General features: G+C 39.2%; 2 protein-coding genes across 20 annotated transcripts; both read left to right on the top strand.

Annotated features, from left to right (window-relative positions):
• Nucleotides 1–9,199: 9,199 nt before the first annotated feature.
• Nucleotides 9,200–10,899, top strand: LOC109431143 (mannose-6-phosphate isomerase). Its single transcript, XM_019707339.3, has 2 exons — nt 9,200–9,688; nt 9,753–10,899. The coding sequence occupies exons 1-2, from the start codon at nt 9,383–9,385 to the stop codon at nt 10,656–10,658; spliced, it is 1,212 nt and encodes a 403-aa protein (XP_019562884.3). The 5' UTR covers nt 9,200–9,382; the 3' UTR covers nt 10,659–10,899.
• A 422-nt stretch (nt 10,900–11,321) lies between these two features.
• LOC109415434 (protein lap4) lies at nt 11,322–223,746 on the top strand (the record flags this gene model as incomplete). Of its 19 annotated transcripts, none has more annotated exon segments than XM_062843746.1 (16): nt 19,434–19,759; nt 29,799–29,883; nt 30,049–30,707; nt 84,664–84,781; nt 122,411–122,579; nt 136,650–136,895; nt 137,183–138,247; nt 144,346–144,554; nt 202,691–202,887; nt 203,105–203,698; nt 203,779–203,962; nt 204,287–204,429; nt 204,703–205,050; nt 211,063–211,365; nt 223,397–223,507; nt 223,567–223,746. In XM_062843746.1, coding segments are annotated over 14 exon segments (4,029 nt in total), but the record flags the coding sequence as incomplete, so codon positions are not given.
• Nucleotides 223,747–225,000: the final 1,254 nt, after the last annotated feature.

Genomic DNA, 225,000 nt, shown 5'->3' with positions numbered 1-225,000 from the left:
TCTCATTGTATTATACACATTTTTATATTGTCACCACGGCACCTGCGCAAACCACACACAAAAACCGATGATATTGACACCCTCTAGCAAGGTTATGTTCAACGTTTTCCAATCAACCACCCATCCTTCATCCCTCATTTTACGTTATTGAGTTTTTGTTTGAAAATGTTTTAGAAATTGTAACGAAAATTGTTCTATCGTCTCTTTCAAAAAAGTAATTTCTAAGTCTTCCCCCTTCCTTCCCTATGTTATAAATGTTTTTTTTTAGAAAAAGGAAATTTTAAAAACAACGAGCATTTAGTACCAGATAACCATCTATTACACAAAACGCTTCCCAGTTCAACTGTTTTTTTTTTCGTATTTTGTGATTAAGAAACCCGCGACCCCCTCGTACAGGTGACGTAGCGTGTTTTCCTTTTCCCGCTGAAAACCAGTTTCCACGCGCGGTTGCGCAAATTCAATCCAAGCAAACCATGGTGAGGCTGCTGCAGTTGTCATTGTGCGCTCCGCCGCGGTTCAAGCCTACTTTGATGCGACGCGATGATTATCATCGCGAATGACACTGAATTGTGCAAACGAAACGGTGATAGTCGCGGATTGCTGCCACTCTGGCAAGGGGTGAGACCGCTCCGTACCGGTTTTGGGTGGAAAATCACGGACATGATTTGTTTTCGTAGCGTCGCCATGCCGGGGAAAGTTCAAAAAGATTTTCACGTGGAAAGGGGTGACACTTTTACTACCTTTGTACGGGGTTTAGTCGAGGGTTAATTGAGGCGCAGTAGGCAGTTGCGAATCGGAGGTCTGTTTCTTAAAATGGAAGAGATTTGGAAGTAGATTGAGTAGTGGACCTTATTTGACAAAAAGAGAACATGGATCGCAGAACTGACATTTACAAAACTCGATGGAATCTACCAAATCTTTTCTTGAAAACAGATGTTCCGTTTGAACAACTAGTTTAGGAAGCATTTTCTATGGATTGCAGACTATTCCGAGAATGCAATTGTGTCCTGCCCCTACAAAATTTTAGCTAAAGTGTAATAGTATAGCCATTTTTCTCTTGTTTTTGTGTAATATTTATGTAAATAATAAAACTTTTAAGTATCATTTAACCAGGTGTGTGTCATTACGGAAAGAAACAATCCTCATTATCTGTCATGAAAGTTTAGTTGGCCTATTTGTTTTGGCTGCCATATTGTACTTAGCCGCCATTTTGAATTTTAATATTATTCACGTGATAAAACTTAACATGTTTATATGTTAATATGTTTAAGTTTAGTTTTCTCATTGTCTTTGAGGTTTTATTTTATCTGAAAATGATGCTGATCGAGGTGTACACAGTTAGAAAAAATCACCGACTTCGGTAATGTTTTACCGAAATCTCAACCGTTAAGTTTGTTTTACAGGAATACCTGGAGGAGAGAATATACCGAGAGAAATATCTGAAGAGATCTAATTAGGAAATCCTAGAAGAAATCCTCAATAAATTTCTGGAGGATTCCTTGCAGGAAATTCTGGAGGAATTCTGGAAGGTATTTTTAGAAAAATTTCAAAAGCAATCTCTTATGAAAGTCCTAAAGAAAATCTTTGAGAAATTTGAGAAGGAATCCTTGGAGTAATTCTTGAAAGAATCCCTGAAAGAATTCCTGGAGAAATCCCCGAAGCAATTTCCGGGAAAATCTCTAGAGAGAATCCTGGAGAAATACCTGGAGGAATTTCTGAACAAATTCCTGGCGTAATTCCTGGAAGAATTCTTAGATAAGACCCAGCAGGCATTCCTGGAGAAATTTATTGGATGAATTCTTGGAGCAATCCCTGAAAAAAAAAATCCAGGAGAAATTTCCAATGGAATTCTGGGAGGAATCGCTGAAGAAATTTCTGAAAAAAAAACTTGAGAAATTTCAGGAGGATTTCTTGGAAGAACCCTTGGAGGAATTTCTGGAGGATTCCCAGGAGGAATCTCTGGGAATATCCCTGGAAAAATTCATGGAGAAATCCCTGCAGGAACCTCTGAAGCAAATCCTGGATCCCTGGGGGAATCCTTGAAGAAATTTGTGATGAAATCCCTGGAGGAATTTCTGGAGGAATACCTGGGGGAACCCCTGATAAATTCCTGAAGGTATTCCTGGAGAACTTCCTGGAAGAATTTCTGAAGAAATCCCCAGAGAACTTCCTGGAAGAATCCTTTAAGGAACTGCAGGAGGATTTCCTGGTGGAATATTCGAAGGGTTTTCTTGAGGAATTCATGGGAAAATCCTTGGAGTAATTCATGGAGAATCTTCTGTTGGAATTTCTGAAGCAATTCCTAGTGAAATCTCAAGAGAAATTCCTGGAGAAATGCCTGGCGGAATCCCTATAGGAAGTGCTAACATAGATTCTGGAGAATGTCTAGGAGCAATGCCTGAAGGAGTTCCTGAAAAAATACCTGGATAAAATCCTAGAGGAATGTCTGGAGGAATTCCTAGAGGCATTCCTGTTGTAATTGCTGGAGGAATCCATGATGAAAGTTCTGTAAGATTTATATTGTTTTTATATTTCTGAAAAAAATCCCTTGAGAAAACACTGGCGGAATTTTTAACGGAATTTTTGGAGGAATCCCTGGAGGAATACTTGAAGAAATCTCTGAAGTGATCTCAAGAAAAAATCCTGGAGGAATCCCTGAAAAATTTCTTAAGGTATGCCTGATGAAATTCCTGGAAGAGATTTTGTAGAAATCACTAGAGGATTTGCTTGAAGAATCCTTAGAGGAACTTTTTGAAGAAACTTTGAAGGATTTCCTGGACGATTCTCTGGGAAAATCTCCGGAGAAATTCCTGGAGGAATCCCTGAAGCAATTCATGAAGAAATCTCAGGAGCAATGCCTGACGGAATCCCTGAAAAATGACTTAGGGTAATCCTGGAGAATTTCCTGGAAGGATTTCTAAAAAAAATCGCAAGAAGATTTTCTGGAAAAAATCCTAGAACAATTGCTGATATAATTTCTGAAGGATGTCCAGGAGCAATTCCTGGATCAATTCCTATAGAAATTGCTGGAGGAATTCCTGAAGAAATTCTTGAGGTTACTCCTGGAGAATTCCATAAAGCAGTTTCTGGAGACATCCCTGGAGAAATTCCTGGAGGAATTCTTGCAACAATTACTGGATAAATGCCGGGGAATCTCTGGATGAACCCTGCGATAAATTTCTGAAAAAAAAACCCTCAGAAATTCCTGGAGGAATTCTTGGAGAAATCTTCGAAGGAGGATTTTTTATCGGCATTCCTAGAGCAATTCCAGCAATTCCTGGAGGAATAGAATTCTTGGAGGAATTTCTAAAAATATTCTTGAAGGTATCCCTACAGAAAATCCTGGAAGAATTTCTGAAAGAATCTCTGAAGGATTTCCTGGATAAATTCCTGGATGAATTTCTGATATAATTTATGATGGAATTCGTTGATTGCTTCCTGGTGAAATTCCTGGACAAATACCTAAAGAAATTCCTAGAGGAATTTTCCGAAGAAACTCTAGAGAATTTCCTGGATAAAATCCTGGAGGAGTGCTTGCATGGATTTCTGAAGGAAACTCAGGAAGAATTCATGTAGCAATCCCTGCAGAAACTCCTGGAAGAATATGGAGGAATTTTTGAAGGAGTCCCTGAAGAAATTCCTGGAGGAATATCTGGTGGAATTTTTGAAAAAAACGTTATCAAAAATCCTGGAGAAATCTTTGCAAGAATCCAAGGAGGAGTCCCTGAAAGAATGTCTGGAAAATTATGTGGGAGGATGCCTAGTAGAATTACTGGTGGAATTCTTGGAGGATACTCTGAGATAGTTCCTGGAAAAATCTTTGGAGGAATTCCTGTTGGAGTCTCTGAAAAAAAATCCTTGGAGGAATCCCTTAAAGATTTCCTGGATAGATTTCTATAGAAATTCTTGGTGGAATTCTTGGAAGAATCCCGGAAGTAATTACTGGAGGAATCTGAAGTCCTGAAGGAATGCATTGAGCAAACCCTGGAGGATTTTTGGACGAATCTCTAAAAAAAAAATCGTGTAGGAATTTTTGATCCCTGGAGATCACTCTAGAAAATTGCCTGTAGGAATTCCTGAAGGAATCTCTAGAGGAATTTCTGGTGGAATTTATGGAGGAGTTTCTAGATGAATTCCTGGAGGAATTTTCAGAGAAATCCCTGCAGGAATTCCCAGAGGAATCCCTGGAACAAAAATCCTAGAGTAATTTATGAAGAATTTCGTGGATGAATCTAGTGAGAATACCAGGAATAATTCCTGAAGGAATCGCAGATAAAATTCTTGGAGAAATTCTGGTGGAATCCTAAGAAGAGTTTCTGAAAAAAAAACTCCAGAAGGAATCCCGGAATATATTTCAAGAGGAATTCCTAATGGAATTCCTAAACAGTTGCTGGAGGAAGTACTGAATTAATTCCTGGGGGAGTTCTTTAAAGAATACAAGGAGGAATTTCTGAAGGAATCCTTTAAAAAATCTCAGAAGTAATTCACGAGTTAAGCCCTGCAGAAATTCTTGGAGGAATCCATCTTAGAGGAATGCCTGTAGGGATTAACGGAGGAACCTCCAGAAGAATTCCTTGATGAATTTCAGCAGGAATCTTTAGAAGCATTTCTGAAGGAATTCCATGATTAGTTTTAAGGGGAATCCCTGAAGCAATTCCCAAAAAGGTGTTCCTGGAGTAATCCTTGGAGGAATTTTTGAAATAATCTCTGGAGTTGTTTCTGAAAAAACACAGAAGAAATTGTCGAATGAACCCCTGGAAGAATTATTGAAGGAAAACCTGGAGGAATGTCTGAAAAAAACCCATGAGCAATCCCGGAAGCAATCCCATCAGGAATTGTTTAGGAAATCCCAGGAAAGCTTTCTTATCAAATTCCCGGAAAAATTTCTGTAGAAAAAAATATGAAATCCATGTCTGAAATAATTTTTGGACGAATTATTGTTGGAATCTTTGAAAGGACTCCCAAAAAAATGTTTTGCACAATGTTTTGAGGAACTCCTGGATTAATTTTTAGCTAATCTCTTGTAAAATTTCTTGTAAGGGTTTTTGGAAAATATTCCAGCTGAAACACTTCAAATTATTCCAGATTTATTTCTTGAATGAATATATGGAGAAATTCCTGAAGAAATCTCTGCAGGAATACTTACAGAAATACCTTAAAGAATTTTTATCGACGGGAATCCTTGGAGAAATTTCTAGCGGAATTATCGAAAAAATCACTGGAACAATCACTGGAGGAACCTTTATAGATATCCCAGGAGAAATTCCAGGAAGAATGTCTGGTGAAACCCATAGAGGAATTCTTGAAAAATTCTCTGGAGCAATCCATGAACCACTAAAGGAAGTTATGGAAAAATTCCTGGAGGAATTCGTTAATGCATCCTTGCAGAAGTATCTGTAAAAAATTCTGTAGTAATCGTGGGATGGATTCTTGATGCATTTCTCAAAACAAACCCTGAAATCATTACTATCGGAACCCTGCAAGATGTCCATAGAAGAATTCACGAAAAGAATCTCCTGCAGAAATCCATTGTGGAATTTCAGAAAGAATCACTGAGAAGTTCCTGAATAAATGCCTAAAGGAATTTCCATTCAACCAAGCTTGTTATATTGTTATATTCTATGATAAGATTGAAGTGATTCTCTTGGAGAATTTTCTTGTGGTTGTCGAGTAAAAAAGGTTTGTGGATAAAAACCTTAATTATTAGAATAGTTTATTTTTTGAGATATTTTTTCTGGAACTCTTTGTATAATCTTTTAGTTGGCTCGATTTAAAAAAAAAATAATCTAGCCTCCCTCTGGGTACGCCCATGAGCTGTACTACTCTGTATGGTTGGGGCCCAGCAAAGCACTACCATAGTATTCACATATAGGTGAAATTGAATTCTACTTGAAGCTATTTCTTGGAACTGAGAATCAAGAAACTTTAGTGTGAAAAATAATTCTGTAGCTCAATAATTCTAACTGCCAGTTGTTGTGGTGCATTGCATTTCTCAGAGCCTGATGAAGGCAAGCCAGTAATAGTTCATCAACGTAATCTTCAATGGATCCAATCTCTTCGCGCTTCACGGGCGTCAGTTTGTCCATCAAACCGAAACGCTGAAGCAAACCGTTATCCTAGAATGCCTTCTGGGGAGCTTCTCCCAAAGCTTTTCTTGCGGTTTCAACGTTCTCCACCAGGCTATAATTGTTCTTCTCCAAGCACATGCAGATCGCCGCTAATGCTCGTTCACTCATTTCCGGGTCCATCTCATGTCCTTCTGATGGTATCACCGATCACCAGGAACCTTCTCTAATCAACGCCATCTTCATCGCAAAAGCCCAAGATGCATAATTTTCACGTCCACATGAAGCTTCTCCATGTTCGGCAGATTTACAGGGTTTCCATAGGCACGTACACATCCGCCAGACCGTAACGCATCACCATCAGCTGGTAATCCTCCACCAATATTTGCCGCCTTTGTACTTCCGCTTGTACCATGAATCGTACCACTTTGAACTCCGCTTCACTGGACCCTATCACTTGAAATCATCATTTCGTCTTCGAAACCGAATCGAAACCGTAAATGAACTTCTTCAAACAGGCTATGACCAATCCTGGGCCCATAACCACTTGTAAGTGGAAATAAAACGCTTTCGTTCTGGTTAAAGTCTGAACAAGGAATGACAATTTATTTCTGCTGTTTTTATTTATACAAAACAATAGATCATATGAATAAAGTTGAGTTAAATTATTCTTACTAAATCTATGTGAAGTCATGGAGCAGATCTCTGCCAATCTTTAGCCTAACTTTACAAATTAGCCTGTGCATGCCGGCAGGATCGACATACGAATGACACTAATGAGTGGAGCTTTTTTGTCGACCATTCAAAGCTTTTAACAGTGTTCGACATTCGATGAGAAAATCTTATTAGAATCGTATATTTATGATTCCAATAAGATTTCAATAAGATTTTCCTATTGAACCATCATTGAATGAAATTTAATTCAACCGTTATTTTGAAGATAGAATTTTGATTTTTTTTTGTCACGCGAAAATTGATTTTTTCGATAAACGTGTGTTGGACGTACTTCGAACATATTGCGCTGGATAGAGGGCCTGATCTGCTGTCCAGCGCATTACGTCCGACGTTATGTTTCACATATTCATTTGAAGAAAAAATTATTGTTTCAACCGCGACGACAATAGACTTACGTGAAGGTAGGATTAGTTCGTTAAATGAAAAAATAATTGAAGATCAAATTAGATTAGAACTAACAAAATTAGTTAGAAACAGTAACGTTACTGCAAGTATAACAATAGCTGGAAATTCAATCCTTCTCAATACATTTTTTCGTTAAAATTAACCCTTATGTGACCGGCAGGGTACCCGGGTACCTTTTTCGATTTTGAATCTCGATATTTAAATTATTTTTGAGAATAGGAAGTAGAAACTTTGCTAGATCCAAGAACTCGTAAATATTATCTAATTAATGTATCTATTAATGGGGTTGACCGAATTTTCAAGTGAGGAGGTCAGGGGAGTGGCTTTTGCTTTTTTTATTACGTGGGATGCCGCCAAGGTACCCGGGTACCCACGAAACTGAAATGATCATATCTTCGTCAATTTTTCATCGTTTTTTCGGGAGCATGTGCTTATTGAAGCCCACATTGTTGAGCCTGGGATACCGTAAAGTAGCCATGGCCAGCCAGAACCCCCACGGGAAGCCTGATCTGGAATCGCAGCTTCAAAGTCAACACATTTTATGATCCCAGGCTGATCAGACACTATATGCTGAAGCAATTGAGGCAAGATTGATACCGATATTGCTACTAACCTACCGAAAATCCCGAGCATTGTTTTGTATAAAAACATGGGCGGAATCCGGATTTTCACCCACGGTGATCGGACCGGTCCAACCAAATATTATCTCGATAGGTAATGAGTTTGTGAGTTGAATGAGCCAAAAAAAATCGGTGGAAAATTGACGGAGATATGATCATTTCAGTTTCCTGGGTACCCGGGTACCCTATTGACATTCTACGGGTGTTTTTTTATTGCTGGCCACACTACGATTAATGCAAAACTGCAAACTAGAAAGGTGATTTTTTCAACGGTTGGAAGTTAAATTTAATTATTTACAAGGTCGTTACAATACCTCCATCTAACAAAATGTCTTTAATTAATTTATTAATTACTAGCTGTACCCGGCAAACTTTGTCTTGTCTACTGCGTTTTTTGACGTTTCAAGTTTCTAGCCAAGCCCAAGTAGCCGGTGGAAGAAGTATAGAAAATCGATTTTCGAAAACTCTCAATTTGTCCATGTTCTAGGCCTCATAAACCTTCCTTGGGTGAAAACTAACAGAACAAAACTAAGACGACCAAAATCGGACCTTCCGTTCGCAAGTTATGCGCGGTCCCACGTATGCCACTGCATTTTTATATATATAGATAGAATATAGATTAAATCAGTAACAAATTTTGAAAACGACGTACATATAATCAATGGTGCAGCATTGATAATAATCTGAAAGTTAAAATAACGGTTGAATTGAATTTCAGTCAACGAGGGTTCGATAGGAAAAGCTGTTGTTTACGATTCCAATAAGATTTTCTTATCGAATGTCGAACACTGTTGAAAGCTTTAAATGATCGACAAAAAAGCTCCACTTATCAGTGTCATTCGTATGTCGATCCTGCCGGCATGCACAGGCTAATACCGTATGTAACAAATGTAAACAAAAAAAAAAGATATTTTCACATGAGGCTCTGAATTTCGTTGAGAAATACTTGTTTCACTCACTAGGGATGATTTGTAAAAAATACCCGGATTTTTTACGTTTCCGAAATGTTCGATGTATGAGTTTACTATGGGAACAGCGAACTTCCCCTTCGATTTTCTCCGTTCATGGATTTTGTTAGATACGGTGTTTGGTAAAGTTGGCATCTTTGTCCAGTTATCATGCGGCGCTCACTAACTGAACTGTTGTCAAGCCCAGTTATCGAGCGGAAGCTGCATTTTCATTATTTTTTTTATTTAAATGAATAGGAAAACCACAATGTCCCGTATCACCTTAACAAGTGGCAACACTGCCATGGCTTCAACTCACAGCACTGCGGCGTCGTCGTCCTTCCGTCATGAAACTGCCAGCATGGCCATCACCCACCGCGGAACGTCAACAGAAACAACACGACGCCACCCCTTCATCATCACTCGATCAATGTTGTTTGTTGTCGAATGGATGGGTGTGGGTGGGTGGTGAACGGAACGGTGCGAGTTCAAACAGAGGTCATCCGATTTCCTGCCGTTCACTTTCTGTTTCATCAGAATCTCTTGCTTGTGTTTTCGTGATTTGTCCCGGTTTATTAAAAAGAATTTCAACTCAGAACTAACACCAACCATGGAGCTGATCGGTAACGTGAAGAACTACGACTGGGGCAAGCTGGACGCGGACTCGTACGTGGCCAAGTTGGCATCGGCAAACGACGACAAGTTTACCCCGGAAAAGGGCAAGCCCTATGCGGAACTGTGGATGGGTGATCACTGCAGTGGGCCTTCGTTGGTGAAGGGGAGTGGGGAGGAATTGGGCGCGTTCATAGGGCAGGATTTGGCGGGTAATGTTGGAGTAGGCCAGGAAAAGCTGACCTATCTGTTCAAGGTTTTGAGTATTCGAAAGGCGCTTAGCATTCAGGTGCATCCCAATAAGGTTGGTAAGAGTGACACGTAACATGATTGCCACGAATGATTCTAATGAAAGTTTGTTGTTTTAGGAAGAAGCTGAAAAGTTACACGCACAATTTCCGGATGTATACAAAGACCCGAACCACAAACCGGAACTGGCCATTGCGTTAACCGATTTCCAAGCCATGTGTGGTTTTCGTCCATACGAGGAGATTCACAGGCTTCTCTCGGCGTGGCCAGAGATCGAAACCTTACTCGGCCGGGATAAAATCGAGAGTCTCAAATCTGGCGGAGAATCCGCATTGAAGAATCTCTACGCTTCGCTTATGCACAGCAAGCCGGAACAGTTGGAGCAGTGCATCAGCGGAATGGTGGCCAAAATTACCTCGAAAACCGATCGCTCCGAGCTGGACAACTTATTCCTTCAGTTGCACAAAGACTTCCCCAACGACGTGGGCCTCCTCTCGATCTACTTCCTAAACGTTCTAAACCTGAAACCCGGTCAGGCAATCTACCTGGCGGCCAACGTACCCCACGCGTACATCTCCGGCGATTGCATCGAATGCATGGCCTGTTCGGACAACGTGGTTCGGGCCGGCCTCACCCCCAAGTTCAAAGACGTGGACACCCTGCTGCGGTTGGTCAGCTACGCGGGCGCTCCAGCCCAGGACAATCTCTACCAACCGGTCCAGCTAGATCCAGAAGCACAACCCCACACCAGGACGTTCATTCCTACGGTGCCGGACTTTGCCGTGGCAGAGATTAAGGTTCCGACGGGGGTCGCCCGGTACAGCGTGACGAATCGACCGCACGGATGTATTCTGTTGGTTTGTTCCGGGAAGGCGGTGTTGAAGTCGGAGGGGCTCGGAGATGTTCCGCTGGAGTTCGGGAAGATTGTGTTCGTACCGGCCAAAGCAGGGGATAAATTGGAGCTGCAGATTGAGTGCGGCGAAGGAGATTTCGTGGCATATCAAGCAATGACCAATGATTTCTGAGCATAAATGTGATTTTTTAAATTAATTTCAAAGTAAAATGTTATACCTATTTCGGTTTGTTTTAAATTATTGCTAAATTGTAATAATTATCGTACTCTAACAAACATTCTACACCATAACAGTTATGTTTAGGTAAATTCCAAAAATATGTTATTTAAAGACGGAAATAAAACTTAATCTTCAAAATTTGTGGGCATCACCCTTTTTATGCATTTGGTTAAATAAAAAAAAAAGTCTTTGACGTTAATGTTTTTCAATTTATTGAAGCAATATGCATTATTAAGCATTTTACACATCTAAATTGATTTCCTAACAAGTTCCAAAGGTGTGAGTGGATGTACCTTAACTGGACGTTTCAGAAAAATTTCAGCATTTTATTCAACATCAACAACGGTTTGCAGAAATTAAAGCGATATAGGATTGTCATTTTCTGAATGCACTACGATGTGCATCCTCAAAATCCTCGAAACCATTTTCCCTTCCCCACCTTTCTATCTTCATTCAAATCTTCTGGCAACCCTGGCCTGTTGCTGACCGTCATCGTTCCAGTGAGTGCCGTCATTAGTTCAAAATGTTCAAAATCGTTTTGCACTTGCCTCTCACGAACCGACGTCGCGACGTCCCATTCAGTTGTTCTCTCGTTGCCAAGCAGTGCGGTTCGGTTTTTTTCTATACAAACGTCGAGTGCGCGGGTGGTTTTTTAGTTTCATTTTTCGGACTTTTGTCGCGATTCAATGGAGAAACTTTTCGCGTTCGCCTGAAAAGTGCAAATATGCATCCTAGTGTCGTGTTGAAAGTGTGAATTATTACTTTTAAAGTGGCGAATTGTGATTGTAAGTTGCATCGGAATCTGAACAATCGCAGCATTTTGAAGTGAAAGAATCTCGATTTGTTCCAGTCCAGTGAGTGACTGAGTGGGGTGTTGTGAAAAGGGGCATCGGAATCAGTGTTGCCAAGTTATTAGGCACAGGAAATTCAAAATTTCAAGTTTACTTAATTAAATTAAGGTAGAAAAGACTTCAAGAAAATTATAATATTAGACGCGAGAATAATTAATTTCAAGAATGAATGTAATTGAAGAAAATGACATGGACATGTCGTGCTGTCAGTAACTTTCCAATACACTGGAAAGTCTAGGGTTGCCAGTTAATATATTGTTTAGTATCGCAAATTCGTTGCAAAATTTCGAGAGCTTCGCGAAATTTGTCCTTCATGGAGAATTTCCTTCTCAGATTATTATCAAAGAGTATCTTCTGGTATTCCTCAGGAAGTGCTTCATGGGATTCCTCCAAATGTTTTTTTTTTCTGAGATGCTATCAGGAGTTGCCGCTTCTGATTCGTATTGAGTTGTCCAAAAAATGTCTCACGAAACCTAATGCAAGCCTATCCATATACGTGAGAACAAAAGATGTTTACAAAGTTCTTACAGATAGATTAACACGGAAATTCTGAACACAAACCACTACCACATAGGAATTTGGATTGGTCAATACAGAAGGTCCTGCTGGGTTCTATTCCTGGCCCGTCCATTCCCTTCAAGGGGGAATCCTGATTTAAAAAAAAAAATTGATTGATATTTTTGCACTAATCGATAGCATTTTTAATTCCCTAGAATAATTACCAAAAAAAAAAAAACAATTAAAAAAACGATTTTAGTCATTTCTGTTGTAAGAACCCTAATAAACCAACACAATAAACGGACCGTAATGTAGACGGTTCAACAATACCGCATACTGTTCGAATTGTATTCCGAATGGGTGGTTAAGCAAATGTTATGGTTATCGTTTATGCGGGAAATGCGAAAATTTGTATAGTCATTTAAAAGGTTAAAATGGAGTTAGGTTGCATATCTTGGTATGGTTATCTCTTTGGTCACTCGTGAAATTTTTATTTGCACAAAAAAGTGCCATTTTGAGTGTAAAAACGTGTATTTTACGGTCCAAAATTGCGAGTACCTTTGGGGCAAAATGTGCCGGCTTTTATCGTAACTACAAAACAGCCGCTGGCGTTTGAATTTTCAATGCAGTAACGCATAGCTGAAAAATGGAATTTTACAAATGTGTATTAATTCGATTGAATGGCTGCTAATAACGTCGAGTAAACGCCGTGACGCATGCAACACTCAAATCACCTGCAAATCACTTATTTTTTGGTGTGTTACATTTGGCGGCGCATTTTTTACATTCCAATGGCGCCCAGTTCGTTTTACGTCTAAAGCAGAGTTCTGCCTAATACGGCAAATACGGTGGTTTCCTCGATCGGATCGGACTGGGACATGCGTGACGAAGAGCGTCCGAATCGGTCGTAGTGCAGATCAGTTCTGTGATACAATCGCTACTGGAAAGAAAATGATCAACGTGATAATCGACGGGCGACCATTCCAAGTTGAGCTGGACACCGGAGCTTTGTGTGGAATAATCTCCGAAACGAAGCTATAAGGTAAATCAAGTCAGGACTTTCGTTGTTTTCATCAGACGGGTGATTTATGCGCTACTCTGGGCATCCTCTAATGTCGAATTCGTTTATTTGCACCGCCTGCACCGCTTTGCCACCGGGTGTAGCAAACTTGCACCGAAACCGTTCGTTTATTCGCAGGTACTGTTCTGTTTTGACACCCGATTGGCACCGGTGCAAGAAAATGCTACACCCAGTTTGAGCGCGGTGTAGCAGGTACAAAGCTAGTTTTACCAATACATGTATATCGCTGAACATGTATCGTAGTTTTGTTTTGGTAGGAATGATGATTTTCTTTTCGGCATTAGGTAAACAGTTTCCTTGGATATTCGTTTATTTTGAGAAGTATTAATTTCCAAAGAGCAAATCTGTTCGTTTAAAAATTATTTAAACTTGATCGATGATTATCAAGATGATTTACACGTCTTTTAACTTCTGCGGAATTTTCAAAATTTACCAGTATCATGAAATTTCAAAGAGTTGATTCAACGTATATTTTTCCCATCACTTTTTTTATTATCGCAAATATGTGGATTACTTTTAATGATTTTAATCATTGGAATTTTCTGTCGCATGGTGATCTATGGTATATGAAAAAATGACGTAATATAGTTTTGCGCCCAGAATAGAATACAAATCTATTAATTCAAATTGGACTGAAATATTACTGAAGTATCATTTTGAAGGTAAAACCAGTTTAAAAAACCATACATTCTATTTTTTTCTTACAACAAATATTGAATGTTTGAATTACATTGAAAGTCAAACAAATGTCACTAAAGGATGGTTAAAGCGTTTTTAATATAAGTTGCGTTTCAATAACGTTATGTTTTAAAAAGCATTTATTTATTTAATTTTTTACGTTGTAGCTAAACGTTTTCTATTGAACTGCCTTTAACATTTTTGTGTTATATTTGTGCACGTAGATCGTTTACAATTGTATGTTAGCATCCTTTTTTATTGGGCAACGGAAATTATTAAATTCTAATAAGTTGCTTATAATTGAAAAATTATGATATTACAAGAATTTGAAGAAGATAAATAATGTATTAGTGTTAAAACATTGCATAACAATTTTCAAGTAACATTTATCATTACAAGTTTATCGTGTACAAATGGAATACTGAAAACTTTTAAAATTGTTAAATTGTATATAGAAAGTAAAAAATAAATAAAAATAATTTTATTCATCACGGAAATCATAAAAACATTGATTATGTTCATTTTTGATATCCTTTATTGTTTTCATTGACGCTCTCACGCGCTCTTACTAATACCATCATAAGCTGTCAACAAATTGCACCGAAACCGTTCGTTTTTCCGGTGTCAATTGCTACACCGGTGCAGTGCACCATCGGGAATAAACGAATTCGACATAAACTGTCTTGGACTTCTACCTGCACCGGTATCCATCGAGTCAACAGCACACTGACTGAACGTGTACGTTGTGGCCAGAGAATCTTCGGACGAGAATAGATTGCGTGCATCAGCGCGCTGAGGTCCATCGAGTCAATACTCCTATTATAAACCAAACTAGCAGATTTGCTGACCAAATATGAGGAAATTTTCAGTGATTTTCCTGGAAAGCCGGTTGGACTGACTAATGCCGATGAATCTGAAACCAGGTTCGTCTCCGATATTTGTCAAAGCACGAGATGTTCTTCTGGAGTTACGCGATCGCTATGCAGCCGAAATCGAGAAGAAAATTACTGCTGGATTCTACGCAAGGTGGGCTATTCAAGAAAGGCATTACCCCAATACACAGCGTGGTGTAGCAGAATGGAAGCATTCGTTGATCCACAAATGATGATCAACGAGCATCCATTTCCGAAGCTTGAAGCAATTCCCAACTAACTTCAGCGAGCTTCTTTCTCATAATGAATCACAAAACCTTCACGTGGGTTATCGCGTAGCCCGATTTGTATTTCCTTTCGGAACGATATTGCTGCCGAAAATCCCCATGAATACACAACAGACTTCTTGGAGGAATAACAGACTAAATTCCTTAAGGAACTGCTGATGGGATTCCTGGAGAAACGCCCAGAAGGAATTCGCAAAAGAATCTGTATGAATCAACAGAAGGCATTCGTGGATAAATCTACAGATGGAATTCCTGGAATGATAACAAATCACCAGCTTGTTTTTGAAGATCAAATCAGGCCTCGACACAAACTCGGTGGCAATTCTAAAATCTGTGGTCAGCGGTACACATTTCTGTTCTGCACCAGGTAACCGGCAATACCCCTGCGTTACGATTCTGGCTTGGAATGCGGCTTGTCACAGCATAGCAATTGGTTTTGGTTTACAATCGAAATGGTCTAAACTCATTTCGACCAAACGGTGCATGCGTGATCAGTTTGATATATTTAATTTGGATGTGTAGAAAAGTGTTATAAACTAGAGACACAAAATGGATCACCACTGAAGTTGTACCAACACACGCCGACTGGAAGACGTTGAAAAGGTCGTTCGTCGAGGAGCTAGAGAACCGTGCTGCGGTATACCGGAAGATGGAAGCGTAGAAGATCAATGGAGCGCCATCAAGAACGCCTTCATCGACATCGGTGAGAATAATTTGGGTGAGCTACGCCAGAGAAAGCAGTGGATCACAGAAGACATCTGCAGCAGATTGAGGAGCGAAATAACGCCAAAGCCGCGACAGAGCGAGTGAAAACACGAGGAGTCAAAGCCGTAGCTCGTCAGTGCTATTCGGCTCTCGAGAAGGAAGTGAAGTGCTCATGTAGGTAGACAAAAGAGCGTGGGCAGACGCCCTAGCCGACGAAGGCGAGAAAGCCGCAAATACCGGCAACATTCGTCTCCTCTACGAGTAGTACGTCTTAGCCGCCTTAGTTGGTCGGTCGCATATCAGCCGAGATGCTCAAAGCTGATCCCGTAGTATCTGCACAATTGCTGCATCAATTGTTCTGCAACATGTGGGAAACCGTGACATTTTCGGTCGATTGGATGCACGGCGCCCAAAAAGGGTGACCTGACTGTATGCGATAATTGGTGGGATATCATGTTGCTGTGTATCGTTCTCAAAGTCCTCTGCAAAGTGACCTTAACCGGATACAGGAGAGGATTAATGCAATTCTCCGGCGGCAGCTCCGTATCATTTTGGAGTAAATCAATGAATTCTAAGATTATTTCTAGCTTTCGACCGACTTAATCACGAAGACATGTGGGGAATCCTCAGGCGCAAGTGAGTCCCTGAGAAAACCATCGGCCTCATTGAAGCACAGTGTGGTGGATGCAGCTAAAATTGTAAATTAAAAATTGTGATTTATTTATGTGTGTATTGGAAATAGCGTGTTGTTTTGGACAGCCCTAGTGAATCAGCGTGGAAACGTGACGAACATGCAAAACTTAACGAAAGTTTGCTTCGGTCTGAAACGAGACAATGGAACGAGTCAAGATCGAGGCACGTACTGTGAATGTAGTGGTATCGGGTTGAGCCGAGTCAAGAAAGGTTCGCGTGTTGGAAGAAATACAGATGAACGACATTCTAGTAACCAATGTTGTACCGATTGGATGTGTTTCTGAAATCATCCTTCGTTACACAGCATAGTACACGGCATTTTCGTGCAGAATACTGCGCAATGCTGTCTTGTGCGACCCCATCCGGTTCATTGCTGGAGTGAGGCAAAGATGTATACAATCACCGCTACTGTTGCTCATCATAATCAACGAGATCCTGGTTAGTGCGATTGATCGTGAACCAAATTGTGGGTTGCTGTAGTAGCCCATTACTATGGAGCACCTACATGACTTCGAACTGACTGATGACGTTACCCTCTTAGCTTAACGACGCTCTGATATGCTATTCAGAGTAAGCTCGAGGATCTTGCCGATCGCTCCTCGGCAGCAGGTCTTACCATCAACAACAAGACCAAATCGTTGGATGTAAACATGGTCAACCCTTGCAGCTTAACGGTAGCTGGGCAAGCGGAAAAAAGCTTCCAATATCTTGGTAGCCAAATGACGGTCTATGGTGGCACCAAGATCGACATAGGTGCATGGATCAAGAAGGCAACGGCTGCTTTTGCGCACCAAAATCAGAATTTTAAACTCTAACGTGAAATCTGTGCAGCTGCATGCCAGTGAAACTTGGTGTGTGAAGAACACTCAACGGCTTCAGGTCTTCATCAACATATGTCTGTGGTATATAATTCGGCCTCACAATTGGATCTCGAACGTGGAGCTCCATCGTCGATGTCAGACAGAAATTCGGGAGCAAAACTGGAGGTGGGTCGGCCGCAGTTGACGCAGGGGCGGGAAAAAAATCTGCAAACAAGCGTTACATTGGAAATCAGCAGGACATCGCAGCCAACCCACTGACAGGCATTGTTGTCAACTCTTTTGTTTAAACGGCCCCAAAATGTGCGGATCAAACGAAATTGGGCCCCTAATGTCACTACTGTCACTCTATGTTATAGGTATAGGCGTGTCAATGGCGTGCATCGCAGCAGAAGCAGATCCAGAGGCTCATGACGGTGCCGCCTCGACAAGAAATTTATGGAAAACGATAGAAATTTGACAGAACTAGGAGATGACTGGCAATCGCTCAGGAGGTCTTTCGATTTAGCCTTCCGTACCACAATGGGTGCTTAGAACTGAAAGAAGAAGAGAGAATTCTCGAGACGATTCTCATTTTTTTATATTATATTTTATTAAAGACACTACCAAATAAGTTGGCACTCGTGTCCAAGAAGATTCTTATAAATTATCTATAAGATTCCTCCAAAAATATTTCGCGTTCTTGGTACTACAATTTTGTTGGAACACCATGGGATTTTTTTTATAGAAAATCCCTCAGTTAATTTTCTTTTCTATCTAGAAAATATCTAAAAAAACCTCACAATTAATTTTGCTAATGTAATGTTGAGCGAGATGTGGATGGCCCAAATCTTCGTAATTAGGTACTGTGTGAATTGCTTACACATTTTATAAATTCAGACATAGGGGAAATTACCTATTCTCGGCCGTTTTGTTCACTTCGTCTTGGGGGTTTTTTTGAACCCTATTGAACTCAGAGCTGGCCTCAAATCCTTCCCAATTAAGCTGAATGATATGGCCAAATTTCAGGCAATTTGGTTGACAAAAACCCCCCATGACGAAGAGAACAAACCTGCCGATAATACCCAATGTCACCCTGTATCGCTATACTCAGTAAAACGCCTGAACAAATGTATACAATGCTCTTATTTTGAACTGAAACGTTTGAACGAAAATATCATCGTTCTAATCGGATGTGAAATGTGATGTAGTAGGGTTTCGATTATACTAAAATTGCTTTCCATGCTGTTGAAGACAAGTGTGTTAAAGTCTAGTATGCACCTGGTAAAAAAAGCACTCCAGAAAAAATCCCTCTAATTACCTAAGGAATTTTGACAACAGATTAGTATGGGAAAAAATGACACTTTTTCTTGAGAAATAATTGAACGGAATATTTTTCCGCAAGGAAAAGTGACAGCTCCATTTCATTTGCCCGGCAGGCGTTACGAGCGTTACACTATTTTCATTTCTTTCCAGCTGCGGACCGCTCAAGAAATTTTAACAGCGAAATCATTTCTTGACCGTTCCTTGGCCTATCTTTTTCCACAGTACTTATCAGGTGCGTACTACCCTTAACGAAATATATTTCAGGCCAAACATTTCAATAGGTCCTATCTGCATTTGAGAGGCTCTCTTTGCTCACTTTCTCTTTCAATTATTGCAATGTAATGGTACACATTTCAACTACTTCTGCAGTAGAAATCAAAAGACGATTGTTTTGACCATCTTTCAATGCAAGGAGACAATCATAATGTAAATAAACAGCTGAGATATTAACGAAAGAGAGGGAAACCAAAGAGAGTCTCTCTTCTGCAGGTAGGACCTTTAGACATGTTTGGCCTGATTTCGACTGTTGATTATTTATCAATGAGCCATTTTACGAGACGTTTCGGATCAGCTGATCGCTCATTTCATGAATGAAATTTTGACAGGAGGTTGCGCCCAAGCCCGTGAGTGTTAATATCAATATCAACACTGTTGTCGTTTCGTAAAATAGACTAATAAATATCATCATCAGAATAACTCCATAAGAGGCTAACCGAGCGGTTAATATTCACCAATCTTTCAAAAGTTTGTTATAGTCAATAGTATTCTCAATTGGTATCGATGCGTAGATATTTTTTCCGATACATAGGTGTTAAATTTTTAAAAATTCATTGTGTTTTTGCCTGGGGATTATCGATCAAAGTCTAATTTTTCGTTGCATGCCCAGTTTTTGTTTTTGAAATGATTTCGTAGCCGACAAACGTCAAAACAACCTATTCTGGCAACCCTGACTCCTCCGTACACACACGCAACAAGAAGAAAACGCCACGGCGAAGCGAAAGAAAGCAAAGAACCGTAGTTCGTGTCAATCTGTCGGTCGGTCGTGTCGTGTTTTTTTTTCGCTCGCATCACTGACTGGAGAAGAAGCCATTTGAGCCAACAGGGATATGAGATGTGGTGGATACCTCTAGTGGCAGTAAAATTTTGATTTTTCACCCATTTTCGGGATGATTTTCCGGCTGGAAAAGTGCACGCCATGTAGTGGAAGCTAGTGACAAACGATTGTGGAACTTTCGGGGCTAAAGTGAGCAGTGGAATTGATGCTGGTGGGTGCGTGAAATTCGAGCAGTGTTTCTTTTTTTAGAGAACAGTGATTTTTTTTTTCGCTTCGTTCTTCTGGATTGCGGAATGCTTGTGCGGTTGGTTGGTTGGTGTGGTGATTGAACCGATATTCCGATGAAACCAGTGTGAACGAATGCAATAAACGAAAGCAAAACGTACAAGCAGAGCTTGTTGGGAGTGTCTGGTTTTCGTTTCTGGTACTTTGTTAACTTAGTAGTTGGGGGTGTTGGTACTGCTGGTAGTAATTCATGGGTTTTTGTTGGGGGTGGTGGGAAGGTAGGACAAGACGGTAGAAGACACGAAAATAGAAAGGAAAGGTGAAGAATGGAAAAATGGTTTGTCAGTGAAGCTTTGCTGTATGTAACTAGAGTTGAGGGCGAAGAAGTGGCACGCTCGTAAAGAAGAAGTTGTAAAGTGCGATGTTGAGCGAGAATCGCCTGGTTGATGACGGTGATGATGATGATGACTATTACTCCCATGCAGAAGAGAGTGCCAAAGCGAAACCGAGAAGAGTGCGTGAGTGGAGGACATGGATACAAACCAGTGTTACCAGCGTCGTTTGTTTGACGTTGGATATAAAATATGTTCTACGAGATATATACATCTTTTGAGAAAAAAAAAAACAGTTTTAGTGTAATTGGAACCCTACAACAGCACATTTCCTGTCCGTACAAAACGAAAAATATAATTCATGAAATTCCCCTATTCAACATTTTCATCTGTACGAATTAATATGACAATCTAGACGATATTAGGGTGAATAAAATGAAGATAACGTATAGGAGGTGTGGTGATATCCTGCGGAGATCATAGTAGGTACTGATGTTGGAGGTCACTTGAAACACCAGAGCTGTCATGAGAGAAAGTATTCGATTATTGGTGTTGAAGTCTCGAAGTCCTGAATCAAGAGTTCCATCTACCTGTAGGTTACCACATTTTTTTTAATAAGTGAATGTTGAACCCCGACACCCTTAAACTCCACAAGAGGCAAAGTCATTATAATCACAGTGAATACAAAAAGCAAAATGCAAGCTGATCAGGTAGTACTAAAGAACTACCCTGATGTAGAACTCTCGTCACACAGTTGCTTGCAACACGAAAAGCCATTTTGGCAAAGGCAGCTCAGCAACAGAAGGAAAAAGTTAAACCGAAGTTTCGTCAATGTTCTTTCAGGACCGGGCCGAGATCTAGGTCCAGTCTGCAACAACCAAGAAACTGCTGATTGATTGAAAAGCATAGTTTCTTCCTTATGCATTACTGGGGGAGTGGAACTAATTGCTTTAGACGAGAAGATACCGATGAGCATCGATGAGATTCTAACACTCGTGGAAAGACAAAACGGAGAGTTGTATACTGATAAATGGAGAATTAAAGAAAGGAATATAATAAATCAAATGTCGAGCTGATTTTTATAGTAGATGGGGCTTCGATTAATACAAACAGGAAATGTGAAGAAACAAACCAATAAGATAGGATTAAAAATCACTCATCAAGATTTTCCAGGACTGAAACATACATCGAGATCGAAACGATATGCTAAGAATTCTTCCATCGCCATGAAAAACCTTTGTAGAAAGTAAGAAAACGGTTCACAAAAATAAATATATTGCCGCATGCATAAATACATACATAAATGTACTCGCAAAACCAACACATGGGTACTAAAGCATCCCAGAAAAGTGAACCTGCTATCATTGGCATATGTAGGAGAATGAAATGTTCACCAATAATCGCGTTCATCAGAAGTTCCTACTTCTCGAGGATTAACGGAGATATATATGGCATCTGCGTATTTTGCTGGAGATTCAGGAGAAATTCCTCCATCAGATGTCCTTGATTTCATTTCATATTGTAAAAGACGAAACAATCCTTTTCTTATAGGATGCATTGCAAATGCACATCACACAGTGTGGAACAGTATCGATGTGATTCTTTTCTGGTGTATATCTTTGCATGATTTCTCCCAGAGTTGCCACAGGAGTTATTCCTAGGGTTTCTCCCGGAGCTTCTCCCCAAGGATTTCGCGAAGGAGGTTTTCACGAATTATCTGCCTCAGATCCTAACGGGATTTCTTCCGAAGTTTCTTCAAGAAATTTCCGTGAGCTTTCATCCAACGTTTCTCCCTGGATTTATACAGAAATTTTAGCTGGGACATTTCCTACAGGTTTTTGTGCCACATGACTTGTGGGATTTCTTTTAATCTGCCACCAGAGATTCCCTTCGGAGTTAATCCCGAGATTTCTGTCAGGAAATCCCTTCTGCTGGTGGTCATAGGATGTCGCGCAGGTTTTTAAGAATTTACCCTGAACTTTTCCTCAGATTTGTTCCGGAGTGCCTTCTGCGATTCAGGATTGCAGGAATGTTTTTACTGATATTTCTAATTGAGTTCTTGCAGTAACTTTGTGCAGAGCTTTTTCCAAGCTTTTCCTTGTAGTTATTTATCGATTTTTGCAGTGATTAATTTAGTTTTTTTACAGATTTTCTCGGAATTATTCCAAGAACTCTTCTTGGAATCCCCAACAGAAATTATCCCGAGATTCTATGGATGACGCTTTATAGATTTCGTTTAATAGTTGCTCCCGGTGTTCTTGCATGAATTTCTCAATAGAAATACCGGAAACAAGGTAAAATCTGACATAACTTATTGGAGAATTATCAAGAGGAATTTCAGAAGAAATCCTGTGAAAAGCTGGAACATCTCGGAAAAATGTTCACGGAGTAATTATACAATCATACTACGAAAGTTGTTCACAAAGGGAAAGGAGTATGAATTGGAAAGTTCCTTGGTGGAACAATGCTCTTCAGTAGAGCAGAAGCAATTTCAGATTGGGCTATTGGGGCCAATATTTAAATGTCCCAACCAAATATAGCACTGAAATAAAGAAAAGCAAACGGAGTTATTGGAGATTCATATGTGAAAACCATTCAAAATACTTCAGATGCGGCTAGGCTTCCAAAAGTCCTTTCTAAGGAACACTCAAATACCCTAGGCAACGTTTAGAAGGATAATGACACATTCACCAGAAGTCCCTCAGAAACATTGGAAGTATTGATGGAAAACATTTCCCAGGCTCATTTGCTGTTGATGAAAATTCATCGGGACAATGGAGAACAAATATTGGACGCATTATGAACAGAAAAGATGCACTCATGGGATCCCGAACCAAAAGCATACAGGCCAATAAGCCTAACCTCTATTATACTCAAAATAATGGAAAAGATACTGGATAAAAGATAAATTAAAGTTTACCTATTGCAAAGACAAGTCACAGCCCTTCACACGTTGACACAAAAATTGAGAAGACATCAAATACAAGGAGGTAGCGTATTGTGCATTTCTCGATATTCAAGGTGCATGCGATAACACTTCACATGCTTCAATCAGGTTAGCTATGAATAAACGGGGCTTTCATGGCTCAATCGTTAACTGGATCACTGCAGTGCTAAGAAATCGATGGATTGTCTCCAGACTGGGCGAATCAACCATTAAAGTAAATACGTCAAAGGGCTGTTCCCAATGTGGTGTATTTTCGCAATTACTGTGGTTTTTAGCAGTTGATGACTTGCTTAATAGATTGGTGGCAATGGGATTCGAAGTCATTAGCTATGCAGACGATATCGTTAAAGTGGTTAGAGGGAGGCATGATGAACAGCTATAAAACATAATGCAAACAGCGTTAAACTATACTCATGTCTGGTGTACAAGAGAGGGACTAAACGTAAATCTCTCCAATACTACTCTTGTAATTTTAAAGAGAAAAATAAATGTCAATATCAAAGCATCGTCCTTGGATGGGGTTCAGTTGACATTCTCCAGGGTGAGATACTTAGGAATCATACAAGATAAAAAAACTGAACTGGAGTGAACATCTAAAGCATGTAGTAAACAAGGCAACAGCTGCTCTTTGGGCCTGTCGAAGAGTGATCGAAGGAAATGGGGGGGCTAAAACCCAAGATAGTTCATTGGATTTACCTGGCAGTTGTTAGACCCAAAGTCTCTTATGCCTCTCTAGTCTGGTGACCTAAAACCAAAACCAAAACAGCCCAAGCAACATTGTCAATAACAGGAGCTATTCGAAGTACTCCTGTTCAACATTAGATGCCTTAACGCGTCTGCTACCCTTGCACCAATTTGTGTAACTAGAGGCGAAGAAAAGTGCCTTGAAGTTAAAAAGATACAAGAACATCTTTGAAGGCGATCTAACAAGACTTAACCAATGTCACTGCCATTCCGCTGGTATAACAGATTGAAGACTGGATGGAATCAAAATTCATCGTAGATATACCATACAAAGTTTCAATTGATGATCGGAACGTATGGGAATCAAGAGGACCAATGGTTCGACCAGGATTTATTGTATTCTATACGGATGGATCGTAAATGAGTGATAGAACTGGGGCTGGAGTTTATGGACCCAGGACTAAACTCACCATACCAATGGGCAAATGACCAACGGTGTATCAAGCTGAAATTCAAGCTATTTTGGAATGCACTGCCATCTGTCTTAAAAGAAAATATAGACATGCTCCAGATTCAGGCTCCCGCTTTCAAAGCACATTGAGTCAGTCCGTGATACCCAGGTCTACACATTTGAATGTTATTCTAAGCTAGTATGGCAGTGCATTACACTACTGACGGAACTGGCTTGAAAGCATACTGTAAAATTATTCTGGGTATCAGGTCATTGTGGAATTGCGGACCAGCTAGCTAGGGAAGGATCTCTGGGTGCCTTGTATGGGCCGGAACCCTTATATGGAGTATCATAAAGTGCTCTATCGATGGAGCTAACTGGAATATCCCAGTCAGAGATTCATCGTGCCGAGCGTGAAAAACACGAACACACTACTGAAACTTGGTAAACGCGAATTGAGTGTGTACACAGGATTGTTAACCGGGCGCTGCCCATCTCGACAGCTCAAGAAGATTCAATCAGAAGAATATCGGCTCGGTGATTTCAATTCTGAAACCTCTACTTTGTGAGTGTAGTTTTTCTTTAGGAAGAGAGAACGTTATTTCGCTAGATGCATCATTCATCCACGAGTTATTTGGTGGAATATAAATCCCAAGAAGGTAATGGCTTTCTTTTTGGAAGCTATTCCAGATTGGGATACGATGCAGACCTAAAAACAATTCTTTTCTTAACGTTGAACTTTTCGTCATTGAAATCATTGTCATCATCAAACATTTGAAAGCAGTTTTTTCGTTCAAAACAAAAGTTTTTGCTATGAAAATATATTCACTGTACTCCACATGGGGAATATAATGCAGTGAATATATTTTTATGATCCTTGTTTTGATTTGCAGCGAGAAAACTACTTTTTATTTTCCAAAAAATGATAACGGATGCTTGAGCCTTAAGCTAGTTCTTAATACTAGTGAGTGCACTAATGTACTGCATAAAGCAACTGGGTCTTATCACAATAGATCAATTAATGGTCACAGTGGTTGTGTACCCCTACAGGAAAAATCAGTGATCTCGGGAGGAAATATTAAGGCATTTTAAGATGGAAATCTGGAGAACTCTAAGAGAAATCCCGGAAGGAACTACGGAAGAAATCCTTTAAGGAAATTCAAAAGAAATGTCAGAGAGCTCTCTGAAAGAAATCCTAGAATATACTTTTGTAAAAATGCTTCAGTTAGCCTAGTGGTTAAGGCTATGGATCGCCATTCCGGAGACGGCGGGTTCGATTCCCGTTCCGGTCGGGAAAATTTTCTCGACTCCCTGGGCATAGTGTATCATTGTGCTTGCCTCACAATATACAAATTCATGCAATGGTTGGCAAAGAAAGCCCTCCAATTAATAACTGTGGAAGTGCTCAAAAGAACAGTTGGAGTTGGAGAGAGGCAGACCAAGTCCGAGTTGGGATGCAGAGCCATAAAGAAGAAGAAGAAAAATGCTTACAAATTCATTTTGGGATGCTATTACAATTCTTCTGAGTTGCTTCCGAATTCTTCCTGGGATGCCAGGGATGCCTCTCTTATGTGAAGCTTTCAGAATTCTTCTGGGATGCTACCAGAATCCTTTTGGAATGCTTCTAGAAACCTTCCAAGTATGCTCCTAGAATTCTTCATGGATGCTTCCAAATTCCTTACAAATACTTTCAGAATCCTAGGATGCTTCCAAATTCCATATGGGATGCTTCCAGAATCCTTCTGGGTTGCTTCCGAAAGTCTTCTGGGTTGCTTCCTTTTACAATCCTTCAGGTATGCTTCTAGAATCCTTCTGGGATACTTCTAAAAACGTTCAGATATGGTTCCAGATTCATTTTGGACTGCTTCCAGTATTCTTTAGGGATTAGCTTTAAGCGAATTGCACAAATTCGTAGGTGGTACAGTCCTAGACAGTTGCTATGAGGGTTGTCTCCTTCCCGTCCGAACCAAAGCACAAAGATTTGGGACTAATCTCTGACTCTTCGACAAGATTGACGCAATCCTCCAATGGTCGAGAACTGTTCTGGCCACGTCCTTGCAACTGCTGAGGGATAGGAAACGATGGTTAGTTTTGGACACCTATGAAAGATGTCAGACAGCTCTACGACCTCTCAGGGCTTCCAGAATTCTTCAAGGATGCTTCAAAATTCCTTCTGGAATGCTTCCGGAATTCTTCTGGAGTGCTTCCAGAATTCTTGCGGGATGCTCCTGCAATCCTACAGGTATGTTTCCAAAATCCTTCTGGGAGGCTACTAGAATTCTTCAGGTATGCATCCAGAATCTTCCTAGCATGCTTCCAGAATCCCTCTAGGATGCTTACAGATTCATTTTGGAAAGCTACCAGAATTCTTGTGAGTTGCTTCAGGACTCTTGCTGGAATGCTTTCAAATTCCTTATGGGAAGCTTTCAGAATCCTTCTGGGATGCTTCCTGAATTCTTCTTAAATACTTCCAGACACCTTTCAAGTATGCTTCCAGAATTCTTCATAGATGCCATCAAGTTCCTTATGAGATACTTTCAGGATGCCTCCAAATTCTATATGGAATGTTTCCAGAATCCTGCTGGGATGCTTCCAAAATACTTCTGGAACGCTTTCAGAGCTCTTCTGGGATGCTTCCAGACTTTTTCTGAGAGACTTTCATAATCCTTCAGGTATGTTTCCAGAATCGTTCTGGAATGCATCCAGAATACTTCTTCAAGGTGGAAGCAAAAAGATGTGGACTACCGTTAACCAGCTTATATTGAACCGGAAATTGAATAATTTTCCTAAATTTCACGTTTCAATTACACTCCACTTACGAATTGACAACTTTTCTAGTTTTGTGTATGACGAAGGAAACCGCACCTAAGCAGTAGCTATCCGGAATGTTCTTCATCATCGTTCAATTTTTACTTCGCCATATTCACTTATCGATCTGACATTCAAGCCACATCCCACAAATGCTCTGTGGCACTTTAAAGTTGGATTTCACAGCAAAAGCTATTCAATTAGTCAAATAAATCACTTTTTTTCCTTCGGATAAATGTAAACAACAAGTTGTCTTCGGCTATGGATGATGCATGCAAATGTGTACGAGGATTTTCTGCATACGAAACATGGGGTTACGTACAAAAGGCTGAAACACGAAAGGCTGAAATAACAAAAGGCTGAATAATAAAAGGCTGAAAATGTCAAAAGGCTGAAATAATGATTCGACTAGTTTTCAAACGGCGAGCCTAAAGGCAGGCATGCGAGCCTAAAGAGAACACTAACATCACAGAAAAAACAGACATAAGACTCTAATTATTCATATCGTACACTGATATAATGATCTTTATGAAAATTTGCTAGTTGGCCGACCACTCAGCCCTGACACTTTCATTGGTTAGGACTGTTTTTCCGCGCTAAAGTATTCATTATTGATCGCCTGCATAACTTTGACAGTATTTCTCCAAAGAATAGCATATATTTAAAAGAAGGAAAAATCTCTGATCACTTTGTTGGCAGCTGTAATGGCAACCAATCTCTTAACAGCATGACTCGAAAGAATAGCTCATGCTCAAAGAAGGAAAAATCTCCAATTGAAATACCATCAGTCATTTTTTGTGTTAGTTGGTATGCATCATTAGCCTCTTCACTAAGCACATTCTATGACTAGGACTCATATATGTAGCCGATCTGGTTAGCGAACGGGTAGTCATGCTAAGGGTGACGGGTTCGATTCTCCCTCGGGCCAGAAACTTTTTGTAATGGAAAATTCCTTGACAACCGCGGGCATAAAGTATACGATATACAAATGCAAAGTGGTCATTGGCAGAGAAGGCTCTCAATTAATTACTGTTGAAATGCGGATAGAAGCTGAAAGCAGGCTTTGTCTCAGTTGAGACGTTACGACCGAAAAGAAGAAGAAGAAGTATTATAGCTCATTTCCTGCATTTTTGCAATTTCAGCCTTTTGTGCATTCAGCCTTTCGAAATTCAGCCTTATGTTACTTTCAGCCTTTCGTGTTCAGCCTTTTGTGCATTCAGCCTTTTGAAATTCAGCCTTATGTTAGCATCCCGAAACATGGCATCTTACAACCACAGAGAAAGATTTCTTCGATGCTCTATGATGGCGTATTACGATCTGGTGCGCAAAAATATAAATTGGCATGTTTTGGTCGTTATTCCAAAAGTATAGACATCTCAATTTAAAAACTTTCTGCCCAAAAGTACCTTGAAGACATGATTTGATTTAGAGTACGAAGAATTAGACCGACTTTTCCAACCCACGGTCAAATCATATTTTTGGCCATCCTATGTACCATATTGTCACGTAGAAAGTGTGCCGTGAATTGAATTCCGGTTGAGCCCGAAATAGACGTGGATTAGACGAAAATAGAATTTGGGGATCAATTATTCAATCTTATTGTTTTAAGGAAACTGTAGTTCCTTCACAGGTTTTTACATGATATAGCAGCTAATTTAAAAATAAGTATTTGATACAAAATTGGGCATGAGGCATTAGGCAAGCTGCAAGGATAAACTCGATCATTATTAGTCGGTGCTTAGTTAGACGGGAATTAGATAAAAACTAAAGAGATTTGCATGATTCTCTGGAACCACTGTTTCCACACTTTGACGTCTCCAACCGAACGCTGCACTCTTTCACATTTTCCTCGAACCTCTTCCATTCTCGAATTCGCTGGGTCTCTCTGTATGCATGAATAGCATTCCCATCACCATGATTATCATCATCATCGAACCGTCATCACCATCATCCGCACCCATCGCAGACCAGTCTTCTAGTCGTTCGTCGTTCGCTCGCACTGACTGACTGGTTCGCAACGGGCACGGGAGGGTATTCTCCTCTTCGTCTGTTGGCGCTGTGCTGAGCTGGGAACGAAAGTACTTCGAATGACGATGACGACGTCTGCTTTGGCTGGATGTGTGTTCTCTGCTGTTGCTGCTGGTTCGGTCATTTCACGAGTCACCGCCAGTCAGTCCAGTAGTCAACGCGCTTGGTTCGTTCGTTAGCTTCGTTTGGTTTACTCGGATTTTACGAGTAGTGATAGCCTACTATGATGACTGACTGACACTCTGGGTGTGTACGGGCGCACTAGGCAGCCTACTACTTTCCGCACACGCGAAAAGAGCAATAGAAAACGACTAACCTACCTAGCAATCAGTGAAAGGTTACTTCGATTGCATACGCCGAAGAAGAGCAATCAATAGTGAAGTGAAGTGGGTGCCAAATGCTAGTGGTTTGTGTGCTGCGCGGTGGTTTGCTGAAGTGGCCCGTTAGTTTTCTGATTGCGGTTTTCGCGATTTTTGCTTGCTCTACAGTGTCGTTCAAAACAATAGGACCAGCAGTCGATTTTCATATAAAATGCTATTGTTTGAACGATATGGTGCTTGATTTCCAGTGAACCGATTCGGCTGAAAATTTGACATAAGTCATCGAAGAACGCGAAGTTTTGTCCGACACTGTACATATAGCTGACTGACTCTGGATAAGTTTGTGTTGTGTCGGGGGAAGAAAATATGCTGTGGTGCCTGTAAACAATATCGGCTGCGATGTGATTGTGTGCTGCTGCTTTCGTCTAATGCAAATTTTCCTTTCTCCAGTTTAGTTTCAAACAACAACCAATCCAACTTGGCGGCCGTTTTGAGTTTTGTCAGTGTGAAGTGAATCAAGCAAGTACCTCCAAGTAGTAGGTACGGTGCAGAAAAAAAAAGAAAAACCTCGACGACAGCTCAGTCGTGTGTTGGCATTTTACATAGTGCAAGAAGAAAAAGTGAGTGTGCATAGAATCGATGTAGGGAGAGAGAGAGCGCGCAATTCTTATTGATTTTCGCGAATGTTTTCCTCCTGGCTTGCAGCAGTAGTAATTGTCCGCGGTTGAGACGCGCGCGCGGAGGAAGAGAAGAAGAGGAGGTCGTGTGCTGAGAAAGCGATAGTCCAGTTCTCGGCAGACGAAGAAGCCTCAAAGTGGTGGAAGAGAGGTGAGAAGAATCCGGTTCTACAAACGACGACGACCATAAGAATAAGAAATACGTACTTCGTTGGGTGCTACTCCGGGTGGTTCTGCGTCTTCTTCTTTTCGGTTCGGGATAAATGTACGCGTACAATGTGTATGTAGACGACGAAGAAAAAGTGTGAAGAATAGTTTTTACTGAAGACGACGAGACCCAAACAACAACAACAACAACAATCGGATCACGGATGTTGGGTCTCTGAGAAAGGAAGTGAACAACAGAGAAAACCGACCTCGAAAGATTAATTTGATCTCGTCTGCTCGTACGGGAAGCCAAAACACAAGAAGAATCCAGTGGTAGTTGGTAGTGGTGGTGGAAAGTGGATCGCCACGTGAACGACAATGTTTAAATGCATCCCGATCTTCAAGGGCTGCAACCGGCAGATCGAGTACGTGGACAAGCGGCACTGCTCGCTGCCGAATGTACCGGAGGAGATCCTGCGGTACTCGCGATCGCTGGAGGAGCTGCTGCTCGATGCCAACCACATCCGGGATCTGCCGAAGGTGAGTGTTAGATCGTACCTTGTGCTATGAATACCTTGTATGATGAAAATTACTTGAATTGTGTTCATGAGCTTTGGATTCATGAATGACTGTTGTAAGGTTCTAATCCATGGAATGAAAGAAACTTTTGAAACTTACAGCAATATGTTGCTGCAGGATTCAAACGGCTACGCAGTCTTCAATACGGAAAACGAGGGTCAATGTTTGCCCGACGTTTCGACACTGGGGTTTTGTGTCGAAACGTTGGGCAAACAATGACCCTCGTTTTCCGTATTGAAGACTGCGTAGCCGTTAAAATCATGCAGTAAACATCTCAGTCGATCCGCCAAGAGCAATATATTGCTTTCTTAATCCTATGCAACAAATACAACGATGTAACCAATGCAGCACCAATTCAACAATGCAGAAATGCACCAATGCAACGATGAAACAATGCAATATATTGTATAGCTGTCATATTGTGTGAAACATTTCAAAGCGTGATGGAACGATAGTATCCAACCTTTTAAACCATGATCCTTTCAAATAGTTGAATGACTATTCTTCTAAGTTACCTCTAAAACAGTACAACCGCCACACGTTGTCTGTTGCTGTTTTTTTATCGTTATCAGCGAGATTTTGAGTCCGGGACTAGTTCATCTCAGGACACACAGTATTACTTTCCTTCCAAAGGATGGACTCGCATTTTATGAGTATGTCGGGAGTGCGATTCGATCCCACGTCCTTGGCGTGATAGTCACGGGCTTAGGGTATCACACCAGGGCTGCTCCATGCCTGTTGATGTGGTTATGAGTCAAACATTCTGAAACTAGTGACGCTGTGGTAGAAAACCAAGAATCCCTCATTCGTTGCTAAAAATCCTCGATTTTGTCAGCCCATTATACATGATATAGCTCAAAACTTATTAAAGTAGAACACTACAAATGCGTAATAAACTAGAACATTACATCTGGACATATACAATACAGAACATTTATGTTTGTTCTGTTTAGGATTACCTATCCGAATACAGGATGACAAGGTCCATCAGTCAATCCTGCAATGGTATTTTCTCTGACAGGTTGCCTATTTGTTCGCAGCGTTAGTTGCTGTCATCATGTATCAGCAGGTCCGTTCCAAATTCTATTTTGGAATAGTTGCGATCCAAAGTATTAAAAAGAAAAATGTTCAAAGCTATCTCCGGAGGAACTATTGGAAGAATATCCGACGAGCCTCGTTGAAAAGCCATGAAGATTTTCGTTTTATAGGGTATGTGTTCCATCATTAATATCACGCTCCCATATTCATCCTATTCGTAAACAAGCGATTACGGCACCGATTGATTCCGTTCTTTTTGTTTTCATGGGTGCTCACTTTTAACAAAAAATACAAAAATAAGAAACAAAACAAACAGCCCTTCAATCCTTTGTTTTTCGTAGGATGAAAATGGGAGCGACATGCTTAAGAAGGGAATCAATACCCTACTTCTTTATGAATTTTCTAGAGATTTTTTTTAAATTTCTGAAGGATTTCCGTTAGTTTTATTTGAATTGTCATAGGGACTCCTGGAGAAAGTTTGGTAGAAAATGATAAAGAAGTTTTCAAGAGAACTCATAGAAAAAGCCCCCGAAGAAATTTGTAGAGAGAGAACTGAAAAACTCCTGTAAGAATACTCATAGGAACTCCTGTAAAAAATCGTGGAGGAACTTCTGAAAAAGTTCCTGCCGGAAATACTAGTAGGAATTGTTTTAGAAACTTTTGAGGAAACTTAATAAAGAAACTCCCAAAGAACCTTCGCGAATAACTTTGAGTATTTACCGTCAGAACACTCGGAAGAATCTCCGGCACAACAACTTGAATAATTCCCAGTGAAGATTCTGGAATTTCTAGTAGGGGTCTTGAAAGAGCTCTCGTCGAAACACTTAGAGGATTATATAGTATAAGTCATTAGAAGATTCTATAAGCAACTCCAAGGAACGGGAAACTTTTAGTAGAATTTCCAAGACAATTTTCGTATAAATTCCAAGAAGGATTCCAAGAGGATTTCTTGAAAGAACTCCAAAAAAAGATCACGGAAGAACTACTGGAAAATTTCCGAAAGGAACTAGGAAAAGAATTCTCGGACAAACTTCCATGATTTTCTAACGAAGTTCTGGAGAAACTTCCGAAGGAATTCTTAGAGGAATTTGCAAAATCATTCACGGAGGAACTTCCACACAAATTCTCGAAGGAACTTCTGGATTACTTCCAGGAGACACTGCTGGAAGATTTTCCGAAGCAAATCTTAAGAGGTCTTGGAAAAGGTGGGAAGATTCCCTGGTGAACTTTCGGAAGAATTTCCAATGGATCTTCTGTAATATATCACGAAGGAACTTCGAGGTTCCAGAAGAGTTGTCGGATGAGTTTTCGGAAGAATTGGAATGGGGAAACTTAAAAAAATCCGAATGAATTTTGGGAAGAAAATCCCGAGTTTTTCTAAAAGAAATTCCGGAGCAACTTTCGGAAGAATTTCATGAGAAATTTCCAAACGAGTTTTCGAAGGAACTCATGAAAAGATCACGGAGAAAGTTCTGGAAGAAGTCGAGGGGAATCTTCTGGAAAAATTTTATAACGAATTTCCGGAAGACATCCTGGAGCAATCTATGGGAAAGATCATGGAGCTACATTTGAAAGAATTACTTAAAGTTTTTTACGGAATCATCAGCATCGGTAGCCGAAATTTGAAAGTGATAATTCACAGCCACGAAATAATTATCAGTTTTTTTATCACTTAAAAAATGCGAGGCAAACAATCATTGACAAGCAAATAGTCAATTTTTTCTAAGTTTTTATTTTTGTGTAACAAATAGCCAATGTTTTCTATGAGAGCGCAGTGATGCATCATGACACCTTGAGGATTGTCTGCTCAAAGTTTGCGGGGCAAGTCTCGGAAAACTCTCAGAAGAAAAAACTCTCAAAATTCCCAAGACAACTACATGGAACAACTACAAAAATGTGGATAAGATTCCGGAGGAACCTCTGGAAAATTTCTGACGGAACATAAGGAGATTTTTGAACGAAAAAAAAAGAAGGAGCATCTGGAAGGCATGGCAGAGGCGCAAGACAATTCTTGAAGACTCTTCGTGGAGCGGACCTGGTGTGATAGTTACAGCACGTGACTATCACGCTGAGGACCTGGGTTCGAATTCCACTCTCGACAAACTCAATTAAAATTGACGTGAGTACCAAGATGAACTAGCCTAGGGCTAAAAATCTCGTTTATATAGTAAAAAAAACTCTCTTGGAAGCATTTCAATGAGAATACCTAGAGAAATTCCAGGGGGAACTATTTAAGGTATTTTAAGTGGAACTCCTAGAGAAACCCGTAGTAACATTAAGACGAACTCTCGTTGAAATACCTAGAGAAATTCCCGGTGGACTAGGGAGAATCTAGGGGAATATCGTACAGGGGTTCTAGTAGTGAAACTCCCGGTGGAATTTTTAGAAGAACTTTTGGTAAAACTTTTACGGAAGCTTGTAGAAAAACCATCAGAGAAATGATGGGTGCTGCTTATAGATAAATTTTGAATGGATCTCCTTGTTAGCTCCTTAAGGCATTCCCGGTGAGATTTCTGACAAAAACCCTGGTTTAACTGCTACAGGAATTTTCGACGAAACTCCTGGAGTTGCCGGTCAAACTGTTAAGAAAACTTGTAAAGGTTTTCCTGGTGTAACTCCAACCAGAATCGCCACTGGAATTCCATAATAAGTTTCTGGCGGAGCTTCTGGAAATTCCTTCTTTTGGTATTCCTCCGAAAATTCTTTCAGGAGTTCCTTCAGCATTATCTTCAAAAATCAGTGGCGTCTCGTAACCCCACTTTTTGCCTGTTCAACGACTCTAAAACTTGCATTTGCGAAGAATACATGAGCAGTATCAAACTAAAAATGGACGGAAACTACTATGCTCGTCATTTCCCACAAAGTACAAGCCAATTTGTTAAGAAAGTTCAAGAATTTACATTCGTTGAACAGGTAGAGTTGAGGTTAGGGTATGGCCACTGTCAAAAATTATTATGAGACTCTCTTCAGGTGTCTTCCTGGGATTACCCAAATCCTTCTGTGAATTCCTTCAGGAGTTCCTTCAAAATTTTGATCAGGAGTTCTTCCACGAATTCCTTCAGGGGTTCCTCCGGGGATTCTTCGCCCGGGGAAACATTCAGGAGTTCGTCCGGAGGTTCTTTCAGGAGTTCCTCCTTCAAGGATTCTCTCAGGAAACTAATCTTCTTTCAGGACTTCATCCGGTATCTTCTGCAAGAGTTTTTTTTTCCGAGAATTCCTTTAGAAGTTGCTTTGGATATTCCTTCAACAGTTCCTGTGAGAACTCCTTCAGTAGTTTCTCCGGTAGATATTTCATTAATTTCTCCGAAAACTATTCATTGAATTTCGCTGGATATACTTGCAGGAGTTTCTTAAAAAAATCCTCTAACAGTACATCCTGAAACTCCTCGAGAAGTTTCTGCAAGACTTTAGGTAGGAGTTGCTCCAGCTTTCCCTTCAGGAGTTTCTTAGGATTTTCTTTTTCAGGAGTACTTTCGAGACTTCGCTTAGGATTTTCCAGAAATTTCCTTCAGAAGTCTTCTCGGGAATTCTCTTAGGAGTTCCTTCGGGAGTTTTTTCGGGAATTCCAGTAGTAATTCCTCCCTGAATTCCTTTGAGAGTTCCTCGAAGAATTCCTGTGGACATTCTCCGGAAACCACCTCAGGATGGAAGTTCTGCAGGCATTACGGAGGAATTCCCAGTGCGACTTCTAGAGTGATTCCCGGTGCAACACCTAGAGGAATTACTGCTGGTACCCCTGGTGGTCCCGAATGAAACACTAGGGTGAATCCCGGAGAAACTCCTAGAGGAATCCTGAAGCAAATCCTGGTGGAATTCCTAGACCCTAGAGTGATTCTCGGTGGATATCAAAGAATAATTCTAGCTGGAGCATCTGGTGGTCCCGAATAATCATCTAGAGAATTCTCCGATGAAACTTTTCAAGGAATTCATGGTGGAACATCCAGAGAAATTCTCAGTACAACACCCTAAAGTTCCCGATTGATGTGCGAGGGGAATTTCTCATGGAATTGGTTTAGAAACTCACGATGGACCAATCGGATGTATTTTGGGGGAATTCTCGGTGGAGCTCTTAGAGGAATGCCCGTTAAAACCCCTGGTGGTCCCAAATGATAATCTAGGGTTATTACAGTTTGAACTCCTAGAGGAATTCTGGAGCAATTCCTGGTGGAACTTCTTGTGTTATCTTCGGTGCATTTCCTTGAGAAATGCTAGCTGAAACTCGTGCCTATCCTGAAGGAGTAAATCCCAAGGAAGCTCTAGGAGGAATTTCTGATGGAACACAGAGAAATTCTTAGTAGAACACCCTAAAAGTCCCGGTTCGTCTGCAAGAGGTTCCCATAGTTCCCATAGAACACCTAGAGAAATTCCCGATGAAACTCTTAGAGGAATTCTGAAGGAATCCCCAGTGGAAATCCCGAAGTAATTCTCAGTGGAACTCCTAGAGGAATTTCCGCTGGAATCCCTGGAAGACCCGAATGTTCTTCTGTAGTAATTCCCGGAGGTACCGTAAACCGGGGTCAAATTGATCTCCGGGTCGAAATTGATCAGACGTTTTTCAGTTACTTGGGAGAAAACTATGTAAAGTATGCTTGATCTAACCTAAAAACGGCTGATCAATTTCGACCCGGAGATCAATTTGACCCCGGTTTACGGTACTCCTGAAGGCAATCTTGATGGTAAACCTGAAAGAATTCCCAGTGGAACACCGTTGAGGTTCCGGTTTTTCTGCTAGAATAATTTCTGGTGGAACTCCTAGAGAAATTCCCGACGGAACTCCTGGAGGAGTCCTGAACGAATCCCCGTTGGAACTCCCGAATTGATTCTCGGTGGAACTCCTAGAGGAGTTTCCGCTGAAACCCCAGCTAATCCCAAATGATCATCTAGAGCAATTCCCGACTTGGACTTGGAGGCTCTTGGAGGAATTCCTGGTGGAACATCTTCAAGGTCGCGGTTGATTTGCTAGAGGAATTTCCCATGGAACTCCTGGAGAAATTCCTAGTGGAACTCCTTAAGAAATTCCTGGTAGAACATCCTCAAGGTCCCGGTTGATCTTCTAGAGGATTTTCGAGTGGAACACTAGGAAGAATTCCAGAAGTTGAACTCCCTGAGATATTCTCGATGGAGCTCCCTGCAGGCATTCTGGAAGAATTTCCGGTGGAATTTCTAGAACGATTTTTAAAGGAACAGTTAGAGGAATTTCCGGTGGGACCACTGGTGGTCACGAATGATCTTCTTGAGCAGTGGTCCTCAGGCCCATTTTTTCAACTGCGCGTATTGCAACGCCTGGATCGATTTGTCAACACGTTATTCTTGATTATTTCGAGAGTAGAACAACTTCCATAAGAAACATTGCAAGGAATTCTACGACAACATAGAGAAATGGACATCACGTGCGGCCCGCGGGCCGCACTTTGGTGACCGCGGTTCTAGAAGATTGTCCAGTGGATCATCAGGAGAAACTCCTGGTGGAACACCTAGAGGCACTCCCGGTGGAAATTCTAGAAGAATAAACAGATACTTCCGGTGCAACTCCGTCTGGTTTATTTCGGAAGAGATATTCGACTTTCAAAACTTTGTAGACGAAAAGTACGTAATTTGGAATTTAGTACAAACGCTGATGGAACTGAGCGGAATTTGGTTTATTTTTAAGTTCCAAATTTTTAGACCTGGTTTAAATTTGGACTAAAACAATTGATAAACTAACAGTCTTCTTCAGTGTGTGAGTGTTGATGATCTTCTATTTTTAGGTGATCATGGCTCAATGTTGGGAAGGGGAAGGAAGTGATGATTGCAATAGTTTGTATCCACAGCAGACCAAATATACCTCTGCGTCTGCACAAATTCATGCGGATGTTAGAGTGCTGGTAGGATATGGTTGACAGAGGGTTCACACATTGGTGCGTGGATGCCAGACGTAATCCGAAAGATTAGTGTGTCTACTCTGATGGCTGAAAGTCTCTCAAATAAAGACAAATCAATCAATCAATGTCTACTCTGAAAATTATGCGGCACAGTTCGCTTGACTACATATAACTCGTAGGCGTTATCTGATATATTGACATAGACACTTTGCTGCGAAAATTGGACGAAAACAAAGCGGCTTTTTCAACCCGATGTTCTAGCGATGGCTATGAGCATGTGAATATACATTACTTATATACGTAAAGAGAAGGGAGAAAGTATATAGAAAGATACAAAGTAAGACAAAAGGGACGGGCCAGGGATTGAACACAGGACCTTCTGCATAAGAATCAGAAGCGGTAGCTACTAGACCACTAAGCCCGTCCCTACTACGCCAGAGCACTATAAATTTTCATTTTACTTGGGACAGTATTTACAAGTTAAAATAGAACATATAACACAGAAATAAAACTTGTAACTTTCGTTCATTGGGTTATTAAAACACCACCAAAACGCGAAGAACCGTAACGTGTAGGTAGAATTAATGTGTTTGCCTTTTCGGTATTGACTTGATACCTTCCACTCTTCAGATTGGATATCCCAAGAACAAAACTAGCTTAATAACAGTTTCTTAAGCTAAAGTTTGCTTAAAAATAGTTTGTTCCACTCTTGTACAGCAAAAAGTTTGTTGGTCGATCTCAGTAGCTTTACTGATGCTCAGAAAATCGAGTTTTTTCGCTTTGCAACGGACAACAAAAACAAAACAGACGATAATTGAATTATTCCATCAACACCAATCAATTAGAAACGTATTAATTTGTCTTATTGTCTTTCCGAATCATTTTTTATGCTTCGCATAAATCTTTCGTCAAAAAAAACTAGCTCACGATACAGATTTAATTTGATCATCAATTCTCCCGCAATCGAGACATCGACTACTGCCTTGTTGACCCGCCTTGCTCCCAACCAACAGTAGTGACCACACTGCCTGGCGGTGGCTTTGGTCAGTCACATTGCAAACACACTTCTACAAATCTTCCCACCCTGAATAAACTGGGCGTGTGAAATCTCTGACCGGCTGGCTACTTGAACTGACTGACTGACTCTGACTATAGTCTGACTCTGCACAATCAGAATGTTACGTGACCGTTCATACCCGTCGTCGTCTTTGTCGCTGAGGCTGCTATAGCTTTGAAGACCCGTCCGCGGCGTATGGAGTGCGCGTACAAGCACAATCTCCATGCTCGAGGTCCACTGCTGCGTTGCACCCCCGCTGGCTGCCTTGCTGGTCGCTCGCTGCTCGGGCACGGAGGTCAACAGTTTAGTAGTCGCATCGTTTTGGAATTCCACCTTCATCGATGATGGTCGTTTGTATCGTGGCGAAGCGAAATCACCACCACACCACGCCACACTCAGTGGGAAGGTAGAAGCCAAGGTAGCGCTGCTCCATCCATCCATCGACCAAAGCACAATGTAGCAACAAGCACGATCGTCATCTTCATCAGCATCATCATCGAATCCATCATTAGCTTAGCTTTGCGTTATACTGCTAGTCATTATTTTCTGGTTCTGCATCTTGTTCACGGTATTTCTGCTTTGAACCGTTCGTTCGGTCGTTCGTTGAACACGTCCCTCTTCTACATGCCGCCCCCTAGCCAAGTAGAGCTCTTAATTGCGCGTGTGTTGTATAGTGTAAGAGTGCGTGTTTTGTGCATGATAAATTCCCAAACGAATCCAATCCGTGCGTCGTTTAGCCGGCCAGCACCCACATACAGTGGTGGCCTATGGATTCGTAACTTTTCGGACATTTAATCGTGAACATTTAATTGAAAAAACTTAAGTCTTCAAGACAATATCGCTGCCCAGTAGTCCTGGCCGCTTCAATGCTTGTAAAATATTCCCGAAGTGCTACAAGTATGAATATTGACAAGAAAAATAATAAAAGGATCGATTCTAATTCAGGATTCTTGCAATGAATTGCTCTGTATGTGTAGACCATAGACTAGACTAGAAAAATCTTATTTATTTTAAACACAGGATATTTGAAAATCCTAAAAATCCGTACAAAAATACATTAGATTTGATTTCTTTTTTAAATGATTTTTAATTCTCAGCCTCACTCGTTGATATAGCCGCAGTGGTAAACGCGTGGGTATTCAGTATTGACATGCTGAGAATAACCGGTTTGATACCTGGTCGGTCTAAGAACTTTTCGTAGTGGAAGTTTCTTTGACTTTCTTGGGCATAGAGTATCTTCGTGCCTGCTACACGATAAACACTTGCAAAACGGTCATTGACAGAGGAAGTTCTCAGTTAATAACTGTGGAAGTGCTCATAGAACAGTAAGCTGAGAAGCATGCTTTTTCCCAGTGAGGACGTTACGCGAAGGCGAAGAGCTTATTCGTTCATTACATGCTCGAGAGTTCGACAACAAAATCAAGAATTCAAAAACAGCAAATTCATTGACCGCTACTGTACCAATAACTACAATCTGTTTGTCTCGACCATCCTTAGACGATTCTCTCTCTCTCTCTCTCTCGGTTGTGTTTACCTGTCTGTCGGACGAGAACAAAACAACAAGAACAAGAAACAAGCGTCGTCATCATTGTCCGGCGGCATGGCACTGTGGCAGTCGGTTCGGTTGATGGTGACATCATTCAGCAATTATTTGGAATCCGCCCAAAGTTGGAGGAGTGTGTTTGTACGATATGAATTTGAGGAGGGCTGGATTTGCTATATACAGTTTGTTGACACCCAAATGAAATGCGTTCAATAATGGATATATGTAATGGTTTTCCGGTTTTTGAAAAAATGATGTAGGTTTTATGTTGCAAAAACTGCGACATTTCGAACCTGTTTTCAGTGGACTGTTAAATGTGTTTTATTGTCAAAATTACAAACGTTGTGACCATTTTTTTTCAGTGTTAAGATATTACTAACGATGTTAAATAAGTTGTCTTAAGTGCAGTGCTAAAACTGTCATTACGACATATCTTGATTCAATCACCAACCTATGGTGTATAATAAACTTGTGTGGCTAAATCAGTAACTGATCATCAGTTCTACAAGAAAGTCACGACTACTACGACTATCTTCGAAAAATGCCAATTGATATTCATGATCAATACCTATCAATTGACATAGCAACATGTTACCTTGTTCAAATGAAAACTAAATGTTCAACAGATCATATTAACTGCATATTTTACAAGGAATCCGAGTATGAAAAAATATTTGATGTTTACGGTCGTATTTATGAGTTATAGTGGAAAATCTGACCAAAAAGGCGACAAAACGTTGTAATGTGCCTATATGTTCAGATGATGCTCGGGAAAGATGAATCCAATCAATTTCGTGCAAGGGAAACCTGTTATATTGAGGGTACATTATATCTAAGATTACATTGTATTTGTTTGCTTTAAAAGAAGGTAAACCAACGATTCTTACATAAAATTGTAAATATTGATCGAAACACTAATGTTTTATTTGCCAACATTTACCGCTAATATCAAAGAACGACTTTATTTATTGACCGTTACTGTACTATGGTCTAGGTCCAGATCTACTACCCGGAAAACCGGAAATTCTCAGGGAATTTAATTTAACAGAGAAAACCCTGGATTACTCAGGGAATATCTTGAAAACTCAGGAAAATTTTGCACCGATAAAAATAAAACATTGGATTGAATGCATAAAAAGTAGCAAATTGTACTACTTGAAGATCTACTCAAAAGTAGTGTCCACAGAGTTTACTACATTACAAATAAAAAAGTTTTCAAATATGTAGTTTTTAGGTCTTTCGAACATGAACTTTTACTTCACTAGAAATACTTTTCGGAATGTCTCCCGAAATTTCACACAAGATTCCTCCCATATTTTTCACACCAATCTTGGAATTCCTTTTCAAATTCCTCCTGGAGATTCTTCCGGATTCCTACTTCCGTTTTTCCAAGATTCGAACACATTCCTGGACTTTCTCCTTAGATTTTTCATAGTGTCTTCTGGAATTTCTGCTGTAGCTTTTACTGATATTTCTCATGGAGTTCTTTCTTTGCTGATGTCTTCATGGAGTGATTTCTTTTAGAGCTTTTCCAGGTTTTACTTTGTTGTTGTCGGATTTCTACCATCTACCAGAGCTGCGGCAACACACGCGAGCTGGGAACAGCTTTTATAGTGATGGGCGACATGCAGAGGCGCGTGATCGGTTGGTGGCCGATCGACGAAAGAATGTGCAGGTTGAGGATCAAGGGCCGATTCGTCAACATTAGCATAATAAACGTGCACAGCCCTCACTCCGGAAGCACTGATGATGACAAAGACGGATTTTACGCGCAGCTCGAACGCGAGTACGACCGCTGCCCAAACCACGACGTCAAGATCATCATAGGGGACCTAAACGCTCAGGTAGGCCAGGAGGAGGAATTCAGACCGACGATTGGAAAGTTCAGCGTCCACCTGCTGACGAATGAAAATGGCCTACGCCTCATCGATTTCGCCGCCTCCAAGAACATGGCCATTCGTAGCACCTTCTTCCAGCACAGCCTCCCGTATCGTTACACCTGGAGATCACCACAACAAACGGAATCGCAAATCGACCACGTTCTGATTGATGGACGGCACTTCTCCGACATTATCGTCGTCAGGACCTATCGTGGCGCTAATATCGACTCTGATCACTACCTGGTGATGGTTTAACTGCGCCCAAAACTCTCCGTTATTAACAATGTACAGTACCGGCGGCCGCCCCGGTACGATCTAGAGCGACTGAAGCAACCAGATGTCGCCACCGCATACGCGCAGAATCTCGAGGCAGCGTTGCCGGACGAGGGTGTGCTCGATGTGGCCCCTCTAGAGGACTGCTGGAGTACAGTCAAAGCAGCCATCAACAACGCAGCCGAGAGCACTATCGGGTACGTAGAACGGAGTCGACGAAACGATTGGTTCGACGAGGAGTGCAGAGCGGTTCTGGAGGAGAAGAATGCAGCGCGGGCGGTAATGCTGCAGCGTGGAACCCGACAGAATGTGGAGCGATACAGACAGAAGCGGATGCAGCAGACCCGTCTCTTCCGGGAGAAAAAGCGCCGCCTGGAAGAAGCGGAGTGCGAGGAAGTGGAACTGCTGTGCCGTTCACAGGAAACACGCAAGTTCTACCAGAAGCTCAACGCATCCCGCAAAGGCTACGTGCCGCAAGCCGAAATATGCAGGGATAAGGACGGGAGCCTCCTGACGGACAAACGTGAGGTGATCGAAAGGTGGAAGCAGCACTTCGACGAGCACCTGAATGGCGAAAAGAATGTAGGAACGGAGGACCAAGGCAGCGGAGGAAATGACTGTGTTGGTGCAGCAGATGACGCGAACGAACCAACTCCCACGCTGAGGGAAGTTAAGGATGCCATCCACCAGCTCAAAAACAACAGACCGGCTGGTAAGGAGGGTATCGTAGCAGAACTCATCAAAGTTGGCCACCTGTCAGCACCAATTAGTAGTCAAGATCTGGGAAACCGAACAGCTACCGGAGGAGTGGAATGAAGGGATAATCTGTCCCATCCACAAGAAAGGCGACAAGTTAATGTGTGAGAACTTTCGAGCGATCACCATTTTGAATGCCGCCTACGAAGTGCTATCCCAGATCATCTTCCGTCGTCTTTCACCTAAAGTAAATGAGTTCGTGGGAAGTTACCAAGCCGGTTTCATCGACGGCCGGTCGACAACGGATCAGATCATCACCGTACGGCAAATCCTCCAGAAATGCCGTGAATACCAGGTCCCAACGCACCACCTGTTCATCGACTTCAAAGCGGCATACGACAGTATCGACCGCGCAGAGCTATGGAAAATCATGGACGAGAACAACTTTTCCGGAAAGCTTACCAGACTGATAAGAGCAACGATGGACGGTGTGCAGAACAGTGTAAGGATTTCGGATGAACTATCCAGTTAGTTCGAATCTCGACGGGGACTAAGACAAGAAGATGGACTTTCCCGCCTACTATTCAACATCGCCATCCGCAGGTGTTATGCGACGAGCCGGGCTCAACAGCCGGGGTACGATCTTCACGAGATCCGGCCAATTTGTTTGTTTTGCGGATGACATGGATATTATTGCTAGAACATTTGGAACGGTGGCAGAACAATACACCCGCCTGAAACGTGAAGCAGCAAAGGTTGGACTGGTGGTGAATGCAACTAAGACAAAGTACATGCTAGTAGGTGGGACTGCGCGAGACAGGACAAGCCTTGGCCGCAATGTTACGATAGACGGGGATACTTTCGAGGTGGTAGAAGTATTCGTCCACCTCGGTTCCTTGCTAACGGCTGACAATAACGTGAGCCGTGAAATACGAAGGCGCATCATCAGCGGAAGTCGTGCCTACTATGGGCTCCAGCAGAAACTGCGGTCAAAAAAGATTCACCCCCACACCAAATGTACCATGTACAAGACGCTAATAAGACCGGTGGTTCTCTACGGACATGAAACATGGACGATGCTCGAGGAGGACCTTCAAGCACTCGGAGTTTTCGAGCGACTCGTGCTAAGGACGATCTTCGGCGGCGTGCAGGAGAACGGTGTGTGGCGGAGAAGGATGAACCACGAGCTCGCTGCACTCTACAGTGAACCCAACATCCTGAAAGTGGCTAAAGCTGGACGAATACGGTGGGCAGGGCATGTTGCAAAAATGCCGAACAACAACCCTGCAAAGTTGGTGTTTGCTAACCATCCGGTTGGTACAAGAAGGCGTGGAGCGCAAAGAGCACGATGGGCGGACCAGGTGGAGCGTGATCTGGCGAGTGTTGGGCGTGACCGACGTTGGAGAGCTGCAGCTGCAAATCGAGTATTATGGTGGCAAATTGTTGATTCAATATTATCATGAATTTGATGTTAACTAAATAAATGAAAAAAAAAATGAATTGTCGGATATCTTGCAATGATCCACGTGAGATTATTTTTTACACGTTTTTGTGATACTATTCAAAGAGCTCTTCCCGAAATCCCTACCAGACATTGTCGTGAGATTTTGGTTTCTCGTTTTAGCATTTATTTAACAGTTGCTCGCGGAGTTCTTGCAGGGATTTTCCAGAAGTTTTTCTTCGGAATCTCTACTGGTATAATAAACGAAATTACTTGTAAGAAATTTCCGGTGCAATATAGGAAGAAATCCAGATGAAGTCTGTCAAGATTGATTGGTTGGAGAAATCTCGAAAGATACTTCAGAAGAAATCCAAGGAATCGAATCCAAAAGGGATCCCCAAAATAATTCCAGCAGGTATGTTCAGGAATGCCAGCGTGACTTTTCAAAGAAATTCGAGGCGAGATCCCCGAAGGTGCAAGAGGAATCAACGAAGGACATCCAGTGTGAATCTTTGAAGGAATTCCAGGAGGAATCCCCAAAGGAATTCCAGGAGGGATCTCCGTGGGAATGTCAGGAGCAATCTCCGAAGGGTTTACAGGAGAAATCTTCGAAGAATTCTAAGAGGAATCCCTGAAGGAATTCCAAGAGAAATCTCCGAGTAAATCCCAGGAGAAGTCGCAAACGAATTCCAGAAGGAAAATTCAAAGTAGTTCCAGGAGTAGTCTCCGGAGGGATTCGAGGAGGAATACACGAAGGAATTCCAGGAGAAATCTCCGAAGGAATTTCAGGAGAAGTCCCGAGCGAAATTCTGGATGTATATCCGAAGGAAATTCCAGGGCTGTTACAAGTGGCGCGGATTTTGCGTTTTTCGCGGTTTTTGCGTTTCGCGCGGATTTCGCGCGTTTTTACTAATTTTGGCGCGGATTTTGCGGAAATGGTTTAAAAATGAACTTACATCAAACATTTCGGGACGAAGTTCAAAACAATCAGAAAAAAACGAACATTTTTAAATTAGTGTTATGGAATTTTGTGTTTAAGCAAAAACAATGTTTATAGTCAATAGCGTGTATAAAGTTTCAGCTTCGAAATCTAATTAAAACAGTTTGTCGATGTTAATAGCTAACATTTATTTCTCGCTTCGAATCAATCCGCATCCAAAACACGCGTCTGCGACCATCTCACGCTCAGTTATTTTCCTACCGCTTCTCTCCACGGATCTCTACTGCTGTCTGTCACCAAAGTTGCTAACTTTCCGATCTCAAAGTGCTAATGTTGTGTAACATGTGGATATGGCTTATATTATTATTAAGATCCTACAGCGTGGAGTGCTATTTAAGTTGCATCGCACTATCAAGAAGCTCAATTTGTTAAAACTTAGAAGATCATATTCTGAATTTCTTAGTCAAACTCTTTAAGATATTTCTGTCTGGACCCTGAGATCAGTTGTTGGCTAAAAATTTGGATTTAATTTAAATTTTGGACGGAACTTGCCTATAGAGCAATGCTTGACGTTCGAAAAGCACTGAATAATGACAAGATTTCTAAAATCGGTGTTTCTGAAAGCTTTTTTTGTGGAATTTGCAAAAAGACGTCTATCGGAAATTTTGAAGAAACATTTGGTTGAATTTTGTAGTCAAAGCAAGAGTCAAATGTTACAGAATCCCGTAAAGAATACCATTGGTTTTGTAGACTGTGTGTATCGTAAGCAATCAATCTGATAAAATCGGTTTTCTGACACAAAATGTCCTGAGGAAATTCTTGCTGATTTTATCACTGAATTTCCAAGGCTGTGGTGTGGCCACACTTATCATAAATTTCTGATGAATTAATACTTTACTGCATATCTTTTGTCTCAATGTTTAGAAAAGTTGCCAGATATATTCAGGAAATGCTTCCTTTTTCATAAATATCTTCCTTAGGAATACAATTGATTGGTGATATAATCAATAAATTGCACTAGTAATTAGTCTATGCTTATGTTGCTCCTTGTATTACTGTGAAGATTCAACAAAATAAGTTTCTGTAGAAAGTAATCTATGAATTTCTCAAAAAGCTTCTAAAAACTTGTTTTGGTCTTTTGGGACTTCGGTCAGATTTCTTTTCAGGACTTTATATTCCAATTAAAAAAAACTGTTTAAACTCTTGTTTGATGTATAAGCTGTCATCTAAATTCATGGATTAGTAATGGTAAAAATCGATTTATCAATAGAAATGCTCTTCATCTGGAGTGCAACAAAAGTCATGAATAGTTCATTTTCTTTGGAGTTTGAGTCATCAAAACCACATGTTTTTGCACTGGCGCGGATTTGATTACCTCGGCGCGGATTTCAAATTGATTGGCGCGGATTTCGCGGTTTCCAAATCGATACTTTTGTAACAGCCCTGAAATTCAGACGGAATCTCCGAAGGATTTTCAAGAGGAATCCCCGAAGGAATTCCAGGAGGAATCTCCGAAGGAATCTCAGAACGAAAACTAGGAGGAATATCCGAAGGATTTCCTGGAGCAATCTCCGAAGGTTTTCCAGGAAGAATCTTCAAAGAGATGTCCCTTTTGAATTTCTGCTGCATTTTCCCTAAAGGAATTCAAGGAGAAGTCCCGAGCGAATTCCAGGAGGAATCTCCGAAGGATTTTCAGGAGGAATTCCCAAAGGAATACCAGGAGGAATCCCCGAAAGAACTCCAGGAAGAATCCCCGAAAGAATTCCAGAAGGAATCCCCGAATGTATTCCAGGAGGAATCTCCGAAGGAATCTCAGAAGAAGTCGCGAACAAATTCCAGAAGGAATATCCAAAGGATTTCCTGGAGAAATCTCCGAAGGTTTTCCAGGAAGAATCTCCAAAGAGATGTCGCTTTTGATTTTCTCTTGCACTTTTTACGGGGATTCTTTGAGGAGTTTCATAAGGAATTAGAAATCCTTAAGTAATCTGTTCTTGGTTTATCCAAAATACAGTCTTCAAATTTCTCCAAGAGTTCCTGGGTGAATATCAGTACCCATATGTTCCTTCTGAAATTCCTCAAAGTGGGGTTTCTTTTCTATTTTAAAAGAAATCTTGAGGAAAACTCGGACATCTCGGAAAAATAGTAATCTTGAAAGGAAATATTAAGGGAATTCAAGGAGAAACTCCAAAAACAACCTCTAAGATAAAGCCCGCGTGGAAATCCAAGTGAAATGTCGAAAAACTTGAGAAGAAACTTGGGAAGAAAAAAAGTAAGAAAGTTAATCGAGAATCTGTCAATCACCTCAGCTATCATTGGAAAAAGATGTTTGAAGCGAGAAACAATCCCTATTCTCCTAGCGGACACACACTACTGCACTTGATGTGTTTTCTAGACGTACACAATCAGAATGTGTGATTGTTTAAATCTATAATATGTTGATAATATGTCTGTGTGTTAACCCTGTCACTCAAAAAAAAAATTCAGCAGTAATTTCTTCAAGGCCAATCTAAGCGTTATTTTCACGGAACACCAATTACGATGTTGATAGCATGCAAATGATCTCCAACATGCAGATACGATTCTTCAATTTGACCTGTATTCATGCGCCCGCGCACGTTATTACCGAATGATAAAACACCCATCAATACCATCAAAACAACAATCAACCACAAACACAGTTTGATATGGAATGCACTTGCCATAGCCACAGAGCCAAGGTGCACCTATCAATCCCTCATCGGCAGCACAAACACACATCAGAGAGCTGCATCTGCACCGACCCGCCCGGCCTGCATAGTTTAAGTTTTTGCTGATTGTCGGTAATTTGTTTCCGCTCGTTCATCGCAAAATAGAGCCTCGTTCACGTCATCATCGTCGCCGTTGTGGTCGTCGTTCTCCAGTCTAGCACATCAGCGCAGCGCGATGATGCGACTTTTTGCCGCAATAAACCGGACATGGATGCGCCGTATATGGATGGATTTGCTATAGAAGCACATACGATTACGAACGACGACGACGAGTGGTTGCGTTGCGGTCTCGTCCATAATGGGAGCGAACGAATGACTGACAGTCTGTCTGACTGGGCAGCCAAATCGCATCGCATCATCGGAGGAAATCATGGAATTCTAATTCACCGCAGCACGGAAACTCGAAAACGCAAATTAGCTATGGGCACGCGAAAAAGCTGTGCCCTGTGCGTTAGGGTTTCGGCAATCGTTGGATGTTTGAATTTTTGAATGATGGAAAAGAAAGCGTGACGTTGCGGTAAAAAGTTCTGAAAACAACTATTCAAAGTATTCAAATGTGGTTATCACGTGCATGCCTGTAAGCCCAACATGACATCAATTTACAATCTCGGCTGACTCACTTTTGCTGTCCCACAATGTGTCAACTTTCTTTCGGTACGGAAGCCCTACACATGGTTCCACCCTTTTTTATTCCCACAAAATCTGCTAGATATGTTGCTACATTACTTCAAACTATTTAATTTCCAACCGTCACAAGTGATGTAACAACCAAGATTACAAAATACCGATTGAAACCGCATTGTCGTTCTTCTAAGGAAACCGCAAAATGCAATCATTGATCGGAATGCGCGTAAGTCATCATTTGCTGGTGGCTTGTCTCGCTAAGCTGAGTGGCGCCATTTGTTGACTTCAAACATTCTGATCATTCAACAGTGCACTTTAGAGTGATTTGTTAACAGGAATGTCGCAAAAGAAGTTCCGAGCATTGCATGGCTTATTACAAGCCTGAAAGTATGAGTCAGCGGTTACTTAGGAAGAACTTGCTCATACAGTCAGCATCGAAGCTGCCCCTAATATTTGGATCAGCGTGGATCACTTATCAAATATGAATCATGATGATGCTTCAGCTGACACATTGCTCTTTTGTCTAGATATGTGCACTGTGCAAAGAACTCGTACAAGTTTGCAAATACAAACATGTACGAATACATTGGAGAATATAGGAGCTGTTCTATCAGAAAACCAACCTTAATACTTTGATAGGTTATTGTATCCATGAGCAAGATCTTTTAACGATGTTTAGATTCTTGGGTCTTTTCTTAGGTAATTCGATAACCTTAGCATCTTGTGATGTGTGAGATTTTTAAATACTTATGAAATAATTATTATTAAGTAAGTAAAACATAGCAAAATCTTTGTCAGATTTCTAACATGTACTTCAAGAGATGTGATGGGTTCTGTTTATTTCTCATTCGTTTATTTAGAAGCCTCGTGTGCCACATGGGACGAATTTCGCCCCAAATCGTATTCGGAGTTGGCAGCACCCTCTCAGATTACAATGAAACTTTCTGGGTATGTACACCAAGACTAGATAAGCCACTTTGCATACTTAGTTTCTTCAAAATTTATCTGGACTGACTTTTGAAATGGGCTAAACTTTTTTTTATGGATTTTTTAAAAAGGTTTTTAATCCAAAAATGACTACTCCTACAAAAAAGTGTTGTATGGGTGATTATCACAAAATAAGTCAAATTTTAAGAAAAAAATACTGTAAAAAATCCAAAATGAGCCCTACACTGAAAAAAAATCATTTCTAAAAATTCAAAGTTGATTTAAAAAAAAAACACCATTTTTGATTTTGATGAAATTTTGTCTCAAGACAGGTAATTATGTTCCCTACCAACCGTCCATACATCACAAGATAGGCACTTTTAAGGAAAAAAAGTTTTTCTAACAAAAACTTTTTCATGTCCAAATTATTATTTTTTCAGTGTCTTTTTTTAAAAACAAACTAAACCAGTGAAGGTTATCTAGTAATCTCAAAATGCAATGAAACTTATTGTGTCATATGCGACAATGCAATGCACCCATATTCACGCAGCAGCACTCTAGAAGTACGAAACAATATACAATTAGAACACGCATTTCATACGTGCTGCTGTAATTTCTACCCAAACGTTTCTACCCCATGTTCTTACCTAATATTAGGTAAGGCTATTTATTAGATTCGAACTACCTAATCGAAAAAAAAAAAAACAAATCAAGAGTACCATCTATTCCATCATTGGAGTCAATTCCGTCAACAGATCAACTACAGGGTCCCCATAATATTGAGAAGTTTAATACCATTGCTGAAACATTGAGTTTATCGCCAATCTCATCTAGAAACATGAGAAGTATGGAATATCGCATAAACAAATCATTGCAGATTACGAAAGCAGTTCGAACAAATATCTTCGGAATAGATTCAACGGATGTTGGCAAAGTGGAGGCGTATGACGAGATAATTATGCAGTTAAAGGATAAGTTCAATCACCCTACAACTGACAGAAGCGAACAGATTAAAATACTATCTGTACTTCCTAAGTCTTGGTCGGTAAATAAAATCACAAGAGAGTTTAACGCACCAATGTATATGGCGAGGCAGGTGAAGGATCTTGTTTATGAACAGGGTATTCTTTGTACCACCGAAAAAAGAAGGGGGCATGGTATTGATGACGATACAAAACAAATAGTAAGAGAATTTTTTGATGATAATGATATCAGCAGGCCAATGCCAGGAACAAATGATTTTGTTTCTGAGGTTCGAAATGGAAAAAAAACAACAAGTTCAAAAACGATTTTGATGATGTCGCTCAAAGAGGCTTATATGATTTTTGTAGATATGTACAAAACTGTGAATATTGGTTTCACAGTATTTACACAGTTGCGACCAAAGCATTGTATTTTACTTGATTCTACTGGTATACATAATGTATGCATATGTACTATTCATGAAAATGTAAATTTAATGTTCAACAGTATAAGAATTGTGTCACAAGATGAAATAATACAAAAAATGCTTTGCGATATTTCCACCAGAACAGATAATTGCTTTTTCCGTGCTTGTGAAAAGTGTGCTTGTAATGAACACATTGAAGAGGAACTTACATTGATATTAGAATCAAATGACAAAGAAGAGATTATATTTCAGCAGTGGTTGAATACTGATCGCTGTAATTTAGAAACGATTATTAAACCTGTTGATGAATTTGTTCCGTATCTTGTTGATAAAATTGACAAACTTATAACACACGACTTTATTCATAAACAACAATCATCATTTCTCAGAAATAAAAAAGATACATTAAAGGATGATGAAATTCTTGCGATTTGTGATTTCTCTGAAAACTATTCATTCATAATTCAAAACGCTGCTCAAGGATATCATTGGAACAACTCGCAAGCAACAATACACCCATTTGAAATTTACTATATGAAAGATAATAAACTTGTAAATGTTAGCTTCATTATCATATCGGAAGTAATGGCTCACGATACAGTTGCGGTCCAGTTGTTCATCTCAAAAATGATAGATTTTATGAAACAATTAACGAACTTTTCTAAAATTTATTTTATGTCTGATGGGGCAGCATCACAATACAAAAATAAGAAGAACTTTGCTGGTCTATGTAGATTCCAGTCAAAGCATGCATTAAGAGCAGAATGGCATTTTTTTGCAACGTCCCACGGTAAAGGTCCATGTGATGCTATTGGTGGCACTCTCAAGCGAATGGCAAAGAGAGCAAGTCTTGCTCGAGATTATGGAAATACCATAACAACTCCACGAGAGTTATATAACTGGGCAGTTGTACAGACAGATAAAAATATAACTAAATTAAATTTCTGTTACGTATCCACTGAACAGTACATTAAAATGTCAGAAGATCTCGAAGAAATATATAATAACGCCAAAACAATACCAGGCACTCAGAAATTCCATAGTTTTTTGCCTATTCCTGGCGACAAAGTAAAGGCAAACAGGTATTCTAATTCAGAAGATGAACCAAAAATATATAGTATGATCGGAAAAAAATAGAAAAGAACATGTTTGAAATTGGCTCTAAGACATATATATATATATATTTGAAAAATTCATAATTATAAATAATTGTATATTTAAAAGTGCACTTCAATACATATTGCGATCAAACATTACATTTCCTAAGAAAATACATTTGTAATATTTTGAAGTTTTTTATGTATAGGGAAACCCTTCCAAATGATTGAATAAATAACACAAAATCTCCTGGAAAATTGAGTTTCATTGGATTCTGGAATTGTTATGGGCTTCACTGGTTTTATTGTTGATAACAAAATACACTGAAAAAAAAAAAAATCATTCGAACAAGAAAAAGTTTTTGTTAGAAAAACTTTTTTTCCTTAAAAGTGCCTATCTTGTGATGTATGGACGGTTGGTAGGGAACATAATTACCTGTCTTGAGACAAAATTTCATCAAAATCAAAAATGGTGTTTTTTTTTTAAATCAACTTTGAATTTTTAGAAATGATTTTTTTCAGTGTAGGGCTCATTTTGGATTTTTTTCAGCATTTTTTTCTTAAAATTTGACTTATTTTGTGATAATCACCCATACAACACTTTTTTGTAGGAGTAGTCATTTTTTGATTAAAAACATTTTTAAAAAATCCATAAAAAAAGTTTAGCCCTTTTCAAAAGTCAGTCGAGAAAAAAATTAGAAAAATGAGTATGCAAAGTGGCTTATCTGGGCAAGGTCTACACACCAAGAAAGTTTCGTTGTAATCTGAGAGGGTGCTGCCAACATTTGTTCGAGTTGGCGCGAAATCCGTCATGGGTGGTTTTACATTTAAAAACTTTAGATGTCTTAATACTATTTTAGTTTGGGCAGCTAAAGGATTCCCGGCTTTTTTAATGTGAGGGTCTTCGACTAAGTTACTAGTTATATTATACCGAGAACATTGATGGGAGTCAAAAAGATAGGACTTTACCCGTAGACAACGACAAGAAGAGGACGAACTGTTCAATATCGACACGCCGCAGACACAGAGATTGCTTTCCTAATGTGGAAAGTGATTTTCTGTGGGATAATAAAGTGTAACCTCTTAATTTGTCCTGTCAGCTGATCAAGGTCTCTTGACGGGTCAACCCAGTCAGCGAGTCCGCTTTCTCATTTCCTGCAACCGAGCAATGTGGATGGATCCAAGCTATGGTGATTATGTATGACCGTTTTGACAAAGCACTCAAGACTTGGCATATTCCATTCAGGAAGAACGCTGAGAGCTTCTTCGGTTTCATCAACTCCAGAGAACTCGGACTGTCGATAAGCATGAAGAAGTGTTCAGTGTTCGATGACCGTAAAAGCGTGGCCGGCGACGTTATTGACTTAATAAAGTTTGGAATTCTCGAAAATGCACACTAAAAGCGATAGCTACTCCCAAGCTGCGTATGTTGGTTCCTTGTGCAATTTCGATTGTTCTGGTCAATCACGGAGTAGCAACTACGGTCATCTGTGCTCATTAGACTTGGTCAACAAAGTCGATTTTTTGGAACAAAGCTTTTTCGATTCCTTTTGGCGTTTTGGCATTTTTCTCCTATATTGATTTTTTTTTTGTCTAAAACGATCTAAATTATGACGTTGCAATATAGACCAGGATATGCCAAAAAACTTTGCCGAAGACCGCAAAGTGATGCGACATTTGTGAGAAAAGTTATAACGTACAGATTGCCCGGTGGTGCTTAACTTTTAACATGTAAAGGAATAACATCAATAATAAAATCTCAATTTTTGGCCTAACTTACCAAGCGAAGAACTTTTTTCATAAGCGTCGGATCACTTTGCGGTCTTCGGCAAAGTTTTTCGGCATATCCTAGACTATACTTCAACGTCATTAGTTACATGGTTTTAGACAAAAGAATTCAACTTATGAATAAATTGCGAAAAAGTACGTTTTTCCATACTAACTTCCATACAAATTTCAATCGCAATGCGGAATACAGGGACGCAAACAATCGCTTTCAAATTTTGCACAGTTGTTTTGGACGCTATTACAGATTGAAGAAACATTGTTCCGCGTTGATGCGATCAAATTTAAATTTTCTCCATACAACGTTGACCCACTCTAATGCTCATGCTCAGAATCTTTGTTTCAATAATCAAAATTGTTTAGCTAAGCTTAGGCAGGCTGCGTACATAGGGCCACGGATCCATTTAGTAATCCTATGCTCCAAAATTCACTCTATTTAAAAACGGCACGTAATTCAGAAACAAAACAAACAGCGCTTCAATCCTTTTTCTTTTGAGCGGGATTAAATTAGGAATACCCTGCTGAGTCTCTCTGTAAGTTGTTACTTTGAGATTGAACGGAATCAGTGTCTCGAATTATTCAAAAACGGTTGCGGCCACGTTCTTGCAATCAGTTGGATGTAGGGAATGAATATGCGTAAGTAACCCTTACTGTTCGGAGTCAGGGTTTACTTCTTTCACTCCGCAGGGTTTATAGGATGAGAAGTTTGTTAGTGATAAGGTCCGTTGTATCACAGAATTCACTTTGATTAGTGATTAGACCATGATGAACTTGATTGTCTGAATAATGTGGAACGCACTCACCCAACAACATCCATCCTGAGCCGAGAGATCTGAATGCCGTCGAGCTTCGGCATCCACATCCAAGTTGAAAATCCCTTTCAAGAGCTGTCTTCCAAAAATGACGTGGACGGTGATGAAACTGATAAGGGTGTATCTCTTTCGGAATTTTCCCCAGGATTGCGCTGGTCCTTCTGGAATCTTCCCCAAACAGAAAAGAATATTAAGTGAATAACATATTTAGATATTAATCTTAAATACAGTCATACCTCGATATGCCCTTCATTTGGTGGACATAAGAGGCGCGTGGACAAAATAACAGAAAACGAATACCATGATTTTGTATCAATAACACCTAGAAAATAACACGTTTTGTTATTCCAATAATAAATAAATACCTAAAATTTTAAGTGCTGTATTTGTTATCCAAAGGGTATTGAATAACAAATTAATATCATGTTTTGTTATTAAATCGTGCATTTGTTCGATAACACCATGATATAATACCAAAATATGTTCTTCAGTTATTTCACTGCTAAATCAACAAATACCACACCAATACCAAACTCTGCTCAATACTTCCAATTGTTATTGCGTTGTTCTCATAACATTTTGTAGAATAATATAATAATAACAATTTTAGATATTAGAGCACAGGTTGATGTCAGCATGGTATTTGACAGGTATTCCCTTCTGCTCGGGTCTCTCTTAAATTTGCTTAATACGATGGAAAGCGGGCAATTTCAAACATTCCGATGAATCAGCTTAATTTTGCATCGGTTCTGTGATGCTGCAAGGACCTACCACCGTTGTCTCGGCCTGTTCGTACACTTTGTAAAGAAACATTCAACAAATTAGCAGGGAAAAAACTAGAAAAGTTCATTGTATTTCAAACAAACTTCCTGCTCGGCCTTCTCGAATTATTATTATTATTATTATTATTATTATTATTATTTATTTACGACACTTTACCATAGTAGGCATTCGTGTCGGCCTTCTCGAATGATTTGGAGTTCTACTTCATTTGATTTTTTAAGCCAACAGCAAAAGAATATCTTCGGTATTTGACACAATCCAAATTTTCAAACGAGCTGTGTCGAAGTAAAACTACAGCTACAGTCTAAAACCTTGTTTGGATACACTGTTGAAAATGCTTTGACATCCATGTGCACAACAGAACATGTGCTCGATGAACAAATTGAGATTTGAAATTATGAAAAGAAATCCACGTACTCCGGTGAGACTCGAACTCACGACTCCCAATTCGCTAGACGGGCGCTTCTATTCCTTCAAGCTACGGAGTCACTCGACTATCTGCACAACAGACAATGTGTTAGATGTTCATCTAATCCCATCCGAAGGAGGTTTGTATTGTGAAAAGAAGATAACCATGTGCGATTGTGGAATCGAGTTCAGTTCTAGGCCTGCTGGCGACGGAGACCCAGTTTCAATTTTGGATGATAAAAAGTCACGTGGTAGTGGGTGGGGTAAACCATATGATGATTACAGAGTGGTTTTATTGTGTGGTTTTTGCTGAAATGGTTGCAAAGTTTTGAATAGTGCAAAGTAACACGTATTGCCTCCGACGGCAAAGAAAGTTGTCTTAACCTTTCTCTGGGTTCACTATCATTTTTCTTGATTGCGAAAACTGGTCGAAGATCTTCATGGCAGTGATCTCTTTCCCAAGAAAATCACCATCTGGGAATGGTCAGAACAGTCAATTCACTAGGAATATAGATTGGACAAAAATTTACATCAGCGGTATCTTTAGGAATCGAATCATTTAAACCTCTTCCCACTCTGGTTGAGTATAGAAGCAAAGTTGTGATTTTTATAAAAAAAAAATGTTGTCGTAACTTGCGTTTTTATTTTTTTGGGGCGAAAACGCGCCGTCGAAGTGGGGAAAATGCGCCGCTAAATGTAACCCGCCAAGAAGCTAGGTGGTTTGAGTGTTGCTACATCACGGTGTTTACTCGACGTTATTAGTTGTCTCTCAAATTTATGCACAGATTATAATGCAGTCATAATTCAAACGCCAACGGCTGATTCGCAGTTACGACTAGAGCAGGCGCATTTTGCCCCACGAGTACTCGCAATTTTGTATGTATGTACAATCCATCTCCCACTGACCGGCAGTGCTTTTATGGAAGAAAAATGTCTGCGCCTATTTTTAACTTGTATCCATACCCGACCAGAAGCTCCTTTCAAGATTATAACAAAATTATTACAACCGTTGTTAGAAATAACACAATTTGATATAATTTTGTTGTTATGATTCGTATATGTGAATAATCATAACAAAATTGTAACAAAATTTGTTATTATTTTAAAAACAAAACTATAACAAAACTTGTATTATTTATTCAAACAGATATATAATAGCATTTGTTACATTATGCATATTAAAATAATTGCCTATAACAAAATTTCGTAACACATTTATTATAGTATTTGCTACATTTTTTCTAACAAAATAATTTCAAAATTTGTTGGGTTATTTGTATTGACGCGAAATAGTTGGATCATTTTTGTAATATTGACCACTCGAGCCAAAAGCCATGAAACAAAACTTATAACATTCATTTAGAACGCAACGCTAAAATCGTCATGTTTTAACAGCCCCTCCATTACGCTTTTTTGTATGAAAGTCCTAAATTTTTTGTATGGACCGTAACTCCTCGGTTGTATTTTCCCATCTTCCTTGAGCGACGTGTAATTTGGGGACGGCGTCATATTTGTTTAGAAAAATGCAACAGACCACTTGTTATCAATCTGCCAAATTATTTTCAAACCAGCAGTGCTTTGAAGCTACTATCGTTATGCGATATCATTACAGCTGGAAGGTGTAATAAAAATAACTGTTGGGATATCACCGTGGCATGTCGGATGTAAATATTATTATCAATACAAACTGTAAGCTGCAATATAGCTGGAAATCAAATACTTCACAGCTATCTTTTTTCTATTTTTGGGGTTATTTTATTGCACTCTAATCCAAAACCGGTATAGTTCCCGGATGATGTGCCAATCGAATAAGAATCCTCACCAACAAAACAGCTCCTTTCATAGAGTACTTTTTGGTACTTTTGCAGCGCTTTGTAGCGTTTTAAAGAACATTCTTTCTGCTGGAAGCTGTGGCGAAGAACCTGTTGACACAACAGCACAGTATTTTCTAGATGATGTTGGGTTAGTTTTGTGACACAATTGTAAAGTCTGGTATGAAACAAAACAAGTAAACATTGACAAACTTTTCTGTTAACCTTAGTTTTGTGTTCATACGCGATACATAGTCGGGTGAACAACGTGAAAAAGGTTTGGAACCTTTTATCAGACCATTTTCAAATTTAGGTAGGTTGTCAAAGATACAGTAGACGTTCGATAACTGCAATATGTTTACGTTTCACTTAGCGAACAAAAATCCGATAACTGGAACGCCTGACAGTATCAACAAACCATCAACAGACGTTAATTGAACGTGAACTTCATCCGTCTGTTCATTTTAGCTAACATGGCGCCTTATTTTGACATTTGGCGGTGCGATAACTGCAAATTTGTTGCACTTACCGGACTTGCAGTTAAAAAGCATTGCAGTTAAACCGCTTGCACTGACCGAACGTCTACTTTAATAACTTTCCGAGATATTCGGAATTTAACTTCATGAGTCTCTCAAAAAAAATGCGCTATATTCATAAGTTATTCGATGCTCCATCAACAACATTATGTTATTTCAAACACATTTGTATATCCCAAAAACAAGCACGCACTTGATTGGACGAACAGTTTGAAAGTTATAGGAAGATTGTGAACTTCATTTTGTAGAAACAAATAAAGTTTCTAACGTAAAATGATGATAATGGGTTGTTTTTATCGATAAACTCTAAGTAAGAACAAAGAAATACAACTTTGGAAAAAGTAAATTCTCAGTTTGTAAATCAATCGTGCGTTTTATTGCTTTAAACAAGCGTCATTTCTGCGTGAGCATCGCTATCAGCCAGATTCGGATTTCTTTTATAGTGCTTTATCTGACGATAGCGATCGCCATCGATTCAATACAAATCGATATCGATCGATATCGAAAATCTCCCACTGGTTAACCGGGATGTTTCAGGCAATTTGGCCGATAAAACCCTCAAGACGAAGGGAACAAACCTGTCGATAATACTCAAAGTCATCCTATCTAAAACGACGGATATTGATGTGCTGCAATTTGCGTCCGGACGAACAATGTTTCCGTTACATGGAACTACGTTTTGTATGCCTTCCAATACTTTTGAGTTGATTTTTACACATATGACGTATCTTTACACGCGAAAACATTAGATCGATTTGCATAAATACCAAAACCGTACTGCAGTTCTAATTTCTCCAAAAAGTATACCATGTAGTAAATGTTATTGAACATGGAGAAAGCAAAAGTAGAACTTAATAATTATAAGATGTAGGGTCTGGGACCATTTGGGCAGGAGCACCTATTTTGGGCACTTGTTGCTGTAACACAGTCAATTTCAAATCAATTGATATGAAATTTTGTACATGGCTAGATACTGTGCTTAGCTTACCGTATTTCAAAAATTAAGTCAATTTGCTGAAAATTGACTGAGCTACAGTAGCAAGTGCCCAAAATAGGTGCTCCTGCCCAAATGGTCCCAGACCCTATTTTCTTTATTCTACCTATTTTGCTTCGACCTGAGGGAGCATTTATTAAGTATACGTCACGCTAAAATTGGAAATTTTCAACCCTCCCTGCCTGCTCCAAACGTGACGATAAACTTAATGGATGACCCCTTATGTAATAGATTCCATTTCATTGCTTAAAATAAAAAAAGTGGAATATAACTAAATTATATCTAGAGCTGTTATCATATCTGCATATGATATAATTGTGTTAGATTAAAACAAAACCACTAACGACAAATCAAGTATATTATACGTTAACGAGCTCAATGTGACGTGTTTTAGTTTATACAAAATATGTATGCTTGGTCGACCTGAATGACTCACTTGAGTTAAAAGGTCGTTAATAAAACAAACAAACAAACATCAATGTGACGTCATACTACCCCGCTTGTGTGCGTCTGACAAACAAGGATTTGAATGAGGAAACTGGCAATACGTAGAACGAGTAAAGCTTCTATCACCGCCCTCTTCAAGTGCTGTGATAGCCTCATTGGCAGAGGCGTCAGATTGCTACCGATGGTAGGTGTCTTGGTTCAAATCCCGTTCAGATCCAAAAATTTTAAAACGTACTGGAAACTTTTTTTTGTGTTACCTACTCATTCTAAAAATAGAATAACACACTTAAAAATATTTACCCAAAAAATGAGTATAAAAATTTAGTTTTTACTCTAAAAGGTTGCCAAGGAATTATAACACAATTTGTTATAATTTTGTCAAATTCTATCATATTTCATGGAACCAGTTTTGTAATATTTTTGTTATGATCATAACAAAAGTTATTACATTTTTGTTCTTTTCTTGTGGAAACTTTGTTAGAATTTTTGTTATTTTAACTACTAACGGTACATGTTTTATAACAACCCTTGTTATAAAAATTTATTGTAACAAAATAACACAGTTTGTTATAATTTTGTAATGTCCATCTAGTCGGGTAGAAGCAAACACTTTTAGTCCTGGAGATGGAAGGTGATAGCTCTACTGCACGTCCAACGACCCATTTCAAGTATGACAGGGCTTCCACGTACATCTTGAGGTCGTTTTCTGAAACAATAAGCCCCGCATTGATGCATCCGGATATCAATTGGATATCTGAAATGCATTAACATTTCCTGAATCAAAAATTTGCATTTTTGTTTCTGGCGCGTATTTGGTATGATAAATATCCCATGTATAGATAAAATGAGGTTTTTCCCCACGAGTACTCGCAATTTTGGACCTAAAATACGCGTTTGTACGCTTAAAAAACGGCACTTTTTTCACACAAATAATTTCGCGAGTGGGGTCTCCAGTTAGCCTAGTGGTTAAGGCTATGGATCGCCAATCCGAAGACGGCATTCCGGTTCCCGTCGGGAAAATTTTCTCGACTCCCTGGGCATAGTGTATCATTGTGCTTGCCTCACAATATACTAATTCATGCAATGACTGGCAAAGAAAGCCCTCCAATTAATAACTGTGGAAGTGCTCAAAAGAACACTAAGTTGGAGAGAGGCAGGCCAAGTTCCAGTGGGAACGTAGAGACATACAGAAGAAGAAAAATAATTTCGCGAGTGAGCAAAGAGAATGCCATACCAAAATATGCAATATTGTGCCATTTTGATTTTCCGAATTGCGAAACAAGTTTTCCCATTATTTCAACAAAAACGGGTAACATCGTTTTTTAATTTTATAATTTTTGCTTTGATATATGATCCTCAAAGTCTTATTGATTGAGAAGATAAAACATTGAAAATGCATTGCATGCAAAAATATTACATCAAAACTCATTTGATTAGGATTAGGGAAATATTGCGGAGGTTCGTTTTACCCCGAGGTGGCGCGTATTAAACCGATTCCCCCAAATTTAATCGTTTGCCCATACTCAGAAACATCCTCAAAAGTCGGTACCATGAAAAGACCCTTCACTATGGTGGAATTTAGTTTGACCCTTCTTCCATCAAACGATTTCGCTCCGAAACGCGATATGATCGAGTACAATCTACGTAAGAATCTAGATATCCCAAAAAGACAAACTCGTTCATTAAAGTAAAGCTATTCAAAAATTTGGTAAACCAGCATCTAATAACAATTCATACCGTTTTGTTACTATGTCGCTAAGGATACTTACCGCAACTTGTCATTAACAACTTCCAAGAAATACTCTGACTGTACACTTCTAAATTCCATCTGGCATACCAGATCAACTTTGGTTTACATATATCTACTCCTCGCATTTTCAACGAAAAGTATCAATATTTCAATCCACAAAAGAGATATTGTATGTTGCTAAAAGCTGACAGCAATCGAATTCGCTTTGTGGATGATTGTCAACATATCTACAGACCACAACTTTATCTACTCGGATAGTCCTGTAAAACGTCCATTTTTCTTTCCTCTAATCTAATCTAATCTAATCTCACACTAACGCAGCCATTACTTGAATGCATCCTGGAAAATGAAGACTTTTCAAGTCTATCATTTTTCTTGTCTAACGGCCAGGCCAACTGCGCAGCATGTACCGCAGAGAAGATTTCAAGGGATAGACAGATTTCAACATAGTCAATATTTGAAAACATCTACACCTTGAAATCGAGGGGAAAGATGGAAGCGTGGACCTCCCGTACCAAACGCTTCCAGATAACGATATAGATATTTAAACATGTTCGCATGTATTATTATGGTGATGTATACGGTGATTTGCTAAAAAATATTGATTAGTGCGCCAGGAATGGTGGTACGATTCTTCACTGAAAAGAGAATAAAGGATTAAGTAATATATACTGAATAAGGCAAAAGTGATACGCTCGTTACAGTTACTATTTTTTAAAACATGGTATTACTATACAATAAAATTACCTGAATCCTCCTGAAACAAAAAGGTTTATTAGAAGTTAAAAACAAAACAAAACATAAATTAAAACATAACCATTACAAAAATACATCAAATTTTAATCTGGTATGCCACCACTTTTGGCAGTAAAATAGCAAGATTAAAATTTGATGCAATGTTGTAGATCTTACACCGTAACGCACCGTTCTAAGGTGATCTACCCACGTTACGGGAATAAAACATCCATTTTTCTTTCCTCTTAAACCAAAGAAGTTTCTGTAACATGGAACCTGAAACCTCGGAACATCTGCCTTGCAGCTGTGGTGCTTTATACACGCGCAGGCAATTTTTGCTTAATAGTGGTTGCTTGCAACCCAGTTAGATCTGGTCTGCAGAACCTGTGAAGGTTTTGGGGTTTATAAATTGCATATCACCAGACTGGGAGACGATGCGTAGGGCAGAAGCTGATTACTTGACACATGGTAATTAGCTAGCTAGATGCGAATATCAAAACGGGACATGCCACAAAACTTCAGCTTATTGGACGCAGTGGCTTAATGTCCCCAACAGGGGAGGAAAATCAAGGGAGCTAAAGATCATAAAAGATTTCTTTTGTATGGGACCCTTCACATTTCCTTATTCATGGCAATGAGAAAGCGGACTCCCTCGCAAAGGCAGGCACATAGGAAGGTGAGATCTATGATAGAAAAAATTTACGCGATTCTGTTCATCAGAGTTCTCTTCAAAGTTGGCAAAATGATGAGCGATAGCGTCAGTCTCTTTACGAGCGTGGCACTACCCGTGATTTCATATGCGTTATATAAACACTTACGTCCAACCAATATTTGCTAGATGCACACTTGCATGGAATTAGTCTCGCTTTGAACAATGCTTGTAATAAAGGTGGTTCCGGTAATGATGATATCGACATCATTCAACCAACCTTGGTCACGCCCAACACTCGCCAGATCTCTTTCCACCTGATCCACCCACCTTGCATGCTGCCCTCTAGGTTTTTTTTTGTGCCGTCCGGATCTCTTGCGAACACTAGTTACGGTTTTGTAGAACTTTACCAAGGATGGTCGTAAGCATTCGATACTCGAACACTTCGAAAGCTTGCATATCCTCCTCGAGCATGATCCATGTCTTGTGTCCGTAGAGAACCATCGGTCTTATCATCATCTTGTACATGGTGCATTTAGAATGGCGATGAATCTTTTCAACCTCAGGTTCTTGTAGAGTTCATAGTATGCCTGACTTCCGCTAATGATGTGCCTTCGTATTTCACGGTTTATATTATTGTCTGCCGTCGATGAGGATACTAAGTAGACGAAGTCCTTCACTACCGCACACTGCTGTCTAGGCTTGCCCCGTTGTGACGTTCGTGGTTCCTAATACCAACAAATACTTCGTTTTTTGACGCGTTCCTGATTTGCTGCTTCACGTTTCAGGCGTGTCTACGGTTCTGCCAAAGTTTAAAATAGTCTTGCAATAATATCTATGACATCCGCAAAACAGACAAATTTGCCGGATTTAGTGAAAGTCGTACCTCGACTGTTGGGCCCGGCTTATAGCATAACATCTTCCAGGGCGATGGTGAACACAGGGTGTCTACTACCTGGAAAAACCTGGAAAACCGGGAATCCTCAGGGAATTTTATTTAACAGGGAAAAACCTGGAATACTCAGGGAATTTCTTGAGTACTCAGGGAAATTTTGCTCCGATAAAAAAAAAAACATTGGGTCGTATGAACCTAGTGGTAAAAATCCATATAGAAATTTCGCAACAAGGATTTTTTTTCCAGAAATTCCGTCAGAATTTCTTTCTGCAACTTCTTCAGAAATACCTCCGGGAATGTCTCCCAGGATTTCTTGTAAAATTCGAATTTTTTAACACTATTTTACTTGGTATTCCTTTTTGATTTTTTTCCGGAAAGGTATACTTCCTGATTTCTTCCAGGATTCCTCAATTCCAACCGATTTCTCCTGGAGTTTTTCACGGGAATGCTATTTCTTCCCAGAGTTCCTCCAGTGTTTTGCTCAAAGAAATCTTCGTAGGATTTCTACCAGAATTTATACCGAATACTTTACAAGAGTATCTGTCGGGATAAATCGTGAAATTTCTTTCGGCGCTCCTCACGGAAATTTTACCCGATTCCTTCCGGTGTTCCTCTTGGGACTTCTCCAGAAGATCTTCACAGAATGTCTTTCAGAGTTGATAAAAGAGTTATTCCTGGGGTTTCTACTAAACTTCCTCCAAGGGTTTCTGAAGGAGTTTTCACGAATTTACTGCAAGAGTTCCTCAAGAGATTTCTTTCATTTTTTTTTTTCCTCTGATATCTTCAAACCATTGCTTTGGGCTTTCTTCGAGATGTTCTTCCTAGTCTCGTACAGGAATTTGTTAAACGTTTTCGAGAGGTTTATTTTGAAGTTTTACCTGATATTTTTCTCGGAGTATCTCCTGGAGCTTCTCTCAGAAGATTCCTTTGATGTTGGTCATGAGATGTCTCTCAGAGTTTTTCTTAATTTACCCTGGATTTTCTCCTGAGATTTTTTTCCAGAGTGCCTTCTGGGATTTCCACAGGAGTTATTTCTGAACTTTCTCATTTAATTCTTCTCTTGCATTCTTTCAGAGCCAGGCTGTTTCTTGTAGTTGTGCCGGATTTCTTGCAGTGATCCACCTGAGAGTTTTTACAGATATTCTGTGCATTATTCCCAAAATTCTTCCCGGAATCTATACCAGAAATGGTCCCAAGATTCTGGATACTCCTTTGGGGATTTCTCCCAAAGTAATTGCAGGGATTCTTCTACGGGTTTTCCTCAGAATGTCTGAATGAGAAATATTCGATGGAATTCAAATAAAATCTTGCGAGAAATTCCGCAAAGTGTTATTGAAGAAATCTCGACACGAACTTCAGGAAAAACTTGAGAAAAAAAAAGAGACATCTCGAAAAAAGTTTTAGGTAATAGTAATCCCGAGAGGACATCCAAGGAGGAATTCTGAAAACCTCATGGAATCCTGAAGGCAGTTGCGGACGAAGTTCCGCGAGGAAAACAAGAGGAATATCGGAAAACTATCGGTAAAAATCCAATAGCTGTCCCGAAAAAAAGACATGGACACTGGCTTCAGCCGGCGACTGTACCGATTGAACGAAACTTAACACGGAGTGACTACGGATGAGCTAGTCTCGTGAAAAATTTCATCGCTTAGAGCGGGAATCGAACCCTCATCCACCCGGACTCTAACCGCATGGCTACGAGGTTCAACCAATGACATTCTTGAAGAAACTTTGAATAGTTTTGGATGGATCTTTAGGAGGAATCCAACGAGAATCTCTAGAAGTATATCGGAAAAGCTTTGCAAGAATTATCGGGACGTACTCAAACAGATATCTCGTGTGAAAAAATCCTGCAGAAAGCCAGGAAGTAACTTTGGAAGAAATTCCAGGAACTATGCTCAGAAATCTTGAAAGAATTTTTGAAGAGTAGGGGAACTTACGTATTTTCGGCAGTTTTGTTCTCTTCGTCATGGGGGTTTTTTTTTGAAACCTGTTGAACTCAGAGTTGACATCAAATCCTTCCCAACCAAGCTGAATATGATCAAGTTTCAGGCAATTTGGCCGGCATAAATCCCTCATGACGGAGAGAACAAACCTGCCGATGATACCCTAAGTCACCCTTTATAATTTTTAGAAAATTTGGGTTATTTTTTGAATTATAAACTTTCAAAATTTCATCTGGAAAAACCTGGAAAACTCAGGGAATTTTATTTTGAGTTATGAGTAGACACCCTGAACAGCAGGCATGAAAGTCCATCACCTTGTCGTAGTCCCTGGCGAGATTCGAACGAACTAGACAAATCGCCCGAAACCCTTACGCAGTTTTTTACACCGTCCATCGTCGCTTTGATCAGCCTTGTAAGTTTCTCGAATCAATCGTTTTCATCCATGATTTCGCATAACTAAAAGTGACTTGCCACCAAGCCTAATGAGAAGCGATCAACTTCCCAAGTGTATTTCAACACCACATTTCTCCATTCACGCAAACTTTACCCAGCAAAGATCATTGCTCGGAAAACATTCAACATTGTCGACACGATGGATGCTCCAGATCGTACTTGAAAGCCCATTCGAATGTATCACAGCCAGCATCTCACCATCGTGCCGACCGCACTCGACAGAGTACAAGTTTCCTCATTTGTTTTCGCGTGGGATCCAATGTGTTTGTCCATTAATATCGATTTTTGTATTTCGTGGTTTCTTCACCTCCCTCCTTTCCAGCGAGAGAGATTCGGCTCCGGACTCCATCAAACCGAGTTTCACTCAACAAAAGGCGCAGCAAACTGGGGACAAACCCATGTCCGTTCGGTCGGTCGAAATGGTTCGTCCAATGTGCATTGGACCATTAATATTTCATCGCTCAGTCGGGAAGTGAAATGATTATCGAACTGTCCCCACATCCCACCCAGTAGTATGGGGGCAGAGAAGCAGCAGCGATTCATTGCAGACCAAACAGCTCCAGTGTCAGTCAACGCTCAAAGCAGCGGCGACGGCACAATGGTGGCTGGAATGCACTGTGGGTCTTTTCGCCGGTCATAAATCGTCATTTTTAAGTAGAGTTCGCTTTCTCATTGTCAGAAATCGAGCAATGAGAATGGACCCACAATGATGATTAAGGATCGTTTTGAAATACTCTGGACCTATGCTGTTCGCGAAGTACATAGTTTATAGCAGATACACGAAAAATTCTATTTCTGCAGCATAATGATTTTTCAGTTTTTGTCTACGGTACTACCACTGTGCGAATGATAGGCATGCGAACAACCTGCTCCTGTCCTCACTCCCATCATCTCTCGTCGAGGACAAACAAGGACCTCTATGGGTTGCATGTTTGTTGGCCCATTTTCTTTGTGAATTACCCTATTTGCTGCTGCCACCGCTTCTGCTGATCCTCTCGTTCATCCAACCGACCGGTCCCATCCGGATCCTTGTCGTCGTCGTCCGTCGGTGTCCCATTAATGATGACCTCTCCCACTCGTTAGCATTTTTATCTGATTGTTGCCCGCCTGCCTGAGGCCCCGGCATCGCCGGCAAAGAGGTGAATCAACAACGCCGTAATCCGCCTCAGGGCGAAAGTAATGTTCAATACGAGCCATCAGGACGATGCGATGGTGGAAATGGAACAACACGGAATAGCGCCAGGGAGGAATAATAAAAATTGATCAACAACGTGTTGAATGTACACAGAGTACATGCTCTCACTCTGTCTGTAGTAGGAGGAGGTACTTGTTGCCTGCGACGACGATGATGACAACCGACATGAACGGATGACGACGACGAGTGCAACAAGAATGCACTTCACATTCTGGTGCACTATTTCTGCCAAAGCCATTTCTCTACTTTCACCCTGCCTCACCTTCCTTCGCCATAACCGAACAATCCAATCAATCGTAGATGACTGATTGAGCACATCATCATCGTCATCGAACGACACCAGCCATCATTGATGGAAAACCACACACAACACATGAGACGTACGGATGCCATGCTCTATGTGAATTGCAGCAGGTGAATGCATTTTGACGGAAAATGTCTCTACCATCAGTCCAATATGGCTTTCGTCATCAGGCGTATGTGTGTGTACTGTATGGAATAGTGCAGTGCAGTCCACCTGTTGGATGGTAGGTAATGGCAGGTAAATGCTCGGGTAAAATCCCGTCCAAATATTGACGCAAGGGGTTATCATAAGTGAAGATAACTCGCTCAAGCATCATCATCATATTCGCATGTGCGGTGAATGGTACTAAGTTGAAAAATAGATCCAATAAGTATTTATGGGAAGAAATTTTGCTTGGTGGCGGCAGTTTTTTTTTTTTCATGAAGAAACATGATTGGAATTTTTGAGAAATTCCAGAAAGAATCCCCGAAGGAAAGGCAAATGGAATCCTCGAAGGAATTCCAAAAGGGATCATCAGAAGAAATTCCAGCAGAAATCGCCGAAGTACTTCCAGGAGGAATCAACGAAGGATATCCAGGGTGAATCTTCGAAGGAATTCTAGGAGGAATCCCCGAAGGAACTGTTGGAGGAACCCCTTATGGAATTACAGGAGGAATCTCCGATGGAATCCCAGGAGAAGCCTCAAATGAATTCCAGGGAGAATATCTAAAAGATTTCCAGCAGTCATGTCCAAAAGAATTCCAGGAGAAATATACGAAGGAATTCCAGAAATAATTCCTGAAGGATTTCCAGCAGAAGTCCCGAGCGAGATCCAGGAGGAATATCCGAAGAAGTTCCAGGAGGAACCCCCCAAAGGAATTCCAGGAGGAATCCCCCAAAGGAATTCCAGGAGGAATCCCTGACGGAATTCCAGCAGATATCCCCGAAGGAATTCCCAGAGAAATCCGCGAAGGAATCCCCAGAGGTATCCCCAAAGGAATGGCAAGAAGAATCCTCGAAGAAATTCCAAAAGTGATCCCCGAATGAAATCGCGGAAATCCCCGAAAGAATTCTAGCAGGAATTCCCAAAGGAATCTAGCGGGAATATCAAAAGAAATTTCAGCAGAAATCGACGAAGGATTTCCAGGAGGAATCAGCGAAGGATATCCAGGGTGAATCTTCGAAGGAATTCTAGGAGGAATCCCCGGAGAAATTCTTGGAGGAATCTCTTATGGAATTACAGAAGGAATCTCCGAAGGAATCCCAGGAGAAGTCCCAAATGAATTCCAGAAGTAATCTCCGGAGGAATTCCAGGAGAAGTCCCAAATGAATTCCAGGGAGAATAACTAAAGGATTTCCAGCAGTAATGTCCAAAAGAATTCCAGAAGAAATATATGAAGGAATTTTAGGAAGAATTCCTGAAGGATTTCCAGAAGAAGTCCCGAGCGAGTTCCAGGAGGAATATTCGAAGGAGTTTCAGGAGGAATCCCCCAAAGGAATTCCAGGAGAAATTCCCAAAAGAATTCCAGGAGGAATCCCCGAAGGAATTCCAGGAGGAACCCCTGACGGAATTCCCGGAGAAATCCCCGAAGGAATTTCCGGAGAAATCCGCGATGGAATTTCAGGAGGAATCCCCGAAGAAATCTGCGAAGGAATCCCAGGAAAAGTCCTGAACGAATTTCAGGAGGAATATATCCGAAGGATATCCAAGGAATCCCCGAAGGAGTTCCAGGAAGAATCCCCAAAGGAATGGCAAGAAGAATCCTCGAAGAAATTCCAACAGGGATCCTCGAATGAAATCGCGGAAAAATCCCCGAAAGAATTCTAGTAGGAATTACCAAACAAATTCCAGCAGGAATCCCCAAAATAATTCCAGCAGGTATGTCCAAAGGAATCCAGCGGGAATATCAGAAGAAATTCCAGGATGAATCAACGAAGGATATCCAGGGTGAATCTTCGAAGGAATTCTAGGAGGAATCCCCGAAGAAATTTTAGGAGGAATCCTTTATAGAATTACAGGAGGAATCTCCGAAGGAACCCCAGGAGAAGTCCCAAATGAATTCCTAGAGCACGGGAAAAAGTCCGCTGCTTGAAACCTGCTAAATGAGTCATGATTTTGCGTAAAATGTGTGTTTTCATGTTATAAATATACACCATAAAAAAAGGTCATAATTTCATGACTCATGTTGCCGTAACGTCACCTTGGCGTTACGTTTTTCATATTTATTGACAAAAATTTGTAAGTTAAGTCATGATATCATGCCCATGAATACTAGAACTATTAACTAGATTCATAAAACCAGAAGCGGTATTCATAGAACTAGTAGTTGTCATTTATGGTTCCAGTTTTATTAGCGAAATTTGGTAAGTCGGTTCATATTATCATGAAGTACGTACTCAAACTATGAACTAAATTTATGAAAGCTTGAGCATTACTCATGGTGCAAGTATTTGTCATTTATGGTACTGGATCGATTTGCGAAAAATGGTAGTACTGGTCATGTTATCATAAAGCATGTTCTATATTTATTACCTAATGTTATAAAAACATAAGCAGTATGCATGATTCTAGTATTTGTTATTTATACTATCGGATAAATTGGTGCAAAGTGGCATTTAAGGTCATGTTATCGTGAAGCACGCACTCTGAAATCATGAACAAGGTTCCTGAATATTGAAGTAATTTTTATGATTCTGGTATTTGTCAATAATGATGCCCGTTTTATTAGCAAAATGCTGTACATAGAGGGTTTAGTGGTTAAGCCGAGGTGAAGAAATTGAAAAAAAAGTTAAGCCCGGCTTAAAATGTTGCTAAGCCTGGTTTAAAATTTAAGCCCGGGTGAAGAAATCGGCCCTTAACGTATTTTTTCTTCTGCTGATGAAGCTGGCCAAAATTTTGTGCCGGAATTGTGCGTGAGCTTGATTGTTCTGCTGCTGATGAAGCTGGCCGGAGTTTTGTGCCGGAATATGGAGTTTTTTCACTTTCAACTTCTGGAATGTAGTTCAATAATTATATAGTTTACTACTATTTAAGTAAGAACAATTCACTACACTTTTTCGAAAACCAAAAAATAAATCTCACCGGAAAACACTGCCGCTCACAAAAGGCGCCTTGACAGAAGTGACAAAAATGGCGTAGGTGATTCTGCGCGAGGGTTTGCGTAACGCTTACAGTGCCCAAATTCGTTTGTTGTGATTCATGATTTTATGACTCCTTGTTATGTTTATACGACTCAGCGTCTGGTTGAGATGACTCAGCGTCATAGTTTTATGACTCAGAGCCATGCTACCATGACTCAGCTTTATGGTATTCAATTTATGAAAACGAGCTTAATTTTTTCATAACGCTTTTGACGGCCATGGCTTTTGTTGATGGAATTAGTTATTATTATTCATAATAATCGTTGTTAACGTCACGATATCATGACTTGTAGTTACAATATCATGAAGCGACAAGTTTTATGATTTCATAACATTTAAGTCATGGATCCGGCAACGAATTTTTTCCCGTGAGGAATATCCAAAGGATTTCCAGGGGTAAAGACCGGTCCAGAAAGTATGGACGCAGTAAGAAAATACTGGCATTTCAGAACTATTGATGACTAGTTCTTTTTGAAAACTACATCCTGTTGGTCAACCTATTTTCTCAGCATTTGTATAACGGTTTTTGCGATTCCAACAGTGTGTTCCAAAATCCATGAACTTTGAGAGGAACATTATTGAAAAAATGTGCACAAATGATGTACAGAGTTTGAAAGATCACTGAGGAAATGAACAAAATATGGTGGGAGTAAGTGAGAAAATCGTGCAACCAACAATCAGCAACCACGGTGGGGATAACACGTTTAAGCATAGGCGAAAATTGGGTTTAAAATTAAGATCCTGCAGACCCTCGTTTGGATAAACAAATAATGAAGTGGTTGAGCACAAGAAAAAACCTTCTAACTAACACGGAGCGGGGTATGACCAAAAAAGTTAGCATTTTGAATTCCAATGCTCATCGTGACAAAGAACGTTTGGTTTTTCGATCCTATAGTAACCAGAAACAGCCAAAACGAAGCCCGAAACTAGAACTATCGATCAGTCCCAGACAACTGAAGACTAGGTGCGTCCATACTTTCTGGGGCAGTCTTTAATCTTCGAAGGAGTTCCACGAGAAGTCCCAAATGAATTCCAGGGAGAATATCTAAAGGATTTCCAGGAGTAATCTCCGGAGGAATTCCAGAAGGAATACACGAAAGTATTCCAGGAAGAATTTCCAGAAGAAGTCCCGAGTGAGTTCCAAGAGGAATATCCCAAGGAGTTCCAGGAGGAATCCGCGCAGGAATTTCAGGAGGAATCCTCGGAAGGAATCTGCGAGGGAATCCCAGGAGAAGTCCCGAAAGAATTCCAGGAGGAATATCCGAAGGGTATCCGAAGGAATTCCAGGAAAAATCCCTGAACAAATTCCAGGATGAATCCGCGAAAGAATCCCCGAATTCCAGGAGGAATCCCAGATGAAGCCCCGAACGAATTCCAGGTGGAATAACCGAAGGTTTTCCTGGAGAAATCTCCAAAGAGATGCCCTATTAAATTTCTCCAGGACTTTCTACGGGGATTCCTTGAGGAGTTTCATATGGAAATGGAAATCCTTAAGATAGATTTGATTGATTTGTCTTTATTTTAGAGACTTTCAGTCCTTGGCTGGTTCGTCTCTTATCCTTAAATTTCTGCAAGAGTTCCTGGGTGAATATCAGAACCAATGTATATGTCCCTTCTTAAATTCCTCAAAGTGGGGTTTCTTCAGAAGTTTCTCCGGAAGTTTTTCCAAGATTTTTTTTTTCTGAAATTCCCCAGAAGTTCCTTATTGGATTCCTTCGGTAGTATCTTCTGGGGTTGTCCTAGAAATTCTTTCTATGATTGCTGCATAAGTTTGTTTGTGGAATTCCATCAAGTGTTCCTTCTGAGGTTCGTCAAAGAATTCCTTCTGGCATTCGTGCAGGAAATTCTTTCGGGATTTCACGTCGAGGACTGCAAGTCCTGAAATCCTCCAAGTACTTCTACTAAGTTCGTCCAGTAATATCACCAGTAATGTTTCTTTCCTGGTATTTCTCGAAGAGTTTCTTCTGTGACTGCTGCAGAAGTTTTCAACCGGAGTTCGTGATGTGATTTCTACAGGAGTTCTTTCTGAAATCCGTCCATAAATTTTTTCATTGATTTCTCTGTGAGCTTTTGACACGTTCCACGCACTTCTACACCGCGGTTTTTGAATTTAGTTGAACGATATTTCAGTGCTCCAGCTGTTTATTTTGATTCTTTTTGCACCAACATGAAGATAATTACTTATACCGTTCAAATAGTACTTAAAACTTTGAAAAATGTTTCGGGAAAGTAGCTAATTTGTTGGCGTTAAGTCAAAATTTGACATGTTTTACGATGGTGTCCCGTTACGCTCTATTTCTTAATATTTCTTGAAGTAAAAAGTTCCAATTTTCATTTACAAAGCATGAAATGAATCTTCTAATCAAATCTGATCGTTTGATATACCGGTTAGTATGTATTTAACAACATTACAATTTTTGGAAACAAAAGTTTGATTCTCGCGCAAAACGTAACGCGTGGAATGTGTCTTTTGCTTGATTCCTTCCAGAATCGACTTAAGTCTTTCGTCTTTCCTACTGCGATCCTTCAAGAGTTCATTAATATAATTCTTCAGGAGTTCATTCTGGGAATTTTTCAGGAGTTTCTCCCGGACTTTCTTCTGGAAGTCCTTCAGCAACTTGGTTTGGAAATCCTCCTTGCGTTCTTTCTGGGAATCCTCAAAATGTTCGTTCAGAAAGTGCTCCAGCACTTGAGAAGTTTCTTTTGGGAATCTTCCAGGTGTTGTTTCAATGAATCTTTTGCGAGTTCCTTATCTGAAACCTCCAGCATTTTGTTAAGGATTCCTGTATGAGTTCTTTCTAAAGTTTCTTGTAAAAATCTCGCAGAAGTTTTTTTTAAGGAATCCAAAAAGTTCCTTCTGGAAATCTTTTATGAATTCTTGAATAAAAAAAACGTAATCAAATTTCTCGATTTCTCGACCACAGAAGAAATTCTCGGAGGAGTGCCAGACCTAACTATTTTTAGGAATCCCTAAAAAAAACTTCTTGGAGAAATCCTCACAAGGTATACATAATGGAATATGGTTGAATTTAGATAAGGCATTCGAGGCGAAATCCCCTGGAAGATATCCTGAAATAATCCTCAGATGGAGTTGCTGGAGTAATTCCCAGAAAGTTTTCTTGAAAGAGTTCCTAGAAAGAATCCCTGCCGAAATCGCCTGAAGGAGGTTCTGTAGGAATTCCAGGCAGGCATTTATGGAACAATCTTGGTGTAATCAACAGATAGAGTTCCTGGAGAAATCCCCAGAAGCACTTGTTGGAGGAATCCCCCGAAACAAATCCTGGAGGAATCCTCAGCAGGTATTCATGAAGTAATCCCAGATGACATTCTTGGAGTGATCTGCAGGTGGAGTTTCTAGATGCATCGCCAGAATTTCTGGCAGTATCCTCAGAAGGAGCGCTAATGAAGTTGCCCTAACATAAACACGCTAAAAGGAAATTTAAAATTCATTGGCTTGGTTATTGAAGTGATTCGATTATCGGGGTAAACTTGTTTTGCTTGTCCTTAGATATCTGAACCCGACCTGTACATTTTACGTACCAGGTTTAACCCTCGAGCAGTCGCGTTTTTGACTACCTGCAACGGCGTCACGCTCACGCTATGTACCACAAGCGTGTATTTTTCATGGTGCGTGTACTCAGTACACGACGAGACCGCTCCCGGGTTAACTGGTTTCTATCTATAACAATGGTTAGGAAAAGTTCCTTGTATATGTTTTATGTTGGAGGGGAACTTCCAATCAGAATCTATAAAGAAATTACTGATGGATTCCTCGCAGAAATCTGAAAGAATGTAGTCGCATATTTCTATAGGCATCCTAGAAAAAACTACTAGACACTGTTGTTGAACTCCTGCATGCATACCTAGGCCAACCAGATAAATCTCTAGGACACATTCCACGCGTTACGTTTTGCGCGAGAATCAAACTTTTGTTTCCAAAAATTGTAATGTTGTTAAATACATACTAACCAGTATATCAAACGATCAGATTTGATTAGAAAATTCATTTCATGCTTTGTAAATGAAAATTGGAACTTTTTACTTCAAGAAATATTAAGAAATAGAGCGTAACGGGACACCATCGTAAAAAATGTCAAATTTTGACTTAACGCCAACAAATTAGCTACTTTCCCGAAACATTTTTCAAAGTTTTAAGTACTATTTGAACGGTATAAGTAATTATCTTCATGTTGGTGCAAAAAGAATCAAAATAAACAGCTGGAGCACTGAAATATCGTTCAACTAAATTCAAAAACCGCGGTGTAGAAGTGCGTGGAACGTGTCCTAGAGGAAAACTGTGCAGCACATGTTGTTGATATTCCTGGATAAATTGCTGCTGGGTGTCCTGTACTATTTCCTTGAACATCTCCCAGAGAAAATTCGAGGTGAAATACTTATGGGAGTGATTGGTTAAGTCCTTGTGGAAACAATACATACATTTCTAGAGGATCTACACCAGAGAAATGCATAAAACATGTCTAGTTGAAACCCTGGAGAAATATCTCTGTAAAACCGCTATTGATTGAACTACTTCCATAGCGTATCAGCTACGAAATTCCACAAAAGTGATGGAAAGATTCTCCCTTGGGAGCATCCGCAAACACCCAATTCGCTAATCGCTCCTTAACGTAATGTCGTGAAGAGATGTTGGTTTGTGAGTATTTGGTGAATTCGATTGGAAATCTTTAGAGATATGCCATCGCAAAGCCCGTTGTCAAAAACACCTTCAATGTAAAGAAAACACCTAAACAAGATTGCTTTTGAGTGAATGCTTTCTCGATATCGTAAACAGCTTTATATAAAAGTGTTACAGTAAACTTTCCACATTCGTAAGCATATTGGTTCACATGAAGAGGCATGCTAGGCAGATGAACATCACAGATGTAATAGTCTTCAGAGACAAGTGTAGCAACGATTCCGTTGTTGACAAGCACACATGCTCGAGGCATGACACGCGAGTTTGCTATTTCCATTCTATTACTCAAAGTAGCAAACACCGGGCTCATAAACACCCTAGATATAAATTCCCCTTGCGAAAGTAAGGTTCTTGGACTATAGCCACTCGTCAAATTCGATGCTGCAACCAGTCCACAGATCGAACTATGAATAGGCGATGTTTCTCGAGATGTCTTTGGATATCCACAATTAATTTTAATTGCCAATAATTATATTCCGATACTGATCGATTCCCATTGCTTCAATTCGGATGTCAATGTCATAACTCTTAACCTTCCAAATAGCGAAATAGATCGCCAAATGTTCCTGAAAATAACCACACCAGTTTCATTGCCAACAACACTTGTTCGAACGAAGTTACTGTTTCCACTTAGTACCTTCAAGACAGAAGCATGTGTACCGATCGGCGAATGTTGCCGACACATGCCTTACAAACCTGTTACTAGGCTCACATATGTTTGCTTTTCCTCATCATCGCCGCCATCATCGGTTCGACAGTTGTGGGATCCATTATCTCCCAGCCAGCCGTGTAAATTTCGCGTGCGTTTGCTGCTATTTGAACAACAACCGCCGCGGCCCATTATTGACAACGGGCGAGAGGCGGTGGTGAGTACTGGGTACTTACTAATATGCATCAACGGACACGGTGGTCGATGACGGTACACATGATGCATACCAAACGCCAATCTGTTGGCGGGTTGTCCATCCGTCACTCTCGCAGTCAGCAGGTTTGGCTGAATTGCGAATAGTGGTGGGGAAAAGGGTTGCGCGAGTTCTGAAGGATTTGTGTGCATTAAATCAAATGGGAAAGTGTTCATGATATTGTCGTGAAAGTGATTCAGAATACGCCACAACATTCCTGATAGAGTACCTTGATAACTTCCTTGACAACTAACTAGCTGGAATCCATACTTGCAAAGAAATCATTGAAAATTCCAATGAAATAATTCCAAGAATATCAGTACCTGGTGTGCATAGATTACGAGAAGCTTTCAATCGATTCGATCACGAAAAACATGTGGGGATCTCTGAGGCGCAAATGTGTCCATGAGAAAACCGTTGGCCTTATTGAAGCACAGTACGAGGCATTTTGGTGCAAAGTATTGCACTACGGTGTCTTGTCCTACTTCTTCGACAATTCTTCCAGGTCGTTCTTTGGAGATTCCTTTCAGATATTCCTACAGGAACGTCTTCAGATATTTATCCAGGAACTTTTTCAGGGATTCCCCGAATCCCTGCTGTAGCTTCGTCGTAGATTCCTTATTTTCCCAGGAATTTCGTCAAAAATCCCCTAGAGATTCTTCCAGGAATTCCTCTTAATAATACTACTGGAGATCCCCTCGAGCTTCTATTGGAAATTTCTTTTGGGATTGCTGTGGGAACGCTTCTAGGAATTATTGGAAATTCGTGGCAGGAATCATCCAAGAAATCTTGCTGGAATTCCTCAAGCAGTTTTGCTGGAAATGCTCCAGGAATTCCTAGAGAACTTCCAACAGCAATAATAGCAGAAGTACCATCTGGGAATGCTTAAGAAACCCTAGCAAACAATAACCTCAGAAAAATCATAGTAGGAGATCCTGAAGGAATCCATGCATGAATTTCTGGACGTGTTACTAGAGGGATCCTCGAAGAAATCCTCAAAGAATCCGAACAATATCTGGATGAATTCTTGGAGAAATTCATGGAGGACTCCTAGCAGGAAGTTCCTATCAGGCATTTCTGGATGAATTCCAAGAGAATTAATCAAAAGATTCCTCAAGGAATTCCTCTCGGTTTACCTGCTGGCGTTCCTCAAATGATTTCAATAAAGTTATGGTGGGATTTGCTGCAGAAATCCCATCAATAATACCTGGAGGAATCCCAATAATAATTTCTACTTGTAATGCCTGAAAAATTATTTGATGAATCCTTGGAGAAATTTCTCGAGGAATTCCTGGACAAATCCTTGGATCTCTGGAAGAACCACAGGAGGGTCTCTGGAAGAATCATAAGATTTTTTTTTTGTTGAGGGACCACAGGATGAATTTCTGGAGTAATCCATGGAGAAGTCCTTTGAGGTGTCATAAGAAGAATTTCTGGAGGAAGCCTAGCAGGCATTCCAGGGCAATATCTGAAGGAATGCTTTGAGAAATCACTGTTATTGTGGGAAGTCATGGAAAAAATCCCTGAAGGAGTTCTCGAAAAAATCTTTTGAGAAATCCCTGGACGAATCACAGGAGATATTCCTGAAGGAACTCCTCGTGGTCTCCCTGGAGGAATCCCAGGAGGAATTTCTGGAAGAATTATTTGAGATGCTTCTCGGAAACCCAGCAAGAATTTCTGTAGAATTCTATGAGGCATTCCTAATTTAGAGAAAATCGGAGAATTCTTGTATCCAGAGATGTCTAAAAAGGATTCCTGTGGAAATTTCCTGTGGAAATTTCTTTTGGAAATTTCACTGGGAATCCCTTAAGAATTTCTCAGGGAGATCTTCTTGGAATTCTTCAAGAATTTCTGTAGGACTTTCTCTGGGAATTTCTCAGGAAATTCATTTGAGAATTTCTCTGAAAACTCGTTTGGGAATTCCTCTGTGAACGACTCTGGGAATTCCTTAGGGAATTCTCCTAGACAGTCTTCTGTAGAATCCTCTAGGAATTCCTCCGAAAATCACTGTGAAGATTGATCCTGGAGTTCCTTAAGACATTTCCATAGATATTCCACCAAGGTTTTCTTTTGATTTTTTTTCCGAGAAATCTTCTGTTTTTTTTTAACTTTTCCGGAAGCCCCCTCCGGAAATTCCTTTGGTAGTTCCTTTAGGAATTCCTCTACAAACGCCTCTGGAAAGTCCACTTAAAATTCCTAGCCCTTTGACGAGTCCTCTGGGAAATCCACTGGAAATTCTTCAGGCATTTTTTCTGGAAATTACTTTCGCGATTGCTCTGGGAATTCCTACAGACTTTGCTGTAGGTGTTTATATTAGTTTTTTTTTGGAAATCTCTCCGTGAATTCATCAGTATTTTTTGTAGAATTTCTCTGTATATTTCTCCGAGAATTCCTCTGCCAATTTTTCCGGAGATCTCTCTGTAAAATCCTGCTGAAATTCCTTCTCCAAAGATTCCTTTGCGAATTCCTCCGGGAATTTTCATGGGAATCCCCCCGAGAGTTCTTTCACGAATTATTCTATGAATTCATCTAAACATTTCTTCAAGAATCCATCTAGGTATTCCTTCGGGAATTCCTCTAGGAATTTCTCAGTGAATTCCTCTGGGTATCTCTCAAGGAACTCCTCTAAGAATTTCGCTGGGAACTGCTCCGAAAACTTCAGAAAAATATCCTCTGCGAAATCCTCCGAAAAATCCTCTGGGACTTCCCCTAGGAGTTCCTTTGGAAGTTCCTCTGGGAATTCGCCTCAAGGCAGTTCGCAGAAATTTCTAGAAATTTTTATAAAAATTCCCTCAGGCAGTACTTTGTGGATTCCTTCTGGCAACTCTTAAGGAAAGTCCTTTGGAAATTACTATAAAGAGACTTCTCTGATTAAGACTTTCCTGTAGGGCATCCAACAAGGTTCTCTTTTGGATTTTTTCCGAGAATTTCGCTATAAGTTTCTCTGAAAATCCCTCTGGGAAATCGATAGAAAATACTCCCGGAAATTCTCTGGAAATTCCTCTTGAAATTCCCTCAGGAATCTTCTCTTCTTATCTGGAAATTTCTTAGAATAATCTTACGGCAATCCTTTGATCTCTGGAAATTCAGTAGCGTATTCCTCTAAGAATTTACCTGAAAATCATTCTCAAAACTTGTTTGAAATTTCATCCGAAAATTTATTTGGAAATTCCTAAGAAAATTCTTAGGAAATTCCTCTTAATTTTTTTTAGAAATTTTTAGGTAATTTCTCTGGGCATTATTCAGAAAATTCCTCAGTAAACTTTTCTGAAAATTCCTCTGGGAAATCTCTCGGAAGTATTCTTCTTGGACCTTCTCTGGGAATTCTGATGAAAATTTCTCTTTGATGTACATTGGGGATTTCTCTGGAAATTTCTTTAAAAAATTTACCTGCCTGGAAATTCTATTGGAATTTGCATGGAAATTGCTCTGAAAATTCCTCACGAAATGTCCGGAAAACTATTTGGGAATCTCTTTGATTTTTTAAGGAAGTTCATCAGGGTATTTCTGGAGGTATTCTGCTGAAATTTTTCCTGGAAATTGTTATAGGAAATACTTAAACACCGTTGCAACTTCTCTGAAAATTCCGCTGGAAATTCCTCTAGATTTTTTCTGGAAATTCATCAAAGAATACCTAAAAGTCCTCTGGAAATTCCCCCTGGAATCCCTCTGGAAATTCTTGTGGAAATTCTTCTGGAAATTCCTCAGAGAAATCCTGCGGAAATCCTTTGACAAGACCCATGGAAATTCAGTAGAGTATTTCTCTTGGATTTTTTCTGGAAAATTTTCCGAAAATTCTTAAAATTTGAATTTTAGCAGAAAATTGCTTTGGAAATTCTTAAGGAAAGTTCTCAGGAAATTTCCCAGGCATTCCTCTGGATATTATTCTGGAAATTTCTCAGTAAACTTTTCTGGAAATTCCTCTGGGAAATCTCTCAGAAATCCTCTTGGACTTCATTGGGCATTCCTGTGGAAATTCCTTAGGATTTTTTTCTGGAAATTTCTCTGTAAATTCGTCTGAAATTCTTCTGGAAAATCCTCTGGGAATTCCTGTGGGATTTTCAATGGTAATTTATCTGGTAATTCCTCAAGAAATGTCGAAAAAAATCTTTGAAAATCCCTTAGTTTTTTTTTAAGAAAGTTCATCTGGCATTTTTCTGGAGATTGCTCTAGGAAATCCTTAACAAACACCGTTGCAACAACTCTGAAAATTCCGCCGGAAATCCCTCTAGATTTTTTCTGGAAATTCATCGAAGAATTCCTAAGGAAACTCCTTTGAAACTGTTGCTCAAAATTTATCCGGAAATCAATCAGAAAATTTCTCTGGAAATTCTTTCGGATGTCCTCTTGAAAATGTTTTTGTAAATTTCTCAGGAAATTTCGCTAGAAATTGTCGGAGAATATTTCAGAAAATGTAACTGTGAATTCATCAGATAATTCCTCTGTAAATTGACCATCATATGCGAATTTATTCAAAACATTCCCTAATGAATTCCGCTGGACATTTCTCGGGTAATTCCTCTGGCAGTTCCTGTGATAATTTCTCTGGCAAGTGTTTTGGAAATACCTCTGGGAAATTCTATGAAAACCTTCTCTGAAGTTCTCTGGAAAATTTGTCTGAAATTTCATTTGTGAAATCCATTGGAAATTCCTCAGGAATGTACCCTGAATGTTTTTTTTTCTGGAAATTTCTCAGTTTTTTTATGGAGATTTGTTTGGATATTATTCTGGAAATTCCTCAGTAAACTTTTTCGGAAATTTCTTTGGGAAATCTCTCGGAAATCCTCTTGGACCTTCTGAATTCTGATGAAAATTCCTCTTGGATTTCCACTCGAGGTTTCTCTGGAAATTTCTGAAAAATTTTCTGTAAATTCGTCTGGAAATTCTTCTGGAAAATCGTCTGGGAATTCCTTTTAAATTTTCAATGGAAATTCCTCAAGAAATGTCTGGAAAATTATGTGGAAATCCCTTTGATTTTTTAAGGAAGTTCATCTGGGAATTTCCGTGGGTATTCTTCTGGGAATTTTTCTCTAGGAAATCCTTAACAGAGACCGTTGCAACTTCTCTGATTTTTTTCTGGAAATTCATCAAACAAATTCTATGGGCATTCATCTGAAATTGTTGCTCAAAATTTATCCAGAAATCCATCAGGAAATTCCTCTGGAAATTCAACCGGATATCCTCTTGAAACTTTTTTGCAATATCCTCTGGAAATTTTGCTGGAAATTGCTGGAGAATATCTTAGGAAATGTATCTGTGAATTTACTAGGGAATTTCTCTGGAAATTTCTTAGAAAGTTGACCATTCTATGTGAATTTTTTTAGAAAATTCCGTAAGGATTTCCGCTTGACATTTCTGGGATAATTTCTCTGGGAATTTCTCTGGATATTATTGTGGAAATACCTCTGGGAAATTTTAAGAAAACTTTCTCGGAAGTTCACTTCTCTGGAAATTAATCAAAGTATGCCTTTAGGAATTTCTCTGGAAATTCATTTTTGTAATCCGTTGGAAATTCCTCAGGAAAGTATTCTGGATATTTCTCTGGAAAATCCTGTGGAAACTTTTCTGGGAATTCCTCTAAGAAATAATTTGGAAATCCTTCAAAAACTCTCTTGGAATATGTCTGAGAATCGTATGGAAAACTTCTCTGAAGATCTCTGGCAATTCAGCAAAGTACGCCTCCAGGAATTTCGGTTTTGATCTAGATCTGCTGAAACTCATCTAGATAAGTTTTATATGTCATTATGACGTTCTAGTGTTCTCGATATGCATGCTAGAGGATTGGAGTCTTCAACAAAGTGCTTTGAATTGGTTGGTACTGCACTCTTATGTCATCAGTTTTGATCTAAATCTGGTGAAACTGATCTAGACAAATTTTATCTTTCAATACGATGCCTAAATATGCATCCAAAGGGGTTGGGGTCTTCGGCAAAGTGCTTTGGATTGGTTGGTACTGCATTCTTACGTCTTCGGTTCTGATCTAGATCTGCTGAAACTGATCTAGATAAGTTTTATCTGTCACTTCGACGTCCTAGTGTTCTCAATATGCATCCAAGAGGGTTGGAGTCTTCGGCAAAGTGTTTCGAATTGGTTGGTGCTGCACTCTTACGTCTTCAGTTTTGATCTAAATCTGCTGAAAGTGATCTAGATATGTTTTATTTTTCAATACGACGCCCTAGTGTTCTCAATGTTTATCTTGGAAACATGTTCAACTTGAAGAAAAAATTCTCAGCGTTTTTTAAGATATTTGTGGAAAAGTTCATACACCAAGAGAGAATTTCTATAATATCCCTGAATAAATTGTCAAAGAAGACTTCTGAAAAACTCCTAATTTCCAAACAAATTCTTAGATTAAATTCAGAAAAAAAATCTTCATATCCAGCAAAACTCTGTTATAATGAGTGCAGCATTTGCCAGTGTATTCTATGGCTCCATCAAACAAGCCGCCAATTATAAATACTTCGCACACGTTCCTGCTAACTCGGAACCGAGTTCCAAGTACGTAGCTATGTTACATAATTGCGTGTGAATTTCGATGTCCGAAGCGCAGTGAACGGGTGCCTTAACCCAATATGGAAGGGTCAATAACATTTGCTCGTCCCTTGGACTTTTAATCCTTTCGAACAACCGCCGGATCACGCGACCAGTGATGCGGTGGTGGACACGGGGCAGTCTCTGTCTATCGGAGGTGCAGAGCTGTAAAATATGGGTTAAACTGTGAGAAACTGGCTCTGGCTCTGGCTGCTAGCTGCTGCTATGGCTAATTATGGTCATTAGCAGCGAAGTGTACAATGTAAACACGGGGGAGATCTTCATTCGAGGCGGAATCCGACGGACGGTGCCGTTCAGATTGAAGGAAGGTATAAAACCGCAAACGAAGTGTGAATTTGTTTTATTTTTTCTAGCTGAGATAGCAGGTGGTGTCTTATGGTTCTGGTATCTGGAGGTTTTATGTCTGTTTGGAAAGCTACGATCAACTGTTGCAGATGTTTTGCAAAACGCAGGCGATTCCGTTTCTTGAGCCAGTAATAGATGGTGTAATTTAAAGTTCTGATTATTATACGTCTGAAACAACCATTACCATTAAAATACTTTTGGTGATGTAGTATAAACGATAAGATTATTATAACACAAACGATGGCAGTAAACGTTATTGTTAAAATGTAACAAAACGGTTTGTAAGCAGTAAAAGTAGTCTATTTGAGTGATCGTAAGTACCGTTTCTTGGCCTATCCAAAGTTATCTACGTTAAGCAATGTTGTAATACTATTGAAAAACGATAACGTGAACCATCCACGTATAGTTCGGACAGTTTTTGACGTTCCATTCTAATGGCTAAGGTAGAACTGGGTCTATATGGATCGCATTCCATTGCTATAGTTCGCTTTCGATGAATACACTCAGCAAAGTGGAAAATTCAAGTCGCCAAAAGTTCTGAACGTCTGCTTGAAACTTTTCGATTTCCCTCGTGCGTAACTCTACTCGATGGTCAAAGACCTCATATACGTATCATCCCAATCAGCAAAAAACAGTCAAATTGTCAGACCTTCACCGGGTTTGCAATGTCATTCTGCTTGAAACTGCCACCACCGTACAACTGCAAACAATAACAATAGACTTCACCGTCGTACGAGAACGACTACGACAACTTTGGTAGCGCAAAAACCGGGTGGTAGAAGGGCGTCTGATTCAGCGTCAGCAGCTAATGCTTTGTCATCACCAACACCTTTGAGCGTATCGGTGCTAGCTAGGGGTTCCGAAGTGGGTGTGTAGAGCCAACAAAACCATGAATTTTCAATGTCGTGTCCCAAATTTCCCCGTATGCATAAAGCTGAGTCTATCAGCGTGCTCGCATCCACCACACCACACCGCAACCACAACGCCACAAAGTTGTGCTTCGCTTGACAAAAAACCCCAGCCCGGTGTGCGGTGGTGATCGGTCAGGTTTGGTGGACTGGGACGGGACGAGACGGGAAAAACCACATCGCATATTTACTTTCCATAACGAACCACTCATCGTCACTACTGAGCTAACTCATGGTAGTCATCCTCCTCTCCGACGACAAGGGGGGTCGAATGAAGTGGCATAAATTTGTTTACAATTTTTTGACATTAACCTTGTTTCGTTCGTGGTGGTGTCTTATTCTGATCTCTCTCGCTCTTCTCTAACTTTTTTCCACAGAACTTCTTTCGTCTGCATCGGTTGCGGAAACTCGGTCTCAGCGACAATGAGATTATCAAACTACCTTCGGACATTCAGAACTTTGAGAACCTGGTAGAGCTGGACGTGTCACGGAATGGTAAGTGAAACGGAGGGGCACGGTGCTCCCCAGACCGTTATTATAAAATAAAAATCTCCATCCAATCGGTGCCCACCATTCGTTTTCTATGACTATCCTGCATGTCTGGGCAAAATTTGAAAAAAATCGTAGGGCCCATTTTTGAGTTAGACCCTTTTAAAGGGCGTAAAGCCATATATTCAAAGAAAAAATCAAAATATTTATGTATTCAACCATTTTCAAACGATTTTGATGAAATATTTTCAAGAAGAATCGTTTTGTATTGAGTACGAGTAGTGTCAAACATAGTTTTGACTGATTTCTACCAACATGTGAAAAGGGCGGAACAACCATTGCACGTCATAGCTTCTTCCGTCCCTGCTAGGCGTATTTCAATTTATTTATGACAACATATACCGCTATCAGATACAGAGGAGTCTGCTCTACCTGTTACTGGTTGAAGATTGCAGAAATTTGCAATGGTTGTTACGCCATTTTTAAATACTAATCAAGATATTTAGATGAAATTGTGAACATTTGAGTGTTGGAATATGAATAAGTGAGTACTATTACGTGAATATTACAATAAATTCTGAATCTATGTTTGTTTCAACTAAGAATAAAACGCGAATAACTAGAAAAGGAATGTATAAATATATCTATGTACTCAATAATAAAAGTGATGAGGGAATTTAAATAGAATTTCAGAGGTTATAATTGAAATTGTAGAAAAAAGTTAGAGCCTTGAAATTTTATCGTTCGTATTCACACATGAATGAAACACAAAATAAATATCCAAGTATGAGGCAGAGCAGAGCTCAACAAAATATCTTATTCAAAGGAATAGGTTTAAAAATATTTACTACAAGATATCAATCGTTTTCCAGTGTTTTATGTCTTTCGAGTCTAATAACAATTCATCCTTCTCAGGAGTTGATAAAGTGATATCCATCCCAATGTTTGGGCATTCTAGTGTGAAGTACATGACTTTCAAGACGAGATCTGGGGCCTGAATCCCACTTTTAATGTAAAGGACAGGAAAGCAAGCCATTTCGACTAGAAATCTTATTGGACTAAAAGCTAGTTAAAACAGATAAAAAGTTATTTTCAGAATATCATGTCAATACATCTGATACATTTATACAAAAAGTTTTTACATTTGTAAAAAATAGGATTTGAAGTAATTAATAAATCAATTATCTGAAGGAAAGAAGGTCAATATATCGATCCCTTAAATTTTGAAAATATTGTGTGGTTAAGAGGGGAGGGGGGAGGGGGTTGGGATGGCCACCGATTGATTCCTTTCTTGTTGTTATCATTTATTCTCACTTCTTACAAAAAAAAACAAAAGACAAAAAACAAAAACAATACACAAAATAAACCAGAACAGATACCTTACGAAGATTATGGACAGCGCCAGTTGAAATGAGCTGCGAAAATTATTGATGAAATTACTCACATAAAATATGCAGATTTTTTTGTAAAAAAAAATAGATTATATACAGACTTGCTTCGAAATTCGAGTCTTTTTATTTGAACACATGTCCACATAGTGTCAGCAATTCTGCATTCATCATATTCATACGCTAAAAACCGCTTACTATTCTGCGTAATTGAACCTAATACTCAACGCCATTGAATTTGAGGAGACTGCGTTTCGTTTCACTTCATCGGTTTAATGCTCTCAATTTTACCATGGCATGGCATCTTTTCACAATTAAAACAAAGATTCTGCGGCCAATCAGTTTCCTACAAAGCACCTTTTGATTATCGAATTAGTTGATAAAAGAGAAGACCAATCGCTGTCAGGAGGCACTTGTGGTGTGATGATAATGTTTCCTGTGGTCTTCACTGCAACGCGGCTTCCAGTGTAAATATTAATATTTATAATACACTACATTCATATTTAAGATATTACTTTTTTAAATACAATACATACTTGATTAAATGTAATTACCATTCGAAATTTATAAATCATCACATATTGGTGTTCCTGATTTTATACAGAATTTATTCGATTTTTAATTCTTCGGCAAATGAAACTAGTATATTAAGGGCATAAAACATTTTAAACTCTTCTTCTACGCTAGCAAGATGCGATTCACCCCGGATGAGCTGCAGTGAAACCTTTGGTGCAATCCTTACCCTGTCCATCCCTCAAAATATGACCTTCTACCCTCGAGCTGCCACGAGTACCGTGGCTTCCTCCCATTACTAACAGATATGATTAAAAAGTTATTATCGTGTGTATATTGTATATATTAAGTTCAGGAAAGATCTTCGGCTCCGTAAAGCGTTATACGCGATTGAGCCCAAAATAAATTAACTAGTTAAAAAAAACTCTTCTTCCTTTCATTCTTACGCACATAATGTGCTTTCTCTTCATTTACTTTTTTTGTTTATTTACATCCACGATTTTATTATCGTATTTGAACTTGAGAAGTTACAAACATTAATGAAATATTTTCGTATAAATTCACATTTATTTATGTCAACTAACAAAAATGTTCATATTTGCTTCATAAAGTTCAACAAAAAATATGCTAAACATATCTAATACTCAATGCAATACAATTCTTTTTGAAAATATTTCATCAAAATCGTTTGAAAATGGTTGAATACATAAACATTTTGATTTTTTCTTTGAATATATGGCTTTACGCCCTTTAAAAGGGTCTAACTCAAAAATGGGCCCTACGATTTTTTTCAAATTTTGCCCAGACATGCAGGATAGTCATAGAAAACGAATGGTGGGCACCGATTGGATGGAGATTTTTATTTTATAATAACGGTCTGGGGAGCACCGTGAGGGGTTGACAAAGGGAGGGAACGCTGGGAAAACTGGAAAAGAAAAGCAAACAACCATGCGGTTAATTTAATTTTCTCCATCTGCGACGCGCTTTGTCGCTTTGTCTTGAAAAACGTCTACCGGTACTTAGTGGTCGGACACAAGACTTCTTCGTTTAATAGAATTAGGGTAGATGTACCAGTGGCAGTATCATGCAGGGCTTTCAGGGGGTCGCAGGAGCGTTGCAGGGATTTTCCGGGACGTTATATGGGGCTTCAAGAAGTTTCAAGGGTTCCAGGGGCGTTCCAGGGGTGTACCAGGGTATCTCAGGTTGTTTCAGGAACGTTTCACGGAGTCCCAGAAGCTTCAGGGGGTTTCAGGTGGTCCCAGGGGCGTTCCAGGGAATCTCAGTAGGTTCCATGGGCGTTCTACCTGACGCTTCAAGGTTTCTCAGGCGTTCCAGGGTATTCTATGAGCCTTTTAGAGGTGTTCCAAAGAATTTAGGGTGTTTCAGGAACATTACAGGGTTTTCAAGGGGTTTTAGAGGCTGTCAATGGGGTTTCAGAGGGTTCCAGAGGCGTTCCAGGGGATAATAAAAGCATTCCAGTTGTGTTCCAGGGAGTCTTAGAGGGTCGCATGGGCAGTTCATGGTGTTTCAGGGGTTTCAGAGGCATTCCAGAGGTCTTACAAGGGGTTTAAGGGATTTCAGAAACGTTCAACGGGGTTTCAAGTGGTTTTAGGGGCGTTCCTGGGCTGTTCTAGGGTCCTCAATAGATTTCAGGGTCGTTCCACGGAGTTTCGAGTGGTTTCTGAGGCGTTCCAAGTGGATCCCGAGGAGTTTTATGGGCGTTCCAGCGGTGTTCCCGGAGGTTTGAGGTGGTTTCGGGGGCATTCCAGGGGATGTATCCCTGATATCATCTAGAACCCTGATACAGCTTGAAACCCTTCTGAAAATCCCTTGAAACTTCCTAGAAATCCTTGGAACCGTGTCGGAAAAAAATCTTTTTTTTTCATGTAAACAGTTACCAACATACCTTTTCAGTTATTTTTGCTTCTAGTCATATTTGAAACGATTGCTCTCACCCATGGCTCTCTTCAAATGAGAAGGGACTCCTTGTCATTTGAATGAATTGTCACTAAAATGACTAGCTGAGCACAAAACATAAAAATGCCGGAAAATTCCACCAGACTGAAAAAATATCGGATGTTGGGTCAAAGTCGGGTCAAATTTTATTGAATGTTGGACCACTGTTGGACCACATCCGATAACTGTTGGATTTGGAGGCCACAATAAAAACAGGTCAGTGATACGTTCATAGTATTCATAAAAGATGTGTTTTAAAAGCATGCTGAAATGATTTGATTGAGAGGAACGTCTGCCGTCTGAAACAATATACAGTAGAGTTTCTATTGGAATCTGATACACTTTGTAATAGAATTTCTGAAGGAATCCGAAGATAAATTTGGAAATGGGGAAAAAATCGGTATAAAATCATGGAAGAGTCTTTGAATGAATAATGCAATTTCGGAAGGAATTTCTAAAGGAATTCCTGGTGAAATCTCCGGAGAGGTTCTTGGATGGGGGCATTCCTCAAGCAATTGTTTTGAGTATCCAAAAGAATTTCTTAAGGAAACGCTGAAGCAATTATTTTAGACGTTCCTGAAGAATACCTTGCAGAAGTAATTTGATGCAGTTCCCAAAGCGATTTCTAGGAATCTTAGGAAGAAAATAATAACTTGGATAACTGCCCAAATACGCATAGTCGATGTAAGCGATACTGTAGTTTTCAACACACATTTGCAAAATCAAAATTTTTTCCTCGTTGACATCTAAGTGACCGTCGAATCTTGCACTCTACTTAATAAAACTGGTCAGAAATATGCACATGCGTTATGTATTAGCTTTTGTATGCTGACACTGGCAATGATGGTTACGTCGACTATGCGAACATGGGCCGATAAGTCAGAATGAGTTCTTGGGGAAGCCCTGAATTAATTTTCAAGAGAATCTGATGAAATTCTTATAGGGATGCTTGAAGCAGCCCTCAAGAAATTCCTGGAGAAATGCCAGGAAGAATTTGTTTGTGGGCGTGAATTAGTTTGGCTTTCTATTCCGCTGAATCGTTAATTGTTCTGTGGCTTAGTTGGTTAAAGCGGTGGTCTGGCGAATACGGAGCCGTGGGTTCAAATCCCACCAGAAACGTTTTTTTCCACCAAATTTCATTTCTCAATTTGTCAATTAGTAACATTCTATGGCTTCATTCTAAGCCTGATTCTGTACCGAGATGTTCCTGAAGAGATTCTTAGAAGAATCCCTAAAAAAAGTTGTGGAAGTCCAATTAGTTTGAGGGAGGTTTAGAGAACCATCATAAAACCTAGACATTTTTATTTTTATTGGTGGTTCCAAGCACCTCTTCGAATCCATCTATCTATCTAATTATATATTGGCTAACTATTGGCTAAATATAAGGACCGCACATATTTTGCAAAAAGAACGTCCGATGTAAAGCTTCTTTGTTCTGTTCTGAGAGTTTGCAGCCAAGGAAGATTTATTAGGCAAAAAATATGGAAAATTGAATGTTTCTAAAACATATTTTTCATACATTTTAATCTTTCAACGTCACAAAACTCGGCAGACTATACAACATTTGTCGGCGACAGCTAGTATGTTTTAAAAATACTTCTTAGCATCTCTCTTCGTGGAGGAATTGTCAAAGGAATTTCTTCAACAGTCCCTAGAGATTATTTGGAGAAAAACCCAGAGATTTTTTTATATAAAATCCATTGAGTAATTTCTGAAGATATCCATTAAAAACTTCTAGGAAAATTTCTGAAGTCATTCCTGAAGGGATCCTTGAAAGTACTCCTATAGGAATCTCTCCATAATTTTCTAGTTGAAATCCCTTATGTATTTCTTCAAGTAGTTCCTTACAGAGGCAAGGAGGAATCTACTTGACAATCACTGAAACATTGCTTGGTGGTTTCATTTTCATGATCTGGAAAATGAGGAAAATGAGGGAAATCCATGAAACAATTTCTGAGAGAATCCCTGGTCTGTCAATTTTGAGTTCAATTAATCGATTTAAGAACATATCCTATAACAACGAGTTGTTCTGACAAAATTAGTATAAGTTCCCCTATGCACATCGAACTCATCCCGGGGTTTTAGCGAATTCAGAGCACGTTTTACTCAGCAAATACTAATGCGCACCTACAAGATTTCGTGATCTCCAAAAACACAACTGGAATCGACAGGTCCTGCAGGAATTCCACAGGGAAATTTCTTTTAAAGTTCCTCTAGGAATTCTTAAAAGTAGAAGTAAGTGCTATCAATAATTCCTGCAAGAGTTCCATCTAGAATTTCTTAAGGGTCTCCGGGAATTTCTGTAGAAGTTCCGCCGCGAATTTTTGTAGGAGTTTCACTGATAATTTTTCCAGAACTTCCTCCGGGAAGTCCTCTACGAGTTCCATCGCGATCTCCCGCAGAAGTTCCACCGAGAATTTCTTTAGGAATTATAGAGAGACGGTAGTTCCTCCGGAAATCTTTCTATGAGTTCGATCAGGAATTCCTCTGGAAGATTCTTCGATATTTATTTTTGTAGTATCCCAACTAGAAAATTATATCAAGTTTGAATCATATTTTGTTACAATGTTATAATACTTTTCTATAACTAGATGCAGGATGATGTTAAAATAACTAAAACCGTAACAAAAAATACACTAGCGTAATCAAGAAAATAACTTACTGTGTTATAATTAGATCATAATTATAACAAAACAAGATATGAATCTTAGCTTTGATATACCTAGTTTCTATCATTCGCGGGTTGCATGCTTCTTTCAAATAGCGAATAGGCCTTTTTATTTGACGTCTTAAAATAGCTGATTTTTGACAGTTTTTCTATGGAGATGACAAGTCCGTGTTAGCAGCTGTTGTCCAACCTTTGTAAACAAATGCATGCACGGACGTGTCATATGAAAAGGCCTATAGCTCACTGGAAGCATTAAACGTATCCCTATTGAAAAAAAAACTATCTGAATACCAAGAAACTAAAACTAAAGTATAATACAATGAGTTATCAAACAACATTTATATCATAATGTGTTATATTGTTGATACGACTTTTTATAAAAATCTATGATATCAAACAGAATTATAACAGAATGAGTTATAAATATAATGGTTTTTTATAATTATGTTACATTTTTGTTAGAATCTTCTAGTCGACATCACCGGAAATCCCTTTAGAAGGTCCTCCGGAAATTCCTTCGGTAATTTCTCCGGAAAATTATTAGACGAATTTATTGTGGAATTCCTATTGAAATCCACGGTTTAACTCCAGTGGGAATTGGCACTGGGTCACCTAGAATCAGTCCTGCGAGTAATCGCGACCATCACGAGACAATCACTAGACCCGCTTTCAGGAATCACCCTTCCCAAGGTGATACGAATCAGCAAGCATGTCACGCCTGGAATGACAGCTTTGCAGCGATAGCAGTTGCTGAGTATGCTTCAGGTTGCGAGAGAATCAATCTCTCTGAGCAACGGTGCATTACGGGCGAAATGCACTTGAGAGCGTTTGCCGTAGACAGGGCGAACTGCGTGGTGCGCTCAATATGTGCGTTTAAACTAAGCTATGCAAAACGGATAGGATTTGTGACGTAGTACCGTGCTTGTGCTAATCCACATGCATAGTTTTACATGCTGTTGCGCGTGCCTCTGCTTGAGGTGACGGAGAGAGTCATGACACTCACATGAGCCATATCCAAGTCAGGATGATTGTAGCAAAACGAGAGTGACCGGGTGACGTCGATGGGATTCTGTCTTTTCTGGTGTTAGCGACTGTCGAGAGAGCGAATCAGAAACCGCAGAGACAGGTTGATACAAGTTTGGTGTTTATCAGCTTTTTTGTGACTTGTACACTGATGCTCCGCGGCACTGCCTAGAATTCCCGGCCTAGAATTTTCCTGTGGAATTCCTAAAGGATTTTCGGTAGATCTCCTACATGAATTACTGGTGGAGCTCCTGCGGAAATTATCAGTAGGACTTCTGGATGAATTTTCGCGAAACTCCTGGAATTTTCTGTGAACTCCTAGAGGTGTTCCCGGTGGATCTCCTGGAAAAAAAAATCCCGGTAGATGTTCAGGAGGAATTGCTGGTAGAACTCCTAGAGGAATCCCGTTAAGAACTACTGGAAAAATATAATCTGTTCAGACCATTTTTCACAGATTTATTCTCTGAATTATCAGCTTTCGCCCATCCTTAAAAAAGTAGGCGTAACAAGCATCACATGCTTGAAAAACCACAAGAAATAACAGTTTTTTTTTAAAAGATAAATGCTGATTGCATGCTCCTAAATGCAATATCTAATTATTTAGTTACACCAAACTATGTACGGGTAAAAAACAGGAACCAGAAACTGGCAAAATGAGTCATGATTTAGCGATAAATGTCATGAAAATACACGATAACCATGACTCGTTTTGCTGCGATGTTACGTTTTCCATATTTAGAGCTAAAAAGGATGAACTTGTAGCATGAAATCATGTCGCATGCACTCTGAATCAAGTCGAATCATCAGCCTTAGTCATGAAACTAGTATTTGTCATTTATGATAGGTGGAAAAATAAAAAAAAAGAGTAATGATATCACGCCGAATGAACTCTAAAATCATCACGAAAATTTATGGAATCATAAGGCTTTTTATGAATTTTGCGCTTATCATTTATGTTTTTTTAGATTTATGATCGTAATCACACAAAGCTTGTATCTCAGCTTAGTGCTCAACAGTGTTGCGAAACTCATGCTCACGAGTAAAAAATACTCACTCACCTTACTCATTTGCGAGTAATGCTCACGCTGTGAGTTACTCGCGTATGAGTATACTCACGCGTGAGTAATGACGTCATACTCTCGCGTGAGTATTACTCACTTGTGAGTAATACTCACGCGAAAGTATGACGTCATTACTCACGCGTGAGATACTCATTTTACTCACGGTGAGTTTAGTGAGTAAGTTATTTTTGTTGGTTTGAAATGATGTTTTCGTTTGTTCTGTACTGCAATGGTGATTATTTATATACAAGGCACAGTTTTCGAGGAAAGGTGGATCTGCTCGAGAGCTTTGGCACCATAGGTTAAAAACTCTTATTGTTTACCTACGCATGCAAAGTAATATCATCAATTAGGAAATCTCTATATTTCACCACACTTTGTCAATGGTATAACTTTTATCGCATACGTCGGGTCACTTTACGGTATTCAATTAAGATGTTTGGCATATATTTACCTACCTTCAAATTAAAAATGGTAGGGTCAATTACAGCATCTCCTAGGTCCAAACATTTAAAACTTTTCTTTTCTGCATACATTTGACCGTTTTTTCCCATGTGGCTAGTTTCTATTACTGTGCAAAAATATAGGGAATATAATGGACAAATAGTGGTTTCGCTTCAAAATTACTTGAGTAGGCAAGTAAGGAAAAAAAGTTTTACACTGGTAACGCCTCCCTTGTAAATCTAAAAGAGCTGTAGTTTTTTCTGCGCGGAAAAATAGTCCGTTCTATTATTCCGTAAGGAAAAGTAACGTTTTTCCTCATACTAAACACTTGATCAGTTTGTTAGTTAAAATTTACAAAAAATAGTAAATTTACTTGAGTACTCAACTTTCGAACATGAAACTTACACACTAAACGCATCCAGCAAAGCAAAAACCAGCAAAACGAATAGTTGATTTTCAAGCAATTTTTTGCTAGAATCCGGTACAACTTTGTCTCCAACAGCACAAATTGCTGGATGTTTCATAAAAAAGTGCGTAGACTTGATAGAATTGAAACAAAACTTTATTGGAACTTATGGGTGACAAAAGGAACAAATTGCCAGGGCCCGTAGCGTAGTGGCTACACGTTCACTTCATAAGTGGATGGTCATGGGTTCGATCCCAGCCCGGCATATTGCAAGTATTTCGTCAGTCGCTCTTCCCCCCGAGAGCAGCTGGCACCTGACCTTCTTCAGAGCATATGCTCCAACGGACCCGGACACCTGGATATCGGCTAACGGCAACTCATAATGGACCCCCAATCGGTCTGGAAAAGGAACAAGAGCCACACATCAACATCCTCGTGCTCATCATTCTACCATGATAGTGTAGAAAGTGAAAGCAGCGCAACGGAATCCAGTTCGATCTAGTAGAATTATAATAGAATACATTTAGGAGCTGTACAAAGTGTAAGTACAGCTTCCAATAAGGCAATCCATGAGACAGATACGATCAGCTGATTTTTTTGTTTACCATGTATTTTTGACAATCGATGATCGGGGTGACAGTTGAGCACAAAGGAATTTGTTAAGCACCGACGACACTTGACGAAACTTTGTTAAGTTGTACTCACACTGTGTTTACAGTTTTGGCTGTCACCCCCATCGCGAAAAGTCTTCATGGATTGCCTTATTGGAATCGCTCACGCAGTGCCCTGGTGGACAAAAGAGCTGTAAATTAGGTAAAGTGATTGAAGAATAAAAAAAGGAACAAATTCTGAAGGAATCCCATGAGCTTTTTCAAGTCTTAGTTTTTTTTTCATATAAAGTTGGACCACCCTAGTTATATGAGCCTCGGACCTAAAAAGAAAAAAAAACTGCCGAGCAAATTACTACCAGTAACATGGCCAGTAATCACACCCAGGCAACCAATAAGCAGCTAAAATGGCATTAATTCAGCACTATATGCGCCTTTGCAGCAGGTCTGCTGCTATCGAACTGTCAAATCCAAGGTCAAATCGGCTACCAATCGAGCACACCACACGATTCCGTAAAATTACTTTTCTTAATTGCTATCTCTGCCAACCCCCTGAAGAAAGCGTTAGTTCTTGAAGCCGGCTCGAACGGGCTCGTTTACGAAATTTCAGCCTGCCTTTCAATCTGCTACGTGCGGAACCGAACTTTGTCGTACGAATTGTCGTGCATTTGAGAAACGATCGTTTACACATTTGTTCAATGCGTTTAGTGTTCTTTATTAAATTTACAAGACGCACAAGCATGCAAATACATTTCGTCCATTTAAAACAACGCTGAACTTAATTATAGTGAATGTCATGCTTGCACTAACAGAAAAAAATCACTGTTTTCAGCTTAATGCAACCGCCCATTCAAATCAGCACCACGTCCTGCAACAAATTTTTGGCTTCACGTCAGTTATATGTGGATGACAGCCATTTCAGGGGATTGATCTTTGTCTACAAGAGGTTTGCGTTCAAACAAAAGCCCTCACGTTGAGCTGTTGGGCTCAAAGGGGACCTCATCAGGACCGCCCTTAACGGAGCGCTTAGAACTACCAGTAAGATACAATTCACTAGAAAAAAAAAAACCATATTAATCCACCTAGTGGTGATAGTGCCTTTCTCGTCGAATATGTACTCATCATTTTTTTCCGGCCATAAGCTGAAGTGTTCCTGAATCCTGATAATTCTCTAGAACGGAATAAATCTCATTTTCTTCTTTTGTCACAGTGCTCGTTAACTCGTCAATGCGGGGTGGAGTTGATAAATAATAAATGAATTTGATGAAAACATTCTTAAAACATTAAGCAAAACCGCTTAACTCATCGGTTTTGATAAAAAAAGCTTCTGGAAGACTCTAATTTCACTTTAAAATTGAAAAAATTATTGGTTTATTTATTTGTGCACTTCTTCAAAATGTTGAATTCCGACCAAAATTTCCAAGGGGGGACCTCTCTGGACTTAAGAAAAAAATCAAAATTTGTGTCAGCCTTATTCAGAAAAGCAAGAATTTTATCAAAGCCATAATTGAACTTGGAAATTTATTGATGGCCCATATTCCAACGCTATGTTAAACGTTTAGACCGAGCTGAAAAATATCAAATCTCTCAGTTGACTGCTTGACCACCTTCACTAGCACTGGATGCCGATCATTCTCAAGACATTTCGACAAATTTTATTTTATTATCATTAGTTATAAGATTTATGTCAAATTTGACAAAAAAAAAGTGCAAGCAAGCGAAATTTCCCCTATTAAAGCCCATTAAAATTTCAACCGTGTTACAGAGCGCGAGGGCTCAACCAGTTGCATCAAAATTGTTCGCAGTAATTTTAGACGCAAAAGGGGATTGGTGCTATAAAATATAAATTTTTCCATACAACGTTGATTCATCCTACTGTATAATGACGCCTCAGGAATCTTAAATGATGTAATTTGACAAGATCGCTAAAATTTTTATCAAGATTTTGTTCTTTTACACATATTAATCGCTTGCATCAATTTTGTTCACCTGCGTAATTTCATCAATGGATCCAATCCTGATTCTGCAACACTGCTGGTAATCTTAAGTATGGTCAGAGACTATTTTCTTGCTACCCGTTTATCCGGTTAACGAACATTTTTGATGATTTGATGTTGTGCATGCATGGGTTTGGTTTACTTTTTTAATTGGTCACTTCCGAAGGGACATCTGGAACCGGTTCCGGAACACAACCGGTTTAGATACGGTATGAAACTATTTTCCTGCTTACCGTTCATCTGGTTATCGAAAAAGAATCTATGACATTTGGTCGAAAGACATTTAGTCGAATGACGTTTGGTCGAATGACATTTAGTCGAAAGTACATTTGGTCGAACGGACATTTGGTCGAATGGACATTTGGTCGAAAGCCATTTTTTGGAAAAAGAAGCATATGACATTTAGTCGAATGGACGATTCGTCGAATGGATATTTGGTCGAAAGGCACTAACTGATGAAAAGAGATGTGGATTTCGGTATCATAATTTTTTATATGTTATTGAACAAGCAAGCCTCGTTGAATAAATGTACGACTCGTGCTGAAAAAAAAATCATCATTTTGCAACTTGTTGCATAAATGACCATTTTGGCTCGCGTTCAGTTCATATGCAACACTGCGTCAAAGAATAGCCTATGTTTAAAGTGTCTTACTGCATCACTAAGTTTTCAAACGATTCATTGACTTTTTGCTTTTCAATGATTGTTTGCCTCGCATTTTTGAAGTGATAAAAAACTGTCAATTCTGCAGCAACGCAGCAGAAAAAGTATCATCGCAATCACTGCGAGTGAGCATATTTGATGATACTTTTTCATACAAATATTCGCTTTGGTGGCAGAGAATTATCACTTTGAAATTTTCAGGCTCATATCCAACATGGCTGCCGATGCTGATGATGCCGTAAAAAGCCTTAAGGACAAACGTCTTGAAATCCCACTTCAACAGTGCATCAGAACTTCAGACGCACAATTCTCAAGAAGCAAGCTTCAAACAACAGTGCATTGTATAATGCTGTTTTCGCTCACTTATAATAAGCTTGAAACAAGAAGATCAGGTGCATTGGTTTTGTTTACGAAGAGATGTGTACGCTCGAAGTCGCGAGTTTTAGATCCTAACCAATCTGTCCTTAAAAGAAGGAAAAATATCCGATGAAAAAGTCTGCAGCAATAACATCCAAATATCAAACGGAAGAACAGCTTGTATTTAAAAGGAGAAATTGCTTCTGAAACATTCAGTAGTTGGTACAGGAAAACGCAATGAAATAAATAAACGTGAAAGAATAGCCTATGTTTCAAAGAAGGAAAAATTCATGATAAAATGACAGCAAACATAGTACAAATACGAATTTTGAAAGAATAGCCTATGTTCAAAAGAAGGAAAAACATAGATGAAAAAATCACAACCATAATGTCCACTCTTCACTCTCAGCACAAATAAGGGAACGTCCATAAATTACGTCACGCAAAAATTGACCATTTTCAACCCCCCCTCCCCCCCTATGTCACACTTTTTGTATGGGACCTCTAAAATTTTTGTATGAGTCGTCACACTTTGCTAAACCCCCCCCCCTCCCCCTTCAAAGCGTGACGTAATTTATGGACATTCCCTAATACACTTGAAAGAACAGAGTATGTTGAAAAGAAGGAAAAATATTTGATGGAAAAGCCAGTATGTTATACACAAAAACGCAATGAAATTGTGAAACTGGAAAGAAGAGCCGAAACCTACACTGCACTACAATGTTTTCTTTTTTATGTTTGATATAACTAAACACGACCAAATTGCTATACGACTTAGCGTCCATTCGACCAAACGTACTTTCAACCGAATAAGTTCAGTAACATATAAATTATTATACCGAAATCAATAAAATTATTTTCCATTCAAAGCTCTTCATCAGTTAGTGCCTTTCGACCAAATGTCCATTCGACGAATTGTCCATTCGACTAAATGTCATATGCTTCTGCTTCCAAAAAATGGATTTCGACCAAATGTCCATTCGACCAAATGTCCGTTCGACCAAATGTACTTTCGACCAAATTTCATTCGACCAAACGTCATTCGACCAAATGTCATTCGACCAAATGTCCTAAAGCCATCGAAAAAGCCGCTCTTTGATGTGTCACATGCATGGGTTTGGTTCACCTTACTAATTGGCCACTTCCAGCAGGACATCCGGAACCGGTTCCGGAATACAATTAGTTCAGATATGGTCTGAAACTATTTTCTTGCTTAACGTTTATCTGGTTATCGAAAAAGCCGCTCTTTGATGTGTCGCATGCCTAGGTTTGATACACTTTTTTAATTGGCCACTTCCGGCAGGACATCCGGAACAGAACCGGATCAAACATGGTCTGAAATTATTTTCCTGCTTACCGTTCATCTGGTTATCGAAAAAGCCGCTCTTTGATGTGTCGCATGCCTGGGCTTGGTACACTTTTTTAACTGGCCACTTCCGGCAGGACATCCGGAACCGGTTCCGGAACACTACCGGTTAAAACATGGTCTGAAACTATTTTCCTGCTTTCCGTTCATCTGGTTATCGAAAAAGCTGCTCTTTGACGTGTCGCATGCATGGGTTATGTTCACTTTCTTATTTGGTCACTCCCGGTAGGACACCCGGAACCGGTTCCGGAACACTACCGGTTCAGATATAGTCAGAGACTATTTTCCTACTTCCCGTTCATCAGATAATCGAAAATGCCGTGGTTTGATGGGTCGCATGCATGGGTTTGTTGCATTTTCATATCTGGCCCCTTCCGGGGGTACCGGTCCGGAACACCTAAATGGCCATAACTCCGGAACGGCTGGACCGATCTGAACCATTTTCAATAGGAAACAATGGGACAATGTACCCCGTCGAATGAACCATCGGTCGTTGAAATCGGTTCATATTTACTATCTAAAAATGAGGTGACCTTTTTGTACACATACACACACACACATACATACACACAGACATCATCTCAACTCGTCGAGCTGAGTCGATTGGTATATAACACTTGACCTCTCCGGGGGCTCTATCAAATTTTCGTTTTTGGAGTGAACATACAGTAGACGTTCGATAAGTGCAACATGTTTACGTTTCAGTTACCGAATGTAATTCGCTAAGTGCAACGACTGACAGCCGTCAAACAGTTGTCAATTGCTGTTGGACGCAGCCAGAATGCACTCAAAAACATCGCAATGCAGCTGTAGTGCATCCGAAAAACATCGCAACTCTGTTGACGTTTTGTTTCTGACAGATAGCAGTGCGATAACTGCAAAATTGTTGCACTTAGCGGACTTGCAGTTAAAAAGCATTGCGGTTAAACCGTTTGCACCGAGCGAACGTCTACTGTATAGCCTTTCGGTACACCTTGGTGTACGAGAAAGGCAAAAACAATAGAATTATTGACAAGCAACCTTGTCTACTGATTCAATACATTCGCCCCAATAAAACATACCATTTTAATGTTTGATAGGATTCCAAGCCTTTAGATAAATTTTAGATTACCGTATGAATATGAGTAAAGCATACTCGTGAGTGAGTATCTGCACGTCAATACTCACGAGTGAGTGTGAGTTGTACAGCGCTTACTCAAATGTGAGTAATACTCACGGTGAGTTTAAGGTGTACTGCTCATACTCACTCGTGAGTTTGACTAGTTGTGTGAGTACTCGCTCATTTCGCAACACTGGTGCTCAATGAGCACTTCCACAGTTATTAACTGGAAGTTTCATCTACCAATGACCATTTTGCATGTGTCATAGGCACGAAGATACTCTATTCCCAAGGAAATCGAGGAAATTTCCTTTATGAAAATTTTCTTTACGAAAATTTCCTGGACCGACCGGGAATCGAACCCGTCACCCTAAGCATGGCGATGCTGAATACTCGTGAGCTTACGGATCTAGTTTTATCTGTATTAACGAGATGTTCAGCTCTACACAGCTAATCGCGTTCGGTAATTTTTACCGAAATGTCAACCGCTGAGCGTTCGGTAATGGATTTTTAACGGAATTCAGTAAAAAAATAACAAATTTCGGTTAAATGTTATCGTTTATCTGTCAAACTCTAACGAACTTCAGTAAAAGTTGCTACCTTTACCGATTTTTTTCTGTGAAACAAACTTAACGGTTGAGATTTCGGTAAAACATTACCGAAGTCGGTGATTTTTTCTAACTGTGTAGGCTAGTTCATTTCGGGACCCACGCTTCACTTCCTTGCCGAAGGAAGAACTCACATTTCGGAAGTGAAATTGGATTCCTGGTCCTCGGCGTACTAGTTACGTGCTTCAACCATTACACCTGGTCTGCTCCCCTTACGGAATCAATAATTTTGCATACAAAACAAGCGCACTTCTTCTGTAGAAGTTGCTCAACCGGAATCTACCTATTGTTGATAGTTAGTTTATAGTTACATAGTAATTATTTGTTTTATAATCAATAGAATACTTTGTAGCCTTTCCGCAAAACAGTTCAATTTAAGTTTGTGTAACGAATTGAAAGCTGGTAGCCGTACCCCTTTGTTTTGATACATTGATTGATTGATTTGTCTTTATTATGAGTCTTTCAGCCCCTGGCTGGTTCGTCTCTTATGTTTTGATACATGATTTTATGACGCTGCTTAATGGTTTTATGACTCAGCAGCATGGTTCAATGACATAGAGTCATGATGTTTGATCAATGTTTGAGCAAGAATAGGGTTATCGTAACCCCTTTACAATCATTACTTACTATTTTTTTTATGGAAGGAGTGAAAATATTCATGACAATCGTCTTTAATATCATGATATCATGACTCGTTTTATGATCTCATATCTTTTTCGTCATGAATTTCGCAACTGCGTTCACAATCGCATGAATAAGATGAGGTGACCAATGCTGGTACACGTACCGTACCTCAGATAATTCCACAAAACGAGATAAAAACTGGCAACGGCCCCCCTGTGCTATTTTGCAATCTGTCAATTAGCAATCGATACATCGCTCCGCAAATGATTTACCGATTGATTTATTATTGAATGTATCATTTGCAATCTGTCACTTTTTCCCACCGGGAGAAAGAGATCATTCAAACCAGAGCATTTTGGTCTCCTTCCGTTTCGTTGCGTCGTGTTGGCAAAGCAATCGAAAAACCGGTCGGTAACCAAATAAACCACCGAGGAAATGCTCGTTTCCCATTCATTATGTTTGTTATGCCGCGTTGTCATCGTTCGCTCGCGCGATACTTTCCTGCCTGCCTGCCTGTCTGTGCATCCACTAGGGTAATCAAGTTGAAACAATTCAATTTTTGGCAATTATTTTGCATTCTTCCATTGACTGGATGATGAGGGGATCCAACAACGAAAGTGATCAATTTACTCTTAATTATTTTTGTTCACTGTTTCGCTGGTTTTTCGATGATTTCGGCTTGGCAGTACCAAGTTTAAAATGCCTACGAAGGGATCGATTCCGGGTAAGTGGGTGACCAGCAACAATCCAGGTCATTGTTGTTTTCCATCAGACGAGTTGTGGAGCGAGGGACTTTGATGTTGTGTGCCACAATAGCAGTAGTTGTCGTCCACAGAGTGGATGACCGTAAAACGGTTTAAACTCGTCTCGAAAGGGTTGAGTCGCATGGCTCCGGTCTCGGGCCGTTGTTCTGGGAAGCATGAAATGAGTTGCCTGTGGCATCATCATAATAAATACATTATTGTTTTTGTTTTGTCCGCTCGCTTTCCAGTTGGCAGGTTGATGACTGGGCGATGCTCTGGATTAGTATGCAGTCGGGTTTCTAAACGCTGTTGCTACATCTAAGTAGAAGCACTGAACGGTACATTTTTTGGCTTGGCTTTAGTGTTGTGCCGTTTTTTTTTTCGCCATAAACCGGGCTTGGAGTGAGAGTGTGAGGGCTTGCTCGTGAAGTTAAGCACTGGAACTGTATGATCATAAATGTATGAGGGCTCTCGGCTTTATTTAGTGTCTCATTGTGTTCCCTAGGTCGAGCTTGAGCGAACACAACGGCGTTGTTCTGTGTTGATTTTAGCAAAGTATACTGCTCTTACTTCCCACTTCTGGTTCCGTTTGTGCCTTTTTCTGAACAAGTATGTTGTGTGTGCAGGAAAACTATAGTTTTATTTAACGTTCTACTTCAAGATCTAAGAGATTTTATGTACTTAGTGGCATTTGCTCTAGCATGAAATCGCAGAGTTCATGTTATACAATAAATAGTTATTTATGTAACGAGTTGCAAAATGATGATTTTCACAGCACGAGTTGTACATTTATCCAACGAGGCTTGGAGTTCTTTCAGGAGTTTCCCGGAGCATCTTTCGGAATCACAAGAGTTACTTCGGGAATTTATTCATGGTTTCCTTTGAGACGGCCCTCTTGAATTTCTATGAGAGATCCTTCGGAAGTTACCTCGAAAATTCCTGTAGAAGACTAAGGAAATTTTTTCCAGAACAGCTTTGGAGAAATCGTCATAGAGCCTCTTCTGGATTTCATTCGAGAACTCTTCCAGTATTTGTTTGGAAGTCATTTCTAATGTATCTTCCTGTGAATACATCTTGCTGTTTCTTCGGGAAATCTTGTAAGAGCTTCTATTGAAGTTCATTCAGCAGTTCCATCGGGAATACCTCCAGGAGTTCCTTCTGGAATTTCTTCAGAGCTTCGTTTACTTTCGTTACCTTCAGGGTTTTCATCGGGCATTTCACCAGGAGTTGCTTTTTAAGTTCCTTCAGATGATGCCTAGAGAAATCCGGGAGGAATTGTTGGAAAAATTCTTGGAAAATTCCTGAAAGAGTGTTGAATGTAATTCCGAATGAACTGGTGAAATTCTTGAAGGAACCCCTGAAAAAATTTCTAAAAGAACCCTTGGAAAAAATCCTGGAGAAATTTCCAATGGAACTTCTGAAGGAATTCTATGAATTTTTTTGGACGAATTCATAATAGAACTCCAGGAGAAATTCATAAAAGAATTCCTAAGGAACTCGACGAAACTCCTGGAAGAATTCCCGAAGGTACTCCTGAAGGAATTTTCGATTAAACTATTGCAGGAATTCCGAAAAAGTACTTTCTTGAGATGATTTTTTGAAGGAATTGCCGAAGAAATTCATGGAGGATTTCTTGTAGGAACTCCACAAGTAATTGTTGAAGAACTTCCTGGAAAAATTCCCGACGGAACTTCTGAAGCGATCCTCCAATGAACTCCAGGAGAGATTCCCAATGGAATTCTTGGAGGAATTCCGAATAGAATTCCTGGAAAATTCCAAAAGAAACTGGAAGAATTTGCTCCTGAAGAGATTCTTTATCGAATTCCTTGAGTAATTTCCAAAAAAGCTTCCGTGGGAAATTTGAAAAAAAAAAAACTTTGGACGAATTGCTAATGGCACTCTTGGAAGAATTTACGATGAAACCACTCAAGCTCCCGAGAAATTCTCGATGGAATTCCTGGTAAAGTTTCCGAAGAAACACCTGGAGGAATTCTAAAAGAACTCCGTGAGAATTCTCCATGGCATTTCTGAACGAATTACTGGTTGAACTCTTAAAAGAGTTCCAAACAGAACTCATGGAAAATATAATAATGGATTTGCCGAAGCAAGAACTTGGAACTCCTAAGAAAATTCCTGATGAAAACTCCTGAAGGAATCCTCAATGGGTCTCAGTGAGGATACTGTAAAGAAATCCATGGAGGAAATGCCAATAGAACTTCTGGAAGAGGGTGTTTTTTTAAGAAGGAGCTACTGCAGTAATTGTTTAAGGAACTCCAGGGATAACTCCCGATGGAAATTCTGGAGAATTTCTCGATAGAATTGCTGGAGGAATTTCCAATGACATTCCCTAAAGCATTCCAGAAAGAATTTTCACTGAAATTCAAGGAGAAGCTTCTAATGGAACTCCTCAAGTAATTTGTAATAAAACTCCTGTAGGAATTTTGAGAAACAAAAAACAAGCAATAAATTTCATAAAGAACTACAGCATCCGCATCGATAACTGGCTGCTGTTTAACTGGACTGCTTTTTTACTGGGCGCTCGATAAGGTACACCGGGGCAAGTTGAAACGGGTGGGGCAAGATGAAACACGAAGTTATGAAATAGTTTTCAATACAATTTGGAAATTTTTCTTTCGCCAAAAGATTGTTTGAATCAAAAACTATGTGTTATGACATTCAAACTGTTTACCATCATTGGATAACATCATGCTAACCCGCTGTTTCATCTTGCCCCACCCGTTTCAACTTGCCCCGGTGTATCTTAACTGGACCAAAGTCCAGTTAAAAAAGCAGTCCTCTGTCAAAAATAAACGAAATATAACCTCACATTTTGCAAATCGATAAACATAACAAAATATAACAATAGCCTCCGGCTCCGGAAGCTCAGTCTAGTTATCGAGCGGCGCTCGCTAACTGAACTGTCGTGCCCAGTTATCGAGCCGAAGCTGTACTGGAGAATTACCGCAGCTTCTGTACCATTCTTGAGACTCTTTGACAAAATTTTGAAGGATTTCATAATTGATCCGTGGAACATTTGAAAACTAAAACAAATCTGCAGAAGTTCCACACATTTCCGAAAAATAAGAGAAACTGCGTGATTTTTAGGGAACTCCTGGAAAATTCGCGATGGATCTTGATCTTATGGAGGAATTTCTAAAAGAACTCATGGAGATTTTCCCAAATAAACGCTTGAGTAATTTTGGATGTAACTTCTGGAAAAAATCCCGGGTTATCTCCTAGCTTAACTCCTATAAAAAAGTCCCTATGGATTTCCTTGAGATGTTCTCGATGAAATACTTGGAAGAAATCCCACTAGAGCTCCTGGTGGAGATTTTCCCAAAAAAACTTCTGGATGAATCACCGAAAAACATCCAGCTGGAACTCCTAAAGAATTCTTGATGGAAGTTCTGAATAAACTTCCGAATGAACACTTGGTGAAATTTTTGAAGAAATTACTGAAAGAAGAGTTCCTGGAAGAATTCTTGGAGATACTTCCGGAAAGGGTTTTTAATGGAATTTTTTAATAAATTCTTAATAAAATGTGGGAAAAAATTCAATGGAACTTAATTGGCTTAATCTTGGAAGGATTACTAGAGTGTTTTTAAGGAGCTTTTGGAGAAATTACTGAAGAAAGGGCGTGGTGGTCTAGTGGCTACCACTTCTGATTCGTATGCAGTAGGTCATGGGATTGAACTGGACCGTCCCTTTCATCCTACTCTGTATCTTTCTATCCACTTTCTTTTTCTCTGTGCTCTGCATATACAACTCTTGTATATTCATATGTTCATAGCCATCGCTATAACCAGAAACGAATTGCAAAAATTCGTTTCCCTTCCTTCCAACTTCCACAGCACAGTGTATATAACGCCTACAAGTTATGCAACCAAAGCGAACTGTGCCGCTTGTCCTTCACTATAAATATAAATATCTCCTATCCATGGATCGCATCACCGACCCAACGGTGACTCCCAGATCTCTCATCCTTTCCGTCTAACAAATACCCCAATCTGTGCTGGTTGTGGGGATGCAGAGGTGATCTCGGTCTTTAGTAGCAACAACCAGCACACTCTAACATTCCTTTCCCTTCCCAACTGACTATAAGGACGTGGCCGGCGCCGTTATTGGTAGAAAATGTATGAGCTGCTTAAATTGCACTTTGAGAATAAGAGGAGTGTCCCAGCCCATATTCATTTGGATCTCAGTGCAATTGGTACCAGCTCAGATCAATCACGGAGGAGTAACCATTGACATGTATAGTAGACTGGGTCAACAAAGTCGATTTTTCGGAACAAAGCTTTTTCGATTCATTTTAGCGTCCAAAGCAACTGTGCAAAATTTGGGAGCGATTGGTTGCTTCCCCGTATTCCGCTTTGTGATTGAAATTTGTATGGAATTTAGTATGGGAAAACGTGCTTTTTTGCATTTTTCTCATAAATTGAAATTTTTCGTCTAAAACGATCTAACCAATGACGTTAAAGTATAGCCTAGGATATGCCGAAAAACTTTGCCGAAGACCGCAAAGTGATCCGACACTTGTGAAAAAAGTTATAACGTACAGATTGCCCAGTGGTGCTTAACATTTAACATGTAAAGGAATAACATCAATAATAAAATCTCAATTTTTGGCCTAAGTTACAAAGCGAATAACTTTTTTCACAAGCATCGGATCATTTTGCGGTCTTCGGCAAAGTTTTTCGGTATATCCTTGGCTATACTTTAACGTCAATGGTTAGATCGTTTTAGACGAAAAATTTCAATTTATGAGAAAAATGCAAAAAATCACGTTTTCCCATACTAATTTCCATACAAATTTCAATCGCAATGCGGAATACGGGGGCGTAACCAATCGCTCCCAAATTTTGCAGAGTTGTTTTGGACGCTCACATAGGTTGAAAAAGCTTTGTTCCGGGTTGATACGATCAAATTTGAAGTTTCTCCATTAGACTGTCCCAAAAAAAAATTGATGTTCAAAAAGTCAAGGTGCTCAACCCTTAATTGAAAGATATGCATATTTGAAGCATTTTTGTAGAACATTTCGATTTTCTAAAAAATCATTTAGAGGTTCCGCTAGGGCGATTTTTGAAAAATGGCCTTTTTTCATGAAAAGTCTCAAAAAAATCATTTTTTCGTAATATTTTTTCAACTTCTGAATTTTTTCAATATTTTTGTATTTTTCTATGGACCTCTAGAAATTCTTGAAGGGGATAAGTTTTTTGAATATTGTATTTATATTGACGGCAGAACCATTTTTATGTTGATAAAAAATCTATTTTTTGAGAATTTTTCGTCTAAATTTGAAAAAAAAATACATGCACGATTTTTTATTTTCAATTTTTAAAATTTTATCTGATAGTACTATTTGTATGCGTCATTTCTCTAAAAAAAGATTTAAAATATCTTGCCAGAAGCTGAAATATTAAGATTTTAGTAAATGGACAATTTTTCAATTTTTTGCAAAACTTTGGATATTTGAAATATTGTAAGGTCTTTTTGACACTCCCATGTTCGTAAATTAAAAAAATAAATAAAAAAAACAGCTTTCCTTGTTGGATGATCAAGCTAGTTTAAATATGGATATTTTATTCTGGGCTAGTTGGCAGTAGATTTATGAAGAGCTTTCTGAATAACTACAAATATGACGGGTATTGTGGTTACTGGTAGCAACGCATTTAGTTCGAGATTACGTCGTGGAATTCCCGACTACTGCGCTCTTTTTTTTTCTGAAATAGGAACGACCATTCCATGCAGAGATTATATAATATTGATAAAATCAATAAAAAAAACATAGTTAGGTCTAAAAATCATGACGTTTAGGAATAATAAGATCGCGTATTTCCCCGAAAGGCTATTATTGTCTATTATTTTCTAAGTTTTTTTAAAATCAGTCTTGACTTACCTTAGCTATTTTTTGATTATTTCATCACTATTATATTACCTCTGCATGAAATGGTTTTTACAATTCAGAAAAGGGGTGTAATAGTCGAGAATTCCACGACATAACATCGAAATTTATGCGTTGTTACCAGTAACCACGATACCCGTCATTGTTGTAGTTATTCAGATAACAGCTTTCATGGATCTACTGCCAATCACCCTGGATTAAAAGATCCATGTGTAAACTAGCTAGACCATTCAACAACGAAAGCTGTTTTTTCTAACTTTTTTTTAATATACGAACATTGGAGTGTCACAAAGACCTTACAATATTCCAAATATACAAAGTTTTGCAAAAATTTGAAAAATTATCCATTTACTAAAATTACATATGTACATATTCTATCCAAATTATTTGCACTTATATTTAATTGAGAAATTACACAGATATTAAGAAAAATAAATATATCTATTGAATCTGCAATTTATGAGATTCAGTAATTCGCGTATTTCTACAAAAGCTTAATTTTGTCTATAATATTTTAAGTTCAAGTTTTCAGTAAAAATCAGACTTAACCCTCTAATACCCAACCCCGCCTTTAGACGGGGTATAGTTTGAGCATTTTTGTAATTTTTGTTCCATGGAAAATCAAAACTTTTATATTTTTGACTGAAATTTAGGACTGTTTTGTATATCTCAAAATGGTTTTTGGTGTATTTTGAAGCGTATTTACATTTTTTAAAAATCAATAAAAAATTGATGTTTTGGTCACCTTTCAGAAGTCATTGTTTATTTTATATTGAATCGTAACAATTAACATGTTTTAAATTTTTCCCAAATCATTCTATCCTAGTTTAATAGTTTAAGGGAATCGAAAACACTCTAAAATTATTTTCCTTAAAATTACACGGAAAATAATTTTTTTTATGAAAAAAATTTAAAATAAAAATATTTCAACAATAATCATAAAATCTCAAAATGTTTTCATTTTAAAAAATCCGTACCCCAAATAGGCTTCCAGGAAAAATATAAAAGTGTGGGGATGTTTAAAAATAAAAATTAGAAAAATCAAAAACTGAAATTCACGAAATCGAGAATTAAAAAGAATCATCTTCCAAAACATGTTTAAATCGATTTTAGATGACGAAAAATGATATTTAGATCAAAATCAAAAATTTGGGTATTAGAGGGTTAACTATGGTTTTTTATTGATTTTATCAATATTTTAGATTCTCTGCATGGAATGGTCGTTCCTATTTCAGAAAAAAAAGGGCGAAGTAGTCGGGAATTCCACGACGTAATCTCAAACTAAATGCGTTGCTACCAGTAACCACAATACCCGTCATATGTGTAGTTATTCAGAAAGCTCTTCATGAATCTACTGCCTACCAGCCCAGAATAAAATATCCATATTTAAACTAGGCTGATAATCCAACAAGGAAAGCTGTTTTTTTTAACTTTTTTTTTAATTTACGAACATGGGAGTGTCAAAAAGACCTTACAATATTCCAAATATCCAAAGTTTTGCAAAAATTTGAAAAATTGTCCATTTACTAAAATCTTAATATCTCAGCTTCTAGACAAGATATTTTAAATCTTTTTTTAGAGAAATGACGCATACAAATAGTACTATCAGATAAGATTTTAAAAATTGAAAATAAAAAATCGTGCGTGTATTTTTTTCTCAAATTTAGATGAAAAATTCTCAAAAAATAGATTTTTTATCAACATAAAAATGGTTCTGCCGTCAATATAAATACAATATTCAAAAAACTTATCCCCTTCAAGAATGCCTAGAGGTCCATAGAAAAATACAAAAATATTGAAAAAATTCAGAAGTTGAAAAAATATTACGAAAAAATGATTTTTTTGAGACTTTTCATGAAAAAAGGCCATTTTTCAAAAATCGCCCTAGCGGAACCTCTAAATGATTTTTTAGAAAATCGAAATGTTCTACAAAAATGCTTCAAATATGCATATCTTTCAATTAAGGGTTGAGCACCTTGACTTTTTGAACATCGATTTTTTTTGGGACAGTCTATTCTCCATACAACGTTGACCCACTCTAATGTATAGTCTGATTTGATCGTTGATCGTAATTTCTAAAAAAAACAGGGAGATAGTTAAGTATCATGAGAAACCGACATCAATATTTTTCACGATATTTCGGGTTCAGGTACATGTGTAGTGCACATGTTGCACATGTACACGTGACGCCTCTGATTGAGGGTATTCGTTTTTCATCACCACAAGTAACCCGTGCAAGTTCCATAACTAAGTATTTCTGAATGTGACAATTGACACTGTTACCTTAATTGCAGAGATAAGGTTCATGAACTAGAACCACTAGTGCTAATTTACAAAATTGAATTACTGTATCGCAGCGATACCCGATACTGGGTGATTAATGTTTACATGTCTGTTTTGAAGAAATAGACGCATGTCTCGAAAGGCTGGTCTACTTCCAAAAAAGTAGAAGTTCTCTCGTGACTTTCTTCCAGTAGAATTTCATTCTGGTATTTCTTTTGGGATTTATTTAGGCATTCTCTCTAAGATTTCTCCAGTAGGATTTTAGCATTCCTCTGGCAGGACTTCCTTCTGAGCAGCATTTTTTCAGGAATTGCTTTTGAGATCTCCAGCCGAAAAAATCCCATCATCATTCTTTTAACAAGAATTCCTTTAAGGACTCCTCAAAGAGTAATTCCCTCTAGGAATTCTCCTGCAAGTATTTATTTTAAGATTCCGCTAGCAAAAAATCCTCTCGGATATCATATACCAAGCATTCCTTCTGGGATTCCTGTAGTAGGAAATCTTCTGCGGGCTTCTATAGCGAGAATTCCTTCTAGGATTCCGACAGCAGGAAATAATTCCGAGATTTTGGTGACAGAAATTCTTTCTGAGATTTCTCAAGTAGAGATTCCGGTAACAGGAATTCCTCCTGAAATTTCTCTAGCAGAAATTCTATTGCAGATTCTTCCAGGAATGGCTCTAGTTAGGGGTTCCTTCGCAAATTCCTCCAGGAATTCCTTCAAATTTTTTTGTCAACAAATTCTTCGAAAATTCTTTTAACCCTCTAATACCCAATCCCGCCTTTAGACGGGGTATAGTTTGAGCATTTTTGTAATTTTTGTTTCGTGGAAAATTAATTTTGTTATATTTTTGGCTGATATTTAGGACTGTTCTGTATATCTCAAAATGATTTTTGGTGTATTTTAAAGCGTATTTACATTTTTAAAAAATCATTGAAAAATTGATGTTTCAGTTACCGTTTAGAAGTCATTGTTTATTTTGTATTAAATCGCTACAATTAACATATTTTAAATTTTTCGCAAATCATTCTATCCTTGTTTAACAGTTTAAGGGAATCGAATACACTCTAAAATTATTTTCCTTAAAATTACACGGAAAATAAAATTTTCTGTGAAAAAAATTTAAAATAATAATATTTCAACAATAATCATAAAATCTCAAAATGTTTTTATCTCAAAAAATCCGTTCCCCAAATTGGCTTCCAGGAAAAATATAAAAGTGTGGGGATGTTCAAAAATAAAAATTAGAAAAATCAAAACCTGAAATTCACGAAATCGATAATTGAAAAGAATCATCTTCCAAAACATGTTTAAATCGATTTTAGATGACGAAAAATGATATTTAGATCAAAATCAAAAATTTGGGTATTAGAGGGTTAATAGTTCCTTTGGAAATTCCTCCAGGAGTTCTTTTAGCAATTCAGGTGTTTCTTCACGAATTCCTCTACGAGTCCCTATGTTTTTTTAAATTTCCGTCAGGAATTCCTCCATCGTTTCATTTAGAAATTCCTCCGAAATTTCTCTAGAATAGCTCCAGAAGTTCCTTTCACGAATTCTTTTAGGTGTCACTTCATTTTTTTTTTCTGAAAAATCCTTCCGGAATCATCCAAAATTATCTTTCGGAAATCCTTCAAGAAATCGAGAATACTACAGGAAAATTTTGTAAATTCTTCAAGAAAATCCATGTAATTGCTTTCACTAGCTCATTTAGGAATTTACGCAGGAGATCCTTCGGGAATCGCACGACTTCTTTCGGACATTTTCTCTGGATTTGCTTAGAAATTTCCTCCTGGCATTCCTATGGGAGTTATTTCGGATGTTTCTTCGAGAATTCCTAATGGAGTTCCTAGGGAATTCTTCCAGGACATCTTTGGGGAGATCTTCTTAGAGTTCCTTCAAGGTGTCTTTCGGAAATTCTCCCAGTATTTGTTGATTGATTGATTTAACTTTATTATAGAGACTTTCAGCCCTCCCAGTATTTGTTTTGGAAGTCACTTCTAATGTTTCAACAATAATTTCCCTACGGATTTCTTCGGGAAATCTTGTAGGAGTGCTTTCTGGAATTTATTCAGGAGTTTCACCGGGAATATCTCCAGGAGTTCTTTATGGAATCCGTTCACAACTAAGTTTGGGAATACCTTTATGGTTTTCATTGTGGATTACATCAGGAGTTGGTTTTCGAATTCCTCCCGATGTTTTCTCAAGAATTTCCGAAAGAACTAAAGGAAGAATTGATGGAAAAATTCTTGGAGAAATTCCTGAAGTTCTGATAGAACTTTTGAAGCTCTAGAAGGAACTCCTGAAGAAATTTTCTATAGAACTCTTGGAGGAATCTCCGATGGAACTCCTGGAGAAACTACTAATGGAACTTTTGAAACAATTGCCAAAGCAACTCCTGAACTAATTACCCATGAATCTTCTGGACGAATTCACAATGGAACTCCTGGAGGAATTCCCTAAAGAATTCCTAGAGAAATTCCCTATGAAACTCCTAAAAAAACACTCCATGTCTTTTCCCCTGAAGGAACTCCCCATTAAATTCCTGTAAGAATACCAAGTAGAGCTTCTAGAGGATTTTTTGAAGGAATTTCCAAAACTCCTGAAGTAATTGTATATGGATTTCCTGGGAGAATTCCCGACTGAACTCCTAAAGCAATTCGTGGTAGAACTCCTGGAGGAATCCCGATGGAATTCTCAGAGCAATCCTCAGAATTCTTGGTGAATCCCAGAATAAACTTCTGGAAGAATTTGCGTACGGGCTTCTAGAGGGATTTTCAATTGATTTTTTTGATTAATTGCCCAATATACTCTTGAATTTTGAAGAAACTCCTGGAGGAATTCCTAATGGCACTCTTAGAAGAATTTACGATGAAATTCCTGAAAGAATTCCTTTGGGAGCTCCCAGATAAATTCCCGTAGAAGCTCCTTGCAAAATTCCGATTAAACTTCTGGAGGTTTCTCAAAATCACTCCGGGAGACTTCTTGAAAGCGCTCCTGAACAAATTGCCGATTAAACTCCTTAAAAAGCTCCAAATAGAACTTATGGGAAATTTTTTTTTTTGGAATTGCCAAAGCAATTCCGGAAGACTTTTTTGAAGGAATTTCTGAATCAATTGTTGAAGGAGCTCCTGAAAATATTCCCGATGAAAACTCCACGAGGAATTCTCCAACTAACTCCTGGAAGAATTCCCAATCGGTGGAGCGGACCTGGTGTGGTGGTTAGAACACAAGACTATCACGCCGAGGACCTGGGATCGAATCCCACTCTCGACATACTCACAAAATGTGGGTTCTTCCTTCGGCAGGGAAGTAAAGCGTGGGTCCCGAGATGTTCTAGCCTAGGGTTGAAAATCTCGCTAATAGAGACAAAAAAAAAATCCAATCGTACTCACGGAGGAGTTCCCAAAGAAATCGCTGAGGGAAATGTCAATAGAACTTTTGGAAGAGGTTTTTTACAGAAGGAACTCCAGCAGTAATTGTTTCAGGAACTCCTGGAGAAATTCCAGATTAAACTCCTGAAGATGTTATCGATGGAACTCCCAAAAGGATTCCCAATAACATCCTTGGAGAATTCCTAAAGGAACTCCTGCATGAATTTTTACTGGAATTCATGGAGAGATTTCTAATAGAACTCTGAGTAATTTTTGATGAATTTGCTGTAGAAATTTTCAAAGAAATCAAGGAAGAAATTCCCGATGGACCTATTGGAGAACTCCCGGAGCTGATTCTGAACAATTTCTTGAGTGAGCTTTTAGAGGATTTTTTTTTGAAAGGTTTCATCGAGAAATTACCAAAAAACATGTAAAAAATATTCTAAAGGAGCTTTTGGAAAAAATCAAATTGTATCCAACAAGATGGAACTTGTAAAGGAATTCCTGATGAAACTCCGGGAGGTTTTCTCAAATCGCTTTTCGATTGTAACTTCTGCAGGAATTCCCGATTCAACTCGAGGCTTTATTTCTCTAAAAATCCCCTATTGTTTTCCTGGAGAATTCTTGACGGAATTCCTGGAAGAACTCCCGAAGATATTAAAGGTAGTCCTTGATGAGAAATTCTTGGGGTAACTTCAGAAGAAATTTCCGAAAAAAAAACTAGGGGAAATTCTCTAAGAAACTGCATAAAAGCTGCTGGAAGAATTCGGAGGGATTTTTGCTGGAAATCCTAGAACGATTTCAAGTGGAACTCCTGGAGAAATTCCCAATAGAACTCCTGAAAAAAAAATACATAAAGGTTCCAGGGGTTACTTTAGGATTTCTTAGGATTTTTAGGGAGTGTTATGAGGGTTCTGTAGGGCTTTTCGGGGTATTCATAGAGAATTAAGGGGGCTGTAAATGAAGATTCAAGGGTTCTCAGAGGGGTTTTAAGGCGTTTCAGGGTTTCACGCCATTTAAACTTCTTAAAAATCCTCTGAAACAATCCTGAAATCCCTGAAACTCACTGGAACACCATGTATCGCCTCAGAAACTCCATGAAGCGTCATTAGAATACCCCTAGAATTCCCTCGAAACCCTCTGGAACATTCCTGATACTCCCTGGAGCGCTGCTGAATTCTCCTGTAACCCCATGAATCTCGATGGAACGCCCGTAAAACCACCCCGGGAAAACCTCTGTAACATTCTGGAACGCCTCTAAAATCCATTGAAACCCCTTGAAACGTTCTTGAAACACGCTGAAACACCCTGAAGCATCCATGAACCTCATGGAGCGCCTCTGAACTATCCTGAGATCTCCTGGATTTGGAATGCTTCTGGGGTTCCCTGAAACCCCTTGGAATGCCCCTGAAACTCCGTGTTACGCTCCTAAAACCTCTAGAGGCCCCCAAAGTGCCCTTGGAAACCCCTGAAACCGGTTGGAACATCGTGAAACCCCATGGAACACCCCTTCCTAGTACCCCATGAAACTCCCTGGATCGCCTATGATACTCCTGGCTAACCCCTGGGACGTTCATGAAACCCCCTTTAACCTTCTGAATCTTCAAGGAAGGTCCTCAAGACCCTTAAAAAACCTTGGAACGTTCATAAACCCGGTGAATTCCTCCGTGGAACGTTTCTGAAACCCCCTGAGGCCTTCTGGCAAGCATCTGGAATAACCCTAGGGCTCTCTGAAACTTCCTGGAACACTTCTGAACCCCCTGGAACCCTCTTGAGGCCCATGAAACCCGCGGAACATCCAAAACCGTCCTTGAAACCCCATGAAACGCCCTGAACCCTCTGGAATACCCCTGGGACCCCTTTATACCCACCGAAGCTCATCTGAAACCTCCATCAACGCCCATGAAACCCCTTTGAATCCTCTGGAATGTTCCCTGGACCCTGCTAGACTCCAAGGACCCCCCGAAACTCCTTGGAACACCCTCTGAAACATCCTGGATTGCCTCTGAAACCACTTGAAGACCCCTCGAACGCTCATGAATCCCCCTAAAACACTCTGGATTACCCTGGAATGTCTCTGAAGCCTACTTAAGTTTGATTTACATAAAACGATTTTATAAAAACTGTTCAACATTTGGTTAAAGTTGCTAGTGAAAAATGTTTATCGGTGACATGATTAACTTTCCACAACTAATCAGCACTTTGTCACTTTTCAAGCCTGCAGTAAGTTCTTTCTAAATCACATTGTCCCCTTCGTGTGTATGCTTCATCGCTATACCAAAAGAAACCGAAGACATGGGCGACAACGATGGCACACCAGATTCACTCGTTTGGAACCATTATGCTTATGACCAAAGTACCTCCGGCAATATACGACCCATTATCCAGCTGACTTTCAATGACAGATAACTATGGACGACGGATGGCAGATGGATACCGGCCAACTATAGTCTATTTTCGTCCACTCCTGGGACCATTTTCCGTATTTTCCAGCTCCGGCATGTCGTCATTGTCCTCGCTGTCTCTGTACTTTTGCTATTAACGACCCCGAGCAGGGCCCATATAGCCGAGGCGGTAAACGCACGGGTATTCAGCATGACCATGCTGAGGGTGACGGGTTCGATTCCCGGTCGGTCCAGGATCTTTTCGTAAAGGAAATTTCCTTGACTTCCTTGGGCATAGAGTATCTTCGTGCCTGCCACACGATATACACATGCAAAATGGTCATTGGCAGAGGAAGCTCTCAGTTAAAAACTGTGGAAGTGCTCATTGAACACTAAGCTGAGAAGCAGGCTTTGTCCCAGTGAGGACGTTACGCCAAGAAGAGGAGGAGGACCCCGAGCAGAAGGGAATAACAACAGCATAAGGAGCTGTGTTATTTGGGAAAAATAACACCATAACATATTGTGTTATAAACTTGTCTGTCATAAGCGGCAAAATAACAAATTCCATAACAAAAAAATGTTCCTGGAAAACCATTTCAATAACTTGTTTTGTTAGTTTCAATAACAACTTAATAACAGTGAATTCGGAAAATATTTCCATAACCAATTTTGATATTAATATGTTATTGATAGTAATCGGAGAGCAGAATTTGCTATGATATCAAATTCGTTACTAAATAAGTTCTAATACTTAGGACGATGCAAATATTATTCTTTTTTGTCCGAGACCTCTCATCAGGTGCGAGGGGGGGGGGGGACAAAAGTAAATAAGGAACAAAAAAAAAGCTATTAAAAATTTCAAAATTATAATCACTATCGAAATAGTTATTTATGTAACGAGTTGCGAAAAGTTGATTTCTTCAGCACGAGTCGTACATTTATTCAACAAGGCTTGCTGACTCTGACGTAAGAAATATTTTCAAATGATCGGAGAATACTATATTCAGCTTTTAATTCATTCTAAGAGATTTGAAGTCGCAAGATAATCGAACTTTAGTAATTTCTATATTATCGAATACGACGAGCTTCGATTTCCACCTGTAATTCATATACTGTTTTACTTAAATTGTTTTCGGAGCACGGTTTTGAAATCAACACGTGTATTTGAAAATATTTGATCGTTGATAGCAATTTGTGACTTTTGTTTTGTTTTTTTTTTTTTGCGTAGAAACTGAAGAATTTTTAGAATGCTCAACAGTTTTGCAGGAAATTTTTGGGATATTGGAAATATTTTACGGATTATTACAACTTTTCTGGAAATTTTGTTTTAATTCCTCCGATTTTCCCTGGATTCTAGAATTATGTCGTATATTCCTCCTGGATTCTAAAAGGATTCCGCCAAAAATTTTGCTATTATTTCTCCTGAACTTCCTCTGATGATTCCTACTGGACTTTCACTAGAAATGTTTGCAATATTTTTTTTTCTAAAATTCCTCTATTTATTTCTCTAAGGATTTCGTCAAAAACTCCTTTTGTGTTTGTCAAGTGACTTTGTCATAAAATTCTTCCAGAAATTCGTTGACAGATTTGATCTTAACTTTTCCATAAATTACTTCAAAAATATTCCAGAAATTTCTCCGAGAGTTCTTCGACGGAATCTGTCATGGATTTTCAAAGACTCCTCTAGAAATTCCTCCAGAATCCTGCATAGAATCCCTTCAAGGATTTCTTCAGAATTTCCTGTGATCATTAGTCCTGAAGTTCATCTTAAAATTTCTCTGAAAATTTCTTTGAGGATTTCATCAGGAGTTTTTCCGAATATTTCTTCAGATGTTTTCCAAAAGATTTTGCCAAGAATTCTAAACATTACTCAGAAGAATTATCTTCGGAATTTCTAAGAAAATTGCGCTAGGAGTTCTCTTGAAGACTTCTCCAAGGATTTATCGAAAGGTTCCTCCAGAACTTCCAAGTGCTTATCCGAAAATTATTTAAGGAATTCTTAAAAGGATTCGTTCAGAAATTTCCTTCTAACCTGAATACGAAAATGGAACAACACAAAGGGACAGGTCATAATCGTCGAATTGTTGCTGTGATTTAAAAATTTGTTACTGCAGTATTATTGCTTATAAGTTGATCAATAGTACAACAAAACATGCTATTTAAATGTAATTTAGTTATTGTATATCTATAGCTTGATTATAACAAAATGAGATTGTCCAACAAAATTTGTTATGCCTTGATAATTTAATAATAACAAAACAAGATATGGGTCATTCCACGCCAAGTGACCGACCGCTTGCAACCGACCATCACGGATGTGAACCAAATTTGGCTGAAACATTTGTTTAGATGGAAAAAGAAAAAATCCAAATTTTGGTGCCGATCGGATCACCCCTCGGCCCGTGGCAGCACCCCTCGTTTTGGCCGATATGAAAATTATCCTCTCTTTCTTTTATTTTTATCATTGAAACGATTGCACCTACACATTTTCGACCTTCGGCTTTTTTAAAGGAAATCGTTCAGGGAATCCAGAAAAAATATTATTTTTTTGATACAGTGTTGCCAAATATCATATTTTTCAATTTTAAATCTAAAAATCGATTTTTCTCAAAATACGTATATTTTGATTTAAAAAATTTTGATTCCATCGTGTTTATCAGACGTTTTGCTATCGAAAAAGCTTAACTCCCCAAGGTAATTTGCGTCATTCCTGAGATATAGCGTTTTTAAGAAAAAATATACATTTTTTTCATATAAAGTATCATATAAAATCAGGTGCAGTTTATAAATTTCGTAAAAAAAACATTGTTCGATGCCATATAATCACGTTTTGTGATGATTTGAACAATATCGAGTATAAAAAGGATTAAAAAAATTGTGACAGTGTTGCCGGTTTACCTTTTTTATTATACTATGAAACCTAACCTTCAAGTGTTTGACAATGGACAGGTTATTCTGAAAAATCGCACCATGTGTGTTGCAAGATGTGTGAGCAAGATAAAAACAATACACATCTTCTCTAACAACCCTGTTGTTGACCTTTTCTTCACAGACAAACAGACGTAACACCTAGAAAAATTTTCGCGAAAATCCATCGCCTAGTTCTTACTAGGTGAAACGTCTAACGCTTAGAAAAGCTACAACTATAAAGGTTTAAAAAGATCGTTAAACTGTGGTCGTTGGTTTTTTTTTCCAATGTTATGTCTGTTTGTCTGTGTTCATTTAAATTGTCATCTTATTCATTTCAACGATGTTGTAGATGGAAGTGTTGCCACACATGTCATTTTTATTGTAAACATCTAATTTACACGAAAGCATTCGTAAATAGATAACACCAAATAAAAACAAATGATTTCTGTTTTTTATACATAACGAGCACATTTGGCAACACTGCATGAGTATGAGCATAGATGGCAACACGATTCATAATTGCTACTCCATGATTAATCGCAGCGAACGATTGTCGCTTTAGTTTGTGTGTTTGCTTATCAGCGACGACAGCAGCCACTTCGATCACTCATCAACATTCTTCACCATTCGCCATTCATTCATTCGCTTGCGATCAAAACTGCGACGAACGGCAACGAATATCCATGTCAAGCAACTTGCGCATGGCTTTCCACTGGTGATGGGGTTGCGTGCTTGATCACGACAATCCGTTTGCTGCATCTTTCTTCGATTCAGCAAAGAGGAGTGAATATGAATGGAGTGAGGCGAATATACCGATCCTTAATATGATACTATACATTGTCGATCTGGGAGTCACCTATAATTGATCGAACAATCGATTTGATTTATCGGAATTAACCTTCGCGTACAACCGATCTATTTTCCATGCAAAAAAAAAAGCCTGAGAAAAGTAGGCTCTAGGGAGCAAACGCCACTAATCCATTCCACTCAGAAATTTTTGTTCATTTTTCGCCACGAAGAACAAACAAAAACTCATACCATATGCAACTACATCAATAGACAACACAATACTCAACACTGTTCTTCACTTCTCTACCCGGGACAATAAAGGACATGATCTATTATTCTGCAATCCAGTAAGAGTAAACGCAATACTAAGCATCCCCGCACCTGCTGTTTGCGTTTCCGCTAAATACTAGCATACTTGGCAACACTGCCTTAAAAATCAATCAAAAGATATTTTTACAGGGATTTTTATAAGGAGTTGAACCTTCGAATATAAAATAAAAATACTGAAGTCTGAGCTACTAGTTGCGCGACGATGCGTAGTATCTAATATTATCTAATTCCAAAGGATATCATACTTCATATTTTATCATATTCCATATTTTCAGGTTCAGCTTCTGAAATTAGCTGTGGGTCATTGAATGTAATTATATCGAAATGACATTTTCAGCACTGTTGCTTATAAATACACTCATCAAATGTTTTCCTGAATATATTTTACGTCGATGTTGCCAAATGTACTAAACCTAAATAAAAAAAAATACTTTTGGCTTGTTAATTAGATTTCATACTAATGTTCTAGTAAAATTAAGATTTCTACAATAAATATTACACATTTGGCAGCACTTCTTTTCAGATAATGTTAAAATATATGAAATTTGTTTAGAATTGACGATCTCAATAGATACATTTTTTCAGTTCAACAGGTTATGCTGGTCCATTACGATAGACTCATAGTTGATGAACTGGCAACACTGTAACATTTTTTCAACCCTTTTTATACTTGATGTTGTTCAAATCAACACAAAACGTCTTTATATGGCATCGAACATTTTTTTTTGCGAAATTTATAAAGTGCACCTGATTTTATATGATACTTTATATGAAAAAAAAAAATGAATATTTTTTCTTAAAAACGCTATATCTCAGGAACGACTCAAATTACTTTGGGGAGTTAAGCTTTTTCGATCGGAAAACGTCTGATAAACACGATGGAATCAAAATTTTTAAAATCAAAATATACGTATTTTGAGAAAAATCGATTTTTAGTTTTAAAATTGAAAAATATGATACCTGGCAACACTGTATCAAAAAAATAATATTTTTTCTGGATTCCCTGAACGATTTCCTTTAAAAAAGCCGAAGGTCGAAAATGTGTAGGTGCAATCAAATAAAAGAAAGAGAGGATAATTTTCATATCGGCCAAAACGAGGGGTGCTGCCACGGGCCGAGGGGTGATCCGATCGGCACCAAAATTTGGATTTTTTCTTTTTCCATCTAAACAAATGTTTCAGCCAAATTTGGTTCAAATCCGTGATGGTCGGTTGCAAGTTTTCACATTTTCTCGGTCACTTCATATGGAATGACCCATATAAAAACAGGTCATGTGATTTCGTAGTTATTAACTTGGTATTCTCCTCTGCTCGGGACGTACCGGAGCTTTTATCTTCCTTATTAGGTGATGAACCAATCTTTGTTAGGCAGCACCGGAGAGGAACTGACGTGTCTTTGAAAAATCTCCGTTCTCTCGGATCAGCTGCGGTTGACCTTGTGGCTAACATGACGTTTCTTACAACATACCTACCTATACCCGAACCATGAAGTACAATTACCGTTTGCTTACATACTAAATTGCGAGCACGAGTTTGCCATTGTTGTTGTTTTGAATTGCTCCAGCTCCCCATGCGGGATCCATCAAAGTACTACTGCTAATAGCAATACATACCTACCAACCATATGCAGGTAGAGGTAGTCTAATTAATCTCGCGCTCTTTCTCGAACTGGTTTGCGCGTTCGCACCTCGTTCATGATGGCAGGAGAGCTGCAGTGGCAGCAACATGGCCAAGGCGATGATGACGACGTTCCTTCGACCACCCGACAACAGCAATGCAAATCGCGGTGCAGCGTTAATTTGCCGTTGTTTATCGAATACCTGTTAGTTTATTGGAAGCAGTGGTTTTTTAAACTCGCAGGTGGGATTTTCTATAGGACTCGTAATACCATTGTAAAAAATATTGTCGAACGGAAAATTTCTAAAAGTCTACTATTTTAGTATCCTAAAAAATTGATTTTTCCATACAATTTGTACCAAAGCATTGAAATAACTTTAAAAGTTCGAAATAGTTTGAGAACCACTGCTCTAACCGATCGTTCAGTGCGAATTGGATGACCGTGAATTCAACGATGTTTTCTTGATGATTTGTATCTTAATGTGTGCTCTTTTTTCACTTACCTGTTTTTTTTTTTCTTTCTTTGCAGATATCGGTGACATTCCGGACGACATCAAACACCTCCGCAGCCTGCAGATCCTGGACTTCAGCTCAAATCCGATCCACAGGCTACCGGCGGGGTTCTCCCAGCTGCGCAACCTGACCATACTGGGGCTCAACGATATGTCGTTGACCTCGCTTCCACAGGATTTCGGATGGTGAGTATTGTGCAATACCTTAAGCCTACGTGGAAGTTCTTGGTTGACCTAGAAAATCTTTAGAAACTAGTTATCTACAGAACTATGCTCCATGAACCTATAGGATGTTACACTGTATCAATAGTGTACTAATAACCCATTAATTACACATGATCTAGAACATCTTTGAAAAGTAGTTCTCTGCAGAACCATATTCCATTGGCTTGTAGGATGTTACAGCGCTTTAGTAATGTAACAATAACCCATTGATTACGCTTATAGGTCTTAGGCATTTACTCGTGGTTTTTCTTAGATGACTTAGAGCATCTTTGAAAATTACTTCTCTACAGAACTATGCTCCATAGACCTGTAGGATGTTACACCGCCTCAGTAATGTAACAACAATCCATTGATTACGCTTGTAGATCTTCAGGCCTTTACGAGCGGAAATTCTTGGAGTTCCTAGAATATCTTTGGAAACCACTTATCTGCAGAACTATGCTCCATGGACCTGTAGGATGTTGCACTTTATCAGTATAATGACAACAATCCAGTTATTACGCTTGTGGATCTTGAGGTGCTTACTCGCGAAAGTTTTTGGATAATCTAGAATATCTTTGGAAATTAGTCAGATCCATTTCTAGTAAGATCATTGTAAGCGTCCTTTTATTTTTTTGGATACTTACCCGACTAGAAAGTTATATCAAGTTTATATCATATTGTGTTATGATGTTATAATATTTTTCTATAACTAATTATGTTATAAACTAGCTTTAGGATGATGTTAAAATAACTAAAAATGTAACAAAAAGTACACTAGTATAATCAAGATTTTAACCTATTTTGTAATAATCATATCAAAATGATAACAAAATGTGATATGAATTTTAGCCTCAGGATTACTAGTTTCTATCAAACGTTACACAAAACTGAACAACTTTGTAGTGATTGTAATATTTTTTACAGTTATATATTCATGTGCAAAGCAATCTGTGAGAGTTTCGAGATGATCGAAATATTTTTCAAATTTTGGCAATTTTTCAAAGTTTTATATGGAAACAAGTTTTCAAACTTCAAATGCCGTTTTCTCAATTCCTACTTTTTGCAAATGGGACTGTTATGCGAGTGGGGGCAGTATAGGTCTTAGGCTTAGGTTTTTCTTAGATGACTTAGAGCATCTTTGAAACTTACTTCTCTACAGAACTATGCTCCATAGACCTGTAGGTTGTTACACCGCCTCAGTAATGTAACAACAATCCATTGATTACGCTTGTAGATCTTCAGGCCTTTACGAGCGGAAATTCTTGGAGTTCCTAGAATATCTTTGGAAACCACTTATCTGCAGAACTATGCTCCATGGACCTGTAGGATGTTGCACTTTATCAGTATAATGACAACAATCCAGTTATTACGCCTGTGGATCTTGAGGTGCTTACTCGCGAAAGTTCTTGGATAATCTAGAATATCTTTGGAAATTAGTCAGATCCATTTCTAGTAAGATCATTGTAAGCGTCCTTTTATTTTTTTGGATACTTACCCGACTAGAAAGTTATATCAAGTTTATATCATATTGTGTTATGATGTTATAATTTTTTTCTATAACTAATTATGTTATAAACTAGCTTTAGGATGATGTTAAAATAACTAAAAATGTAACAAAAAGTACACTAGTATAATCAAGATTTTAACCTATTTTGTAATAATCATATCAAAATGATAACAAAATGTGATATGAATTTTAGCCTCAGGATTACTAGTTTCTATCAAAATTTGATACAATTTTGTAACATAACATTTCAAATGTCGATGACTTAAAACTAAATTATAATATAATGAGTTATAAAACAACGTTTGTAACATAAATAATGTGATATAACAGGGTGTCTACTACCTGGAAAAACCTGGAAAACCGGGAATCCTCAGGGAATTTTATTTAACAGGGAAAAACCTGGAATACTCAGGGAATTTCTTGAGTACTCAGGGAAATTTTACTCCGATAAAAAAAAAAAAAAACATTGGGTCGTATGAACCTGGTAGTAAAAATCCATATAGAAATTTCGCTACAAGGATTTTTCCCAGAAATTCCGTTAGAATTTCTTTCTGGAACTTCTTTAAAAATACACCTAAAATTGTACCTCCTTGGAAGTCTCCCAGGATTTCTAATAAAATTCCTTCCGCATCTTTGACGCTATTTTTCTTGGTATTCCTTTTTGATTTTTTTCCGGAAAGGTATACTTCCTGATTTCTTCCAGGATTCCTGAATTGCAACCGATTTCTCCTGGAGTTTTTCACGGGGATGCTATTTCTTCCTAGATTTCCTCCAGTGTTTTGCTCAAAGAAATCTTCGTAGGATTTCTACCAAACTCTATAAGAATATCTGTTGGGATAAATCGTGGAATTTCTTTCGGCACTCCTCACGGAATTTGTACCCGATTCCTTTCGGTGTTCCTCTTGGGACTTCCCCAGAAGATCTTCACATAATGTCTTTCAGACTTGCTAAAGGAGTTATACCTGGGGTTTCTACTAAAGTACCTCCAAAGGTTTCTGAAGGAGTTTTCACGAATTTACTGCAAGAGTTCCTCAAGAGATTTCTTTCATTTTTTTCCTGCGATATTTTCAAACCATTGCTTTGGGCTTTCTTCGATATATTCTTCCTGGTCTCCTACAGGAATTTGTTTAAAATTTTCGCGAGGTTTAATTTAAAGTTTTACCTGACATTTTTCTCGGAGTATCTCCTGGAACTTCTCTCAGAAGAGTCCTTCCAATGTTGGCCATGAGATGTCTCTCAGAGCTTTTCTCAATTTACCCTGGATTTTCTCCTTAAGTTTTTTTTCCAGAGTGCCTTCTGGGATTTCCACAGGAGTTTTTGCTGATATTTCTTATTGAATTCTTCTCTTGCATTCTTTCAGAGCCAGGCTGTTTCTTGTAGTTGTACCGGATTTCTTGCAGTGATCCACCTGAGAGTTTTTACAGATATTCTGTGCATTATTACCAAAATTCTTAGTGGAAACTTTACCAGAAATTGTCCCGAGATTCTGGATACCTACTCCTTTAGGGATTTCTCCCAAAGTAATTGCAGGGATTCTTCTACGGGTTTTCCTCAGAATGTCTCCTGAGATAACTTACGAAATACCTTATAGGAAATTCATGGAGAAATATTCGAAGGATTTCAAATAAAATCTTGCGGAAAACTCCGGAAAGTGTTATTGAAGAAATCTCGACAGGAACTTCAGGAAAAACCTGAGAAAAAAATTAGACATCTCGAAAAAAGTTCTTGGTAATAGTAATCCCGAGAAGAAATATTAAGGACATTCAAGGAGGAATTCTCCCTGGCCAAGTTCGCAGGGGTTGACGGTATTAAAGTGAAGGAGTTTCATTTTGATTATTGTAATGTAGTGTTCTTTAGTGAAACATATCACCTTTTTAACACTTTAATGCGCCTCCAACGGTTCATCACGAACCGGCTGCTGCAGATGGAGTATGGCTGATCATAAGCATCAGACATGCTCGATAAACACGGAGGAACCGCCAGGGCTCAGTAGAGTCTATTCCCAAGCAATAGTTCCAAATCGGTTGGATTTGAGAAGGTTTTGATGATCGTTACAAATCCTAATAAAAGTTTTATAGGATTTGTGACTGGTTTTGGAACCTTTTACAGCCAGCTGACTTCAAAATGTTGTTTGGGCTCTATTTCCCACGTTTCTTGGTTGATTTTGATTAGTAATTTATTAATGTCATAGTCGCTTTTTCGAATTTCTACAATGTTATACTTTATTATATTTTATTTAAATAAAGCAATTAAAATCAACCAAAAAATTAATAGTGGGAAGGAGATTTGCAGCACTTAATTGTGCTGATAGATTCGAAGCTAACGTGCGAACACTTGACGTGACAGTTTGGACTGGACAAAAAACTGACTGCTTTTTATTAACTGAACAACGTTACTTTTGTATGACTAGGTTGACATTTCTAGGCCACGCATGAGAAAATGACATGGTTTATCTTGATAGGACCGATAGGACAGAACGAATTTGAATATTTTTCATAGTATTTGTAGGGGGATGAATACATAATAGTTGACAAGCAATTTTTGTTTATCTCTTAGATGATGTTATGACACCAACAGAAAAAGTGTTAGAAGTTCAGTTACATGTTTCTGTGGGTTTTGGACCGATGACATTTTGAGGACACAAGAGATGAACACAGAGAAGTAAATATCAAAAAAAAAACAATTTGACACAGAATCGACTGTATTTTAACATGCGGGTTCGACTGATTCGATGAATCTGTCTAGAAGTAACTAGAAGACAATTGACGCTAAGATTGGAAAAAAAGCTTGCAGTTGGGACTATACTACAATAATAGCCGATAGGAAACAATGCGCTAGACAGCATTAATATTCATTTTTTAATATGTAGTATGTGCATGACGGAACAAGCAGGACACAGCTCCAGACGTCTCTTTTTAATAACGATATTCAGCATATTTCCAATAAAACTACACTTCAATAAAGCAAAGACTAAAGCTGCTATGATAGCAGATCAGAAAGACTTAATTGACTTATTGACTACATTTTGGAGATCTACTTCGAATAACTGACAAATTGACAAGAACCTAACTAAATACATGGACCATACTACAAAAAAAAACAATTGACAAAAAGAAAAAAAGGGGAAACTTTTATTAAAACTATTTTTGTTCAACGCAGGCCAAAACAGTGTCGACTTGGGCCACGATATGCCTACGTACTTCTGTGTGTTGAAACAAAAATAGAGGCTCATAGAAGCAAACGTAGGGAAAGGGTGCGGTGTTAGAACATAAGCACAGCGTGCTACCGCCGTAATCACTATGAAAAAAAAAAAAAAAAAGACATTCAAGGAGGAATTCTGAAAACCTCATGGAATCCTGAAAGCAGCTGTGGACGAAGTTCCGCGAGGAAAACTAAAAATCGAAGGAAAGTAAAAATCGAATAATTTATGGATAGCTGTCCCGGAAAATCACTAAAAAAGACATGAACACTAGCTTCAACCGGCGGCTGTACCGATTGAACGAAATTTAACACGGAGTGGCTACGGATAAGAAGCTATTCTCGTGAAAACTTTCATCGCTCGGAGTGGGAATCGAACCCTCATCCACCCGGACTCTAACCGCATGGCTACGAGGTTCAACCAATGACATTCTTGAAGAAACTTAGAATAGTTTTGGATGGATCTTCAGTAGGAATCCAGCGAGAATCTCTAGAAGTATATCGGAAAACCCATGCAAGAAATATCGAGACGTACTCAAACAGATATCTCGTGTGAAAGAATCCTGCAGAAAGCCAGGAAGAAACTTTGGAAGAAATTCCAGGAATTATGCTCAGAAATCTTGAAAGATTTTTTGAAGAGTAGGGGAACTTATTTTCGGCATATCTCTTCATCATGGGGAGTTTTTTGAAACCTGTTGAACTCAGAGTTGGCATCAAATCCTTCCGAACCAAGCTGAATATGATCAAGTTTCAGGCAATTTGGCCGGCATAAATCCCTAATAACGAAGAGAACAAACCTGCCGATGATACCCTAAGTCACCCTTCATAATTTTTAGAAAATTTGAATTATTTTTTGAATTATAAAGTTTTAAAATTTCATCTGGAAAAACCTGGAAAACTCAGGGAATTTTATTTTGAGTTATGAGTAGACACCCTGTATAATTGAGTTATGGTATTTTGAAAACACCAAGGATGTTGAACATGATTATATCACAATGAGTTATGTATATCATAGTTTGTTAGGATTATGTTTTATTTTTGTTACAGTTTTCTAGTCGGGTAAATATCCCAGATTCCTCATAAAGCCAGTATAGGCGCTTTGGAGCAAAAATTCTGACGGATTTGATACTTCTGTAGGGATTCGCTCAGAAGTAGCTCCAGAAACACCTTCAGTATTTTAAAGATTCTTCAAGAATTGCTTCAAAAATTCTTCCAATGATTCTTCCTGGAATTTCTTTAGGAATTCCTCCAAGGATTCCTCTAGAAGTTCTTACAAGGAATCCTTTTGAAATTGTTCCTGCGGATCCGTCAGAAGTATCTTCTGTGATTGATTCTGAGATTCCTCTTGTTATTTTTTTTTCAGAAATTTCTCTAGAAATTACACAACAAATTTTTTGTTCTTCGAAAAAGATACCTCTGGAGGCTCTTGAAAGAATTTTCTGGAGGAGATATTGAACAAAAAACCTGAATCAATTTCTAGGAGGAATTTCTGGAAGAACTCCTTGAGATACCTCTGCAGGAATTCCTACAAGAATTTTATGAGAAACTTCTTGAGGAATTTTGGTAATTATTCCAACGAAAAGTTGCTGGAGGAATTAACGAAGAAATCCCTGTTGGAGTTTCTGATGGAATTTTTGGATGAGAGAATCTCTGAAGGGGTTTCTAAAGGGCAACCTTGAAGAATCTGTTGGGATACCTGTAGAAATTGCAGAAAAAAGTATTTGAAGAAGATATTTCTGATTAAATTTCTGAAGGGATCTTTGAAGAAACCCCTGGATAAATTCCAGTAGATACATACTTCTGTGGGAATTTCTAGAAGATTTTTTTTACAATTTCTAGAGAAAATCGTACATATTTACATCTAAAGTATTTTCTGAATTTACCTGGAGGATTTTCTTAAGTAAGCCTGCAATAAAAAATAGAAAAAGATCCTAGAGGAATTCTTGAAAAAATCTCTCGAGATATTTCTGAAAGATCGCCGTAAAAATGTCTGAGAGAATCTCTAACGAAAGATGAGAACAAATCCTGAATGTAATTTATAAAACAATCCCTGGACGAATACCTAGACGAACTGCTGGAGGAGAATTCTTTGAAAAGGAAACTTTAAGAATTCCTTTGGAAACTTTTTCAAGGATTCCTTCTGAAATTTCTTTGAAATCTCTTCAAGGGTCCCTGTAGAAATTCTAACAAGGAATCCTTTTAAAAATTCTGTTTACCTGAGATACCTCTGAAGGAATTCCTAGAGGAATTTTGGGAGTAATTCCAAGGAAAAGTTCCTGAACGAAGAAATCCCTGGTGGAATTTTTGAAGGCATGAAGGCATTTTTAGAGGAGTTTTTTTTAAACCCTGAAACGATTTCCAAAGGACATCCTTGAGAAGTTTTGAAAAAATCTGAAAAAAACATTATGCTGCAACTTCTGCAGAAATTGCAGACAAAGGTATTGGAGGGAGAGGAATTCTTAAAGAAGATTTTGATTAAATTTCTGAAGGGATCCCTCAATGCATTCCTGGAGATACTTCTTTGAGAAGTATTGTATGTATTTCTCGTACAATTTCTAGATGGAAAGTAGACAGAAACTTCTTAGTAATTCAGTAGTAGATGAAAACTTAAAATTACAAAAAAAAAGATCCTGGAGGAATTCTTGAAAGAATCACTGAAGAAATGTCTGGAGGAATTGTTTCTTCAAGGGATACCTGGAAGAACTGAATATTACTTAAGAAATGTTAAGGAATAAATGCTGGAGTTATTTTTGAAGGAATTTCTGAAAGAATCTGGAGAAATTCCTGAAAGATCACCGTAAAAATGCCTGAAAGAATCTCTGAAGGAAGGTGAGAATAAATCCGGAAAGTAATTTAAAAAAGCAATCTCTGGACGAATACCTAGACGAAATTCAGGAGGAATTAACAAAAAAGGAATTTCTGAAGGAATTTTTGGAGAAGTTTCAGAGAAAATCCCTGAAGGGATGGCTTACAGGTACCCTCGAGGAATTTCTGAAAGGATCTCTGAAAAACATTCTGCTGGGATCCCTGCAGAATTTTCAAGCAAAAGTATTGGAGGAATTCATGAAAAAATCCCTGATTCAATTTATTTCTGAAGGCAACCCTGAAGAAATTACTGGAAGAATTCCTGGCAATACATCTGGGAGAATTCTTAGAATAATTTCTTGTGCAATTTCTAGTGCATAAAAACTACTTAAGTAATTTCTGAAGTAAGCCAGCATAAACATTAGAAAAAGAATTCTGATAGAATCACTGAAGGAATGGTTTCTTCAAAAGATACCTGGACAAACTGAAGAAATTCTTGAGAAATGCTAAAGAATAAATCTTGGGATTAATTACTGGAGCAATTTCTGAGAGAATCTATAGAAAATTCTTAGAAGATCGTCATAAAAATTTCTGAAAGAATCTCTGAGGAAAGGTCAGAATATAATCCTGAAAGTAATTTAGAAAGCCATCCCTTGACTCATACCTATACGAACTTTTGGAGAAACCTTTATGGAAACTACTAGGAGAATCTCTTGAGAATATTCTGGAAGAATTTCTGAAGAAATGTCAAGAAATCATTCTTGCAGGCATTTCCGAAGAAATGCTTCAGAGAATCCCTGGAGGAATTCCTGAAGGTATCTCTAGAGGAATATATCGAGAAATGCCTGTAGGAGCTTCTGGAGGAAATCAACAAAATATTCAATCAATTTTTCAAAACATCCCCGAAAAAGTTTTTGAAGGAATCCCTGGAGAGTTCCTATGAAGATATTTCGGCACTTTTAGAGAATCTTTTAGAAATTGATGCTGCGGTTTCGACAGAAATATCTCCTGGAATTCCTTCAGAAACTCGTTCTGGGATATTTTTTACAGAGGTTTTTCCACAATTTGCACAAAAAAAACACTAAATAAATTATTAAAAGATTTCCTGAATGAACTTCTCAAGGAACCCTTGGACAATTTTTTTGAGGCAATTTCTAAAGATACCTCTAGAGATTCATGGAACAAATTCTTGAAAAAATCAGGAGGGGTTCCGGAGCAAAAGGGTACCCTTGTGAAATTTCTAAAGGAATTCCTCAATCTGCAGGAATCCCTGTAGTAATTGCGGACAAAATACAGGAGAAATTCTTAAAGCAATTCCTGATTAAATTGCTGAAGAGATACTGCAGAATTTCTTGATAAAGTCCCAGGGAGAACTCCTGGAGATACCTGGACGAATTCATGGAAGTTTTCCTTGTATAATTTCAAAAGAAAAAGTGAGCTTGAGCTTTCTAAAAGAAATAGTGGATAAAAACTTCTAAATTAATTTCTTAAGTAACACCTGGAAGAACTTTAGCAGTAAGACTGCAAAACATTAAAAAAAAGAGTGGAAGAGTTCCTTTAAGAAATACTGAAGAAATGTTTTTTCAAGGAATTTTTGTTAAAGGGATACATGGAAGACCTGAAAAATCACTTGGGAACTGCTGAGGAATGCATCCTGGAATGGTTTTCTCGAAGGAATTCCTGAAGAAAACTGAAGAAATTTCTGAAATACCACCATAAAAATATCTGAAATCCTGAAAGTCCGAACTGCTAGAGAAGAATCCTTAAAAAAAAAACAATAAAATTCAGGAATTTCTTCCAAGGATTCCTTTTAGAATTTCTTGAGAAATTCCTTCTCGTAGAAGCTCTTGGAGGACCTAAAGTTTCTTCGAAAATTGCTCAACAAAATATTCAAACAATTTTTCAAAACATCCACGAAAAAGTTTTTGAAGGAATCCCTGGAGAGTTCCTCTGGAGATATTTCGGAACTTTTAGAAAATCTTTTGGAAATTGATGCAGCGGTTTCGACAGGAATATCTCCTGGAATTCTTTCAGAAACTCGTTCTGGGATATTTTTTACAGAGGATCTTCAACAATTTGCACAAAAAAAAAAACACCGAATAAATTATTAAAAGATTTCCTGAATGAACTTCTAAAGGAACCCTTGGACATGTTTTTGAGGCAATTCCTGAAGATACCTCTAGAGATTCATGGAAGAAATTATTGAAAAAATCAGGAGGGATTCTGGAGCAAAAATTCCTGAAGCAATGTCTGTGGAAATACCTAAAGGACTACTTGAGATACCTCTAGTGGAACTGCTAGAACGAATTTCACGAATTACTTCTGGAGTTATTCTGGAACTCCAAGGAAGAATTCCTGGAGGAACTCTGGAACTACAAGGAAGAATTGCTGAGGAATTTCTGGAGAGATTTTCGAAGGAAAGGGCACGCTTGTGAAATTTCTAAAGGAATTCCTCAATCTGCAGGAATCCCTGTAGTAATTGCGGATAAAATACTGGAGAAATTCTTAAAGCAATTCCTGATTAAATTGCTGAAGAGATATTGCTAAATTTCTTGAAAAAGTCCCACGAAGAACTCCTGGAGATACCTTTGGACGAGTTCATGGAAGTTATCCTTGAATAATTTCAAAAGAAAAGTGAGCTTGAGCTTTCTAAAGGAAACAGTGGATAAAAACTTCTAAATTAATTTCTTAAGTAACACCTTGAAGAACTTTAGCAGTAAGCCTGCAAAACATTTAAAAAAATAGTGGAGAAGTTTCTTTAAGAAATACTGAAGAAATGTTTTTTTTTAAGAATTTTTGTTAAAAAGATACCTGGAAGACCTGAAAAATCACTTGGAAACTGCTGAGGAATGCATCTTGGAATGGTTTTCTTAAAGGAATTCCTGAAGAAAACTGAAGGCATTTCTGAAATACCGCCATAAGAATGTCTGAAGAAAAAGGTGAGGACAAATCCTGAAAGTCCGAACTGCTAGAAAACAATCCTTACAAAAAAAATTCAGGAATTTCTTCCAAGGATTCCTTTTGGAATTTCTTGAGAAATTCCTTCTGGGCTTCCTGCAGAAATTCTTACAAGGAATGCTTTTGAAATTGCTCCTGTGGTTCCGTGAGAAATATCTTCTGGGAGAACTTTGGAGAACCCTCCAGAATTTTTTTTTTCATAAATTCCTGCAGAAATTGCACAAAAAGTATTTAAGGAATTTTTAGAAATTCAGAGGGTTTTTTTTAAGGAATCCTGGAGACTTCTAGACGAAATTCTTAAAATTTGTTTGGAAAGGTTCCTGAACAAAAAAAAGTCCTGAATCAATTTCTAGGATGAAGTCCTGAAAAAACTTGAGATAGCTCCGAAGGAATTCCTAGGATTATTTCATGAGAACCTTCTGGAGGAATTTTGAGAGTAATTCCAAGGACAAATTTCTGGAGAATCTAGAGGGATTCCTGGGGGATTCCTGAAGGTATCCCAGGATGAATTCTTGGAGATCTGGGGGAATTTTTATGAAAATTTCTTGTACAAGAGAAAATAGTGGATAACAATTTCTAAAGTAATCACTGGAGAATTTTCTAAATTAAGCCTGTAAAAAATAGAAAAATAATGGTGGAGAAATTCCTGAAAGATCGCCGTATAAAGATCTGAAAGAATCTCTGAAGAAAAGTCAGAACCATTTATAAAAGTAGTTTATAAAGCAATTCCTGGAAGAATATCTCGACGAACTACTGGAGAAGAATTCTTTCAAAAAGAAAACCAACAATCAGATCGCTCCCGGGTTAACGAAGAAATCCCTGGTGGAAATTATGAAGGGATTTTGAAGGAGTTTTTGAGAAACTCCCTCAAGGGGTTTCTGAAGGGCAATCCTCTGAAAAAAATATGCTGGCATCTCTGTAGAATTCACAGACAAAAGTATTGATGGAATTCTTGAAGAAATCTCTGATTAAGTTTTTGAAGGGATCCCTAAAGGAATCCCTGAATGAATTCCTGATGATACATTTGGGGAATTCTTAGAAGAATTTATTGTACAATTCCTAGATGAAATAGTGGATGAAAACTACCAAAGCAATTTCTCAATAGGAGTATTTTCTAAAGCAAGCTCAAAAAATAGAAAAAGAAGATCTTGGAGAAAATCTTGAAGTAATCACTGAAGAAATGTCTAAAGGAATTGTTTCGTCAAGAAGAACTGAAAAAAGACCTGAGAAATTATAAGGAATCAATCCTGGAATAATTTCTGAAAGAATTCCCCAGAGATTCTCTGGAGAAATTTCTGAAAGATCACCGTAAAAATGTTTGAAAGAATCTCTGAAGAAAAATGAGAACAAATCCTGAAAGTTATCTATACAGCATTCACTTGGCGAATACTTAGACGAACTTCTGGAGAAACGCTTGTAGAAACCACTAGGAGAATCTATTGAGAAATTTCTAGAATAATTTCTGAAGAAATATCAAGGAATTATTCTTGCAGGAATTTCCAAAGAAATGCTTCAGATAATTCCTGGAGCAATTCCTGAAGGCTTCCCTAGCGAAACATATCAAGGAAAACCTGTAGGTACTTCTAGAGGAATTCCAACAAGAACATCTGAACATATTCCTGGAAAATCTCTTTTTCTTCTTAAGAAATCTCAAGAGGAACATCCACAATAATCTATTAAGTAATCTCCGAAGCAGAGATACCAGATTATTTTATCAAAAATCTGTGTGTGTATCTGTTAGTTTCTATTTGGAGCTGTTTACGTTACCAAAACATTAACATGATTCGTTACTGAAGATCTCGACGTACTCCTGTATTTGTGTGTTCTGAAGATTTATTCGGGTATTTCAGCAAGAAGATTCATAGAAAGTTAAAAATCTTCTAGGAATTTCTTCCAAAAAATAATCCAGGATTCCTTCGGAAAGGGTTCCTCAAAGAATACCTTCAGCAATCCCTTCAGGGATTTCAGAATTGTTCTACGAATTTTTCGAGGTTTCAGGGGTGTTTCTGGGGTTTCCCATGGGTTTCATGGAGCTTCAGGGGGTCCCAGAGGCGTTGCAAGACTCTTCCAGGGGGCTCTAGGAGTTCCATGGACGTTTTTTGGGGTTTGGGTGGTTTCAGGGGTACTCCAGGGGGTTTAGGGGGTTCCAGGGACATCCCAGGGATATTTCAGGAGTGTTTCAGGGGTATTACAGAAGATCTCAGCAGGTTTCAGGGGTGTTCCATGGGCTCTAAACAGGTTTCATAGGTTATATGGGTTCATGGGGATTCAGAGACGGTCCAGGGGTGTTCTAGGGGGTCTCGGGGCGTTTCAGGGATGTTCCATGAAGTTTCAGGGGATTTCAGTTTGTCCTGGGGGTGTTCCACGGGGCTTCAAAGGGTTCCATGATGCCCCAAATGTGTTCCATGATGTTTCAGGGGCGTTCCATATGGCTTCATGGGGTTTCATGAGCGTTCCATGAGATTTCAGGAGCCTTCCAGTGGTTTCAAGGGGTTTCAGAAGCGATGTAGGGCTGTCCCAGGACTTTCAGGGACAGGAGTTTTGAAAATACCCTGAAACTTTTTGGTAACCTTCCGAAACTCCCATGAAACTCCCATGACTTGAAAATCTGACAAATTTGTTACAGTTAATTAAAATTTTCTACTCCAAGAGTGAACTGTTGAACAACTAGCGTGAATCGGTCAATTGAGTATGAGCTAATTTAAGGATACCTTCAACTTTTGGGTAGAAGACTTTCGATACAATTGTTCTATTTGTCTCTTAGAACATGGAATTTAAGGGAATTAAAATTCAATGGGAAGTATAAGAAATAGATGTTACGGAATATTTCACTACTACCGTGGAATTATACACGGAAAAACAAAAGAAAACAAAAATTTCAGTACTAATCGTTCAATATTAGGCGAATTATCCTACAATTGAGGTAAACCGTTGTCGAAAAAAAAATTGCGCCGTTATTTTCACACTAGGGATACAATTATGCAATTGCCCATTGCTATTTAAGAAATGTAAGTGTCAAATCAAAAAAGATATCATTGACCGTTGATAACCCCTCCCAGAGATAATTTCTGGCTACGCCACTGTCGTATGCGCCAATTCCCGTCATATCTAACGGAAAATAACTTATATCTTTGACAATGGATCATCAGACTGAAGCAAAAAGTTGTATACTATCAATAACCAGTCCCTATATCACTGGAAATCGAATTACGTGAAATTTCATGTTTCAATGACAGGCCTCTTACAAGTTGAAATTTGTTCACGTTTTGCGTATGACGAAGGCAATCACACCAAAGCAGCGTATTGTTCTTCATCATCGTTCAATCTTTACTTCACCAGATACATTTGTTGAACCAACCTTCAAAACCCATGAAAGTCTGTGGCACTTCAAAGTAAGATTTCACTGTTGCAGAATGTAGCAAAAGCTGATCAATTCGTTAAATAAATCACTTTTTTCCCGTCGGTAAAGTGTAAACAACAAGTTGCCTTCAATTTTAAGGCATTATGATACAGATCTCCGGAAATAACCCACAACTGTGTTTTAACTTCCTTTTCTTTCTCTTCCATCTCCCCCTCCGTAGCCTATCAAAGCTGGAATCCCTGGAGCTGCGGGAGAACCTGCTGAAGCACCTGCCCGAGTCGATCAGCCAGCTGACCAATCTGGAACGGCTCGATCTGGGCGATAACGAAATCGAAGAGCTTCCACCCCATCTGGGCTACCTGCCGGCGCTGCAGGAACTGTGGCTCGATCACAACCAGCTGCAGAAGCTGCCGCCCGAGATCGGTTTACTGAAGAACTTAGTATGCCTGGACGTCTCGGAGAATCGGTAAGTTACGGGGGGTTTCTTTCTCTTTCTCTGACTAATCTAGAGGCGTTTCTCTCCTCAACTGTTACTTGTTCAGCCTTAATTGAAAGTGCAAATTTTAGCTGACAGCAAAGACAAAATGATTATAATTGTCTTCCTTGAGAATTTTAATTACCTACACTTTCATGCCTTAAATACCGAAATTCATGCATGTTGAACAGCAAATTTTGAGGTTAGGAAATGGCCTCCAAATCAGTCCTTAACTCATTGTAACCCAAACATTCCTACATTCCCATCAACCAATACAGCATGGAGGAACTGCCAGAGGAGTTAGGTGGACTGGAAAACCTAACCGATCTGCACCTCTCGCAGAACCTGCTAGAAGTGCTCCCGGATGGCATCTCCAAGCTGACCAAACTGACCATCCTCAAGCTGGACCAGAACCGGTTGCACACGCTGAACGAAAACATCGGCCAGTGCGTCAACATGCAGGAGCTCATCCTGACCGAGAATTTCCTAAACGAGCTGCCTTACACCATCGGCAACATGACGATGCTGAACAACCTGAACGTGGACCGGAACTCGCTCGTTTCGGTGCCGAACGAGCTGGGAAACTGCAAAAATCTGGGGGTGCTGAGCTTACGCGAGAATAAGCTAACCAAACTGCCATCGGAGCTAGGGAATTGCCTGGAACTGCACGTCCTAGATGTGTCCGGGAATCGGCTGCAGCACTTGCCGTACTCGTTGGTCAATCTCCAGCTGAAGGCCGTTTGGCTGTCGGAGAACCAGGCTCAACCGCTTCTAACATTCCAACCGGACATCGACGAGGTGACCGGTGACCAGGTGTTGACCTGCTTCCTGCTGCCCCAGCAGGAGTACGTTCCGGCCAGTCCGGAAAACCGAGAAGACACCGACTCGGAAGACTGGGAAGAACGCGAGGCGTCCCGAACGCATTCCGTCAAGTTCAGCGAAGATTCCAACGCGGACAAGGACACCCCCTTCGTCCGGCAGAACACCCCCCACCCGAAGGAACTGAAACTGAAGGCGCACAAACTGTTTGCCAAGGAGAAGCGATCGGACGACATGAGCGGGGGCAATCTGGACACCCTCTCGGAGGAATCCTCCTCCAGGCCGTCGCTGATGAACAAGTCGGGAGGTATGGCGTCCACGCTGGACGACATCCAGGGTGTGGTCCCCAACGAACCGATCGCCGAGGAGGATGCCAATAAGGAGAATGAGGAATTTGGCGGTGGAGCTGATGACGACTTCGAGAGGCGGGTCGGATTCGACGTGAACGAGGACGAAGACCGGTACTACTCGGAGGAAAATGAGGATTCCCACGAGAAGAAGCCCATTTCCAAGCTGCATCGAAGGTAGGGAGGAAATTGGAGGTTGTTGTTTTGAAAATGAAGTGTTTTTATTTTGTTGTGTGTTTTGATTTATCCTTGCATGTTGCATGTTGTTTCGAAATTTGATCTTTTTCCTACACATACACGAAGTAAATCATTTATGCTACGAGATTTGTATTTTTACTCAGAAGATGCAAGTTCTTTTGTTCTTTAATTTATTCTCACCCGTAAATAAATCTGGGTTCTATATATTTTTCTGGATAGCTCTCTGAATAACCAGGAGCCCGGCATCACAAAAATATTCGGATATTCATAATTTCTTGCAAACATAAAATATTCCTCGTTGGAGCCACCATAAGTGTTTTATTAAGTTGTTAAGGAATTCTTGGCAATCTTTATGAGTTGATATAACAGAATAACAAAAATCTACAACGACATCTTTAATTTTATGCATTTTGAAAACGTTCCTTATAAATTCATATAGAAATTTCAAACAAAAATCGGTGGATCATGGGGAGGAGATACACTAAGGATTGTTAATCTTCTACAATTCTTTGAGGTTTCTCTGTATGTGTCCGATATTTGTTTGTTACTCTCTGGAAAACCAGTTTGTTGTTTTATTCGACATATCCAGAATATTCAGATTTTTATTACTTTGGCTCCTCCTGGAGCCATCATCAATGCCATACTAAAATTTCAAAGTATAGAAAGTTTTCTACACTTCTCTGGATAGTTCTCAGAATACTTAAGAACGTGGTATCCCCAGAATATGCAGATTTCCCTCAAATTATTGCGAACGTCAAATATTCCTCGCTGGAGCCACCATGAGCGTTTCGATGAAATGTTTGGGATTTCTTAAGTTTCACACACATTTTGAGTATGGCAGTTTCCACCAATAAAGATGGAATCATGGCATCATTACAAACAATCTCTGGCATGATTATAAAATTGCACAAACATTCTGCTAGAATCTGTGGTGCTTTGAGTTATTCGAAGTCAAGGATTCAGTGTGATCATCAAACATTCTCATGCATTGCTGTGGAAGACTTTTCCATTGACAAACATGAGTCAATGTGAGTTTTTGTAGTAAGCAAAAACATAATTTACAGTTCATCTTCAGTTCGTTGAACTCAAGAACTGCCTTCAGCTAGATCATATCAAATCCTTAGATACATTGGAATATATTAAAAAAAACTTGGAAATAACAGACACGGAACATTGTTGATATACAAAGTGAGAGATGAATTTGTGTAAAAAAACGCGTTCTGGTGGGATTCGAACCCACGACTCCACATTCGCTAAAGCGGTACTTTAACACAGTAAGCCACAGATCAGCTTGAATTTGTGTGCAATAGAAAGTCAAACTGAGTACCATTTCTCTTTCGGCTTAGATGTCAGTCTTCAACATACTCTAAGGAGGATCTATCAGTTTAATCTAATCGTCTCCTATTGAATTCGCTTTCATATTTTTTTTGGGTGATTCTTTCGGAAATTATTTTGTTATAACGACAAACATGTCTAAAGGTCCAATCTGCAAAAGAGAACCGTCGTTCTAACTCCCTTTAAATTATTACAATGTCACAGTGGACATTATGACAATTTGTAAAGTGTAGATCGGAAAAGGATTGCTTTATCTACCCTCCGACGCAAGAAGTGAATCGAAGTTCATAAAAACAAGCACGTTATAACCGAAAGAGAGGAGACTCAAAGAGAGCCTCTCATCTGCCCTTAGGACTTATAGAAATGTTGTATGTATTCATTTAGCCTTCGTCAAGAATATCAAAAGGTGTTTTATATTCTGGGTTGTTTAGGTGTTTCAAACTGTCCTGTAGTGAAGTCCTTCAAATCTACAAAAATAAATTTGTGAATTTTTGCCACAAATAATAGCTTTGCATAACCAATTGGGGTCCGTGAAGCTCTCGACATCTACAATGTCATTTATAGACACTATAGGGATATTCAAGGTCAGCCAAACCTTGGAGTTCAGAACATCAGGTCTACACTCGTAACAGTGGCCATATCCGTTACACTGAGTAACGTTGCATAATCAACAGTATTTACCGGAGCAACCTGAAGTCTACTAGCTTATTATGAATCTTTGGGACATTTAGGAACGTCCAAACTGTTCTATAATGAAGTTCTTCAAATCTACATGAAAAACTTTACGTACTTTCGTTATAAATAATAGTATTTAATAATTTGCTGGGATCCGTGAAGCTCTTGACATCTACAATGTTATTTAGAGACACTACATGAATATTCCAGGTCAGCCAAACTACCTTGGAGTTCAGGACTACTGGTCTACATTCGTAACAGTATCCATATATGTTATATTGAGTAATGCTGCATAATCAACCGAAGCAATCTGAAGTCTACTAGCATATTATAAACCTTTGGGGCATTCAGGTTCGTCCAAACTGTTCTACAATGAAGTCCTTCAAATCTACAAGAAAAACTTTATGTGTTTTCACCATAAATAATAGCATGGCATAATCCGCTGAGATCCGTGAAGTTCTTGAAATCTAAAATGTCGTTAAGAGACACTATGGGAATGTTCCAGGTTAGCCAAACTATCTTTGAGTTCAAAACTTCAGGTCTACTCTCGTAACATCAGCTATATCTGACATACTGAGTAACGTTTCATAATCAATCGCGGTGACTGGACCAACCCGAAGTCGACAAATCGTAGCTTTGTGTAATGAAAGAAGTTACCGTAATGCCCATAGACTATAGGATCCAAGCTCAAGAACAGTTTGGATGATCTAGGATATCCTGACTGATCTGATACTGTCTATTGATCTTTCAGAAGACTTATTGGACATGGTAGATTACAAATCGTAGCTTCGTATAATGAAAGAATTTACCGTTACACCCGTAGACTTTAAGATCTAAATTCAAAAACAGTTTGGATGACCCAGAATATCCCGACTGTTCTGATACTGTCTATTAAACTTTCAGAAAGCTTACTGGACATGATAGATTACGAATCGTAGCTTTGTATAGTGAAAAAAAGTTACCGTTACACCGGTACACTTTAAGATCTAAACTCAAGAACAGTTTGGATGATATTGTATGTATCAACCTTTCATAAAACTTACTGGACATGATAGATTACAAATCGTAGCTTTGTATGATGAAAGAAGTTACCGTTATACTTGTAGACTTTAGGATCTAAATTCAAGAATAGTTTGAATAACCTAGGATATCCAGAAAAATATTCTACGTAATATTATACCGTTTTTATGCTATTGACCACCAAAACTACAGAAAAACGTAGAAAAAACTCCATAATGACGCTTGGAAAAATTCCGGCTTCAAAGGGTAAAGAATCAGAAGACAATTTTTATGATATAAAATATTTTTCATATTCTTCGCCGTTTTTTTCTGAGAATTCTTTCTACAGTGTCTTTGAGGATTCCTTTGGAAATTTCATCGGGAACTCTCTGTAAACGCAAATGTTCCCAAAAAATTTCCAAAGAAGTATAAAAAAAAAAAAATACCGAAGAAAATTCCAAAGTAATTATCAAGTAGTTAGTTCAACTCTCCGGCATAGTTGTTCAGAAGGTCGTTTGCTTCATAAAGGCAATCAATTTAGTTCGCAATTCTGCCTCTAGGATATGCTAGTGAGTTTACATGCTGAGCCCAGCTCTATCTTGCGATCCAGATAAGATAGAAAGTTCAAGTCTTCGACAAAGTTGTTCAGAATGTCGTTTGCTTCATAAAGTTTGCTCGTAATTCTGCCGCTAGGTGACGATTCAAGTCCGATTTACTTCATATTCTAATGATTCAGATCTGATATACTTCATATTTTAAAGATTCGATTCTGGTACACATTATAATAATGATTCAGGTCTGGTTCACATCATTCAGGTCTGGTTCACTTCACAATCAAGTGGTTTAGGTCTTAGGCTAATTCACATAATATTCTAGCGATTCAGGTCCGATTCGCTTCATATTCAAATAATTATGGTCTGATTCACTTTATATTCAAATGATTCAGGGCTGGTTCTTATAATATTCTAGCGATTCAGGTCTGATTCGCTCCATATTCAATTAATTGTGGCCTGATTCACTTCATATCCAAGTGATTCAGGTCTGGTCCACATAATATTCAAGTAATTCAGGTCCGATTCACTTCATCTTCAATTTATTATGGTCTGATTCACTTCATATCAAGTGCTTCAGGTTCGATTCACTTCATATTGAAGTGATTCAGAGCTGGTTCACATACTATTCGAGTGATTCAGGTCCGATTCGCTTCATATTCAGTTAACTATGGCCTGATTCACTTCATATTCAAGTGATTCAGGTATGGTTCACATCATATTCAAGTGATTCAGGTTCAATTCACTTCATATTCAATTAATTATGGTCTGATTCACTTCATATCAAGTGCTTCAGGTCCGATTCCCTTCATATTCAAGCGATTCAGGCTTGGTTCACATAATATTCGAGTGATTCAGGTCCGATTCGCTTCATATTCAATTAATTATGGCCTGATTCATTTCATATTCAAGTGATTTAGGTCTGATTCACATCATATTCAAGTGATTCAATTCCGATTCGCTTCATATTCAATTTATTATGGTCTGATTCACTTCATATCATGTGCTTCAGGTCCGATTCAGGTAATTCAGGGCTGGTTCACATAATATTCAAGTGATTCAGGTCTGATTTGCTTCATATTCAAATAATTATGGCCTGATTCACTTCATATTCAAGTGATTCCGATCCTATTCACTTCACATTCAATTTATTATAGTCTGATTCACTTCATATCAAGTGTCTAAGGTCCAATTCACTTCATATTCAAGTGATTCAGAGATTGTTTCCATAATATTCGAGTTTTTCAGGTCCGATTCGCTTCATATTCAAGTTATTATTATTATTATTTATTTATTAAAGAGGTTTTAACAAAAAGTCATTCGCTTCCGCATATTCAAGTGATTCAGGGCTGGTTCACATAATATTCTAGCGATTCAGGTCCGATTCGCTTCATATTCAAGTGATTCAGATCCGATTCACTTCATATTCAATTCATCATGGTCTGATTCACTTCATATCAAGTGCTTCAGGTCTGATTCACTTCATATTCAAGTGATTCAGGGCTGGTTCACATAATATTCTAGCGATTCATGTCCGATTCGCTTTATATTCAAATAATTATGGCCTGATTCACTTCATATTCAAGTGATTCAGGTCTGGTTCACTTCATATTCAAGTGATTCAGGTCCGATGCACTTCATATTCAAGTGATTCAGGTCTGGTTCACTTCATATTCAAGTGATTCAGGTCCGAATCACTTCATATTCAATTAATTATGGCCTGATTCACTTCATATTCAAGTGATTCAGGTCTGGTTCACATCATATTCAAGTGATTCAGGTCCGATTCACTTCATATTCAAGTGCTTCAGGTCCGATTCACTTCATATTCAAGTGATTCAGGTCCGATTCACTTCATATTCAAGTGATTCAGGTCCGATTCACTTCATATTCAATTAATTATGGCCTGATTCACTTCATATTCAAGTGATTCAGGTCTGGTTCACTTCATATTCAAGTGATTCAGGTCTGGTTCACTTCATATTCAAGTGATTCAGGTCCGATTCACTTCATATTCAATTAATTATGGCCTGATTCACTTCATATTCAAGTGATTCAAGTCTGGTTCACATAATATTCGAGTGATTCAGGTTCTATTCGCTTCATATTCAAATAATTATGGCCTGATTCATTTCATATTCACTTCAAGTGAACTCTGTATTATACACTCTATTGGCTGGGAACAGTTCCCCTTCGAGGGTCAACCTAGTGAAAGAACAAAGGATTTTCATCGTCTGAGTTATAAAAAAAGCATCATTCCATGGAAAATATGATTTTCTGCATACACAAATCACAGCAAAAAACACAATGTCCTCACAGTTTCCCCTTTGCCCACGGTGTTCCAAAAACCCTTAATAGGAGTGCGCCTTGCGCATCAGACATTCAGACATTCCACTTGTCGATCGCAAGCACGCACTCCTAGTCGAAGAATTGCGCAATCTCTTATCGGCTTTTATGTTTGTTTGCTTTTTTTTCTCTCCCCTCTCGTCCATCTACCAATCCACTCCAATCCAACAGAGACACTCCGCATCATCTGAAAAACAAACGCGTACATCACAACGCTGCGGACAAGAACAGCAGTCTGGTGCTGAGTTCGCTCAAACTGAAAGAGTCGCTTCCGCCACCGCCGAAGCTGGAGGAACATCCGGCCCTGGAAGCGGCCAGCCAAGGTGACGATGGGCAATCGGATGCGGCGGTGGCAGTGGCGGCGGGGGTCGAATCATACGGTAAGTGTCTTCTCGCAGTTTCTCTTATTATTTTGAATGGGGGTGGATCAATCAACGAGCACTTGAAGAAGAGAAATCACTGGAATTTAATCTGAAATCATCCAAAAGTTTTGTAAAACGTTTATTATTTTCGCGAAGAAGCGATAATAAGCACCTAAAATACTGAACACAATGATGACAAGCTGAAAAAGGACAAGTAGTGAAACAAAAATAAAAAGCAAATATGATTGTTTGAATACTAAAACATTCATGAAAATATAAAAACTCTTAAATAAAAATTAGATTATCAAAGACAACGAAAATAACATAAAAACATCCTATTACAGAGGTAGAGCCTATTTTGTTTCCCAAGTAACATTTTGCTGACCAATTTGTCTTGCAGAGGTTTTGAGAACCGTCATACAACCAAATACCTTTTATTTTAGTTTTATGATGGTTGTAAGAACCTCTTCTAGTCTATTCAACTCTTTTCTTTTATTTTCACCTTCTTTATTTTTTGTTTTGCTTTTTTTGGCGAAATAAATCTTATTCTTAACGTTCAACTGCTGTTTATACTAAGTTTTTGCTCAATTTGTATACTTTCTTTGGATGGTTTCAGGTTAAACATTTAGTGGAGTTCTTTTAGTGCATTGATTTGTTTTTCTCCGGTTGTCTACTATGAAATGTCGACAATTTATATCATCGTTCTTGGTAGGAGCGCGGGCTACCATCCAGTCAGTCAGTCAGTGTGCGAATTAGTTCCTCATTTATAGCACACCGATGTACACCTCATAGGAGGTTCTTGGATGTGCGGGGGGTGGTATTCAATATTACAGAAACTGTGACATTCTACTTAGCAGCAGAGCTCAGCCGGAGCATGCCAATGTGTGTGCGCCCCGCACGGTATGTGGCATTATCTGTGGCGCAATTATACGACCGCTAGCTAGAGGTAATGGGGCGGTGGCGGTGGAGTCACGTCGTTACTGTATGTACTTAGCACTACCTAATGGCGACGACTGCTTGGAAAACAGGTTAGGGTACCGACTCCGCGTCGTGGTGGAGAAGCGTCTTTACACACGATGGTGGTGACATTGTTTGTTGTTTATCAGCAGTTGTTATGATAGGGAAGATATTGAAGGGGCAGAGGCGGATCTAGAATTTCCGAAATAGGGCTAAAAATTACAGGTCTGAGAAACTACAACATCGATTTTGGAAGGCTTGATTTTGATCGTGTGCGTCTATAATAAAACAATATAAAAAAAAAACCCTTTTAATTGTTGACCACTGAACACTACAGAAGTCAAAAGTTGACAACAAATTGCTCTGAACTGTTGTGTGCTTTTGATAAAGCATACATTTCAATATACTATCAGTTTTCATCGTGACTATATTTTAGATGATTCACATCACTGGAATATGTCAATGAAATGTATATTGCGGCAGTTGATCTTATCTATTGCGTTACATAACCGAACTGCAGGTTATTAAGATCAAAATAAACGTTTATCTTTGACCGACACCAGTTAAAGAACGAAATGTTACGTTCAATGTCGCCGACATCGGCTTCGATCGTTCTGATAGAAAACATCATTAGGACCTAGTTTTGATAAAGGTCCTATAAAACTATAGAAGTCTAATAACATGACATAACTTATTTCTTTATTCAATTTCTGATATCTATCCACATCAATTTTATAACTCGAAAGTTTGCATTGGGTATCAGGACGTTATCAGATAGTAATAAGCATAGAAGGTCAACCAAAGAGTCAATATCTGTGGTTCAAATTCAATTATGTTTGTTCCGTTTACGCCCAAGGTATCTCACTATTAAAATTTTCGTTATCAATACCGTGAGGTCGCCATTCACCGCTCATTTAACAGCATTTTCGTAAAGTATATGACATTAAAAATTTACGTTTGCGAATATTGCACTTTAATTTACGTTATCAACTCAACAATTATGTTGTTATTATAAAAAAAATATAAAACGATTATAAAATATGTTTACAACCGAAAAAATAAAAATTCAAATGTGTTATCTCTTGGCTCCTATTACCGCTCATGCATCCATTCACCGCTCATAATGGATCCATTCACCGCTCACTGGATTATTTTTTCATGTAATCGCAGAAACTATTCATTTATAAAAACAAAATAACTTTTATTTACCAAAGTATTGACGATTCATGACGTTCAGTTCATCCTGTTTTGTCAAAATGGAATCTTTAACGGGTTTTACCTGTTGGATATTTCTTCCGCTGTTTACCCTGAACAGTTCCCATGTCGTTCTGCAGCGCAGTGTGAGAAATATTTTTTGAGAACGTGATTTCAGGTACACCCATATAAAAACATGATGAAATGAAAGTTTTTGAATGTGGCAGCATGTTACATTCACTTTTGTTACGATACTTTACTAACATTTGATCTTTTTTGTATGATTGACCCAAAATGAGCGGTGAATGGCGACCTCACGGTAGTCAAGTTCCAATAAAACAAACTTAATAGGACAGATCGGTGAAGTACTAGATTTGTAGTAATGAGCTGAATTTTAGTATGGTGAGAAGGTCAATTCTCCGTTTCTGCAATGAAATGGTGCAAAAAGCGTGGGTATTATGATTCCTTGCCTAATTTTATGCTGTTTGAGCAAAACTTTGGGTGACAGTGTTGTTGTTTTTTCTATTTCTTGCAACATAAACAACATAGTTATCCAAAGTTTTGCTCAAACAGCATCAATTCAGGCAAGGAATCATAATACCCACGCTTTTTGCACCATTTTATTGCAGAAACGGAGAATTCACCTTCTCACCATACAAAAATTCAGCTCATTACTACAAGTCTAGTACTACACCGAACGTGCCCCATTATAGGAAAAATTGAAGAGCGGATCTAGTGGAATGGTTAGAGTACATGCCTGTCACACCGAAGACCTGGGATCGAATCCCACTCCCGACAAACTCACACAATGTGCTGGGGATTCTTTTTTCACAAGGGAAATAAAGGCGTTGCCCGAGATGAACTAGTCTCGCGTTAAAAACCTCGTTAAGAAAGAAAAAAAAATACGGATATTTAAAAGTCTATGAAGTATGTAGATAAAAAATATAATAACTCTGATCCGTAAACGAGTGGAAGAGTTGACAATGACTCTAAATAGTAGTAAAACAACTGTCAGATGATTTTGTTTTTTACAGTTCTTTATTACAAAACTGTCATCCTGGTACAAAATTTTCCCTTTTTTCTATTCTATTTCTCTTATTTGTTCTAATTTTAAACTTTTCTGTTCAGTACACAGTTAGAAAAAATCACCGGCTTCGGTAATGTTTTACCGAAATCTCAACCGTTAAGTTTGTTTTACAGGAAAAAATCGGTAAAGGTTGCAACTTCTACCGAAGTTCGTTAGAGTTTGACAGATAAACGATAACATTTTACCGAAATTTGTTATTTTTTTACAGAATTCCGTTAAAAATCCATTACCGAACGCTCAGCGGCTGAGATTTCGGTAAAAATTACCGAACGCGATTAGCTGTGTAGGACCATGCTGAGAGTAGCTGGGCTCGATACTCGGTCGATCCAGGATCTTTTCGTAAGGAAGAATCCGTACATGATGTAGCTGTTTTCATAAATTTTTCACATTGCCCTGTTCCCTTGTATCCCAGACCTAATGTATTACACTATTAAAGAAAATATTCTAAAGGAATCTAGTCTCAGGAAAATCCCGGGAGAAACCCCAGCAGGAATCTTTCGAAAAATTCCGGGAGCAATCCCGGAAGAACTCTCTGATAAGTTACGGAAGAAATCCCCGAAGGAATCCTACAAGCAAACAATCACGGAATCTCGGCAGGAATTCCGGGAGAATTCTTGAAATAATCACTAAAAAAAAGTCCTGGAAAGAAACCCAGAAGGATTTTTTTAATAAATCGCGGGAGGAATACTTTCAGAAATTTCAGTAGGAATCCCGGAAGAAATCCATGAAAGAATACCGGGAGAACTCCTTCAAGGAATCTCTGAAAGAATTACCTAGAAACCTGGAAGGAAATGTGAAAGGATTTCCTGAAGAATTTCCGGAAGGAATCCCTGATGGTATTCCAAAAGAAATCCTTATAAGAATTTTGGTAGAACTCCCTAAAAAATTCCAAAAAGAATTCCGGGAAAGGCCCCTGTGGGAATCCCGGAAGAAATCCCTCAAGGAGTCCTGGGAGCAATCAATTACAGAATCCCGGCAGGAGTTTCTGGGAGTATTCCCTTAAGTAATCTCTGAAAGAATTACGGTAACAATCTCTGAAAAAAAAAAACCTGGAAGAAATCCCAGAAGTAATTCTTGAAACAAAATCCCGTGAAGAATTCCTGATGAATCCACTGGACGAATCCTTGAGGAAATTTTTGGGAGAAGAAATGCCTGAAATGATCGCGGCAATAATCTGAGAAAGAATTTCGACAACAATCCCTGAAAGAATCCCGGGAGAAATGCGGAGAGGTATGCTGGAAAGGTTCCTAGCGAAATCCTGGGAGGAGTCCCTGAAGGAATTGCCAATGTCTTTTCGAAAGGTAAAATCAATAAATGCCGTTGCTTTTTTTTTTATCAATTATTGACTTTACCCTATCCCTACTTTCTCATACCTAATATATGGCTCGCTAATATATCAAATACTCTCCCTACATGGAGTAATCCTCGCAGTAATCTTGGGAAAATTATTGAACTATCGGGAGTATTCCAGTCTCAGGTTAATCCCGGAAGAAACCCCAGAAGGAATATCGGAAGGAATCACAGTAGAAATCTTTCGAAGAATTCGGAAGAATTGTGTGAGAATTCCCTTAACCCTCCATTTGCATTAGGATCTTTTTTGTCCCAAATCGTACTCTACGCCAGCTGTTCCCAACCTAGAAAGAAACTTGAAAGTAAACCTGTAAGGGTTTTTTCTTAAAATACAGGAGAAAATCCATGAAGGAATACCGGGAGCACTCTTTTTAGAAATCCCTGGAAAAATTCCAGAAAAAATGCAGGAAGGAAACGTGAGAAGATTTCCTGCAGAAATTCCGGGAGGAATCCCTGAAGGAATTCCAGGAAAAATCTCCGAAAGAGCTTCGGTAGCACTCCCTGAAAAATTCCAAAAGGAATCCCGAGAGAGATCCCGGTAGGATTCCCGGAAGAAGTCCCTGGAAGGATTCTCAATGATGAAATCCCGGCAGGAATTCCGAGAGAATTTAATTGAAGGATTCATTTTAGGCGAACTCCTGAGGAATTTTCGGGAGATATTCCTGAAGAAATCCCGAGAGAAATTCTGAGAGGTATCCTTGAAAGGTTCCTAATCAAGTCCTGGGAGGAATCCCTGATGGGAATTCCCCAGAAATCTCTATAGGAAAATCGGGAACAATTAATTAAGGTGTCCTGGGAATCCTGTAAGGATAGCAGTAGACATTTTTTTAGAATCCTGGGATATATTCCGGAAAACAAATCCTTAATGGAATTCTGGAAGTAATGGATCACGGAATCAATCCCGAGGAGAATCCTGGAAGAAATATCGAAAGGAATCCTGGATAAAATCCTTGGAAGAATCTCGAGAGGAATTCTTGAATGAATCTCAGGAATCCCTTGAAGGGTAATTGACGGAATCTCAGCAAGAATCCTGAATCACATAGAGGGCGCAATTCAATGATAAATCCAGGTACGAATCTCTAGGAATAACCAGCTGAATCCTGGTAGGGCTCTCAGCAAAAATTCATGGCTGAATCATTGGGAAAAATCACCGAATATGTTCGTAGACAAATCCCTACAAGTGGAGGTCTTTTAGACCAAGTAACTCATGGTATAAATGAAATCAGTGTCACCTAGTGCGATAATTTCTAACTAGTAATCAGTTCGACACAGGGCTCTTATGCACCTGAACAGTTTTTTTTGAAGATGCAATTGGTTGTACATCTTCACTGAGCCGAGATATTAGGAACAGAAGCTGTTTCACACAAGTACCATCTGTTCCAAGGATTTCTTACTAAAAATTACGTTACCTGAATAAGTTTAGCCAGATAAACATGTAGCTTTCACTCCCATCTACAATAATATAGACTTACTCATCACCTGACACAGACCTGACCAAGTCCTTGCAAGAATTTTTATCATCAACTTTAAAAGCGTTCGAATCTAAACCAGTTTCCGATAGATGATACCTAATGTTAAAAAAATGTACAGTATTGGAAAAAAAAGTAAACATTTTCTGATTTCCATACAAAATAGCCAATTTCGGAGGTCTATATCTTTGTAATTTATGAACCGATTGTGGTGAAAATTTGACACAGAACTAAAAATTACCTTTTTTTTAATTTCCATTGAGTTCAAGAAATTTCTTAGGCATAATATTTAGTTTCTATTGGTGCCAAATTGGAAATAAAAAAGTAAACAATTTTCATCATCAACTCAAAAACAAAATTAGTTTTGAAAAAATCTAAACGAGCCACAAGGGCATTCTCTTCGAACGTGTGGTTTTTGAGTTATAGAAATCAAAATTGTTTACTTCTTTATTTCCAATTTGGCATCAACAGAAACTCTACATTTTGCCAATGAAAGTTCTTGAACTCAATGGAAATTGAAAATATTTACAGATAATTTTTTTTTTCAGCTCAATCGGTTCATAGACTCCAAAGATATAGACCTCCAAAAATGGCTATTTTGTATGGCAATTAGAAAATGTTTTCTCTTTTCTTTCCAATACTGTATATTCATATAATAAATTATGTGTACAAAAAAAGGTCTCAAGTTCCATTTTATCAGACGATTGCACCCACGCCCAAGGATGGGATCATTCATTTGCAATCATTTACTTTCACTTGCGAATAACTCGCTTCAGAAACATCGTAGCAAAAACTAATGTTTAGAGCACTTTTTCATTTTTGTTTTACCTGAAACTTTGTAGAACAATTACTAGCGCAGCGTCAATAATAAAGCCAACAGAAGGCAGCAAACGCAACTCTCCACGGCGTGAATGTAATTTACATTCACCGTGTGGAGAGTTGCCTTCACAGCTCGTTCACGAATTTGGTATGCGTGTGCGACCCTAATGCTATTCGGCGAACTTTCAGATAAAACTACAAGGTTCAATTCATCCATACATAGTTTTTTGATAGAATGCTTCTGAACTGAGATAGTATCAAGTGAATGTAACTCTTTGCAAATGAATGATCCCATCCCTGCCCAAGCCTCGATTTCCTTCCGTTCCTGCGTCAAACAATGCACTCCTGGCAATTGATCAGTTGTTCGATGTTCGCTCATTGTTCACTGTTCACACCGAACAACAAACTTCCAGCAATGAACCTTCCAAATTCAACCGTGCAAATGCTCACTGTTTGTTCTTTGCGTCGGACAACACACAACTCCCGGCAAGGAATTTTCTAAATCTAGCCACGCACACGTATACTGTACAGTACAGTGGTTGAAATCGCCGAAAAACACGGTCATCGACATTTTCAGTGTGGCAATGTTAACATGTTCAGCAAAATTAACTTTTGAAGAAAATTATTTTTTGATTAGTTTTTCCAAAAGTTAGATCAAAAATCTATTTTCTACATTTGCCAAGATATCTGGATGGTGTCGACGGTAAAGCTGTAGATAATATCATGTAGCAACATATTGCCGAAGATTCTTTTGCTCTATCTTTTGAAATATGCTATATACAAGAAATTTAGCACTAGCAACCACTTCAAACCTTGAAGAACCGCTAAATCCTTTATATCTTTCTTGGATGAGGCTTTCACGGCTTCCGATGTTCTAACGACTTTTTCAGAATGTTAATATGTATCTTTTTGTTGGGAGAATCTTTATAAATTTTCCTTTATGATATTTATTTTTTTATGAAAAATACTATTTTTCCTAGAAAAGTTCAATTATCCTATAAATTGTTTTGGAAAATTGTAGTTTTCTCACTTTCCAACCTTAAATTAACTCTAAATCTTACAATTTTCATTGAAAACTTGATGTTAAAGATTCAGTTTTTCCATTCATTTTTTTCATAGCTAGGCAATAGAAGTATGTCGAAAAATTGTAGACTAGCTGAAATTTGCAAAGACTGTTCATCATTTTAAGTTTATCTTTTTTTTTGTTTATTAAGCTTGAACTGGTACAAATAACTCCAACGTTCCTCAAACTGTGAGTTAAAATCATCTAACCTAATAATCTGATAATGAGATGGCCGCTCGAAATTCAAGCAGAATTCAAGAAGGGCATCTTTGTGTGTAGGAATTGTTTCATGAAAAATCTCGTAGGCAGCCGAAAGAAATTCCTGATGAGGTTTCGATACTATCCATGGAAGGGACTCCTCCGACTTTTCAAGGAGTTTCGACAAAACTGTACGATTACCTATATGTATTTTTATGATCGCAATACGAAGAAATTATTGCTGGGATGCGCTGCAGAAAATTCGAGGGAACTTCTGAAAGTAACCCGATACAATCTGTCCCAAATAATATTTTGTTGATCAGTCAGTCTTGACGAAGCTGTGAGTATCCTCATAAAACCGTGTGCCTTTTATTTTGGCTTTATGATGGTTCTGAGAACCTCTTCTAGTCTATTCGACTAAAAATCCCAAGTAACGGATAGAAGCTCTCGGAAAAGAGTTCTAGTAGAACATTCTAGGGAAATCCTGAAATGAAGGGATTTTCGAAATATGACAACAACCAATTCCTAAACTCCTGTACAAATTCCTAAATTCCTGTACAAAAAGCAGTAAATACGTGATAATTTTCTAGTTTATTTTTTGAAAAAATAGTTCAGAAATTTTAAAAAATCAGTTGACGATATCCCTTATGAGAAATCTGTCTTCTATTCTTTACCCAAGTAATATTTTAACGGCTAATAAGTCTTGTAGAGGTTTTGAGAGCCGTCATAAAACCTTATTATCGTTTGTCTTGGTTTTATGATTACTCTAAGTATCTCTTCTAATTTATTTGACTAGTTGTTTTCTAGTTTTCTAGTCTCCTAATATTATACACTTTTCTATACCTTCTACTCCTATTGTTTACTACTCATCTAGTCTTCTAGGTTTTCGGTCCCTTGTCGTTCTATGTTCAAATCTTCAAGTTTTCTAATTATCTTTTGATCGTCTAGTCGTCTAATCTTCTGGTTTTCTACCTTCTAATCTCATTGTCTACTAGACTTATAATCTTCTACTAATCTATGGTCTTCTAAGCTTCTGATAGTGAACTAAAGGATATCCTTCTTGTTTTCTAGTCTTCTATATCTTATAGTCTTGTTCGCTACTGGTCTTCTAGTATCCCCATCTCCTTGTCTTCATGTCTTCTAGTCTTCCGATGTTCTACTAGTCTACTATTTTCTAGTATTCTGGAAAGCTATAGACTATCAGTGCATCATATTAATCCGATTCTGTTTGTTTCGAGTTCGTCGAAAATTTATGGTGCATTTCTTATAGAGAAACCATGGGAAAGGGCTAGTTACTAGGGCCCATCTACAACCTACTTAGACCCTTGGGAGGAGAGAAAGAGGGAGAAGGGGTACTGGTACTGGTGAAAGTCTATGATCCTAGCAAATTTTCCTGGAGCGCTTGTGAACTACAAGACTAGTGAACTAGGAAATTATAGTACAAGATAAGAAGGCTAGGGGGCTAGAAAAACTAGATCAATTTGAAGACTGGAAGACTTAAAGACTATGAAAATATAAGACTGGATCAAGTAGTCTCCTAGTTTTATAGTTATGTCTTCATGTCTTCTAGACTTCTAATCTCATTGAGACTACCTAGTTTCCTATAGTTTTCTAGTCTTCAGTCTTCTAATCTCATTGTTTACCAGTCTTATATTCGTCTTAAAGTTTTCAAATTTCTCTAGTTTATTTCTAATCTTTAATTTATCTTGTCTTATAGTCCTCTAGTTTACTAATCCTCTAGTTCTCAAGCGTTATAGAAAATAGTCTTCTAACACAAACTTTGTGATAGTTTGCTAGCATCGTAGATGTTAACCAGTACCAGTACCCTCCTCCTCATTATCTAAACCAGAGAGTTCAAGTAGTTATGTACATAATGAATAGGGCCAAAGCTAATGCAAGAAAATTGTTGACGACGATATGCTTGAAAGGATCTCGATGCAATCACCCGCGAGACGCTGGACAAAATGACATCGAGAAACAAAAAAAATATATACTTCTATGAGGCCGGCGATTCCTGATAAAAATTGTATTTGGAGAGCGTTAAAAATATGGAGATTGACGGATGAAATCGTTCTCGTCAGCGATCCATGTTTATTTCTGCAAGAACACTGGCACAAATCCGACTGAATTTATGAAAAGATTCCAAGGGAATTGTCTTGCAACCCTAATCATGAAAAGATTCTCTAAAAATCCTCGAAACAGTTCCAGAAAAAAATCCCCAAAAGGAATTCTTAAATAAATCTTGGAAGAAATGCCTGAAAGAATACCGAAATGGATCCTGGTAGAACTCTCTAAAGGAGTTTTGTGAAGAATCCTTGAAGAATTCTTGAACAATTCTCGGAAGGAAAATAAAAATACCTAAAACAATGAATCAATGAAGGCATTTCTAAAGAAATTCCGGTAGAAAATTCAGGAAGAATCTGGAATAAACACCAAATGCAATCTTGTCAATAATCGGTGAAAAGGACCGGGAAGGAAATTCATAAGAAAACCCTAAAGAAATCCCTGGAGAAATTCTAACGAAATTCCAAGAAAAATCCTGAAGAAATCCTCAAAAGAATCTTGGGGGAATTCGTGGCGGAATCTCATGAGAAATTCAAGAAGAAATCCTGAGAGGAAACCCTGAAGAATTTCCTGAAGTAATCCTGGAGAAATCTAAATCTTAGATGGAATACCTGAAGGAATCCTAGAAAAAATCCTAGAGGAGTTCCTAAATAAAACTCAAGAGGAATACCTAAAAGAGTGAAGGAAATAATCCTGCAAGAAATCTAAAGGAATCCCGGGAAAATAATTGAAATCCCGAAAAGATTCCCGGAAAAATTCTAAAAAAAACATTAAAAAAAATCCTGGAGGAATCCCAGATTCCGGATGGAATCCCTGGGAGAATCCCGAAAGGAATTCCGGGAAAATCTATGGAAGAATTCTGAAGCAATCCTTGAAAAATTTAGAGAACTTCTGGAATTTTTGGATCTTCGAAGATAGTATGCTGAAATGTTATCATCTTCAAATTATTATCCCTACAAATATCACGCTGGATGATCCGGGTATCTGTCCCATCAATAGGGTCCTATAAATAAAACGCTACAATCCCAAAATGAACAATTATGTACCACACAACCGATAGCGAAAAGAGCTAGGAATCCGTTGTGTAAATATTGATAAAACAATATCTTAAACGAAGGTACTTGCTCGACACCTCCGATGAATGAATCGGAGGGTAAGAACTCACACCGCTTTCATACGTTAAACGAACAAGTGCCAATACTTCTGCACCATTTCCCACCTAAGTAAAAACAAAAAGTGAAACAGAAACCTCTTCGTCCATTGAGAGAACTTCCCAGTCCACAGAGGCATACAAATCAAACGATTAAAGAGCCCTAGACGTCGACGAGGACGACGGCGACGACGGGGCTTATGCCTCTGTGCGCGGTATCAAAGGACTTCCAGTCCAGCAAAGGAAAGGATTAAAGCAAGTGAGCTCACAAACACAAACCGGAAATTTTATCCCTTTTGTTTGCGGGCGAAACTGGAACTGGAGAGGGAAACCACAATAAGGAGAGCACCCACGTAGCTCACCGCGCACAACACGTGGGTCTTCCGGACGACGAACTGCTAGCTGCTAGCTGTGCCTATTAGAGGTACTGCGCTAGCTTTTACTTCAAAGTAAATCTGCTTCGGTTGGGCACTTGGTCTCGGTGGTGTGGTATTTACGTTTCCCTCTAGGATGCTCTCTCTCTATGTCTATAAGCCACTTTAGTGAATAGCTTATGATTGTGCAAAGCGATTGGGAGGGGGGGTGTAAGTGAAATATTCTACACATTTTTCACGGTGAATTCCTGTTTGCTTCGGCTGTGCTTAAGGTGGAATGGGGTCTGTTTGAAAAAGGTTCTTCGACATTTTGGTAATAGGATCATAATTCTGACATATTTTATAAACGCACTTTAAATACCATTCCCAGGAAACATTTAGAGTTCAAACAGATTCAATGAGGTCCGCAAAACCTCCATAAAACTAAAAGAAAATCATTTAGGTTTTATGACGGTTCTCAGAACCTCCTTCAAACCAATTGGATTTCGAATTGCCACCTGGGTTTGCAAATTGTTTGCTTTCTTTGGTAGTTGTAACTTTTATCAAATTTTCTGTAGTGTAAACTTATATTGATAAACCTTGTTCTTTAAATCCGAGGTACGGTGAGTAACAAAGTTTTCAGTATAATTTAAAAAAGGAGTCGGATTCTGTAGTTGCTCGTGATCATCAGGTATCCCCCGCCATACCCTAAAGACAAAAGTACCTGCAGCGCTAGTAGCAGCAGCAGCAATCGTTTATGCATGACTGTTTATGGGACTAATTTACATAAGAGCGTGTATGAATACACACACAAATGGTGAGTCGATTGTGGAAGCACAATATTAGTCATCAAAAAATTTATTTCATACTAGCTGTCCCGGCAAACTTTGTCTTGCCGTCTTGTGGTGGTTTGACAACTGTTGAGCTCAAAATAGCACCGCACTCTAGATTGGTTTCATTTCGATGGTGTTGATTTCCTTCCCAGCTCATGAAAAATCAGTACTTTATCGATGTTGTTACTTTTCTAGTTGATTTTTGTAACTTTGTATACATATAAACACAGCCACCATGAATACGAATCAAACAGTTCAAGGGTCTGCCTGATCGGTTCAGCCGTTCCTGAGTTTTGTTGCCTCAAAGGAACTTCAAACTCATTTTTATATATATATATAGATTTTTTTCTATCTCGCTGAGCTTGCCCAAGGTATCCATGGACACACGCGACAATGATTGCATTAAGCTTTGTTCCAGACCTGCCTGTCCGCAAACGCAGATACGGCGAAGCCGAACTGATTACTCGTTGCTCGTTATCAGCATTCTTCTGGCGCGGAGAATGTGTGTCTGTGCGACACTAATATGACACGGGTGGTGGCTTCGTCGGTACTATTAATAAAGAAGGGGCTTCAGGTTAGGAATAGGTCAGTCCCGTGGAGTATAACTTTCATATTTTATGCTCTAGGAGGGATAGTTCTGGGAGGAATTTTTGACGCAATCTCTAGAGAAATTCCTAGGAATTCCTGGGAGAATTTCAAAACGAAGCTTTACACGAATTTCCGGATGATTTCCTAGAGAATTCCTGAAAGAATTTCAGGATGAATTCCGTTTGGAATTCATGACGGAATCTTTGGATAAAATCCTTTGGAAAAAAACAGAGGAAACTGTAGAAGGAATTTCAGTCAAAATTTCCTCCAAAAAATTCCATAAGTTATCATTGGAGAAATTTCGAGAGAAATCCCTAGAGATTTTGCGGTAGAGAAATTCCTGAAGAAAAACTCAGATAAGCCATAAATCATTAGAGGAAACCCTCGAAGTGTTTCAGCTGGAATACTTCAAGGAATCCCTTCAGAATTTTTTGGAGAAATCGCTGAAAGAACTCCTAGATGCGCCCCTGAAAAAGTCCCCGAATGAATTCATAGAGGAATCCATGAAAAAAAAACCTAAATAAATCTTTCGATAAGTTGTTGAAGTCTCCAGTTAGTCTTGTGGATAAGGCTTTGGATTACCAATCTGGAGACGACGGGCTCTTTTCACGTTTTAGTCGGGAATTTTTCCTCTTCTGTGTGGAAAAAGTTGTTTTTAATTGAATTCCTGAACGAACCCCAGAATGAATTCATGAAGAAGTTCCAAGACAAATTTCTAAAGAAATCCCAGGAGGAATTCCTGTGGTAATCCATACCCAAGTAACAATTTTAATTTTATCAAAGTTTTTTAGCGATTCAAAAATCCTAAACATAAAACCATTGATGCCGACTTGAAAATGCTTTCGAGTTCTTGTATGTCTCAATAAGCCCACGTTCTGGCTAGTTGGCCCAGTCTTATTAGGGTCTGCAGGACTTCGTATGAAAACCAGCTTAGGATTTCTGGTTGTATCATAGTTTTATCAATCTTCTAAATAAAACCATCTTCTGACTTGTCAAATAATTGTTTTATTATTTTTCACTCTCAATGTTCGATCGTCAGAATAAATTATGCTTAGTTGTTTATCCAGCCATCAATTGGAAAGATGCAGATATGGAATCCAGATTTGTTTTCCTATTTGATACGTGTCAGGAGACATGCCACGGAAAATTTGTGGTGAATGTGACTGTGATAATGACAAAAACTAAGTGCGCCACACAAACTATGCATAATTTGGAAGTTAAATGCATTTAATTTACTCGGTAGAATTGGCTGCAAAAATGTTTTTTTCAACACAGCGGAGTTTAAAAGACATTATGTAATTTTTCTGACAAAATAAAATGATGGAAACATGTTGTATGGTTTAATTTGATCTTAAGCTGTACGTGAAATCATAAAATTGGGTAATATTTTTTCTGTATTTACATAAATTATCCCGGCTAGGCTGTGTTCCTGATGATTCCTCCAATAGGGCTAACCCTTCTGAGGTAGTCATAACTGAGCTCATGATAGAACTAGCGGTTTTATCACAGCATTTTTTTGGTTTATGTTACGGCCACGAAATCTTTTGTTGGTTTTATGCATTGCCTCACAGTTTTGTGTATTTGTTTACAAAAAAATCTCTCCGACAACAACCGCAAATGCAAGTTTTATTGAAATGGTATATAATAAGTGATAAAACCAATTCATGTCTACTTGCAAGTCTTTAACTGAAGATGTTTATAGCAGAAGTTATATGATAGCTTTATGGAACGCCAAAGGTTCAAAGTAAAAAACTACCACATAAAACTAATTTAGAACAACTAGCTTTTTGACATGCTCGTATAAAACCAGGATAAAACATGAATAAATCTTCAAGGCATGCTGATTGTTACTTGGGATACAAGAACCCCTGAAGGCCCAAGAGGAATTTCCGAATGAATACCAGGAGAATTTTTGGATGGAACTCCAGCAGAAATCTCAGAAAGAATGGCAAGAAGACATCCGGCAGAAACGGAAAGAGTTACAGGAAGATTTCCGGAAAGAATCCCATGAAGAACTCGTGAATTAATCCCAGGACAAATTCTTGTTGTGATCCATACACCAATTCCCGAAGGAATCCCAGGAGAATTTTTTTTTGAAGTAGCCCCAGGAGGATTTCCAAAAGGAATCCCAGGAGGTCTTGCAGAAGGAATCCCAGGAGGAGAACCGGAAGAAATCACAGGAAGACTGCCGAAAGGTATCACAGGAGGACTGCCGGCAGGAATCCCAGGTAAAACTCGTGAAGGAGTTCCAGGACAAATTCTTATAGTGATCCATACACGAATTCTCAAAGGAATCGAGAGAATTTTTTCAAGGAACCCCTGGGGGAATTTCTGGAAGGAATCCAAGGAGAACTTCCGGAAGGAATCCCAGGAGGACAGCCGATAAGAATTTTAGGGGGGCGGGAGTTCCAGAAGGACTTCCGGAGGCAATACTAGGAATACTTCCGAATGGAGTCTGTTAAATGCGAATCAAATAAAATGAATTTTTGAATCACCCTAGCCTAAGAACACATCATATGTTTAATCTAACGGTAAATCGCCTCACGACCCTGCCAATAGAAATTTGCTCCGGCCTTGAATACCCATGTCTATTGAATAGTATTGTATTGTACATTATTTACTGCCCTATATGCTATGACAATACTAATCTATACCTAAGAACCAATACTAATACCACGTACCCTATAAATACGATACCCCAATCATAGAATAAAGGTCAGTCTTGCTAAACCTACCACCCGAGTACGACGAAAGTCTAGTGCGCATCCGAAAACCCCAGTGAACGCGTGTGAACCCCCTCAGTGTCTGCAGCTGCCGTTGTTCCAGTCCACTTTGACCATCGAAGGCCGGTCCGCGAGTATCCGCCGAGTGATTTCGGGATCGGTAAAAGGTTACTGTGCGTTTAACAGAGTCTTAGGAACACTTCCGATAGGAGTCCCAGGAGTACTTCCAAGGGAAGTCCCAAGATTGCTTCCGAAGGGAATCGCTATAGGATTTCCGATATAATCTCAGAATTACTTCCGAAGGAAGTCCTACGAAAGCTTCAGAAGGGATTTCCAGGAATACTTTCGAAGAGAGTCCTAGGAGTACTTTCGAAGGGAGTCTCAGGAACATTTCCAAAGGGAGTCCCAGAAACACTCCCGAATGGAGTCTCAGGATCACTTCCGAAGGAAGTCCCAGGGACATTTCCAAAGAAACTTCCGGGAACACTTCTGAAGGGAGTCCTAGGACTTCCAAAGGGAGCCCCAGGAACACCTCCAAAGGGAGTGCCTGGAAAACTTCCGAAGGGAGTCCAAGAAACACTTCCTTAGGTAGTCCCAAGCTTATCTCTGAAGGGAATCCCAAGAGGACTCCAGAAGAGAACCGCAAGAATACTTCCGAAGGGCGTCTCAGGATTACTTCCAAAGGGAATCCGAGGAGGACTTCCGAAGGGAATCCCATGAAAACTTTTGTAGGCATCCCAGGAAGACTTCTGAAGCGAGTCCCCGCAACACATCCCAAGAGAGTCCCAGTATCACTTCCGGATGGAATTCCTGGAACAATCCCGAAGGCAGTCATAGGAATACTTTCTAACGAAGTCCAAGAACCCGAAAGGAGTCCCAGAAATACTTCCGAAGCTCCAGGATCACTCCCGAAGGGAGTCTCAGAGTCACTCCCGAAGAGAATCCCGGGAACACTTCCAAAGGGAGCCCCAGGAACACTTCCAAAGGGAGTCCCAGGATTACTTCCGAAAGAAGTTCCAGAAGCACTTCCGAAGGGAGTCCCAAGAGCACTTCTGAAGGAGTTCCAGGATTATTTTCGGAGGGAATCCCTGGAACATTTCCGAAGGGAGTCCGAGGAATACTTCCAAAGGGAACCCCAGGAACACTTCCAAAGGGAGTCCCAGGAATGCTTCGAAACAAGTTCCAGGAACACTTCCGAAGGGAGTTCCAGGATTACTTTCGAAGGGAATCCTAGGAACACTTCCGAAGTGAGTTCGAGGAACACTTCCAAAGTAAGCTCCTGGAACACTTCTGAAGAGAGTCTTACGACTTCCAAAGGTAGCCCGAGGAACACTTCCAAAAGGAGTTTTGGGAACACTTCCGTAGGAAGTTCCAAGAATACTTCCGAAGGGAGTCCCAGTAACACTTCCGAAGGGAGTTCCAGGAACACTTCTGAAGAAAGTCCCAGAAATACTTTCGAAGGGAGTCCCAGGAGTACTTTTTAAAGAACAATTCCCAAGGTTGCTACCGAACTGAATCTTAGGAACACTTCTGAAGGGATTCCAGGAGAACTTCCGGAAGGAATTACAAGAGAACTTCCGGAAGGAATTCCAAAAGGACTTCCGGAACGAATCCCAGGAGGCATTCCGGAAGAAATGTTGGGAACAATGCCTAAAGAATGTGTGTAGTAATTTCTAGTCTAATTACTGAAGCATTTCTCGGATGGAATTTGAAGGAATCTCTGAATGAACTCCTGATGAAATCTCTGGTGAAAGACCTCAAATAATTTCTTAAGCAAATTCCTGGAGAAATTTTTCGAGAAATTTTAGAAAGAATTGATGGGAAAATTGTGTGGAGAAATGGCTAGCGGAATTCCAGGAAGAAACTCTTGACGGAATCCTCGGAAATAGCACTGAAATAATCCCAGGAGAAACCTTTCGAGACATCGCTGGACTGGAGAAATTCCTGTAAGAATGTCTGGTGAAATACCTAGATGAATCCCTGGAAGAATCCATGGAGGAACCACTAAAAGAATTTTTTGATGCATCCCCGCAGGAGTTTCTGTAAGAATTTTTGAAGGAACCGGTGGGAAAGCAACGGAGGAGTCTCTGAAATACTTAAACCTCAGGTGTTTTACCCATTGCATGACGTTTGTTTGAATTGACAAATCGTGAATTTTGAGCTACTGGACGCTAGAGATGCATATGTAGTGTTTTAGAAATGCCCTCCTCACTCCTTACCGAAATCGGTTCCGGAATTGGATTGCTCGGCCTTTTCTTGTTGAATAAAAATAACAAATTTTGAACCATCCGACCATACTTGCCCATGTGGCTATAATGGCCAAGTCACACATTACATTCAAGGAAACAATATCATGACATGTTTCAGTTCCACTAATTTCTATGAAAATTTCCCGTCCGTGAGCACAAACCTTCAATAAATTCTGGTTAGTTTTGGAAAAAATCATGATGGCGTCAACCACAATTTCGACAGTGACATTGGTAAATAATTAAATTACATTTTTATGACATTTTCCAACCCTGGTTGGCACTCTCAGAGAGTGTTAAACGGCGTTGTAAAGCAGATAGTGAGTTACGAGGAAGAGCATGGATGAGGTGGACGTTGGACTCAGGTTGATTCTCTATCCCGCAGAACCGTTACCTGTTCTGTGGCGAAGTTGGTCAACGCGCCCTGTCTAGCAAATCAGGGAGTCATGTGTTCAAATCCCACCAGAGCTACGTGGATTTTCTTTCATTTTTTTTTCATTTCAATTTGTGCAGTTTTCAACACTTTTTTGTTCAGTTTTCAGCAAAACTTCTTCCTTCACGTACATCTTACAAACAATTGGTTGTTTCGGATAACAAACCGACAATACACGTGGTCAATATGTTTTGTTCCAGGCTAAAAGAACGAAAATCGGATTAGAAAAGCTTTCTTTGGAGGGCTCCGAGGTCGGTGATCATGTTTTAACCCTTAATGTATAATATGTAACTTTTTCTTTATACATTCGGGAGATTAAACCGGTTCACAAATGCCTGAAACACATTTTCATTATCTTCTTGCAAATTCGCTTGTTTTTTTTTTGCTCAGATAGGGAACATATGTGCTTTGTACCTAAATTTATTGCTGATTGAGGTAACTTCCCCTATTTCCTTGCATATTTCACACATATTTCTGCTCGCATTTTAACGTGTTCGATAAAGCATAACTAGGTATCGAAGTAATGAAAACGAACCTTGAAAACTCGAAAACACAGAATGTGGAATTGGGGTAACAATTTACTTCGTTGTATGCGCTACTTCCCGTCATATCCGATGGAAAATAGCCAATATTAAAAGATATTCCAGCTTACCCTTGCCAATGGCTTATAAGATGGAAGCAAAAAGATGTAGACCATCAATAACCAGCCGATATAGCACTGGAAATCAAATGATTATGCAAAGTTTCACGTTTCTATTCCTCTCCACTTACGACTTCACATTTTTTCTCATTATTGCGTATGCCGAAGACAACCGCAGAAAAGCAAAAGCTAGCCGAATTGTTCTTCATCATCGTTCAATTTTCACTTCGCCAGATTCATTTATTGGACTACCCTTCAATTCACACCCCACAAAAGCTCTGTGGCACTTCAAAGTTGGATTTCACTGCTACAAAATGCGGCAAAATCTGTTCAATTAATTAAATAAATCACTTTTTTCCCGTCGGTAAAATTTAAACAACAAGTTTTCTTCGTCTAGTGAGGATGCAAGCAAATGTGTGCGTGGATTATCTGCATGAATATCATATTTCACAACCACAGAGAAATATTTGTTCGTTGCACTGTGATAGCTTATTATGATCTAGTGGACAAAAACACCAACTTAAATATTTTGGTCTTTATTCCAAAGCTACATCCACTTCAAAAACAAAAGTACATTGAACACATGCTTTGATTTGGATTGCGAAGAATTTGACCGACTTTTCGATTGAACACTCGCGGTCAAATTATATTTTTTACCATTCTATGTCCCATAGTGCCACGTAGAAGGTGTGCCGGTAATTGAATCAAGTTGTGCCCGAAATAGGCATGGATTAGACGGAAATAGGATTCGAGAGATAATTATGCAATCTTGTTTTTTTTAAGGAAACTCTTTTACAATATTTTTTTTCATATTAGAAGCTAATTTAAAAATCAATTATCGATACAAAATTGGTCAAGAGGCGTTAGGCGAGGTTCGATAGACGAGAATTAGATAAAAACCCTACAGAACGACAAGACCTATTGAACACAACCAGCCTAATTGAATTGAATACGAAGAACGTGTTCCCCATTCCTCGCTATCCCGCGGAGAAAATATTGTACCTTCCCACCGAAAAGCGAGCGAGAGACGCGTGACCCAATTGAACGTGATATGTTGTCGTCAATTTCGTCGCGAGCGGTGCAAGTGGGTCACGGGAGCCGCACTCTACTACAACAAACACAACAAAGTTCAACAGCAACCTGTGTGTCCCTTACCTATCTATGTTATGAAAGGGATAAATAGGCCAAACCCAACAACAGCGGACAGCCAGCGCTACCTAGAACGACCGAACGAGTCCCGAAATTAAAATTGATCAATCGAGTGAGGTATATGGGGCTTTGGCTGGGATTGGCTGGAGAAATATTTGTTATTTGATTAGATTGGTGGGGTCCGGTCCGATGCCTATGGCGAGCGCAGGGCAAATACACAGTAACCGTGTGTACAAGTTCTTCGTCGGGTGTTGTTATCACATTTGTTTGGTATTAAGGAGCTTCGCGTTGCGAAGCAAACAGGGTGCCCTTGAATGCGGGGTTCGTATTGATATTTGTCAACGCAGTGGTCTACGTGGGGAAGAATACGTGCTAAAATCGAAGACAACAAGACAAAATCGGACACTGATATATCTTGTAATGATGAGATGACACTTCTCTTGCAAAGAATCGGCGAAATTCAATTGCTGGTCGTGTTCCCTTTACTTTAACAAAGACGAGGACGCAATGGCCTGCATTATTTTATGTGTTTGTCGTAACACTAGTTCCACCTTTCAAAATGTCTACATTTATTTGTCCAGGTAGTTGCAGCTATTCGTCAGCCCATTTTTATCAAATTTATTCCTAGTTATATCCAATAACCAGTGGAAACATATTGTTCTTCCTCTATCTAGCGTTACGCCCCAACAGGAACAGCGCCTGCTACTCAGCTCGGTGCTCTATTAACACTTCCACAGTTGTCAACTAATTGAGAGATTTCTCTCTGCCAATAGGATATTTTGTATTCATATATTTTGTGGCAATGACAAACACGATACTCTATCTAAATTTTCTTGTCCCATCGGAATTCGAACCTATAACGATGGCAGCGAAGCTACACCTGAGAATGATTCCAATCTTAAGTTATGTTGGCACATCACCTTGTAACGCGACGTTTTGGGACACCCTAAGGTGAAGGTACCGCACGATCATTTGCTTGATGATGATTCAGTGTGGGTCTGAACCGTCGTTCATACGGTCGCCTGTTGAATTAGCACTGTTTCTATAATTAATTATTATTTTGTAACATTATTCGCAAATAAACAAGTAACTGATAAATTCGTTCGTTACAACCTTAACTTGTCCAAATAATCGTTCCTATCCCAACAACATTCTTACTCACCAACCATCATTTCCCTCGTCGAAACCTGATTGCAATTAACTAATTTCTTCATCCTGCGCTCTCTCCAATTTCCTATCGGGAGAGGAATTTAATTGATAGCCGTGCGACATGCAAACACAATCTGCCACCCACTTAAATTCCCCATTCGAACTCGAGGGCCGCCCTGAAAAAAGGTTGCGCACATGCATGCATACCATACCACAATTATTATTATTCCGTCAAGTTGAATAACGAGCTTGTTGTCAGCAGTCAGCCAGCAGTCAGTAAGTAGTTCGCGGTGTAATGGAAGGGATGACGACACCAACCAACCAAGCAGTCAGTAAGTCAGTCGGTTCTACACGGTCGGTACTACGATGTTGTTCCATCATCTACCTATCTCTAGATACGACGACGACGACATCTTTACGTTTACAAGAATTATTCATACGCGACTAATGACTACTAAACACAGTACAGCAGCATCGTTTGTTCAAAAAAAAATAAACCTTTCGCAATGGGAATACGCTGGAAGCAGCAAGCTGCGTAGTCACAGCACTAGTGTGTTTGCAACGCAGCAGGGCGGGATGGTGGAACGAGAATGTAGCCCGCTCCAAGGGGAGTTGTCAAGTGCGCAAACAAACACTTGCTTTCTTGGGTGGCTGGCGGCGGCGACGGTGGCTTATGGATGGTAGTGACGGTGTGTCATTTAGCGGTTTTATTCGAAAAAAGTGAGACATCGAAATTTCGAATGCCTGTTGGTTTCAATTGACATTGAGCACCTTTTGGTATTTGCTTTTTATATTGTAAAATCCGCGAAGCAAGCAAACAGAAGGGATTTACTAAAATTTCAACTTTGTTTTTAGGACATGATTCTTTGTATGTCACCTTCACTTCCCAAGCAACACACATGTTCTATATTAGTTACGACAGCGCAAGTTTTGGTTGTATAAAAGTTCATTTTACGTTATTTCAACACAAGGTTAGAATTACGTAAAATCAACTTCTATACAACCAAAACTTGCGCTGTCGTAACTTTTATATAACATGTGTGTTGCTTGGGTTGCAACGTTGAACAGCAGGTTGAACTCATGTACGCTACTCTCGACGTCCCGGAACTAGCAAACCGTACATAATACCAAATTAAAGGCTTCTTCAGGATCCGTGTGAAGAAACTGTGTTTGCTGAACTTGTGTGCGAGCTAGGATCGTGACATAGGAGAGTAACTCATGGAAATCAAAGATTTGCACGATCGATTGAAGACGGCTGACCTCGAAGATCCACTCTGAATTAGATTCCAATGACAGCTTAGTTATTATTTCTGTTACTGTGATCGACAGAATGCTGATTTAACCATGAAATTTGTGAAATCGAAGTTGCGAGCAATACATAGCGTCACGTAATATTTGCTAGTTCCATCGAATAAATCCTAGTATCGCACATCCTTTTGTTGTCATCATACTGAGGTGCTCGGTAATGTTTATTTTTGTATATTGTTGTTAAATTTGGAACGGAAGAACCGTTTCTCCGCTTTGCGATAAAGATTTCAGAGATATAGAAGAAAAAGGGAATTTAGAAGTTAGGAAATTTAAAATGAACACCATGACATCTAGGTTCCTATGGAACGATCTAATGCATAATATTCAAAGGCTTGTCGTAAACTGTCATTCAGCAGTGTAACCAAAAAATGGAGTAGAACACTATAAATACATGTCCATCCGCGGTGGGCGTCGTATTGCAAAATTTGATGACAAAACCCTACAAATGCACTAAAATAACACATCACAAATTGATAACAAGCGGCACAATACATAAATACATGTCCCTTTACCCACAGCGATAACAAAATCCATATCCAGAATTCTAATCCTTACAGACCCTCCCGATTCGGGCTTTACAACATTGACCAAAACGACCAGAGCGCTACAAATGTCAGATAACAACAATAGATAAAACAAGATAGAACAAAGTAGCAAAATCTACACAACTAATTATAAACATAACACATTTTTTTTAGATTTGCGAGTCGGGCTGCTCTTCTGTGGGATCCAGAACGCTGTAATGTACTACAATTCCCTACTTGGAATTCCCTGGAAGTTTTTCTTAGCAAATAATTGGAATTGTTCCTTGGAAGTTCTCCTGGGGTTTCACTATAAATGCTCCTTAAAATCCCTGAAATTTATTGGAATTTTTCTTTGTAATTAACTAGAATGCTTGCTTGGTGTTCACTGGAATTTCATTTGAAAATCCGCTGGACTGGCATCTTGAAGTTCTACTGAGTATTCACTGCGATTCCTTCTTAGAATTTTCTGAACTTTTTCTTAGGACTTCACCGTAATTCCTGCTTAGAATTCCCAGGATTTATTCTTTTAAAGGAACTTTAGATCTTCCTTCAAATTTACTGGAATTCACTAAGGTTCATTTCGAGAGTCCACTGGCATTCTTCCTTAGAATTCATCAAAATTCCTTCTTGGAATTTACTATATTTCCTTTTTGGAATTCTCTGGTATTTCTCTTTGCAACTCACTAATTGCACTACGGAATTCACAGGCATTCTTATAGAAATTCATTATTTTGATGATTTTTTGGAATTCATCTGGGGAGAGCTCTGGAACTCTTCCAGAAAATCTTCTTATTAATCCCAAAATTCACTGAAATTCATCCTATGAAATTATCGGAATTCCGATCGAAATTTTTAAGGTATGATTCCGGTATAACCTTCCATTTTAATTTACTGGAATTAGTCTGAAGAATTCACTGAAATTCCTGGAAATTCACTCCATAAAAACTTCATAAAAGATCGTTGCAGTTCACCTCAATTCACCAGAAATTAGAATTCTTTCTATGAATTAAACGAAGTTCGTCCCAATGAATTCCAAGCCTGAAATGATCTTTCCTGGAATCCCACGAAACCTATAGCAGCCTTCCCAAGAAGAGTGAAGTGTTCTTCTATGAAAGTCTGGTCCCAGGAAACTTAGAATGATCTTTCCAGTAAGCCTGAAGTGGTCTTCACAAGAAGCCTGAAGTGATCTCTCCAGAAATCCCGCGGTGGGTTTCCCAGGAAATCTAAAGTTGTCTTTCCTGGAGTGCTGAAGTGTTCTTTCCAGGAAAATCGGAAGTGGTCTTTCCAGGAAACCTGAAAGGAAGTGCAAAGTGAGCTTCCCAAGAAACCCGACGTTTCGTCGAAGTTTGCACTGCAGAGCCAAAAGTTTCTTGGCAGTTGAGATTTTCCCAAACCTGCTGGCGAGCTGCCTTGGTGTTCCAAAGATGTTCAATCGGCATCTTTAACTTCTCTTAACAATGGAGTGGGTTGGTTCCCATCAGCTGGGCCGTGCGGATAAAATCTTTTGCTCTTTGGAATGGTTCAAGAATCTTTCTGAGAGGCCTCTAGTCGTTTCTTGCAGAATTTTTGGGACATTTTTTTTCAGGAATTCGCTCTGGGATTCCAGAAATTTTTCCTGATATTACTCCAGAAAATAGTTCTGAGAATCTTCATGGAGTTCTTTCTTGAATTTCTGCTTGACTTACTTCTGGCAATTCTCCTCGAGTTCAATCTGGTACTTTATTCAGGAATACTCCTACAACAAGGGTCACTTTCAAGATTCCTCGAATTATAACTTCTGGAATTTCTCCTGATTTTTTCCTAGTTCGTTCTGCGATTCTTCCAAGAACTTGCCCTGGTATTTTTCCAAATTTTCCTTCTGATAACCTTCAAGGAGATCGTTTCGGGGATTCTCTTGGATTTTCCTGTGACATTCCTCCAGGAGATTCTTCTAATTGTTTCTTTCAGGAATGTTCGAGATTCCTCCGGATATGTTGAAGGAATTCCTCCAGAAGTTCTTTCTCAGTTTCCTCGAGAAGTTTTACCTGGGATCTCTTAAAAAGTCTCATCTGAGATTTCTCATAGAGGTCCTTCCGGGATTTTTTTTTTTCAGAAATTACTTCTGTGGTTCTTGCATACATTTTTTCATAGGATTTCTCCTTAAGGTCCTTCCGAGACACCTCGAGGAATAACTTCTGGTATTTTTCCTGGTAATTTTCTTGTGGTTTATTCAGGAATGTCTTTTGTGATCCCTCCAATTATCTTTTCTGGGATTCTCTGAGATTCCACAACAAGTTCTTTCTGAGTTTCTCCAGGAGTCTTTCCTTATTTTTTTTTTCTAAATTTTCTTCTGGGATGTCTCCGGATTATTTTTTTTTTGATGCCAGAGTACTTTCTGAGATTATTGAAGATTTTTTCAGAGAACTCTTACATCATTTTGAGTGTTTTTTTTTTAGGAATTCTTTCTAGGCTTCCTTAAGAAAATTTCACTGGATTTCCTCTTGAAGGGCCCTTTGAGATTCCTGAACGAGTTTTATCTAATAGTTATTGTGAACTTTCTTCTGGAATTTCCCAAACATTCAATCTGTTTTTTTTTTTAATTTCTTTCGGGATTCCTCACGAAAGTTCATCTGAGAATTTTCAATGAGTTCATTCTGAGATTTCTTTTGGAACTTCTGGGATTCTTCCAGTAGATCAGTTGAAACCCAGGAAGAACTTCAAGAGGAATACTTGAATTTCCTCCTGGGTTTCTTTTAGGAATTTCTTATTTTGATTACTTTGACAAACTTATGACAGTCTGTTATGCTCAAATATTTTGTGATATGCTTTTAAAACATTTTGCCATGATAAACACATGAAATAATACAAAAAAATTGAGATTTCTTCAAAATATAATTGGAAATTCCATGACAATACTTTGTTCGTTTTGATTGGGTTTTGTCCATTGTGTGCTGCTTTGAACCTCCGTGTCTACATTCCGTGCACCGTTCAGGAGTTCGTCGAAGTGCTGCTTCCACCTTTCGATCACTTCCGTTGGCAACGGGTTCTAGCGGGTTCCATGCTGCAGCATGATTGTATGCGCTGATAAATTTGAACAAATCGGTCCATCGACTGCGTTCCATGTACCATAATACTCGACTTCTTCGTTAATGGCTGCCTTGACTGTACTTCAGCAGTCCTTCAAAGAGGCTTAACCAAGCTTGCCTTAGTCCAGCAGCGTTGCCTTAACATTCTGCGCGTGTGTTGGCGGCCGTTGGTACCGTATACTTTTTACCGGCCAACAGATATTGGCCATAGTCGATGTTAGCGTCACGATGAGTGCTGACATTAATAATACCTATCAATATCATAGAAGTGATCCAGAGCGTGGTCGACGACATGAGACCAACCTATAGTGATGCTCTCCAGGTTTAGCGAAAAGGGAGGCTGTACTTACTTAATCCATGTCCGCCCAGCGTTCTTTTTAATCATAGTTTAAAATTTGAAGTTGGTGGCTTCGACGAAGTTGTTCGTACGGATATGAATCTTCTATTAAAATGATCCCAAGTAACATTTTCATGACTAATTAGTCTTGTAGAGGTTTTGATAACCGTATTAAAACCTTATACCACAGACTTATACCTTTTATTTTGGTTTTATGATGGTTTTAAGAACCTTTTCTAGTCTATTTTACTAAAAAAATGTTACTTGGAATCTTAAATTAGACATTTTTTCACTAGATGGCATAATTGTTATAATTTTATAATCTCGGCCAAACAGAAAGATAACATTTTGGTGTTTTCTGCAGTGCAGATATCTTATCTTATCTGGCTATGTTTAGTCCAGTGATGTCATTATTAGTAAGAAATACTTCAAGTATGCGAAGGAAAAAAACTACTATTGCTAATATCTCGGCTTAGTGAAGAGATTTAAGATAGGACCTTCAACAAAACCATTCAAGTGTATAAGAGCCACATATCGAAAAGATTTCCAGTCCAGACTACCATACGTGATGTAATCTATATCACGGATATTTTAGTCTACATGCAAGGCCTCCCGTGGGGGTTTATCCTTGAAAATATTCAGCAATCACTCCCAATAATTCTCAATGGGTTCCTCTTGGAATTCGTGTGATGTTTGATCTTGTAATCCAGAGAATTCATCCCATAATTAGTCCTGGAATTACTCTCGGTATTCCTTTTAGGGCTCATCATGGGATCCTTCGGGGGTTCTTCCAAAATTCTTACGGGGTTTCCCCTCGGAATTTCTTCTGGTATTTCATCCTGAATTCCTTCCGGGATCCTCCCAGAGATTCCCCCCGAGGTTTCTTCATTGATTTCTAACAAAATTCCTTGAAATTATCTTCCGGATTTCCATCAGGCATTCCTCGTCAGATTTATTCATGGATTTCTCCTGGGAATTTTAAAAAAGATCTTTTGGCGTTTTCCAGGGATTCCTTTCGTGATTTTTTCCGGAGTTCTTCAACTGGTCGTTCCCGGGATTCCTTCAGGAATTTATTCAGCAAATCCTGCATAGATTGCTCCGAGATTTTGTGACGGATTTCTCAGAGACTATTTCATTAATTCCTCCCACGAATCCTTCAAGGATTTCTCCCTGAAATTCCCGATCGTTCCCGGGATTCCTTCAGGGATTTCTTCCGGGATTTTTCCAGGATTCTTTAACGAATTATTTCCGAGACTACGTCAAGCCTTCCTCCAGAATATCTCCTGAGTTTTCTCCCAGGATTCCTTCATTGATTCCTCCCGGGATTCTTTCAGTGATTTATCCCGGAATTCCTTTCGGGTTCTTTCATAGATTATTCCTGAAATTTCATTTAGGGATTCCTCCAGGATTCTTCCAGGGGTTTCCTCCGGGATTCCTTTTTGAATTTCTTCCAGAACCCTTTCATTGATACTTCCCGGAATCTCATCATTTATTTTTTCCGGGTATCTTCTATGGATTCCTTGCAAGATCCATTTAGGGTTTTTTTTTTCAAGGATTCTTCCTGGGATTGCATTTTAGATATACAGGGGATGGCCAAAATGTTTGGGATAGGCAACTTTTTTTTTCTCTCACAAAAAAGTTCAACATGCTATAACTTTTCATAGAGTGCATCTCAAATTTTGACTGTTTGTCAACCTATTATATGTGCATCATTGGTACAAATTTGGGCTCGATTGATTAATCTTTCGCAAAGTTAGAACCGTTCGGGTAAAACACTATTTTTTAGACAACTCATTTTTGAGCTGTCATATCTCGGAAACCAGTGAACCGAATTGAATGAAATTTTGTACGTACTCTAACAATATATAAATGCTTCGCAAACTTTCAAAACATAGATACCTTTTGAACGTTGAAAAAAGTTATCATGGATTGACACTTTTTGGATTTTTCTCGAAAAAATGTAATTTTTAACGTCAATGTCAATAAATTTTAGTGATGATGTCCAAAGGTTTTCCACTTCTGTTCTCAAGTTATCTTTAATCAGATATATTAGAGCCTATTTAGATTTAGGGAGAGCACATATTGTAATTTTTGTGTGGTATTGTAAAATTGACTTATTTTCCTCTATATGGGTAACAATTTCAACCCGGTATAACTTAATTCGCCGTGAGAAAATATTACATTTTATAACGTTGTATTAAGTTAACGTAAAAAAATTCATTCAACTCGGTTCACTAGTTTCCGAGATATAACAGCTCAAAAATGAGTTGTCTAAAAAATAGTGTTTTACCCGAACGGTTCTAACTTCGCGAAAAATTGTTCAATCGAGTCCAAATTTGTACCAGTGATGCACATATAATAGGTTGATTAACAGTCAAAATTTGAGATTTTTTTATGCACTCTATGAAAAGTTATTATAGCATGTTGAATTTTTTGTGGGAGAAAAAAAGTTGCCTATCCCAAACATTTTGGCCACCCCCTGTATCTCCCAAGACTCCTCTCGGTATTTTTTCATGTGTTCCTTCTTAAGTTCATTTAGGAATTCCTCCTGAATATTTTAATCAATTCCTTCAGAGATTTATGTAGTGGTCTCTCCATTAATTATTCCAAGGTGTATGTGGAATTTATCCCAGTATTTCTTCTGTATTCTCTCATAGAGTCCTGCAATTATTACATCGGGGATCCTTTCATGGATTCCTTCAGGGGTTCCTCTATGATTCATACAGAGTCCTCTCCCGGAATTCTTTGAATCAGTTAAACTTCTTTTGAGGGATTCAAAGGACTTTTTTTGAATCCTTTCAAAAATCATTTCCATTTTTTTTTTTTAAGAATTACTTCTGGGATTTCTTCCGGGCTTCAGAAATTCTATCCAGGATTCCTTCAATAAGCCCTCGTGGAATTCTTTCATTAGTTCTTCTCAGGTTTCTTTAGGAATTCGTCCCGAGATTCCTTGAGGGGTTCTTACACGAATTCTTTCCGGAATTCCTTTTGGGATTTCTCCCAGAATTCCCTAATTTACTTCTCCATTGATTTCTCACGGGATGCCTTCAGGAATTTCTCGAGGGATTGCTTCCAGCATTCTTTCAGGGAATGCCACTTCAAGGGTAAGCCTCTCTAAACATAATAAAAAAAATGTTTTCAGGTATTCCTCCAGACATTTATTTCGAGATTTATTCGAGATTCTTCCAGGGAATACTTCTGAAATTCTTTTAATGGTTTCTCCTTAAATCCTTTCAGCACTCCTTCGTGGACTCCTTCCTAAGATTACTTCTGTCTGGGATTGCTTCCGGGATACTTCTAGGAATTCCTTCAGGATTCTTTCAGAGATTCCACTTATTTTTTCAGGGATTACTACACGATTATATTATGGATTGCTCGTGGAATTTTTCCACGGGTTTTTCCCGAGAGTTATCCTAATACTGAATTCCCCTAGATATTATCAAAATTATCACCATAGACTACCAAATTTTTCCTAATGTCATGTTCATTTTATGGGAATTAGACTGTTGTTATCAAACGATCGTAGCAGGCTCTGCGCGCGAGTGGCTGCCTGTCACGCGTTTTCTTTGCTCCGAGTTATTGAATAAAGGGCCGACCGAAATGAGAAACGGCTGGCGGTGCTACGCCTTTCGCATATTTTACCTCGGAAAAATCTCCGGTGTTCAACATATCTCTCTAATCTGAGGATTCAGCGTATCACGTATTGATAAGTAGGATTGTTGCGCGAGTTTGTCTTATTCCCATCGGGGTGCCGGAAATCGTCTTCATTTTCGCGGGATTTCCGAGTAAGTTTTGGTGATATTGTGGCAGGATGTCCTGGAGACGCAAATGGAAGTTAACAATTTCGTTTTGAAAGTTATTTTTTTTGTGAATTTGTTCCATTATATCGTTTTGGTGCCTAAACGTTGATCAAACCTATCCTTTGGACTTAACACTTCCACTAACAACACCCAAATTCTTGTGGCACCTAGGCCTGATCAAACATAGAGATATCTACATACCTTTCATAGGTGTCCAACTAATCTTCTTTTCCCATCTCTCAGCAGTTGCAAGGACGTGGCCAGGACAGCTTTTGACCGTTGGAGGACTGCGTCAATCTTGTCTTAGAGTCAGTGATTAGCCTCTGTGCTTTGATAACGGACGAGAAGGAGGCAATTCCCATACCAGCAGCGGTCTGGGATTGTACCGCCTACGAATTTGTGCGAGTTCCCTTACCATACCGGTCAGACTAAGTCCTGAGCGGCCTCTGCTGTACATATAGCCGTCTCCATTCTACTCGGTCCATGGCTGTGTGTCTCCGCAGTTCCGCACTCTGCGAAGGGTCCGTAGATCGTCCTCCACCTGATCGACCCTTCTAGCTCGCTGCGCACCACGTTTTCTTGTACCATTTTAGTCGGGTTGCTATCCGACATCCTGATGACGTGACCCGCCCATCGCTTCCTTCCGATTTTCGCGGTGTGGACGATGGGTGGTTCTCTCAGCAGCTGATGCAGCTCGTGATTCATTTGCCTTCTCCAAGTCCCGTCTTCCATCTGCACTCCGCCGTAGATGGTACACAACACCTTCCGTTCGAAAAATCCAAGGGCGCGTTGGTCCTCTGCACGTAGGGTCCATGTTTCGTGCCCGTAGAGGTCTGCCGGTCTAATCAGCGTTTTGTAGATAGTTAACTTCGTGTTACGGCTAACTTTATTCGATCGTAGAGTTCTGCGGAGTCCAAAGTAAGCACGATTTTCTACCACAATGTGCTTCTGGATTTCTCTGTTGGTGTCGTTGTCGGCGGTCATCACTGAGTTCAAGTACACGAATTCTTCAACTGCCTGGATTTCATCACCGTCGATATGAATTTGGGGTGGCGGGCGCAGTGATTCCTCCTTGGAGCCCTTTGCCATCATGTACTTTGTCTTCGACACATTAATAACTAATCCGATTCGCCTGGCTTCTCTCTTTAGTCGGATGTACGTTTCCGCCATCGTCTCAAATTTACGAGCAATAATATCAATATCATCGGCGAAACCAAGCAGCTGAACGGACTTCGTGAAAATCGTCCCACTCGTGTTTATCCCCGCTCTCCTAATTACACCCTCTAGAGCAAAGTTGAACAGTAAGCACGAAAGAGCATCACCTTGCCGTAACCCTCTGCGAGATTCGAAGGGACTCGAGAGTGTCCCTGATACTCGAACAACGCACATCACTCGATCCATCGTCTCCTTGATCAATCGTATCAGTTTATCCGGGAATCCGTATTCGTGCATAATCTGCCATAGCTGTTCTCGATCGTTTGTATCATACGCCGATTTGAAATCGATAAACAAGTGATGTGTGGGCACGTTGTATTCGCGGCATTTCTGCAACACCTGGCGGATGGCGAACGTCTGATCCGTTGTAGCGCGTTCACCCATAAATCCAGCCTGATATTGCCCCACAAACTCTCTTGCAATCGGTGATAGACGGCGGCATACAATTTGAGAGAGTACCTTGTAGGCAGCGCTCATAAGTGTGATCGCGCGGTAGTTCCCGCAATCCAACTTGTCGCCCTTTTTGTAGATGGGACACAAGATGCCTTCCATCCACTCCTCCGGTAATACTTCCTCCTCCCAAATCTAATGATAATAACCCAGTGTAGTGCTCTTACCAGTGCTTCTCCACCGTGCTTTAGTAACTCGCTTGGTAGTTGATCTACTCCAGCGGCTTTGTTGTTTTTCAACCGGCTAACCTCCTCTTCAATCTCTTGGAGGTTAGGGGGTGGAAATCTTTCGTCCCGCGCACGTACTCCTAGATCTGTTACCACGGGGCTTGCAACGTTGCCATTGAGGTGCTCATCGTAATGCTGCCGCCACCTCTCGATCACCTCACGCTCGCTCGTGAGAATATTCCCGTGATTATCTCGGCACATGTCGGCTTGTGGCACAAAGCCTCTACGGGATTGGTTCAGCTTCTTGTGGCACTTCCGTGAGTCCTTAGCGCGGTACAGCTCTTGTATCGTCTCGCGATCTCGTTCTTGCTGCTGGCGCTTCTTCCTCCGGAAGACTGAGTTCTGTCTGTTCCGCGCCTGTCTATAACGTGCCTCATTCGTCCTCGTACGATGTTACGGTGGTGCGGTGGAACCTGGTATTCATGGCATTTCTGGAGGATTCCCCGTAACGGTTGAGATCTGACCCGCGGTCGTCGATGAAGCCAATTTGATAACTACTCACGAATTCATTCATTTTAGGTAACAGACGACGACGGAAGAAAATCCTGGGATAGCACTTTGTAGGCGGCATTCAAAATGGTGATCGCTCTGAAGTTCTCGCGTTCCAAATGATTGCCTTTCTTGTGAATGACCACTTCCTTCTATTCCTCCGGTAGCTGTTCGGTTTCTCAGATCTTGACTATTAATCGATGCAGACTGGTAACCAACTCTTCTGGATTTATCTGCGATACCATCCTTACCAACTTCTATGTTGGTTTTGGACTAATGAATAGCATCGTTAACTTGCCTAGGTCCCCGTTCCTACGATCTCCGAGACGTTCAGGCGTGCGTCGAAGTACTGCTTCCACCTTTCAATCACCTTACGTCCGTTGGTCAGGAGGCTTCCGTCCTTATGCCGCATATTTTTAACCGGCGGTTTTATATTTTTGTACTCCGTTTCTTGCTGACTGGTATATTTTTTTCAATAATATCCATTATTGACGCACCGAGCGTAGTACCTAGGTCTCCATCCCTGTATAATGGTATGAAGACGTGGTGTACGCGGTACCCCCATATCTAATGTAAGCACAAGTGTCACCTCGGCCCATAATCGCGGCTTTCGCGCGTTCCGCGCGGGGTCGATTCGCTTCGGTTCGAATCGGTGGGTACTGAGTATAGGTGTGAATTGGTCGGTCGGTAGGTATGCGCGGAAGAAGCGCCCAAGCCGGGCGAGCTCAAGTCTACTCCGGCACAACACTACCTACACATTTTGCCCTGGCCGTCGTCGTCGACGTTGTTATCTCGATTCTGAACCTTTCTGAACGAACTCGCAAGAGCCCCGTAAGTCACGTCACACGCTACATTACTCATTGCGCTCGTTGGTACTGTGTCGGTCGGGGTGTGCGCGCGAGTGGCGGGAGCGAGTTGTTATCATTGATTTGAGGACCCTTATCAGGCTCCGGGACAACACATGGACTAAATAGCAAGTGCACAAATTCGTGAGCATGTGTTAGGGCGTTCCCGTTGAACCGGGGGTATCGTCATCATCGAGTTATAGCTACATACCTATCTATCCTGATATTATTCGGAAGGGACGCAATTGGGGCAGAGAGCATGTTGCCCGTTGCTGCTTCCGTCGTGTGCTACCTTTTGGTTGGTGGCAGTTATCTTCGTCGTTGTGAGGAACGTTGCTCAGTTTGGTGGATGTTTTGAGAGCAGTTGAAGGTGTTCTCCATTTGTTCGGATTGGAAAGCGAGCAGCAGCGCCGTGGATATAGTAGAGCAGGTTCTTGGGTGTGACAAATTTGAATAGCATTCGGGGAGGTGGTGGCAATGTCTGTGCTGCTGTAGTGACAGTTTCTATAAGAGTTGATGAGTGATGGTGTAGACAAAATTGAGTGGCTCCAAAGAGGAAAACAAAGAGCGAATTTTGCTCGTAGCTAATTGTTTGCAAACTGTTGGCGTGACCCAAAATTTGGAAGTGGTTTTCCAGTTGGATAGGTACAGCTGTTTGTTCAAAATCTAGTTCCCCAAAGCCATAGGTAAACTTGTGCTTGAGTGCTGCGTTACGAAGAATCAACCTAGAGAATGTACACGACAAAAAGTGGTCAACGTATTTTCCATTTTCCTGTATTCCAACTTCGTCGACTACTTCAGCTGTGTACATTCTTTATTAGTCATACCAAGTAATTGCAAACTGTGCAGACTAGCCACCATCCTCCTCCTCGTTAATTGATTGGTTGTTTGTTTTCGTAATGAAATTTTCATCACCCCATCGACGACGACGACGACAACGGTTGAACGCGATGGTTTCCTCGGAAGCAGCAATAAGCAGCGACAATGTTTTCCGTGAAATTTAAAGTAAACGACGAGAACAGTCGTCGCCACAAGGCAGGTGCTACTGCTGCTACAGGTGCTGGAGGAAGTCGTCGATCGTCCATAACTTCACTGGGAAGGAATCTCCGCTCGCCAACGCCCTCGGTCCAGTCGACCAGTTTGAACAGTATCCTCTCCACCGGTAAGAAAAAGTCCAAGGACGACCGAAAACGGATCCGGATCATCACCAGCGTTCGAGGGGCGGCTTCCGACGAGGGACGAAACGCGATCGCGCGCAAGCAGTATCGGGGTAAGGCATGGTAGGAAATGCGAAACCGCAAAGTTTTAGGCGTAGGCAATGGGAACCGTCGATGGAATATTGTAAACAGTGACGAATGCTTGCGAAAGCAATTGATTCATGTCTGTTGTGGCTAACTAAGCGGGGCGTGATCGAGTGTCAGCTCGTCAAGTGGAAAATAACATACCAACAAGTGAATTTTTGTGATAAGAAGAAAAACATCAAAACTGTATTTCGGGGAACGAAGCATGATTCTATAAAAAGTGACGGCGAGGAGGAAGTATTTTTATGGGGGAATGTATCAACGTCTACCACAAACGCGACGTTTTTTGAGCGTTGCAATATCATGAAGGGGAGAGGCTGATGAGATAAGATAAAGTAGTAGGTAGTAATGTTGACGAGGTTAGTCGATTGCTAAAAGATGCTAGTTAAATGGTTTCTAGTTACCGAAGGTTTCAGGAGCTCAAAATCTCGTTAGTTATCGTGGATGGACAACTTAAAGCTTGTGGAGTATGAGTTCCGCTTTACGAAGTGTTTTTTAAACGGCTTTGCTATACGCTACACATCTATAGCACCACTGTTCAACCTCTTTCCTACAATTCTACCATTGAAACTACAGGTAAAAGCTCATTGCTGCGATGTCAGCAATTACTTACATCTAATTCTCAAATAGAAAAATCTTTCAGTAATATGTCGAATGTCACTCCTCGAACCAATTAAGATCGGAATCCGACTTCTACCAAATCGCTAGCTTCTCTGGATTCACTGGGAAGCATCATGTGCACTTCCAGAGAATATCACTGGCGTCTAAATATAAACTACATACGTCTATAGACAAACATTCCCCGGTGTGATTTATGTGTTACTTATTGGCCTCAGCTGACTGGTAAACAACAACGGGTATCCCACTTGCCCTGTTTTCACAACGAGGTAAATACCTACCTCGTTCATCGATATAGGATCCTGAAAATATTGCAACATGTTACCGCCCGCCCCTCCTTGTGGATCCATTGTCTCATGGGTGGTTGCAGGCGTTTTCCTACTACCGGTTCGTCATCTCTTTGTCCAACAGGTCCTGTTGACCCTATGGTGTAAAAGGGGATGCAACAGCAGCAGCAGGGGAATGCATGGAGGGAGCCCAACTGCCAATCACAGCCGCCTTTTGCTCGTTTTGGTTTATAAATTGCATCCCACGCGGTCCTGGAGGGTGCTGTGGGAACGAATACGGGTTGTTACTGCACTGTGGGATACTGTCTGGACAAAAACAGTATTTCAGATATAGAGCTTTATAAGTTTTTGAACGTTTTTCAAAAGCTCCAGATAACTTTGCGGTCGTAGACAAAATTCCTAGGCTACACATGTTTTTTCATCATCGGTTACATGGTTTTAGATATATTGGTGCTCCCTACAAAAATGCACCCCATACAAATTTCAATCGCAATGCGGAGCATGGGACGGAACCAAACGTTCCCAAATGTTGCACGTTTTGAACGCTAAAAGAGACCGATAAAGTTTGGTTTCGAAAAATCTACCATGTTCTATGGTGAACAGAACCCTTCTTACACTCATTAAAATTGTTGCTGTATTATAAGTATTAATAAGTATGACATATCTCGCGTTAAGTATCATACAGGCGTATCTACAATCAGAGAGTAAAAAAATCGAAGATTGAAAGTGAAGATTGACATTCTCATCTTTTCATTCGTGTTTGGCCACATTCATTGTCAGCTGAATGCCTCTCTTTTTTCATTCAATTCTCTGTCACGAATATTTTTTCGCACGTCGTAAAATGTCCAATTTCTGTTAACAGGCGCATAATCCGACTTAATGGACAAATAGAGAACATAATCAATATTCTAATTAACTACTATACACAAGTTTTGAGGTGATTGGAAGTATAATCTGGAGATACGGTCCAGTTTTATTTCTCAGTGAAAATTGTCAGTGACAGTAAAATGAATGAATAGGTGAAAAAAATCATTCACCAAAATGAATTTTATTTTGATCACTCAGTTGAGAATTTTCAAAATTCACGTTGAATTTCACTCATTGAAAATGAAAATTTTAAACTCTGGTTTTATGTTAGTGGCCCAAAGGAATAGAATGATTGCTGTTTACATTTTTATTGATTGCTCCCAGTTGGCGCCAGCAGTAAAAATTGCATACAAGAACTTTTATAGCATCTAGTTTCCAGCGCTGACAGCCCGGCGGCGACACCATCGCTTGTATTCAATGCATCGTCTGTGCTACTCTCGGTTTTCAACTTTCTCAAATTCGCACCTCAAGCTCACGGAAGCATGGTAGTCAAGAACTGTCAAATCGTATGGAAAAATCGCGAAAAACGTTGATTGTTAGATAACGGGATAGTTTTGTGAAAAGTTAATGAATAGAAATCAAGAATGGTTTGAAACGGAATGTTTTTATGTTTACTTCATGTTCCGAAACAACTTCTTCACCGAGAAAATTCGATTTTACTGCCACACAAAAAAGTGCCATCTGTTATATTTTTAGTTTGGAATGTCGATTAATTGACAACATGTTTATAGGGGTCTACACCGTTAGCAGAAAGTATGAAGGGGAATGAAGTCAATCAATAAAATCAGTAGACGCATAAATGCTCAGCAAGACCATACCATCTTCTCGTGAACTAAATATATATTTATATATACGTGCATTGGCGGGACATCGATAACGCTATATGACTTGAAGCGTTGTTTTATGCGATTTACGGTGTGCACTGCGATGCAATACGGCGTCTTATGCGACTTAATACCATAAAAAACATAATTTTTGTCACCTCAGTGTCGAAGGTCGAATGATCATTGGATTAACGAGACACAGTTTACATTATATTAAATATATTAAATATTCCTGCTATTCTAATTCGCTTCACTAACAGGCTTGGTGGTCTAGTGGCTACCGCTTCTGTTTTGTATGCAGAAGGTCCTGGGTTCAACTTTGGCCCGTCTCTTTCCTCCTACTTGGTAACCTCATATATACTTTCTACCTCCTTACTACATATACAACTCATGTATATTCATATGCCCACAGTCATCGCAAGATCCAGAAATGGGATGAAAAAGTTGTTTACCTTCCTTCCAACTTTCACAGCAGCAATTCTTCTCGTCGTCCCCGAGAATTTGTCCAAGATTTTTTTTAGTGACTCCTGTAAGAGATTTCTGTAAGATTGCTTTTGGTATTCTTATGTCATATTTGTAAGTAATCTTTATGAACTTTTCAAGAAGTTCTTTTTGGTTTCCTAGAGTTTTTTTTTAAAGATTTCTCGATTCTTTCAAAAATATTCCTGAGATTTCTTTTGGTAATCTTATGAGGTTTTTTTTTTGAAACTTCTCCATCTTTTTCGGATTTTTACAAAAGATTCTTTTGAAATTACTCCAGGAGCTCCTGCAGAAAATCTACCAAGAGTTCCTGCGAGGATTCCCCAGGAATTTCTTTGAGGTTTCCTTCACAAGGGGCCGTTCATAAACCACGTAGACTTTTTGGGGGGAGGGGGGGGTCTGACCAAAGTCTACGCTCCATACAAATTTCAAAATTTTTGTATGGACAAAAGTCTACGAGGGGGGAGGGGGGGTCTGAGATGGCCAAATTTTGGTCTACGTGGTTTATGAACAGCCCCCAAGGCCACCATAAATTTCTTCGGGAATTCCTTCAGAATTACCTGCACGGAGTTTTAGAAGTCTTTTCTGAGTTTTCTATAGAGAATATCTCAGAATTTTTCTATGTAATCTTTTGGAATTCCTTTAGAACTACTTTTGGGTTTTTAACGGAGTTTCTTGTTCCTTCTAGAATTCCTCTAAAAAAATGTATTTCTATAGATAATCTCGTACGATTCCACTTGGCTATTTCTTGGAATTCGATCAGAAATTTTTGTTTAGATACCTAATTTTTTTTTAACTCTGGAGGTTTCTCCAGGAGTTTCTTTTAGAATTTCTGCAGGAGTTCCTTCAAGAATTAAATTCTTAAATTCTTCCAGGTGTGCCTTCTCAGAATCATGCAGACGTTCTAGAGTTCTAGACATTTCAAAAGGGTTTTCTCTAGAAGTTTCTACAGGCGTTCCTTAAGAACATAAGCCGAGACATAAGTCGAGGCATAGGCCGAGACAATGGCTGCCCTGCAAACACCGAAAGCACGGATCTCGTCATCCAAACAACACACACATTGTTGAAATTGCTACTCATTGCTTGCTCACTCGTGGTAAACTTCGAGTAACATTTTTGACTTCGTGCATTTTGCTAATGACGGGATTGGTGCTCCTGAAAACGCGAGTCATAAATGCACCTAGACGCGCTTCCATTTCACATAAATGATTTTTTACCTAAATTTCCTCCTGCAATTCCCTTTGGGGTTCCCCCAGAAGATTTTCCTGGGATACCTCTAACAGTCGAGTCAAGTACAAGACACTGAAGACGACCTTACAGTTGAGGTCGAAATACGTATCTGTCGAAGGATGCAAATTTTTAGTGGAATTAAAAAGGAACAGTACTTAACTCGATTTTCTTTTTACTTATCGTTAACAGTTTAACTGGGATTCCATCTGAGTTTCCATCCGTGTTTCTGGGTTTTCCTAGAATTTCAGCAGTAGTTCTTTTTCAGATTCCTGTAGAGTTGCCCATTGGGATTCCATCAAAAGTATTTTCTGGGATCCTTTTGAAAGATGTTCCAAAGAAACCACTTGTGGGTATCCACAGAAAGAATTCCTGGAGAAAACTCCAGAAGCACTGCTTAGAATCACGTCTGAAGAATTCCTCAGCTTAATTTTTTGGTAAAATCCGCAGATGTCATCCCTAGAGTAATCCCCAGTATCGATTTCTTAGAGAATTCCCAGATGAAATTGGGTAGGATTCAGCAGAAGGAGTTTCTGGAGAGATCTCCTGAAGAGATTTCTGGAGGAATTTCCGGAAAGAACACCTGGATGAAGCAACAGATAGTGCAGTACCAGCAATAGGACTACGCACTCTTTCCCACAGAAGAGGTAAAAGGGGAATACAGGTATTTTGGACAGACTGTTACGCGTATATATTTCGGACATTTGCGGCAAAACCAAATGGAATTGTCCAAAATATATACGCGTAACGGTCTGTCAAAATTACCTGGAACACCCTATTCAAAGCGGATCCTACCCTAATAACAAAAGTAGCTACATAAGAACTTATGGACAAACGCTTTCAAAAGAAAGTTCTCTTGAATACAGAAAATACAGAAAAAAAAAATGTTGGGTTGTGTTTTAGGCTTCAAATCCCTGCAGAATATTACAAAGAAATGTGGTCATAGCGAAAAGTTTTTATTAATTTCTTATATTTTTTTGTGTGATAGAATCCTAGAAGAAATTCAATCAAAGTTTGTGGACCATTTCCTGATAAAGTTCTTTGAGGAATGTCTGGCAAACGTAACTTTAGAGAAAATGGTGTTCACTTCCTTTTAAGTGTATTTCAATCTTTGAAAAATGTCTGGTAAAAAGACCTTTTTGAATATATTTTCTGCAGAAGTCTATAACAGAATAATTCTCCGAATTTGGAATATGCAACGGCTTCGTGCCGCGAGCCAAAATATGCAGGGTTAAAGATGGGAGCCTCCTACGGACGCTCGTGAGATTATTGAAAGGTGGAAGCAGTACTTCGATTAACGCCTGAATGACGTGAAGAAGTAGGAATAGGAAAGCTAGACAACAAAGGAAACGAATACGTCTGTGTTTTGGTGAAAATACTACATATTGTAATATTCCTGAACGATTTGAAACCCTTTGAGAAAAAATCGAGTTTACACTTCTAATTCTCTGAAAAAGATGTTAAATACATAGTAATGTTTGATGTAACCACAGATAATAGATGTTTATCCTAGAACAAAATTTAACTCAAAAGCGGTGTAAAATCTGTAAAACCAAATATGTTGTTCACAGCTTCCATCTATACAAAGAATGACTGCAGTAATTGCTATCTGGCAGGGATCATTTGCGTTTGCAATTTGCGATATGAATGCGATCGTTGCGCCATCTCTAAATGGTTGCCAGTTAGGTTTCCTTATTGAAATGACAATTGAAATTGTTCACACACATTTCGCATGCCAGCGTCTGGGATGTAACCCAGAGGAGAGGAGAGGATGTAGCCCAAACGACAAATTTACACGTATAATGAAGTTTATAGCCGTGATATACTTATACTAGACAGTTACATCTCATAAATTGCAGCAAAAGTGCGCACTATTGCGATGTAATATAGCATCTTATGCGACTTAATAATATTCGCAAAAACAAAAAAATCTTGTCACCTCGAAATAATGATCTGTAGATTCACGAGTCCTACTACGCACCATGCACTACTTATTGTCATGACAATCTAATTCATTTTAGAGTTTGTTGAAATGTGCTTGGTTTACAAACGCTGGGCGAATTTGGAAGACTCTCTGAAGTCAATAACGATGGAGCAATATTTTCCGTATAGTTTCTACTACAATTCTTTGATGAGCGCCACCCATTATTGATTATCAGGACCACGTAAACAAAAATGATGACTTTTTAATCATAAAGATAACAGTTCACTTCCATGTAGCTTTTAACACTTGCTTGCGGCGCAGTCAAACGACAGGAAAGCACTTCTATTATTATCACTTATTAAATCGCATTTTGTTCATATATACGACTCTTGTTTATGCGAGTTTTTATGTACACTGTATCGAGTTTATTTGTGCATTTATACAACTTTATTTTTACACCAATGCGAATTAAACTGACATAATAAGATGAAGTACCAAGTGAAGTCATATAATTATCGCAGTACCTAACTAGGTCAATTTATTTAACTATGTGACTTAGTTATGTTCGTCGCATAGACTGTCGTTTATTGCGATATTGTCATACCTACATCATACAAGTTGATTTGTATTCTTAAGGTAGATTGTACCAGACACATCGCAATATGTTTAAAAAATAACATCATATGTGATGTAAATTATTCCTCCGCCGTACATATATGCGATAGTGTCTTAAAGTGGTACTTTATGTGATGTAATGTGAACAAGTACATCATTATACGACTCCTGGTTGTCTGGGCAGAGTCTCGTACTCGATTTTCTTATAAGTATTTCACTAACACGCTTAGTTTTATCATTAAGAAATTCTGGCTAATATACTCTTGATGAAGTTGATGTCATTCCTTTTTTAGAAATGTCCTAACTATTCTTTCCGATACTGCATGGGCCTACAAATGTGCAATCAATATATTTATAGAAACAATATGGAATCCCTTATTTTATGACCATCGGTGACATTCTCTATCCCTCACTGTGACACTTGAAGCCCAATTCAGGAAGCAACAATTGTGATGACTCTCTTGCTGCCAGTTTCCAGTTGATAGGGATACCTGCCATACTAGCCTTTGTGTTTGTCCAAAAGAGAGGCCGGCGAGCTTGTTTGTTTTTGTTCCGTCATAAATAAAATTTGGCAATAGTGTGCGCTGCTGTGTGCTGCTGCAATGTGATATACGAAATGAACGATCGTGTACACAGTACTCGACCCTGACAAAAAGTGGGAACACGTTCGTGCCTTCCAGCTTCTCACCTCCGGATAACTACTGACCAGTCCATACCGCCATCATACGACCCAACAAAGTGGAAATTTTCTACTAGGGTAGGGGTACTGATTTCCGGACCCTTCAGTTCAAAGCTAACACAAAATTCTAGTTTGTCGAAAATTAACACGGCACCTTCAACCCGATAGGTGATGCCTATTCTAGGGGCCTATTATTTCGAACAACCAGCAGCGCAGGCGGCAGCCGGTTTCAATACGAATTTATCGGTTTTTAAACACCCACATGTTGGTTGGTGGATCCACCTGCTCTTCTGACCGCCCGCCGTCCCTCTGGCAGGGCTCACCGGGAAGATCCAATCCTGCCCATTCACTTTCAGGCGGTTGGTTGCGGTTCAGTTCTCACACTTGGCGCTCATCATTGGATGGCGTGGAAAAAGCGATCGAAGCTTATATAGGCGTGAGTTTGCTTACGAAAGTACAAACGAGATTGGGTAGGGTAGGTTAGGGTTTCGTCATTCGGCCACTTTCCTGGTTCTGAGATCTTTCCTGGTGTAACTTTCTCATGCGTAGTTCTTAGACTGTAAGGTCAATATTGAAGATTCTTGAAGAACTTTATACGTTTCAGAGACTGAGTGTTTAAACCGGCCTCACCCTTACAGATATTGATTTAAACTGAACATGCATATGGAGATGGAACGACCTAGCCGGAGGAGTATTTTTGGGGCGAGTACGGCATCACGGCGGAGAGCAAATAATACACTTCACTGAACAATGTGGGAGTATTTAAAGATTAGCAGCCACTAGTAATAACTTAGCCGGGAATTGTTTGTACAAAGTGGCGGCCGACGAAATAGGCCATCTGTGTGCGAAAAAGAAAATTTAAGGAAGTCGGAATTTTTAAAGCGATTTTTTGTCAGATTATTTTAATAGAACGAAGTTTTCTGATTTTTAGCCAGACAGTGTTGAATACGGAATTCTGTTACATATTAGTGAGTTCTTATTTTATTTGCAACTTAAATGAACAGGTGTTCAGTATACCTAAAAAAACAGCGAGATGGCTACACAGCTCCATATGGTAAGCGTTTGGTTGGGTCTACAATGCCAAGTGGTTCTCCATACAACGAATGATGTCATAAAGATCGAATTCAATACTGGAGGCAAACTTGAAATGGACCGTATATTTATTGTTTAACAAGTGCACATCTCTCAGATAGTGTTAATTGAAGAAGTAAATTGAAATTTTGCTTAGCTTGTCTGAGTTGTATTGCTACACATTTGATCGTTCTAGTCACTAGAATTTATTGTATACTTTTAAACTATTTAAATTTTTTGGCCTGCATAAATCATTTTACATTAGCTAGTTCAGTAAAACAAGGAAACTTAACTAAAAACAATCCAAAAATATTGTTTACGAAAAAACTGCTACAAACATACTCACACACAGATGAGGCGTTCCACGGAGTCATGTCAGTCGATCCTGAGCGACCATTTCAAAAATATCTGAAACTTTACACAGTTTTTCAATTTCATCTAAATCGCCCTTTTTTATATCAAATTTTTATTTTGAATCACGACTAACTTTTCAAAAGGGTGTATGCGAAAATAGTTCAAAAATATTCTAAAAGCTGCACAGCAAAAACGGATTGTTCGATTGTTATGAATTTTTCAGCAAAGTTAGATAACTAAATGATGATTCCTAAGAAAATATACACTGTAAAAATTTCTTTTTTTACTTTAAAAAAATATGATCTTTGTCACAAAAACTCAAATATCTCAAAACCCTATCTTTTTACCAACGTCAATTTTTTAGGGAAAATGGCCCATTATATCAGCTATCTACCATAAAATTTTGGTGATGGTAAACTGATAAACAAAAAAGTTATAACATTTCAAACATTTCACAATTTTTACATTTAGTAACAAAAAAAATTTTTTTTTCTGTGTAAATTATTTCGAGAATTATATGTTGATGCTGATTTTATTGTAAAGGCTACCGCCTGAATTAAACAAGTTGTTTTCATGATATTTTTGTTTGATTATTCATAATTACTATAGTATCTATTTGAAACTTAGACGCGATCCAGTGTTGTGATCAAAAATATTGAGAGTGTCATACTTTTTATTGTACGTGACTGTTGAAAAGTTCCCTTGATAGCGTTGAAAAGCTGTTGATCATAAGAAAAATGGAATTAAACTTATTTTTAAGACGAAAGCTGCATAATAAAAGTTTTATATATTCGCGTATACGTCTAGTTGATCTGCAAAAAAAATACCTCTTAGAGAACAGACTTTATGATCGGAAGAATGCGAGTAACTTCAACAACAACAAATGCATGAGAGGTACATACCACAGACAAACAGACGAAACGCCTAGAATAATTTTCGTGAAAATCCATCGCCCAGTTCCCACTACCACCACCTGGTGGAAATGTTTCACGAAACACTGCGTTGTGCAATATCGTCATCAGAAGGCGCTAGTGTGAAACGTCAAACGCAAAGAAAAACGATGGGCACTCTTCTGGTCATAAAAGCCACAACCAAGATTCAAAATGATCGTTAAAGGCGTGGTCAATGAAAATTTCGTCAGTGTTAAGTTTGTTTGTCTGTATACATACCATGACAATGCTCACGAAAAAGCAAAAAAAAAATACTACCGCTATGGATATTAAAAATTTTATAGTAATTTTTTTCTTCAGCCAAGTAAACAACACCAAACTGGTCAGTTAAAACTAATAAGTGATTTTGTTTATTATAATCTAACGAACAACATGAACAATCGCTTTCTCAAAGGTCTTCAACTCAACGCTCTCTTGTAGACCGTTTGATGAAAAAAAATGTTCAAAAGAGTTACGAAATCTCACCGAAAGCACCATAGATAAACTGGTTATGCCCAAATTGAATACAAATTTACGCATTTGCACGTCCTGCCGTCTAGACTTTGACAGACGAGCCATCTGAGAAATTGCCAGAAGTGCTAAGTGCAGAGAGTCATGCCACCATACCATCAGCGACATCTGTTTAAACAATATAATCACGCCCCTTTTCAAAAATGCTTTGAAATATACTTCAACATCTATACCCATTTCAATATTTTTAACGTTGCAAAACACGCTTTCACCATTCATCTTGAAGAAGAGGGAAAACACTTGTCCTCAAATGTAACAGCAAATTAATGAATAAACGATCAATGCGCGGAGGGCGTGATAAAATCGGAACATTACTGTACATATAATATACATAATACATAATAAAAACAGCTTGTTCTACTCACGCAAGGCCATTAACAATAAAATCAGCATCAAACTGCGATTTCCGGCCGAAATAATTTACACTAAAAAAAAATTATTACTAAATGTGAAAATTGTGAAATGTTTGAATTGTCAAAACTTTTTTGTTTATTAGTTTATTATCACCAAATTTTTATGGTAGATTGCTAATCTGCCGTAATTCTGCAAAGTGACGTAAGCGACATTGATAGTTTTGGCCCATTTTTTGGTTATTATGCATAAAACTCTTGCTCATCCTTTAAGTTTCTTTCCAAATATGATAGATTACGATTAGATCTTGCATTCTAATACAGCAGGAATACCACAGTGTTATTCTCACCCCAGATATTATAAATAATATACCAAAAAATATCGAAATTTTGAATGGCGCTTACGTCACTTTTCAGAATTACTGCAGTAGTACAATGGACCGGTTTCCTTAAAAAATTACGTTGGTAAAAAGATAGGGTTTTGAGATATTTGAGTTTTTGTGACAAAAATGATATTTTTTAATGTTAAAAAAATATTTTTTTTCACAGTGTATATTTTCTTAGAAATCACCATTTAGTTATCTAACTTTGCTGAACAATAAAATCAGCATCAAACTGCGATTTCTGACCGAAATAATTTACACAGAAAAAAATATTTACCAAATGTGAAAATAGTGAAATGTTTGAAATGTTATAACTTTTTTGTTAATTAGTTTACCATCACCAAATTTTTATGGTAGATTGCTAATACAATGGACCGTCTTTCCCCAAAAAATTACGATGGTAAAAAGATAGGGTTTTGAGATATTTGAGTTTTTGTGACAAAAATGATATTTTTTAATATTAAAAAAGATGTTTTTTCACAGTGTATATTTTCTTAGGAAATACCATTTAGTTATCTAACTTTGCTGAAAAATTCATAGCAATCGAACGAACCATTTTGGCTGTGCAGATTTTTGAATATTTTTGAACCATTTTCACATACACCCTTTTAAAAAGTTAGTCGTGATTCAAAATAAAAATTTGATATCGAAAAATGGCGATTGAAATGGAACTGAAAAACTGTGCAAAGTTTCAGTTCAATAGAAAATCATGAATTAAAAAATTTCCTCAATTTTGATGCTGTTGCTTGGAATCGCTCAGATATACATTTGTTGAGTTCAATCATTCGGGCCTCTCTCAGTTAACAGTTATAAGTTATTAGGGGGATTCACTTAACAGCTTAAACTGATTAAACTGATTAAACTTCGCGATCACCAAAGCAATCTTTGATTATTTCATTCGCAAAATCATGAAAAATTTCAAATAAGCAGAAAATCATGGCTTACGCAGCAATTTGATCTGTTTAGTGAGTACCCCTATTAATATTCTGATGAAATATTACCTCGTGATAATAGCTTATGAAACAATATGAGTGTATGGTTATGCTTCTCAAGAAATTCCACCCGAAGGTGACTCGGCGATAACGGCGAAATTAACTAGCATAAACACGTCGTAAAAATTGCGTTTCCCAACGGGACCGGCTTGGTCTTTCAACTATCTATCCATCTTCGTCCGCGTTGTTTTGTCGGTGTTTAATACGCCACAGGAATGCCAAATATTGTCATCGAAGAAATGCGCCGTTTTATCATATCGTCGCAATCAGTCGTTACGCCAAGTGGCGAGTAGTGCGCTATTCAAAAGCAGCGCGTTTATTGTTTATTATCGATTGACATTCGATGCTCTCTTAGCGATTACTAGTTTCCTTTTAGCTCGCGATTCTAACAAACTCAACGAGGACGCCTTCCCTGCCTATCGTCATCATCGTTGGGAGTTAAGATATCAAATCACGTTATGAATCGTTCGGGGCGGTTTGAAACGCATCATGCTTTGAGTGGCTGCCCGAGCAGAAAATGAAAACAAAAGGCAGGATGATTGTGATACTGTGGTTAAACAGTGATGGGGAATGTCACTGAATTTCGTGGAAAAAATGTCTTGATATGTTTTGGTTCTACCATTTTCTTGTGTACATTTCCGTTAGGGAATAACATTAGTTTATAATGCTGGTCATTTGATGGGACGGACTGTCTTGATCTCTAACGGACCCAAAATGAAAAGACATCATCGGTAAATAACGACAAGAAGAGGATAAACTGAAGGCGGAGGACAAGACGGGGAACGAACAACAACATCAAGTAATGGTGGACTACCAAAACCAGGGTCTTATGGCAATCGAATTCTGACATCAACACGTGTTTCAAAAACTGATGAATGATATTAATGTACTGAAGCCTTATTGCATGCAAATTAGGGTGGCCCACACTTGTATGAAAAACAAAAAATCGAAAAACACCAAGTCTTACCTCCTAAATCAGTTGTTTTGGACTCCCAGAAGCTACGTTCAAAATTTAAGCAAAATCGGTTGAGCCTAAGGGGACGCTCAAAACGCTTGAAGTTTGTATGGGAAAACTTGGCCAAATGTATGCAGAATTTTTAAGTTTTTGAATTTTGCCGCTAGGTGGCGCTGTAAGCGTTCAATAAATAAACCCTTTGGTATTATTGTAGGTGACTATATGCCAAACAACTTTGTCAAAGACCGCGAAGTGATCCGACGGCTGCGAAAAAAGTTATACCCTAGGCAAAGTGAGGCAAATTATTGAGATTTCATTATTGATATTATTCCTTTACATGTATTGGAAAAACAACAATAAAGTTTATACTCACTTGATCTAGTGTATAACTTTTCTCACAGACGTTGGATCACTTTGTGGTCTTCGACAAAGTTGTTTGGTATATAGTCACCTACAATAATACCAAGGGGTTTGATTATGGAACGCTTACAGCGCCACCTAGCGGCAAAATTCGAAAACTTAAAATTTCTGCATACATTTGGCCAAGTTTTCCCATACAAACGTCAATCGTTTTGAGCGCCCCCTTAGGCTCACCCGATTTTGCTCAAATTTTGAACGTAGCTTCTGGGAGTCCAAAACAACTGATTTAGGAGGTAAGACTTGACATTTTTCGAAATTTTTGTTTTTCATATAAGTGTGGGCCACCTTAATGCAGATATACGGTGTATTTAGTGCAATCATTACTTTACATGCAAACTTAAAGTTGATTAAACGTGGAAATGGGTAACTATGCGACTGCTTCAAGATTACACCGTGTCCAATAAGTTCTCATACAAAATCAAATTGAATTAATTTCACATCTGTAATTAGGATTTTCAAAGTAAATTTATTTATTGAAAGGCCATTTAACACTGATCAAATACAGCATATGTTTTGGAATTAATTGCCCTTTATCCTTCTCTGCTGATCGCTTATGTGTCGTAAGTTCATTTCAGTCGGCACGCAAGCCCTCTCATTGGTATTTCGTCTCATTTTAACGAGCAAAGGATTTAAGTTGAAACAAATTAGGTTCCTGTCCTCACCATTGCTAGTAGCAACTATGACCAGAAGAGAAAAAATATGAGACTCTGTATTGGTGAAGTACGAAGCCGTTTTATGTTGTACAAAATAAAACGTTAATTTAACAAAAATGTCCATATACCTGTTTTAATGAAATTTATTGTGTTAAAGAAGCATGGCTACATATTATCTTGTTGATTCATATTATGCTCACTCATAAAACATGCTTGTGTCCCTATTGTGGTAATTTCTGTCCGAAATTTACGTTTTATGATGTTTATCTTCAATATAACGGTCATTTTCAAGGAAATCTGCCCAAGTTGAGCTTACTTGAAAATATCTTACCATATCATTACTAAAATTGTATTGTTTTAGCTTTTGTGTAACCATTTGATACAATACTTTGCATTAAAACTTAAAATTTAACATTATGGAGTCTATTTAGCAATCGCAGAGTAAAACACTTTTCGAACATTTATTGGCGTGCTGGAGAAAACTGATTTCAAAAAACGGAAGTGTACTGCTTCTGCTAGGCATCTAAAAACAAATAGATAATAACGTTATTCTAAACCGTATGCTTTATTGAATCAGTTTTATGTGGTCCTTCAATATTGAATTCAATTTTGAAAATATTAATAACAGATGTGAAATAAAATTATATTTTCTAAATTTGTATTTTGTATGAGAACTTATTGGACACGGTGTATACCAGTATAATCTTAATTTGATTCTATAATTGCCCACTTCCACTTTAAATCAACCTTAAGTTTGCGTGTAAAGTAATGATTGCGCTAAATACACCGCATGAATGAAAATATTTGGTAGTAGGTCGATTGGCCACGCGCGGCGCTCACGTCGTTTTTGTTCCTGTTTGACGTTTGCTCACTACCGTCATCTATTGGTTGCCTAGCCAAGCAGAACTTGAATAGTATTGGGCGGTTACGTTTTCGTGATGATGTTTTAACTAAAATTTGCTCCAAGAGTTACGTCTGTTTCTCTGTGCCTGTGGGATGATAGAGTGCAAGTAGTGAAACTATCTATACATCTCTCCATTTGTGCTGCCAGCTGATTAAGGTCTCCTGACGGGCCAATGCAAAAAAAATCGTCGAAAGCGATTTGACGCTCGTAAATATCGCCTTCGCTAGTGCCCACCTTAGCCAGAGAGTCTGCTTTCTCATTGCCGGGAATCGAGCAATGTGAAGGGACCCAAGCTATGGTGATGGTGTATGAGCGTTTGGACAAAGCACTCAAGACTTGGCGTATACCATTCTGGAAGCACACTGAGTGCTTCATCGGTTTCATTGATCGAACAGCCTCCAGAGAGCTTAGCCGCTAGCTTCGCAACGTATACAAAACAGGGTTTTTGAAGCATGAAGGTGGTGCTATAAAATTCCTTGTAGACACCAAAACCAGTCGACTCATCGGTTTTTGAACCACCTGATATGAAGAACTGTCTGTCTCCGCTAACATGCCCGAACTTAAGGGTGATACATAAATTATGTCTCGCAAAAATCGACCTTTTCCAACCCCCTCCCCCCTATGTCACACTTTTTGTATGGGACATAAATATTCTTTATATGGGTCGTCACGGTCTGCAAAATCCCCCCTCCCCCCTAAAAGCGTGACGTAATTTGTGCACGGCCCCTTATTTGCAAAAAAAATTGTGGAATACCTACGGAACGAAAAGATTCTGGAATTCCGTGGACCTCATCCTTCATAGAGAGATGAAAATCCACAGAGGAACTGTCGAAGTCTGAGAAGATGTCACGATTGGTGTTAACCGGAGATGGGCTTACCTCCAGCGTCATGTACCAGTAATACATATTACTCATAAAACGAGTTCGAGGATTCTGTTCGAGCAGTTTTTCGAAGTTCTCTATGACCAACGGGTTTACAACCTCGCATCGGATGAGGAACCGGAACGACAACAGTTTGTCAGAGGCTGTACACCAGCAAGTACCTCTAAACTCATTGTGTGAGTCGAGTTCATGCAACCTAACGCGATACGAAGACAACGATACTGAACCCGCTGAAGCTTCAGCAAGTGTGTTTTTGTCGCGGATTGAAAACAGAAGCTACCCGTATTCTAAAACCGATAGATTGGTTGTTTGGTACAGCCTGATCAGTTCTTCCGGGTGCGCTCCCCACCATGTTCCAGTTATAGTTCGCATAAAGTTGATTTGTTTCTGACATTCCTGTATCAGATACACAATGTGCATCCCCCAAGTGCATTTAGAGTCGAACCAGACGGGGCCGGATCACAACGTCCGAGGCCATACTGTCCCGGTCGTTAAGTCGCGTTTTTTTGCGAAATAACGTCCAAAAGTTTAGGTGCGTCATAACATCCTATGTGCCTTCTTTCCTCGGACTTCGTGGCATACTTGTATGTTTGGACGTTATGCCCCGGAAAAATGCGCCATAAAGCCCTGGGACATTATGGCCTCGGACGTTATGATACTGCGCCGAACCAGACGCCGACATAATGAGAGTGAGTGATTGTCTTACCTATAAGATAAAGCGGAAACTTGAAAAGCCGGTTTATGTGTTTTAGAAAAGACAACCATCCCAGTTTTCTCCGGAGATAATTCGATACCCAGCTTGAGAGCCCAAGAAGACAAATTGTCCAAAGTATCCAGTAGTGGTCCTTGCAGATCGACTGCTAATGATTCCGTTACAGAAACAACACAGTCATCCGCATGCTGTCTTAACGTGCAATTTTCCATGAGACTACGATCTATATCTAAGAAGGGGATTTAAACATGATCCCTGGGAGAGACTTATGTAGCTAATTCGTGAAACCATTAGCAAAACTCATCTGCTTCTTGAACAGCAAATTATAGAAATCGCTGTTCAAGATTGGTGAAAGGTCACTTTCGTGTTGTTTGCAGTGGCGTCGCGTAACCTCACTTTTTACCTGTGCACCGACCATAAAACTTGCAATTTCAGGGGATTTATGATCAAAATCGAAGTAAAAATGAGTGAATGCAGCTATTCTCGTCATTTTCTAATTATTACAAGCAAATTTGTTCAAAAAATTCAAGAATTTATACTTGGTGAACAGGTAAAAAGTGAGGTTACGCGACGCCACTGGTTGTTTGTCGGAAAGGACATCGACACAAACTGACTTTAAGTTCGCCCCCTTAGTATCCAAAAACATTGGATCCATTTGCTGATTTTGAGCAATGGCAAGCTGAATTTTTGAAAAAGCCAAGCAATTACCATGATAGTTGAACTCTCTTATAAGGGGTTGTTCTTATACCACGTAGTCCAAATTTTGACCATCTCAGACCCCCCTTCCCCCTCGTAGACTTTCGTCCACAAATTTTGAAATTTGTATGGAGCGTAGACTTTGGCCAGACTTCCCCCAAAAAGTCTACGTGGTTTATGCATGGTCCTTTGGGGTCCTTTTGGATTCACGCTTGAGCAGGAAAAGATGTGTAGCGCGTGTTCTATTTTCTGTGGTCGGTTTATTACTGAAGCATATGTACAGTTATTTACAGAAGGTTGCTCGGTGGCTTCACTAGTGTGTGGTGTGCTGGTGTGTACCTAACGATCTTGGATCGGTTGTGTTTATGTGTGTGGTTCCAAGATCGGGTTGGAGTGTGGTACATAGAATGTGTTTAGGCATAGAGTGAGTTACCTGACTGGTGATAATGATTGTTCCGTGTTGCCAGGATCGCCACAGTCCCTAAGCAGCCGTGGATCAGGCAAAACCGAACGCTGTATCCAGAATCCAGAACAAGAGGCAAGGCATGGCTATTGAAGCGAATACAACCTTCCATGATCGCCTCACAGGTCAAAGATTCGTCGGTGACCTTCCCCAAGACTTGGTGGCTCGGAAGATACACGTGGTACTCCAACGTTAAGAGCTCATAGGCTCAAAATCTCGTTGGCCTGTTTGTGGTCACCCACGGTAACGCGAAGCTTAGCTGTGTGTCGACCGTGTCAATAATGGAAATACCGGATGAAAACCGCTTAGTCAGATCCTTGCTTATCTGAACGGTGCTCAAACGTTTGCCGTTGGGTCGGAAGAAAACAACAAACGGCTCGTCAACGGCGTCGGAAGGGTATAGACCTTGGGAGGCGGGGGACGTTGAACGAGGTGTATTATTGGTGTCCGTTGGAGAAACACTAGAAAACAAGTTACAATATGAGCAACTTCAATTATTATAAACACACAAGTACTCAGTTATCGGCTGGATGTTGTATCATGGTCTCCGACGAAAGCACACATGGAGGTATGCGTATAGGAAATTCTTCGTTCTTTCTCACAGTTCGAGCGCTAGGCTAGCGGCGAAGAGATTCGGGCAAGTGAGATTCGTTCTCCCCTTGTGAGAGAGACGAACCATCCATGGGCTGAAATAATAAATAATAAGAGCCAAGGGCTCTTTAATAAAGACAAATCAATCAATCAATCCCCATATTTCGCCGACGATACACAAAGCCGTAGCGTGGTCCCATATCGCCCTTGACAAGCATCCAGATTGGCGCCCCACGATAATTGAACATTGTTAATTTGCGAAACATGGTTATTCATTTTCTTTTTTCAAAATTTCTTTAGTTGTATTTTGGTATTGCAAAGAAACAAATTTTCCTCGATTCTTTTTATTTTCTTAGAGTGTTTTTCACTTAATAGAGTTTTAGAAGTTTTCAGGTATCCATCAAACGATATATTTTACAAATTTTCGACTCAAACGATTCGAATTGGTTTTGCTAGAATTTTCCATTAACCTAGACAAGGTTTCTTCTGAAATTTATTCAAGACTAGCTGTCCCGGCAAACTTTGTCTTGCCGTCTTGTGGTGGTTTGACAACTGTTGAGCTCAAAATAGCACCGCACTCTAGATTGATTTCATTTCGGTCGTGTTGATTTCCTTCCCAGCTCATAGAAAATCAGTTCTTTTTCAATTTTCTTACTTTTCTAGTTGATTTTCCTAACTTTTTGTACATATAAACACAGCCACCACGAATACGAACCTAACCGTTCAAGAGTCAGCCCGATCGGTTCAGCCGTTCTTGAGTTTTGTTGCCTCAAAGGGACTCCCAACTCATTTTTATATATTCAAGATATTTCTCAGAAAATTTGTAAAAAAATTTTCAGTCAACATTAGACAGATCATCGACATGGACATTTTTTTTTAATTTTTTTTTATTCATGAATTTTAGCTCTCTCTGGAAGAATCTCTGGAAGAATTCCTGCAGGAATATCCGGAGGAAAACCTGATGAAAACCCGGGAGCCACTTCAGAAAGAGTTTCTAATGGAATTCAAGGAAAAATCTTGCAGAAATTCCTGAAAAAGTTCCTGAAGAAATGCCCGAAAGCATGCATGTAAAAAATTGGGAAAATGTCTGAAAGAAGAATTTTTTGAAGGAACCTCTAAAAAATTTCTCAAGGAATCTCATTCTGATGGATTTTTTAAAATAAATCCCTAGAAGGTTTTATGAAGGAATCGCTGGAGGAATCCATGGAAGGATTAGAAAAACCTCCAAATTTCGGATGAAATCAATGGTAGATTTTTTAACGCAATACCTGGACAAATTTCTGAAATAATAACAAATTTATATTTTTTGGGAATTTATGAGGGTGAAAGAAACTGGTATTTTTTTCTAATATAATCTATAGATGGTTTTCTAAAAAAAATCCTGGATGAATTTTTGGAAGAATTCTCGGAGACATTCATGAAGGAATCGCTGGAAGGATTTCTAAAGGAGTTTCTATAGGAATCCATGGCAGATCCTTAATCCTAATCCGTTATCCTTAAAGATATTTGCGCAGGAATCTCTATAAGAATTTATGAAGGAAACTTTAGAAAAACATTTAAGAAATTCATTAACAATTTTACAGGAGCAACCCAGAAAAAAATAGTGAGATAAGTATTGAATAGTAGAAGTATCAACTCTTAGAAGTAAATCATATATGAAATATTTTTTGAAAGAAGATTTGCAAAAGTTTCTTCAGGAAACAATGGAAGATTATCCAATAAAATCCTTGGAGAAAGATCCGGATCCTTTGAAAAATTTCTGGATCAATTCCTTCATAACTTCATGAAAACATCTCTGAAGGAATTTCTAAGGAAATCCTTCGAGAAATGTTAAGACAAAAAGCAGAGAAGAATTTTTGATTTATTGTTTTTGAGGATTTCTGAAGAAGTTTCCGTAAGAATTTCAATCCCAGAAGAATTTCTGAAAGAATTTTTTAAACATTTTGTGAAAGAAACCAAGCAAAAAATTTCGACGAAAAATCTTGTGAAATGTATTGAGAATTCCTGGAATATTTAATTTATTTTGAGAAAATTAAAAATAAATCTCATAATAAAATAAAATATTTGATTGAATGGGATGAAGTATCCTCAAGAGAATGTTTATGAATTATCAGAAAGAAACTTTTACTAGAATTTTGAAAGTATATTGATTTTGCTTTGTTCATTGAAAAAAAAAACAAAATATTTTAGCAAAATAAAATAGTAGATAAATTTGCAGGTGACGTTGTGGTAAATATTCAAAAAAAAAATCGAGACAAATCTGGAATCTTGAGAAATTGGAAGAACGTCAAAACACACGATATATCTTAGATACTTTAAAACAGTGAAATTTTTATAACATTCATCCTGTTTGCCCTAGGCCTTTTTGGCGCTCCTCTAAGGCTGTTTTTCTCTCTGAGGCTGGCGCCCTTGACAGGGACTAACCTGGTCAACCGCACGCTACGGCTGTGGCGATATATACATAAATTGGTGAGCTCGTTTCATGCTCTTGATTTTTTGTGCAAGTTTGAAAGAATGTTATTCTCCTATGTCACAAAATGTTAAGTTAATAAGAGTGATAGGAGCCAATTCTGTCTACGTAGATTAAGATAACATAATCACAGGACACAGCGATGGATGTCCTTAGCGTGGGATACAAACAGACATTTTACTCGTGTACACTTTTTGAGTTCCATTTTTGCCCCAAATCAACTGTGCAAAATTGCAGCTCGATAAGAGAAACTATACTTTAGCGCCAGCCGTTTTAAGTTTTCATACGATTTACTATGGGGAAAATCACTTTTTCAAAGAAAAATCGTCACTGGTTGCCCCTTAACCTCTAAAAATATATCGATGAATGATTTCTGTTGGAAATTTTACGAGGAACAAACCCTCTGAAGACCGCAAAGCAATCTAAGGCATGCGGAAAAAGTTATTGTTTGAAAACCGAATAAGATGCCAACGCTGTTTAACATGTAAGGAATAACAATAAATAATAAAATCACGTCATTTTATCGATCGGGTAAGGCTCAATAACTTTTTCGACGAATGTCGCTTTGCGGTCTTCGGACGTCTGATTCCTCGTGAAGTTATCTACAGAAATCATTCAACTACTTATTTTTAGGGATCGATGGGTGACCTCAAGCGATTTTTCTTTGAAGATGTAAATTTTCCCCATAGTAAATCGTATGAAAAACTTAGAATGGCGGGCGCTAAAATATAGTTTCTTCGATCGATCTGAAATTTGGCACAGTTGATATGGCATGGTACACAAATTACGTAACGCTAAAATCGGCAATTTCAGACTCCCCCCTAGCCCTTGTAACGCTTTTTGTATGAAAACCAAAAATATTTTGTATGGCTCGTAACGCTAAGCTAGACTCCCCCCTCCCCCTATAGCGTTACGTAATTTGTGTACGATGCCTATGGGACCAAAATAGAACTCAAAAAGTATACAGGAGTTGGAGTTTTTCCATTTTTTATATTTTCCCATATAAACCGTGTACCAGGCTAATGTCCATTCACCCAACAGAAACACGTGTTTGATGAACAAATTGAAGTTTGAGTTGTGAAAAGAAATCCACGTGCTCCGGCGGCAACCAAAGACCACGACTGCCAATTCGCTTTGGATTGCGAAAGGGAACAAACCATGTGCATTAACGGAAGCGAATTTAGTTCTATGCCTTTAGGGGACGGAGACGGTCAAGTAGCTCCGTAGTTTAGAGGAGAGATGCGCTAGTCTAGCGAATTGTAAGTCGTGGGTTCGATTCCCACCGCATCACGTGGATTTTTTTTTTCGCAATTTTAATCTCAATTTGTTTATCAAACGCGTGTTTCTGTTGGGTGCATGGATGGCAAAGCATTCAAACGTTGAAACGGTTATCTTTTTTACTCGGGTATCACATCATCGTTTTCACAAGCTGCCCTCCGCTCACCATGGCACACGGGTTGACGAATGTCGAAAATATGTGGTTTATTTTCAATGCCGGAGTCGGTTCGTTGGGTCGGAGGAGCTGCTCCTGCAGCTATCGAGTAACAACAATAAACGATTTTAGTCAAAATATTTGGTTTTCTTCCGCACGCGTTTAACGATTGAGGCGGGAATACCCCTCCCCGCCACACCTTACTTGTTCCGAAGATATGGTGCGTGCGTGGGGTTTCCATTCCGCGCCGTTTCCACCGGGACCGCTTCTCGCGCCCATGCGTGCATTCATGCATGTGCCGTCTGGGATTTGGCGGTATATTTTTGCTTTTCACGGCCTTGCACTTGGTGTTGCGTGGGACGGGGCCGATTGTTGCGGCTGTAAAAATATTGGAAAATTTAGACTGGTTCGATGTGGCGCCATGAAAGAAACTGAATTCATTGTATGGAAATACTGAATTTGTTGTATGGAAATACATGTGCTATTCTACTAGCCTGCCACGCCAAAAAAAGAGGAATATGTATATCTAGCATGTAAGCTTAATATGTTGAACCAGTCTAAAGTATTGGAAAACGACTCTTTCCAAATGTTTTGTTTGTACCATGCAAACCGACGGTGAAAAGACGGTCAAGAATTCACGCAGTTGGTCAACGATCGCACGCGTTCACCAAGAAAAACACTGACTGTAGTATGATTGCTCGCTCGCCCAACCTCCTTGGCCCGATTTTTTCCGCGACGACGACGACATTTTTCCATGTAGGATTCCTTTGTATCGGAAATTTAATAATCGCACCTTTTTTTTCACCTTCCATACTTCCAGATGCCACGGACGCATTCACCGAGCTCAAGGAGGACCGGCTGGAGATCCACATCGAACGCACATCCGCCGGGCTGGGCCTGAGCATAGCGGGCGGTAAGGGCTCGACGCCGTTCAAAGGCGACGACGAGGGCATTTTCATATCCCGTGTCACCGAGGGTGGTCCGGCCGACCTGGCCGGACTGAGGGTGGGCGATAAGGTGAGTTTTTTTTTCTGGGGCGATTGATGTCTCGTTTTACTTCGTTTTCCAAGGTGCACAGTGGTTGTATTTGTTAGTAGAAACGGTCAAAAAAACACATTTCAATGCTGTCTTCAAACAAACGCTAAAACTTTTTCACCATACTTGACCTCTGATTTTACTACTGTGCATCGACAATTTCATCACCCTCAATTTATTCCCCCATCTTCCGCCCCAGGTACTTAAAGTGAACGGTGTCTCGGTGGAGGATGCAGACCATTACGACGCAGTGGAGGTGCTAAAAGCCTGCGGTTCCGTCCTGGTGCTGTTCATATCCCGGGAGGTGACCCGCCTAATTGGCCATCCGGTGTTCGACGAGAGTGGTTCGGTTGCACAGATCAATGTGGTCGAACAGGTGACGGCGGTGGCGCCGGCACCTCAGCAGCAAAAAATGATTCCTCCCCCGATTGCAGTGGCCGTCGAGCAGCCACTGATGGAAGGCATAGCAGGCGGGGGAGGAGGAGGAGGAGGACTCGTGGGAGAAGCACTACATTCCTCGTACAATACGGTCGGGTTGCCGAACGGGAATGCCGGTACACCGATGCCGACGACGGTAGGCTTGCTGAACGGAAATGAAATTACCCATAAGGTTATTCTGCACACGACCCTCATCCGGGACCAGATCGGACAGGGGCTTGGGTTCAGTATAGCCGGCGGGAAGGGACACGCTCCGTTCAAGGACGGTTCGGAAGGAATCTACATCTCGCGGTTGACCGAGGGAGGAGTGGCCCACAAGGACGGAAAGATCCTGGTGGGCGACCGGGTGCTGGCGGTGAGTTATTGTTCTATTTTATGTTCACGTGCAACAGGATTTCCAGCAATAACATGGCGGAAATTTCATTTTTCGAACAGATCAACGGTGTCGACATCACGAACGCCCACCATGACTACGCGGTGCAACTGTTGACCGACCATCAACGGTTCGTACGGTTAGTGGTGCAACGGGAGGTGAAGGGACCGCTAGAACATCCGACCAGCCCCAGAAGTCCGATGCTGAAGAGTTTGAACCCGAGCGGGTACATGGCCAATCGACCAGGTAAGTAGATGATTTCTTTTTAAGTTCACTGCTTTTTGTTGGGTAATTCATAAACTATTGTTAGCTTCTGCTGTGGGTTTTAATGACTCCGTCCCACTATTTTCTTCAAACGGTTTTATTCATTTCTGTTTCATCATTTTTTTTTTAAATTCTTTCTCTAATTACAAAACTATACTTTTATAATTATGTTGCTCTTTTTGCTTTATGTTTTTGCTGACAAATCTTTATTTTTGTTTGTATGTTTTGTCTGTTTTGTTCTTTTATCTGAGTAAATTGAATTCTTTCAGTTATGAGATTTTCTAACACGTGTTTACTCTTTCCCAGCATACACCGGCTACCGGCGTTCGATAGACGAGTCCGCCACAGAGGCGCACCATACCGCCACTTCAAGTGAAGTCCCGTTCCAACAACATCCCGCTGCCACCGCTCAACCCGAAGCGCAACCACAAACTACGGTGACCCACAAGGTAAATGGCAACACCTTCAATTACCTCTCACGGCACATTTTTGTCAGCAATAGCATTCCCATCACCACCTCACCTGTATTTGTTCAGCAATCACCATCGCCATCCTCGTCGTCCTCATCACCAACATCACAATCGCAAAAGCAAGACTCATTCGCACCACATTCATCAGCATCATCATCACACCAGCAACAACAGCCGCCCCACATTCAAACCCAACAAGTCCAAGTGGTAGATCAGCACCACCAGCTGACCAACTCTTCTTCGCAATCGCAGCAACCTCCCTTACCCGCCCCACGCAAAGTATTATCGCCGCAAACGTCTGTAAATAACGGCACTGGTAGTAGTTCTAACATCAACAACAACAACAACAGCAACGTTTTGAGTAACGTCATGAGCAACACAAACGGTAGTAGTAGCACTCATACCACCACCAACAACAACAACACAAGCAACGGCATCCATCAGCAATCTCCTTCATTAGTATCCGCATCCAATAAGGCGCCGGCGTCGGCGGCAGCAACAGCAACGACGGCTGGCGGCGCGCCTTCCACCACCGTAACCAATGGTACAAGCAATAACAATAGTAGTATCGTAGCAAAGACACACAGTGAGGACTCGCAGGTGAGTGTCGTCCACAGAGAGAGAGGGAGAGAATGTCCCTCGAGGGGGGAGTTATGCCAGGTTAAGTCGTACAAGTAACACGGTCAAGTCGTCTATGACAGCAACACAGCTGATATCGATAAAACCTGTGATCTCAGGAACTCTTTCAGGGATTGGGATTTCCATCAGAGGTTTGTTTAGGGATTTGCTTGAAAATCTTTCCTGAATTCGATCCGAAATTCTTCAAGGATCTATCCAGAATGCTTCCTTGTATTCCTTTCAGGATTTACCCTTAAAATTGTATCCAGTTTGACGCCGGACTAGCGTTATGGAGTCGTGGGTTCGAATCCCACCAAAACGAGTGGTATTTTTTTACACAAATTTAACTCTCAATTTATCAAATCAACGTACCTTGCCTTCAAATCCAAGTTTTTATATCTATTCCAGACAGTTCTTACATCTATTCTAGACATACTGGCCGACTGGTATAGCTGGAAAAGAGCAATAAATTCATAGTTCTCCAGGAGCTTCTCGCAACTCCAGCTAGTTATTGTTTGTTTTGTGGATTTTCTCCCAGAATTCTTTCCGGTGTTTCTTCCAGAATGCCTGAGAGTTATTCCTTGGATTTCTACAGGGCTTCTAAGATTTTTTCCCGGTACTGTTCCCAGAGTTTCTCGGGAGATTCTAACCTTACGAAATCCTTCAGAGATTTCTCTTAGTGAGTTTTGCGGGATAGCTTTCCAACTATTTCTCCCAGGATTTTTGCGAAACTTCTGCAGAAGTTCTTCAAGGGATTTCTCCTAAAGCTGTTACTGGAATTTCTCTTGGAGTTCCACGCGGGATTGTTCATGCAGTTCCTTCGTAAATTGATCTCAAAGGTTTCAGAGTTCTACGTGTATTTTCACCAGAGATTTCTTCTGATACGACGTTCGTCAATCCCTTATAGTTATACTCCGAAACCTCGAAATCTTGCGGGTGAATGTTTAGGACATATCCCGGAATAAACTTCTGTAGAAATTGACGATAAACTACTTCAGAAATCTCAGGGGAAACACTAGAAATGCAAAGAAATCTTTTGAAACCTCCAGAAATCTTGAAAACAACGTCGACTAAAACCCAGGAAATACCTCTGAAAGAAATCAGTGAGAAATAGGTATCAACGATAACTCTTGTAGAATTCCTAAAAGGAACTCTCATTGAAAGCCTGAAAGAAATCTTCGGAGAAAGTCCACGATAAATCCTGAAAAACTCTGAGAGACATCCCGTAAGCAACACTTGAAGAAAGCTTTCAAAAGAAGCTCCGGAAGAAAATCCGAGCGAAATCTCAAGTGAAACTTTAAAACATTTCCCGGGATAAACTCCTGTAGAAATCGCTGGAAAACTCCTTCAGAAAACCCAGGAGAAACTCTTGAAAGAAATGGAAAACAATCTCTTGATTTTGTTTGGAATTCCTGCCGATCATTCTAAATTTTTTTCAGGAGTTTCGTAAGTATTCCTCCCATAATTCCTTCTGAGATTCCTTCAATATTTCCTCTTCAGATAACACCAGAAGTTTCCAGGAGTGCGATTCCTAAAAAGATCCCGCTTGGGATCCAAGTTGGGATTCCTCTAGAAATTTCATCCGGCATTTCTTCCAGAAGCTCTTTCATCCAGCAAAACCTTTTCTCTTACGTGATTCTTCCAAGAACTTTTCCCAGGAGCCCTGCAGCAGCTGCTTGCAAGATTCCTCCAAGAACTTCTTCCGGGATTTCTTCGGAAACTCCTAACGGGTTGCCTTCATTAGCTTTTCTGGGATTCTTCCAAGAACTCGGGAATTTGTCCAACAATTGCTACTGAAATTCCTGGCGGTCCTTTCGCAATTACTCTGGAAGTTTATTCTGCAAATCTCTCTGATATTCATATTGAAAATCTTCCAGGAGTTCATCGATCAACTCTCTCCGGGACTTCTTCAGGAACTCTGGGGTTCCTCCATTATCTTCTTTCAAGAACTCCTTCCAAAATTCCTTTAGGAGGATTTTCACGGAGCTATATCCAGGAATTCCTTTCTGAAGTTTTCCCGGTATTATTTCCAGAGCTTCTCGGGAGATTTTAACGAAATCCTTCAGGATTTTCTCGAAAAAAGTTCAGGATAAATCCTGAAAAACTCTGAGTGACATCCCGTAAGGAACACTTGAAGAATGCTTTTAAGAGAAGCTCCGGGAGCAAATCCGAGCGAAATTTTAGATGAAATTTTAAGACATTTCCCGGGATAAACTTCTACAGAAAACAAAAACACAGGATAAATTCTAGAAATAAAAAGAAAGAAGCCTCTTGAAGGAATTACGAAAAAAATTCAAGAGTAATTTCCGGAGAAACTTCAAAAAAGTCCCACGACAACAGCTGAAAAATAATTCTCGTCCATTACTTGAAGAAAACGCAGAAAGAGTTATACAAGATTCCTTCCTAGATTCCCCCTGAAGCTCTTTCAGGGATTACTGTAGGAATTCCTTCCGGCATTCTTTTAGGCGTTTCTACTGGAATTCTTGTGAATCTTTCCAGAATTCCTTCAGGAGTTCTTTCACGTATTCCTCCAATACTTCCTTCCAGGAGTGAGATTCCTAAGAAGATTCCGTTTGGGATCCAAGTTGGGATTCCTCCAGGAATTGTATCCGGGATTCCTTCCTGAAGATCCAGGAGCTCTTTCATCCAACAACACTTCTTGCGTGATTCCACCAAGATCTTTCTCTGGTAATTCTCCAGTAACTCCTTCCAAGATTCCTCCAGGAACTTCTTCCGGAATTTCTTTGGGATCTCCTTCAAAGAACTCCTTACAGAATTCCTCCATGTTTTTCTACTGGAATTCCTGCCATTCCTTCTGTAATTCATCCAGATGTTTGCAGAGAGAACTTCTGAAGGAATCCTTAATAAATCTCTGGAAGAATATCGGAAGAAGCTTCTTTAGCAATTCCAGAGGGTCACTCCTATTAGAATCTCAGAAAAAAATCCTGGAGAAATCTCAGAAGGAATTCCTGGAGAAATCATAGAGGCAATTCTTGTATAAATAGCGGAATGAATTATTGGAAGGATCTCGGAAAGAATTGCCGGAAAATCCTAGAAGGAATAATTGGATGAATATCGAAATGAATTCCTAGACGAATCATCGATGACATTCCTGGAGGAATCACGGACATCCGAGAGGAATCTCTTGAAGAAATTCCTGGAGAAACCTCATATGAAACTTCTGAAAGAATATCAGAGGGACCTCATTGAGAATTCCCTTAAGGAACCCCCGTAGGAATCACGGAATTAAGTTTTGGAGAAACCACGGATGGAATTTCTGAAGGAATCCCAGGAAAAAATTGTGTGGGAATCTCAGAAGGAATTTTTGGAAAAAATCTTAAAAGGAATTTCTTAAGAGGTCTCGGAACTTCTAGAGAAATGCTAGAAGAAATTCCTGGAAGAGTTCCGGAAGGCATCCTAAGTAAACTCCCAGAAGAATCGTCAAGAGCTGAGGAATCCCAGAAGAAACTGGGATTTTTCAAGAATTCCTCTTTCCTTCCGGGATTCCTGTGAGAGTTCGTTCCGGAATTCTTCCAGAAGTTTCTTTCGGGATTCCACCAGGAATTCTCTTTGGGAATTTATTTTTGAATTTCGGTACGAGTTCCTTTTGTGATTCTTCCTAGAAGAAAGCAGTTGTGTTGAAGTTTAAGAAGGGACTTATGGAAGAAATCCATACGGAAATCCTGAAATAATTCCAAAAGAAATTCCTATAAAACATAGTGGAGGAAGTCAGTGGAGGAATCCTATAAAAAACTTGGAAGGACTCCAGGAAGGAATTCATGAAATAAAACCGGAAGGAGTTCCTGGAGGGAACCCGGAAGGAGTTTCTGGAGGAATCCTGGAAGAAGTTCTTGAAGGAATCCCGGAAGGAGTTCCTGGAGAAATCCTGGAAGAAATTCCTGGAGGAATTCCGAAAGGAGTTCCTGGAAGAATCCCAGAAGAAGTTCCTGGAGCAATCCTGGAAGGAGTTCCAGGAGCAATCCTGGAAGGAGTTCTTGGAAGAATCCTGGAAGGAGTTCTTGGAGGAATCCTGGAAGGAGTTCTTGGAGGAATCCTGGAAAGAGTTCCTGGTGGAATCCTGGAAGATGTTCCTGGAGTAATCCTGGAAGGAGTTCCTGGAGGAATCCTGGAAGAAGTTCCTGGAGGAATCCTGGAAGGAGTTCTTGGAGGAATCCTGGAAAGAGTTCCTGGTGGAATCCTGGAAGAAGTTCCTGGAGGAATCCTGGAAGGAGTTCCCGCAGGAATCCTGGAAGGAGTTCCCGCAGAAATCCTGGAAGGAGTTCCCGCAGAAATCCTGGAAGGAGTTCCCGCAGAAATCCTGGAAGGAGTTCCCGCAGAAATGCTGGAAGGAGTTCCCGCAGGAATCCTGGAAGGAATTCCTGGAGGAATCCCGGAAGGATTTGATGGAGGACTTCTGGAAGATGTTAGGGAATCCCGGAGTTCCTGGAGTAAACCTTAAGAAATCTCTAAAAGTTCTGACCGAAGAAATTCTTGGAATGAACTTCCAGAGGATTTTTAGCAAGATCTTTAAGAATTCCAGATGGAACTCCTGGAGGAATCCCAGAAGGATCTCCTAGAGAAGTGACATAAGCAACTCCTAGATGTATTCAGGAAGGAATTACTAATAGAAGAATCCCAAAAAAAAATCCAGAACCCCAGACGAAGCTCCTGGATGAATCTCATTATCATATGGTTCTCCATGAGGAATCATTGACGGAACTCCTGGAGGAATCTTAGAAAGAATAGCTGAATACCAGAAGGAACTTCTATACGAATTCCGGCAGAAGTCGCGGTTTAGATTCTTGATGAGATGTCAGCAGGAACTTAGGGTTGAACCCCAGAAGAAAACCATGGTGGAAACCCTGAATTAACTCCTGAGGGATACTTAAAGGAACTCCTTGGCGAATATGAGAAAGAGTTTCTGGAAGAACCCAAGCAACATACATGTTATAATAGAGTTACGACAGCGCAAGTTTTGGTTGTATAGAAGTTTATTTGACGTAATTCTAACATTGTGTTGAAATAACGTAAAATAAACTTCTATACAACCAAAACTTGCGCTGTCGTAACTTTTATATAACATGTGTGTTAGTTGGGAAAAATCTCTGAAGCAGCTTCTGGAAGAATTTTGGAAGGAACTTCCGGATTAATCCCGGAAGAAATCCCGTATAAAATTTATGTAGCAATGAAGCAAATCCTGAAGAATTTCTGAAATGAGTTACTGGAGGAATCCAAGATCGAATCTTTTCAGGAATTCCAGAAGAAACTCCTGGATAAAAAAAAAATATGGAAAATTTGCGGAAGGAACTCCTGTAAGCATCACAGGACATTGCAATTTATTGGGATTTTGTATGGAAAAATATCCCCTTTTCTCGATTATGTCAAAATGCAGCCTTAGATGTGTCGAAGAACTTTGTCAAAGACCGCAAAATATATAATTTTCCGCTGTACATGGCGACCGTTACACTCGACTTGGCCTGGTATAACTCGAGGGGCAAGCCCATCATCGTTTAGTAGTTTGTCTTTATATGTGTTTAGAGTTTGTGTTTTAATCAACAGAATGCTCCTTCTTTGCACGATGCATCGCTGATTTTGGCAATAACCAAACTCTTGTTAATTAATCCATTCTTGCTCGAAGTTAGTTTTGTTGTTTTTTTTTTTTGCATTAATAACCTAACACATTGTTTCATTATTGTCCTTTTTCTCTTTTTTCTCTCCCTGTCATTGTTTTTCCTTGATTGTCTACTGATTTTTTACCGCCACGTGTTCATATATGTATCCTGTGCTCCCATCCTACAACCCGAAACCCGAACCATCCCGTACCTGTTTGTGTGTTTGTGCGTCCCGGTATTGGCTATTATCCTGTGTACCTGCGAGCGCTCTTAAACCCTTCCTTACAAAAACACGCACTCACCCGTAAAACACACACACCCCGCGTTGGATGCCCGTGAATACCGAAACTCTCAAAACCGCGCGAAACCCCCATACTATTAGCAGCAGGTGGCGCTCCGGCCCATGACCAGTGCCGACTTCCAGGCGATGATCCCGTCGCACTTCATCAGCGGAGGAGCAGGCGGCCGCCAGATGGTGCAGGTGGACAAGTCCGGTGGTGGGCAGGTGCCCCACCAGGACACGGTAACGGTCACGGTGCAGAAGGCCGTCCCCGATATGCCGATGTTGCCGCCGGCGCCGACCGAACTCGGCACCGTCACCGAGACCATCACAAAGTCGACCTTCACTGAGACGGTAATGACTAGGGTTACTGACAATCGGTTATTGGAACCACTAATCAGTGAGGTGAATACCGTTTACTGTTTTACTCTGCCCATTTCTCTATTTCACACCACCACCACCAGCACAACAACCCACACATTACTCTTTTGGCTCTTCTATCGTTCGGCCCTCCCGGCTCATAGTGGGAGGAGCTTTTTGCCGGTAATTTGGTAGTTGAATAATAGTCACCGAAATTGGGTCTCTCACCTTAGGCTACATACACATATTTATATCTCTGAATGAATATCTTTCACAAAAGTAGCTTTCGCGGATTGTTGTTTCATACAATTTTCACTTTTACGTTACCTTTGGAGCTTTATTTGTGTAACATATGTATTGCATTCCCTTAAAAAAAATCTATATTTGTAATATTTATTTATTTTCCTATCGTTATTTTTTCTTATAATTTTTCTTCCTTACGTTTTGTTGATGATCATGTTTTTTTGTGTTTACACTTTATCAGTAAAACATTCTCTTTGGTGTGTGGTTTCAGTTATACCGTTTGTAATGTTAGTGCATAGACTTAGAAACTAGATTTAGGCGTAGAGTTGTGTTTATACAAAATACTTCTAAATTTTCAAATCTTAAGGACAGACTTGTTAGAATCCCAAAATGGCCGCCACAATGGCCGACTTTGGCACCTACTCACGATTTTGAGGGCACAAATCTCTTCGTAAACAAAACCAGCGCAACTGATCTTCTTATTTTAAGCTTATTACAAGTGAGGAAGAACTGAATAATAAAATGCTTTGTTGTGTGAAGCTTGCTTCTTGAGATTTGTGCGTTTGAAGTTTTCATGCACTGTTAAAGCGGGATGTCATGACGTTTGTCCTTAAGCTGACACAAATCCTCAGAGGTGCAAAAAGCTTACAATGAAAAGTCATTTCAAAACTCATGTCAATCAGTACAAAATTTAGTCAAAATTAGATTTTTATTTGTTTCTTTCTCAGATCAATGTTTCATTTCTGTGCAATAAGAAAAAGTTACTCTAAAATTAGCAAGATTTACACAAATCTGAACTTTTGCATTTCCAGGGCTAGCACTGCTCAAAGTGCGAAATCCAATCAGTTTAAGCCGTATAATATTCTTGATAATGTCAAGAAAATTATACGACTTAAACTGATGAGATTTTCGTACTTATACCAGCGCTAGCGCGGAAATTGCAATGTACTCAATTTTTGTGTTAGTCCATTTTTGCTAGAAAATGAATGAATTCTGTTAACATGTTGAAAATAACACTCAATACCTGCTGACGTATTGTGGCGAATAGTTCGTGGAAACTGAAATCTTTAATCACTGGAATAGTCGGGAAACCTAGAAAACGTTAGTTATATAAAATTCATGCTGTTCAAGAAATCTGCCAGTTAATCGCTGATCAAAGATCTTAAAAGTTCTGGGAATAGCGTGAGTATTATTTGTGACATCTAGCATTTTTTAATGAATTTCTCCACTGATGCTGAACTTGGTACCGATGTTTACATGGAATTACTACAAAATTTCGAATCATGGAAGGCACAATGATTAAAGGTCAAATCACGAAAACGGCCGGCCCAAATGAAAATCTTCCAGCAGCATATCAAAATATCCAGATTTTTACTGTAGCATATGTATAAGAATCTATGCACTATTGTACAAATAACGTTTCCGGTTCTGATGAATCCCATCTGTAGAATTACCAATCGCATTCGGGAGATACTATAACGCCTTGTGTGAATGTTCAGAATATCATACATTCACTTGCTCTACATCAAATTTGAAAAATACATTATCTACAATATTATTTACGCTACAAGACAAGCTGCCGTACCCCTTCCTTCATCACGCCCGCCACTTGCCAGATTACATTCTATCTGGTTCATCCATCTTGTTTTGTCAGGCTTGTCGTCTTCTTTCACCAACCGAATCTGTGGCAAACATCAATTGTGCAGGGTTGTTGAACGGCATTCTTTAAACATGCCGTGCCTTTCGTATCCTCTCTGCTTTGGTTACCTTTTGGATGCCTGGTTCATCTTAGAGTGCGTCGAGCTGGTGGTTCATCCTTCACAGTTACACACCGTTCTCCTGCACGCGGACAAAGATAATCCTTAGAAAGCATCGCTCCGAGTGTTTGTAAACCCTCCTCGGGCATGGTCCATGTGCATATGCCCACTTCATACGTAGTTGGGGGGTGCAGAACCTCTCAAAATCGATGAAATCCGGAAAATATGGGCGCAGCTCATCTAGTTTAGGCATATTCACGTGAAAACTAGTGCATTGCGCTGAAAAAAGTTGAATATTGTCCAATTTTGGAGAGCTTCGATCCCTCAACTACTTCACAAGTTGGCGCCTATGTCCATGTGTCATGTTTGTAGAGAACCACCGGTCTTTTTAGCTTTTTGTACATTGGTACATTTCTGTTGGAGTACATAGTAAACATGACTTCATGGCTTTCGCTGTCGTCAGTCGTTAGAAAAGAGTCGAGGTAGATGAATTCCTCCATCATCTCTCTAAGGCAGCGTTTCTCAAACTATGGGTCACGGATTGATGCTTGGTGGGTCGCGAAGGCTTGGGCAATATTGTAATGAAAGTCTCAGTAAACTTATGTTAAATGATATTATTAGCCGTTTTCTGATTTACAAGTACTTTCGTGTAGAATCGATAGAGTAGAGTAATTGGGCTGTTTAGTGAACAAAATATTGCTATTGTCTCTATCCTAATAGAAAGAGCTCATTTTTCTGAGTAAAACGTGATTTTATTGCGTTCCAATACCTTTGTTTTGATGGTTAAATAAACAAAACAGTTTTTATTTTTGTGGATAGAATGACAGTTCAATCGATAAAATGACAGTTCATCCCGAACAAAACAAAAAATAGTTTCAAAAATAGTTCCCGGGCTCCAAAAATGATGGAATTTTGGATTTCGACTAATTTTTGGACGGAGATTCCGATTATGGCATAATCTGGATACCCCTAAAGAACCCAATTATTATCCTGGAATAAATTGACTGTTGAAACAACTGTCTGTGTTTTTAAATTAATCCAGAAACTATGAATAAGTAAGTTTTGTCATTCTGGCAAAAATTTAGATTTTATTCATGTTCTGAAAAAAAAAGTTGTTGTTTCCAGTTTGTATTTTCAGTTAGATTCACACGCAAAGTTCATTGTTTAGAAGTTTACGTAACAAGTTTATTTAAACCTATGAAAACGATAAAATGTATTTATTCAGACTGTTAGTTCAAATTTTCAAAAGTGACGTGTGTTACGAAAATACGTGCTGGGTCGCCAAATTCTATACAAATCAAAAGTGGGTCGCAAGCTGTAAAAGTTTGAAAACCTCTGACCTAAAGTATCCCCGTCTATCGTAACACCACTGCCAATTCTTGTCCTATCTCGCCCAGGTTTACCTACCAGCATGTACTTTGTTTCTGCCGCGTTCCCATCAGTCCGACCTTCGCTACTTCGCGTTCCAATGATACTGTCCAATGCCGCCTTGAAGTCCATTAACAGGTGATGCGTTGGAATCTGCTATTCGCGTCATTTGTGGAGCATTTGCTGTACGGTGAAGATCAAGTCAGTTGTCGACTGACCACCCATGAAGCTTTCCACGAATCGCTTTGAAGCTCTGACCTTTCAAGTAGTAGCCTTTCTTGTGAATGGAGCAGATTAACCCTTCCTTTCACTCCTTCTGTAGCTGTTCCGTTTCCCAGATTCTGGCTATCTATCGACTATGGGTGGCCAAATGGGGGTCTCCAGTTAGTCTAGTTATTAAGGCTATGGATTGCCAATCCGGAGACGGCGAGTTCGATTCCCGTTCCGGTCGGGAAATTTTTCTCGACTCCCTGTGCATAGTGTATCATTGTACTTGCCTCACAATATACAAATTCATGCAATGGCAGGCAAAGAAAGCCCTTCCATTAATGACTGTGGAAGTGCTCAAAGAACACTACACTGAAAGACGGATTGCGGTAATGACCAAAAAAATATTTTCAAATTTACCATGGCAAAACGTGATCATCGACCAACAAACGATTCTTGTGTGCGTTTTGTTCCCTCCCATATCAACGGGTTCGATAGCCGAGTGGTAGCGTGCGAGCCTGATCGTCTCAAGGTTCTTGGTTCGAATCCGGTTGCCGACAGAAACTTTTTTTAATTGTAAATCGGGTCCATGTTAAAATTGAAAACATTTATCTGTTGAATTGAAACGAAACTCAGTCTGCACACATTTAGTGGCGTTGTGTGTTCAAATTGGCCCTCAGAATAGTAATTACATCCGCAAGCCGTCTTTCAGTGTATGTTGAAACGAGGCAGGCCAAGTCTCAGTGGGGACGTAGAGCCAAAAAGAAGAAGAAATAGAAGAAGAAGAAGGGTGGTCAAATATTCTGGGTTCATCTTGATGAGTTGAGGTGCACCTGAGATGCCATCCATTGGTCCACGTCATTTAGGTACTCATAGAAGTACTGCTTCATTTAAGCACCATCCATCCGTTTGCTTTTATATCCGGATGATCATGGGTTTGATACCCAGTCTGTGCACTTACAATATTTCGTCAGTTGCTCTTTCCCCCGAGAGCGGCTGACGCTGAACATCTTCTGAGCCCACGGCTCTAACAGATCCGGATACTTGCATCTAGCTGAGCGGCAACGTCGACTGGACTTTCTATAGGACTGGGATAGGAACAACAGCCACACGTCAAAATCCTCGTGCTCATCATTCTACCGTGGGTTAAGTAGAAACGCGAAAGTAACTCAAAAGCAAGCGAGTCGATATAGTAGACAAAATACATCTACACTGATAGGCAAAATAAAGTGCCCACCTCATCGTTTATTCATTTTCTCTCATTTACTTGGTTCAAAATAAAGTAAACACACAGTAGTTTTTTTTATTATCTTTTTTATATTTTTTTAAGTTTCATTTATGGAATACCGAAAAAAAGGAGTTTTACTTAAAGAAAAAAAAATCAATTTGTGTTGAAAAAAAAGTGCCCACTTCATTTAGGCTACAGAAAACATAAATTAAAGTAAAACAAAAGCTTTTCAATAATTGATGTGTCCTCCTTTGGCCTTCAGGACCTCCTGCAGGCGCTTCGGCATGCTCTCGACCAGGTTTTTTAGGTGCTGTGGATCTAGCTCTTCCCAGGCGCGCTCCAGGGCTTCAAAATAGTTATTTTATTGGTAACACCAGTTTTGTCAACCCTGGCATAGAGAATCGCCCACAAATTCTCGATGGGATTGAGGTCCGGGCTTTGAGGAGGCCATTCCAGCGGTTTGATCCGACAAGACCGGAAGAAAAACTTGGTCTTCTTGGCAGTATGCTTCGGGTCGTTGTCCTGCTGGAATACGAACTTCTCTTCAAGGCCCGTCTGGAGCAGCGAAACCTCCAGATTTTCTCGCAGGATGTTGATGTAGGAATCCGCCGTCATTATCCCGTCCAGGGATGAGAAATGTACTGGAAAAAACAGTTACCGGCTGTACATTTGACATTTTTCCACACGAACATCATAGGCCCAGCCAAACTCAAACTGTTCGAAAAATAAATGTCATAACATTTTTTTTCCTGCAGCCTTCTTCCTCGAAACGGTTTCCAAGCGCGAGAGCGCCAGTACTCGAGCACAATGACGACACAAATTTCTTCTAGACAAATTTCTTTACATGCATCACAAAGCTAGAAGTGTTCTCTATCTATTTGTGCAAATCGATTTAAATTATTTATTAAAACAAGTGAGTTATTAGCAGTTGAAAATATCTGACATTTTTCGCAATCACCCGCCTCAGCATGACTGCTCATAAATGTTTTCGTGGGGAAGCGAAAACCATCAAGCGTCTGCTTGACTGCCGTCGGGGCGGCGTCTGATGGTATTGGTGCTGCCGTTGTTTTGTTTTTATTTTAGAGAAAAAAGTATTTTTGCCATCCCTGATCCCGTCGATTTTCACGAGACTACCCACTCCACTCCACGAAAAACATCCCCACACCGTTACATTTCCTCCTCCATGCTTCACCGTGCCTTGGATGTGGCACTCCTGAAGCTCCTCTCCCGATCTGCACCAAACACGAACCCGCCGCTTTCGGTTAAACAGCTCGAATTTTGATTCGTCCGTCCAGAGAACCGTTTTCCAGAAATCTAGGGGCTTATCAGCATGCTCCTTAGCAAACTTAAGCCGTTTGAGCCAAAACCTAGCTTGTGACCTATCAAACTTCATGAATTGTCGGCGCCATGTCGTTGATGGCTATTAAAAGTAAAATTAATTATGTGGAACAGTTTGCCATGTCCTGGGTCGTTCACCCAGTGGAACCAAACCCTATAATCTGCAAAAACGGGAAATCTCCTTACAAATGGCTCAACTTTGGTTCTCCAGAACTCTTAGACTTCCCAACAAAACAATAATTATTTTTCCTCATTTGGAAAAACTACTCTTTATTTTTCGATTTCTAGCTTTGACTACCTAGATAAATCGGAAATAAAAATATGCGACAGGTAAAAATTTTTATTGTTATACACACTTAGAAAAAATGACGGATTACGGTAAAATTTTACCGTAATCTCAACAGCTGAACGTACGGTAAAAAGTTCGGTGATTTTTCAAATCACCGAACGTACTGTGAATCTCAGGAAAATGCATCTGTCAAAATTACCGGAACGTTCGGTACTTTTTACAAATTTACCGTAAAAATCGCAGATCGTTCGGTATGTTTGTTTACGAATGAACAATCACAATCACTGAACGTACGGTAAATTTTACAAATGATCCGTAAATATTACCTACCGTACGGTAGTTTTTCGCAAATTTACGCTGATTTTATGCGAGCACAAAAAACCTCTATTTTGATAAAAAGGTCGATCATGGAATCGGCCAGACAACCTTCTGATCAGGAACCACACTTGCTACCACTGTACAAGACAGTTTTGCTTGGAGATGATGCGCTAATTTCAATAGAACTGATACCCAAAGCTGCCGGCGTGGCTGTCAAACGCATTTCACAGTAGTACGGTAAAATAGTCCCATCACCGATCTGTTCGGTAAAATATTCACAGATCTGCTGTAAATTTGTCTGATTTCACCGGTTCTTCGGTGATTTCTTGGATTTCACCGATTTTCGCCTGTAATTTAATCGATTTCGCCGTAATACTGTAGTTTGCTTGTTTACAGACCAGTTTCGGTGATTTTTTTCACCGAATACTGTAATTTATTCTAAGTGTGTACGGTTTTTGTTCACTTTTTATTTTCCTTGTTGTGGGTAATCTCGCAGGCAACGTAAACAAAAGTTTCTTTACACACATGCAAGTATAATTAATGGCTGAATTATTGAAACAGTTTACATGACATAAAACGAAATCTAAACAGATGAAAAAAAAAATATGCAAACTGTTACCGCTTAACAGTACAATTTTGCTGGTTCGTCATGAAAGGGATAATAAGATTAATCAAATTTTATGAATTTTCAGCGCCCGCTCTCACATAGTTACTATTGAGAACAAGGGGACGGCATTCTGTTTTTTCTCTATGGAGTTTGACGGATTGGATTGTGTCTCCTTATGTGGAGCATAAATTTATACTCTAGTCAAAATGTTCACCAACACAGTAGTGAAAATTGGATGTTTACCTTTTACGTGGGAAATCGGGACAACACGCTTATTTCAGATTAGATCTCATGAATGTGTTGAGCATGAAAAAGCGGAATAAATTTATAACTTTGAATTTTAGAGTGTCGGTATTGATATCAAGTTTCTATAGAGCACCAATTCTTTGTAAAAAGACATACAACACTTCTTTTCGCAAACTATCTTTGCTAAGGTGAGTTTTTCTTCATTTGCACCCGCTGCTGTATTGATTGAATGTTAGTATTGGTGGACTCTGGTTGTGTACGATAAACGGCAACAAAATTAGATCACCGTAGCACCCTCGTGATTGAGAACCACTGAGCAACATCTCATCTCTCGCCGCTCTGCTTGTTCACCGATTGCATTTCAATATGCGATTGGTTGATGTACGAAAGCAGACATTAGTTTTAGAAGCTTTGTAGTCGTCATCTCGTATACGTGTCGCATCAAATTTATGTAATTTTTATGTTACATAAAGGTAATTTTTAATTCGTTATCTTGTTTACACCTGGAGTTATCATTCCACTGCGATGTGTCTCGGCCACCCCGAACTCCAGATTGTAACAGTTACTACCGGAAATTCTCCCGGCGTTCCTTTACAGATTTCCTGTAAAGTTTCTTCTGAATTTTCTTCCGGATTTTGTCTTAGAGTTACTTCCGAACTTATGTTGGAGTTCACCTCGAGATTTCTTTCAGAACTGCACCAAGAACTTTTCCTGTATTTATTCTCGAGGTTTCTCCCGGGATTCTACTCAAAAATATTCTATGTAAAATGCAGAATCTTTCTAAGAATTTCCTTTTTAGAACTTCTTTGAAGCCGCTCCCAAAATAAATCCTGCAATCTCACAGAGTTCTTCCCAAAATTTCACCTAAAATTGCTCCCGTGATTTTCTCCAGAGCCCTTCCAGAGATTTCTTTCAAAGCTCCTGCAGAGATTTTCCTGGATTCCCTCCAAAGCTTCTTCTAAAATTCATCTAGGAAATTTTCTCAGATTTTTTTTTCAGAATTTCTCATTTCCGATACTTTTTATCGATGTTTTTGAAAATTTTTATCCCTATCAAAAGAACCTATCAAAAAATTTCGGGTGTAACTTCTGAAAGTATTCCAGGAGAGTACCTGTAAAATATCCAGGGAAAATTGCGCATGAAATTTAGGATGAAATCTCTGGAGAAATACGGAGAAAAACTCCACTAGATATTGTTAGAGTTTCTTTCGGTATTTTGCCTCAGTTCTACCGATTTTTTTCTATGTTGCTTCCGGAGTTTCGCGATTCCCCCTGGAATTCGTATTGGGATTTACCCTAAGATTAAGAAATCACCCAGACATATTTCCATATTTGTTTTTCTATGAATACTTCCGGGGTTCTTAGGCATCCCAGAAACTCCTTGGACGAAACATTGATTTTTTTTGACAAGCTGTAAATATATTCAGTAAAAAATCCGTTTAGATTAAGACCAAAAAAAAACGGGAAAAACAGGAGGTACTCTGAAAAAAGTCCTGGAAGGATTTCCGAGAAAATTTCCAAGATTGCTTCCTCAATCAGTTGTGTCAAAGAAAAAAAAAACCAGAAGCATTGTGGAATAAAACCCCACAATGATACAAGTGAAAATTTGCAGGAGACAATTCAGGATTACCTCTCCCTAATAAACTAACACCATACATGAATCGTAATGTAGAAGGTTCAACAATACCGCCTACTGTTCGAACTGTATCTCGAATGGATGGTTAAGCACGTTTTCTTCCAGAGTTGTTCGATTCTTCTGGAGATCGTATAGAATTCATCCAGGAATGGCTTCTGCAGTCCATTTATTTTTTTTTTTCATAGAATTTTTGTAATATGAAATTTGGCCGGAATTACCCCAAAAACCCTTCATAGGATGTCAATCACTTGACCAAATCAATCCGTAGGTAATAGGATGCAATCAATAAAGTACTAGAGTCGAAAGTAGTGAGCTGGGTTTGTGTGTGGTGAGATGATCAATTCTCTTTTTCTGCAATGAAATGATGCAAATACCGTGAGTATTAAGGACATAGTTGCAGGGGTTACAAAATGGCAGCGAGTATGGCTGCCACTCTCTCCCTTATACCTCCCTCCCCTCACCATAGTCATCGAGAAGCGCGGAAGTTAGCGAACAATTTCTCAAAATTATACTTGCTTACCTTCTCAAATTGTACTCAGGTTGCTACTTGTGGTAGACAACTATATTTTGCATCCGTCAGGAAGTACTGCTTTGCAATTTTCACAATATTTTCACAATTCCGTGCCAAAATGTAGCACACACTGCACTTTTTTTCTTCGACAAGCGCGTCACCCTTATTTTCAAATCACTTTTTAACAGTCTTCTACATAACACAGCACTGTAATAAGTTGATCGATTACGTGAAATTGTCCGCACTTTCGCCTGACCTACCGTTTATCGCGAAAGACTTACGCGTTTCCCACTTTTGTGGCCGAAAACCCGGATCAATTTACATCGCGGTTCGCTAAAACGGAAAAGCGTACCGTTAAACTGAGTGGTATTGTTCAACGTACGGTGAAATTGATTAAACTGCAGTTCATGTTTATCACGAAACAAGGCTGTTATTTTGTTAATCTTTTTAACTATTTTAAATATCATACTGCCAATGTGATTTAAATAGATAACAGAACAATCGTTCGCTGTTTATGAGTTGAAATTACATCAATTAATGTCACCCTATAACACGGTAGTTTTCTACGGTCATAGAGAAAAAGTACGAGAGAAGAGAGGAGAGAGTTGTCAACAAAACGTAAATAAAGTGGTGCACAATGGGATAATTTGTGAAAATATTGGGCAAAGCAGGGATTTAAATAAATTTAAAAATATTTTATAAGAACAAATTGTGTTGGTGGGCATATGCAATAAATCATATGTGTGCCAAAATTCAAAGGTACAACTGCTATTCTAATACAGCTCATTTTGGAACATTTTTGTTAGTTTATTTGACCAAGTCACACTACACTGTGCGCCGTCTGATTTGTTTGTTTTGAGTGGGTGGTTGAGAGGGTTATTAGAGCGGGAGCCAAGCTTATTATTATGATCTCGAGCAACCTTCACCTTAAGCTTTCTTGCCTAACTTGATGCCGATTGGATTTGATGCACTCTTCTTGTAACACACCATCCCGTAGAAAGCTTAACTAGTGATGTGAATTTCATTATTTACCTTGTTGGATCATACAGTGGAAGGAGATTCTCTCAAACCCGCGGATTTCGCGTTAGTGTCTCTACATACTGGTCCGCCACACCCCCTTTTGGCCTTTCATACGTCGGTATGTTGAATTCAAAGTGATAACGAAATTTAATCTTTACTGTTAAGTGGAACTGCATGCAGAGCAAGACTCAATCAAGGATGGTGGCTACCTACATACATAACTTGATGCCGTTTGAGCAAAAGTTTGGGTAACTGTGTTGTTGTATTATTTCTTGCAACTTCTACAACACAGTTACCCAAACTTTTGCTCAAATGGCATAAAGTTAGGAAAGAAATATTTTTTTCCTCCCCTGTTGGGGAAATTGAGCCACTGCGTCCAATAGGCTGAACTTTTGTGGCATGTCCCTTTTTGATATTCGCATCTAGCCAGTTAATTACCATGTGTCAAGTAATCAGCTACTGCCACGACGCGTCGTCTCCCAGTCAGGTGCGATGGAATTGATAATAGAAATGGAAATGAGAAATCATAATACCCACGCTGTTTGCACCGTTTCACTGCAGAAATGGAGAATTGATCATCTCACCATTCAAAAATCCAGCTCACTACTTTCAATCTAGTACTGCACCGATTGCTTCCTGTTCGAGTCAAATTAAAAGAATTATGATTCGACTTAATCCCTAGTAACATTATGAGTTTTGTAGACACTTTGAGAACCGTCCTTTTGTTTTGGTTTTATGATGCTTCTAAGCACCTCTTCTAAATAGTCTACATAAGACATCTAATTCTAGAACAATGATACTAATGATACCTAATGCTTCAAAATATCTTTTGTCCCTTATTATTTGTATATGCTCTGTAAAAAAAACTTGACGGTTTATTACATAAAAATCAGTACTAGTTTGTTTGTGCAATTTCCATTCGAATGCCATTCAAAAGTATGGTTTGTGTGGAACAGTTATCAGTAGAATTCTCTTTGTTTCGCTCATTCGGCCGTAACATTTGCTACTTACATAATTAGCATTCGAATCATTGCAATGTCGTCATAACATCAATCCTATCAGCGCTGGATTCGTCCTTCATAACCCTGATCGTAGCGTATGTGTACATAGATATAAATTGTTAGCTCATTTTCAGTTTCAACCTACATACATTGAACATGTAACAGCTTTTGTTTGGCACACTCGTAGTGTTTTAGCGCTCCATATCAGTCAAATGTTGCTTTATTCCGCAAGCCATTCCACACAACTCTTTCCTTGATCGATCGTTGATTTAATTTGACTCTTCTTCATGCATCACCACATTCCACAGGAGGTAGTCCTGCCCAAGGATCAGGGTTCACTCGGTTTCAGCATCATCGGCGGTACGGATCACTCGTGCACGCCATTCGGGGCCCACGAGCCCGGTATCTTTATCTCACATGTAAGTTTTTGAACAGCTTGTCTCCCTTATGTCGATGACAACATCTTACGAATTGGCAGATCGTCCCCGGTGGCATTGCAGCCCTGTCCGGCAAGCTGCGGATGGGTGACCGTATCCTCAAGGTCAACGGCACGGACGTCACGGGGGCAACGCATCAGGAGGCGGTCATGGAACTGCTGAGGCCCTGCGACGAAATCAAACTGACCGTTCAGCACGATCCACTGCCAGCCGGATTCCAGGTAAGATCGATTGGTTTCAAGCTAGAATCAGCACTACCAAAGCAGCACCCTGGCAGCGACGCACATGCATTATTTTTGACTATGCTAGAGATTTACTACACAAAACCGAAACCCATCACATTCGAATCACTCAATCTAGTGAGTTACTGCTAGATTCACGATCACATTTCACCAACGCCACATTAAAAAAAAAAAAAACATTTTTTTTTGTTTCAAAATTATTGCTAGCAAACACACACAAATTTTCCTTCAGAGTAGATTTGCTCGCTCCCGGCTCTAACGGATTGTACTGCTTTTTTGTTCTTTGATTCTCTCTCATTCACCCTTTCGAACGAATATCAAAATTTCGAAACATCTCACCGTCGTGCACATCCGTCAGAATGTCGAAATTGTTAGCTTACCGACTGAGGTATGTAATGGTGGCGTTCATTTTCAGTGGAAGCGATGCTTCTAATGCTTTCTAATGCCTTTTTGAAAATTTGAGTTGACATTTAGCGTTTCTTCAGTTATGTCCATGGAATCTTAAGTTTCGTTCAAGTTAGCCTTCAGTGTCTGTCTAGTTTATCTATTAGTTCGATGTTGCACCTATTCTAATACACCGATTGCATTCGCGCTTTAAGGACATTTTAGCAAAATATTTACTAAATTATTACCGGAGTTGTAAAAGAAATGTTTGCCGAACTTTTCAGTTCAACACAATTGTTAATGTTCTCTTGTATGCTACGATTGCCACGGTCGCCATATAGTAAGTACTGCTGAAAAATACACTTACTATCTGACAAACCAATTAGCTTGGATTGTGTCCTTCTGTCGTGTAATATAAACAGCATTCTTTCAAAGAATGTTTAATATATTGTACACGCTTTTTAAAACTAACGACATTTTTTAAACTGTTTTTATACTTCTGTTTAATGGCCAGCGTTGAGAACTTAGCTTAACTTATATAAATGATTAACTACGATAGTTGATGAACTTTATTCTAGAGCTCTTTCATAAATTCTTCGGAAAGTTTTTTAAGGAGTTTCTCTATCAATTCTACCAGAAATTCAAAGCATTGCCTCAAAAATTCTCCCAGATTTTCCACTGGAAGATCTTCCAGAAGATACTAAAAGAGAAATGGTTATGATAATTTTTCGTGCAATTCTTGTAGTAATTTTTCAGAGCATTCTTTTGAGAATTCTTACAGGATTTGCACTGGAATGTCTTTCAGAAGTCTCTCTGGTGAACAATCCCAGGTATTCTTCCGGAAATTCT

The sequence above is a fragment of the Aedes albopictus genome, unplaced genomic scaffold (genome assembly GCF_035046485.1).
Source record: "Aedes albopictus strain Foshan unplaced genomic scaffold, AalbF5 HiC_scaffold_5, whole genome shotgun sequence".
Lineage (NCBI taxonomy): Eukaryota > Metazoa > Arthropoda > Insecta > Diptera > Culicidae > Aedes > Aedes albopictus.
Note: the sequence above shows the minus strand (reverse complement) of the source record. Positions and strands in the feature narration are given on the sequence as shown.

What these genes read in the sequence shown, in the direction of transcription:
- LOC109431143 (XM_019707339.3), top strand. Translation starts at nt 9,383, where the DNA reads ATGGAGCTGATCGGTAACGTGAAGAACTACGACTGGGGCAAGCTGGAC. An exon ending in TTCAGGTGCATCCCAATAAG is followed by an intron (nt 9,689 to 9,752) that starts GTTGGTAAGAGT and finishes TTGTTGTTTTAG; the next exon opens with GAAGAAGCTGAAAAGTTACA.